The sequence below is a fragment of the Zosterops lateralis genome (assembly GCF_965231275.1).
Source record: "Zosterops lateralis genome assembly, chromosome: 4".
NCBI lineage: Eukaryota > Metazoa > Chordata > Aves > Passeriformes > Zosteropidae > Zosterops > Zosterops lateralis.
This window is the reverse complement of record NC_139765.1, coordinates 40,587,336-40,826,993: the sequence shown is the minus strand read 5'-3', so window position 1 is coordinate 40,826,993 and position 239,658 is coordinate 40,587,336. Positions and strand designations below refer to the sequence as shown.

The window sequence follows — 239,658 nt, the reverse complement described above, 5'->3', positions numbered from 1 at the left end:
CTCTTCTGCACATCCTTTCCCACTGAAGAGCCCCCAGGGCTTGCGCCAGCTGATGGGCTGATACAAGATATTTGACATGGTTTAGGACCTAGAAGTGGTTTGCAGTGTCAGGGCATGCTCAGGCCCAGTCTCCCCCAGCCTGCAGGATGCCATTTCAGCTGTGTTTGGTCCTACAAGCAGTACACAGCACTTACTGGCTCACCACAGATTTAAAAAGAATCCCAGATGTTTCCAAGCCTTTTTCTGATAAAACTGTATCAAACCACACTGGTTTACCACAAATAAGCAGGCAGGCATGATGGTGGCACTGGAGGCAATACATGTGGATGGAGAGGTTGGGAGGATGGAAGGAACACTCATCCAGACAAATGGTACAACAAGTTTTGAGGGAAAGCAAACTCCTTGGTACCTGTGTGGCTTTTTGGGTTTTCTAGTTGTAAACAACAAATCCCTGACATGCTGCTTCCTGCCCATCTTTCCTGTGTTCAAAGTGATCATGGACTTGCCTGATGCCAACAAGGTGCCCATCCTGTGATGGTGTTATCCAGCCACTTGGTAGGCTGGTGGTTGCTCCTGCCCTGGCAAAGGGGAGATGCCAGTTGAGAGCCTTCTGATAAGGTTCACTATGGCTCGCTTCACGCTGAGCCATCTTAAAGGGTCTCCTCTCATGGATGGTTTTTGTTCTGACTTGGTTTTCTGATGTTTTATATTTGTTGGTGTCATGGGAATTTTTTTGATTCTTTCCTCATTTTTGAATACTGCATCAGGAAAGACAGGTGATTCCTGCATCTCAGGACTCAATAGTTCTGCAGCTATTCCTGTCTGTTTCACTTGTTTTTTGTCTCTGTGAACTCCCAACCCTTTCTTGTATTCATTGTCTGAGTGCTCGATGAGAGTTTTCAGGAAGATAAGGATAAGGACACTGCTTGGCTTAGCCCAGTGCATTTTCTTTGACACCAACTGATGGAAACGGCTAAGAATTGAGTAGAAATGTGCTGTAGAAACACAGCACATCCAGAGACAGCCTTCCCTTGGGGCAGCCATCTGATTTTTTCTGGGTTGAGCACATGACACAGAGGTGATCTGGATGGCTGGGCCAGTGGCTCATCCACAGTGATGTGCTGATCTGGGCAGCTGTGTGCACAGCAGGGATCAGAGATTCATAAGCAAAATTTCCTCCTTCACATGAAAAGAATAATAATAATGGAGAGATGGCCAAGAATGAAAAGAATAATAAACACCACAAAATGTGAGCCTGAAGCAGCAGCTGTTGTGCTGGTTCCTGCTGGGTGCTGGATTGCCTCTGTGGGCTCCACTTGAGCTTCCAGCCTTATTGTGATTCCTCCCTTGGAGGCTGACTGGCTTCCCTTTGCAAGGGAGATGCCAGCTGGAGTGGTTTTCCAAAGGGACAGAAGGTGGGAACAGACTGAAAAGTCTCACAGGCCCTCAGAGCATCAGACATGGCTGAAAACCCCAGATCCACCACATCACACAGCCTGTGCAGTGATGGAGGACTCATGGGCAGTAGTTCTCAGCCAGTTTTTCAGCCCCTTTTGGGCACAAACATGGGTGTTGCTCTGCTCCTGCTCACTGTCCATGATGGCTCCTCCACCTTTCCTTCCTTTCCTAAGAGCTCCAGTGGCTTCTCTAGATGACACATGGGTGCAAACCCAGAGTGAAGGGCAGGTGCCAGTCTGTGCAGAAACACAAGGGCAGTTGTGGAAGGAAGGTGTTTGGCCAGCAAGAAGGAAGTAACTTTATTCTTAGGAAAATAGGAAACGTCTCTAGCAACCACCCAGCACTGGCCTAGGAGCCCAAGGTTAAGACTTTGAAAGGCCAGAGATTTACAGCTCACCAGCAAGCAGTCACAGGTGCTCAGGGAGAGGAGAGCTGAGCAGAACCTTGCAAGGTATGAACTTGTAGTTCCAGGCACCAAAAGGAGTGTCAGAAATTGTACAATTTTTTTCCCCCCAACTGTAACTTAAAATTGCAGCTTATCTTGCTCTTCTAATGACATCTCTCAATGAAACTGGGTTTCTTTTTTTACTTTCCTTTTTCTTTTTTAAATAAATGTAAGTCTATTGCTCTGTTCTATCTGCACCAAAGTGCAGACTTGATCTTCTGCTTGTTCCCACACTACTAGTCACTCACATTAGGCATACATAGTGCCCTTTTGAACTCCAAATTACTGTGTATGATAATTTTTATACTGTTTCCCCTGCAGTAGTAAACTTTTCACCTAGTTACAACAATACTGTTCAGTGTCTGGTCTCCAGTGCTCTTGGAGAAGAGGCCTTTCTCCAGAGGGAACAAAAGGACTATTGTCTGCTTGGCAGAGGGCCAGGTGACTTGGTGTTGCTGGACACGTTCTCTATCCCCACTCACCAGCGCTGAGTCACTGATTTCCGTCCAGACTGGGAAGTGTTTGTTCCATAAAGTGTTTGCTGCTGAACAGGCACTTCTTCTGCCATTGTGTGAGAGAAAAGATGTGCCACACTGCTGCTGAACCTCCAGGCTGGTGTGACACACAGAGTTGGGGAGGATTTCACCATTACAGTTGGCAAGACACGATAGCATCTTCTGTAAAAGTGCTACAGTATCTGGCCACAGAGATGTAATACTGCTGATGCAGAGGTTGGACCAGGTTTGCAGCCATCACCACCAGCAGATCAGTGATGTGTATGCTCTGGCTCAGTCTGCTCCGTGGGTGCGTTAATATGCATTCGAAGTGATTGTCTAAGTGTGGTCGCTAGATGCCACTGGTGCTCCACGCAAACACAGCTGCTGCAAGTCCTGCGAAAGGAAATACAGTCATAGCTTAGTGTTTCCAATTTTTATTCATTTTCGATCAGATGTGAAGCAATTTCCAATCTGTTTACCTTTGATTTCTCATTGCAACCTCTTAGTAAGCTTGCTAAACCTTGCACAGTGATCCCAAAGCACAGAGACATCCTAACAGTGTGTCTTTGGAAACAGTGCCCATAGCAAGACTCTAAAATGCTCTACAGGCTCTTTTGCAGTCAGAGATATAATAAATTTCCTCTTTGGTGAATCAGCCATCAAACAGAATTCCAGTTGCAGGCAGATGAAGAAAGCTTGGTGGATTCACGGAGTGCCTTGTTGAAACTTGTTCAATGAGTTGCACCAGCAATGACAACCAGTTCCTGCCATTCATGAATCAACTGTGGAGGTATTTTATCATAAATACTGGAGCTGAGCTGTTCCAAAACTGAAAGAAAAAAACCCCATCTTTTTGTCAGACTTCTGTAAAAAATAGCCCCAATAAAATATAACTGAACTGATAAACTCCTCTCAGATACTTACCAGGTTGCTGCCCTGCCCTGGAGACCTTATTGCTCAACCCATGAATGTTTTAAACTTTCAGAGCTTGAAAAAAAAGCCACATTCAGGTCTCCAGATGTGGACTTGTGCCTTGAAGAATTTCTTGCTTTCACTGAGAACGGGAATTTGAAGTTCACATGCCAGTCATCATCAGCAATCAATACTGACTCCAACTGGGCCTGAGGGAATCTCATGAGGTTGAACAAGGCCAGGTGCAAGGTGCTGCACCTGGATCGGGACAAACCCTGGTACCAACACAGGCTGGGGATGAACAGATGGAGAGCAGCCCTGCTGAGAAGGACTCGGGGGTGCTGGTGGAGGAGAGGCTGGACACGACCCAGCCATGGGCACTCACAGCACAGAGAGCCAAACGTGTCCTGGGCTGCATCCAGAGCAGTGTGGCCAGCAGGGCCAGGGAGGGGATTCTGCCCCTCTGCTCTGCTCTGCTCTGGTGAGAGGAGCACTGCATCCACCTCTGGGGTCCTCAGGAAAGATGAGGACCTGTTGGACTGAGTCCAGAGCAGGGCCCCAAAGATAGACTGGAGTTCTTTCCTGTGAAGACAGCCTGAGAGACTTGGAGTTGTTCATCCTGGAGAAGGCTGTGGACAAGCCTTATAGAAGCCTCCAAGTACCTAAAGGGGCATTAGAAAAATGGGGACAACATTTTTAGCAGAGCCTGTTGTGATAGGATGGGGGGGGATGGTTTTAAACTAGAAGAGGATAGTAAACACTGGCACAGGTTGCGCAGAGAGGTGTGGAGAGCCAACCCTGGAAACATTCAAGATTAGGCTGGATGGGGCCCTGAGCAACCTGGTCTATTTGAAGCTGTCCCTGCTCATTGCAGGGAGATGGACTAGGTGGCCTTTAATTGTCCCTTCCAAACCAAAGCACTGTATGATCACATGGTGGTTTTTCAGGTACATGCATGATCTAGACACACTCACTGTCAGCATCCCATGTCATGCAAAATGAGATGAACTGTAGATTTGCAATTCAGTTTTTCAGCAGCTTGCTCTGCAAATTATGGTGAGCAGACACATGCAGCAACACACAGGCTTGACACAGCCTCCCTGCATGTGCACCAGACAGTTTACTGCCAGGAAAAACACCAGCTGAATGCAGGTCATTCAGCTTGAAAAACAATCATCCTGTATCCATTAAAAGACTTGAGCTCTTAAAGCAGGACCAAGAGGTTATTAAGATGCTTAAAAAGAAACCCAGCCCTTGCCTAGCTAGTGCACAGCAACAGTGGCCTTTGGTGCTCTGTAAAATTTCCTTTTGTTTGGCTTCAGCACTTCCAGAGAACCTAGAATTCTGCCTTTGCTTATGTCACCCCTGTGTCCCTTGGCTAATTCACATGAGAGCAATCCATTGAAGCTGAAAAACAGACTCTGATTAGCTCTGAGATTGGTCTGGTACACGTAGAGCTCCTCCTTGCCTTTTGATAATGAAATTCAGCACAGGGCAGATCTTGATGTGTCTGGGCAGAGCCAGAAACAGACTGATTTGAGGCATTAAATCAGGATGTGTCTGAAGAGATTGTAGTCATTTATAGATCAGAACAAGTCTGATTAGTTCAGCAATATCTGGAGAAGTTCAGCAATTAGTTGCTTTAATCTCAATTTCAATATATACTTCAAAGAAATGTATTACTTTTATCTCAGTATTTGTTTTTCTCTTGTATAGCCAGTGATACCCATGACCTGGACAGTGATGTCCTTGAGCCTGGACAGTTCTAACCACTGGTTCCCCTCCTGATGAACAGGAGCCTTTACTGTTGAGTGTACCATGTTTTAGAGTACATGGGGCATGTTCTGTGGCTCCTGTTGAGGTGGCAGTACCATGCATGCAAAATTGAGTTCCAGATGCAAGAACATGACTCTGTGCCCTATTCAGAGGATGGATGGGCTTAGTCCTGTGGGCTGTGGCTTGACAAGGATGAAAGGGGAGGAAGGCATTGACCTTTCTAAAGTTGCAGACAATAGCCTTGTTTAAAAAATAGCTGTAGATGGGTCTGTGCATCCCCTGAAAAGGCTGCAAATCATGAAGGGTATGAAAGCTCTGTTCTAGAGTTCTGACCCCTCAAATAGATGAGGAAGACCTGGACCCCATCACCTGTATGTGGTTAGATTTTTCATTACACAGTAATTATGTAAAAAGAGGATGGAGCCCTGTGCAGGGAATTGTCTCAACCTGATGCTTATTTCTTTAGATTAATGAAAAAAAGAATAAATATACCAATTATGTAATTTAAATCTAAAATCTCTAATAGAGGTAACCCATAATACATCTCCCATGTCAATTCTCCACTTGCTCTCATGCTTCTATTTGCCAGTGAGTACAGACATAATATCTTTGGCTCAGGTACCATCTGTACTTTGAGCTGAAGTGGCTCTGAATATACAGATTTTTGCATTTTCCTTCAAGGACACACAGTGCAATTAGGCATTTGGCTGTTATATTTGTTAAGTTACAGGTATAAGCAGTCTGTGAGCACTGACTGCTATTTAAATTAAAGTAATGGTAAGCCTGCTCTAACCATTCCCCTCTGTTAGAAAGTGACAACACCTTGGGCAGCTTGCAAAGAAGCTGATGGTCTCTGAAGCCACATGCAGCACTTGATGGTGTGTTAGAGGGGCCAGAGCACTACAAACATGTGCAAGGCTGGCATTTGCTGGAGTTCAGTATCAGGAAACAGTGAGCTGGAAGCTTCCTCGCTGTAATGAAGCTGCAACTCCACAGTTCATGCAGGCAGGAGATTGGTTTTTGCCATGTTCATCTCCAGCAGGTTACTCTGCAGTACCACTGGTGCTGAGACTGACTGTGGGTCCCAGAAGTTGTTGCTGGTCTCCAGGAAAGGATTTATGTCATAAACAAATGTTCCAGGTTTGGTTTATGCCTTCTTGCAGTGTCTCCATGGCACAGGTGGGTGTCACCACTGTCAAAGCTGGCAGACTGAAGAATTTCTATTCCTTCCTTCCTTCCTTCCTTCCTTCCTTCCTTCCTTCCTTCCTTCCTTCCTTCCTTCCTTCCTTCCTTCCTTCCTTCCTTCCTTCCTTCCTTCCTTCCTTCCTTCCTTCCTTCCTTCCTTCCTTCCTTCCCTCATGTCTGCCTGCCTGCCTCATCTAGTCTGCCTTCCTGCCTGCCTTTTTCCATCCTTCTTTCATCCCTGAAAAGACCAAAAGCATTTTCTAGAGCTGATAAAAAAATAAGGCAGAAAAAACCCTGCAATGGTACTTGACCTCCATGTAATATTTTATTTATCCAGGTTTCCATTTCACATTTATTTCTTCTTATGCAAGACATATGATGTGTCTCTAGACTTCCAGGTGAAAAGAACCAAATGGTTTATCTCAGTTCCAGTGCACTGCAAGGACCCAGCTGAAGTATCTGGTGATCAACAAGGCCATTTTTGACACATACACTCCTATTATGAGCCAGCCACAAGTTCCATTTTTTTTCATCCTGTCTTCTTTTCTCCTCATGAAGTTTTGCAGGGTGGGGTTTTTCTTTTGTTGTTGTTGTGGTTTTTGGTTTGGTTTGATTTGGTTTGTTTGTTTTTTTGCCTTTCCCCTCTGTTACAAGCCCTGCCCATTAGATATTAACACTGTGGAATTTTTCTCTGTTAGTGGATTTTTTTTGGAACCTTAGCTGCTAACATCAGGCTATACCAATAAAAACACCCCCCCAGCCCAAACCCCAAACCAGAAGAGGACATTCCAAATCCCAAACCAGAAGAGGACATTGTTTCTCGCTGTCTTATGTTTGAGTACGTTTTCACCAAATATTCAAACATCAGAAGAAAAAAGTTCTCCCAAAGCTGTTACTTCTATTTTCATTCTGGGTGATTTTGGAGGTGTAATGTGTGATTTCTTAGCATTCTGACATAAAAAAATGTTGCTGTCCTTCAAAATTGAGAAAGTAGTTGTTATTCAGGTTTACAGCAGCAAATAAATGATCTGCCTCTGGAAGGCAGAGTAAGGGATGAATGAGAAACAGCAAAAGCTTGAAGGAAAGTGAAACCAGTCTTCCAGCCAGGAGAGGATTGGGGTGAGCACGGCTTTTCTCCTCCCTTCCTTTCCAGTTCAGTGACCTGTGCTCTGGTTTCCTTTCTTAGAAAACAGCTGAGACCATATTTTGCCCTTGCTGGAATTGCTCCAGTAAAATACAGGTCTTATGAAGAAATTACCACACAGCTGACACTGCTACAGAACTAGCTGCAGGTTAAAATTTCTCACTGTCTGCATGTTTCACTGCTGCTCAGAGATGATGGAAGCACTGGGAGCTTGCTGCAGTCAAAATGACTGTGGATGATGAGTGAAATACAGTTATTTTTTCTCTCAGGGGTGTGTTCTACTCTGAGGTTCTGTTGGAGAGTAAGGAAAGCTTTGATGAAGGTTCTTTGATGATGATGAAAATAGCCACGACATGTGTAGCAAACAAAAAGGAACTTGTTTTATCTTCTCCTTTTCTCACACAATGAACTGACTAATTGGAAAAAGGATTGATAAGTTGCATCTTGATTATTCACCAACTTTTGAACTCTTTCCAGAGCAGAGAATAACTCCTGCTTGCTTTTCTGTCAGGCAGAATGTGCCCACATGATTTTCAAGCTCTGCCATTCACACATGCAGACCATCACAGATGAGATGTATTTTTCATGATGTTTTGCTCACTTCTCCCATGCAGAGAAGGGCTGGGGTGGAGAATGGCTCATGTGCACTAATCCTGAAGTTACTGCTCTCAGAATAAGTGTTGTAATATAACTCTGTTGTCTGGGTGGTGTTGCCAGGCTCTCTTTTTGGTTCTTGAAATAGTTTGTAATGTTGCTGTGATGCAGATTTTTAGTTTGCTTGCACCATGGGATCTTGCTTGAAGTTAAGGCAGCTCAGGATGGGAGGAGGGTGGCAGCTTAGGCCCTGATCTGCCTTCAAATGGTGGTCTCAGCTGAGCAAGGATTAACTACATCTTCCCTTGGTGTTTGTAAGGTCCTTGGGCCTACTGAAAGAAATGGAGATATGTCTGTAAGGTGCCCCTTGCCCATCCTTCCTGGTTATAGTGTCCCTCTAAATCCAGCCACGTTTCCAGCCTGAGCTGCTGGTTCTGTGCGGCTCTTCACCTACGTCAGCTGGTCTGTGGGTTGCTTCCATCTACACTGCTGCTGTTTTCTTTGGAGGAAATGGGGAGCTGCTCTTGAGGCTGCTAATGCTGCCCTTGCAGGCAAGCACCTCCTTTTCCTGCATTTTCTGTATATTCTCATGAGGGAGTATGATTTCAAGGCTGAACTACAGGAAATCTGCCTCCCTGGCTGTAGCCTCTCAACATCCTGCAGTGGTTTAGACACATCACCCTGACAGAAGAGCAGTGGCTGCAAGAGGCTGAACAGCACTACAGGGAAAGCAAGAGGTTTTGTGGGGAAGGAGCATCCCACTGGCATCTGTCCAGCCAGGAACCGCCATCATCAATAATAAAACCTGTGGAAAGTGGGTCTCCCAAACCACCCCCCAGCCCCTGTGGCAGCTACCATGAGGCCACTCTGATTTACCTTGTCAGGCTTTAGTCCAAGACCAGAGTGCTGAACAGCAGAAGCTCTAGAAGAGGTTGGTCTATGGCTTGCTGTTGTTCAGAGGTAAGTAGAAAAGCAGAACCAAGCTGATGAGCAAAATCCTTCTGTGAGGAGCTGTGCTTGGGGGGAGGTCTCTGTAGGGGTGCACAGAGCTTTAATACTTGGAAAAAAGAAGGGCAGCAGGCAGTATGATTTTGAGCACTGCCTACTGCTACATTAATCAGTAACAGAATATATGTATATAAAAGTGTAACACTGAGGGAAATAAGACTGATTTGGTCCCATAGACTGGGGTATAGAGCTGATAGGAAAAGTGGACTTATATTTTGTAAGAAAAGAGGTTGATTTTCCTAGATTTAATGAAAGTAAAATAAAGCAAAAAAAGAAAAAACCTCACAGTGTTGACAATACTTCATATTCACATTTTAAATGAAACATTGTAATTTCCAGTTTCTACTTTTGCAATGTTTACACTATAAGATCTAACTCAAATCATATGTTCTATATCATTGAAAAAACCCTCCTCAATTGGCTTGGAACACTCCAATCCTCCAGCATTTTGCTTTTGAGAGAAATGTGGGGGTGTTTTTTTTCACTCTAAACTTTAATGTTAGAGAAAGGAAGAGGAGTTTGTCCTTCCCTCCTTTTGGCACACAATATTTGTTTGTCTGAGCACTAAGCTGCCCACAGAACAGGAAGGCTCCTGGCATTTACTAACTGGAGGAAAAGGGTTCAATGCAACAAAAACTTGAGTTGTTTGCAGAATAGCTACTCAGATTCACCTGAAACCTAAGACAGATATTGGTATTTTTAGAAAATACTAGTGCTTTTCTAGTGTTTGCTGGTTTTCTAACAAAGAATTGAAATGATCTCCCAAGTTGGATGCTCTGAGAAGTGTAAAATGAGACCACAATGCACAGGTCAAGTAAATAAGAAAGTCATTAAGGAATAGAAAAGGCCCGAAGAGATGGAGGAGTGGCTTTTTGTTTGAGAAGAATAGGGACGTACCTCTCATTTTGCATTAGATTTTACCCTTCCTTTCTGCAATAATCCCTAGGTCAATTAACAGTTTGCTGTGACATGAGCAAAAGATGATGTCTCCTTTTTCTTTTATTTTCTATTTTTTTTTGGTCACTCACAGGTCAAATCTCAGGTTCAACAGAAAGCTTTCTGTCTTTGATCTGACTATTTGCTCAGTTCATCAGAAGTTTCTGATGCTGTTCAGTATTTCACAATGACGCTAACAGGGAATTTGTCAGCACAGGGTTTCTACTTAATTAACAGGCTGTCAGTCACAGCCCTGCGACAGGAGAGGAGAAAGGCCACCACAAGGCTTGGCTGGGATGGGAGTAGAGGAGGTGATGAAAGATTGCTGCAACATGGCAGTAGAAGAAATGGAAAGGAAAGAAAATAAACTTGAATACTAATAGAAAAAAAAGCATGACCAAAGTAAAATTATTCCATTTTTTTAAAAACACACTTCTGTCTTTTGCCTATTGAGCCCTGTCAAGGTGTCAATGGAGGCACCTTGCCTCAGAGGTGGCTAAACCAGTGCATTACCTCAACTACTCTGAAAGTAAACAACAACAACAACACTACCAACAAAATTACCCGTCATATTTTCGTTTGTTTTCTGAAAGAATGAGTTGGACAGATGGAGAGTCTACAGACTTCTGTATGCCTTGATTGCTATCCCTACTGTTAATTCTTTAGGTACAAGTAGTATGGCACCAAGAAGGATTTAAAAAGGGGACATTTCATTATGGCCAGCCTGATACTGATTTTAAATGACAACCAAATGATTTGCAGTACAGTCTGAAGCTTGCACAGATAGAAGTTACTGATGATCATCATTTAAAAGACACTGGCAGAGTAAAGTTAAATAATTTGCTCAGTAAAACACTGTGAGCCAAAGCCAACAAAAAGTTGAATCCCTTCACTGTCATCTCCAGGCTCAAATGCAACCATAAAAACTGCTTATTTTCTTCAAAAACAACCAATTCAAAACAAAAAGAAGATTTCTCTTGGGTTACAAGCTAGTAACCTCTAGTGTCCATAAATGGCACTGTTTTTCAGACACTTCTACAATTTTGTAATAACCATGGGATTTTGTTCCTTCCAGTATCTGATTAACTACACATTTTGTTGCTGGGATACTAAAGCTGAAACTATCAATTATATATGTATTTATTTACTTTTGAGAAACCCATAGTTATTTTATTGTAATATGTGTTGTATCTCTGAGAGTTCTGCATTCAGTCATTCTTCTGGCATGTTAATTATAATCTCCCAGTTTCACAGTATCTTGATGGTCCCATATCTTATATGAATAAACTTCTCCTGAGCATGTCCCAGCACAAATCTGCTGTTCATACCCCTGCCCTTTGACATCTACATTTTGTGGAATGGCCTGAAAATTGAAGGTTTCAGGTTTATTTATTTTCTAGCTTTAACTAATCACCCTCAACTTAGTCAGTTTCATGGTGCTTTAGTCACCCCACATTGTTTTTCTTTGTAATCTTTTCCCTTTTTCTTTAAACTTCAGTTGAAAGTTTTTCTTCAGAAGAAATGAAGATTCTTCCTTGTCAGAAAACTGTTGAAGACATAGTAAGCCAGGATATCTGAGGACTTAAGGGTAAAATTATCTCTGGTGAATTATCCACCAGAGGATATAGATTTTGGCTTGAGATTTTTACTATATTTTTTTATGAGGTAGGTATTCCCTGTTGATTTCAAGGGGAGTTGCAGGCACAGTAGAAAAGGAGGGTACTTTAGTAGGCATTGTCTTATGAAATTAGTAAGAGAATTTTGCTTCATGCTTTCAGTGTCCTTGAGAGTACAGAATTGAGCCAATGGCAGAAAGTATTCTTTACTCTTTGTTAAATAATAATGAACATTGGGGCTATATGTGGTCATGACATTTCCACACTAGTAAGTCCATCTGTCACCAAAACCAGAGAAGTTAGGCTTAGTTATGTGGTTTATTGACCAAGTTCTGTTACGCACCATCCCTGAGGTTTTAGAAAACAGACAGATTTTTCATTTCAGAGGAGAGCAAATTTCTGCTGGAGTGAACAATGGCTGTGAAGGTGCCAAAAGTGTAGGATGCCATTAAAAATCATTCTCCCACACCAAAAAACCCCCTAGTGATTGTCAGTCCAAGAAGACCCTTTTCAAAGAATGGGCTTTGACCCTTCTACATGTCAGCAGGATTTATGTAGTCCATGTATTTCTGGGGTAGTACCTACCGTTCTCTGAGGTTTTGCCACTCCATTCACAGAACAGCTGGTTTGGACTTCAGCTGCGGGCTGTGTTTTTGTGAGTTTAAAGCAATATTCCTTTTGGGTGTTTAATTCAGATTAACTGCTTTGAACACCTTTGCTGATGTGAAAGTGTGAAAAATTGGCTAGTTTTTATAGTTCTCGTCTTCTCTCCAAAACTTCAGAAATGCTTTCTTTAGCATGTGTGATTTATAAGTCCAATTTAGACAATTGAAAAGGAGACAGCCAGCCATATTATTTACCTTCTTTGGCACCCTGAGCCTCCAGCTAGGTAATCTGCTTAAATTGTCCAATAGTCCTGGCAAGGCTCTACTCAGTTTTCTCTTTGGTTTAGTCTAAACCCAAGGATATTTTTTCTTTTATCTGCTTGTTCCAAATTTCAAAGCCTTAATAAAGAAATTCATTGTCCTTGGAACAACAAGTGAAGAAGGTAGAGAGAGGAGGGAAGGGAGCTTGTCTGGAGAAGCTGGAAATAGCTGGGAATATTTCTGAGGGTAAACTAGGTAAGATCCTGCAAATCTAAAAATCTACAAAACGTTAAAAAAAAACCTCTGGGAGGTTACTTGAGTGAAAGGTACTACTAGGTGAATTGCTTGTTATCTTCCACCATATGTGATAAGACTAGAATAGACCACTGTGATATTCCTGTCTGGTTCTCTGTTTAACATCCTTACAAGGTCTTCTACCACAGCAGAACACAGGGGGAGATAAAAACAAATCTGTTCTTCTCTAAAGCCTGGTTGGCAGGCACTGTCAGTCCCTTCAGATGATGTCTGTCATGTTCAATAGGACTGTGGGCCTTGTTTTCTGAATTTATTTAAATGGAAATTCCTAACAATATCTCAGAGGAGAAACACATTCAAGTAACAGATGTGACTAGGTCGGTAAGCACATACAATTCAGCTTTCTCTGCCTTAATCTAACTGTAAATAGCCTTTAGTTATTCCCACAGCTCATCTCTGAATCTCCACATTTTTAGTCTTGTCCAGAAAAGTACTTAATTAATTTAAGCAAATAGAAACTGTTTCAGCAAGAGAGCCTAAGACTCTTATGAGGTGCAAGGATCTGTACTCCAACCTATGCTTTCTGCTGAGGGAGCATGAAAAATCCTCTGTGTGAGGTCCAGCCCTGTAAATGTGTCCTGGGGAGGTTCTGTCTCATCAGCCAAATAGGCTTTTCCCCCCTCCTCTGCTCTATGAATTGTGTTGTGCCACAGAAATTAGAAACTTGGTGTTTAGGAGATTTGGAAAATTCCTAATGGGTTCTGTGGGAAGGAATAGTACCCACAACACTGATTTGCAGAGGAGATAACATCCAGCTACTGCTCATAGGACTCAGGTGGTGCCCCTTGGTCAGTGTGGTTTCTGTGGTTTCCCATCTCCTGTTTTTCTTCTTTTGGTCATCACTGAAAAAACTTCAACAGGGTTGTGTATGGGACCTTGCAGTACTGGACAGTCATTTGAGAGTGGTTTCCACCTTCATTTCTACCTATTTTATCCAGTTTCCAGTTCATTTATGCATCTCCATGTTCTCTAGGCACTGGTATGACACCTTAACCAATTGTAAGTAATATAAGAGCAACAATAGTGGTCTTGCAGCCTTGGGATCAAAAAATTGGTGTCAGTATCTGTTTTTTATAGCCTCTCTGGGTCAGTATTAGTTCCAGTACCTTCTTCAAAGCAAAGTATACATGCCAGGGTGTGCACCCTCAGGCAACTCACAAATGTGGAATTCTAGTGGCTCTCCTGGCATAAGCTGAAGCTGAGCAAGAAATGGTGTTAGCAGACACTTGCCAAGGTTAGTTTTCTATCAAAAGAGTTCTGGCTGAACTCAGCTCAGCCTTCCAAAGGCAGGAAAGTTATATGGAGGCTGCATGAATAGGGCAAGGAATTAGTCTTATGTTCAGCTTTCCTGTCAGCAACCTGTGAGACTGAGGTAGAAAGTGGAAAAGTGCCAAGCATGACTGGTTAAGTGTAGAAAGGGGGAAAAGAGACAAGAAAAGACACAGGAAGAATTAAGTCTAGATATGGGAGCATTTAAGTCTTCAAGCTCAAGTGTTTGTGGAATAAACTTCTCTCCATGGGCTGTCTTCCCAAATAAATCACTGTGATGGAAGCACCACAAATTCTCTTCACTAATAGACCAACACCATCCTCAGGCTTCTTTGGTTTTTTGCAAAAAAAAGTCCTTTTTTTTGTTCCTACACATGCCACCCATAAAATTATAGCTCTGTGTCTTTGTTTCTCTTATCAGTTTGTACTAATTGTATCCATTAATCCTTTCATTCATGTCTTCTTTCTTTCTCTTTCTTCCTAATGCTTTTAGCTTATTTTGCACTCCTACTAAGTCATGTTATTTTGTAACCATCACAGCCTTCTTTTCCAATTGTGGTATTGTGGCTTTCTTAGCATCTAGTGAAATATTCTTAAATATCTCCTAATTAACATTTTTCTTTTGAGAGTCATCTCCCAGCTGACTTTGGTCAATTGTTTTCAGCTTGGCCAAAAGTTGGCCCTTTTCAAGCCCCAAGGATGTGTATAGCTTGGACTCAGTTCTAGTTACACAGAACAAAGGTAATGAAATCATGACTGCTGGCTCCTAAGCTATCACTACCTTCTACTTCTGCTAATGGTCTTTGTGTAAAGAGGAGGGTTAAATTTAAATCCTCCCCATGTTGGATGTAATGCTTGAACTCAGATATTGCCTGTGATTCTCAGAAACAAAGGAAAATCTTGTATATGAAGTTTGAGATCCTTGAAATTCTGATTTTCTTCTTCCTGAGCAGTGCAGATTAGGCTGGTGGGACTCAATCATCATTCAGACCTCTGTAGGTTACTGCTCTGCTGGCATGTGCAGCCTGTGCTTCACTTACTAGACTGTCTTTTTCTCCATTCATGAGTCTTCTTATATTCTTCTCCCTTGGGAGAGGGGAGTGAACAAGTGGCTATGTGAGTATTTGGTCCCTGGCTAGAGTCAACCCAGCCTGAAGAAGACAAGACTAACAGAGGCTCACAGCCATGTATCTAAATACAGGAAGAGAGGACCCTTCACCTGGAGGTGAAATCTGAACCAGGGGGACTGCCTCCTCTCATAGCAAAATGTAGAGAACAAAACATTTATAGCCTTCTTAACATTAAACACTGAAGTTAAAAACATTAAAATCCCCCTAAAGAAAGGACTGTTACATCTCAGTGAGCAAGAGAGCACTAAAGAATTGATGTGCCACAGATGTCAGTGTTTGGGTTTCATCTACAGCATCTTGCCTCTGCCACTCTCAAGTGCATTTTGCCTGCTACAGTTTCCATGCAGGTATGGCTGATTGCTCCTGCTGCAGGACTCCACTGCTTCATGGGATCCTGGCTCATTAACCCAAACACTGTTTATTCCCCCCTTAATTCTGAGTTTTTACTATTTTGTCTGTTACAGAAAGAACATCAAAGGATGTGGTCCCTTCTTTTTACTATCCATGTTTCTAGTAGTGGGAACTAGAGAACTTGCTGAAGGACTTGCTTTTCTGGAAATTTCTTTGTTTTCAGCGAGACAATTTCTGAACAGTCAAATGGATGCCACTGGTGCATACAGATTTTCTATTTAAAACCAGAAAGAGGAGGCACTATTGGAGGCACTTAAAAGCAGTGAGAGAGGTTTTTTTAAATTCAGTCTGCTGCTGAAGCATGTTTGGGATCTCTGTGAAAGTCTATGTGGATTTATAGTATGATTTCTGAAGAGGAAAGCATCCATTTTCTAGGATTGTGTGGAGTTGATACTTTCTTCCCGGCTTTCTAAAATGTTTTCTTCCTAGGCTTTGAAACACTGCTCAGCACACATAGATTGTTGTAGGCTTCAGTTTTGATAGAAATATATGTACTTTAGCTTCTCCTGGAGACATGAAAGAATTAAAAAAAAACCCAACCTATTAAATTAAAAAAATTAATTTTGCTTTGCTTTATGAACTCTTCCAAAATGTGGTTTCCACTTCAAGACACTGTTACAATAAAATATTTTCTAATATCCCATGCAAATATCAGCCTATATATCCTCAGGCCAAAGCAAATACAGACTAAAGACTATGTTTACACTCTCCACAGGAACAGGCTGGAGGCCTATATTTTGGGACCTGTTCTGTTGCCCACACTGTCATGACACTTCTGTGTTCTGTGGTGCCTTTTGGAGCACAGTTTTGGAGCACAGTATCAGCCATGTACCACCATCAGCAAGCACTGTGGCAGATCTTGTAGGCACAGGCTGAACAGATACAGACCCTGCTACGTCATTTTGGGCCGTAATCTAGGGATATGCCAGTCTGAGTTATTTCTAAAAGATGCATATGGTGGGTTGAGGGGGTGTGTCTCACATCCAGGCAGCATGAAAGAGGGGCAAATATTAGGGCATATATGTAGACATATAGCCAAAATTAAGTATAGAAGTACCTAAGGTCTCTTTTAGATTTGGGGTGTTTCAGTAGCTAGATGAAAAGACAAAGACACTTGAAAATCTTTTTCCATCCTTTGGAGGTCCATCAGGAACAGCCAACTCCCCCCTTCTACCCAAGACTTCTATGAACTTTCCTGCTCCTTATCCAAAACAAAAAAAAAAAACCCCGGAATACATTCTGTTTCCAAGGGGAATAGCCCTGTTCCCAAGGGGTGCATCTCTCTGAATGCAGTGTTCAAGATACAGTTTGAGATACTCAGTTCACCTAAGGTTTAAAGCTGAAGCTACATCGGAATCGTGTCAAATCTGTTGCATTAATCATCCCTTTGCCAATCTTGCTTTGAAAGCTGAGGGGAGGGGAAGCACAGCGTTCCTTCATAATATGTAAATTTTGTTGGATGGTTGTTTGAAGTACATGGCTCCCTGTAATTGTAGTTTTGACTTTAAGACTAAAGATGTATAATTATTTACCTTAGATTTCTAATCCTGTTCATTCTGTCATGGATTTGCACATATTATTCCAATCATGGCAGGGCAATCTATAGCTTGCTTACTTACTATGCAGCCAGACTAGTTTCTCTGAAATCAAAATCCTGGGACTTATTTTATTTATTTTGATTCTTTTAAATAAAGAGACTTTCCAAACAAAGAGCCAAACAAATTTTCCTGTGGTCTTCCTAGATTTGTTCTGCTTCAGTTAAAGAAAGATGTAGGACAAGTCAAAGTGTATTATGGAACAATGGGAAAACCGAGATTAATACACTGTCTTTTTTTTCTTTTTCTGTGAAGAAGAGCTCCCTAAACAAAAGCAGAACGTTTCAGGGTCACAATCTGGGTGTCCTTGAAACATGCGTCTGATCTCACCTCTCTGAACAATGAGCCTCCTTACAAAGAAACTGCCAACTGTTCTCCCAGAGTTCATTTGAACTTCCTCCAGCTTCAGAAGAAAGAGAAGCAAGAAATTCCACTTAAGATGCCAGCAGGTCTCGATTGTGTAGCTGGCAGCTCTGAGGGATTCCAGATGGCTTCAGCCCTTCTTTTGAACATATCTTTTGATCTCATTCAAGTTTCCTCCTGATTTCACCTGCTCTGTGTTTACTGACTGCAGGACACGCAGGTGGACATATTAACTTCACCATAGGACACAAATGGATTGCATTTTGACTTTGTGTGCAGGAGGGAGGTTGTGTAGTACAGCTAATGCAGCTCCAGCTCCACTCTGTGATTTATGATTCAGAAACCACAGTATAATTTTAACAGACAGAACAAACAAATGGAAAACCTTGTCTGTCCCCAGTGTGTGTTTTTTAAATGTTACAACATGTACTCTTCAATCTAGTCGTCATCTAGGAAGTCAAGCAAGAAATGTTTTCAGAATTAACTTTTTTGATCACTTTTTTTCCCATTCTTTGTTTACACATTTGTAGATCTCTTTATTCACAAACAAGTTGTTTGTCAACCTTTCAAGCTGTGTTTAGCTTTTGGACATTTCCATAACAAGTAGCAAAAAATAATTTGCTTTAACAAAGACAGCCATCTAATTACATTTAACATTTACATTGCACCTGGGCCATGGTGTGGAAAGAGGGAGAGCAGTCAGGATCACACACTGGTAGACTGCTGAGAGAAGAAGACATTTGAATGCAGGGGAAAAATAAAATCAATGAGCTGGATTTTCATGGAGGAGGACATAAAATGGGTTGGTCTGCAGAGACACGGGACTTTGCTGGTTGGATTAACATGCGCCTTTGTCTGAGAAGTGATCTTCTTAGTCCATTTAAACTGCTGAGTGTAGACCACTTCTTAACTTCAGTTTAGGTGGATACCCCCTCTGCATGTTGGCTGTGTCAAGATGAGACCCAGGTATAAAATTTTCTCCGCAGTGTGGTTTCTGTGGGGTCCATGAGTTAGAAGAAATCTGTTTCACATTTTACTAGGTGTGCTGCCATGGACTTCCGATGCCAATTTTTTTGACTATGTGCTTGCATATACTTAACACAATCTCATTCTCAGCCAGGGCACTACAGGTTTTTAAACTGTCAACCTACAATGACCCCCTTGGGTGGGGCCAGATACTGGTCTGTCAAGACTGGACAGAATTTGGACACAAGTATACTAATATGAATGGCAGGGTCATGGCAGAGTGACACATCAGACTGATAGACACTGACTTTCACTGATATTAGTAGGCATTGTCATTAGAATAAGAATATCCCTTCAGTACTCAAATTTGTATACATTTCATTATCACTTAGTCTTAAAAAAATACTTGTGAGTGGATAAGAGTTGGAGTTGCAAGACCACAGCTGACATTATTCAGAGAAAATGTATCTGAAACACCTATACAGATGAGGTTTGCATCTGCTGTGACCCTGCTATGGTAGATTTCTCTCTGATGCAATGTTAGAGCTAGGAGAAATTGAATTCCCTGAGAAACAACCCTGGAAATGTCCTGGATTTTCATCCTGTGCAGCTTTAGTGGACACTGTCAATTTACATTTATATTGCTTTGGGTGAGATTCTCTCTAGAAAGCAGAAATGGCTGGGATCAAGTGGGAGCCCCCTGCTCCAGGGTACTCTGCCTTCTCAGCCAGCACACACACCAGCAGCTCCCAGGCCTGGCCTCCCATCAGCCCCTTTGCCTGAATTTTGCACTTTTTCCACTACTTGTGCCATTCCATATTTCCATATATTGGGTCTGCATGGCAAGATTTTGGAAGACAGAGGACTACAGGCGGCTTCTTGAGAAGCTGCCAGAAGCACAGAGCCAATGCCAGCTGTCTCCAAGACAGACTTGCCACTGGCCAATGCTGAGCCCAACAGTGATGGTGAAAGAATCTCTGGGATAACAGATTTAGGAAGAGGCAAAAGTCAAAGCAGACAGAGAAAAGCAGAGTGAGAATATGCGGGAAGCACAGCTCTGCAGACAGCAAGGTCAGTGAGGAGGCAGGGGAGGAGGTGCTCCAGGTGCTGAGCTTCCCCTGCAGCCCATGGTGAGACAGGCTGTCCCACTGCAGCCCATGAAAGGCCGTGGTGGAGCAGAGATCCATTGGCAGCCCATAGGACATCCCAGCCCGGAGTAGGTGGATGCCTAAAGGAGGCTGTGACCCCAAGAGAAGCTCATGCTGGAGTAGGGCTCTTACAGTACCTGTGGAGCTGTGGAGACAGGAGTCCATGCTGGAACAGGCTCCTGGCAGGAATTGTGACCCTGCAGGGGACACAGTGGAATAGTCTATGCCTGTTCCTGAAGGACTGGAGCCTGTGGAAGGGATACATGCTGTATCCTATATTTGCCACAAACTGCAGTGCATAGAAAGGACTCACGTTGGAGGAGCTCATGGAGGACTGTCTCCTGTGGGAGCAACCCCACACTGGAGCAGGGGAAGAATGTGAGGAGTCTTGGCCCTGAGGTGGAAGGAGTGGCAGGGACCACATGTGAGGAACGGACCCCAGTCCCCCATTCCCCATCTCCCAATGCTGCCTGGGAGGAGGTAGAAAATTGGAGAGTGAAGTTAAGACCAGTAAGAAAAGAAGGATGTGGGGAAGATGATTTTAAGTTTTGGTTTTATTTCTCATTATCCTACTCTGATCTGGTTGATAATAAAATAAACTGATTTCCCCAAGTCGACTCTGTGTTGCCTGTGATGGTAACAGGTGAGTGATCTCTCCCTGTCTTTGTCTTAATCCACCACTTCTCCTTTTATTTTCTCTCCCTTTCCCAGCTGAGGAAGGGGAGTTATAGAGTGGCTTTGAGAGGCACCTGGCATCCAGCCAGCATCAGTCCACTGGGCTCCACCAGAAATGGCATTGTCAGGGTGAATGACATAATACACACTACTGATGATGCAGACCAGAGAATAAACATTGCTTAGTGACTCTTCTGTTAAGTTAAATCCAAACCATGTTGTTTCCCAGAAACATTTAAGCCCTCCCCAGCCCCATGATTCGTACCTGCTGGAAAGATCTGATTAGGTTCCTAGCCAAGTCACCCAAATGCTCTGAGCTTGCCCTTTCTGACCATTTGCTTCAAAAGGATCTCATCTGACCAGTGCAGATGCTCGTTGCTGACAGAATGTCAGCTAGATGCTATCTCTGACTACAGGAGAGAAACAGGCACTTCCACAGCACAATTCTCCCTATCCTAAACAAAGAAAAAAACAACAACTAAACAGCAGTCATTCCAGCTGCAGGCTACACTGATGAGAGAGGGAACATGATGCAGCCAGTATAAATTTAACTCATTGCCTAACAAGTGGGATGAGACCTACTATCTCCTGATGGCAGCCACACTTCTTTCTTTCCTTTCCCCAGGAAAAAGTCAGTAGGGATGCAGCTACTTTCTTGTTACAGTGGGGTGCCCAAACTGACCCGGAATACGACACGGAGCTGCAGAGAGCCCTGTCTGCAGCCATTCCTGTGGCTGGAGGTTGGAAGGGCCTCTCCTTACTGTGGCATCTACTCATCCATTCACATGGCTTTTGAGTGTACCTCCTCATCCCTCAATGACTACACGTTGCTTTTCCTGTGTTCCCAGCTCTCACAGCTGCTGATGACCTGTTGCAGGTTTCTCTTCTGCACAGCACAGTGTCCTAATTATCATATCCAAATTATTGTATTAATCCTAATGCAGTCTGAATACATCCCACTGAAATCAGGAATGGTCAATGAAGGGGTTGAGTAAAAATTGCAAAAGGCAGTTTCCCTACAGTTTGTATTGTTTGCTTGATGGTTTTAATTTAAAGATACCACAATTAGAACCACCAGATAGATAGATAGCTCCAGGTTCTTGACCTAATTATGGGAAGGAAGAGCTCTACTTGGGCTTTGCTCTGTTTTCTAGGTTTCAGTGGAGCTTGTCAGATTAATTACAGTTTTGAACCTACCATCACCCGCATAGAAGGTGACATGAGCATTTGCTAATATGGAAATTTAAACCTTTGGTCTTCAGATATGCAACTCTTGCAGATATGCAACTGACAATCATTCCTGTGCACATCCTGGCTGGTCACTTGCTGGCAATCAATATTGATTTTCAGCCTAGAGTGACAGGTTTAGACGCAAATGTTTCTCATCATTTTTCTAGATAATATTCCAAAGGTTACAGACAACTTGGAATAGTTTGAAGAAAAGCCTTTTGAAACACAGACATGAAAATGAAGCTCTGTTTATCTATGCTGTGTGGCAGACATCTGTCTCATCTCTGGGGTAGAGTGTTGGTAGTAAAACCACATGAATTTTCATGCAATGTCCCTGGAAAATGCTCACACATTGGCTTTATGTGCATGTAGATTGAATGCGACATTGAGACACTTTTGTTCCCCAGTATTCAAAGCATTTTGTTAGAAGAAAAGTGGGAAAACAAATGTCTGGGAGGAGTAAGCAGATGTTTGCTGTTAAAGATCAGCATGTTATACAATCAAGTTTACAATAACTGCTTTTAAATATAAACTAACTTCTGACCAGTGTTTTTCAATGTACTGTGAAATCTTCATGTCATTCCTTTTGTCATTTGCAAGTAAACACCCACTGGAGTGTTTTATAGTTTGTAAAATATGAAAAGGGCTTTATTCATAAGAGGATCCTTTGATTTACTGGAAGATGAAAACCTATGTGCCAGAAGTTTTTGGTTCTCTTAATCAGAACTGAGCAAACTTTTCTTCATCTTGACCGCTCTGATCTCATTGCCCAAACATACTAGCAAATAGCTAACAATTGTGGTGGCTTTTTTTTCCTCTTTTAACATAGCTTTCTTTCCCTCTGGAGAAGGCAGATGTTGGAGACTGGCTTCAGCAGCCAGGAAAGGCAACTTTATCTCCTGACAGGCCTACAGAGCTTGAACCCACAAAAACAATGATAATGAGGAAGCTTTCAAAAATAGACAGACGAAATGGGTGCATCTTCCTTTTCCCAGTGCCTCTGTGCCAGATACTAATGCTTAGCTACTGTGCTGAATCAGCATTTGCAGCTATAAAAATCTATGTTAGGTTTGCTAAGGTGGACAAAACACCCCCTCACAATTGTTGTCAAAAAATTGAACAAGTGTGAAGGACAGGTGTCCCTTCAAGGAAGAATTCACATATTCCTGAAGCAAATGGACCACATTGAGGGAAGTATCCAGTATCTGAGGGAAGTAACCATGTTGAAGGTGATCTATAATAATCTGCATGACTACCAGCATCCAAAGATCCTGATGAAATCTTGACCATGTGGCCCATGTGGTGAAAGATGTACAAAATGCACCAATGTCATCACCCACACTCTGGTGATAACCTCTGGATAGACACGGTGGCACTGACTACAGATGAACTGGCCAGACAACTTTGAGAGTATGAAGATTATCTCACTTCCCACACAGGCCTGTGTCTCAGCCGTGGACAGACTGACCAAAAAAATATCTGAGCAAGCTGAGGAACAGCTGGGTCATCTTCTCACACTCCAACCAAGGCCTCAGCTATGAAGAGTCAGCCTTGGTCTATTCAAGAGAAAGGGTACCAGTGTTGCACACCAAGTATGATCCTGTGGTTCTTCCTGTGTGACCATGAGGAAGTGGGATGGTAAACCTACCTGGAGGCTAGAAACTTGGAGACAGGAACTGAAAGGAAAATAACAGTCCAAAAGCGTCCATCCAGGAAAATTATTGCTCCAGTGTCTGTTGAGTGGAGTAAAAGAGCTGGTTGTACCTTTGACCCTGACAAAGAGGCTTCTTTGTCTGTTTTGCAGTTACAAATATTGACTAGTGAAGACTCCAATCAGGAATAGAAGGGCTCTGCCTTGGGCCAGGTGGAGGAAAGGGACAACTGGATTTACTGAACTGTGGGATTCACGGGGCCTGGCTCATGAGCCCCACAGGAGTATAAAACTCTAGTGGACATCTGCACCCAGTGTACCCTAGTGCCATCAGACTATAAAGGGGCAGCATCCATCTGCAGTTCTTAAGTCACAGAAAGATCCCAAAAACTGCCTGGCTTGTAGGCTGAGGTAAGTTTAACTGGGAAAGAGTGGTAAAAGCATCCTACTCTGACTGGTCTGGAGTCTCTGTGCATCATTGGCATAGACTGCTTCAGGAGAGAGTACTTCAAACACCAAAGAGGATTCTGCTGGGTGCATCAAGTATGATGCCTTGAGTACAGACAAGATTAAACAGCTATCTAGCTTGCCTGGTCTCCAGATGACCTGTCTGTGGTTTGGTTGCTGTGTTTAAAGAAGAGCAGATTCCTATTGCTACCATGAAAATGCACCAGCGACAATATTGCACCAATTGAGACTCCCTGGTTTCCATCCACGTGCTGATCTGGGGACTGGACAGCCCAGGAGTGATCAGCAGGACCTGCTCACCGTTGGCCTTCTCATCATACGGGCAATGCAAAAGTCTAAGACAGTGGAGACTAACAGTGGACAGTTGTGGCCTGGATGAAGTCACACTGTGGTGAGTGCTGCTGTACCAGACATGCTAGAAATCCAAAATGAGCTGGAGTTAAAGGCTGCCAAATGACACACAACCATTTATACTGCCAGTGAGTTCTTAATCCCTGTGGCAGCAGAGTGCAGTTCACTTTCAGCTGCAGGGGTATCAAGTACACCTGGAATCAACTGCCCCAGGGTGGAAACACAGCCCTACCATTTGTAACTGGGTCTGTTGTAGGATAAAGCAGTCTTAAACGATTTGCATCAAGCTGCAGGAGCTCCTTTGGCTGGTGATTAGTTGTGCATTAGCCTCAGCTGGGCCAGGTGGCCCTTTACAAGGCAATTGTCAGGAACCAGGGCCCATATCAAGCAGGAGTCAGGGACAATCAAGTAAAAGTTTTGGTATTTTCTGGGGCTGAATTTTTGGTATAGATTGGAAAGGGTAGGGGAGATATGGAATAAAAAACACCATGTGTAAAGCTTTCTTCTTCACAGAGACCCTCTTTTCACCCAGTTTTTTAACAAAGCTGCATTTTGCATGATGGTCTACTGGATTTGAGTTTAAAAGGGGGAGATAAAAATAATTTTCTTTATGTTCTGTGGCAAGATCACTGAAAAAGTGATTTAAGAGGATATGATAAACATATGTTTATCATATTTACTTATGAGCAGAGGAGAATTCTCACCCTAAAGGAGGAACTAAATTACGGGAGAAATTCCCAGGGACCTGGAGGAAATTTGGAGCTTCTGCTCTTTTTAAAGCATTATTCTTAGGAGTACCCAAACAGACACAAAAAGGGGTGGTATAAGATGAATTATGTGCTGGAAAAATAGCTGTGTTTTAAAAGGAGTTTATGTGTGGCTCAGCAGGAGTTTGCATTAGATCATTCCCTGAGAACCTGTTGGGTGTTAGAGTCTGGCACCAGGCAGTTCTGGGTGTGTGACTGCAGCCATGAACAAAGCTAAGCTTTGATCTAAACATCTAAGAAGACGTCCAGGACTCTCAGAAGAAGAACTACAGTAAGTACAGTTAGGATGCTGGGTAGCAAACATAAGACTCCTCATTACTTAGGGTTTGGAGATGTAATTTCATTCTTATAGGGTAAAAAGTGGTTTCTTTCAGATGAGACGTCAGATCTGCTTAACCCCATGGTTTCCAAATAAATGCTTGCTGCTGTCTTTCCTCATTATTATAAAATGTGATGCTTAGAGATCTGCAAAGAAAGGTAATTTCAGTAATACCAGTAACTTCGTGAAACAACAATATAGCAAAAATGCGTGTGGGCTGATGGCCCAGGCCTTCACTGAGAGGAGACAGTCCCAGGGCTTGCTTACATTTCCTAATCCAAGTTCCGTATTTCCCATGAAACATTCATTGGATAGGAGTCCTCAGAAAAGACAGAGGAGAAGGCATTCATAGGTGTCTGTGTTAAGCATTGAGCTGGAAACCAGCTGCCCCACAGGAAGCATGAACACTTAGTGCTGCCTGCTGAACTCAGCAGCTGGGGTGGCTGCAAGACTCAGAGCTCACTGCATGCAGGCAAAGCCCATTAAAACAATCCAGTAATTTACCTGGGGTTCAGTAAAGCATCTCCCTTCATCTTTCTGATGTCCTGAGGTAATCAGTTTCAGGCTCAGGAAAGAACACATAAAGTTTCATGGGTCCCCTCAGGATTAGGCCAAGCTCCTTTGTCACTCTTGAAGTGCCAAGCACCATATTCACCTCACATACGATGTTCTAATTCCATGATGCATCTAGCTTTTAATGCCAAATTTAGGTGCTTGCTCCCTCCTAAGTAGCTAAAATGGAGACTCTTGTCCTGTAATCTCTGCTCTCAGAGCTGTTTGTATGGCACTGAGCAGCTGCCAGCACCAGCTCCATGTGCTGTGGCTCCCCTGCACTGCCTGGGCATCCACCACCCTCCTCTGCCTCTTTTGGACTTCCTGTGCTTTGGCTGGATCTCAGTGTTCTGTGCAGCTGCAAAGCTGCAGCTCATCACAAGAGCTTGACTGATTTGCCAATGCTGATGAGAAGGAATCTGAATGCTCCAGGAGATTTTCAGGCATAGGAATCAAGTGGCACACCAATCTGAAGCTGACAATGACTGTGTTTGTGCAGTTACTTAAAAAGTCTACCCAAATAATTTGAGAGCTAAAATGGAATGTTTCTGAGCACTTTCATAGCCACAGAACAATTTTAGCGTCTTGTTAATTGCATATTTTGGAGAAACATTTGCTTTTGGCTCAGGGAAATGCAACCACAGAATGTAGTGCTCATTATTGACATTACAGTCCCGCTGTCTTGGGTGCCTTATTTCAGGAGAGAAATGCTTCTCAAAACAGTTTTCAGTCAAACTCTGACCTTCCAGCTACCTAGTGTCTTCGTGACAGTCTGCACACAGAATGTCAGTCTTTGGAGATTTGCTCTTTCAAGAGCTGAAAGGACAAATCTAAGTCAATAGCTTCCTTCATTTTACAGATGGAGATTTATCAATTTTCCTGTCCAAGCTCACTGTCCCAGTTTTGATGACAGCAGAGAGCTCAGCCCAGTGCTCTCCAGTTCAGTGCCATCACCACAGTAATTCGGTTCTTATGAAAATTTCAGTGCGTGGCAAAGTCAACATGTTTATGATAACATTGCTCAATTTAGCTCTAAAGGACTCAGTTCAGTGCATTACCTCCTATGATGAATCTTTCCTTATTTAGGGGGAAAATTTAGATTAAAGCCTGTGCTGCTTCTTTTTAGCAAGGTTTTTTAGAACAGCGAGGGGAGGGGAGGGAATTTAAGTTGTAAAGGTTATACTCATCTGGCAAAGTTTGATGTATACACCTTCTGTCTGTGAAGGATGCCTCAAAACTAGCTAATAAAAGCACAAACAATGTTGTAAGGTGTCCTATGAGATTATAGTTTAAAAGTAGAAACTTTTTTGATTTTGGAAATTTGACATAAGTTTATGTAAGAAGTTTGACTTTAGGAATTCTTTTATTAAGATATTCATATTATTTCCTGTTTGCTGTTTTGGTTTGTTTGAGGAGTGGGTTTTTTTTGTTTGTTTGTTTGTTTTTGGTTTTGTGTGGGTTTTTTTTTTTTTAACAGTTATAAGAAAAGGATGTTTTGAGTGAGGATTGAAATATCTAGAAATCTTCCTTACTCCTCCAAAGCTCTCAGAGGAGACGTTATTGTGTAGTCAAACCTGCTCTGTGAGTTTGGCTTGATTTAACTGGAAAACAATAATGCACAAAAACAAGAATCTGAACTCCTTCCCTTAGGGTTTCCTGCCCTGGTCTCTTGATTGAAGAGACAATTCACATTTTTCATCTCTCTTAAAACAAATTAGTCCCACATGCCAACATGACTTAGTGATTATGTAGTAATTATCAAAGATATTTATGCAGGTTTTCAATAGGTAGGCTTGGGATGAGTCATCAGAAGGATTTTATGCTTCTGTGAAGTTTTGGCCTGCCTCCTGCTTAAAAATGTCATTTAGTTGCTACTAAAATGGTTTCTGCTTGTGTTGAATTTAATCAAGATTTTTGTGCTATCTGCAGTATTTTTCTTACTGTAAATGAGAATTTTAGGTGCCTTTTAATTAATGTTTGACTAACTTATCTATTTGCATGGGTTAAAGCTGCATTTTGTTTGAAAGTTGCAGACTTTATCTTTGTGTGTCTGAATGTGAGTGTTAAGTCATAGAAATGAGATTCGAATTAAAAGAGAGAGTAAATCAGAGCTAAACAGTAAGTTGCTGCCACTACAGCATTCTCCATGCTAAGACAAAAAGAATTTATCTGCCTATTTTGTTCACTTCAGTCTTTCTGACCCAGTCACTATTTATTTTGCTGGTTTTGTTTGAATTCTTTTCTTTTTTACAAAGCAAGACCACTTTTTCATGTTCTAAATCCAGTTCTGGTGTCTCTTCAAATGAGCAAACTTTTTAAATGGCTTCAGATCATTTTGCTTTTTTTGCAATTAAATATCAGTTTTTCTAATCCAGCTCAGGTCTATTTTGATATATTAACCAAAGTTCTGGTATGACTTATTTTCCTCACTTACCATAAAAAGGAATCTTTTGTTTTGGCGTGTGATTCCCTTGTAACTCTGTAGTGTGTAGAAAAGCTTATCTCTGGTTTTGTGCAGTGGAGAAGCTCCTTTCGTACTTTTTTACCTTTAACAGACTTTGCTACATACCTGCTAATCACACATGTATGTCTATCTTGCTCTCTAGTGTTGTCACAAGGTATTGCTAAATTACTGGCCTTGCATTTCTTTTTTCCTCAAACAAAACCTTTTTTCAGTCAGGTTTTTGTGCCAGAGCTTACACACAAGGCATCTAGGACTGGGTGCCACGTGGCAAGCACTTTCTCTCCTAGCTGTGCTGAGGAGAGAGTGCTCTGCACTTGAATTCATGCCTGTAGCAATTTAATATGAGAAATGAAGATTTCACGTGCTTGATTGCAGCACAAGAAACCAAACCGACTCCTTCCAAAAGCTGAAAGCATGTGGTCGGGCTCTTGCCCTAGTGAACTAGTCTGTGGCAAGTTTTCAAGAGAACTCTCTTTGGCTAGTCCTTCTATTTTTTTTTTTTTTTTTAACTCATCTACCCTGCTTTCCCAGTTTCCTTAATTTTCCTACGTCTGTTTTTTACTTTTCCATGCTTGCTTTGTGTGTCCTCCTATTCCTTTAGCCTCTCTTATTTTCTCCTTTCCCCTTGTCCCATTCAATTATATTCTCTCTCCTCTCTCTCATTCTTTCCTTCCATGTTCCTTGCCACTCCCCCATACTATTCTGGATTTCGTACCCCTACACCTACTCCCTTCAGCCTGCTCTGCTGCTGTAGTTGGCAGCTGATCTCTGTCAGGCAGCCCAGCCAAAACTGAAGTTAAGATGGATTTTTTTGGTTGCAGGGTTTTTTTCTTTTTTCTTTTAAAGCAGCTGGACTAGTAATAATTGCAGTTTGTCGCACACTCTCAGTGGGAAATATTTTGTAAGTAAATCTCAGTCAGTCATAATCTGGCACTGTAATAAGGACCTTGTTTAGTCTAGGGGCACTAAATAAATTGGCCTTACATCTTTGCTTTCAAGCTGTATTTGAGCCATGTTTTGTAATTGCCATTTGCATGCCAGAGGGATTGCGTAGGGGTGCTACCCAGATCAAAGTTGCATTCATCTGGGCTTGGGTGTATTAGCTGCAATTAGTAATGTAATTTTAGGAGACAATGCCACGTTTGTGGGATGAACTGAAACTACAGCAGCACTTTAGCAAAAAAAAAAAGCAATGTTGATGCAGTCTGTTTCTCTACCAGTAGCAGAGACTAATTGCAGTGGGAAGTGTTTATATTATATGCACAAAATCTCCTGACATATTTCCAAACTAGCATGAAATACTAACTGAAACTTTCAGTGCTTCAGAGCTGTCCCTCTCACCTGGTGGAAAGAAAGCACTGCAAGGAGAGGACATTTGCTTTGTGTGTTATGTGGGGACATAAGACATAAGTGGCCACAAGTCAGAGAGAAAGGCAGGAGGGTTTGGGTTGTATTTCAGGTTCCCATCTGTTTTCTCATTAATTAGTTGCTGCTTTTCTCCTTCCAAGGACTGTCCTGCTTGGAAATTGTTTTTGATTCTGAGGAGAAAAAAAGTCAAGACAGCAACCTTTCATTTCACCTATCCTTTAAAAAAATTTTAAATGTTATGTATTTTGGTAGGCGATTGTTTTGGCTCTACTCTGTCATCCTGGTCTTGTCTGTATCCACTGTAACTCTTTCCTGCTCTGACCCAGTGTACAGCAGGGAAGATGGTAACAGACCCTGAGGAAGCTACAGATCCAATGGTTACATCCTTTGCAAAGTATGGCTGTGTGTGAGGAAGGTCATCAATGAGGTCACTAAAGGTGAGATTATGAGGACTACAGGGTGTGGCAATTGCAGTCAAATTGTGCCTTAAACTTGCAATGCTCTTTATCAGTGCAAAGGTATTGAAGAAAACATCTCTTTTGGATATGCACATACAAGGGCCTACACTATTTCAAATTCTAGACATCCTCATACGTGGCTACAGAAAAAAGCATTTTGAGTTGAGCCCTATAGGTCATATTTGTGCACCCCAAGAACTGAGCTCAAGTGAGATGTATCTTTAAAAAACCAAGACAGATCCAAGGGAATTTTTCTTGCTGGACTTGTCTGACATGGATTTTTTTTTCAGTTGTCTCAAACTCATCTCATGTGATATGTGGAGCTAGCACACAGACAGCTGGTACCTATCTGTGATCCTATTACAGATCCTAGATATATATCTGTACGTGGTTTTCAATGAGGGTCATTACAGATTTGTAATGGAGGTTGGGAGTCACCTCAGATTACCTGATCCAAACCCCTGCTCAGAGTAGGGCCAGATGGGAATTGTATCAGGCTGCAGTGTCTGGGCAAGTGTGAACATCTGCAAGGATCCATAGCTTCCTTCGACATTTGATCCAGTGTTCCACCATACCCATGATAAATCCCTTTTCTCCCCTTCTTACTGTATTGGAATATCTCCTGTTGTGGTTTATGTCTGCTGCTTCTTTTTGTATTGCTGTGCACCTGCCAGAAGAGTATGGTCCCTTCTCTATACCCTTCTCTGTACCCCATTTTAATGGCAGCAAAGAAGGAAGAATAAAAGCAAGGGAAAAATCTGGGTGTTACTTAGACCTGGTAATGGGACACACTGCTAAAGCAGGGACAGTACCAATGACTGTGGAAAGCCCTACAGAGGGGCTCAGATCACCTGGATGGCTCCTCTCCTTCTAAAAGACCAGTATAAGAAGGCAATGGAAATGTCCAGTTTAAAGAGATATAACTGGGGTTAGATAGGAAGAGGAAAGGGAAAGCTTTGCTGCAAACTAATTCTTAAAATAGGTGGATTTATTTAGTGCAAATATGCTTGTGGAGTGGACTTCTACTCTCCTTTGAATGCATGTAACATAAAGATGAAAATATATTGAACTGATGTTCTTTCCCACATCTGGAATAAAATACAGAAAGAAGAGGAACTAAGTAAAATCATTGTTACCAAAAATCAGCTTCCCTGAGCAGAAAAAGTTAAAATTTTTAATTTTCTACACAGATGCATTACTCTTACAGTGTAATTACAGTACTGTTTTAATCTACTTATTGTTTTGGGATTTATATTTTTAGTTACAGAATTTTAATTCAAAAATCTGACACTTTGATTTAGAAAAATGTATCTCATGATTCTCAATTACTACTCAATTATAAACATTTTCCTTCTGTAAAGGTCCATTGGTGGTAGAGTATTTATGTCAGCCAAGCAATTTGGAACTAGTTCAGGGTCTGCAGCAAAATGTTCAGCCAAATGGTGTTGACAGTAAATGGAATCTTTCTTTGGGTTTTGTTTTTTTTTTTTTTTTTTTTTAAATATATTTTTAAATGGGTAGATCACAATGGTGGATGAGAAATCTTTGTTGCTCCCTTTTCTCCCATCAGCAGCACTCATATCCAGGCTGAATAAATCCTTTAACGGCATTCTTTGCTCGGGATTGTTTGATGTGGTTCCAACAGCTTCAAACACAGGAGGCATCCAAACTGCTGGAAGTTGAAAAGGCTGAAACTCCACCATCGTGGGAGTCCAGAGTGGCAGTGGGGCAGCTTGGCAGTGCCTTGTATTACCAAAGATGCACACACAGAGAATCCTTCTGCTGTCCTGCTCTCCAACACTCTTGGAGCATCTTTCCTAGGGGTCAGGGCTGCTGGAGAGGCCAGCAGGGTGGTGGCAGGTGCAGTGAGAATTGGGAGCACAATGGCACAGGCTATCTGCTCATTGGAGGGTAGCTGCTGGGAGGAATGACAGTGACGCGTGTGCCCTGGCTCTGCTGAAATGAGTGTTTATATGGCTCTGCAGTCCTTGCTTGCTGTGCTGTACTAGTGAGTCCATCTTCGAGAAGGTGGAGAACAAGAAGTGACAACCAAAACTCAGGGAGCAGGGTCATCTTGTCACTGTTGTGTCCATGAGACTCTTTCCTCAGGTGTTGTCTTGGGGCTGTATGGTTCCTGTGGGGTTTGCTATTGGGAATTGGTTCCAAATGTCACTGAGCCCAGTGGTTTGGTAGCCTGGTGACTGTGAATGGGCTCTGCCTAATCAGAAGCTGCAGTCAAGAAATGGGTGGATGACTGAAGTGGGAAAGGCTGGAGGAAAGGCAGCCTGGTGATCATGAGAAAGTGACACCTCTGCGTAGCACATATCATTTGTGAGTGCAGCATCTCCCCCTGCAGCAGGAGGTCCTGGGGAGTCCAGCTTGGGGGACAAACACATGGCTGGATGCTCCAGCCTCAATCCATCACCTTTTTCCAAGACCTAGGCTGGCTGCAGCACACCAGTATTCCCTCAAACCAAGGCTTTTTCTCTGATGGTTGTGCAAATAACAAAGTTCATTTTAACAACAAAATTCCCAAGTAGAAAACCTCAAATAATTAGAGGAAACCACCCCAGGGGTATACAATATCTGGTTAAAGACCTTGCTGAAAACTGAACAGATTATGCTTGTTATATGTGGTTAAACTGGGCCACTAATATTGACTGTTCAAAACACAAAATAAATTTTCTTCTGTCAGAGCTTGTGGTTCGGTGTTCACACATTCTAGGCTCCAGTTAAATGATTTACTGTATTGTTTAATGCCTTTCAGCTGTCACTTGAACAAAACGATCCTTTGAGTGATCTGCCAGCAAATAAAGCCAACACTTGTCCAAGGTGGAGTTGGGCCAGGACTACAAAACCCAATGTGCCAAGATACGCAGGAGCAATCACATAACCCCCTGTGACCCACGCTTGGTACTCAGAAAAGTGAAGGCATCACAGCTGTGACTGTATCTGTGAAAAGACATTTGAAATATACTGAAACATTCATTCTGCTGTTGGGCTTTCATGAGTAGTTGCCCTTACAAAGGCTTGTATCACAAGCATGCTGTAGTTCTGTGCCCTTATGAGTTCTTCTCTGCTGCTGCTCTTTAATGGTGCGAATTTTTCAAGTGTTTCTCAAAACTCTTTCACAATAGCTTTTTAAATTTCTAATTCTCACATAGCAACAGGTTGAGGAAAAACAGCTGCCACAGGACAGTGAAAAATACACTTCAGGAGCAACAAAGTAAATAAAAAAGGCACCACGCTTTTCTAACTATACATTTTAGGGTTTGACATGGCCTTGAGTTCCTTGTCTTGTCCTTGACAAGCTGATGTCATGGCATATGACCAAACACAGTATGAATAGCACCTTGCTGTGACTTCAATTATTACTCAGCTTCCTCCACCTCTGGAGTGAAATTGTAGATGCGCTCAGAAATGAAACACCTGCATTAAGATTTGGCTTCAATTTTGGGGTTACTCACCACTTTATATGTTTAGCTATTAGACCAAATCTAAGGTGACCACAGTGTGGAAGGAACCAAAACCTTGCCTTGCCCTTTCTATATGAAGGCTGTAACTTATTTTTTAGCTACTAATGTATCTTTTAGAAGGTCCTTCTTTTAAGACCAGATGCTGAAGAATCTGTTGCAGTCCCAGGTAAAACCTAACATTTAATTAATCCACTGTTAACAATGTGTACCCTAGTCATGTTTCAGTCTGAAAATTCTCTAGATTTAATTTTTTCAGGCTCAGGAGGCATATTTGTGAAAGGGAGTTGGTTTTGCAAGTAGCTGAAATGACTGGGATACATTTTGAAGGAAGATCACTTCTGCTGATCTACCAGAGTGCTGGTCAAGCTTGCTTATTCAGCAGAAAAGTGCTTGTTTTTTCTGGTGAGGATAGCGTATGTGATGAAGGAAAAAACCTCTCTTCTAGCAGCAGTGATTGTTTTGGGCAGCCCAACCAGACCTCCTGAAACATGTTTGAAGTCTCTCACTCTGTCACACACTTTTCTATGATTCTGAATAGCTCTTGCAACTTTCTTCTGACTTCTCATAAATTTTCTGTGATGTCTTGAAATACAGATACTGGAAGCAGACTGTTTTTTCCTTGGAACTAGTGCTACACACCTTTAATAAAAAGATCTTTAATTCTGTCACAGAAAATTACATCAGCTTCACTGTGAAGTCCTCTCTTGCCCTTTCCTGTGAGCTATGATTCAGTAATGTTTGAAAAGGAAGAGAGCCACTGTCAGCTCCTGATTGTTGCTCCCCTCTGTACTTTGATGGGTAATTCAGCTGGGAGAGCTCGGCTAAACTGGGAGAAGCAGGCAGGATCAAACTGCTTGAGATGGCTCTAAGCCTGGGACAGTCTCCAGGGCTCAGCTAACACTACTGGCCCAGAACAGCCTGAAAGTCAAATAAACCTCCACATATTCAGCAGAAGTTATTTCTAGGCTCCAAATACATCATGTAAAAGAGCCAAGCTACGTTTGTGCCATGGAGCCATGCTTTCAGATCCAAAGCAGTGGGGCAGCAACTTTATAGCTGCACTCCAGTTTCACAGCAAAATCATTTATCTCTAGTAATTTTGCAGATATGAAACAGCAGTGTAGTATCACTGTCTGTTTATAAGATGAGGAAACCTGAGTGAGTGTTACACAACAGATAGGAAGGTGGCAGTAATAATTAATTATAATTACTGTTAATTGCTTGCTGGGTTATTAGAAGAGCCTCCCTCCCACACCCCCGCCAATTTCAAAGGGACATTCACTGTCTTGTCTTTTCGAGATCTTAATTGTTGTGCTGGGTATGACAGAAAAAGCGTATCTCCCAATTAACCGCTTTTTCCATGTAATTATTCCCTCCCTATTTTCTGGAATGAGGCAGGGGTCACATAAAAAAGGAATGTGTTTTGCTAGGAGAGGAAGCAGAGTTGGAAAGAAACACAGGATTCTGCATTCCTCTTTCGATCAAGATGTGTTCAGCAGATCTTTTCTTTTATCATAAAATCTTCCAGAACAACCTTTGCAATGCACAGTAGAGCATTGCAGCAGTCAGAGCTGTTGCATGATGATATGTCCAATAATAAACTTAAAAAATGAACAGGAACCTAAATATCTAACTACTCTCATGGCACTTTTGGGGTACTTTCTGTACTTAACAGCTCATTTTTTTTTTTAACCTAAATGTTCATGCCACTCATTTGCTTCAGAGAAGCTGCTGTGTCTCAAGCAGAATAGACTCATCCAAGTGATCAAAACTTATTTCATTCAAAATACTAACCAACAAACTGTTTTCTTATCGTCCTCTAAAAATGCAAGGAAACATCACATCCAAGGCATTCTGGTGGCCATATTGTTGCAGCTCCTTTTCCTTGCTCAAAAACATTGTAGTACTATCGTACTTCCAGGGACTAAAGCAGAGCTAAATTCAAATTATTTGCAATATCAGATTATTCCTCTGAAAAGACCAAAAATGGTATGTCCTAAACAAACTAAATTCTTCAATATTTCAGATACTCGAGGTCTATTTGATTATTTGTTTCTTCATTTGTTTATTTGATGTTACTGTGTTTCATACAAATCAAAAAAGGGAAGTGTAGTAGAGAGAAAAAACCAAAATCAAATATTTGATGAAAGGCTGGGAGAGCTGGGGTTATTCAGCTTGGAGAAGACTCCAAGAAGACCTGATTGCAGCCTTTCCATATAAAGGGAGCTTATAAGAAAGACAGAAATACTTTTTACCAGGTCCTGTAGTGACAGGGGCAATGGTTTTAAAATTAAGGAGTGTAGGTTTAGAGTGGACATAAGGAAGAAATTCTTGACTGTGAGGATGGTGAGATACTGGAACAAGTCGCTCAGAGAAGTTGTAGATGCCCCAGGAAGTGCTCCAGGTCAGGTTGGATGGAGGCTCTGAACAACCTGGTCTAGTGAAAGGGGGGAGTTGGAACTAGATGATACTTAAGGTCCTTTCCATCCCAAAACATTCTGTGGTTCTACATTACTAAATCACATATTGTAAAGATGTTCAGGAACAATTACCAAAACCTTCAGTGATCACTGTTTCAGCTCCCTGGTGGCAACAAAGATGCACTTCCAGGGGGGCACTATGCATGCTTCACTTGATGCTGCTGACCATTTTCAAACACCATCTAGTGGGGTCCTCTGGTGTTGGGAAAGTTCCTACTCTCACTGATCACAAAGGCACATGGAAAGGAATAGAAACTCCAAACTCACCTCTCCCTAGAAATCTTTTACGTCTTGTTTTTAAGTGGATTGTTGTAAGTTGTGACATCTAAACCACTCAGGACCCCTCAACTGTCAGACTAGGTTAACATTTCAGTTGTATTTCAAACACAGTTGATTCCTTTTAGGAATAAGCCTTGGAGGTGGAACTATCACTACTGAGTCAGTTGTACACAGGATAAAAAGAGCGAAGCAGTCCAGTCAATTACTTTATTGTTGCTGTGAAAGGAGAGAAATCTTTATGCCTTTACAAAAAAAGACTGGTTTAAAAAACACTGAGTGGATTGTGCTGAACATTCATTTTCCTCTTTTAACAGTGACACCATCTGGGAGATGTATACATTTGGCAATCACTCTCCAGATAGACCAAGGGAGATGTGACACCTACAGTGGCCATTGATGGGTGGAATTGCATGCTGAGAGCAGCCATGACCTTAATTAAATGCTCAGACTTTCAGCTGGATTACCCTAATTTGAAGAAAGCCAGAGTCCAGCAAGCAAGCAACTCCCATAGTAGCCAAATTTGTCCAACAAAGTCTGGCAATTTGTAGTAGGAAGACTGGGGAAAATTTCAGCTCAGGGTCATGGCAGGCTCCATTTGGGCAAGGCTTCTGCAAGTTAGAGATGATGGATAGCACAGAAACTTGATGTACGAGGTATAAAAACACTGTGAGGCATCCTTTCCAAATAGCGCTGGCTGGAGAATTTGTGGAGTCCCACTGGTCCTTGCCTAGGAGTGAGGCTCACTGGGATGTCTGGGCTGGAAGGATGCAGTACAAGTGCAGCACGCTGATTAAGGGATATGTATAATTAAGGGTTGTAAAGTCAAACACTCAGAGCAGCCAGAGCCAGTTAGCTCTGCAAAGCCCTGCACTGTGCCCCAGTGCCAGCTCCTCAGCCCTAAAATCCCCCCAGCACACGCCAGGAAACAAAGTGTTAGAAAGTACTTGTGGGGATGTCCCTCATAAGCATCTGAACTACTTCTGAGCTGTGGTTTGGCCAGACAGGGTATGTGTGTTAAATCCTCTGAAAAAATTCACATTTCTGTGGAAAGATTTCTGCAATGAGGCTGCTCTGTCTTCTGATGGGCTATGTGGAAAGGGATTAAAATGCAATCTCTGTAAGTAATATGAATGGTAGAATATGGTGTTCTAAGTAAAAAAATACAGAGTGGGGCTTTTTTAAACTTAGAATTGTGATGGTTCATTGAAACTGAACTTCAGAAAGCCACAGAGAAAAGAAATAAATCTACTCAGATCTCCATGCGTGCCTTTTCCAAATCTTGCTGTTCTCCTAACCCAGTTCAGCTTTGCACTGTTGCTGAGTGTGGGTGAACTTGCATGGCTGGACTGGGCTGCTGCCCCCAGCCAGCACCAAGGAGTGTGCAGTCAGCCGTGCTCCAGCTGAAGCCACTGGTGCTGGGAGCCACTGAGGGGCTGCACCGTGGCTCAGTAGCCATCCTGTCAGAGAGAGGCAGGAAAAAATAAATGGCAACAGAGACACGTTTCACCTGAGATTTTTTTTTTTTTAAACTAGATGCTTTTCTGTTTAAAGTGTCATGTGAGCAAATCTTGCTGACACATTTTAGAGCTGGAGAGAGTGTCACTGGTTTAATCAGGGTCTTAAGGTTTGGCTATATCTTGGGTAATCACAGCACCTCATCATCTCACTGAACACAAAGTTGTATTCACACTGAAGGATTTGTGGGATTGAATAGGATTTAATCCCTGTAATGGGTGAGAGCACTTTTGACTGATGCAGTTCCTCTAGGCTAGAGCTGAAATGACTACAAGAAGTGAAGCTGCCATGAAGCCATGCCCCCGAGTGGTGCCTCCACACCCACTCACTCATTCCCCCTGCCCCAATGCCATACTGTGGGCAGTGCAGGCACAAGAGCAATCCTGGCATAACTTCAGGCCATTTCAGACAGCTCCCTCTCTGCTGCAAGTAGGAATTTTTTCGGCAGTAGGCAATCCCAGTAGAACAGGTGATATCGAGAAGTGAGAGGAGAGGAAAGGAAAGGTAACAAATCTGTCCAGCAGAAACAAAGCCAACATTTTTGAATTAATAGCAGTAAGTCTGGCCAAAGCTTTGAGTCTGACTTTTGGAGTTTGAATCTTACAGGCAGCGAGTCATCTGGAACAATTTTGAAATTTTTTCTTTCTATTTTTTTTCCTTAGTATTCCTTGAAATGCACCTGAAGCTGGAAGAAGAACAACTGGACCATTCAGTCACACCACATGGAGAAAGTGTGCTGAGTCTCAGCAGCCAGTGCTGCCTCCTGGTCAGAAAGGCCTCATGAGCAGCACCCGGTGGGGCTGGGTCCTGCTGCCCCTGACACCTCTGCTTTGCAGGTACCAGCACAGATTGCCAATTCATGCCCAGCATGAACAAGAAAAGGCACAAGTCTCTCCAGCTCCCCAACTATCAGGTGAAGATGTGAAGAGGCACTGAAAGAGATACATTTGAAATCCAGTGGCATAGACAGAGCCAACCTAAAATGCAAATTCAAAAAAAACCACAAACAAACAAACAAACAAACAAACAAACAAAAAAAACAACCCAAAAAAAACCCACCCAAAAAACCAACCTCCACCAAACCTCAAAAGCATGTGCATCAGTTCAGTAATGGCAGCAGTACAAAAAAGGCAGTTTGCCCTTAGGATGTCTGTTTCTGCTTTCTTTGTGTGCTTTGTGTACTTGTCCTTTGAACTGCTGTGCATACTTGGACATAGCAAGATGCCACTATTAGATACCCAAATTATGAAGTACCATTAGAAGCCCTTTGTAAAGCTATAATTTTGCCAGTTGCTCAAATTGAGATTTCTTTGGTAGAGAGAGCTATAGTGATTTAACATTTTATGTTCTTCTACTCACAGCTGCTGTTCACAAGTGCAATGTTTGGTATCTTGCTCTGGCTAACTACAGACATTCCAAATATCATTGAAAAGGCAGTTTCTGTCTGACCTATTGCAGTGGATTGGTATTTTGACTTTTTATTTTTGCTAATTTAAATAATTTTAATCTCTGGCACTTTTTTTCCCTCATTTATATGTTCTGTCCAGTGACAGAATGTGATTAATTCCATAGTTTATTTTTGAATGATAATATTGCTTCCAACTTCCAATTGGATGTTTTTCTGGAAAATTCATGTCTTCTTTTAGCATTCTCAGTTACCATAGACTTTTAACTTAAAACTCTGATGTCAAGGACTGTCTCTTACACAGGAAACTTTATGCTCAGACTGCCAAAGCCGTGGAAATTTTGTGTAGGTAATTGATGTTATTTAAGAAACAGAGTTGTGGTACAGTGTGGACTTTGAGGACTATTTTTTCTTTTTGTAACCTTTCTGATGATATTCTTCTTGTGATTAATGATATTTCCAAAAATCAGTGGTGAAACTCTGAAACAAAACAGCATTAAGTATCTTTAGGGCAAGTAGCAAAAAATTTACTCTGTATAAAAAAAATACACTTGCTATTTTGAAGGAAGTACTTTCTAAGAAATTGACAGGAGCAGAAAAATTTCAGCCAAAATATCTTAAGTAAGAATTTTCTGTGCTTTTTACTGTATTGTGTGACAAACCACTTAATCTTTGCTACAGAAAGAATAAAAAGCAGGCAAATGTGACATTCATATTTGTACACAACTCTGAGGCATCTCTGGACATACAGAGCAGCTGCACATTTAATCTCAACCTAATATTAAACTCTTCCTTTCATCACTTTTAAGAAAAAAAATTAAAAAAATGTTTCCTTCATCAACAGCTCTCCTCAGGTTTTCATCACCTAAATGTTTTCTCCTCTGTCTCAGGCTGCCTCTTTTCCATCTTTTTTTAAAAGCTGAATAGAGTGCTTTTGGGACAGCACTGACTGTGGGCAGAGGCTGAGCACCTCTCCTGCCCACATCTCCTCTTGTGGCCTCGGTAAAGGGAAAAGCCCAGCTCCAATGCTTCCAGCTATACGTTATTTATTTTTTCATTTGTCTCCCAGATAATAAGATTGCCAGGGCTACAGTATAGCAGGGGTCAGTAATATTCATTGGATATTTACTGTTCCTCAGTGTGGACAGAAACCATGTTTCCTCCTTCCAAGCCTCATCAAATTACAAATCACATAGCCCTTGACTGTTGTAAGAAGCAGCACCTAAACCTTCTACAGTCTGATCACCCAGGACCATCACCCTTGAACAGGAAACATGGCCAGTGCTGGACTATTACCTGCTCAGAGAGAAGCTGTGAGAAGAATATTCTGAGTATCTGAGGTGCCATGAACTGGGCACACCAACCTGGCTGACTGGCAGTGCTGGGGGAAAGGAGGACGTGACGGAGGACAAGTGCAGGGAGTGAAACACGCAGCCTTCCATGTAATCCCCTCCTTGGCAAAGGCACAAGAAGAAGATCTTCTGAAATATTTTTTGCCCTTCTGGGGCTAAAAGCAGACACAGAGAAACCAACCCGACAGTGCCTCTGTTTTATGAGGGTGCTCTAGAAAAGCCATCGTCCCAACCCAGCACTGATGAGACCGCAGGAGGCCACACAGAGCAGTACTCAAAAAACTAAAGCAGCATCTTTATTTTATACATAACTGTCAGTATAAAAAGTTTATTACATAAGAGCTGTTCTGTCTACAATATATTATATTGCTTCAAGCTGATGCAGAAACTTCATACATTATAACTCTACTTTGTTTACAATATATTATGTTGGCTAAATAGCACCACTGCAGTTTCTTTTTAATATACAAAACTGAAAAGCCAAAAATAACATTGAATTCAGTTATTCAGTTTTTAAATTAGGTAACTTATTTATTTGTTTGTTTTTCTCAGGGAAAAGTCTAAGTACACAATTTGTAAAAGTCTGCAAAATGCACCTTTCTTTTGTCTTAGGCAAATTACATCTGTAGTCACGGATATAATTCAGGATTAGCATCTACTGGGTTTTCTGCCTGAATATTGTTACTTAATTTTTGGAAAATATTTGCAGCTATATATCCAAAAAAGGAAGTTTAAATGTAATTGAAGTATAGTACAAAACACCATCCAAAGCACTGAGAGAAGAAGCCTATATAATCATGCCACAAAAGTATTTATAAAACTTTAAAGGAATAATAAGTGTCAGCTCAGTGGTTTATAATGAAGCTAATAAAATTCCAGATGGTAATCTCAACTGTAATGAACAGCATTTTAACATTCAATCCATGAGAGGTTAATGAAGGCTGTGAACTTTGTGTAACACGAACCATTTCAGATGTTGGAGTTCACCAGATATAATTGGATTCGGGTGGAACATGGTTCTCTTCGGCCCTTTTTGGCGAAGGCGTGTGCTGCCTGTGCTTGCTGCCTGCTGGCCTCAGGGCGCCCAGACCGCTGGCTCCATACCCTGGAAAATTATCCAGTTCAAGAAAACAGAATCCACAGAAGTGGGCTCACGATTCACAGCTAATATTTCAAGTGGAAACTGTCTAGCCCATTTGAACAAAGGATTTTGCTTCGCCTTACAAAAGTGCTCACACCTCTGTTACCCCCCAGGAGGAAGGAAGACCTGCCAGACAGAAAGATGCTTGGCCTGGCCAGGGAGGGCAGGGATGTTGGCACAGCCAGGCTGTCACTCAGCCCGGGGTTCACACATATAACCCCCACAACACCAGGCAGGTAACAGTCTTGATGATCTGCCAGCAAAAGGCTCTAGAATGGGGCATAAGCAAACCCCTGGGGAGAATCTGCACCAGCTACCTGACCTGGGCTTTGGTTTATGGCTGAATGCAAAGAAAAAGAACACCAGTGACCATAAACACCTGGGGGGGAGGGGAAAGCCATCTGAAACAGGCTTACTAGAGCTGCTTTGTTGTGGAAAATGAAAGTGAACAATAAAAATGGAATCCAAAGTATTATGCTGTAATTCTTTATAGGTTCATTTACTCATCTCATTACTTAAAGCTCATGGAAATGGCTTTGAAAAACTGAGTCCTCTGTTCAATTTTTTAACCACTTCTTTTTTAAGAAAACAGCTTTACCAAAGAGCCATTCATTTGATGGAGTATGAAAAAAGTCTCTCAAGTTAACTATAAATCTCCTCTGAAGATCCAGTGATGTTTGGTTTCAGTTGAAAAGAGTGAACTGCAGTGCATGCATATTAATGGACACCTAAAATGGAGGTGAATTTTGCCCAAATGTCCATTTCACAGTTTCTTTGCTGAATACAAAGAGTTTTGCAGTACCAAACACAGGACTGTACCCAAACTCCAAGCAATGAAGGATACAAAACCTTGGAGTTTACAATAATGTAAGACCATTGACTTCTCATCACAAGGCAGGTAGGAGCTTTGGTTTTGTTGTACAGGTAATTACTTCCTTGGTGATGCTCACCCAAAGTATGCATTTGTTTTTATTTGCTATCTGATTTCTTTATAGGAAGAGTATGACAGGAAGAAAAAGTTCATACTGAATGTATGAACTGTAGCTCATATTGGTTCACTTCCTCATATCTTTTTTCTAACCATAACTTACATTAATGGTATTTTTCCTTCAGACAATAGCAGAATACTTAAACACAAATCCATTAGGTAACAACAGAAAAGAGGACTCCCAATTTGCATAGCAAACCTAATTTTCACAGCAAAATCCATCTTAGTTGGATAATACTCAGTTTTTAATGAAAATACTATATTTATTCTAATATATTTTGATGTGACAAAAATCATATGCATCAACAGGTTTTAATAAAAGCAAACATTCAGTTGAGGTTGCAGTGTAAGGTTCATATTCCTTATGGCTGATTGGTTTTGTAGCTGCCAAAATTTTTCAACTTTTTTATTATTGACACATAAAACACTACATGTGAATTGGTAGCCAACAGTGATAAATATTAGTATCTTTTGGGAGATATGAAGATTGTCTATTGAAGATCTGATGTCACAAGATCTGATGTTGCACAAGAAGCATAAAATTAAATCTGAAGTTCTTGCTGGATATATCCAATTGTATTTCAAACAATTATACAGTACTATTTTAAGCCCAGTGGAATGAATGGTTTCTACAATAGATGGTAAATGGACCAAAAACCACAACAGAAATTCATTTTGGGAACTTTAACTTTGCTTAGGGGCAATGTATTTTGTATGCTGTGGAACACAGGTGGGAAGAAGAAGAGAAAACTGTGAAGTTGCTAGGAACAGATCTTGCATAATTCTTCAAGTTTTCCCCAAAATTTCTAAAGGACATTTTATTTTTTCTAAGTTTCAATCAGCTTTAAAACTTGTCAGAGTTTTACTTAAAAAAACCCTACTCAGCATTTAAAAACTAGCTGATATTACTAAGGAGTATTGAAGGAATTGGATCCCTTCCATACTATGGTTGGAAGACACGTAAGGTGCTCCTCTGATGGATACCAGATTCTGGAATTCCTAATACAAAAACAATCTTGAAAAAACACTTTCAAATTATTATGATTTTTTTTAAAAGTAGGTAAAATTATGGAGTATTTGAAAAAATTATGGAGTATTGTTTTATTGCTTGGATTAAAGATTAGAGAAAAAAGGTGTGCAGTGTCATTAATGATGCTGGAAAGGCTCTTGAGGCAGTAATTTCTCTATAGCATTGTGTGTGTAACACCTCAGATATGACTCTCAGGGTTTGTTTCTCACTTACTTTTGTTGCAGTGTCTCCCGTGCCAGCCTTCTTTGCACTGGCATTTGTTGGGCTCCACACAGGTGCCATACAGGCCACAGCTGGGTTCACAGACAGCTGTAAAAAAGTAAACACATACACCTGGCCTCTTGACATTTCATCCAGAGACTGTCACACACTTGCTTTCCCTGCTGTTTCACGTGATGGGTTGGTCCTGACACAGGCTGGGGCTCTCAAAGTAAATCTGTGCCTTTGCACTGTATGCAGTCAGAGCCCTGGAACACTCCACACTCAGCTCTTTACCTGCAAGGTCTGACTCAGTCTCTGGCAAGAGAATCAGGTTGTACAGCAGAGCTGAGCATCCACCAGAACCAGTGGGAGAAGGAGAGTAGTCCCCAGCACCCAACTCACAAAGTGTTCTCATTGTATTTTAACATGGCAAACTATTGACATTTCATTAAGTATTTCTCTATTACTAATCTGCTATTGCTGAGCTGTCACACTGCTGTTTCATAGAAATGCAAGAGTACAGAAAAGACTGTGAGGACACGTTTGTAAAAAAATGTTTCTGGTTTCATAATACACCTTAAGTCTAGTGTATGACGTAGGTCTAGAAAATAAAATAACTTAAATTACTTTGACAACAAACAATAAGTGCTGACATTATGTAAAGAAGATACTGCACTGTGAGTTCGATGTTCCCACAAAGACAGATGGAGTGGTTTTGGTACTCACGCTTTGAACACAGGTCGCCCTGGTAGCCTTTGGAGCACTTGCATTTATTCTTACCAGTACATTTGCCTCCATTTCGACAGGGTTGATGGCATTTACCTAGAAATTGAAAACATAGAAACAATGGTCTTAGTCCCCTGTGCCTACTAGGGAAAAGTGTCTGACAAGCTTGCCTTGTACCTGAAAAGTTCATCAGATGTTAGAGTGTGCACTATGGATCCATCATGAAAGACTGCTGCAAGTCTGTGCTTCCAATTTATAAGCATTCTTTTCCTTTGAAAATATGCCAATAATTTGGCATGGCCAAATCCTGTGTGACCTTGCAGCTTTTGACCCAGTTTGTGCCACTCTGACTCTGCAGAACCCCCCATATTGGTCAGTGTTGACTCCTGCTCTCCTCACCCTTCACAGTGCCCAGACGATGCCGTTCCAAAGAGTAGGATCCAAACCTGAGGGGCCCCAGCAGAAAAAAATCTAGTGACATCTCGTGAGCAGTAAGATATTCAGGAAATGACAGGTGTGGCTGCTACCTGTGGACAGTAAATATATTGGCTGGGCCCGTCAGCTTGCAGCACAGGATAGGGAGCACTCTGGTGCTGTGGATGGTACGATGAGGGATGTTCCACTCAGAAAATAAGGGCTCATTAAAAATGCATGCCCTTCTTTCTTGTCTGCAATGAACAGAGCAACTTTGCTAACAGTAATTGGAACTGGCAGACATTTTTCCAGGCTTTTGGTCTGGAAATTACTTTCCTTCACAGATTTTGCCAAAGGCATAGGCTGGGTCTGGTGGCGTTGTAGGAAGTCTTGTTTGGCCCTGACTGCCTGGGACTGAGGAGGCCCCTGCTGGTGGAGGAGAACCACACTCAATTTCTTTCTTTCATGCTGGGCATGACACACCAGGGACCTTCCTCAAAGTTAACGTTCAATGTCCCATCATCAGACTGCCTATACCTTGTTAGAATCTGTCTGCATTACTGAACTAATTAAATCTTTACTCGTCTCTAGAAAGGGAAGCACAGTGCCCATAGGCTCAGCCACTCCCAGGCTGAGGGAGGCTCACTGTCACCTCCCTGGGCACTCTTGGAACTGCACCCTCACTTTCCTGGCACATTGTACCAGTGCAGCTTTTCTCATTGTTGTCCAAAACCATTTTTTATCTTTTCTAATGCCACTACACTTCCTAGATTCTTCAGAAATGTGGGGGAAAAAGGCACCCTTTCTAGATATAACACTAATATCTACCTGAATCTGTGACTGAACAAAAACTGGAACCTGGGGCAGCAAAGTGCTTCTTTTCCCTTTCCCTTAACCTTAACCTTTCCTTATTTTATTTTATTTTTTTTTTAAGAAAGGTATAACTGAGACCTGCATGTCATAATTTAGAGCATCAACACTGGCTTGCTGTGCTGAAAACCTAATTTCATGATCACAGACTGCCCTCTTGGGAGCTTGACATCACAGGCAGCACCTACTTAGCCTTCAACCCCTGCAGACCTTTGTGATACACAAAAGGTATTGTCAATATAAGGGAAATTGTGTGTATTGTCAATATAAAGGAAACACTCATTCCTACTCTACATAATTATTTTAATAACCCTGAAACAAGTTTCATAAGCAGCTCATAGAACAAACTCTGCTAAGGAGAGTTTCTGTAAAAGCACAGTTTCTCTGCAGCAGCCCCTGGGGAGGGAAAATTCAGGCATTCTAATCTACAAACGTTGGCATCCCAAGTAATTACCAACTGGAAAGAGCAATGCTAAAGAAATCAATGAATTTTCCTAGTTCTTTGAGTAAATCTAGAGGATATGGGTCAGGAGACGTGACACCAACTTCCACTAAGTTGCAACAGGCAAGCATATGGCTCAGCACAGCTCAATTAACTTTGGCCTAAGATATTGTCACAGAATGAATGCCACAGAAAGAATAATCACTCTCTCTGTTATTGACTGAGAAATGGAAAAAGCAACAAAACAGCTGGTGACAAGTAGGGGAGGAATCTAAAGCAAAATAAAACTCTCTGGATTCAAAGTGAAACACTAATTAGAGATGATGCATACCTATAAATAGAAAAAAAAAGATCTGGAAGACTTGTTAGTGTGGTAGACTGGGTTCAGTACACTTCCCAGGAGTCTTACAGAGGGATTCAATTATTACCCAAGCACTGAAAACCTATACCCAATGTTAAAACAAAAACAATGAAACCTTGCAATTTTCAGAAGGTGGCTTTCTGCCTGTTGAAAAGTTTTCCCCCCTTATTATTTTAAGAATCCCATGACTGAACGTAGCTGGCCCTGGATCTAAGAAAATGGACTGAGTTGTGTTTCTGCTCTGGTGTTTCTAAGCCTTGTCCAGATTTCTTCAATATCCTACCGCTGTGCTGGTGCAGTGCCCAGAGGTGATGACAGCTGTCAATCACAGCCTAACAATTGCAGTCCTGGCTTTACAAGAGCCAGAGTAAGTGCATAGCTGTCCTAGCTCTCACTGGCATTGTCCCAGTTTAGGTCTTAGCATACCATGATCCTGAATTTGCTTTTTTTTCTTTAGTACAGAAACTAGTTTAATGCTCGTATTTTAATTTATTTAATTTGAGTTTCACAGATAAGCCTTTCCAGGAAGTCAAACCAGTTATACTTATCCCAAGCAGCAGTAGACAAATATGAGCTTCAGCTCTTCAGACAGATCAATTAAATGGACTGCCCTTAATTATACATAGTGTAATAACAGTTCTAAGAATTCTCCTGAAAAAACCACCACCAAACATAAAATACATGCTTCTCTCTTTGAATCACACTTTAATCTTCATCTGAAAAATGTCAACAATGTTGACTTTTTGGGGACTGAAGAAAGAAATGAGGTTCTGCCAAATAGTCAAATTTGAACTTGAACTTGATGTAGGCAAAGGTAAACCCAGTGAAAAAACACACTTGTTCTTTTGACATATGATCTGAATTTACAACAATGGGCAATCTTTATTAACTTCAAAACAATTATGTTTTGCTGCTTCTTTTTCCCTAAATTTTTAATTATATAAAAAGGAGAAGGTAAATCCAAATTTTGCAGATTTTTTTAAATTTAAGATCTTTATTCAGTTTGGATGTGCAAGTTTGAGATTTAGGGAACTAAAGACACCAAGTTGCAAAATGCCTTGCGATGTATAGGGACATGGTGAAACATTTACATACACCAATTGTTAATCTACACATAAAGACTGAGGAAAACATAAATCTTACTGTATCTGTGTACTTTCTCTGCACAGCAATTCACTTATTGTTGCATATTGGCTCACAGCAAGTTAAGAGCTTATTTCCATGTGTTTCCAAAGTGATAAAAATTTCCTAATTGTGAGAAGAGCTGGTTTCTACTAGTGTATATTAGAAAATCAACATTTACATATTCTAGGCCAAATAGTGCTCTCCATGCTCCTGTGAAAGTGCTGGGATTATTTACAACAAGGAAAGCTTTCCTGCACAGTGTCCTGTTCGAAGTTCTAAGTCCAGGAAGAATGAGGTCTAGTTGTACATCCTCAAGCTACCTTGCAAATGTAACTTATGTTACATGAAAGCTCTCAGCTCTACACTTCAGCCTTCCTTTTGCCCCAAACCTTTTCATTCCCAAATAATAGTAGCCCTTTCAGAGGTATCAGCTCAAACTTAATCTGCTGTGCCCAAGTGTGATTTGCCACAATGTTTGAAAAAAGATGCACCCCACAGGCTTGACATGGTAGCACACCTGTCTGCCACAGGGTATTGCTTGCATACTTATGGCTTGAGGATTGTTACCAAGCCTGATCACTAGTGAAAACAGAACAGGGCAGGAGGTGAGATGGTCCAGCAATGAATCAAACTTCTAAGTAGGCAACTTGTTTGGAGGCATGCGGTGTCTGACTCTGAGGGTCCCAAACTGCTGTGTAAGACCCTTGCTCTGTGCCCTGCAGAGGCAGGTCACATGTTATCATTCAGTCATGGACACTACAGAAGCTGACATGCATGAAAGCAAGCACACAAGATACTACTCACTAATTTCACATTGGTCTCCTTCATAGCCCGAAGGACAAATGCATTTTCCCAGATAGAAACACGTCCCTCCATTGAAACAGGTTGTTGTACAGTTTGCTGAAACGAATAAGAGAGGAATGAGCTAAGTCATTAATATGAGCTAGGACTAACTTGGATTTAATGTTCTCTGCTGTTCATCATAAATAAACATTGAGTAGGTTGTAAAAGCAGGATTAACCTCTTTTCATCTGGTTTACAAAGTAAGACTGAAATGCGGTTATTCCTACACAATGCTTTACATGGGCACACACACAAGGCAATACAGAACGAGACAAGTGAACAATACAGCAGTGAGCTCTCTGAGGACAGACTGCTACATCTTTATTAACCCCCACACATAAAGCTCATTGAAAGATTAAGGCACTACTGGTATTGACACTGTCAGCATCTGATAAAAGGAGCACAGCCTACAGCTAGAAGCTACTTCTACAAGAGGATACTTCACTACAGTTCTTAAGTAATCCTTTGACTAAAAAGAAACCTCTGTGAGTTCTTCTGTGTGGTGACACAGATGCAAATGCTCTGACTTTCAGCTGCCAAATGACTTGCATTGTGTTAGATGTGACTTTTCACCAAACAGTGGGATTCACATTAATCCTTCAAGACACAGGGAGCATTTAATTAAAGTGCACATTTGAAACATTTTCTAAATGTTTTAAAAGTCTGTTCAAAGACTAGATACAAGACATGAGGGCATTGACACCAACAGTTTGTGCAAAATAATAGGAAAGTTCCCATTATATTGCTGAAAAGTCCTCTAGGACCTTTTACATTCTGTCTTTACTTCATATAGACCTGCAACAACAAATGCAGCATGATGTTCTGCTCTGCCATGAGCAGGTCAGTTATATATCTGCAGGAAATTAATTGGTTTTTTTTTCTACATGGTAGCTTAGACTATTCCAAATTACTGTGCTGAGCAACTGATTGTTGGTTTTTACCCTTCATGAGACTCAAAGAAGCAACAAAAAATTAATAGCTTGCATATTTTTCCATGTGTCCAGATGCAGCACATTAATGTACTAAATAATTAGTAAAATTAATTTTACTACAGAAAACTAGAGCTCAAATAGAGATTTTTTTTTGTAATTTTTTTTTCTTCCCCAAAAATGTGATTTTTGTGGTAATATCCACAGTTTTCAGTGGATCAACTGAAGTGATTATCCAAACTACCCTTAACAGAGCTGGGTTATGTAGATAACTGAAAATCCCTATATTCTTCCAGGAGCTGCCAGGCTGTGCTACAGCATCTATTTTAAGAATCACAGTATCTTTAAAACTTTTTTACTTATCACTTGCCTGACTTTCCAAAATGTACTCCTAGAGGGAAAATGCCACAAGTGGATGAAGAGAGGCTGCTGTGTGCAGAGCCTAGGGAGGGGTTTAGCTAGCATTTACCTTTGTCACAGTTGATGCCATAGAACCCTGGGGGGCAGATGCAGAGGCCAGGTGTGATGCAGAGCCCGCCGTTCATGCAGCGAGGAACACACAGTGCTGAGGAGTGGGAAGGGCAGAAAAAGCATTGCTGGTGGGATAGCAACTGAGATTCAAATACACAGCACATTGACTCCTTAAGCTACTTCTCCTCCTGCTCGTTGTTCTAAGTCACCTCTGCAAAGTGCCTCCAGTAGGGGGTTAAATCTATGATATCTTTGGTTTGTATCTGGCAAATTCTGTATAGTGCTACTAAAAACTGTAGGCCAATTCAAGTTCAAATCTGATTCCAGATGTAAGCAGAAATTGCCTCTTGTATAGTTCAATACCAGACAGGGAAGAGGAAAGTACTCACATACACCTACACACTCTGGATATTTAAAATACCCCCAGACAAGTCCTCTCTATGACTGTATTCTGATTCCTCCGCTGTGCAGGCAGGACTATCTCAGAGAGGTCAGTAACTCAGTGGGGTTCCCAGGCAGGCTTTACAAAAAAAAATGAACCTTCCTTACTCTTGCATACCTGAGCATAAATATGGCTACCTACTTCTGGCTAGGAAAGCCTGCTGCTCAGCCAAATTATCCTGAGTGCTCCCAGCGAATCTTCTCTGGAGCCTCTGTGCTCTTCTAAGACTTCTCTGCCTTGTGGCTACCCCAAAAGTCTCTTCAGGGAGGCATGTCAGGGGCCGATGTTTCACTTTGTGGTTGCCCACAATTGGTACATGCAGCAAGGTTGGGCCTATGCTAGTGAGTTAAACAGCACCCAGGCATGTGGCCAAATGGCCTTGTGAAATCATCTTGTGAAATTGTTGGTGCTTGGCTTTGTCCCAGCTGACCAGCAAATCCTCCTGGCCATGGTCTTGGGATGACTAGTAACCACAGGCTCCTCCCAGGAGTGAGTTTGTAATGGGTTTGTTGGAAGGTAAGAGTTCATTAAACACATGAATGCAAGCTGTGCCAGTCATTCTCCAGGCCAGAGAACAGTCCTTGATCCTTTGTATTTAATATTTTTGATGTAGCCATATTATCTGGGAGTGAATGATTATATTGGAGTAGGATGCCCATAGGGATGGGCATCTCCAGTTACCCTGGGTAGGGACTACCACTGGGAAAAGGAAGAGAGGGATAGGAAGATCTAGTTTCCTTGCCAAGTCACAGCAATTTCCCAGTTCTTCACTCCTGGAAATGTTGGTTTAGGCTATTATACACTCATGGAAGAGAAAGAGAATCTTTCCTTTCCATTTTTGTTTTCAGCCTGCTTGCAAATCCAATCTTATCTGCAAACAAACAAATGCAGACCAACTAAAGCACTGTGGTTTGTTTCCCAGCTAGTCCTCATTAGCAGAAGAATTTTATTTAGTCTTCTTGCCAGATGAAATCCTTGGGATTAGGGATCACTTAATTATTGCATCAATTTTTGTTAAAAGCAATTTGTGAAAGAGAAAATACTTTTCATGTAAGCAATTCATATTTCCATTAGACCGTGGATGATAGTAACAATTCTCTTACATGTTGGAACTCAAAATATACTAAATCTTCAGAACAGGCCATTCTTAACTTTAGGAGTACCTACAGTGCAGGAGATAGTTTTCTTGAGAAAATTGTGGCAAAGAAGCCAGTTGAGTATTTTATTAAATTACCTTTCTCACAGTGAGGCCCGTAAAATCCATCAGGACATTCACAGACATGTCTTTCGTTGCAAATCCCTCCATTTCTGCATCCTCCTGGACATTCCGCTTCATAAAATATAACAACAATCTTAATTAAAATGTTAGATACTTCAGCTGCCAGCCAGATCTCAGTAGGATCAATGTATTTTTTTTGACACAACAGTTAAAAGTATTTGCTGGCAGACAAACACTGAAGAAATGGAAATTCAGCAAAGATTTCTTCAAGATAAGTGAGTTTCTCTTTTAGTAATCTGCAAATAGACGTTCCATCACATGTTCACATGGGTGATGCACTTGTTGGTGGACTCTGCATTTCCACTGCTCTATGACTCTATAAGTGCATGAGCAATGTAGATGCTCTGCTCAACTCAGTACTTTCTTTTCTGTGTGGAAATGAGCAGGCAACTTAGTGCAGAACTTGCATGGCTGGTTAGACCTACCCTTAGTGTGCAGGACCAGTTTCGATTTCTGCAGCCTGAAGCAGATGTCACTGCAACTTGCATTGCATTAATTACCACATCTGTTACTACTGAGGTGACAATGATGAAATTTGTGTTCATATGAAAGAGTGAGCATCAAGGCTAAATGGAAGAAGGCCAGAAAAGAAGATGAAAGCACTCCTGCACAACAGTTCTGTATTATCATCAACTCTCATTCTATCTCAATTATTGATCAAATACATAAAAGCATTTGGCAACACTGGCAGGATTATACAAGGATGAGAGAGACTTCTGGGTGCCACTACCATCCTCAAAACACCATCAAACAAGAAGGCAAACTAGATCAGCCCTATGGAACACCATCAAAAAGGGCTGCTGGGTAGAAAAACAATTACTCAAAAATATCTTCCCAGATGCCTCACATAGAATAAGGCAGGCAGGAGACATTGCCTGTTCCCATTAGAACAATTTAACATCAGTAGGGATCAGTGGTAGGCACAACCTCCTCATCTTGATGCTCTGTTGTGTGACATTCCAAGTGAGAAGGTTCAAAACCTCTGAGGTAAAATGATATGCCTTAAAAGTAAAGCTGTTTGCAGCCATAGCAATTGTAGCAAAGGATTTTGGTCCTACTGTGATCTAACACTGTATTCTATGACTTTCTGGAAATGCTTCTCTCTTTGCAGAGCTGCTATTCATTACCAAAAAAATGCATGCTTAAATACATACCACTTCAAGCAGAAAAATAGGAAAATATATATTTTTTTCTTTATGAACACCTCTTAGCCACAACAAATCCTCTCTTATCCACAAAATTGCTCCCTTGCTCCCCTCACTTCCTCTGCTGGGGCCTTTCTGTATGGCCAAGAATAACTGGAAACAGTGACTAGGGCCCTGACAGGAGTTCTTCCCCATACGTGGTATCATTTGGGGGAAGGAAACTCACATCTACTCTAACACCAGCCACTAAAGACATTCTTATCCATCTCAACATCTGTCCCAAAATACTGCTGTGTCCGCCTTACTAGACACAGGGCAGGAATGGCAGTTATTCCAGTATGGGCTGGAAGAGACGATGTGTGAAAGCTCCTCCTCTCCATGTCTCTAGAGTTTGGAAAATCTTCCTCCTGTCTCTCAGCTGGCTCCAGGAACAAAGGACTGGGACAATAATCAACCCCAGGTTTCTTGAGAGGTCATATGGTGCAATATGACTAATTGTTAGATATTACAACTTGTATAAAAATGGCAACAACAAATAATAACACAGAAATGATAACTTGGATGAATGCTACTACTAAACTGAGTTTGGAGCCTTTCCTCTTTAAGCCACTATTTTCCAAAATACAGACCTGTAATTCTGCTCTCCCTATCAGAATACCCAAATGCTATTTCCAAAGTTTATTACGTTCAGTATCTTCAATCTGAACTGAAAATAAAAAGATAGGAAAACTTTTGTGTTGTATTTACACCAGACACACAACTTCACACACGAGATCTGATTGATTTTGTGTCCTTAAAGCCTCCATTTTTCTTCTGTTTCTCTGCCCACTTCTTCTCCCCCGTCCTCCGCTTTCCCTGGGCTAACTGGCAGCAGCAAGGCTTCAAAGGAGACAAGCAGCTTTGCTATTTGGGTGTAGTGAGGTTTCAAAGGATAAACAGTCCTTGCTCCCACTGCCCACTCTTTGAAGCCACACTACAGCCAATTATCTCAGAGAAAATAGTACAGAGAAGAAAACGTGGGACTGTGAACAAAGATTTAATGGAATAAGAATAAAAATCTTATTCTTTGTACATCAGCTCTGTCATAAGTTAATTTGATACAATTGCACATGATATGGGATAATTATCTTATCTCAGGCACCGATTTTTCAATTTCCATAGTCTCAGCCTTAAGTGATAATTATAGTTGTTTGTGGTGTATCAAATTAATTCAGAAAGTCTTATTACATAGTGCTCATGGTTCATAGATCAGTTGATTGAACAAGTGCTCTCCCTGCCAAGCAAACACTGCAATTACTTCATGGTGCTCTTCTATTAATATGTTCTCTGTGTGCTTGATTACTGGAAGTACTGAACACCAGCTCCCACCATTTTACCCGTATCAAAAGCCAAGAGGTTGCACCTGAGCTACAGAGAAGGTAAAGCCAAGTTTTGCAGAAATTTTCTGATTTAAGATTTTTGTATTCAGTTTGTATGTGCAAGTCTGAGATTTAGGGAACTAAAGTCACCAAGTTGGAACTAAGGCACTGGCAACATTAATTGATATCAGTGTCCCCACTATAGTTCCCAGAAGGTCAGCTCCCCAGATGATGTGCCATTTCTGGAAATGTTAACCTCAATCTGTTTTCACACAACTAGCTCTCCTCCAAGCACCTCAAATCGTTTGCTAATAGGGCCTTTTCATTTGATACATTTCTATAATGTCCTTAATGTGATGAGCAGTGAAAAGGAGGGAGAAATGTCTCCAACCCAGCCTGCTAAGGGAGTTCAGTAAGAAAAGGCTCAGTAAACATGTAGTAAATGATCAGCAAATGCACACAGAGCCAGAAAGCCTGGAATGCACCGTGACTGCTGCACATTGTGTGACTGCTTTATTTCTATCCTCTCTAGCTCTTATCCTAAATGAAACATAAGACAGTCAGTGACCTGGTCTAACAGCATTCCAGCATGTTTTCTTCAGTGTTACCTTGCTGACAGGTTTTAAAGAAGATGGCGTTCTGAGGGGTCTGGAGAATAATACTGCCTTCTGAATTCATTATGATCACGTTCACTTCAAATGCAGCAACTCCATCTTGTTTTCCAAGGCAGGGAAATCCAATCTGAACAACTAAAAGGATAAAAATACCAATAATATTTATATTTACACACACACATACATATACAAGCATACATTGAAATACAAAAAAAATATAAATATTATAGATGTATTTAGGCTTTGGAAGAATGTCATTGATGAAAACTTGCAACACAGAGACACACAGGTCCTTTTATTCAGAGGTGGCTCCAGGGTCAGAAGTACAGCACAGGAGAAGAGCTTGTGCTCATTTGCTGAAATAACCCCAGGAGTCTATATAGCACAGACAGCGATCTTAACACAGCCATGCTTTTCTTGCAGATAAGGAAATCACTCGTATGGAGGTATCTAAGGATATATCAAAACAAGCTGGAAGCCTACTTTTAATTTTCCGAGTTGAACTGCTCACTTCTATATTTTCTATGTTGTCATGTGACTTCCGTAAAAACATATATTTTGGGAAAAGTTACTTTAGAAAAGTTTTTCTGGTTTAGATATTGCAGTTAATACCTAAATAAGATACTGATCTAACCAAAACTTACTCCATAAAGTGCTGACAAAATGATACACTTGATAAATATGATCATGGGTGCAGTTTTTAAAGAGAAGAGAAAGACACCTCACTCTGCCAGAACTAATTAAGTGTAGTGCCATTTGGACATTGCCTTTCCAGAAAAAGTATACCAACACTTTACAAATACAGAGTTTAAGCAACTAATTAAGGCCAGTAAATCTGGAGTATTTTAATGATGAAGTAAGCCCAGTACTCAGAACTATGGAATTTTCTGCTGTGATTGTCACAAGTGATCTTAAATAATCTTCAGATGAAATGATTTTATCTCTTTTCGTCAAAATTGGCTCTTCTTAGCTGCTTTATATATGGGCCCGATATTTTCTGAGCCTGAGAACTGATAGCTCTTCCCAAGGGAAACTTTTCAACAGTTTTCTTTTTCCCAAAACAACCTTGTGTAAACAATATTCGTTTCCCATAACAACAGGTGTTGTTTGCTATTTCTGTTACTTAGCCAGTGGGAGAGGTGTCAGTCCTATGGACCAATAATGTGTCTTCTTAGTGCAGCATGTTATAAAAGGGCTGAATGAATTGTCAATAAAGCTTTCTACTGCCTTCTGACTGGAGTCAAGCTTTGTTTCATGCCCTATTGTGACATTATAAGTCAAATCCAAATAACAGAAACTGTTTATTCCTTTCTTCTGAGGCTGGCCTGAGATTTCTGAATGAAATACAGAGGTAAAAGCCCTACATTGGGTTGTTTTAGATTGCTCATTATAAAAATTTTGCAAGCCATAATTTGGCCATTTTTTTATTTGGTGCATTGGTAAAATACAGAATACTCATTGCTGAAACACATTCTGCTGCTGGTAAGTCCTACATACCGAAAGGTCCCTTGCAGTTCTCATTCTAAAGCAATTACATTATCAAAGGGCTTCTGCACCAACCTTTGCAAAGACCAAACCAGGTCACCTTGTGGCAAGAAGAAAACTCTTACAGTTGATTATTTAAAAATACATTTTAAATGCTGTGAACTTCTTAAGCTGTAGTAACTTTCTTATAGCATAAGTGCTTGGGATTGGGATATGTTTTAGTTGAACAAATTGCAATGGGGAGGAAGATGTGGCAGACTTTTAATGAGAGCACTATAGCTGTATCTACCTTTCATTGAATTGGTAGAAACCCCTGAACTCCCCTGAAACTTGGCTGTGGTTTAAATGCCTAGGGAGAAACCCAGCAATGCATTCCTAGAGCCCAAGGCCACAGATCATAAACCTTTTATTCCAGCACTGCTCATTCTGCAAGCATCCAAATTTTTGGACTTACCATGTGTCTGAACAGCTAGGCACACAGGTATGCAGTAAGGACCCTCCTGTGAGCAAAAAACACCTGGATCCTGGCTGAACTCTGTGGTGGTTCTGAGTTGAAATAAAGCCCCTAAGCTCTTCCTGAATCTTTACATTTTTCTGCCTGTTTGAGTAAAGCAAAGTACCCACCAGTAGCACTACAGTCAAACCAAAGCAGAGAGAAGTCCCTTGCACCAAAAACACAGCCATGAGCTCCTGTGGCCTACTACAGTGCTGACCTGGGCATGGTAGGGCAAACTTCAGCTCTAGTTCCTGCTCCCCAAATTCAGGATGCAGTTTACATTTGTCCATCACTGGCTAAAAACAAGGAGAGGGAATCACAGATATGGACTTCTTTCTGTTAACCATCCTCCCACAACCAGGCCAGAAAACAGCCTCTCCTGCACATATGCATTTCTGTATCCTCACTTGTATCCAGGGCTGCAGAGCAGATGGCTCTAACAGGAACAAGGAAAGTTTAACTAATTTCAAAAGGAACCTAAGGAAACCTAGTGACTTAAACCTAATTTAATTTAAGGTGGTAATTAGAATGCTCTCCTAGGATGCAGAGGATGCAGATTTAATACCTTTTGTCTGGGAGGTCATGCCTTTTCCCTCTGCTCAGGAAATTGAGGTTCTTTTGAACTGTCTTCAGTAGAAGCAGGCTGAGAGTAACTCCTGTATGTCTGCAAGCCCTTCAAGTTTGCAAGCAATTGCCTTACCCACCAAGCAAATACACCATGGCCAACAAGAAAAAACACCTTTAGTCTAGGGTGGGACTGCTTAAGGGACATCACTGAATGGCCAATCTCAACAGAAGCAGGTATGGAAGGTCTGGAGAGGCGTGGGAGCCCATACACAGCCCTGCAGCCCACTGTCACTCTCTACCAGCATGGCAGACAGAGCAGAGACAGTGCTGTGCTCAGAGAAGACACTGATTTCTGCCACTGAGCTTGGAGAGATCTTCAGCATCTTTGGGTGCTCAGCACCTGTATTTTAATGTCTCAACACCAGCAGTGGGGAGGGAGAGAAGGTCTCCTAAGCTTGGGTGGTGGGCTGCGGGGGCTGCATGAAATGCACGACGTAGCGCTGTGCCAGCAGCCTGGGCACACCAGCCTGCACCAGCACTGCACTGCCGGGGTCAGACCCACCCAGCAGACACAACCCAGGTCACTTAGGGGGCCAGCTCATCTCAGTCACAGGCCACTACATTGCTTCTGGGCACAGACTCATAGCTGTGTTTACCTCTCTGAGTGTGGTGTTGAAGATGTTAATCACTGCCAGAAAAATGACTCACTTTGTTTTGAACCTGCTAGCCTTGGACTGAACCACTGGACCTTCATAGGCTTTCCCCTGCGGTCAGAAATGGGCAGCCAGCTGCTTCTCATTGGGGAGGTATCCACGCTCCTCCCAAATATCTTCTTTTGCACAAGCTGAGCAGTCTTACCTCTTTAAGCATGCACTGAAAAGCATCATCTACAGCCTTCTTAACATTTTAGCATGTGTTTAGGTGTAACAATATCCATGTTCTGAGCACTGAATCAGGTACCAATTCTGGGACTTGGGAATGGGTTTTCAAATAAGTCTAAGGAACCTGGGTGATTTAAATCTCACTTAAATCCAAGGAGAATTTGGTACCTCATCTCAGGATATACTGAATTAGAGAAAGCTAAGAGAAGGACAAGGCTGCACCCAATGAGAAGCAATTGGGTAGGTTGTGACTCTTCAGTCTGGCAAAGAAAAAAAACCAACAACGAGGGGATACATAATAGATGTGTACAAAATCATGGATAGGATGAACAGTAAAGACTGACTACTGTCTCTATCAGTGCAAGGACTAATGCTCATCTGATAAAGCTGTTGCAGCCAGACTTGGAACAACAGGAGGGGGGATCTTCATGCAATGGATGCAGTAAACTCCTTTGTCAAGATGATTGGAGACAGCAGAAGATGACGTAGACCCAAGGAGAGTCTGGAGAAGTACTGGAAAGAAAGATCTATAACCCATGTGGGCTTATAAAGTAGAGAAATCACTTAAGACACAGGAAATCCTCCAAGCTGAAAGTTTAAAAGCTGAGAGGGTAAACAGAAGTATCACATATGCTTGTCCTCCTTTTGCTCTTCCACAGGTCTTTTTATGGCTGCTGCTGGGCATAAGGCAAATACAGGCTAGAGAGCCCCTACAGCCATTCATATGCCTTATTTGGAGACAAATATCCTCAAAGAAGTTTCAAGAGTCCACTGATTTTTATAAAACCACTGGGTTCAATTACCTCTGAATAAAGTATCTGTTAATCCTCATTCTTGTTTCCCACGCTCATGCTTACTATAGCTGTCTTTCCCTCTTTATGTCTCCTTAATTGTCTTTAAGGGCAATTAATTGTCTTTGGGATAAAAAACCTTTTCAAAAAATACCAACTGTTGATTTGTTGCTAAATACAAGCTTGTGGTTGAATTTCTTTTGACATCTGTATGCACAGAAATGTGCTTTGGTAATGCAGTAGATCCAGGCAAACTAGACTAAATTTGTCAACTCCCTTTTGCCAACATTTAAATTATAACAATAACTACAAAGTAGCAAAAAATCATTATCTTTATAACAAGTATTTACTTAGGACTACTTTGTTAATTGTGGCCAGCTAACAGGCAGTGTAAAAAAACCCACCATCATAGAAGTGTCTCACTATTAACAGTGTACATGCCTCAAATACTGTACTGGAACACCAAACAGGACTTAAATACTGCTTATATATACACCCAGTGCAGTGGTGCCTTGCACATCATCCATGTAAGGGAACACCATGGACATGCCCCTATTAGTACTGGAACTGAGATATCAGTGCTGCCAACAGGGTAAATCCTTTTTGGCTTTAATAAGATCTCCCATCATGATGACATTAACAGACCTTCTGCTGCAACTATGAGCGCTCATCTCCAGCCTCCCTGTACTTGTAGATTAAACTTTCCTAAATAAAGTCAGAAAGGGGTGATTTTGGTTTAGCCTTTCTAGTTAAAAATTAAAAGAGAAGCTAGCTTATATTAGAGAGTGCTGAGTGCAGCAGAGAGTGCTTTTCACATATTTCACCTGCTTTATATGGAGATGGAAATAACGCTTAACAAGAACTTAGCCTTTATGACTTTTAAGTTGCTTTTAAGTATCTTTATTTGACATTTATTGGGCTTGGAACTAATTCAATTGCAGCAGTTGTGGCACAAATATCATAGCATCTTTCACCCAAATTTATTTTCAAGACCACTCTTTCAATCCCCACTGAATGGAGAGACCAATCATTCATGCTGAATTCCAGGTGTCATGGCAAAAAGCTGTATTGAAACATTACTTCAATGCCAATCTACTGCAAGCTGAAAATGGAGAATATAATACTCAAACTTTCAGAATTTATCCACAGAAAAAGAAAGAAAGAATAAAGACTAATTAAAGATGAAAACTTGTGTATCAGTGCTTCATTTGCGGTCCAGTCCTCCTGTTTTAGTACTCATTTCCTTCCCACATTTATCCCACAGGCTGGATAAGGTAATTTAGGAAATGATGATCACTAAGACACTACTGTCATCAAGATATGCATTTCTGCCTTCGTACCAGACTACCACATATGAACCCTGAAACAGATCACATAAACTGTTATTCATCCACTTCAGTGCTAACTGGATTCAATAATCTTTCATGGAAAGCGTTTTACTCAAATCAGCTCACTACACATCATGGTAATTCTGGAGCACTTGCATTGGCTTGGGCTCAGCCTCTGCTGTGGAGCTGTAAATTCCAATGAAGGATTAAGAATGTGCAACTAAGGGATAAATGATAAATGATAATATCCTGAACTAGAACTTGTGTCTTTGAGCTGAATGCCTGACAACCCCAAATGAAAGCAAAACATCCACAAACTGCCACCTCTGAGAAACAGAATAATTTGATAACTTTTCCGATAGGGATCAAAGAATTTGTTTTCCAAAAGTTGTACAACTTAAGTACTAGCATTCATGAATTTTATGCAACAATTTTGCACAAGTTTCTGCTGATTTATCTACACATAAAAGCCTCATATGTCTTGGCTCAGACAAAATATGCTGCTGTACTTAGGCAAAGCAGTTACAAACTGTTCAGTGCCAAGCACTGTGGCAAGCATTGCTTTAGGCAATAAACTTCAGAACTACAATTCATAATGAAATATTTAGACTTAACTGGCTGTAGAATACTTTTTACAGAAACAAAATTTATAATATCAACAGTACAAACCTGATGCTTTATGAGGAACTGTTCCAAGCAGGGGGATATTTATAGTTGGATCAGCCATTATGCCTTTATCCAAAGAGTGTAAAGACAGGAATTCGTAGTAGTACTCAGCCTATGACAAAATAAATGAAAAATCTATATTTATTTTAATTGTATTCACAGAAGCAAACTACTGAGCACATAAACTCTGACAGAAAAATACTACATACCAATGATGGCATTCTCTGGATTAGTTTCTATAGTTTCCCTGAGTGCTTCTTTATCTAAACATAATTTTCAGATAATTTCCTCGTATTTCATAGACTGCAAGTGACCATACAGTAATCAGGATGCAGTGTATCAGCAAGGAAAATGGCACGCATATAGGGGACAAATGTTACACAGAGAAGACATTTTTTACAACCCACACCATTCATCTGGCAGGCAACAAAAATATCTGAACACTAAGCTCTTTCTTAAAGCTCTTTTTTTGGAAGAATCCTCCTGGAAGTGACTGGTGAGCCTGGATGACCTGCCTGTACCACAAGTGCAGTTTAAAGGGCATAGGAACATACAAGAGTGGCATGAGATTGTCCAGGCTTGCTCTTGGTTGATCTGCACAGCACAGCGCATTGCCTTGGGCAAACCGTGCCAGGTGGTGAGTAGCCACACTGCTGGAGAACCATGCCAGGACATATCTTGTTTACAGGTCTGACACTACCTTGTTCAACCCCAGTCCATTATATTGTTCCAAGGGTGGAGCTGAGAGCTCTTCTACCAAGCTGGCTTCATGTCACTCATTAACTGCAACATTAATGATCTGTTTTGGTGGTCCCAAAAAGCGTCCGCATGATTTAAAGACTGCTTTCCACTACCTTAATCTTACCCCTGATAAGCACCTGCTTTGTGGCACAGATTGTAGGCTCTGGTACTTTTGTCCATAGGAGCCTGGCCTCTCTGCTGGGTCATCTGTTCAAGATTTCTTCACATTTGATGCAAAGTGCCATCATGTGTCTGCAGTTTGGCTGTACACACCATGTACCCCTGAGATGTATGCACCTTAGCCAGTCACTAGAGGCTTCCACTACTGTCAATAGCACAGCTGCTGGTGTGCAGACCAAGTGGAAATGAAACTTTTATGTTAAATTGTGTCATCTCATTTATCATGAAACATACAAGGAATTACAGGTAATTCTATCTGCTGGTCTCAGGTAAGTGCTTGAGACCTCAGCATGGGCACTGGCAACATGCTTCCATCTACTCACTGACAGTAGACAGTACTGTTCTGTCTACTTTTTAGATAAAACAGTGCAGCAAAGAGAGATTGAAGACAAAACTTGGCCTGACAAATGATAGCTGGTTTATATCTATAAGATGTTTGTTCATGTCCTTAGTCAGAACAAGGTCCTTTTTCTCCTGCAATATCCTGGCTCCCTAGCACAAGAAGGACATGGACTTAGTGGAGTGAGGCCAGTGAAGGGCCACAAAGATGATCAAGGGACTGGAGTGTCTGATGTACATGGAGAGGCTAAAAGAGCTGGGAGTATTCAACCTGGAGAAGGCTTATGGGGGATCTAATCAGTGTGTATAAATAGGGGATATGTAATGAAGGGGAATGTAATGAAGATAGACCCAAGCTCTGTTCGGTGGTAACCAGTGACAAGACAGGAGGCAATAGACACAATATAGAAAAATTCTGTTGGAAACTGAGAAAACACCTTTTAATATGTGGGTGACTGAACACTGGTACAGGTTGTCCAAAGTAAGTAGAGCCTCCCTTTGTGAAAATGTTCAAAACTCAACTCAACAGAGTCCTGAACAAGTGGCTCTAGATGACACTGCTGGAACAGAGGGGTGGACTAGATCATCTTGAGGCCAGACTGTCTGGTCTCAGATCAGCCTCAGCCCTTCAGGGATTCTGTGCTCTGCTAACTTGAGCAGAAGTCCTGGCAGGATGTGAGCTACCATCTCCCTTTAACTCCTCATGACACAAGAAGAGCCCTCATGAGCTGGGTAGAAAGGTTGTTATGAAATTTCTGATCAGCCCTGCAGCCCAACCACTTGCTCTGTAGGGACAGTAAGGAGACCCCATAACAGAGAGAAGATAGCATGAGGGGCTACATTCTACATGGACAATCTTCAGAGGGTGTTGTGTAGGCACAGAGACCTCAGAGGAGGACTTGCAAAACAATAGGGAAACAAAGGAAAGTTTTAAGTGGGGGTTAAACACATGGAGTAAATGTGTGAGGGAGAGAGGACATGGAGAGAAGCAGTAAAACCAGAGATGAAAAATGAAGTCTGGGGTAACGTTCAAAATGCTGTTTTTAATTAAAGACTTTTTTTCCAATACAATATACCATGCCAAAATATGAAAACAAGACATAAAGTTAGATTGTGAACATTTTTGTTTTCAAATAAAACTTTGGTTCAGAAAAATAATTACATGTCTCCACACATCTATAGAATAGTGCAGTGAGTGAGTCAAAGCTCCACTGTCTGTTTCTCATTGGTTAGCTTTGATGTTTGGTTGTATCTAAACCAGGTCATAACCTAATGAGTTATGACCTAGGATATTAAAACATAATGTTCTTACTAGTCTAGTAAACAGCAACTGGTAACTAGACAAAATAGCTCCACTTCCATATTTCCATTCCAGACACACTGTTGTAGGAGGTTCAGCTTGTGAGACAGATTCCCAATTTGTTGGAAAAGGACTGGAATCTCATTTTCTAGAGCTGATTTTCTGGAGCCTAAGGATAAAGACAAAAATGAAAAAAGGAACATTGCTGCATGAGCCACAAAACTCACTGCCGCTCAAGGAAGTGATGCCTCTAAGCAGGGTAGAGGCGTAGCAGCAGTTGGTGCCTGAGGCAGGAGCATGTTCTGATGGCACATTAAAAAGATGGGAAGAGACATTGCACAAGCAACAAGCTGCTCAGAAGGAAAGCCACATATTGCACTGGGGAGGGATAACTGCTCTTACCATTTCTCTGCAAAGGTTTGTACATCTGCTGCATTGACAGAAACTGAACTTCTTGAAATGATAGCATCTAAGAGCTGAAACACCTCAGGTATATCCAGCTAGCATAACTCCAAAGTCACTTGCTGCAGAGTATGTTTGCAAATGATGTGTGCTGGATTGAGTTGGTTAAATTTTGACATAAAAGTTATATACAAAAATCCCAGTCTAGAGAGGCTGCACAATGAAGCAGAGTAGTTTAATTCCTCAAATCTGTGAATTTAAAACATGATTTGATTGCCATAAATCCTATCTATTTGGACAAAATCTGTCTTGACACAAACTGTACATCAAGTCTCCAGTATTGTGTTGCTGTAATTGGAGTTGATTGCCAATTAACTTGCATTAATCATCATGACTGAAAAGCAAACAACATGCTCTCAGCAAATATTTACCATGCTCCAGCCTACCATGAAATTTAGTGATGATGGTTAATTGAAGATACAGGTCTGTGCAATTAAAATATTGCCTAGTGACTACCGTAATTTATGCTGTAAGTGGTCATTGTGAGTGACCTGGTAGCGACAGTGAAGTTTGCTCAGATATTGTTGGCAGATAAAGGGAAAAAATCCATAATCTGTAATCTCTTTTCCATTATAAAAGCGCTCTCAAGTGTTTTTGTGTTTTGTTGGGTTTTCTTTAAAGCCAGCCTATGAACTCTCTGGTATGTGAAGGTCTAAATTTGGTACTGAAGCTTAACCTTAGAGGAATAGTGCTGTCAAAGGTGGTGAAGGAAATAGGGTTTGCATTGAATTGCCAATCATTGACAACTGCACATTTTGCATGGACAAAGGACTTCCAGCTTGACTGGAGGAAGCACCAGAGGAGGTGTATGCTTTACTTCAGTGGAAAATCTTTGTTTGAGATCCTCAGAAACTGAGGCAAGGACCCCTGCAGACTTTGCGTGAACACGTTGGGGAGTTGGTGCTTTCAGGCAGCAGGTAGCTCCAAACAGCTGCCCTTTAACTGTTCCTCATGTGAGTAAAGCCCTCAGCAGAGAGAGGAAATTTCACTTTAGGCAAAAAATACCCTGGTTGGGATTAGCTTTTATGGACTTTGAATGGCTGTTTTCTATAAATCAGAGGAATTTAAAAGGTTATAAAAATAATGAAGCCTTCTAACAAGTATTGTAGCAAACATCTGTCGGCAGTTTGGTTTTAAATGATATACAGCTAAAATTCCTACAGATCTCCCTTCCTTGGTTCAAGATCTACTGCATTGAAGTTTTGTTATCATTCAGATGCCATGTTGTTTCTGCCTGTTTTTTCTTTCATATTTAATCAAAGAATTCGTGATAATATACTTTATGTTTTCTTCATTTTATGTGATAGACATAGAATTGTAGTACCTTAAGCAAACAGAGTAGCTTGAACTGTTGTATGTCATGGTTCAATAACCTAATGAAATCTGCACCCTTTCTAATTAAGAAGCAAATAAATGCATGTTAGCTTTGGAAGTAGATATAAGAAATTAACTATATTTTCTTCTCATTATTTTAAAGAGATCAGTGCTGAATGTTCTGTTATCAATTAAATGACAAATACATCTTAATGTCAATTTTCTCTATTTAAAGAAAGAAACACATCAAAGAAGTTTCTTTTTATCCCAGAATATTTCTGGCTATGCACACACTAGAAGATTCTACCCTGCATTATCCATAGCAGATGCTCACAGCTGCATATGCCATAAATAAAGTCACAAAATGAGACAATGTATGTGTTTGTTAGGTGTTTACAGCATGGACCATTGCTTCTCCAAGATATTAACTGCATTAGGTCACAGAAGTTGGTCTGTGTTCCAAGATGAAGCATGAAGCAAAGTGAGATGAATTCCAACAAAGATTATCTGTACTGTGCATACCAGGCTATTGAAGGAGTTTGGCCAGACTAGGAATATGAACATATATGTGAACATTTTGTTTCTGCAGTGCAGTCTAGACACTGCTGTAATGAACAACATAATGAGGCTTCCTTAGACAAGCAGATAATAAAGTGTCTGCCTACAGACTACCTATTTTTGTGCTAGGGACAGAACCTGTTAATTGGTCCTGTCACAGAGTGGGTAAACCATTTTTCACACCTCAGTATAACACTTAGAAACTTGCCTCAGCCTCAAGAGGTAGACCTAAAATGGGAGGCATGCTCAAGAGCATAAAGCAACACTGAAACCAGCTCTGAGAAAATCAGTTTATACAGAAGACAGGATAACCTGACTTGGGAATGGACTGAAGCAGCAGGGTTAAAAAAAAAACAGAGATGCACACAAAAGGAGGAATGGAGATTTTTGGTGTTTCAAAGAAATAAAAAAAAAGGACACAAACTAGAACTCAGAGAAATGGGCAATCTCAAAGAAAAATACATTATGTGACAGTAGTAATTAGACAATGCTGTGGTGAAATGCTCACGAATCTGCAGAGCTTCTTCTATGCCTGCTTTTTCCACATTAAGGAAATCATGGCACACTGAAGAAAGTCCATGGACAAGAAGGAAGACTTTTTTAACAATAGAGTGCATCCCTGCATGAAACTTTCAACAATAACTACTTGCGGTTTCAATGGTTTTAGAAGAATGGTATAAAACCCTCTGATTTTGCCAACAGAAGATGACTAACTGGTGCTTAATGTCTCCTGTGGCATTCAGCTGTGGATGGCAGATCAGGTCCTCCAACAGCATGATTTATGAAATTGGGAAAGTGAAATTTATTGTTTGCTTTTAAAAGAAGCCTCAGATTTTGAAAGGTGACATTACAGGCCTCCAAGAATGCTTTGCACTGGGGAGATGGACTGAAATCTTAGCAGAATATATCAGCTTTTCCTCCAAACAATGACAACATTATTTCTATAAAGATAAATAATATGAAAAAAATCACTGTCAAAATTCACTGAAAATTCTTCACAGAGAACATAAAATAATTTTAATAAAACTTTTACAATTCAAGATGTGATTGCGCTAACAAGTATTTAGGTTAGTTATGATGGGGATCTGAAGAGATACCATATTTAGTTAAACAGAATAGTTTTAAAAGCACAAATGTAAACCTTAGAGATGGTGGCTCATCTGATGTGATGAGAGAAAGTTCACAGATGAAGAATAAGCTAATCCACCTATTGAATGGTGGTAAACATGGATAATGCATACAGATTCATTTTGGCCACGCTTCAAACTCCCAACCCTTTGTTCTTAAGCCTCACAGAATAGCTTTGAAGTTGAGGATAAAGCTTCTCTAGAACACCATTACCAAAGAACAACCTTCTGATTATGATCTCATGAAAGTGTAATCAATTACTTACACAAGTTAAAAGCGTGGCAAACAGCAAAGGTCACATAATTGGCCTTTATTGAATCCATGTGTTTCAATCTTGGCTTTAACTGGCACTCCTGTATAATAAATATAAATATTTCTCTTCAAAATGTAAGCAGTGAACTTGCTCAAAACTTATGAAATCTCACAGCAGCTTCTGTCAAATTGGAGTCTTTCAAGAGCTTCAAAGAAAGATGCCTCCACTTTTGTGTATCCATGCAACAGAAAGTTTGCAGCACCTCTGACTGAAAGTTTCTTTATTGCCCAGCAGATATTGGTCTTCAGCCTTATTTTACTGGAAGACGAGTGTTTAAAATTCAAAAAGTTGCAAAAATTCAACTCCATCCTGACTGGTCATTAGGAGAGACTTCCTTAACACTGCTCTCTTTTAATATCAACTCCATGGATTTTCAAATTCCCTTTTTTGTGAAAATTCAGAGTAATTTTTTTCTTGTTTCACAGGATGTCATTGATCAAAGCAAATTCTAGATCCTACTGCAAAAGAACTAAATTTACCACTTTTGTTTGTTTGTTAAGTGTATCTGAAAAGGAACTTTTGTGTTTGCTGTTGTACTGAAATCACACTGATTTTTCTACTCAATGAAGACTGCTAAGTGGATGCATATTGCTGTCATATTTCCATGTACTACAGAGGCCTCCACATAGTTTTGTCCTCCATAACTCTACCCTGAATTACTCAAAGGAGATGAATTTCTCTTCAGAGTAAAGCAAGGAATTTGCTTTCCACATTTTCTTATGGGAAAATGAAGAGGCTCTATAAACAGCTTTTCTGTCTTTTGGACTGTTTCTATAGGCAGGGTCAGCACAGCTTCATCCCTGGGTTACAGTACCAGCCTCACAGGTCCAGTCTTTTGAGCTAAGGTCCTGTGTATTTCCCAGCATTCAAATGAAGTATCTTTTTTAAAAACAGCTCATCCTTGACTTCCTGTACACCCAAAGGACAGAGACCAGCACTTGCAGAAGGAAGTTCAGCCCAGCTAGAATCTGATTTACCTGCTGTCTTGAACCACCTTTCTTTCTCTCCCTAGGTGCAGGTGGAGTCTATCTGCTACATAGGCATCTTCACAAGTCCTGGACTCTGCTGACGTGACACAGGGTCAAGCTGAGATTCCAGATAAACCTTTCAAACACACTTGTAGGAAAAGGTCCAATTAAGAAAGGCAGGAAGTTTATTTTGGGAAAGCTACATCCCTCTGTTGTGTTTTTTTAAATTCTGGATAACATGACCGATCCTGTGTCAGTCTAATTTCTGACAGGGACAGCCAGAAGCTGAAAGTTCCCCAAAAGAATCTTTTGCAGAGACCCTAACAGAGAAAACGCAAGAGGGACAGCAGCCTCAGCAGTGAATGTGTGGGCTTCTCCAAGCCTAAATCTACCTGTGGTGAAAAACAAGCTGGAATCTAATGACAGCAAAGGTGTGCACTCTCCTATAAGACAACTGTCCTATTTGGGATGCAAGACTCTTGCTAAGATCAGAGATTTAATTTATTCCCTGATGAATATCTATGGTAAATCTGGTATGCTCTTGCAGACTGGGACCAAATTGTCCTTTGTGCCACTGAATACATTCCAGGTATGTTGACAATCCCTAACTTCTACTGGTGTCGTAGGCTGCTGGAGATTCCCCAAATATCCCAAACAAGTCTTTATTCAAATGAAGTGAGCAGTACTGGGCTAAGTGGGGTCCACAGTAGTTTGAAGGAAGAAAAAAAAATGCTGGAGGGGAGCAATGTCCCACACTACAAACCTTACTCAGTGGTCAGGTCTGCTCTTTACATCACTACAGGGCACAAAAAGGTGAGAAACCTCGATATGATCCAGCAGCTACTCTAAATCAGGAAGGGGGAAAGACCTCACTGCACTTACTTTAGTCTTCTCAATCAGGGAAAGGAACACACATATAAACGTAGAGACAGTTTCTGTTGGAGTTGTTGGGTTTGGGAAGAGGTGGAAAAGCAAAAGATTCTACAAGAATTTGCTTTTTACCCCCAGGTCAGCCTTCCTCCTGCCTGGAAACTCTCAGATTCCTTATCCTTTGAAGTATTTCCTAATTAATATAATTTAATAAATGTATACTGTTTGATTGTATTTTACAGGGTGAGAAAACCCTTACTTTTGGATGAATAAAGGTATTACATAAATACAATATGCATGTCAAAATGCTTTACATCTTCTAATTCTAGTGTCAGGTGATTCATAGAATGAAAGTAGCATCATGATACTATAAAAACTGTGAAGTTTACTTTACTGTGAATATCTGGCAAGATAACTAAAAAGGGACTATTAACTAAGCGGGATATTCACACATATAATTCAAATGTGAACACTGTCAGTGGGCAGGATAAGGCGCAGATTCAGCCCCATCGAAGGAAAGTTACAGTTATATCAAGTAAAAATGTGAAACCCATGGTTCTTAATGTGATGAAGGATTCTAATTTTTGCCTTTTAGGATCAGTATAAGCTGCTCCTGTATCTAATACCAACACATCACAGGTCTGATCAGAGAGAATCGACATGTTGGGTTACAAGCTTTCAGCTACCCTCCCTTGCCAATACAGAAATCAGATTGCATAGCCATGCAATCTATTTACATTGCATGCCTATACAATATAAATAGAGGTTCCTGTGCAAAACTGGAAGGAAGGAGGTAAGAAAGAAAAGCCAGCACAAACAACAACAAAAATAACACAACAAAAAAATCAATCAAGGTAACTGCCAATATGCTCCACTGGGAAATTCATTCCCAGCTCTTAATATGTCTATGCATATCATCTGTTGCTTGTGATTACAAACCCAGATAACCATATTTTGCCTCTTCTTTCTCTCTGACAGAGTGCTCTGCTGTGCAACCTGCCTGTTCTCCCTGATGGTCTCTGCGAGGAATATTGCAGCCACACAGCTGCTTGCAGAAACTTTACATATCTGTGGCTTCACAATGGGAAAATAAATTTGTTTCAACATGGTTACTCAAATAGATTCTGTTTCAACAGCTCAATTTATTTCCCAAAACCTCTGCAAGAAAGAGAACTGGCTAAGGCTCAAACTTGGCAAAATGAGACCCGTGTTTGCTGCAGTTCAAAAGCAACAGGTTGAAGTTGGTACTTGCACTACTTACTGAATATGTTCAGTGGACTTGATTATTTGTCTATGAGGTTTTAAGTCTCAGATTCCCATTGGCTATCTCAATATTCGCACATTTGCAAGTTGAGGGCAAATAGAAAATGTTGTAGGGAGAGCTTAACTTCTGCTCATCAAAAAGTTGTGATTTTTCCACGACTTCTTCCATGTATTCTGAGAAAAATTAGGTTCATAATCACAGTACTGAAAGCTCTGTTCTCTGATGGTCAGGATGGTCCAAGAGCCTGCCCTCTGCTTCTCTGAGCAGCTGCCATTGCAGAGGCTGGTCTCTGGCTCTTGCTACCGGTTTCTGTGCTTCAGTGCTCAGAGCCGGTGATAGATCTTCTCATTAGTGGGCTGCTATTTGGGGAGTTTATTTTGTCTGGTGATGGGCCAAAACCTGAGGCTGGAGGATTGCCAGGTGTGATGTCAGGCATATTTATTTCCTTTAGGATCAGCTGGCTTTGGCTAGCTTTTTATCCAGGCAAAGGAGCAGCTTCAGAGGATTTGTGGGACCAGCTCTGAAAGCGATGTTTGGTCTTCAAGTTATTTACTGAAGTATTTAGCACTGATGACAGCAAGTGCTGAAGCAGCTCAAAGGTAATAGTCCCTTTTTCCTTGTATGGCCAAAAAGAGATGGACTCCACCAGCTAGTTGGAAAACAAAGCAAACTTTCATTGTAGATGCAAAATTACCCAGGGATTTTCTTTTTGTGTGGCTGGGAAAAAAAAAAAATCACTCTGAACCATTGCAAGGCATTGCTAAGGTGTTCTGTGAACAGACTAAGATTCCACGTACTGTGGTGGACTTTGGGTATCATAGCTGGATGAAGCCTCCTAGAGCCTCTGTACAACAGTGCCAGTGTCTTTGCTTTATTTATATCACTTTCTTTGTGGCAGATTTTGGGCTGCTGCTTCACTGTGAGTATGAGATCTAAGACTGACCTCTGAGGTGGACCACTAGCAACTGCTCTCCAGCTGGAGCAATGCACCTTGCTTAAGTAAGTGCCCCTTCCTCACTTCTTCAGCTAAAGTGTGGTGCTGCATCAGGCACAGCCCTGCCAGCCAGCTGAGGTGGGATTACATTTACCACCATGTCTGAGCTACAGCTGATGCAGTGAAGAGCTTGGCCACTAATAAACCATCAAAAAGCAAACTAAAACCTCCCAGCAAAACAAAAAGATCCAACATAGTAAAAGAGACTAGTATAAGTAAAGTAGAATCTTTCAGATGGTGGAATTTGTACAGAAAAAGGTAAATAAAAGAAGAACAAACCCTAACAAGCCAAGTGTAAACCCACAGGAAGGAAAAACAGAAGTGGTTTTGAGATGCATTTTCTTGAAAGCTTTAAAAATTATAATCATTGTTCTGAGCTAAGGTATTCAGCTCTCGAAATTCTGTTCAACATGATGCAAGTATCTACTTCACATCAGTTTTGAAAATTCTGGGGCACATCACATTCCTCACATATTGGCATGCCCTAGGAAGAGTGTGGTTCCTTACATTTGTTTTGTATGTACATAATCCACTTGGCTAGAATCAAGTCAATGATAGCTGTAGCTACACCAAAAAAACCTCTTCCAGAAAGTGTGAAAGCAAGAGAAGATGCTAAATGTATGAAAAACTCTTCCAGTTAGTTCAGTTAGCTCTCATTTTTGTTAGTTCTTTCTCCACAGCATTACTTGTTAATGGTATTAACTTTAGACCACTAAGAACATATCTGTGGAACTGTCTGTAAAAAGAGGTGATATTGCCAGAAAACATTTTCACTTCCACAAACAAGAAAACAAATCACAGAGGAAAGCAATAAAAGAGGAAAGCCTGGATTTTCTATTTCAGAAAATTTGTTAGTAACACAGAGCATAAAATCTGTACATTTTCACAAAATGTAATCTTGAAGCTTGGGGTGTCCTTGTTAATTCCAATGCTTTTCAACAGTTATGTTGTACATTGCAGCCACTACTGTAAAAGTAGTGAAAATAATTTATGACTTTAGCTTTTTTTTTTGTTAAAAATGGATTATTTATAGAAATTATAAACACCAAAATCTTGAAGAACTGTTTACTTAACATAGGTTTACACTGCTGTGTAAAAAGAATAATTGTGTAGTTTACACACATGCCATGTAAATTACTATGGAAACCAGATGCAGCTTACACTACAAGGTGCCTTGTAACTCATCTCTGCTGAGCAATAAATCCCCCCTTTTCTTCTTGGCAAAACTTTGAGAAATTTTACTGCTGTTTTCTATCAGCAGATGGAACAGATGGCTGGCACATGCCTGCTTTACTAAGAAAGTGGGATCTCTAGAGTATTACTTTGATCCCTGGTGGCATGTCTACAACACTGAGACGCAAAATACCACAGCTGAGCAGAATCTAAATATTAAAGGTTTGGAGCTGTGCTCTTCATATGAGAACACCCTGCCTAAAAATCATGCTCACAGTACGCAAACATCTTCACATTCCACATGGAAGTTTTGGTACAGAGGTCAAAAAACAAAGTGTTTCCCTGGGTTGGTGACATGAAAGTGGAGTGGAGGTATCACTGAAAATCACAAAAGTGTGAGTTTATGCAGTTACACTGACCAAACTTCAAGAAGAGCCATACTTTTGTTGAAAAAAAATCTCCTAAATTTTGCATATTAGACATTCTTTTAAGCTGAAAAGCATCGCTGTAATGACTGGTTATATATAAGATACTTACAAAAAATCAGCAGATTCTTTGAAGAAAAGTCTCCTTTGAAGAATTAGGTTTTGAAATTCAATACTTTTTGGTTTCTTTCAGTCTATCAGGGAAATATCCATGTTTGACTGGAGCACCTTATTACACCACTAATGCCTTAAAACTAGTGGTCTTTTAGCTTCCCTCTGAGCAAAGAAACAAATCTCCTAGCATAGCTGGATATTCCATTTCATTAATTTTAAATAAATAATATTTATATTATTTATTTTATTTACTGTCAGGCTACAACTCAGCAATATAAGACAATTTCAGAGAACTCAGGTGAGCTATTCAGGGCTGATGGTCACATTGCTGAGATCAGAACTAGCCTCCAGGAGCTGTTAACCATACAGCATTCCTGACCTTCACTTTACAATGTAGAAATCATGCTAGAAAATGCACTGAAGACATACATTCCCTCTTTCTCAGAGGTGGGCATCTTTTTGATTTACTCAAGGTTATCAGTAACTCTTTGAGACTTATTTCAGATGTCACATTATGGGCGTGCATTCAACCATGCACCAGGAGAGGAGCTATAGGTGGGTACTCAGAACAGTGGGGAGAGGGAAGGGAACTGCTACAATAATTCATCTGCCCACAAATATTTCTTCCATGTCTGAAAGGAAGAAAGCAGCCTGGGCACGTTGTGGCCCAGATTGACTATTTCTGTGGATCAGGCCAGAGAATGCTACACAACAAAAATTCCAACTTGGTTTTTGGTTTCTTTTTTTCACCTCCTGTCTCTTAAATCAACTGGGCTGCTTCTCTGTCACTGGGCACTTGTCTGGGCAATAATCAACTTCTTTTTTGATATGGTTCTCTCCCACCAACACTCTCCCAGATGTGAACCTAATTTTACAGCTGTCACAATTCCCACTGAAAGTTAAAAATACATGCTGAGTTTTGTGGATTTGGAGATTAAATGCTTGTCATAAATTCCTAAATGCTGTAAAGATGATGTTATCACTGAAATCTTTGGTAACTTCGACTAGTGTACACAGTAAAACATGTTGCAGCATTAATCAGTGTGATAGGGTCTCACTGTGAAGTTTTTTAGCTCAATCTTCCACAGAGGACAAGACCACTAAAAGCCATTGTATTTTCTTTTGCAAAAACCATCCAGAAGAAGGCCAGGAAGCACACCAGTGAGCTCTAGTGGTTACATAAATGCATACTATATACTACATATTATCACTGACTTTTGCTTTTTTAAACCTTTCAGTTCAAAGAACAATCTTTATAACTGTCAATTTACACAGATTACATTTCCTTTCTAAAGAGAACATGACATCTGTAATATTACGCTTTAATTTACAGGTAGAAGCATAAAGTGCATAACAACATGACAGTCCCATTTTGCAGTACTTTAACATTCTTGTCACCCCTGGCACATCCTGATTCCACTAGCAAAAAACCCTCAGACCCTTCATTTTGAGTTTCCCCTTATATTTCTTAATAATTAATTAGAAGTAATGGACAAGGAATTAAAAGCAAATAATGCTTTTCTTTGGTTAATGCTTTCTAATGAAAATTATTTTAATTGTTTACTTATCAAACAAAATCTTTTTCACATAAAATGTATTCAGGACACAAAGGCCACTGCATCAGAAGCATAACACCTAAATGTAGTGAGTTTCAAGTGCTTCTGTTTACACAGAATACAGATGTACTCTAGTCCTTGAAATGTGCCTTTCAACAAGGCATTTTTGAGTTAGAATATTCAGCCATGTAGGACTGAGAAGCATTGCCACTCCCTTGGTTGGATTATTTACTAATCTCAAACTTGGATCATCATTTATCCCAGGAGCAGGTAGATGGGATCTACCCACAAGATATTTATAGATGCTAAAGTGCCCTGTTGGGGACCCAAGTGTGATGGGTTGACCTTGTCTGGCTGCCAGACACCACCCAGGTGCTCTCTCACTGCCCCATCCTGCTGATGTCAAGACCAGGAACCACAAAATGCCAGACAGGATCTCCTGCACCTACTCCTGAGAAGTCTTGTATCTGTAGACCCAACAAGGGTCTAGCTGCTCCTAGAGGTGAAGCATATACTACCGAGAGCCCCCCCAAACCTTGGAGTCCCAGAGAAACTTCTTCACATTTCAAGTGGGATACAGGGTGAAGAGGTCCATAAGGTACAAGACTCACAGAAGAATTATTTCAGTTTTACCAAACAGGAAGCAACAGTTAACAGCTGTTTTGCAGAAAACAGTCTAGTACTTCAGCATTTCAAATGCCTTTCTTCTTTCAAAAAATACTAGTTTCCATTTCTTTTCTGTCTTCCTTTCTTGTTTCTCTTTCCCCTTTTTCTTCTCTTTTTTCTCTCTCCCTCTCTTCTCTTCCTCTTCTCCTCCCTTCCAGTTCTCATTTTCCCTTCCCTGAATTAGGAAATTCCCAGAAAACTACTGACTAAAGGTAGCAATTTTTAGCACTTTCCTGGATGTGTTAATGGAAACTTCTAAGAATGTGTATACTTAAAATCAAAATAGAACACTGGAAAAAAAGTAAAAATGTACTCATTTCTTCCCCTCATAAAATATTGGAAATTCTGGAGAAACACAGATTTTTTTTAAACTTCACTTTTAGTATTTCACTTACTAAAAGTGAATGCTTTGTCTAAGAAGTATTCAGTAATCCAGAAAATAGGAGGAGGACTTTAATGGGTTAAACACCTTTGAGCTGCTCAGAAAGGATTTCATCCTGCAAGTGGCATCAAGCAGAACATTTTCCTATAATGTCTTTAAGCCTGTGACTCTTCTCACTGAAATCAGCGTTGGAATCACCTTTTCCTAATGATCTACATGTAGGGAGCAAAGGAGGGAGAGGAGAACAACAAGAAGGAAATACAAGAGAAGGACAGTGTTCAGTCTGAAATCTTGATCACCCATTCAAAAAAGAGATAGTTTTATCATCAACAGCAACTGAAGCTGGCAGTGAAATGGAGCAGGAAATACAGTCCCAAGAGACACTATTTCTAAGCACTTAAATGCCAACCCTTGGCGTACAAAATTGTTTTCTCTGTAAAGCTTGATGGGAACGCCAAAGACCCAGAGCAAGTCATTCAGCCTTCGTAAGTTCTGTCTCTCCACATTCACCTTCCTCTCTGGAGGAGGGGGTGAAGCACTTCCCAAACCCAAAGACTTTGTGAGGACAGCAAAAATTGGAAGTGCATCAGACAACACCTTGAAGACAAACAATTCCTGTAGATGGAGTACTTTCAAACAACCAAAACCACAACCAAATTTGTGAAGCTGCAACCAGCTGAATTATAAAATCGATGTTCATTATTTAAATGTAAATACTGTTCCATCTCTGCCAAGTTCTTTATTGTATATAGTCAACGTTCGGCATTGTAAAAATGAAACAATTTTATCCAGGATTTTATGCCACCATGTTTTTTCTGTATCCATGATAATGTACACTAACAAGATCCAGCTTTATGCAAATTCAACATATGTTGTCAGTGTGTCAAATCATACATATGCTTCTTCACAAAAATATGTCACATTTTCAACAAAAGAATCTAACAGGATTCAATAAACTGCAGATTTATGTGGTTTTGCAATTTGACTTGGTAAAATTAAGTCTACAGAAGAGAAATGTAATTTACTAGAACTACAAATTAAGCCTGCACGTTTAGTACATAGAGATTAATGAAGAGCCTGTACTGTATGTCCATAAGCTAAAGAAAGTCGAAAGAAAATTGCACCCACGTAACTACCGCCCGGTACAAAATTCTACTGCAAGTGCAGGCGACGGGGCTGTTCCTGGCGAGCTCTGTCTGACCCTCACCAGCCTGCGGGCTCCCTGGCGCCCGGGCAGCCCCACGCCCCCAGCACCTTAAACCCCTTCCCAGCGCCTTTCCCAGCCATCCCAAAGCTCTTTCCCAGCCATCCCACCGCCCTTTCCCAGCCATCCCAACGCTCTTTCCCAGCCATCCCAACGCCCTTTCCCAGCCATCCCAAAGCTCTTTCCCAGCCATCCCAACGCTCTTTCCCAGCCATCCCAAAGCTCTTTCCCAGCCATCCCAACGCGTTTCTCGCTGCTCCTCGGGTCACCCTCTGCCCGCGCCGGGGACTCCCGCAGGCGGGGCTGCCCCAGTTTCCTCAACTATTCCAAGGCTGAGCCACCTGCCCGGGTTTACAGAGCCTGCCCCGCTCCCTGCCGCGGCCCCATCCCGGCCCCTACCCGTCCCGTTGCCTGCCAAGTGAAGTTCATGGCGTGGATGCCGACGGGGATGGCGGGCATCCTCTGTTGGGCTTTCCGAAAGTCGTGGGTGAACGGGGCCATCTTCCCCTCGGACACGATCAGAATATCCTCCTCGAAGCCTGCGGGAGGCAAAGGGGCGCGGTGTGCGGCAGCCGGGCCAGACTCCGGGCCGGGCCCCCTCCCGGCGCTGGGGCGGGGGCCGCACTTACCGATGAGCGCCCGCGCCTGCCGCGCCTCGATCCACAGGTAGAGCGTGTCGGGCTGGCGCGGCGCGGCCCGCAGGCTGCACAGGCTGAGCGCGGCGCAGAGCAGCGCGGCACGGCACAGCCGCCCCGCCGGGGCCATGCTCCGCTCCCCACCGCCGCCGGGGGCTCGCCGGGGCTCGCCGGGGCTCACGGCTCCGCTGCGCTCCCTCCCTCTCTCCCTGTGGCGGGGCGGCCCCGGCGGGGCGGGCACGGGGAGCGCGGCCTCGCACGGTCCTTCCCCCGGGGCTGCGGGGCCGCCCACTGCCGCAGGAGCGGAGCCGAGAGCCGGGACCGCGGCCCACGCCCGTTCTGTCACAGCGGACCCGGGATAGGCGGGCTCGCCGCCCGGCCGCGCCTCCCGGGCCCTCCCTGTGCTCCCCCTCCCGCAGGGACACCCCGCACTCCGGCCAGGGTGGCACCGCCACGGTCACAGATGGGTCGCTGCGGATACTCCTGTCTGCGAGAAGAGAAGAAGTTTGCGCCCAGCCGTCCCCCCGACACACGTGGGGTTTGAGTCAAAGGTGGGGGAGCATCACCCGAATGGGGGGCGGCCGTGGCTCCGGCGGGGACCCGGGGAGCCGGACGGGTCCGGCCCTAAGGCCAGCCAGGAGCCCCCAGTGCACAGGGAACAGGGACACGCTGCCCAGAGCCAGGGAACCACCTAGGACATGGGGCAGTGTGCTGAAAGAAGAAAAGGCTTCCACCTGGCTTTTGCCCGAAGGTCTTGAGAGCAGTAGAGTTTTTCAAAACACCGAAATGTTGCCAATTACACAGGAACTGGAAATGGCTCAATATAGGAACTTAGTAAAGCCTGAAAGAATTTTCTATTCAAAAAAATATTTAAACAGAATCATGCTTTCTTAAAGGAATAAAAAAAATGTTGTTTCTAAATTTTCTGGATTCTTCTATTAGAAAAAGAAAAGCCTTAAAAAAAAAAAAGCCAAAAACTTAGTGGGATAGATAAAGTTTGAGTTAAGCCCCCAAGTTTGTCTGTATTGCTCTGGAAGGAGTTGGAGGGTATTTTCTTCCTGTGATTACTGCTTTAGATTCTGCTGGCACTCCATCTCATCCTGTCAGTGTGACTGCTAATGCCACCTCTGTACTGTCTGCTGGGACTGGAATTCTCTGTCGTGGACAGCAACATGAAACTGATCTTTCTTTTCCAGACAGATGTAATTGAGTGGGGTTCCCCAGTAACCTGACCAGATCAAAAGTCTTAGGCTCCAAAACCTGGAGTCAGTGTATGTACTCTAACAGAAATGCCCCACCTCTAGGTGGTTATTAGACGGGGGTGATTATTTGCTATTTTTTGGTTATTTAGTAGTTATTTAGTAGTTATTTAGTAGTTATTTAGTGTGACAAGCAGGTCAAAGGAGGTGATTCTGCCCTTCTACTCTGCTCTTGTGAGACCCCACTTGGAGCCCCACATCCAGCCCTGAGGTCCCCAGCAAAGGAAGGATGTGGACCTGTTGGATGGAGTCCAGAGCAGGGCCATGAAGGTGATGAGATGGCTGGAGCACCTCTCTTATTAGGACAGGTTGAGAGAGCTGGGGTTGTTCATCCTGGTCAAGGCTCCAGAGAGACCTCAGAGCATCTTTCCAGTACCTGGAGAGAGCCTAGAGAAGAGCAGGAGAGGAAATTTCTACAGGGGCCTGTAGTGATATGACAAAGGGTTTAAAATCAAAGTGAGATCAGAGAGAAATTCTTTACTGTGGGCGCGTTGAGGCACTGGCACAGGTTACCCAGAGAAGCTGTGGATATCCATTCCTGGAAGTGTTAGAGACCAGGATGGAGGCGGCTTTGCACAACCTAGTCACAGGTGAGATGAAATTGGGATGATCATTCCAGGTTCCTTCCAGCCCAAACCATTCTGAGGTTCTGCGATTCTGTGATTCTCATTTATGTTGTGTCAAATACATTTTTATCTCGCTCCGCCGCCTGTTTTCCCCTCCCTGCGCTCCGGCCGCGGGGCCGCAGGCGGGCGGTGCGAAGGGGGGCCGTGGGTGGCCGGCCCGAGGCCGCCCCCTGCCGGCCGCCGCCGCCACTGCAGCCCCGCCCGGCGCCATCCCTCCCCAACAACCCGGGAAGGGTCTGAGCCCGGAGATCTGCTTCCAAACCGGGTGGAATCATCTTAGCTTGACAATACACAAGAAATTTTAGCTGTACTATAAAAGAGAAATATAGTGGGGAAAAAATAGTACCTGAAATGAAACTGTTAAGAAGAGGTTAAAACGGGACCTCAAGATAGGTAAGAATATTTAACATTCTAATGCGATGATTTACATTGTTATTTATCATGTAAAGGGGCTTTCTTAAGATCCAACAAAGGAAGACAATTTAATTGCCAAGTAGTAACACAGGAACATAATTTCTAAAGCTGTGATGGTACAATTTAAACAGTCCTGAGTTAAAAGCACAATAGCAGTCAGTTTTACTTTCTGCAGAAATGAGCTGGTCCCTAGTGACTGAAGCACAGTTTGATGGGTATGCGTTTGTACCCACAGACCGTGCAGGACCAGAGACACCTCTGTAGTTGTTTTAACCATGTGTCTCTCCCCCAGCATCTGCCAAGGCTTAGGTGAATCCTGTGTTGATGCTGAGACTGGCCTGTTGTACTGCAGTGCCTGTTCTCCCCAGTTCCTCTCTGCTGTAGTGTCGTATCACAATGAGATTCACTGAGGGTAAGGTTTGCTAAACTTGTGCTTTTACTACCTGCTTGCATTCAATATAGAGATCTAGGTATAATCCTGGTCGAGTTCTTGATACGTTTTTTTAATGTCTCTCCTAAATTACATGACATATTTCAGAGAAGAATATTTTAAGTGAGTTGAGAACATTATGGAGACAGGATTGGAATACACTTGGGCAAGCAAGTATTTTGTGGTTCTTTGTTTAATGAGATGGAAAACATGTATGAAAACAGAATTGTGTTGTGAATATGGCTTCAAGTTCCACTAACTTTCATAAGAATGCATATATAGTGCATTTGTGGCCTGCTCTGACATTCATTGCAACTGACAGCATCCCCCTGATGACAGCCTTGGAATGAATTAATGAATGGATGGTTTGAATGATGATATACACAGGGAAGGGTATGGAAGTCAGAGCCTGATGCGCTTTGATCATCAGTTATGAATAATATAAAAAAAGGTAGAAAAAATACACAATTAATAACAGTACTGGGCATAAATATGGCCCCGAGGCAATAATTTTAATTCCAAAGGTTATAGATGCTGCTTCACCTCAGTTGTACAGAAATAGCAAATACATATTTTATTGGTTTGTTTCTATGAGGTGAACACTGGTAGATAATAACTAACACCTGCACAATTTAAATAAACAAGAAGATGCCAAATTGCAGCAGGATTTTCAGAGGTGCTCAGCCTTAACTGGGTTTATTCACTGATGTGAATCATAAAATTCCTGCCCATCTCTGTGGACACCAAGCTTATGAATTGGGAATTAGATCCCTCTAAATTCTTCCTGCTTAAGCCAAAACAACTGTCATTAAGAGCTGGCAGGAGAAAACCTCATAGATCTAGTTTTATTAGAAAAATCAGTTTTGCTGAAATTGGAATAAATTGAAGTTTCTGAAATTTCAATAGGAAATTAAAGACTGCACCTTCAATTATTCTGAATATACTATTCCAATTATTTATTTTAGAACATAATCTTTATTGTAGTTCTAAAAACTATGTCAAAGCAATACTGAAGGTTGTAACAACAGACATTCTAGAGGCAGAAGTCTTCTATTTTATATCACTTCTGATACGGTTCATTTTCTCTCTCATTTCTTTTCCTACAATACTCCTGGGTCATCCACTGGAGAACATGGAGTTAGTCTGGCTTCAGCCCAGTTGGGTACTGAAGAAGACAATTATTTTGACAGTCATTGTTCCATTCTTTACTGAAGCTGAAAAGTGTAACAAATGAAAGCTTGCAGAAATAAAAATTATCAAATTGCTAGAGAAGTTAGAGAGAGATGTCCTTGTCCTTGCTTCTGTCATATCCTTGAGTGGCAATAGACAAGTTATTTCATTCATTTTCCCAGCTGGTCATCAATTTTGTTCTTCATTTCAGCATGCCTGACACCAGATCTTTGGTCCTGTCTGTAGAATCCCAAAATCTGGTTATGTCATCCCAGAGGTTTTTAAAGTTTTTGAATAATTGAATTTTCAGTGGTTTGGGTTTTTTAATATAAAATTGTGTGACATTTCCTTGCTTCTAAAAATGAAGAACTGGCCTTTTAAACTTCACTAGTAAATAGCACTGCTTTAATTTAATTAGTTTTATTGTAATTTCCATTACTTTAATAGACTGTAGTAAATGCAGACCTCGATTATTTAATTTTTTAAAGGAACGGTGCACAGTATTTTTATTAATTATTAATATTATTTTATTAATTATTCCCCAAATTAATAATTGATATTACCCTGAAGGCATCAGTTTCCAGCCCTCTTACCTGGTAATTCTCTTTGTCCTGGTGACATGACTTCTAATTTTTCTTCATGTCACAAGTTCTATTTCTGAAACAGATTTTGTGTATGGCTGGGAGATGTGAATAGTTGTTTCTAAGCTATCAGACTAAAGCAATTTTTAAGAAAGAAAGGCAGACTTCTTTTGTTTATTCCTTTTCTATAAATAATTTCCATGTAAGTATATTTTTAATTGTTTCCATTCTCTTGAATCTTGATTGCTGAATATTTCATTGAAAAATATATTTGCAATGCAAATTACATGTCTTTAAAACACTGAAAAGCATACTAAACTAAATACTTACATTAGTATTAACACAATTCATTGTACCTTTCCTATTTATAAAATTCACAATTGGATTTAAAAATTAATTTAGTCAAGTTTGCATTGAAGCATTTAGTTGTGAAATAGTCTCAGAAAAAAATAAAATGAATACTTTATATTTAAGTATGTGTATAGGAAACCATTTCTATGACTTTCCTTTTATTGTTTGCCTTCCTGGAACTTCTTTAGTACATTTTAGTGAATGAAGAGAACACTGTATACTCACCAAGTTATTTTGTCCTGAGTTGTTTGAGTGAGAATGTAGCACTACCCAGAAAAGTTAGGCTTAGCTTAGGCAGTGGGTCCAGCATCTGGTTGAGAGAAAGAAAATTTTAACAATGTAAAAGATAAAATGGAAGGAGAGAAAAGTGGATGCAATTAAGTTTCTGCCTTAGAAATTACAGAGAACATGAGTAACAGATCTAAGCAATTAATCCTTCACTTTTTTTTTTTTTTAATATTGTACCAAACAAAGCAATCTCTTTTATCAAATTTACTTACGTGCAGCATCAGCTCCAGTGGGTTTAATGTTGACATCTATTGGAGGAGATACTGGACAGATTGTATAAATATTACTCATTGAAAAGGAATGAAATGTATGACAGCAGTATGATTTGTTGCTGAATGTGGCTGCCCACAAAGCCTTTGGTGCTTTTGTCATACACTGGAGATTAAAAGCTCAAATTCTGAGACTATGGGATCATGCAAGCTTCTTTGATAAACTTTGATCAAGTGGTCTGTGACTTGCCTAGCAAGAAAACCTCAGGCACTTCCAGAATCAAGGTTAAAGCTAAAGATATCATTGCAATTTATCACATAAATAGGAACAAAAAAGCACCTCAAAATCTGTTAGGAACATTCTTGGAAAACCATACTCAATGTCCAAAAAGACGATCAGAGTGACAGTGCCTCAGGAGCAGAAAGACAAAATGTATATTGTCCATTCTGTTCTAAGGAAGAATAGACATGGGAGTGATTATACATGCCATAGCATGAAATAATGCCTCACATATGGTAAAGAATATGTGAACTGTAAAGTAGAAAAGAATCACTTTGAGCCATATGTTCCTCTCTGGCATTAAACTGCATGGGAGAACAAAATAATCAAAAAATTATTTAATTTTTGAAGCACAGCCATTCAACTATGTTCTCCCCCCGCCTTTGTACACTACCCAGAGTAGATATGAGAAGTTATAAAATACTTTGAACTGTGCTAAAGAAAGGAGTTTAAACATTCCCTGTGCTGGAGCAGGCAAGGAAACAAAAGAGCAAGGATGGGCAGTATCAGGGCACAGACCCTGATACTCAGTTCACAGTTTTGGTAGAACATGGGTCAGGCAAGCAGGATGGCATCCTAGCCTACATGAAGGCAGTGACAAAACTGCCATTGACTTAACAGAGCCAGAATTCCTGTCTCATTATGAATCCTAAAGTCCCCCATCTTCCCGGAACAACTGTGCAGCTGCTGCTTAAGTGTCACCCTGGGCTGCTGGTGCCACTTTACCCCACAGCTCTTGTGACAGCATCTGGGGATGTGACAGGACATTGAGTAGATCATATTTGGAGCTGGGCCACCTGTACCCCAACACGTTTTGTGTGTGTGTATTTCAGGTGGTGTCTGAAATATGGCAAGTATGGTACTGTGGGGATCCAATCATTTGTCAGCCCTTCTTTTCCTGTCCATTTTTTTTCAAAGACACAGCCTATTGGCTATTTTTTTTACAGTAAAAGTAACACAGTTACTTTCCCCCTTGGAGCGAGCAAAACCCCTTGAATTCCTTAGTTTTGCTGCTTTCTTTACAATATACCCAGAGAAACATGTAGGAAACCTGGAAGAAGTGCTTCATTTAAAATCCATGTGTTAGCTGAAGATAGGACACATGGCAGTTCTGCTTACACAGGAAGCAGACAAAGGTACAATGATGCATCCTAATACAAGGAGAGCTGTGTAACATAACATCCTTTAGAAATAAGTGCAGTATATTGAGTGATAAGGCTAAAAAAAGGAGAAACTTTGCACACTGAGGTGATCTGAAACACTAGAAGAATACACCATGAAAATAAAGAACTTAAAATTAGGGCCTTTTACATTCTCTAATTGTGAAATACTCCTTCCCCAGAAAATTATTTTCTACCACAAAAGTTTTGATTTATCTGCTTCTTGGTCATTCAAGTGACACTTTTTGTTTTCTGTTAATGTTTGTTACATTTGCTAAGCCTAATTTATCACATATTAGGGAAAAAAAATCTTTTGCTGACTTTCAACTTTCAATAAAATCCTTTGCTCTCTTGGCATGGGGCAGACTAAGAGGTAAGTTTCATGTGGCACTGAATACAGAGAATCAAAACATCTGGACTGAGGGCAGTCCTTTTTCTAAAGACAGGTAAAGGAATTGAATAACTGAATTCCAAGGGATGTAATCCCAAGCACTCAGGGAAGAAACCTAAGAGAAGAAATGCAGTAGCAGATGTAGAAGGATTAGGTGCTGGCAAAGTCAAAAACTATGAAAAGATCCAATCAGCAAGGGCACATGACATGTCTGGCATTAAACACAGTAATTACATGCCTTTTTAATTGCAATAAACATCTTTCATATTTATGTAATGACATGTTTGGAAATCATCTAATTAAAATAGAATATTCTGGGGAAATAAAAGACTTCTTCATCTCTGCAGAAGGTTGTTGCTGCTTTTTAACTAAAAGGAGTAGGCATTCCAGAGGACTTCTGAGATTGTGTCTATGGCAAATAGTGAAATACAAATGGACTATACTGCTCAGAGAGCTCACCACTGGGATTTCTCTTTGTCATATTAATTGCTGGAGATAGGGGTTTTCTCAATAGCCAGGACTAGAAATATTTTCACACAAGTGGTAGATTGGAGAGAACAAGGAAGAGCCTTTTTAGGTCCAAACTGCACAGGCAGCACCTGAAACAGAGTGAGAACAGCCACCTCGTAACGTATTTATTAATAGGTTAAAGTACTCCTTTAAACACAGCATGTTCTTGAATTGCATAGTTCATGTAGTACGGAGTACTCCACAATGAGTACAAAACAGGCAAAGCATAGTGGGTATGCTAATAAAAACAAATTCAATACAGAAACCCATAGAAGGAAGAGATTCAGTGGAAGGAGTGATGGAGAAGCTGATGTAAGTTACAGCACTACAGCATTACTAGTTGTCAAAAAGAGAAGAAATAATGTGAGCTTATGGGAAACCTGAAAGTAAAACATGAAATCTGAGAGCAACAGATGGATAATGAGAGTGCTAAAATGTATATATTATCTACAAGATGTATTTATAAAATTTTGCCTGGCGTAAGTTCTTCAGAAAATCCTAATGACAACTGCAGATAGATTTAAAAGAGTCCTGACTTCCACAGTTCACAGAATGAATGAGGGAACTTGTACAGCCAACACAATGTCAAGATGAATGATGTAAAATGATCTAAAAATTGCTGAACTGTGCATAGTAAAATGCTTCCTCAGGGAAGGAACAAGGAGTAATAGGTTCTAAAGCATGGCTTCAGTAAATGGTAATTTAAGTAGGAAATGGTCCACAGAGTTAGTGAAAAAGCCATGGAAAGCAAATAAACGTTATTAAAGAAAGCTAAAATGAAATTACAAGGCAGTGATATAAAATAAATGTCATCTCATCATGCAAAATATATGGAAACAATTAAAGCAGTTAGTGTTTACATGGAACAATTCAGCTTCATATATATCTTTATAATCTTTCATATGATAAAAATAGGTACAGACATATCTAGGAGTGGACATGATGTTGTCTTAGACCTGAGGATAAAAGAGCATGAAAATCTTGCCTGGGTAAGGACATAAACAAAATTGTGTTTTAAGACCTGTTGGATATTGGTTTTACTGAGATTGAACAATATTCTTGATGTCAAAGGGTTCAAAATATTTTATAATATTTTAATTATAATTAAATAATTCTATGTTATACATATTTTCTATATTATGTACATTCAGTTGCATATGTAAAATGTAGATTTAAGCATTAATTTAAAGGTATCATCTTGGTCAATAGAAAATACTGCTGGCTTATTCATATGGTTTATAACAAATGGCATATGTACATTAGGTTGCAAGTGTGCAAATGTATGATATTGAAAACTCTCATTCAAGTAAATAATAATAGCTATTAAAAATCTTAGCTGGCAAAATTTCCCTCCTATATTTTTCTAGATGGTTTTCCAATTAATTTCATTTTAATTTGTGAATAATTAACTTTTCTAAAAGCTAGTTTTATGTACAACTCAGTTTGGACACTTGGATGATAAGGAATACATTAAAAAAGGCTCATTTGAAAACTTTGGTTTACCTGTCTTTCCCATCTTACTTCTGGAAGCTTGTTGCAAGGTTAATTCAGTTTCCCTGGGTACCAACCACAAGGTAAGGCATGTACTCCTCTTGTTGTGCCTTAATTGCTATATGTTTTCCTTTTTTTGCTGTAAATAAGATTGTTGACTTTAAAATTATAACCTTCCTTTTATGGTCTAACATATTTTCATTCATTTTTTATATCTGTGTCTGTTTCAGGACACATTTAGTGGTCAGATAATACACGCCCACCTCATTTCTCTTTCAGTATGACAAATTCTAAAGTATCTTAGTCATATTATGTTTTTTTCCTCCAGACTGAGTACTGAATTGGCATTTCATTTTTTGCTTGGCTAACTCTGCTACACAGATAACTTCCTTTTAGCACATTTTCTGTTCACTTATAGCACATAATAGAAGTCATCCAACATTTAATTCTGCTTTTGCTATGTAATTTTGCAGCTTTATTATCTCTAACAAAATAACATTCCTAGTAACAAAGACATTACTCTTCAAAAAAGCCAGCAAGAGGACAAGCCATAGCCTGGGGAGTGCACTGGAATGGAATTCATATTTTGCTTTTCTATAACATTTTCCATTGTCATTCTTGAAGTACTTCTACAAAGATGAATCATGATTTCAATTTGCCTATGGGAGAAACTGAGTCAACTGAAGAGGAAGTAATTTGCCATGCAGCAAGTCAGTGGCACAGCCAAGGGCAAAGAACAAGGCTCTTCATTTCCTGCCTGGTGCCCTCATGACATTAACTAAGTTTACAGCTCTGCCACGGCCTTCTTTATGACCTTAGGTAGGACCTTTTGGGTGTCCTAATACTGAAGTGCATGCTTAATTTAAGCTTGTTTTTTTAATGATCACAATTGGATGAAAACTCTCCACTAATACATCAGATATATTACAGGGATGGTTCATCCTTTCTCTCAGGTACTTTGAAAGGGAGAATTTTTTGTTCAGCATACTGTTAAATAGGTAATATTTTATTTTTCATGCTGTGTTTATTTTTTGCCCTTTCTGTTTTCACAAAGACTAATTCTAGCCAGGGGAAACCTGTGTCTGTAGATGATAGAAAATTGTGAATTAGAGGAGCCTTTGTTCTGTTGCTCAAAGGGTACAATACCTGTGTGTTATGGGCCCCCAGTTCTTCAGATTTGCAAATACTATTTTCCTTCTTCATAGACATCTGGAGAACAACTGTTGCACTCCTGACAAACTCAGGGTATGGATGAGTGGAGAATGCACTCCTCCACCTACTGCTTTTTACAGTGTGCATGAATGAAAAAACCCACTTCTTCCCTCACTCTACTCATTTGCACATAGAGCTCCTCCAAACATTTCCTCTAGATTTTCTTGTAAAAATACCTCTTCACTGTCCTACAAAATCTCATGGGGTACAAAGCAGGCATTTCAGTATTTGGCTTTTAATTTGTTCAGTATTACTACTTTCACTGTTCTCTCTTATTCTGTTCCCTTTAACTTTCTTACTTCCTTTTGATACTGTTTCTGCTGTCTACTGTGTCTCTCTATTTAATTTCTATTTTTTTCCCTTTTTATGCTTCTTTTCCATGAGAAAAGGGAGGTGTTCCACTCTAGGCCAACTCATCATAGAGGCATGGAGAGAACTGGCAGAAATCATTGCTCATGTCTGGCTATGCAGGGAGAGGACTAGGTTTTTGCTACTGTGAGGATTTCTCGGAAGGGAGATTGGAACTCTTCCAACAGTTTACAGTAAAAGGACTGCAGTTCTAATGCAAGTTCAGCAAGGTGAAGTCCATCTTTTTTCTGGTATGATAACAAATTGTGTCAGATGTGTCTCTGGTCTGAGAAATTAAACCTTTGTACAGGATACTACATGGTACACTGTGGAGATGAAGCATCCAGTCTTCGTATGAAGTCTGACATCAGAGGAGAGAGATTTCTGGCCTGTAAGGACCATAAAGAATTAAGCACAGAAGGAAACTGAATGCAATCATGACATTCACATGTATTAAGAAAACCAGACTGTGGGGTGTGCTAGAGACTCCCATGATGTGTGACACGGAAGTTCGGACAGGATCAAGCTGCTTTTAGATGGAGATGTTTGTGTAGGCCAAAAATTGGTTGTTGTTAATGTTCCCTAGATGTATGTGATTTTTACAGGAGAAAACAAAGTTGTAGAAATGCAGCATGTATTTTGAGAAGGAAATGGTAGTCTTAGGACCAGCGGTACTTTTTTCCCATTGTCTGTGAGTAGTTCTTATGGAAGTTCTTCCTTCCTCTTTGTGAGATATTTTCTATGTGAGTGGAGTTATCAACAGTGGAAATAACACAGCCTAAGGAAATCTAAAATGTGCCAAGATGACACCACCGCTCACTAACAACAAAAGGATTGCTTCAATACTCAAAAAGAAGCTGAGAGTAAGAGAGATGGAGAGACTTGTGGCAGTCTGCACTGCTGAGATGTAGAAGTGCTTTCTCTGGAAACAGAATTTTCTCAGGGCTACTGGCTTCCTGCTTATGTACCTTGCCTGCACTTCAGGTCAGAGGTTATGGAGGCAAGTGGGTATTCAAGGGGAAGGGAGTATCTACTCTTGTGTTTGCACAGAGCCAGGTACAAAAGAGTGAGTAAAATGGGTAAGATCTCTAAGTGATAAAGAGGTATAGACAATACCAATAATTGTTTGGAACACACTGAATGTAGTACTTTGCAGTAGTCTAATGACATGGACAAAAACCAGAATGGTGGCCCTATTCTGACTTCTTGGATTTGGTTATTTTTGTCAACTCTATGAATTTATATTCTGCTTAGTTATTGAACAAACTGAAATTAGAGTTTTGTGGCACAGGAAGGTGCATTACACTACTACCCTTGTATGAAAATGTAAAACGTAAGCTTTTTTTCTTTCTCTGCATGAGAGCTCTTCTTTTAAGCATTGTTAGATGAATTAAATAGTCATAACTTTTTAAAACATTAGCCTTGAATCAAAGTCAAGGATGTAATTATAAACAGTGAGCTCTTTATGGCTCCATCTATGCTGCTCATCACTTTGTTGCCAAACACTGTCAAGGCTTCAGGCTACAGTGCCACACTTACAGCCATATAAAAGGTTGTTTAGGTCATTGCAAAAAAAAAAAAAAAAAAAGTCTCATTAAGTGCAGCTAACACGTCTACATCCTGTATGGTGTTAACAGGTATTTCCTTATGTGAGAAAGGTACAAGAATGTAGGGAATCAGGCATCTCCAAGTTTTCAGGGTTCTGTTGATTTCAGAAAGGCAGGATCCCTTCCCAGTATTCTTCTGTGGATAAGCATGCAACTCTAGTTCTTATCCTTCCTTAGATCTTGGAAATACTTGCAAGGGACACCTAATCATAGGAAAGTAGATGCTCAAAAGCCAGAGTAGTGTATTGCTACAACTTTTGGCCACAACTGTTCTGGGACGTCATTATATATGTAGAAGTACTTCTGCCAATTCCACGTGGCAAATATGTGATTTACCCAGCCAGAGTTTCTGTATGTTAAGAGTAGTGAACCAATAATAAAGTACTCTGCCTGACTACCAAGCTCAGCTTCACTTTTCCTTTTCAAATTTAAACAAAAAGCTCTGGATGCAACTGTACAATGCTTTAGAGAACAAAACAGAACTGATGTGCCACCTTCTTAGAAGTGTTGATTACAACACACAATAGTCTTTAGCAACAACTACTCTGAGACATAAAATAGCAGAGCAAGAAGGTTTTAGGCACCAACAGTGGGTGAGGAGAATTTTGATACTGTCCTACTAATGAGAATTTTCCATATTTTCTCTGAATAGCTTCAGGACAATCCACTCAGCCACTCACCTGCATTCATGATTTCATCCATCTGCCCCTCTGTAACTACATTTTTGCTTCTTGAAAAGAAGAGGCTGGAAGGCAAAAATTGACTATCATAATAAACATCAGCTTTTAGTCACTACTATTTTTTTGTTTTATTCCTAAAGCCCTTGTCTCTATTGTTGGCATTTTCTTAAATTCTACTATTTCTTTGCCACAATTTGTCATGAAATCTTTTGTTTTCTGATAGCTGACATTCTTCTTTAAGCTCAGTTCTGGGGGGATTGAATGGCTCAGGTTCAGGTTTTTAAATAAATATACCTAGCTATTCTAGTTCTGAGAAGAGAACTGAATACAGAAAGTGAATTTAAGTGAAAAGCTCATATATGTAAATAAACTGGCCTTTCAAAATTAAATGCAGTTTTTCAAGCCAGTCTTTGGGATTTGGAGTTCTGCTTTGTGGATTATTTTTTTCAACTTACAGAGTCAGCAGTAATGCCTCCAACGGTTTCATCAAAATTGCCAATGCCCAGGAATACAGACACCATAAAGTGAGCAGGAATTATATGACCCGATCAGGGATGACCACCCAGTTGAGGATATGCTATAGATCAGTTTAAGTTATATAAACATTGATGTATTAACTGCAGGGGGGGATTCTGTTGCCTTTTTGAAGTCTCAGTCATGAACTAGGATGGTTCACTTTCAGCAACGAGAATTGCACAGTCACACAGAACAGCAGGTCACACACTTTGTGGGAGTGGAACTACTGTGGGACACTTAGGAAGGAACTGTAATCTGGCAGCACATGGCCTCTTTGCAGGAGGTGGGGAATCCAGCACATCATGTTCATGCTGCTGCAATATGTGAGTGGTCCAGCACCATGTAGGAGGTGTGGGCAAGAGATACTTTGCATGTGCCTACATCTTAGCCACAAAAAAGCAGCAATACAGAGGTAAGAGACAGCATAAGCCTTTTGAACATTAATAAGATGCTCACAGGAAAAAAAAAATACAGGCTCACATGCTGAATGGCATGGCCAGTACATACACAAATAGTACATATTAGTACCATAACACCACTGTTAACTTTAACAAAGATGGATTTGCTCTCATTAAAAAAACTCATGTGGGAGTTGTAAGGAGGAGAAAATAGAAGTTAAAAGAAGGATTGCAAGTGAGTCTGTTCACTCAGAAATGTGGCAGCAACAGCAATATTTAAAATCAGTTTTCTTGGAAAAAAGTCCATGCACTTTTAAACGCAAAAGGTTATTTCATGTTCATCATGTAGTATTTGAAACAACTGGATAAACAAGAGTAAAAATAGGTTAGTACAGTTTGTTTTCAGACTGGATTTCTTCTGAGGCATACTGTCGTAAGAGTAACTCCACTAGTTCCTGGAGATCTGTGGTTGTGTGACTATCTCCACTTTTCTTAAAAAAGACAGGAAAGGTACATTCCTACTTTTCACTAACATTAACATTCAATACCATCATATTCCTAAGTAAATGTGATCTCAGCATACCTTAAAGCTCAAAAATCAAAAGGCAAAAAGAAATACACCAGCATTTACAATATTGGGAGTTTTACAGCAGGATAATATTTCATTTAGATGTGACTCATGATTTCTACATGCTTCAGGTATGCAACAGTGATTTGTATAGGGAGTGGGCTGCATTAATTGAAGAGGAAGTTGCAGTGAGAGACTGGCTAACATTCGAAAGGCAGCTGTCATTCACACATTCTAACAACTTTAAAAAGAAGCATAAATATCACACAAATCTGGAATCAGGAAAGAAAAATAAAAGAGGTGTTAAGATACAACTTCAAGTACCAGTCTAATGAGGTCAACGTAAGTATGCTTAGAAGTTAGAAGTCTGCTAACTTCCAGAACAGCTTTTCACAGAATGGAAGAACTGGCAGTTTCTTTAGAACACCAGTCCTTTAAGGATGAGAAGGAAAATATAACCCAAAGCATCTTATCCAAAAAACAACCACCATCTTTTTCCTGATGAATAACAGTCTCCACACGCCCTGAGGTCAAAATTTACCTTTAGAAAAGTAACCACTTCCAGTTTTGACTTAAAAATTGTCTATGTGGAGATATTGCTAAAAACAAGGGATTTATACTAATACATTCTATGAAAGAAATGTGATGATTTTGGATCAGTAATGGAAGTATCTTTACTTCAGTACAACCAGAAGACATATTTTTTAAACATTTCAAAACATTTTGGCTCACAGATTTTATATCATGATTTGGAATATGTAGACTTCTCAGTTCAGCTGTTCCATGTATCTACATGCTACAGTTTTACTGGAGATTATTCAATTGTTAACAATTTATGGTATTTACTGCAGTCCTGCTGCTAAGTAAACAGTTTTATAAAGTAACTCATGCCCTTGCTGTAACAAATAGAGAGAAGATATGAATTATCTTGGTAGGATGACAGGATCCTCACTTTCTTGCTGGACAGCATACCTTCTGCTAATAGAAGGAAGGAGTCCAAGCAAGTGCTTGCCAGAATGTAACCCAGGCTGGGGCTGACTGCTCTAAGTTTGGCCAGTGTCACAGGCAGCTGGAGGCAGGCACTGATTGTGGTGGGGCATGTTCAAACATGTATCCCAGCTAGCTGGTATAAAGTGTGGGTTGCTGCTTACTGATGAGGAGGAATGGAACGTCAGAAGCATTTCTCATGGTATTTACGGTATCAGTTGGCTAGTATATATTGGGAAATAGGACAGAACAGGTACATTTACATTACTGGTTTAATGTGTGATGGAGGTCATGTTGAGTGTAATCATCCTTACAGCTGGAGTTCTGTGCATTCCTCCAATGCACTATACTGCTGTATGTGAAACAGCTCCTGTCAGGGAAACAAGTGTGCACAGTGGTGCCACATAAAGCACAGCAGTCATACACACCCTTGGCCACTCCTCTAGCTCAGTAAACGTGGCTTGCTCTTCACACATAGCTGCCTCACAGCTACCTCAACTCCTTTTCTGCAAATGTTCCTCAATAACGAAATTAGCAACTTCAGTATTGACTTCAGCAGGGCACATCCACAATATCTTCACTGCAGCAGACTGTGAGGGGGAACACACAGTTGTTTGTGCAGTTGGGTCCTGTTCCTGGACCACTTTTGCCAACGGTGATGCAAGGCCAGTCAGAGCTAGGTCAAAACTGGAACTCAGTCTCCTGTGTTTTTGACGTGGTATGCAGAAGCTGAGCCCAGGGTTTTGTCATTCAGGGTGGATAGGCAGAGACAGGCAGGCCAGGAGATTTTGAAGCCTCCATATGAGGTTCTGTGGCCAAAGGGCCCATCCAGAAGGGTCAGCACACACCACACGCTCTGAGAACCGAAGGACGATATCTCTTTATATTGGCACAACCATTGACAAGTACATGTTTCTGCATACAGTTTGACAATTTCAACTGAAATACATATGAAGAAGTCTATTTTCCAAAAGAAAGAAGCAAAATACATCCAGGTAATTCCAAAATTAATTGCATGCAAAATCACACAGAATTTATTAAGCAGGAAAAGACCCCAGACCATCAAGTCCAACCTATGACTGACTTACACCACGGCAACTAGAACACAGCACTAAGACTGGATGTGACACTTTGTTTAAACACATCCAGGTGTGTCTCCATCACATCCATGGGGCAGTCCATTACAATGTCTAATCACCAGTTCTGTGAAGAAATTCTTCCTAATGTGCCCCTAAACCTCCCCCGGCCCAGCTTAAGACTACGTCCTCTCGTATGTATGAGAGGCTGTATGTCTCCTTACAGCCGCAATGTCCTGATGGAGCTGGAACTGGGAAAGCTTTGCTCCCACCAGGCACGTGGGTAAGAAGGGCCCGCCAAAACGTGCACGCAGCCTCTTCCCATTTCTCCAGCCACCTTTAGGCTGAATCTGACACCCGGGAATGGCGTTAACGGAGGTTCAGCGCTCGGCCTGACGCTGCTCACCGCAGCACGTTCCCGACCCCCCGACCCTCGGCAGCAGCCGCGGTTCTGTCTGTTCACAGGCGGGCCCGGTACAGCGCGGCCCTTCCAGCTCCAAACGCCGCCGCTGCCTCCCCTGCCCGGCGCCCCCGCCTGGCGCTTCCCCTCCGCCGCCGGGAGCGCCTCCCGCAGGCCTGGGCGCCGTGCCAGGGCCGCCCGCTCGGCCTTGCCGTCCCCGCTCCACCCGACCCCCGCCCGGGAACCCCTCCGCGGCCCGGGGGCGGGCGGGACGATCCTCGGCCCCATCTCTGGCCAGGACGGCGGGAGCGGCGCCGGCCCTGTCGGAGCGGGGGCGGCCGGGAAGGGCCGGCGGCGCCGGGCGGCCCCGCCCCGCTCCGCTCATCCCCCGCTCCCCCCCGGCCGCGCTCCCGGCGGGCGGCGCCGCGGGGTGACGGGCGGGTCTCGGCCACAGCCGAGTGCGGCGCGTCAGTTCCGGCGGGGAGCGCGGCGCGGCGCGTGGGTCGGAAGCGCCGCGGCGGCGGCGGCGGGGGAGCGGAAAATGGCGACGGCCGCGCAGCTCACGGACGAGGAGCTCTTCTCGGAGCTGAGGCGCTTCGGCTTCTCCCCGGGGCCGGTCACCGAGAGCACCCGGCCCGTCTACCTGAAGAAGCTGAAGAAGCTGCGCGAGGATGAACGGGCCGGGGCCCGCGGCGGCGGCGGCGCCAACAAGACCCGGAACAGCAACAACAATAACACGGGAGCCGGAGCGGCGCCGGGCGGAGGCGGCGGCCCCGGGCGGGCGGCCCCGGGAGCGCGGATGGTCGGCGCCGAGCGCTCCTTCCTTCCCGGGGCCGCCGCCGGAGGCGGCCGGGGCCGCGCCGTTCCCCCCGCCGGGGGCGGCAAAGTGCTGCTGGGCTTCAGCTCGGACGAGTCGGACGCGGAGAGCAGCCCCCGGGGCCAGGCCGGCGGCAGGCGGGAACGCGCGGCGCCCCTGTTCCACGGCCTCAGGCCCGGCGCCCCCCACGGCGGCAGCAGCAGCTCCCCCCCGGAGGAGGCGGCCCGGCGGAAGCCCAGCGCCTGGTGGGGGGCGGCGGCCCGGAGACCGGCGGCCGCTCAGGGCGTGAGGGAGCTCGGGGACGGCGAGGAGGAGGACGACGAAGAGGAGGAGGAGAAGGAGGGCGAGCAGCAGCGGTGGAAGAACCGGACCGTGAACGGGAACCGGCTCCTCTCCTACGGAGGCGGCAGGGACAAATACTCGGACTCGGAGGAGGAGGAGGCGGCGGGGGCCAGGGCCAAACAGCAGGGACCGAAGGAGGAGTCTGCCGTTCGCCGGCCCAGACGGAGTCTCAGCAAGTCGCCTGCTCCATTCATAACAAGCAAATGCTCTGCAGCCGGCGCTGGCGTGATGGAGACGGGCCAAGAAAGGGCTGGCGGAGGCTGCGGTGCTGGTGTGCTCGTAACGAATGACAGGGCGGCGGGGGCGGCTGCTGCCGGCAGTCTAGACAGGGGCAGGAATCAGGAGGAGGAGGAGGAGGCAGCGGCGGTGGCGGGGGGAAGAGGAGGAGGAGGAGGATGTGAAAATCTGGACTCTAGTCTTCCCCAGATATCTAGCCCCAGATACCGCATTGGCCTATCCAAGAAATCCCCATCAGTATTGTTGCTGCCAACACCGCTCACGGACGTGGACAGCGGCAAAATCAGTGACCCTCCAGGCGCCATTAGGAAAGCGACCAATAATCATGTTCTCAGCGGTGCTCCCGGTAGCTGTAATGTTGAATCCAGGATCTATTCATCTGCTAACAGCCTTCCCCCGAGTGGAACCACCTCCTCCCTTAGACTCAACCACTCCAATCATACGGGTTCAAATCATACCTACCTGAAAAACACCTACAAGAAGAATCTCTCTGAGCCCGAGGAGGAGCTTCTCCAACAGTTCAAAAGAGAGGAGGTATCCACCACTGGAGGCTTCAGTGCACATTACCTGTCCATGTTCCTCTTAACTGCTGCATGCTTGTTCTTTCTGATACTGGGATTCACATACCTGAGAATGAGAGGTTCTGGAGTAGCTGAGGATGTGGGAGCCAACAGTAAGTATTAGGTGAAGGGTAAGAGCAGTTTCTGCAACTGCTGTAACAACTGTTAATACGCCTTTGCATTCCCAGACATGCCTCACTGAACAGTTCTGGGTTCCACCTTAGTATAATCTCTCTTTAGAGGATGGTGCACAGAGAAATTGTCTTTCCTTATGTGTGTACTTCGCAGACTGGTATAATAAGCTTACAAGACATTTGAGGATAAACTTAAATCCCAGCATTCCCTGCTGTAATCTGTTGATACGTTGTTTTCTAGCAAGTTTTCTTCCCAAAGCAATTCTGTGGGTTTTGTTCAATTTAGCAGGAGTATGGTTAATAGAGAATTGACGATATAAGGCTTTATGTTAATCTCACAGTAGTAAGTGTGCACAGTTAGATACCTGGGGATTCCTGCAGGGCTAAGTTTTGGCAGTAATTGTTTGGTAATAAAGCAGGTTGTTTTCGTTCGTGTGTGCTGAAGCTTGAAAAGGATCCTAGGCTGAGATGATGTTACACACCATGACAGACTTTGTGCAGTGAATACTTGACCTATTGTGTATTGTTTTCTTATAAATGCTTCCTTCTAAATTTAATTGAGAATAATGTTTATACGTTAAATACTGCTGTGCTTTAGTCTGAGTTTCAGAGCATTCTTTTTTTTTAATACTGAATTTTTTGGGAACTTTTTTAACATGTGGAAGTAACTTCTTGAATGGATTTTAAAACTACCATTTTCTATTAATGAAGAATACAAAAATGGAAACATACCACCTAAGGGTGGTGATTCTTGCTAATTCAGTTCTTGGCTGTTCTGAAATGGACAGTGGAGATTCTAACATCAGAAAGAAAAATCATGCCATTGCTGTCTTGATTTTTCATTGCTCCTTGTGAGAAATTTTGCAAAAATCTATTTTTGGGATGTAGGAGCCTTAGAAGGTTCTTGGCAACTTGCATTTTTCTTGAAATGATTGAGGATGGTGTGTGGGGTGTATGCAAGTGTGTACATTTTTTTGTATAGAGAGTAGAGGATTTATATACTCATTTGTGGACGTGTATACAGTGCCTTGTAAGGAATGATCTGACTGTTATCTTGGGATCTGCTGGATGTCACAGGGCAGCAGTGTGGGCTGGCTTTTTTCTATTCCCTTTTGAACGTTACTCATTACATTAGGGTAGCAGAATAGTTTTTAATTCTGGTTTGCACTCTTTGGAGGGGAGGAGGCATGTAAAACATTTGGTGTTGAGGAAGGACATTAGCAGCAAGGACTTGGGGATTTGCAGTGGTTTCATTGCAATGGTCCACGTGGCTTTTAGGTGCTGTTCAGTCTCGTTTTTCGGGCTGGCTGTGAACATACGCAGGTGGGCTATAATTAGATACAGTGTAGTGTGACTGTTGGGGCTGCTCATACTCTGCTTTGCTTCTGGCCATGACTGCTAGAGACATGGCTACATTTTCTTCTGTATGGAAGAAAAGCTGTATTGTACTAGCATGTATTCTTCTATTAGTCTTGAAATAGGATGATTTTAACGGGAGAAAATCTGCCAGCCTACTGCCAAATTCAGTGGTTAAAACTGGCTTGTCATTCTGTTTGATAGAAGCTGAGTGTTTCAGCAATGCAGATAGCAATAGTTCTTAAGAAGTTCTGAGTGGATTTTTTTTATTGGAAGAAAATTTGGTTTTGAATGTGTGAACTTTCCTATAGAGTGTGTGGGATGACTGTCTCATTGAGGATATTGCTCTTTAAAAGTTAACCCAGCTGGAACTGTTAGGAAAAACTGTCCTCTTCTTAGAGAACCTTGCTTAGGTTAGGCTGCCCAGTCGGTGCTCTGGTAGCCCAGTATTGCTTGGTAGATCAAGTAAACCAGTTCTTTACCTGTTCTTACTTGCTGTCTTTTCAGTGAAACTCTCAAAAGTGGATTTTCTGGAGAATTGTTCTGGCAGTGGTACTCATATTTCATCTGTGCTATGTCCTCACAGCCCCAGGCTTTGCTGCAACGTAACAAATGGGAACAGGGAATAGTGCCCTTTGGCAGAAGCAAACAGCAGGTTTTGTGGCTAGCTCCTTTGATAGGAAGAGGAGCAGGCCACTTCTTTTAAGTAATGTGGCAATGAGCAGGGAGTTACCTTGGCCATATGTTTAGCACATGCTTACTAAATTCTCAAATCAGCACATGGAGCAAAAATACGTTGGGATGTAGAGCAGGCAAGAACAGACAAGATAGGCTAATAAATACTGATTTTTACTGAAAGGAGGAGAGCCCTGTCTTCAATTCTACATTTCCTAAGCTTAAATATCATCCAAGTGAATCCTTTGACTCTTATGCTTATATGGGTGTATCGTCTGTTTCTGTTGTAGAAGCAGAGATGATTAGTAATTTTTGATTAAAAATAATAGTATATCTCAAAAACAAACTTTTCATTTAGGTGATTCATTGAGATTTTTCTGTCTTTTAGGTGGTTGTAGGTAGGATTCTGTTGGGTGAGAGTGATTTGATTGTGGAAGAAAATCAGTTATTTTAAACTCCAATCTCTGTCATAAAAACTTTTAGGGTTCAGCAGAGTTGCAATATATGCATCACTCTAATTATCATGCTTATTGTGATAAAGCAATAAAGGCAGTTATTTGTGTATTTGGTGGCTTCTTATTTTAAATTTACAGGGAAAAATGCACAGTGAGCCTAATGTTTGTTTTCTTAGTGGTTAATTGTCTAAAATTAAATGCGATCAAAATAAGGTGATAGTATGTTTGTGACATTGAAAAATATTTATCACAGAGTACACTCAATATCAGCGCCTAAATATTTGTTAGGCTGAAATCTAAGAACAGAAGAGATGTGTCCCTAATGAGAGGGAGGCTTAAAACCAGGTGTTGGAATTGAATTTAGGCCAGGTGTAATAATATAAATGAGAAGGAGTGAGCAGAGAATTTCAGAAGAGACTTGTCACTTACACTGTGCATAGTGTTCAAATGATTTCTTATTCAGAGCTCTAAAATAGTTATGAAGTGCTTTAGTTTTTCCACAGGTAGCATAAAATGTTCAAGGACAAATCAGAATTGGGTTAATTCTTCTGTATCTAAGCTCTAAAGGTCACTTAAAGTAAAGGGTTTTATGTATTTTGTTGTCTAAGATATAGATAAAATATATGCCTGTGGGGTTTTTCTTAAACTTGTTGAAATAAACTGCTCTTCAAGCTTGCATATAAAAGACCGACTAATGCATAAGTGCATGTTGTGCTTGCTATCTCCGACAGTGCTGCATTTGTAAAAGATCAGTTGGAGCTTGGTGCTGGTAACCTCATTCATTCTGCTCTGGCTGTAAAGTATGTTTTGATTGCACCTGCCTTCAAAATACCGTGGGATTGTACCAATTTCTTGCCAAACCAGCGTAGTATTTTGTCAGGAAAATGGTAGACTTTAGTCTGCTTCCTAGGTTCTTTAAACCCTGAAGAGCTGTGCATCTCTTCCAACTTTTGTGCTTTTCTGATGTTACTCTGAGCATCTCAGGTGGCTGCTCCTGGAAGGTAATTCTAAAGTTATTTTTCAGGAAAAGTTGGTAACTATCAGATCAGTTGATGTTGCTTTCACATCCGGTTCACTTTCTTTCTGAAAGATGTGGCCACTAGTACAGATGCTGTTGAAGTCTGTAATCCGAAATAGGTTGTATGTGAGTTACTTTTACCATTTCTGCTCCAGTACTTTGTCTGGGAAGCAGTTGGGAAGAAAAAAAACAAAACAGAACAAAACCACCACAACAAAAGAAGATCTTGAAAGTTTCAGGTAGGTCTTGTTTAAAATCTTATTTTCTTATAGGCAGAGGCTTTTTAAAGTGACATCTGTTGCTATTAATTTTGGTATTTCTATGATACTTGTTACAAAACAACTGCTAGGAGGATAATCCTTACTATATTTGCTACAGTTTGTGTTTTTGAAATGTTAATTCGGGAGACTTAGCAGTTGTGTACGTTGCAAGTGTAAGCTTATGCAAATCACAATTCTAAGAGTTTCATTCAGTTCTATTGCTATTCCTTTGTTCTTGACAGTCTAAATCTCTCAGGTGTTAAAACTTCTATGGAATTTTATGCAGGGAATTTAATTGCTAAGGTGTTAGACTTGCTGTATAAAAGACAAGATGATGACTGTTATGCTCCCAGACCCGCAAATTACTGTAGAACTACTGTGGTATTTCACGAATAACTGTTAGAAATTTACTTGCCTTCTTAGATCACATTCTTAGAAGAGTCTGTATTCTTGACAGTCTTGATTTTAAGGGAAGAAAATTAGTTATGGATAAGAAGTATTTATAGGATAGGACATAATAAAGGGAGGGAGAAAAATTGAAAGATTTGCAGAGTTCCTGAGCTGTGTGCCTATTAACATTCCTTGTGCTTTGCAAGGGATACCTTGACTTGTATTTAACAATGTAACAACTTCTATTGAAATATTAGCATATTGCTGTTTCACTTTCTATATATTGCTTTAAATCTTAATTAGCAAGTATTTCTCACCTAGGAGATATAAAAGAAAATCCCGGTGTTTTTCTTAAAGATTAGTCTCTATTGTAGCAATCTTAACGGTTTGCTGAGTTTTGGATCAGGATCAGTAGATCAAACAAAAAGAATCCCTAGGCTACCTTCATAAAGCCAGGCAGAATAGTTAATTTCCTTAGGATGCTTGACAATTTTAAACTCTCATCTTCCTTATGGTATATCAGAAATTATTCTTTAAAATGGGGAATATTTCAGCCTTTTATCTAGGAAAATCTGAATAATTAGTGACTTTCATCTAGAGAAGTCTAAGTAATTGCTCTGTAGTACAAAATAACTCAGCCGACAGCTTCAAGTCCTTCCTAAAGGACAATAAACACTCTATTAACCTTTGTAATAGATCTGGACTAATAAGTATAAATATGAATATTGCGCAGCAGTGTTTGAAACAAAAATGATAGAAATGCAGAATTCCTGTTTTTAGAGAGAGTGGTAATTGATACTGTGTTAAAAATATTAATAACTGCTTTGCGTTCATACTTTAAATGTGCTGCTGTTTGTAGTTGTGCACAAAACATTCCTTATGGCATTACTGTAGATTCTTATTATGACATTTTTTCAAAGTTACTGTTGGAGCCTATGCTTTCTTTTGTAGTAAATAATGGAAAATTTGAACTAGAATCCCTCTCCTGTGGAGCAGGGATGCAGAAGACCTCTGACAGGAGTCAGTCTGTTTTCATTAGATATCAAAAAATAATCAAAAGCTTGCACTGCATTCTATAGTGCATAGTTTTCTCAAAAGCAAATTTCGTTTCTGATGTGAGAAAATTAAAGGTGATTCAGAATCTCAAAGCAGATGTTGCAACTTTTCCATTTTAAAAAGCATTAGAGACAAGAAGGATGTGGGAAAACAAAAAGCAGACTTGTTTCATTTGTTAAGAACCTCTGTCAACTCTAGTACTGTTGGAGTGCAGGGCAGCTGTTTCTGCTTAGGAGAGATGTGTAGAGTGATAATGGATGCAGTGGAAGTATTTTAAAGATGAGCCCATGATACACAAGGACTTAAATTTTGCATTGTAGCAGCCCTGCTTGGCACTGTTTCATAATCTCTAATTATCCCAGTTACAAAAGGAAAATTAGGCCTACAGTCCTCCTATCTCTGGGAAGCAATTGTTGTTCTAAAAATCATTTAAATCCTTTTGAGATCTCTATTTCTTCTGAGAATAGAAGGTTGCAAACTTTAGCTTGACTAGTTACCCAGCTAAGCTGGCGGGAGTTGCAGAGTTGTACCAAACTGGTCTAGAATCTGATTCTAGACTTGTTCTTCAGTTATAATACGAACATTTGAACAGGCCAGAACTGCTGCTTGAGAAAGTTGCTTCACTAAAAAGCTTAGGCAAGTAAATTAAGCAACTACAGTGGTTTTTTTTGTTTATGAAAGTGCTACTCCAATGCTGTGGAGAATCATGGAGTGTTGTAATTATGAGGCATATATTCCTTTGGCCTCTATAGTTTTTGTGCTAAAATTAATTGTCTGTTGTGATTTGTGTTAGATTGAGGGGAATAAGTTTACTGGTCAGTGGACTGTGAAATCAAGGTATGTTAAAAAGACAAGATTTTTGGGAGGAGAATCCCATGTTTGCTGAGAACTTCATTAGTACTATCTTTATCTTGTGTGTTCTTGGCTCCTTCTGTTTCTCCTGGTAGATACAGATTTGTGGAAGAAGGTGGCCCTGCCTTTGCTGTAACCATAATAAAAAAGGACATGGTATAGCTCAGGTCTTATCAAAGTAACCTTGCAGCTTCTTTGAGTTTCTGACGGCGAAAAACTTCTCAAAGAGGGTAGCGGTACTGATGGAAAGAAGCATACTGATCTCTGCACGGATAAATTCAAGAACTGCTGCACATCTTAAAGCTCTTCTCATGTAGATTCCTTCTGTGTTAGAAGGCTTGCTAGAGTTTATAATGTCCAGTGTTGAGTCCTACTGTGCTGTACTTCCCACAGTGTTATTTAGTGCTGTTTTTCTGTTCTGCTTGTGTTTACATTCTGCTATGGAGTGTGAGAGTAGGTGTATGTTAACCATGAAACAGGCAAATGTGGTGCCTGTTGGGCACAGCTTGCTGGACGAGATGTGCTGTTACGGCTGGCATTTTGCAGAGGTGAATTCTTTTTGCAGGGGAAAAGATCAATTTTTCTGCTTACTGAGTGTCATATTGTAACATCAAGGTATCTTGAGTAACGCTGCCTGTTCCGAGTCTTCAATTGCTTCAGCTGCTTTAAAATGAACTCTGAGTGACTGACTGAATTGATACAATTGATACAAAAGACTGTTCAATGTAGGGAGAAGAATAGGGGCTTAAAAAGAGATGTCTGACATTGAATTAAGAGGCACTAATAGTTGGTAACTATTCTCTAAGATGCATTGAATTCTATTGATCCTTTCCTAGGTAAATGAGAAATGGGTCTGTTCATAAATGACAGATTGTAGAACAACTCCTCAGCTAATTTGTTTCAGATAAGGCCATTTACTTAAATAAAAATTTAAAGATGGCTTGTTACAGAATAATTGTTTTATATATGTGTTAAGACTTACTTTCTTCATACTGCCTTTATTCACTTAAGTCTCAATACATGGCCATATCTCCCTAACCTTCTATTTTTTAAAAAATAAAAGAAATGTTTGTACTTAGTCTTGGGTAAATGCAGCATCAGCTTGTCCTTTTTGGGTGTCAACTGAACAAAACTTTACCACAAGAGGACTGCTGGGCATGAGGTGGACAAATGTCGTGGTTTTCCTAATGCTAGATTTTAAGGCCACGTCTAGATCTTAATTTTACTTTTGTCCACAGAAAAGTGTTTATTTGGTCAGATAAATTTCTGAATTGGGGAAACCTAAGGCTGTTCTTTAATTTTGTAACTGTTTTGGTTAGCTTTAAGGTATTTTCAGGAGGCTGCTTATCAAAGTCACTTACCCTAACCATCTATGCCCTCAATACTCATCATCTCACTATGTAGATGTGCAATGAAACTCCACAATACTTCATTTATTAGTACTTATCCCAGTATTTGTTTAGCATCATCAACCTGCGCAGCAGAAGCCTCTCGTATCCCACGTATCCCCATACTTCACAATTTCATCAAACACATTTTTATCTGAGTATGTAGATGTTATTGGTCATGGAGAACAGAAGTCTAGCTATAGAACTAAACTGAAACCTGTCAGTAGATACTGAGCAATGGAAGATTTACTGTGAGGGATGGATTTCATATCTCAGAAGGTAGATAGATGATTACTTTTTTTTCTGGTTTGGGTTTTGTTTGTCTTGTTACTCTTGCCTGAAATAATGTTTGGGTTTGTTGTGAAGCAAGCTGGTGTTTGTTTTATTAATTCCCAGTGTATTTTCTGGGAAATAGTATGACTTTATCTGTTAAGGAATTTCTATTCATCTCTGGCTATATCTGAAGTTTAGAGTGCTGTTTGTTCTTTTTCAGGTGTCATGCCTTAGACAACCATAGAGGATTTTGTTGAGTCAGACTGGGTGGTGCATATGTGACAAACACCTGAGAGGCATTTTTACAGGCTGTGGAAATCCACAGTTCAAACCTAAAAATGGGCTAGAGCCAGTCTGACAGTGTTGCTTGTACTGTTTCTCTTTGCAAATTCCTTGGAAATAGTTTACTGTTACTTTGTAAATAAGAGAAAAAGATTTATGAAATTCCATGGTGGTATCTTGCAAAGGACAGTATCATACTAGGTTCAGTCTAGTCTGTTTCTGTATTGGTGTGCACCCCATGTGTGACCCAAGAAAGTGTGGGGAGGAGAAAGACATAGTGTATTTCAAAGAAAAAGCTGAAAAGTTTTGGGTTTTTTTTTTTAATTTGGTTGGTTTGGGGTTTTTTTGACGGTGTGTGTGTGAAAGGAATTTTATGTTGTCCTAGGGAGGCTTTGCCTAGCTGAGAAAACCAGAACAGAGGTGCAGATTTTCTTCTGGAGAAGGAACTAGACTCATAATGTATTTTTGGGTTTTGTTTCTCTTATCTGTAAGCATGAGAAGTACTTACACTTTTACATCTGCTTATGTAAAAGCAGGTGTGGATAAAAGTGTTTGTAGGGCAAACTATGGGAAACGGGGAATCTGAGCTCTGTTTGAACGATATATTCATGTTCGAGTGCTTTGTCTTTTGCATATAATAATAAATGCATGTTCATTTTGATATAAACTCAGAAATAAACTAAAAAGGGAGTGTTGAGAATACCTAAGAGAGCTGCAGTGCTGTACTGTTTGTACAGTGACCTTTGAACTAGGAGTAGAAATACCAATCTTGTGAGTACTCCTGAGAGCTCATTCATTTAGAATGGGCAGGTAGGTGTGCACAGTTCCTTTTGGTGATCCTAGGTGTATTATGAGCAATGCCTGTTAGGTTTTACTTCCATCAGAGATGGTGCTCCCTGCAGAAACACTGTAGACTATGTTGTTTCAGTTGTTTACTTTGAGCATGGATATATCAGCATATTTCAGAATTGTATAGTGCAGTGGCTTTTTACTTACAACTTTAAACACTTTTTTTTTCTTTTGACCTTCAGCTAAAGGTGCTACTTATTGAACTAATAACAAAAATGTACACATTGAGTACAACTGTACAGGAAGCAGAGTGGGAAGGAAAACTATGAGATGTTAAGTCCAGACTTGTTTTATTCTGCTGTGTAGGATGCATGGTATTAAAGTGATTCTTTTTGAGGTAGAGCAGACTGGAGGGAAATGACACAAAAGCAGCAGCTCTGGGAAGAAGCTGACCTGGTAATTGAGGACCTAAGGCCAAATAGGGTCTGCCTATTCCTTCCATAAGGAATGAGTTAGTATGTGATATCCTTTGCCATTCAGAAGATGGTAATGTACCAAGCTGCTTACACAAGCTTTGAGATCAGACTAACTGTATGGCCAGCTCCCTGAAGCGGGAGATACGTGGTTTGAGGAAAGAGAGTTTGGATCTTGTTCTGTAAGCTTTTTTTTCATAGTTCAAGCACTGAGCTTTGTGCTACTGTGTAGTGACCTACATACTACAGAGTTCTCATTTGCCAAAGGTGTGGTATGGTTTTATTGCCCCTAGTGTTTGACATCTTGGTAAGACTCACTTGTGCTTCCTTTCTGTCTTTTTTTTTTTTCCCTGTTTCTGCATGGCAGGTGAGTTTCTTGCCAAGAAAGGTTTTGGTTTATATTGGTTTTTTCCTCCTCTCTAGATCCACCAGGGTCAGAAGTGCACACAGTACTGCTAGAAGATTCATTACATTAATCCACAAGCTGATAATGTAACCTTTTAACTAATAGGCACAACCCATTTAATTAATAAACAATTATGATAACATTAGTTCAAGTTCAGTCTTAGTTCAAACAGGCTCTTCATTTGAGTAAAGGATAATGGTGTATTAGTCTAGTTATTCCCTTTGGATGATTTTTAATTGTACCAGGTAGATTAAGCAAACAAATCACCAAACAAATGCAGTTGCTATGGTAGACAGCCTGGAAGGTTAGCCAGCTCTTCAGAATCTTAGTCCAGTGGAATAAAAATGGAAGTAACTCAATATTGCCTGCTGTTATGCATGTCCAGTCAAGTGTGTTATGTTGTGTATTACTCATCCTGCTTTTGAGCTCATCCTGCTTTTGAGCTCTTAAAACTTCCACAATATGTGATGAACAGTTTTCCTTCTTCTCTTAACTAATATGGATACTTGTGGTAAACTGGCTGCTGCTTCCTCAGTGAAAGCTCATCTTTGTCATGCCAAGAGACCTGCTAGCAACTCCACATGTCCTGCATAGAGCACCTGTTTTCAGAGTTCTGCTGTTGTGTTCAGACCTTGTAAATAGATTGTTCAGCAGTTCTGCTGCTGTTAGTGCAGCAAGCACTGATAGATCAGTGTCTGCTGAATGATTAAAAGGATATAGGCACAGCAGAAACCCGGTTTTAAAAATGAAAAATTCTTATGTGATATGTATCTTGACTTTGTGCTCATGATTGATGGCCTTTTAAGAGTTTTATTGTCAGTGTTCTTCCTTGACTGTTACCTTTGGATGTTGTAAACTGTGCATAATATTACTAGTACTTTGTAACTGAAGTCTGTAAATGGAAGAAGAGGTTATAGGGTGTTTTTATGTCGGAAACTCTTCAAGACAGAAGAAAATCGCAGGGTATTTTTATCAAGACTGGGTTCCTTGGCAGAGTGACAGTAGATTCAGTATTTAATCGCAGCTTCTCATTGATTCTTAAACCTGTGTTTCAGTAACACTTGCTTTATTAGTTTGCTTTCCACTTTGAACTTTGGAGTTTGAGGAAAGTGGAACACTTCCTAGTTTAACGTAAAACGTGTTTTGTTGCCACACATTCAAGATGGAGTTCTCCCTTTTTCTAAATATGTATTCATTTGTTGAAGTGGTGGGTATTTTTTGACCTTATAAAATGTAAGGAGCTAAAATATTTGGGAGAGGTACAGAAGGCAGCAGAAGAGCTATTTCAGAAGCCTATTCTGATTCTCTACCCATTGTAGAATGCTGGTATGCATCTGAAGTCTAACATTTCTCCTGGTAATGTTTTGCAACTGCTCATAAGAGCAGTCTTAGTGTGGTAGGTTTTATTTAATTCCCATGTATACACACTAGCCTGTAGTAAATACTGTGTGTATATGTGTACAAGAAATATGATTTTAATTTAATTTTTACAATACACAGCAAGTGCACTTTTGGGCCATTTTCCCTAATAGAACAGAGACAGCTTGTTTCTTCTGTGTTTTGTAATACAATGCAAAAGAGCATGTCTTCAAATACTGTTACTAAAAAAATACTTCCTTAAATATTCTTAAGAAATGACGGCTTTTATAATTTCTATTTTTTGATCACTAATACAAAGTGCTAGTACGAAACTAATCTTAGTATTCTAGTAAAACTGATCTGATGAGAATCTTTCCCAAAGCACTTGTCTCTTCTTAAGTACAGATAAAATTGGCATGACTCACGGGAGCACCTTTCAACATTCAGGTCTATTCTAACCAGCATTTAAGTAGGCAGGACTAGATTTGAACCTTTCTAGAAAGGGTGATACAGCTAAACAAAGGAGAGAGTTATTTTGTTGTAATTTGTTGGGCTTTTTATTTTTTGTTTAAGTAGTGAAAAACTCCAGAGAGAAATTCTTGTAGGTCATGCTCTTTTACATAAAATAATGAAGACTTTTATTTTCAGCACTGATAGAAAATGTGTCTAAAGTGTGTATCACAAATATGATTGTTTAAATTCTTTTGGAATTTGGACTTTGTCAAAAAAAGTGGACAACATGAAATTTTTGGTTATGTCGTCAGATGTTACATCACTTACTCACAGACAGAATTAATTAAAATTATATTGGCTGGAAAAATTATCAATAAAAGCACTTTAAACTTTGGCCAGTTGAAAAAGTGACTAGATGTTAAGGAAAGGTTCAGCCGTTTGTAAAGTTTGCTAATCCTTGTGCCACATTATGCTGCTCTTTAAAATGGACAGGGCCAAGGATTATTCAAACTATAATGGGGTACTCACTTAGAAATACAAAAACCATTTCCAAAACACACAAAGATGATCTGTAGTGAAGGGATTGCTGAATGATTTGGTGTCTTAATATCAAAGCAGAGAGATTTAGCCTATTGGCTTTAAGTAGTTTCTACCTGAATTAGAGAAATACGGAGCTGGAAGGTCGTTCAAAACCACTTGTCTGTTTTGAGCATTGAAAAACTGCAGACAGGAAAATAAAGGCTGGATTATTTTATTTAAGAAGCTTGAAATATGAAGATCTGGAATAACATTTTATGCAATAACTTGTTTGTTTGGTATTTTTCTGGGATTTTAAGGTTTAAGAGTTTTGAGAAACAATGTTTTGGAATTATTCTTGGTAGAATAATGCACAGTATGTCCCTGGATGAAGTCAGACCTTGATCCTAGACTTAGAAAAAGTTACAGATCTGTTAGCCGATGTAGAAAATACTTGGGTTGTAAAATTATTGAAAACTTGTTTTTGAGATAATGTAGAAAAAGGCTGGGCTAAAGGCCCATTTCAGATAGCAGTACTTCTAATAGTGTTTCTTCCTCTGGCAGCAGTACGTTATGCTAATGTATTTGTTTTAAGAGGAAAAAAAAAATCTGATGGAAAGCATTAGGTTATCTGCTTACAGAACACATCTTTGTAAGACAGATTTTGGAAATGTTAATGCTTCTGTTTTGGGGTTGGTCTGCTTGTGGCATGGTGAATGAGGAAGAGAAGAGTACTTGCAGGGAGGAACGTTCTTGCTTATGCAGAAGCTGCTAACTTAGAGGTATACGTTGTAGAGCACAGTCTCTGAATCCTTTGGGTGAATGGGATTTGATGCTTTGTGTCATCACACTGAGAAAAAAGATGCTTACAGGTTAATTAGGATCATTCTTATTTCTGCAGCTTTGGCTTTACAGCTCCTTAAAGTTTCATTGGAATTTTGCTTTTTCATCTATAAAATCAAATTATCTGATCATTCAGAAATAGATTATGACATTACAATGGTTCTGTTAAAAATGTCACCTTAAAATGTTAGGAGGAACATAGAGCTGCAGAAATGTTCAGAGGTAGTTTTTCTAGCAAGGAGGAAGAGAACTCTGAAATGTGAAACAGGAATGTAGTGAAGGTGGCATGAGTATTATAGAAGGACTGAATAGTCTTACTTCTCCCTCCTCTGGTACAAGGATACATGTTTTAACTTTGTAGCGTAAGTAGATGGTAATTTGTTCTCTGAACTCCATTAGAATGTGAGCTTGATAGGCTGTTTTCAAGGCTGGCTGTTGTTGCATGGTAAAGGCCTCAAACCCTTTTTGAGGAGCCTTGGAAGTATATGTTCAGATTAAAATCTTATTAATTTAATGTTTAGTTTGGTAGAATAAGATTTATCACTCTTACAAATATGGTTCCATATTCTAAGAACTGTCAAGAAAGCTTTTGAACCAAGAATGCTGATGTAATATATTGAAATACCTTAGACGTGTTGGAGTAGGTGAAGACTTTACATCTGTGACTGGAGCATGTGGGAGGATTTGGTAAGAGCTTAGGTTCTGGACAAATGAAAGAAGGGTGTATTTGAAAGAGGAGTTACTGAAGAAGTTAAGGAGTGGCCTTATTAACTCAAATTAATTGTGGTAAATAAATACAGACTGATTAACAGTTGTAATTGCATAGGCAGCTGATAAATTGCTGCAGTTGCATTTTGCATACTTGCCTCTTCAGGCATCAGTCATAGTAAACTAAGTGGCATCATATATAAAATGTACTTTAGTTTTTGGTTAACTATAACAATCACTAACTTCAGAGGGATTTCATGGAAATCCTGTCGTATCAGTTAAAATAAGGAGTTTTAAAGATTGTTTAATTTTTGTGATAGGTAATTTTGAAGAAGTGGTTGGTATTCTTGGTCATTGTAACCACTATGTATTTGTGAAGGAGAGCCAAACATTAACATCTCATCTGACTTGCTTAATAAATTCAAGGTGTTAATTTATGTAAGTATGAAGTTGCCCAAATGTGTTTTACACTGGGATTGTGATGCTGGAAAAGTCTAACCACCACCAGAGCCTCCACTTAACTGTGGGACTGCCCTAGCATATCTAGAATTTCAGGTGACTGTTTTCGGTGTGGGTCTTTGCAGGCATAGAAATGTTGCATAAGTGTTTGTTTCATGGCTTTCATCAGTGCTAAAATATGTTAGTCAGGTATACTGAAATCTTTGCACTCTTGTGTCTTGTGTTTGTATCCCCCTTCCAATCCAAAGCCACTACTCAATCAAGATTTTGTGTATGCTCAGTAAGATTGACCCTGGAGTCTGTAATTATCCTTGTCTAGATAACAATCAAACTAGGTGTTTAATCCTATTTTAGCCTGTTTAGATTGAACGTTTAGTATGCTGGGTTGGTGGGTTGAGTTAATGAATTAAATACATAAAACTTTTTAAAGTTGGTAGCTTGATAATCCAGTAAGCAGTGGCTGTGAATTTGGACCTATAGAATGAAATTGTGAAGTGCTGTAGGACTTGGTTTGCAAGAGTTTTCAACATCTGCGTCTATCAGCTTTAATTAATCTTATAGCTGAATACAATATTTGGATGTCTTTGAAAACCAGTCCCTGTGTTTGGGTGGTTTTGGTTTGGTTTGGGTTTTTTTTTTTCCATTTGCTGTATCAGAAGAAGCTGAAGGGCTTATTGGGTAGGTAACATGCTTCATTTTTTTCTGAGCTCAAGCACATGGATAAACTTGTTTGCAAAGTTACAGAGAGTCAAGCCTTCTTCATTTAGAAAGCATTTTCGTTGTCATTTGTTGGTTGTAACCATAGGAATGTGACTCTTACCATCACTACATGTAGGAGCAAAGAAAGGGTACGCGTTTCTACTTCAAACTTCTTTTCAAAACTAAGGTGAAGCAGATCAACATTTGTCTGCTGACAAGAGTGCTACTGCAGGTCATACAGTTAATAAAAATCACATTATTTTACAAATAATTAGGTTTTTTCTTAGAAAAGGATTTTTTTTGTTTGTTTCTTATCCATATTCGCTTACACTTGACTAAGGCTGAGAACCCTGTCTCATAAATTGATCCTTAGTTTCTTTGTATATCCTCTATTTCTCCTAAATGAGAAATCTTGCCATGAATTTGATCTGTCAGCCTTTATATTTCTCTTATATTTCTCATTTATAACTAAATTAACTGATCAGTTTAAGCATGGTTGTGGTTCAGAAATCAAGATATTGTCAATCAATCTACTCTTGGGTGGGCAGCTCTTGATGTTTTGTGGATACCTATATGCATGGGAGTGCATGAGCTCTCAGTGTGTCGTCTCACTCTTGTTAAAAGAAAATGCTGAGTTGTAGAGCTTTGTTGTATGTATTAGTGGGTAGTAAAAAGTGGGTTTTCCTTTTTTGAAATGTCCACTAAAATGTAAAACATTCAAATTATTTCAAAGCAATTGAGTTATTAAAGCAAGAGTTTGGCAAATGGCAAGCACAGTTTTGTTTGTAAGGAAATAGCTGTGAAATGTGTTGACATGCAAAATTCTGGTTTAACCTAAATGCTGCTATACTGCATTATCAAATGCAGAGTTAGGGCAAAGGTTAATAGATGTCTCTTTGTTATTTGTCTTATTATTGGCCTTGTTTTTATCTTAACTATTACAGTGTTGTCATAAAGCTACAATGTTGGTATACCTGTTTAGTATTTTCAGATCCTAGAGTGAATTAATTTTTTTAATTTTTTTTTTTTTTGACAGTTAAGGATCCCTTTAGTGAAGAACTCCAAAAAATACAAGTAAGTAAAACCACTTAACATTGATATTTTAATCTGTCACACGATTGTATAAAAACAGTATAGATCTGTTCAGGAGGATGCAATTTTAGTATAACTTTCAGGAAATAAATGCACTACTTGTAACTGATGTTTTAATTTCTTTTTTGTCTTGGGGAATATAAATAGGATTACAAGATTTGGCTGTGGCATGCTGGTTGCTTCATATACAATGAAAATAGTACATAATTTGTGTTGTAAAAAGGAAAGAGTGTTGTAAATTTTAAGACTAAATTTAACAGTTTTTCACTTACTGTTGCCATTTGACTTCTCAACCTTGAAAGCACAGCTGGTAAGAGATTAATATGAAACCCCAGGATCTTATTTAGTGCTATAGAAGAGCAAGGGTTAAAGCCCTTCAAAATGGATTTTAAAAATTGTCTTTTTCACTTTGATTTCATTCTGTTACTTGTTCCTATATTCACTTTTTTATCTGAAGTATCAGGCAAGCCATTTTTGAGATGTCACCATTGAAGCTATCTGTATTGTTTTTAGTTGTGCAGCATGCATTCAGGTGGTTCTTTCTTTTGATTTGAATTGTAAACATAGTGATCTGCTTTTGTTAGGCAGATCAATATAAGCAAGTATAATAATCAATAATCAATATAAGCAAGTATTGCAAGATAATTGTGGAGGATTTGGGGGGGCATTTTTTTGGTTTACTGTCCGGCATTTGGATTTTTTGTTTGATGGATTGTTGGGTTTCTGTGTGTCTAGGATTGAACTCTCCGAAAGTGAATAATTGCGTATTAAGTGGGTAGCCTTGGCTGGTTTCTTGGATCTCTTGAACAAAGTAAATTTCTTGAGGCAGATTCTGGGGATTCTTTCAAAATTACTTTACTAGTGCATAGAATGCATTGTGTGCACTGGACTCAGCCTGAGAACCTGTCCTGTATGTTACTTTCTCCTGTTTCTACTGCACTGTTCTGTAGTAATCCTATTGCATGCTTGATTGTTAGCTACAAAGATTATACTGTTCAGTTCCTTCTTTTATGTGGTCCAACCATTAATTAGATTAAATTGGTCACAGTAATATTTCTCATGTTCACCTCAATGTAGCTATTAGTGAAGTCATGAGTGTACGTACTGGCAAATATATAGAACTTGAAGTACTACTGCTTGTGTGCGTGTGTGTGTGCGCGCACTGGAGGACTGATTTTCTTCTTCTGCCATTCACAGTGTTTTCTGGCCAGGAAATTAGTTAATAAGGTTGGTTAGTTTCCTGAGGAGTATCAACTACATCAACTTAATGCCAGTGATGGTTTTGTAGTACCAGAACAGGGAGAGGTGATGCTGGTAATTGTTGATAGCATTGTTGGGAAATAACTTGTCCATTGTTTGATCAATGAAAGAAGTATTTTGCTTTTCTGGTAGCAATTTTCTTACGGAAAAAAAACCTGGAGTATTCACATTTTTAAATTATGGCAATAGTGCTAGTGCATCAAGGAATTAAAGCTTATATAGTTATTTTTTTTCCAAACTGAGTATATGCATATGCACAAGCTGGAAAATTACTTTTTTGAATATTTTTTTGAATGAAAGCTCTAGTGTTAGCCATTTGATAAAACTTCAGTGTTTCAGAATAGCCTTTAGTGTATGTAATTGTATGTGTATTTAATTGCATGTTCTTTGTGTTTTGAATAATTCCTTCTAAAATAAAATGGTCCTGGTTATATGTAAATAAAATTGCTCAATATCTTGATAAGTTTAACTCCCCTGTAAACAGCAATTATATGACATCATCTATTCATGCTTGTTCTGGGAATTAGGCTTTTTGTATTATGGTGTATGCAGGAAGTATCAGCAAGATAGTCCACAGGTTTCTGGTGTGCTTTGCTTTGGCTTTTTGTTTGGTGGGGGTGGTTTGTTTGTTTGTTTTTTAAAAATAAAATTACTGTCGTTTGAAGGTAGACAACAAAAATCTTCCTTTGCTCTGAATTTTATGCTGGAATGTGGCCAGATGGTACTTTAGTGTGGCTTGTATAAAATGTCACTGCACATTTATAAATAATAAAACTTTTATTTTTATGTAGTAGCTATCAAAAATCCACCCCAAACAAAACAGACTTCTTTTGAGTAATTTCACTAATCTCTCAGTAGTATCAAAATACTACTGAGAGTTTTTTGGTTTTAACTGGCAGATCCATCAGAATGCAAGCTCCAATCTAGTTTTGCTTCAGTCAAGATCTGAAAATTCAGTGAATATCTGGATTGAAAATCTATTGCCTGTGTCATTGTTGATGTGTGAGACATTACAGCTTTGTGCAAACCTTTGGTTTTTTCCTTAAGGTATATGAAGATTTTGGGGATAAATGGAAAAAAATACATCTGTAATACTGCTTGTTTTAATGTAAATATGTTTTTCTCATTTTAGGAAAATGAAATAAGTCTCATGATGAAGAGCTTGTATGCACTTCATGATAAATTGGCACAAGTAGCAGGTAACACTTAAAAAATATTGTGGTGTAACAGCTACAAAAAAGTCTGTGCTCAGATAGTGATTTGCAATAACTGGGTCCCTGATAGCCATTTAGAGTTCCATTTTGGGAAACTTGAAATCCTGTTTCTAGTTCACCTACGCTGTCTTTTTCCACCAGTGTACCACCTTTTGTTGCTAATGACAAAGGCTCTTGAAAATTTTGACCCTGTGTAGTTTTTGACCCAATGTCTTAATACTTTATAAACTTGATTTTGTTAAAAGGCTTAAATTAAATTTGCTATATGTAAAGAGCACTGTGTGGGTCTCTTAAAGGTCGTTAATTCACTGTGGTGAAAATCAAAATATTTTGCAACAGTGATAAAATGGTTACTAATAAAGTAAACAGTAGTGGTTGAACAAGATTGCCTTGTTAGACAAAATGTCCAACTTAAACCGTATGAGTTATATAATAATAAAAAGTGCTGCATATTGTAATGTGTCAGAGTTGGTGTTTAGGGATAGTATTATTGAATATTCAAAGTAAAAAATGGGGTGTTTTTATCTAGAGTCATAAGGAACACAACTTTAAACTGCACATGTACTTACACATCACAATCAGGAAATGGTGAAGTTAAGGCTGTGATTATAACTTTGGGATCTGGTGAATGAGAGTTACAGCTGAGTCTGTGTCATGACTATTAAGCTGTTTTTATCAACCTTGCATATTTAACCTATAATGTGTTCAGGTGGTCTTATTGGTCTTTGTGCCAACTATTTGTTTTGCTTCAGCAAGTTTTACCAAGGTGGCTTTTTCATTATTATCAGGTGCTACAGACATTTTGCAAACACGAAAAACTGTGGAAACAGCTCTGTGTCAGATATGAAGCTGACAATGTAATATGTCAAGGTGGTATAGGAAATGTGTGAGAAATTTGAGCAGCTCTGTAATACTCTTTAAATTGCAACAGTAATCTATCTTCCTGCAGAAGCATTTTGTTTCCATGCATTTACAGTGTCTCCTGTGAATAAAATAGGTATTTGGACAAACCCCATACATTTTGGTTTGTTTACATCAGAGAATCACAGAATGGGTCAAGTTGGAAGGAATCACAGTGGGTCATCTGGGCCAACCTCCCTGCTCAAGGAGGGTCATCCCAGAGCACATGGCGAAGGATTGCATCCAAACTGTTCTTGAACATCTCTAGCAAGGGAGATTCCACCTGCTTTCTGGGCAAATCTGTTCCAGTGCTCAGTCACCTGCACAGTAAAGAAGTTCTTCCTCATGTTTAGGTAGAACTTCCTGTGCTTCAGTCTCTGCCCACTGCCTCTTGTCCTATTTCTGGGTACCACCAAGAAGAGTCTGGATCCATCTTCTTGACACCCTCCCTTCAGATAATTATAGACATTGATGAGGTCCCCTCTCAGCTGTCTCTTCTCATGGCTGAGCAGGTTCAGCTCCCTCAGTCTTCCTCATAAGAGAGATGCTCCAGTCTCGTAATCAACTTTGTGTTCTGACACAGACAATACTGTAGCTGAGCATCAAGGTGATTATTGCTTTTCCTTGCTTAGATCTTTGTCATGCTTTTTCCCTCTGTCTTTTGAAGAGTGTAACCGCTTGCTGTTTGTTCAGTGTGTCATCTGGCCCTCCGAGGGCCATACAGTAAACAATGTACTTGCATGGATAAAAAGGTTTGGTACATGGATCTGTGAAAAGAAAGGGACTTTTCTGTATTAGCTGGGGCTTACTTCAGTGCACATAGATGCATATAAATCTTTACCTGTCTGCCTTATGAGGAGGAATTGGTATGCTCCAAGACAACTACTTGCTTCATCAGGTCTCAAAGATGCATTATTCTCTATTAGTCTGTTTCTGGCCAGACGAATCTTCAAATGCTTCCTTTCGAAAAAGATAACTATCCTTTCTGGTTAGGTGGTACTCCAGACTGGGGCTGTAATATGAGATTACCTGGCTGCTCAGCAGAGTAGCTTTCATACAGTTTGAAGAAGGACCTAATCCATCTCTACTTAGACAGAAATTCTCCTCAATGCCAAGTTCCTTAGGATACTAGAGGAAGATGTCTGCCATCAGTTTTTGAATACCTTATTGCTGTAGACCTGGCACAATATCTGGAAGAAGTTTAAAAGGCATAAAACAGAGGAAGCTGCAAGGGAGGTGCAGGATTTAGGAGTGTTGATCTTGTGCACAGTGCACCACTTCAAAGGAGAAGTTAAGGAATATAGATTTAGTCAAAGTGGTGCCTTTCAGGTCTCTCTGTCACATACTTGGAAAAGTTTCTCTCATTTCATACTTGGCTATGAATCATTTGTTCATGTTGTAACTATTAATATTAAAAAGGCAGGCTGGAAACTGAAGTAGTCTGTTCTGCTAAGCTTTATTCCACATCTTGACTACCATCAGGATGGTTGCCCTCAAAGTTTGGTTTCTAGCTCTGTTTAATAAAGCAGACTTATTATTTTTACTGATCGAGTTTCTTCCCTTGTCAAGTTCAAATGGAGAGCAAGTGATGGGACTTTTATTTTAGAAGGTACAGCATGAAGTTTTTTTAAGGAAGAAAATGTCAGAGTAACAGTTCATTAATTTTGAATTCATGTATGTTCCAACTGTAGATACCTATTCTGAACTGTGGTGCTCCAATATGATGTTGAATTATTTATTTATCTGATATAAAAATAGATTGCCTTTAATGCATCACTGTTCTCTGAATTACTAGTCTGATAAATCTAGGGTGAGTAATTTTTGTCTCACAGGAAACAGAACTGGATGAGCAGAGTGTGCTTCTCCCTTGAGTTGAAGTTTGTGTTCCCATGTTCTTGTCTTGAATTGTTTAGCCATTCTTCAAAACAGCAGCTTTTTATAAACAGTATATATTTCAGTACTCAACACTTTCTGCTAAACCAAAATATCTGCTTTTAAAAAATTAGAGTTACTTCACCATATGTTAATTACTGGATATCTTGGTCTTTCATGGAGACACTTCAATAGATCACATCCATTTTCAGTCAGACTTGCAAAATGAATAAATCTAGCCACTATATTCACAAGAAGCAACTGGCTGCCCATGGCTATGACCCTTTCTTGTAGATAAAGGATTTTTTAGGTAGCCATTTCTTTTGCCTGGAATTCTTCAGTGTGACAGTCTATCAGATTTAGACAGTTTCCTTCTTTTCACAGATCCTTGAGATGCAGGGGTGAATGGCTGGTCTATCAGCCATTCCTGATAAATGCATGGCTGGAAGAAAATCCTGGCAAAACACCTAAAGTTACTTAATATTAATTTCAAGTATCAGCTACTGTATGTGATGGCTGTCACAGGCTCTCTGTTCTGTCATTCTCTCTAATCTTTAGTTTTTCAGGTAATCCATACTGTGCTGTTTCCAACCAGTGATTGAACAGCTATTTAGCAAGTTCTGGTGTTCTGCGGTGTTATTGAGCTTATTGAATTTATTGAGTGTTATTGAATTTGCCTTTGGGAGATTGGGCATTCTCACTTGCTCTTGGTCTGCTTCTGCTTTTTTTGAGCTCCCCACTTTAGTGTTGTGCTGCAAGGAATCTGAAAACATGAGACCTACTAAACAAATGTCTTGTATACTTGCAAACTGCTTGCAGTTTGTATTGGTGGCCATATCATATCAAGATATAAGCTAGAGATCTGTGCAAAATCTGTGTCTTCCTTGAAATATTAGATTTCCACTATTTTGCTACCAAATGAGAAAATTATTTATGGCGTAAAGCAAATACTTCAAAATTCTGGACATTTCTGTTGCCTGCATATTCTGCAGCTCATAAGTTAAATGCCTAAATGAAAGTCAGTTTTAAATATTTTAGCCTGCATGGAAAAGATGATCTAACTTGGTTTCTGTATTAGAATCAGTTGAGACATAATAAATATTTCTTTAGAACTGAGGCTTTAGTTGCTCTTTGGTAGTATTTCTAGAAGAATTCGACTTCTTAAGTGGCTTGCCCAAATACACTAACATAAGCTGAAGTGTAGTTTTGTGATCCTTGCTGGGATGTGCTACTTTTTGCCTCCCTACAAAAGCAAATGGAAAGGTTCTTTGTTTGCTCTTGAGATCAGTGGTGGGTGCCCAAGGAAAGTTTAAGCTCCAAGATCCATGCTTTCTGTAAGCTCACAGCAGACATTATAACAGAGGGGCAATTTTTACAAAGAGCTCAGATGTATCTTGCAGCAGACTTGTATAAAGTTTTTTTGCCTGTGCTTCAGTTTTATTCCTGAATATAGGGCCTCAAATGGAACAGTTGGGAAACATTTTTGGCTCAGACTATGGAAAGTGGGTTTCCAGGCCAAGTGGTTAATGATTGCACCAAAGTTATTCAAAGTAAACCTTCATTTGCAGAACTATTAGCTAACGCAGTGACTGAAATGGCATATAGGAATATCCTGCTGCTGCAGTAAAACAGAAGGTTGTCTGACTTGTGAAATGCCTAACTTTCTGCAAGCTTTCAAATTGATGAGTTTCTCAGAAGAAAGCTGTTAAATGGTTTTTAGCAAAAGATGTGTTGGAATGAGAAGCTGTGTCTCCAATAGCTTTTTGTACAAGACTGAAACTCCATAACTCTGATTAGCTTACTTTTTTTGAGCTGGGAGACAAGAGAAGGTGATTTTTATTCCTCTCTCTCTCCTACCCCACTATTGTTTGAGGGAAATTTGAACTGATGGGCCTTAGACATTGTCAGAGGCCAGGTAGCAAACGTGTTTTTAATTGTTAAACTTGTTCAGAGGGAATACAGTTTGAAAAAAATTTCAGCAGCAGGACTAAGAGGAAACTGTCTGCTGGTTTCTGAAGATGAGACCAGAAGCTGTCTGGGTGCTGCATAAACATAATTCTTGGAAGAAAGCAAATAAGATTAGCATTTAAAACTACTAAAGTAATTCAGTAGTTCCCTACCTAAGAGAGCTTTTGACCTGTTGTAAAAGGTAATGTTGTGTTCTCAAAAGGTGGAAAATCCAACAGGAACCCTGAAACTTGTTTTTAAGAATTCATATTTTTCACAATCTGTCTCCTGCTTGTGTGTTTGGTTTGCTTTCTTGTCTGTGTATTAACCTCACCCTTTTTATTCTCTCTCATTTATTTTATAATAGGGCTTTTCTGCTTATCTAGATAATTAAAACAACAACAACAACAAAAAAGCTTCTTAGCAGAAGGGTCTCATCCCCCTTCTCTCACAAGCTGTTTTGTTCAAACTATGACTGATGTGCTTCCTCTGTATTAAAAAGACCCTAGAAAGACTTCAGGTCTTACCAAACAAGAGAAAAGGCTTAAATGTAGGGAATACCTGTCAGACTTGCTCATATCATGCAACTTAATATCAGATGGAAGTTGTACATATGGCTTTTACAGAGATATGTTTTGGCTTTGTTGTATTTATTCCATCAGGTCTAGATTGAAAACAATATGTTTACACCAGAGATTGTACTAGTACTACTAGTATGATGTATAGTTCTTCCAAGTCTGCTAATCTTGAAACATGAAATCACTGATGATTACACATGTAATTACAGGCTGTACAGTTTATGCTATACAAACCCAAAAAATCTGTATAAACCTAAATTATATACAAGAAAAGCCCATAGCTCCAATACAGGTGCTGAGTTCTAAAATTAGTGGGGTTATATGAAAGTGGTTTCCATTTTCAGCAGTGATCTGTCTATTTTTGCTATTACAGTAGACTCAGGCACTTTGAAAGTCATAGATGTTGCATGCTAATTTTCAAGTGAAACAACTTGTAAAGTTTTCTGCTCAGCACTTGATTGAAAATACATGCATGTACCCAGGCTTAGTTCCAGCAGCATTTCTAGGCCAGTTAGCATAAGAGCACTCTTAAAAACACTGTTCCTATTTCTCTATATCCCAGCAGTAAGAGCATCCCTGTTACACTAATGTTTTTGCAAGGCCAAATTCTCTTAAATCTGTTCAAGTGTACTGAACAAAACTTCAGCAGTCTCAGAAGGACTTTGGCTTCACAGAAATACATATTCCTTTGGAACTCTAAATGAATCAGGCATGAAGGTGCTTCTTCATAACCTGCTAGTGTTTCCTAACTTTTGCTCACATTGCCTTGAATGTTTCTGTTTGTGTAGGGAACTAATAATTAAAATTGCTCTTTTTAAAGTATATTCCAATATAAGTGAAGGGTTATGTTTTATAGAAGCACAAGTATCTTAAATTTTCTTAGCCTTGCTATAGCTTTGGGAATAGTACAACTTGGCATAGATTCAAGAAGGTAAGGTAGGCCTAACACCAAGCCAGTGAAAGACTGGGTTTGTTGTTTCCTATTTTATTGTTTTGGCACTGTAAAAGCATAGCTACAGATGCCAAGATTTACGTTTTTTTTAAAGAAATATATGGGGAAAAAAGTGACTTGCCACTGCTGACAGTTCTTCAGAAATGATGGTCTAGTGATAGGTGAAAAACTGGTCTTAGACCTTTTCCTTTTCTGTATGGCTTTGTGTTGATATGACTGTCACTACTTTCACTACTTCTTTTTTTTGTTTTTGCATGAACCATGTACCTTTAGTTTAGCAGAGAAAACTAGGGAGATGATGGCACATTGCTCTGAAGACTGATTATGCATGTAAATACCTTATTTCATGGCTACTTCTGCACACTTTGCAAAACCATTATGAGACGGTAAAAGTGTCTATTTCAAGCCATAGTGGCATTTTATGCATGTTCAGGAAAGCAATGAGTTACCACAATAACTTCAATTAGGCCAATCTAAAATGCAGTAACTCCATAGTGCCTGAAATACTATGGATGTGTTGCAACTGGAACTTGGTCTCTATAAAAGATAAAACAGGCTTCAGAGTTAAAGGAAAATATCTGGAAGCTGAGTCAGGGTACAGTAACTTTTATGCTAATGTCCTTCTGATAGTTCTTCATGCTACCTATAGTTCTGCTTTTGTTGCAAATACTTAAATACACTTTCTGAACAGTACATGAGATTGTATTGCTGTGATTTGTACATATTATTAGCTCTGAAAATCATCAGGGTTTTTTAACTTCTTTTGAAGGAGAAATTTGTGCAGAGATTTTTCCCATATTTCTAGTGGAACCTGTGAGAATACTGTATTGCTATTGCTGCTTGTATCAATTTTGTCAATCATAAGCTGGTGTTTAGGTGCTTTTATTTTATATAATGCAGTAATAAATAGATTGAAATAAAAGTTTTCATTTTACCAGGGGAACACGAATGTGGCAGCTCTATTCAAAGAAACCTTACTGTCCAGGAGGCAGCTGCATATTTAAAAGTAAGCAAATGAGTTATTTTTCATTGATTGTATAGAAGATTTGTCAAAGTTACAATTTGTAAGACCTGTTTTCATGTCTAGTGTATTGACTAAAATTTGACTCAGAATCGAATATTACTTGGAAATGATTGGAACTGATGACTTTAATACATGCTACATATGATTTTTATTTGGGGATGTAGTGAGCATCTGGGGAGAGAGAGGGTAAAAGAAACTTACTTAATTGCAATGAAAGTGTAGCTAGTAGTGCTTCAATGACATGCAGGGCTTTTTTCTCTTTCATTGGAACACCAGGAGATTATTTGGATTGATGGAAATAGATGACCAACATGAAAATAATAGATTTATAAACCTCAAATATCTAGAAGCTTCTCCAGAAATCACTGTGTTGGTTTTTAAACCTTAGTAGAAAAGGATACTGTTTTCCTTTCTTTGTGGAGAAAGGTTGATGTGTAGATCTGTGCAAGCTGCCTGACAGGCAGCAGCTGTTTGAAGAGGCTATTCATTGATGCTTTAAATAGAAATGGTCAAAAAAAAGGCCTTTTTGTTAATTTGATCGCTGTGCAGTATTATGAAATCCCACTCTCTGTCATTCCCCAGCCTCATTCCCCAAATAAAAGATGACTCTTGCCTTGTCTTGACAGCTGTAGGGTTTATTTTAGACCACATTGGTGTACTCTTCAGTGGAAAACTACTTGAAGCTTTTAAGGGACAGAGAGTGTAAGATTTCTTTGATTGGATGGGGCAGAGTTAAACTGATGTATTTAATATACAAATGTATAGAAATTTTACATTTTGGCAAACTTTTATGCAGCAGACAAAAAGGGGCAATGCTTTAGAGCATCCCAAAGAAGCTGCTAACACTGGTTTATGGTTTGGCAATAATAATAATCTCTGTTAAAGCCAGTGCATTGTGGAAAAAATTAAGGTGATGCCCTAAAGCTGATTGTCTTGCCTATCTGTTATGCTGAAAGAATGACATAACTGTTTACTGTTACCGTAACTTTCATAGCTCTGCTAGGAATCTTAAATTTAAGAATTAAATTTAAATTTGTTGCTTTTTAGGAAGTCTTTTTTAACTGTACTGTTGTTTTGCAGAATTTGTGTTCAGTGATAAAATTTTCAATACATCAATCTGAAAGATAAAATAAAATCATTACTGTCTTTTCTTAAGTACTTACGCTTGAATTCTAAGCCAATGTGAGGTTCAGAGGAAAGATGAAAATAAAACTCTTGGAGGACTGTAATTTCAAATACAACAGTAACTTCCATTTTCACTTTCATCTTTCTGCAAAAGAACATGCAAGATGAGCTATATAGAAAGCCTTAGCTCAGATAGCAGTGAACATTATCCTATTAGAGTTGATATCAAATAATTAAAAAAAAGTCGATGTCTATGTAACGATGTCAGTACTTGATCTACAAACACCGGATTTTTTTCAGAATAACTGCTAAAACTATTTTTACTCAAGCTTCTTGAAAAAGAACGGAGCATTTTATAGGAGGCATTTCCAGCAGAGTTCGGATCTAGTTAGAGTTTCACTCTGGGAGCCGATTTCTAGTGATCGCCACCTAGTGGCTGAATTCTTTTTTCTTGCTCTAGGTTAGAGTTGTGAATAAAGTGGTGAATGTGGCCTGGCTTTTCAAATAGTCCTTAGTTTGAGGGATGCTGGTGAGTCTGAGAACTGCTTGCAGCGTAAATAGATTTACTTTATGCAGTGAACACCTACTCAAAATCTGAAGAATCAGGAACAAAACAATATAGTTTTGACTACTACTCTGTGCAGTATGTCAGTTTTATTTTGGCATGATAACTCCCCGGTTATTTATGAAGTTACTAATTAATATTGTATTTTGACAGAATTTAGATCCAGAATATGAAAGTGTACTTAACACATCGTTACAATGGATCTTGAATAGCGGGGAAGATGTTGGCATAAAGTAAGTAGTGTTTTATTTCTTAACTTAATTCCTTCTAAGAGAATGTATCCTTTTTCATAAGTACTGTATATTCTTGAATAGATGTCTCAGCAGTGACCCTAATGAGGTGGATGTCACCAATGTCACAGATGTGAAGTATCTGGAATCCACTAGTCCAAAGATGTCTTTCAGGTGTCGTTTTCGCCGTGCGTTTGTTAACGTAACTCACAGATTATCAATATTGCTTTGGGGTAAGTTAATAAAGCAGCCAATTTTCTTTGTTGTAACTTGTATTTGTCTAAGTGCATGGGGAAAAGCAAGTTTAGAGAAAGTTTTTATTCAACCATAAAACTTGATTAAATTGGGGCTTGATTGGTTCTGTTGCACCACTGTATTTCCACACTGGTTTTTATCATCTGCTTCTGGAGTCAGCTGAACGTATTCATTCTTTGTGAAATCTTTTTCCCCGCCAGAGCAGTATCTTGTGGCTTTCAAAAGTTCCATGTTGAATTGATCAGAAAAAGCAAACTGTTCAGTAAAAAGATGATAGCCTTAATTTTGAGGATATTTAATTGTTGTTCCAGGAAGTTTAAAAAGTAACAGCAGAAAAGGTGATCTGGGATACTGTTCTTAAAACAATGAAATGTTTTTCTAGAAGTAACTGCTCTTTCAAGTGGAAGAATTTGTGTTTCTGTGTTAGAGTATGAAATACAGACAGCAAGTAGAGTGTATTTCACTAGTTTTAGAATATACTCTGCTTATTAGGTAGTCTAGTATATTTCTGAAGTATGCCCTGTAAACTTTGTTAAATATTCAATGCTGTAATACTGTTTAAAGAGTATTATGCATATTAATGCAGGTATAGCAATGGTTTGGGGAGTCTTACACTACATGAAATACCGTTGGGCAAAGGAGGAAGAAGAAACAAAGCAGATGTATGATATGGTGGTGAAAATCATAGGTATGGCTTGTTCAGTTGTGTCTGATGTATCTGTATCAGCTTTGTATAAGCTTTGAAGTACTGGCATTAATTCAGTTTTCTTTCTGCCTGTATTCTGGTTGTTATGCTGTTAGAGTTCTTGGTCCAGTATGACCCATGTGTTTGTTTCTCTTTTTTTTTTTTTTTTTGTTTTTGTTTTTAAATACCCCATCCTTTAAACATAATCAAAGCTTTTGACATAAGGCTTGTAATTTGTGAATTACATCAACATGACTTTGAAGTTGCCATCGACTTGGTAGCATTTCGTCCTACTATGGAATACAAATATAAATGCAATGTTTCTTTACTGAAGTGTGGTGACATGTTGCTTTCTGTATCTGTTTTTTCAGCTAACTTCAGTTAAAAAATATCCACTCCAAAAACGTGTGGTAGCTATTGATACCATCCTTAATTGCTTTTCATAGAAAAAGCAGCTTTTTAATTAATTAATTTGAGTAGAAATTATATTGCTAAATAGTATGTGTAACTGACCTCTGAAATCCCCTCTTTGTACTTGAAGCCACAGTGTTTGCAGTAGGCTGTGTTTGTAGTTTTTAAGCTCTTACTTAATTCGTTCTATCAAATCAAAAGTGTTCTATTTTAACCATATGCCTACCTGTTTTGTCTGCAAATCAAGTTTTGTTGAGGTGGAAGGGAAAACACTTTATTTTCAAAGATGGCTGTCTTTGCTAACACTTGAAAAGTATCAATCTAGACTAATTGTAGGAACTCTCTTCCTTTACTTCAAAGTTATTTGGGATACATAGATACACTGTTTGGTTAATTTGCCTTAAGAATGGTTTGAAAAAAATGATATTTCAAAATGCCAGAAAAACCTAACTACTGAAATTGGAAAGGGTGTTCAGAGTAGCTGTTAATTGCCAGAAGTGATACTTTTCTTAATATTTGCATGAGCTACATAGTTATCAGTTTGATTTCTTTTTATGGTGTCCTCAGATGTTCTAAGAAGCCACAGCGAGGCATGTTCAGAAAATAAAGAGTTGCAGCCTTACATGCCAATTTTACATGTGCGTGATTCTCTAATACCACCTCAGGACAGGTACGTTCTCACTAAAAGTATTGAAAGGAGGGAAAACCAGTAAAAAAAAAATTGGTCAATTTCAGATAGAAATAACTTAATTTCTTAATAGATTGCACAGTGGAATATTTTGGAGATTGCTATTGACAGAAGTGGGAGGAAAAGCATTGGATTTCTCTTACATGGTGGATATCAACTATGCAGGTTGTTGTAATGCTAACTTTGTAATTCTTGCTTCAATTTTTAAGGAGGAAGATGAATAAAGTCTGGAACAGAGCAGTTGACTTTCTTGCAGCAAATGAATCTAGGGTTCGTACAGAGACACGAAGAGTAGGTGGTGCTGAGTTCTTGGTCTGGAAGTGGATGCAACCTTCTGCAGCCTGTGACAAAATATTAGTGATACCGTCAAAAGTGTGGCAAGGCCAAGGTATTGAAGATATATTTTACAGATATAATTGTCATAATTTCCGCATCTAACTTACAAAGGGTACTCTACTGCTTGAACATGAAAGGCTTGTTTTCTCTCATGCATTTAAAGGATTGTTAGTGAACTGTCAGTGCTATTTCATCATGATCTTGTTCTATGGGCTTAATTTTTGATGCATTGTGTCTGGCTTGTTTTCAAGAGAAATGAGCTTTTCTATTATAGCTACTGCAGAAATATGCAGTGGGTCTTTAGCTGAAGTGAGTTACTTCTTCCATTTCATTAATTTAAAAGAAAATACTCCTTAGTTGGTCAAATTCTGACATGCCTTACACTTACTGGAAGCCATGTAATTGGTTGTATCTGACAGCAGGTAAATTGGATCTTGCAGACTTAAGTTTCCTGCTGTTGTCAATAAAGTGCCTAAAGACAAAGTTAGGAGGAAGTGATGTTTATTTTGAAATGGAAACTGCCAGGACAAAAAATTCCTCAATTAGGAAAATGTGCATTTGGAACATCTAGTAGTGTTAGATATTCTAACTCTGCCATAAATGTTTCTCTACACTGCATTTGTTTTTCAAACTGTGGTGTAAAGCATTTGCTTTAATAGAGAATGCAGTTTGTCATACATGGATTTTACAGTGGTCAGTCACTTTTCAGTTTTATCACGAAACCAAGTGGCAAGAATCTAGTAGGTTTGCAGTTGTATGTCTGCAGTGGTCATATTTTCCTGGTTTGTTTTCTTTCTCCCTTTCTTCATGTTAAGCTTCAGGTTTTATTTTGCTCTTTTTTTTTTTTTTTTTGGTCAATGAAAAATTAAAACTATAGGACTTGAATTCTGGTTTGCTATTAAAAAAAATGGTCATTTCTACCTCTGCCTGAGTGTGAAAGTAACTAATATCATTATATACTTCTCAAACTTATACTACTGGTTTTAGCATTGGTTTTCCCATTTTAAATAATTCATTGTAAATGAGGGCTGCTTTTTTAAAAATACCATGTGAATGCTACTAGAGGCTTGACGGTCTGTGTTTTGCAGTAGTACTAATGTGGCATTCTGCTGTGACAACCATATTGCTTGATTTCTCAATTTCTTGAAGTTTTCATTAGTAAGATGTGTATATGAACTTTATTCCAAGAATTGCAGAACCTTTTCTTTCCAGGACATCGTACATTAGGATGTGCAAGTGCTTTAGGCGCAATATAGAAATGGTGGGTTTTGTCAACAGCTGTTTCTGTTCCATCTCTGTGGTACTGCCACAACTGAATTTCAAACACTCACACTGAACACAGCTTTTGTAAGCTATATATATGTATTATAAATCTGAATCTTCTACATAGTGTATTGTTCAATGCAGGCTGGGAAACATCATGCTCTAATTTACTACTCATTTGCTCTCAGTTTTTCTTGTCCTGTTTGATTGCAGTATAAATCACTCCATGATATTCTGTCCTGTATGAAAAATCTGATTGGATTCTCCTTACCTGGAGATGCTTCAGTGTGTGCTAGCTCAGGTGGTGTTTTGCTACCTGTAATATACATTCAAGAATGTAAACAGAACAGTGGTCTCCAGAACTTCCTAAAAAGAAAACAGTTGTAGTAGTTTATAGTTATATACTATCCCAATTTGAGCATCTGATACCTACTTCAGCATACTGCAAATATGGACTGAATAACTTTATCTCTCGGCTGTGCCTTTTATCTGTATGTTGCTTAGAGTATGTACTTAAGACTCCCTGTTTTCTATTGAATAGGAAAAAATACATTCTGTCACAGTCCTTTTAATGGCAATTTTCCTTGTTTTCCTGTTATGTTTGAAATTTAGCAAAGATCTTTGAAGAACTGAAATTGCATACTTCGCTTCTAACAGAAAGGTGTGGAAATAGGGTGGCTGAAATGACAATGAGTTATTTGGGCTCTTGACAGTCAGCAGGCAAAGGCAATGTTCGTATGCAAAGGCTCTTTCTATTTTGCACTCCTTGTGTTTGAATGACTGTAGGAAACAGTTCTGTTGTATAAGTCTTATGCTTTTTGCACAGCTATTTCTTTCCTGATGTTAGGAATTCTACATGTATGTGTCACTTTCTTCCTTTCTTGCAAGTATGCATTCAGTGAAATTTAAGTTCATACTCCAGTTCTGATGTTTGAATGTAGAATCTAAATACTCTTCAAGACTGCTATGCCCTGAACAGACTCAGCATATAGAAAATCATAATGAATTCTTGGGTCTGAATCTTGTGGATAAATTTCCAGGTTGCAAATTTTTAACCATCTGAGATCTGGTAGGGCTCTTTAGCAGAAAGCAGCACCTGAGCATGTGCAATTGGAGAAGAAAAACCCTTTTCAGAAAGGCCTGTTGGTGTATACAAGGGTGTCCGTGAATGATAATGTGCATTTAAACTGTGGGACCTTTAGCTAGCATGAGATCTAATTTCTGCTGTCTGTTAGCAGCATGTTAAAGCATCACTGTGACATTTTGTCCAGTCCTTCAGGATGCAGCCTGTGTTTTGACAGTTTGGTTTGTTGTTTGTTTTTTTTTTTTTTCTGAGTCAGAATAAATTCTGGTGCCATCCGTTTGAAATATTACCTACTGGATACAGTAGATGTATTTGTTAAGAAGAAAAGGGTAGGTAAACTCACTGTAGGATGGACGAATGCCATGTTTTGAAAACAATGTACAAGAGAATAGTCAATTGAGAAACAACCTTGATCATGTCAAGTGATTTTATTAAATCAGAGGAGAGAACCCCACAATTCTGGTGTGTTCAGTGTGCTTTTGAAAGAATGGATACAATTGTCGTATCACATCAGCTCTGAAGAAAACTAGGTGGGCAGGGCTGCAGTGTAGCTAAGCTAACAGTAGAAGCTAAAGTTCCTTGACAGCTCTGGAGATGAGATAAAGAGGTTCTCTGAAGTACCACATCTGGGGTGATATTTCATCCTGCAGCATGGAAGATAACCTGTTACCTTTCGTGAATGACACCCCTCCTCCCTGGCTTGTGAGAACATAATCCTTTCTCTAAACAAAAGCAAACAAAAACCCCCCAAACCACAATTATACTCTTAACTATTGCAAGAAAACTCAATTTCATGCTGCTTGTAAAACTCTGGAACCATCCTATATTTGTCTTCTATAGCTGGATTAACTATATGAAACCTTGATTCAACCACACTCTTCTCTTTGGTAAAATATTAATTTCAGTATCTTCCATGTGTACTAAAGAACCTCAGGTTGCGTGAAAGGGCATAATTTCAATATTTTCAAGTAATTGTTTTCTCTTTTTGTTCTTGCCTTTGATAAGAAGGGTTAGTACTTAATAAATTGCAGTGATCCGTGGCTTAACATTGAAAAAAACCCAGTTTTAGGAAACATGGTTACCTATATTTAATGCAGGTCTTCAGCCTTACCAGGTTGATCAAATTCACATCTAAAGATTCTTTGGGCTATCTTGTAACCCATGGTGATGATACTTGGGAATTCCTTTAACAATAATATATTAATAATTCAAGGGGCATAGAAAGCTGTACTACAATCTCTTCAATGTTCATTCTGAAGCCAGTGCAAGAGACATGTTTTCCATCATAGACAATGATAAAGGGTTTGACAAAAGCACATGCCTTTAGCTGCTGTTGCTCTTTGAATCTGGAATGATAGAGTGATACTCAGTTTAAGGTAGTAAAACAAAGTACATTATGAATGAAATAAAAAGTAGCTTCCTTTTCTTGAAATTGCTCAGTAATCCCCAAGAGGAATTTATGAAAGTCCTGAATTTTTTCCTGCCAGTGACTTACTGCACAAAGTTGTGCCTCTGCTTTTCTATTTCATCTCTACCTTTTTATCTTTGTCTTGTAAGCATTACTCCTTAGACCTGTGTAGAAAAAGGTGTGACATGCTTAGTTAACGAGTGTGTAGCCTAGACTGTTGTCCTGCAAGAATGTCTGCTTATGCCCTTATCAAGAATATTTTGTGTGTTCCACACCAATGTAACTTTTCAAATAATCAGTACTGTATTCTGAACAGCTTTGTCACTGTAACTCCCTCTTTTGGGGGAGGGGGAGAATCAGTTGTTACAGATGTGTAATGAAGTTCAAGATACATCAGTTAACTATGCCATTTACAGTTTTGCTGTGTAGGTACAGCATTAACTTGCTTGTGTCTTCTCTAAACTCTCTTTTTAGTGTCATTTCTGATATACGTATTATTGTTCTAGCATTAACTTCACACCTCACTGATTTCCACAGTAATTTTTTCCCCTTATACATGAAAAGCTCCATCTAAGTTGCAAAAATTACTTTTAATTTACCATGATATTGAAAAGTTTTTTTGACAAAAGACAGAGTTCATCTTCATTTTCATATGCTGCACTGCCCTGGGCACACTTCTCTACCAGTAGGATGTTACATTAAGTTAGAAGCAGTTTAGTCTTGTGCTAGTGGTAGGCTCTGGCTGAAGTTATCTCAGTAAGCACCTGAGATCTTTCAGTCAAAAGGACATCAAAGTTATTAGAAACTGGAACAGGCAAAGCTTGGCTTGTATAGGTAACTGCACAAAGGGTGAATTCCCCATTTAGTTACTTTTGGATAGCTCAGTGGTGTAGCTGCTTCCATAAATATCAGTATGGATTTTTCTTTAGTTCATAAACAGCTTGCAGAAATGTTGATCCTCTGAGTCTAGGATCTCTGCAAATAAGCTCACCATTCTTTATCCTTGGATTAAAACCATGTGCTGAATAAACCTAGTTATAAACAGTCAGCACATAATTTCCTCAACCCCACACCTTTTCAGGTCCAGGTCCATGACTAGGCTACCCCAGATCACCTTCTCCAGTATGGTGTGGTGCCCCAGTGTACAATATGCTGGTGACATTTCACCCCACCCTTGATCTGCTGGAGCCAACCTTCATGAGTAAGGTAAGTCCATATATTTTTCAATGTTGCTTAGTTCTGTAAAGTTTTTATTGTATACCCTATGTATAATTTTTAATAAGGGGCAAAAAACTTTACAAAACCATGTGCTATTGAAAAAGGACTTGTCCTTCAACTATAGGCAGCTCAGAGATAGATGCAGTGTCACCAGCATATTTAGAAATCTGTTCCCAAGAGAAAAATGGACAGTTATTACAGGTGTTGGTGACTTGCACTCTGTGTGCATGTGTACTCTTAATAAGAATGTTTTTTAGTTGTTTGGGGAACTTGCAGTAGGTTTGATGTTAGTATTGGAAGCTACCTTTTCTAATTTCTAGTTGGTAATTGTGTTTTATTTGTCTTGGGAATTTACATAAGAAGTAGGTTTTCTATGCCATATCTCCAGGCAGTGAATTTTCTCGTGGTTAGTGCTTGTCTTTCACAGCGTCTTCCACATGACTTAATTTTGTTGGCGTGACACGGTTTTTGTTTGGGTGGCATACAGAAGAGCAGCAGTGTTCATGTATTTTGGATGTACTTTCAGAATTTTGGAAGATCAGCATTAAGAAGCACAGACATCTCCCAAAACAGACTTCTGGCCCTTGGAATGTAACATCTTGGATATGTCAAATTTTTCTAAAGTAGGGATTGCAAAGGAGAAGCATTAGCAGCAGTTCGGAACATCATTTTTTCTTTTTGAGATTTTTATCTTATGTTTGAACTCTTGAATCTACTTATCTCAATCTTCAAAGTAAAACTTCCTTCAAGCCTTGAAAGCTGTTTTACTAGGCTATCCCCTTTCTTTTCTGTTGCTGCTTTGTTGGCCCTTCTCAAGGCATGGAGCTGCCTTATCTGAATCTGAAGTGCTCCTTGATTCCTTTTCTCATTGTACAGTCTTTTCTTGTGACTCCCACAAGTAGAACTTGTGAACTTCAGAGAAGTTAATATTTATTTTAGGATTTCAGAATGTATTTCATGGCACTGTTCAGCTTTGAGTTACTCTGGTTTTTTGAATTTCTTTTTTTTTTTTTTTTTTTCTTACATCTGTTTTATCCTCTGGTATGTTTCCTTTCAGATTTTTAGAAGCTTCCAATCATGTGTGATCATTTAGGGCTACAAAAGCCCTGTTCTTGTAGAGCATTCTTGACATGTTACTGCGCTACAGATGCAATGCAACATCCATCTTAAGGTCTCCCTATTTATTAGCCAGATGAGAAACAAATTGCCCCCAAAGTGGAAGAAATGAAAATTCATCAGGCACTTAGAACTGTATGGTTAACTTCCCGTTCCAAAAATTTACTCCAGGTGTTATGTATGGAAATGTAGCGCAAAATCTTTCTTTTCAAGTATATGGTATTACTAAAAATATCCTGAATTCCTTCTGTGTGGCCTGGATATAAGAGAGTGCCTTAAATGTAGAAGTTTGAAGTATAAAAAATTCAGCTAAATATGGTATGTCTTCTTCAGTGTGGTAAAAGACTGTGCAAAACTTAATTTGCTAGAATTCTTTCGTGTATGAAGGAAACTCTCTTCTGAGTAAAACTAGAAAAGTATTAATATATCCAGTTGACATTTGTTAACTCAATAGTATTATGCCTGTCAATAATTAACATTTTAACTTTTTTTTTTCTTTTTAGCATTTCACCTAGATAGAAGAAATTCACCACCAAACAGCTTGACACCATGTCTAAAGATTCGCAATATGTTTGATCCAGTTATGTAAGTGAAATCAGTTATCTGTCTGTATTCTGCATTCTTTGGAAGAATCCATTTCCTACTTCTGAGAGGGGTTTGGAAGACGTGAAGAATCGTGAACATGTTAAAAAAAACCAAATGGGTTGTCAAAAAATGTTTTTCTTAACATCTATGAGAAGACATAAAAAAATCTTAACTATCTGTCTTCTGTCCTGCTTTGTATTGCTCTGTCTTTGGCTCACTTCTTGAAGGATGTAGCATATAGTCAAACTTCTTGGAGCAATGACTGATCTTTCTCCATTAATTAAATTTGTAAATGTTCAATTGTATCAACTGACAGAGGAGACTCATGTGGCCTGACAACAGACTGTAAGTTTTTAAAGTATTGTTAAATATTCTGGAGTATTTGGACTGCTACAGAGCTGGCACAGTTTGCATTTAAAAGGCTGAATTTAAATCATTTATTACTTTATGGTACTGTGACTGCCTAATTTTGAAGCAAATGGATTTTTGTAGTGAGAACGAATTAGTGCTTGCACTGACTTCTAATGCTCATGTGCTTCTCATAATTTTGAAGTATGTACTGTGTATGAAAAAGTAACAAGCCTTGTTTCATGTACCAAGAGTTAAGGAAAAATAATTAATTTTTTTGGTAGTGTTTTAAATCTTCATGCACTCCACTATTCTGTCATATCCCCTTTGGCTCTGGACTAGATCATGGTAGGATCTAACACAGGTTATGCCAGATAATCCTGTCTAATCTTTGAAGTCTCTGTCCACTGTAAAGAGATACAGGGACTCCAGTAACTTCTCTGGAGTAAATTATTCCTTAATGTGATTATACAAGGGAAAAATACAGATGCTATATCTTACAGGGTAAATGTGAGATGCTATTTGGGACTGAAGTATATAAGAAGTTGAGTGGAAAATAAAACCTATTGATTAGGACAGGAAATAGGGGAGGACATCTGAGTATGGACACAAGTGATTGCAAAGTTTGGATGTATTTCTTCAGCCTTTTTTCTAGCCACACTTAATTACTTTAGTTCCTTGCCTTATTAACTGAAAAGCTGTTAGTTAATTTAGCTGAAAATAGTGTTACCCCTAGCATACAGAAGTACTCTAAAAACCTTTTCTCAGTGGCTTAAAGACTTAATGACTGGTCAAAGACACCAGCTTCTGTGGCTTCTATAATAATTTTCAGGTTGTTGTAGGGTGAGCAAGACTGAAATTTTAGGTGTTCTTGAAATAAATTGATCCTCCTGTATTAGGATTAAATAAAACATGAGATTTGCAGAGAACTTTAAGTGGTATCAACATCCTTATTGTCCTTGCTTCAAAGAATACTTTGGGAGCTTGATTGGTTAGTCTCAGTGGTACTGAATTAACTCCATTCCTGAGGCTTCACTGTAATATTTATTGGTGTGTTGTATTGGCTACTTTCCTGTTTCAGAATGTTAGCAATTCAAAATGTCTGCTGTTAATGGAACTAATTACTGAAATGTTATTTTTGTCAGAACAATCTCTCTCTTTAGCCTATATCTTTTTTGTAAGCTTCCATGATTTTCAGTACTGACCCAGTCCATGCCCAAGAGGTGCATTAAAAAGCCCCCACATTTACAGACTAGGAGTCGTTGTGTTTTGACACTTGTCTTTAGTGCCTATGTCCAGTCAGCTATTTTAAACACAGCAACTTCTAATACATTGACGTTTTGCAGACCTTTTCTTTTAGGAGTTTAGCTAGCTCCATTGCTGGACTGCTGGATTACATTCATAGTGGGATACTTCATCCAGTTCCATATTTTATTCTCTTGTGCATTCTTCTTCTGTGAGCTGTCTTTCAGACAACTGTTGCTTAAGTAGATAGTTCTTATCATACCCTTGGACTTATCTTAAAGAAAACACAAAAGCAAACAGAAATCCAAAGCTCTCAGTGCAATACAAACTGTATTATTAATCTGCTTGTGTCATTAGAGGAAGGAGGCTTATGTTCTTGTCCCAGACCTGAAAGGGATGAATACTTACACTCACCACCTAAAACACAGAATGTACCGGTGTCTGTGATTAGATTGTCAGGTATTGTTTTGATATTTGCAGTAGGTGCAAGGTATGTTTTACAAAAGTGATTTTAACTGCTCTTTAAGTGACTGTATAGTAACAGTAATTACTGACTTCTTTTCAGCATTACACCAGTAGCTGTTAGAAGCAGCCCCAAGAAACAGGTCTTTTTTCTTGACTCTAGAATTACCTGGGAATATACCAGTTAGTTTGTTTTTATTAATGTTAGCACAGCAAATAATCATCCTTCTACTGCCAAAAGTCAGGAAGGACTCATATCAAGGGAACAACTTGTCCAACTTGTTCTTTTGTACATTGTGAACCCTCACATCACAAAAGCAGACTTTGTTGTGTGTTCTAGACATTTATTATGCAAGGTAGAAACATGTTTTTTTTAACTATCAGTCTAAGCATCACTTGAATAACCCCATTTTAGGACAACAACCTACCCGCCCCCAACAGAGGTTATTCCTTTTGATTTGTAGGGTTGAATTTTCTGAAGTGGACTATAGGAGCCAATTTTACAGTGTATTCAGTAGGAAAAGTACTAAATCTGTCCCAGAGGCATTTACCAGAAAATTATGTCAAGTTACAGAGAAACCAGACTCAGTGGGGAAGTATGAGAATGTTATGAATGTTTTAAAATTATGTAATCCATTAAATCTTTCATTGTTTGCCTAGGGAAATAGGTGACCACTGGCATCTAGCAATTCAAGAAGCAATCTTGGAGAAATGTAGTGATAATGATGGAATTGTTCACATTGCTGTAGACAAAAATTCACGTGAGGTAAGTGTCTTTCCAAGAACATCTTAATACTTTGTTCATCCTTTTCAGCTGGACTTGCAAAAAACTCAAACGCTTCTCTCTCTTACTTAGGGCTGTGTATATGTCAAGTGTCTCTCCCCAGAGTATGCTGGAAAGGCTTTCAAGGCATTACATGGCTCTTGGTTTGATGGTAAGGAATGGGGGTTTATAACAAAACATGGGTAGAAATTACCAATGGGTGCAGTTGGAGTTTTTCTTAAATGGTGAAATGTTTTGTATCTAAAGTATTGAGCAGTAAAAAAAACCAACAAAATACTGGTAAACTAATTTCGATGTAATGACACAATTGTGTTTTACATCCTGAAGCAAAATGTAATAATACTGAACTAGAAGGTTTCTCTTTTCGTATCTCTTTGCCTCATAGGAAAGCTGGTAACAGTAAAATACCTGCGACTAGATCGGTATCATCATCGTTTTCCCCAGGCTCTTACTTGTAACACTCCACTGAAGCCATCAAACAAACACATGAACTCTATGTCACATCTGCGTCTTCGGACAGGCACAACTAATTCTCAGGGAAGCTCCTGAGAAAACTTTCTACAACTGCTAGGACTGTTACTTGCAACAGGAATGTTCCTGTTTGGCTGCCGTCTTCCTTTTTTAGTGCTTTTTGTATGTAATACTTTAATGAATTAAATAAAAGTTGGAACGTTCCAGAAGTCTTGTTTCCAAAGGGACTTAGCAATGAGGCAGTAATACTGAGCTGACAAAAAAGAAAAAAAGTTGCTTCACAAAGTTTTCCGGGGCTATAGTAAACCGATGCATTTAAGTTTTGCATGAGGAATACCAATTTCATTATACATTTGCAGATGTGGTGACGTATTTTTGCACCAAGAAATGTTTTTGATAATACAAAAGCATGGAGAAAAGAAGACTTCCTGTATTTCCATAGTTTCCTGTGAAATAATCTTGTGAGTATTTTGTAACAAGCAACCTACAGTTCCTGATGGTAAATAAGTTAAAAAAAAATTCACTCAATATTAGTTTTTTGTTGCTGTATAAGAATCTTTTTCTGCAGCTGGGGTATGGGGAAAGTGAATTTGGCATTAGTGGTTGCATATCAATGTGAGGGAAGATGAACTGATGGCGGATGTACTGAGTTTTGTATATAAGTATAAATGCTGGTGGTGGCAAAAAGGGTTGTGTTCTGTGAGGATGTCTGCATCGAAGCAGCAAATAAGCTTCCTATTTTATTCCAAACCTATTGTTTTATATGGTTTTGGCTGTACCAGGACAAGAGGCCAAAACCTAAAAGTGTTGGATATAGGTTAAATATCTTTTATAGGTTTTATATAAAATACCTGACTGATTTTGTGTGAAAGGTCTGATACCAATTGTAATGAAATTTGTGAGCAATAAAGAAGCAATTGGCAGATACTGGAAAAATATTTTGTGAAAAGCTGTATTTATTATTACAGGTGTCAGGGCTGTGACAAAATACCATCGGATTAAATGACATTCCCAGTACATTATAACATGTTTTAATGAACCATTTATCTGTTAAAATTTTAAAAGGTACATACTTCCTCGCGACAATTTTGGCTCATGCAAACTAGTGCAGCTGATAGTAAATATTGTGATTCCAAGCTTGTAAATTTACTAATGTTTACCTAGAAGTACAAAATTGTTGCTGAGAAGCTTAGTTGCAAATCTAAGATAATTGGCTTTACTAATCCCTACTCCTACAACAATTTTACCTAGTTATCCAGCTGAACATCCTGTAGGAGGTGCGACTGGAAGCACACCAGTCCCACAAATTTTACTGAAACTCACTTTACTTTGTAGATATGATGGATCTGCAGCATGAACTTGCACAAATAATGCACGTTTTTCTTACGGTTAAGTAAACATGATGCACACTATTCTGCAACAGGAAATCCTATTGTGCCTTACCTTTGTGCTTTTGTGGGCACCATGTTTATTATTGGAGAATTTGTTAACCGAAAAATTTTAAATCCTCGGTTTTATGTCTCAGATGCTAATGAATGAGTATATATAATATATAATCAGCCATGCAGAATTCTACTTACCAAGGACAAGTACATATTTTTGATGGGTAAGTGGATTGTGCCAGGTCTGGTAGATTTTTGATGAGTTTTATTATATACATATATGTATATGTATAATATACATGTATATGTATTATATATATGTATATAAACTAATTTTGTTGTATTTGATGTGCATCATAGTGGTTTGTTAACCTGACCTTAGTGACCCCATCTTGTGACCTGTTGCAAGAGTGAATGTAAAAATAGCTGTGGCATTTAAAAAGGTCGCCTCGATGCAAATGCATCTATCTTGCTTCTAAGAGATATTTCTTGTAAACACTGTACATTTTAATTGTAATATGTACTATTATGCAGCTTATTTTACATTAAACTGTTAAGTTGACTGATATCCCTTCCTGCAAGACAGGGGAATATGTATAATATCTGAACATTTGAGAAAAATCAGATGTTTGTTGTAACTTGTCACCCTATCCTGTAAAAACAAACAAACCAAACCAGATTCGAATTAAAGGTTTATTAGGGGTTTTTATATGTGTCTCACCTTCTAGATATTTGGGTGTCTCTGACTCAAATGCTTGTCTCATCTGGGGGCAGAGGGGGAGATTAATCTGTTACAGCCACCTAATTTTTAGTATTTGTTGGGATGTGAACAGATGCTGCTGTGAGCTGATGCACACAGCCACCCAGTTAACTGTCAGCTTGCCTTTTGTCCTGATTTTGTACACGGGGGGTGCAGAGACATTACCCTGATTCCTAAGTCGTGGACATGCCGTGTTATCTCCCCTGTTAAAGGACAGGGGTGAACAGCCTTAAACATTGTGCTTTCAGCCTCTTTCATGTATTTTGAGATACAGAGAGTCATCAAAGGGATTTTGATAGACTAACAGAGGAGATTAGCTTCTTTTCCCTGTCATCATCTTACACTGCTTTAGAATTGTTTTAGTGACAGGTTGAAAGTTTAGGGGGTGGGAGGAACAAGGAAGGGTGCATAACTCCATTATTTACGTTCATTTGCACCGCATATATATATATATATATATACGTGTCCCGTGGGGAAGGGGAGCGGGAGGAGTCACAAGTTCGCTGTCGTTCAGTTCGCTCCTTTAGGAAGCCAGCCGCGGTGGGCACTGAGCGCTGCCGTAGTTCCGCGGCCGGTGCCCAGGGCCGGAGGCGGCTCCGGGAGGGGGCCGTGGGCCGAGGCGCTGCGGCGGTGACAGCCCCGCTCCCGGCGGCGCCGCGCAGCAGCCGAGGGCACGGCACGGCAGGGCAGGGCAGGGCAGCCTCCGCTCGGCCGGGGCTCTGCCTGGAACCGCAGGAACGTCTCTTTAAAGGGGCCGGGAGCCGCTTTGTCGGCCTCCCCGAAGCGCAGGCGTTAACCCTTTAGGACAGGGCACTTGGGCCGTGCCGCGGCGGCGGGATGGGACAGGGTCACGCCGGGCGTGCTGCGGAGTCTCCCGGCTCCATGCTCATATTTGGCGTTGGCCGGCGGTGCCCAGGAATTTCCCGTCATGCTCCCCGGGCGGCGGGCCCGTCACGGCGCTCCCGCGGGGCGGGGGGGCCGCGGCCGCCCGTTCGCTCCCCCGGGCCGCTCCCATGCGCGCTGCGCCGCCGCCGCTGCTCCCCGCGCTCTGCCTGGCGCTGGCGGCCGCCGCAGGAGCCGCAGGTAGGGACCGCAGGTAGGGACCGCAGGTAGGAGCTGCGCCCGGCTCCCGCCTCCACACCGGCTCCCGCTGCCGCGCCGCGGGGAGGGCGGGCCGGGGGCTGCGGCGGGGGCGAGGGGAGGAGCGGCTCCTCGGCGCGGGGGCCGGGCCGGGCCGGGCCGCACCTGCCGGGGCCGCGGCGGGGGCGGAGGGGAGCGGGTCGGCGCTGAGGGGACCCCGCGGGCCCCGCCGGTGGCCGAGAGCGGGGCTGGGGTCGGGGGTCTGGGGTCGGTGCCCGTGTCACGGAGCGAGCCCTGACAGCGCTCGTGGTCCCCGCACCCCGCCCGCCCCCCGGCCGTGCCGTCCCTGTGGTCCCCGCAGCGCTGGAGCCTGGCGCAGCCCCGGCCCCATGCCCTGCGCTGTGGCTGAACTCCTGACTCAGACGGGGCGCACGGCGGAATTGCTGGCTCGGGGAAACAGCGTTTGACCAAGTGCGTAATGAGTTTAGTTCGGCGGCGATCCCCAGCTCGGTACATTGTGCAGCGCTCAGTCGAAAAAGGAACTTAAACTTCACAAATGAACTCAGAATTTGGTTGTGTTTTTCTAAGGAAACTCGGTGTTGTTCACTGATTAAGTTTGTTTGGTGTTAATCTTCTGACAGATACAATCGATGCAAAGGATAAAGTACAATTTATTTCTGTCCAAGTTGTACTTGGAGCATCATGCTATTACTGGAAATAGAAATGAGACTTAATTAAGCTTCCTGTAGTATTTGACAAGTTAGCTATAAATGCTGTCTTTCCTGCTTGAGCTGAATTTTCAGTCATCACCCTCTTAGCACAAAGACTGTCTGAAAGCGCAGTGATCTTAAAACAAGCATAGCTGTGTATTAAAAATGCCAAATCTAACAGTAGTTATCTACAAATAAGGCTGGATGTCAGCTGTTACCTAGTGATATATGTTGTAAGGTAGTCTCTGTAAGTGTTCTTACCCTAAACACAGCATTTAGGAAAGTATAGAGCCTTACATCATATATGTCATGCTTTTAGCTCTTTCTCTGTTGTTGCTGTTTGGACAGATAGAAGTCAGAATGAGAAATCTGCAATAGCCAGTCACTTTGCCTTACTGACACAGCTTGGTTATGGCTGTCGTCCCTGCATTTCTTGCTTTCAAGTGTTTGAGTCTTTGCAGCAGCTTCTCATGCTGCTTCATGTAAACAATATTGTATTCTTAGAATTTATCTCTATGTTTTGCATTCTTGTTCTCTGAGAGAGAACTTGACTGATGGTCATATTGACCAATGGAGTCAGGAGGTTGTAACCTCCTTGGGCCAATCTTGGCCCTCTGTACAAAATGTATATAAGCCTTTGGAGTCAGATAATAAAGAGCTTTCCATGTTTGACCCTGCTGCTGCCTGCTGTCCTCTGTGAAGGTCCGCTCCCACGTCGCAACGTGTTGCCCCTCGAAGGGCAGAGGTAACAATGGCAAGTCACCTGTAAATGGAAGAGCCATCTCCACTCCCATTATGGCACAGTGCCACTCATCTGAATCCAGAATTTAATGCTTAGAATTTGTCCTGCTTATGTTTTTGCCCTTGCTGAGTAGACACGAGTGCTTTCTGTCTTATTTGCTGATGATTCCCAACTTTTCGTTACGTTTGCTGCGTGCCTTTGCAGTTTGTCATGATTCCTTGTCTGCCAAATTTGGTTGGTAACAGTGCCCTTTGAGTCTCATTCTGGGAGTAGTTTCCATGTGGCTTGTCATCTTAATCAGACGTTTGCTCATAGTTTCTAAAAGAATCGCCCGCCTCGCTTTAGACATGGCTTATTTTAGAACAGTATTTCTCAACCGTATTTTAAAATTTATGTAGGGAATTAAATAAGGTTAGCAACTTAACCAGAGTTGCTAAATAATCCTAGAATTTTGAGATTAAAAAAGGGTTTTTTAAAAAATAAAGTTCTGCATTGCTTTGTTTAAACCAGTAAAATTAGTGGAGTTAAACAGTATATAGTTCAGTCCAGAATGTGGTTGGTCGGTGCTTTTCCCATCTGATGTACCTTGGATCTCAGTAATGCACATTTGGAACGATCTTTTAGGAGGAAAAAACAATTCTGTTTTCTTCCAAAAGCGCAATCTTTAAAAATAGTGCCTTTGTAGATGCACTAATGTTTCTATATTTGGTAGCAAAGCCATATAAAGCAGTTGATCCTAGACAAAAATAAAGTCTTTTGACTGAATGACCTTGCTCATTTTTCTAAGTGGTAGCAGTTACACGCTCTCACAGGGATTAGTTAATTCAGATGTTTATGTCAGTACATACTACAAGAATTTCTTATTTTTTGTTTGTACATACCGTAAGAATTTCCTACAGCTCTTTGGTAAGGGCCAGCTTGCACGTGAGGGAGGTATTTGGTCCTTTGCCCTGTTATTTATGAAGGTATGGGAGGATCTTGTTTACCTACTCTTGTTTTGTCAGCTTTGTAAACTGATACTTGTTTCTGTATCATTGGAGATCCAGCCTATTTATTGCATTAGAAATGCTAGAAAACAGAATTTCTCTATTAGGTGGGTTGTTAATGGTTCTTTTGTTACTTATTTTAAAGGATGGGGTAATAAGAGTCAGTAGGGAGAGAGAAGAGAACACTCTGTTAAGGATTTAATCTTCTCAGACAGAAGGTTAAGAAGGCTGCCTGTCTGCATCTGACTGGCATTGCTACAAGCCAGCAATGCAGTAAAGCCATCCAATTTGGAGATAGCTTTGTCGAGCTGCATAATTCAAGTGAGTGTGTCCTCATTACAGAGCAACTCTTAAGCCACGTGCAGCATTGTATTAGTCATAGGTAGGGAATATGACCTTCTTTCCCCCTTTCTGTTATTTTTCTTCTTTGTTAAAAGCTGCAGTTTGGGCAGCACTCAGGCTATGTATGAAGTTAAGCTATGGAGGCTTTAACTGATAGAAAACTGGGATAAACATTGGCCTAATTATAGCTGGGTCTAGCTCTAGTTTGAGAGTTCCTTAGCCAAAAGACCCCCACAAAAATGGACCCTCAAATTCCTGGTGTGTTTATAACATTGTAATTAGGAATTACTGTCAAATAAATTCAGGTGTGGATTTATATTTTCCTGAGTAACTCTGAAGTTGGTATGCTTATTTTGGAACAAACTACAAGGCTAGTCAGAAATAGGGTGTTTCTTGCTTGGGAGTAACTATGTCCATACATGGAGTTATTTCAAGGTTAGTTTCTCTACACAAGACAGAGGTCTTTTAAACAGAACAACAAAAATCTGAGACCTTTTGGGACTCTTTTTTTTTTTTTTTGTCTCATAGAGTAAGAAGTGGCTACAGGTTAACTTTCCCTTCCCTCACTCACCTTGCTTTGGTAGGATTTGTTGTTATCTTTTCAGAGGCTCCATTTCCCTCAGAAGGATCTTTGGTTCTCAGTGACCTATTAATATGTACTAGCTTAAAAAAAAACAGAAAACAAACACAAAACTAAGATTTAAGTCTTCTGTGGCAATTTGTGAATGTATAACCAACTAGCAGTGTTTTTAAATTAATTTTCAACTAACCATTTAAGGAAAGGAAGGAAACACATATTGGAATATTAACTTCTGCCAGAAACTGAAGAATGTCATTGTGTATTTTAACAGGGATTTTTGTGTCTTTAGTCTGTGAAGATGCTGATCTGTATTTTTTTTTTGTGTGAAAATAGGGTAAAAGAATTTTTTGGGAACTCCATTTATGGTGAGGTAATTGGAAATTATAATTTATCTGCTTAGCTCAAGCCTTCAGGTTTTCATTTAGCAACCTCAATTCAGCATTATCTGAAAACCACACAATCTAGCAACTGGAACTGGGAATAAAGAGGCTTTTTGCAATAAGGGCTTTAAGATCTGAGGACTTGAACGATACTAGCCCAGAACAGGCAAGAAACAATACTTACAATTATAAGGTGCTAACACAGTTTTGCTGTCCTCACAGACTTAAATTATAGTTTAGCATTGTTTTGTAAAACAATTAATAACATAAGTACTTCTTTATTTCCAGAAAGTTTTGGATTTAAACAGCTTTTGAGTGTTGCACAGACAAAGTCTAAGGACAGGACTTCTGCGGAGATCCCCAGTTTGCTTTTTCAAAACTTTCAGTAGCATCTGAACATCAGGATTGATGATTTCTTTGAACTGTGGACAGCAGCTTAGCAAAATGTACATAGCGTGCTAACACATTGTTTTGTTGGGAAGTGCTGCCTCATCCAAGAAATTTTAAGAGTAATGTCATGCATGCTATTTGGATGTATTTCCCCACGGGCCTCTTTAACTCTATGTTCTTCCAAAAGGGGACAACGCCTTTGCGTTTCACCTGACGGAAAACAAATCCCTTCTGCCAGGGAATAACAATAGCGCTGATGGAACGTAGCTGCCAAATGCCACCGCTTTCACTCTCACCGCACAATGCAAACGGAAAAAAAATTCGACACATGAACCTTAGCAGCTTCCTGGGGAAATGATCTCTGCCAGTCATTGCCAAAAGGAAACAGCCCACAGTGTTCCTTCTGGATGAGGGATTGCCCTGTTCTTGTTCCTCTTGGCTCCCCAGTGCGTGGTTCTCAAGGGAATCTGCAGGCGAGGCTGTTCCAGTGCCTGCACAGAGAGTGGAGGTGATTTCAACAACTTTGAGGACCTTCAAGGGGGATTCTGGTGGGTGGGAGCTGCATGGATGTCTCTCATTTCATGCAGCACAGTGAGTCTGGCCTTGGCTTTCTTCAGCTGGTTCAAGAGCAAACATTCGCTTGATAAAAAGTTGTTCAGTTGACTAAGAAAAATGGTTGAATATACAAGCAGGCTTTGCCACCTGGGTCAGATTGTCACCATCCTGCTGCTGGAAGGAAGCTTGATATAAAACATAAAACCAATGCAGGTCCATCCTAATGTGTCCTGATGATGAACTCTCAGAGCTTACACTCAGTTCAAGTCAAATTTGTACTAATGAGTGATTCATAGTGCACTGATCTAGTCTGCACAATGCTGAAACCAAGGCTTGCAGGTCAGATTCGTTGGGCTTTCACTCCTGCACACCAGTATCACTGTCAGTAGCCATAGCACAAGAGTGAGGAAGAGATGGGAGTAAGACAGGAGCAGATGCTTTGGCTGCCAGCCTGGGGACAGGTGGAAAAGTAGAGGTGAGCCAGTCAACTGTGTGAAGTTACAGCCCTGAAATGCAAATTCAGAAACTCCACAAATAAAATTATTTGGGTGTTCTGTAGCGTTATCATCTCTGCTTTTGAATGGTTGCAGAAAATGAAAATCAGCCTACTTGGTCAAAGCCTTAACATTTAACTGCTATGTACTTTTGGACTGTATCTTCATTTATCTTTTTTTTTTTTTTTTTTCAGAATTAAAATCAGTGCTTCATGAGATATTGTGTGTACATGGTGGAAAAATTCACTGTGCTGACAGCACACCTTAACATCTTATTTCACAAGAGAAACCAAATTGTCTGTGTATGTGCTTGTTCTGTGTACTGTTGCTTTTACTTAAAGGCAAACTCACAAAAGGGACAAGATCTTAGAGCAAATTAGCAGCTCACTGGGGAAAGGACCCACCATATGCTCCTGGTATCTAAACTGCTACCTAGCATCCCTCATCCAAAAACACAAAGTAGCTTTGCTACTTGCCTCTGAACTTGAGAGGGGTGCTGGTTTGTACCAATTTATTCTAGCAGTTGTTAAAAGATTCTGGGAAGGATTACAATAGATATTTTGCAAGACTCTAGGCTCTTCCTGAAAAGCCTTAAAATGTGAAATACGGTAGCTGTCTGAGGAAAAACAACCCCTTTTTGTTGCTCAGTTCCATTCAAATTACAGACCAGTGCATTTTGCTCTAATGACAGTCAAGTAATAACTGTGGCAGTAATAAAGACAGTGTAATAGCTGAGTGATGTAATGCTATTTAAGATGAGAGGAAGATTTTCAGAGCATTATCCCGTTTCCACAATCACTCTTGTAGACTAAACAAGCCAAGTGCTTAAAAATTTTTGCTGGGATTTGGCTTTCTGAACCACTCTTTTTGTTTTTACTTCTCCTCTGGGCTTTCCTCAACTGTCTCTGTCCTACACCCCAAAGCAGAAGCATTTTCCAACTGATACCTCATTGCTGCTGAGCAGACCAGACTTCCTCCCAAGCCCCTCCTGTTATGCATTATGTTCCTCTTTTTAATAAACTCCAGAATGTTATCTGCCTTTTTTTTTTAAGGGTTTCACACTGTTGGCTCAGTTTATTGTCACTGTAACTTTGACATCCTTTTCTGTTGCTAGTGTGGCATTTTTACTTTTGATTGTTTGGTGCAGTTGAAGATTTCTTTTAAAGTCCAAATGTGATTCTTTGTACTTTGTTGTATTGAACTTCATCTTGCTGTTTTTTGACCATTTCTGCAATCTATTAAGACTATCTTGAGTTCTGCTCAGCTCTTCAGGGTGTTTCACACTCCTTGCAGGTTGGTGTCTCTGCAGTTTTAGGAGGACTGCTTGCTGGGTTTTGGCCCTGGTCAGTAGGAGAAGCACTGAACGAGTGTATTTATTCAAGGAGCTCTGCACCTGTGATATAGGACCTTGATCCAAAAGAAAAGTGCTTTTCCAGTTTTCTTTGTCTAAAAGTATTTTATATTTGAGGTCTGTTTGATTTGCAGCTTTCCTTCTGCCTGTAGAGTACAAGGAAAGAAGGAAAGTACATTAGTTAAGGGGCTAGATTTTGGCAAGCCCACCACGGTGGCTTACTGCTTTCTAATTTTCATTGCCTGTTTATGGATTGTTTAGTATTTTGTTTCAAAGGTTTTCTGTGTGTTGAAGATAGATTTATGGCTGAGTAATTCACCAGTCAGTCTTCCTTTTAAAAATGGATATTAACGTATTTCTCTTGAGATTTTGTAAAGGCAGAAACCTTTCAAAAATCCTCCAAGGTACATGCTCTTTTCTGAACAATTTCCCCTCCTTGTTTCCCAAACGTTTAGGATAAATTTCCTGATCTTTCAGGGAGAGACAGTTTCCTCAGGGAAATGTTTCAGGCACACAGGACATTTCCATCATCCTGGAATACAGTGATCAACATTAGTGTGCCTAATTTCTGATAGTCTCATATTTATGCAGCTAAAGTACCTGAGGTGCAGTTCCTAAGAATGAGATGGAAAGCTTGATAGACTTTGATAAAGATTTCTCTTGAAAAACCCCAAAATCAAGTAGCTTTAGCAGCTCCAGTGACAACTTTTGTGCAGAGCAAGATCTGCACAACGGATTTCAACTTTGAAAGTAGTCACTACAACTACTTCAGGCAATTGCCTCTGCTGTTTATTAAACAGTCCTATTTCCAACCTGAAATCTGATGTGTTGGTTTTATTTTCTTTGTATTGGGTTACCAAGTGTGATATCTGCATATGGCCTTAACTGATTATAGGTTATGGTTTATTAATTTTCTTACTCGTTTCACCTAGCAACTACATAGAATTTTCAAACATATAGATAACTGTAAGAGAATGTGAATCTTTCTGTACATACCTACCAAGGCTATAAAAATAACATACTGAATAAATGTATCAGAATTCTAATCAGTAATTATTATTTCAAAAATGCATCAGGTGGATAAAGAGCTGGCATGTCCTTCATTGTTTTATCCTGATTGGGGATGCTGAAGGTGCTCACTGAGACATTCTGAAGTGCTCTACAGAAGGGCCCTGTGCTGGGCTTGGAGAATGCTCTGGGGGCATGGCTGAGTTGCTGAGGAATTTCTAATGTCTCAGAGTGGTGTGAAATATCAGGACCAAGATGGGGAAGAGGGCCCTGATAGCTTAAGTGCAGGATTTTCTTTTTTTAGAGCATGAGTCCAAGTAGGACAGAAACAAACTGCATTTTGGGGCAAATGCTTAATGAAGTTCCTGACAGCAGGCTGTGGCGGGGGGGCTGCCTGCGGGTGCCTGCCGCTGCCTCTGCTGAAGGAAGTGGAACAGATGTCATTTTTAGGGACAGATTATGCAAAGAAAACATCAACATTTATCTTAGAATATTGATCCAGAGGAAAGCTAAATTACAAAGCCTTGAAAGTAGCGGAAGGTTGAGGGAAGAGGAGATGGAAGTTGGTGGCTGTATTGCTGCCCTGTGACCAGTGCCAGCCCAGCTGCACCAGCGCTGCCCTGGGGGGCTCGGGGGCTCCCTGCACGCCTGTGTGGCTGCTGCCAGGCCTGGCACTGCTCTAAGTCTGCTTTAACAGAGCAGGAGGAAATATTTATGTTTTTTTTTTTCCAAAGGTAAGTGCTTTTCGCCCTGCAGAAGAGGTTTTGCATGGTTATTGCAAATCCAGTTGAAGGGGTATAGGATGAGTATTTCTGCCTTTTTGAATACATTTAGGGCTGGGAAATGTGGATTGACAGAAATGTAAAGTTTAATAAATATTTTCAAACAGTTAAAAGAGGTGGAAGAGACACCTTCATGTTTTGGACACTTCAAAGAGAATTGAAGAGAAGGGAAATAATTTAAGCAAGTTTTGCTAGAATTAATACATCTTTTGTTCAAGATTTGAAAAAGACTTTTAGGATGCCTAAAGGTGCAGATCATTGCGCTGCACAGACAATGTAAATAGATTTAGCTAATTAAAAAGATAAAATGCTATGTTTGTGGATTTTTAAACTGCACTGGAATGAAAATCACAATTCAGCTCACAGATTCCACATACCATTTTTCATTGAAAAAGTTTGTCTTTGGAAGGTATTCAGAGGCTGGAGCACCTCTTCTGTGAAGAGAGCTCTTCTATGAGAGAGCTGGGTTGGTTCAGCCTGGAGAAGAGAAGGCTCTGGAGAGCCCTCAGAGCCCCTTCCAGTACCTGATGGGGCCACAAGAGAGCTGGAGAGGAACTGGTTACAGGGGCCTGGAGTGACAAGACAAGGGGGGATGGCTTTAAACTGAGAGTAGATTTATGTTAGATATTAGAGAGAAATTCTTGACTGTGAGGGTGGTGAGGCACTGGAACAGGTTGCCCAGAGAAGCTGAGGATTCCTCATCCCTGGAAGTATTTGAGGCCAGACTGGATAGGCCTTTGAGCAACCTGGTCTAGTGGAAGGTGTCCCCTGCCCACGGCAGAGCAGTTGGAACCAAATGATCTTTAAAGTCCCTTCCAACCCAACATATTCTGTGATTCTACGGCTCTATGATGTTTTCTCTTGTAAGAAGGAGAGACTTGAATAATGTTTTTATCCCTGTAAATACCTAAATACAGGTAGATGCACATATAATCCTGGTTATTAAATGGCAGAAAATTTGGGTAGTGGTTTAAAATCAAGTGGTCTTTATATTTGAATCAAATTTATCGTTGTCAGGACAGAAATACTTTCCCTTGCTCTCTCACTTTTCAGTCATTGACATTCAGTATTCGCTCAAATCTAAATAGACCCTTTCCTTACTTGCTGCAGTGTCGTTTCACTGCTATTCATAAAAATAAATGTACAACCTTGACAAGAGAAGACTTAGGAGTTTCTGTTTCATTTGATGGTATTTTATTTTGTTATGTATTAGATGTTTGGGTTTTTTTCAGCTGCATAAAGATTCTTTGGTTTTTGGATGATAAATGTTCTGATTGCAGTGTGTAAGGCATTCTTTATGGTGTTTTTTATTTGGTTGGTTTTGGTTTTTTGTGGGTTTGGGTTTTTTTTTTCAATTTGTTCTATGTTAGACCTATATGCTATAATTTTTTAAAAATATTTTTGGATAAAAGGCTGAGGTTTTCTTGTAGATTCATAAGGCTGCTCTGCATACCATCGTGACACAATCTATGTGATCAAAGGTACATTTTTAAAGGATGCTTTTGTTCTGCTGACATATGCGTAGACCTGTGTGCGCTGAGGATCTCGTTTGAAGGACAACTCACGGGGCTGTGCAGCGTGTAATTGTACCAAAGGGAGCTGGCACCGCTCGGTGGTGAGGAGCGGTATTGGTTTGTAGAGAAAGCCACGTGGAAAATTTCCATGTAAGGGAGACTGCTGGGGAGAGATTGGCAGCTATGATGTCTTCAACTCGAAGTGCTTTTCTAGCAGCTGGGATGATAAAAAAAGAAACCACCACCTGAATTGCTCTAGTTATACTACCTGACAGTGAGATAATAAGTAAATTTTATAAACCCTTCAATTAAAAACATTTTTTTACAAAATACAAGATACTCAGGGTCTGGTTCAGAGTCTGATCTAAAAATGGTATTTTCTCTGCTAGGAAATAATACAAATACAGAGAGATAATTCAGCTTTTAAATGGTTTGTGCTGAAGAATGCAGAATGAATGAAACTACACAAACAAGACAAATGTGTCTTTTGCACTGGAATAGCAGGGTGCATGACATCTATAGGCACATTATGTGCATATACATGTAGACAGATATTAGCACTAACCACTTTTTCAATTAAAAGAGTTTTAAATATCTTTAAAATCTGCTGGCAATAGACCTACTGTTTGTTGGTAATTTCCTATATACAGTGTAATAACTCCATGGCATCCATTGTGAACGCCTTAGTTTCCTGCTGTGGCAGGGAGTGTTGGGAGTTTTTATTCCCTGGTACAGATTTTAGTCTGAGAACTCATTAAACTGGAGGGCAAAACCCTGTCTGGAATTGCAACTCTTCTGGCTCCGATGTGTTCAGGGACTTTGTCCCCTTCAGTGGATTAGTAAGTGTCATTTCTACATTTCCTTACAATGACTCAAAAAAGACAATAATCAGATTTATGTGGTCTGTGATGTTTGAGAATTCAGCTTCTCTGTGCAGCAGGAGTGGCAGCTTCCTTCATCCCTCCTGCAGCCTGTGTGTGCCGTGGGGTCGGGAGTTCGCACTCAGCAAACAAACCACGGCAGGACTGGTTTGAACGCTTCTCATCGGGGAACCAGCGAGACGATGCTCTTTTCAAAGGACTATACTGGTTCGTTGTGCTGGTTTGAAGTCCTGTTAAGTCATACCACTTATCCAGAGGCTTTCTCTTTGCTTCATTTATGAGATATTCTACCTAAGAGAAACTGCTCATGTCACATATCTATTGTGTATTGTTACCCAGGCAAATAATCTTTGTAAGGCGAGGAAAAAGTCTGCTGAGTTATGGAGTAATGTGTAACACAATTTAAAAGAATGTCAGTTTCAGATGATGTAATAGTTTAATCTTCAAAATTAGTCTTTTTTTTAAATTGAAAAGTAAAAGCTAGTACAAAGGTGTTTCAGAAAAGCAAAACAGAAATTTCTGTTAAAGAGCTTCTGTTCATTGCTATAAAAGGAAGTTGTATTTAACATGATGCATGGGATTTGTCCCAAATTAAAAATAGAATGGAAAGCTTGTAATCTCTGCTGTATTAGTAAGCCTGACAATGCAAATAGTGGCGGAGAGGGAGACATACCTAATCAAACCAACCTGATAGCAAAAATGGGTTTCATGTCTTCAAGTGCTAGGATACCCCTTGGATAGTTCTATTCACAGCAGTAACCCAGAAGTTTTTAATTATTTATTTATTTTTTAAAGCATTGAGAATGAATCCTTTATTGGTGTTCAACATAAAAAGCTTTTGGGCTTGCTAGTAGGAATTGTTAAATTAAAAGGTTATTTCCAGAACACTTGTATCTCATCATCTGAGGACCAGAAGCAATTAAATCTTTACAACTGTGCTGGAGAGGACTGCCTGGAATGGAAAAGATGAGAAATTTTTCAAGATGTTGAAAGGATCGTGGTTCTCGGAAAAGACCCATTTAAGAATAGTTTATGACTGTTGTAGTTATAAACTCACTGCCGTAAAAGGAATGTGCTGCATATTGGCAGGCTACCAAGTCAGGGAAAATGAAAGTGCAGCTCAGCACTATTTTAGTGCATCAGATCTGGGAGGAGCAGAGGTGGGGGAGAATCCCAATTGACCTATATTTACTTTCCTTTGGGAAGTATTGCAAGTTGTAACTATTGGGAAACAATCTGCAAATGACACATGTATGAGCACTTCCAAGACTGAGAGACTGACAGTTTCTGCCCTTAGCCAAGAATCCTCTTCATCCCAGGCTTGGGGACTCCTTACTTGTCTTGATTCTTCCCTTCCTTGGGGTCTCTGCTTTTTTGTGTCCCTTTGCAGTTTCACTTTTCCCATTTCATCTGTTGTTCACAAGGCTTGCGCTGTCTTGTCTCTACGTTAATGAAATCTCCTTCCATTTTACTACCCTCCCTAAGGATGAAGCGAGAGTCCCTTGAGCAAGGACCCTCTTCTGTATACTCAAAGCAGGAACAATTGCCTCCTCCACTTGTACTCAGTGTAGCATGGGTGTCCTCTACATCCTCACAGGCCACATGCTTTGGTTGTCTAGAGGAGATAAGTATCACTGCTCTGCTGTGTGTAGGTGTTACAGTAAAATAAGGAGAAATCAAGCCCATAGGTCTCTCGTCTATGGGAGCCAGTTGCCTAACAGGGAGGCATTAATATACCTTTCCCCTTGTAGCTTTTGGGGAGTGTACAGCCTTCAAAAACTCATTTTTTTTTTTATTATCTTCTCACTTCTCAGGCTTTTTATATGGAGCCCTTGGACACACCCTCGAGCTTTAGTCACATCAGCCTCGTTGCTGCCAAGCTGTTTTTTTCCTAGCAGGAGAGGGAAGCAATGCAGTGGTCAGTTCAGCATACAGAAAGGGTTATGCCTGTGAGAGATAATGAGCTTTCCCTGATGCTAGAGAGCATGTTAGCTCAATTTGGTAATTAGATGAAAATTAAATATATGTCTTTGTTTTCTGCTCAGACGTAGTGCTTTTCTTTTATAAGTATAAATAATTCTGGAGAACCATTCTAATACAAATGGAAACACAAATATATGGTGCCTCCTCACATAGCATATCTTTTTGTCAGCAGTTAGAATCAGTGAGATGCTGAATTGTGTGCAGAGGTTTCAGAATCTGGCTTGTTTTCCAAGATTTTTCATGATTATTTTATTGGAAAGATAGTAATTTTAGGCTGTATGATAATCTAAAATCTGTTGTGGGAATCTCATCTCTGTTAGATGAAGGACTGAAGTCTGGGTAATAAAGCTCAGACTAAAGGCTGAACTCCTAAAATATCTCTGATTAACCTCAGTAGGAACATTTATGCAGCCTAAGGATAAAGGTTGGAGAGTGTTAGTCCATAAGGTGATGCTTGTCAATTGTGTATCACAGAGTGGGACTCAGTGTGAGCATTTCTGGTCATTCTCTTTTCCTGCTTTCCTCTGTTTTTTGTCTGGTCTCAACCTTTAAATTTTTTTCTTCCTTCCCTACTGCTGCCATTAACAGGAGGAATATAGAAGGCATTGCTGCTGAAGCTTCCTAGCTAGAATATGATAGGGATAACTCAGGACCATCAATAACTGGACTGCATAACCCCATTTCACAGAAGGAGGACGGGCCTGTGGGCACTGTGAGGAAGCGGAGGAAGCCGTGGGACTGGGGACGGCCTTGTGCACCCCTTGAGCTTGAGCAGCCATGGTGTGTGTCATGCTTATTGTGCCCAGGCAGGCGTCTGCCACCTCAGGCCTGCTGGCTCTGCAGGTGCAGGGGCAACTGCTACAGCTCATGTTATGAAACACTGAATAGACTCCCCAGTTAGTGATTTCTCTGGTTGCATTGCAAATGATCATTCCTGTAAGTAAGGGCCTTTGAAACACCTGGATCTGACAGTATCCTAAAGCATATGTGAGCCAGACTGGTACTTGAAAATGTCTTATGTGCGTTTTGCAGGAAGGTTTTTAGGATGGAGTTTGAGTTGCTCTGGGAAGGGTTTAAGAACAAAATCCAGTATGAGAGAACATGTAAAATTCAAGAAAACAAAAAGGTTTTGAACTTCACTGTTTAGGCTCCTTTCTAATGGCAGTACTAACTTCAAGTTTAAACCTTGACATTTCCTGGTGTTCCATTCAAATATTATGAGGTATGGCAGTAATTACCTCTTTTATCAGGGCACAATGTAAACTTCCTAAAAGTAGACAGTATTGCCATTTGGTTTGCACTTTCCAGCACAAGCAGCTAAGGGGAATGTGCTTTAATTGGAAGTCTTAAAAGTGAAGTGGGAATTGAGGTCTAATACTTCAGATTTCTGTGGCTGTAATTGAGAAGCTAATATTGCATAGGGGGGAATATATGCTGACAAGCATGCAAGTTGTATACTGCAATACCTCTGTAGATCTGTAAGGTTAATTCAGTTAATTGCATTTAGAATGCTTCAATAAGTCTTTGAGAAGCGATATTTTTAATTGTCTTTATTGTTATCCTAGCTGTTAATGATTAAAGTATTTTATTCTCATCGGACTTTTGCAAGGTGTTTTAATAGCAAATAGCAAATCACAAACTTTTGAAGACACCTTGTTGGCATTATCAGTAGATGTACAAGCACATGAAAATCTAGAGCCTAAAATCTCTCTTTAAAGGTAAATTTCATAGAATCATGGAATGGTTTGGGTTGGAAGGGATCTTAAAGTTAATCTAGTTCTAAAACCCTTGTTGTGAGTAGGGACACCTTGTACTAGACCAGCTTGCTCAGAGCCTCATTCAACCTGGCCTTGAACACTTACAGGGATGGAGCATTCACCACTTCTCTGGGCAACGTGCTCCAGTGTCTCACTACTCTCACAATGAAGAATTTCTTCCTAATATGTATAATCTAAATTATCCTTTCTGAGGCTTTTGCCAATTACCTTTACTGCTTTGTGCTGAACGCTTCAAATACAGTATGGTGCATTGAAACATGCAGTTGTCTAAAAATACAGTTGCAAAGCACAAATGCATATTCACAGGATGTGTGTTTTTTTGAGGGCTGAAGGCTGCCTCCTCATGGTTCTCTCTGGTTGTTGAGAGGCTAGGACAGCCCAGGTAATGAGGTATGTAAGTGTGAGAATACTTTGTGCCCTGCAAAGGGTGCTAGTTTCAGGATTAGAGATCTTGGATTGGAGTAGGAACTGGAACTCTTCCCTCCTTTTGCTGATAAATAACCAGCAGTCATCAGGCCCCTGCTAAAAAGTTTTCCTGTACTCCAGTCTCCTGCCACAGCTGGCAGCTTCATGATGGTTTATAAAATATCTCTTACAAGCTGTTCAACATTGCCTTTGTCTGGACTTTAGCATACACCATGACAAACTTGAGACATTACCTGCAAACAGTAAAGTTCCTTGAAGCCTCCAAGTGCAGTGTGGAGAGCAGGAAAGACCAAGGTCTTTGGTGTTAGCACAGAATGTGTTAAGGGAAAATGACTAGGGAATAAATAATTGTTTAGAAAGACAGGTCAGAAAGACAAATTCAGAAAGACATGATCTACTGAAACACTTGCTCATGTGGTTCTTTCTTTAGGCTGCACCTTTTGTTTCTGCAGTTACGAGGATTGATCTGTCCTTTCTGCTGACTCTGACTGGCAAATAAAAAATAATAAATTAATTAATGCTAAAGCTGAAATATATATATATACAAAATACCCCACTAAATTTTATCAGGGAAACATTTAATTATAGTTTGCTTTGTGTCAAAATAAGTAAGTAAACCCTTTTCAAAACAACTGTTCAACTGAAAAAAACTTTACAAAACAGACACTGATAAAAATTAAACTGTTAATTTAATGCTAGAGTAGACTCCCAGGCTTTTACTTCTTTCTAACTGGTTTGGCTTTCTTTAGTGTGGCAATATTTTTGCTCTTTGCTTTTTCCAGTGACTGGAATTCCTGACAAGAGCCTGTGAGCCTGGCTCTCTGACTAGTGTGTGCCTATCTCTTAATTGTTTCCTGCCCTCCAAATGAGGCCAGAGACTTGGGGCTGAGGGAAGGGAAATTGGAAAAAAGTAGAAACCTCACATTACTAAGGTTTTATTATTGGGGCAAGAAAAAACCCCTAATCCTTCCCTTAAGAATTTGTGGATGTCTTTGTAATTCACTTGTAAAGAGCTAAAACTTCATGTTCTTTCTTGTCAGAGCTGGGGTTCTCATGTAATTTTAGGAATTCTGGACCTGAGTTGTCAGGAATAACACTGAATATGGAAAAATTTAAACCAGTAGTGTTACAAGCTCCCAAGACCCTTGATGTTTCCCTTACTGCTCTTAAAAACAAGATGTGGTAATATCAGAATTTAACCTCTCAAGTTGCCTTCACCGAAAGAAATTTTTCTAGTTGCAGACAGAGGTTGAAAAAACATAACCTGAGTACATACAAAGTTCTTAATTTCCGAAGGACAAATTTGAGAGACCACCTATGTTACTTTATAGCTAATAATTTCGGGCCCAAACTTATATTTTCTGAATGTCCACAATGGACAATGTAGAAGCTCTTGAAAGCTGGTAGTTCCTTAATATTTGCCAACATTAGGCTCCTAAAAGGAAGGCTTCCTTGGTGTTAAAGTGTGTATCCTAGAAAACTGCTTCTGAAACCCAGCTAATGACATAATTACTGCTATATTTGTATTATCTGTACTTACAAGATTTACAAGCTATTGCTGAACATGGTGTCCATCTTATGAGAACCAGACAGATGAAAGAGCCATGTTGTACTCTGTTAAAGAGTGAAGTGCAGTGAAGGGGCTCCAAGAGGTCTGATCACTCCCAGGACAACTATGGAGACGCCAACATTGTCCTGAGTGTTGCAGGCAGCACAGCAAGAAGCACGTGTTTTTTTTAAAAAGGGCAACCCCCCCAAAAAAACCCAAAAATGATGTGTAAAAGCATCATGTCCTTCCCTGAATTGTGAGTTCTGCTCTGACCTCTTCATGTAGCATCTGTCCTTACAGGGAAGTGGCATATTGCAGTACTGCAATAAAGATCTGGGTGGTGGTAAGTCTGTGTGGTGAAGTGCAGCACTGCAGTGCTCACTGTGGCTCAGGCATGTGGCAGTCATGTTAGCATTATTGTCCCCAGGCCATCTGACCCTAGCGCTGGCAAGGTGGGGTGCTGTGGCTGTACAGCTGGGCTCCCTTTGGGCTCAGGCAGGTACCTTCAGCACCAGCATGGGGGCTTTGCTTAACCTGTAGAGGGCTAGGCATGTATAGCATGGGAGGTTAAATCCCCAGCCATCTATTCCCAGGATGGTGTTTTCACAGAATAATTTAGTTTGGAAAAGACCTCTGAGATCGTCAAGTCCAACCTTTTACCCAGCACCATTTGTCAACTAGACTGTGGCACCTTGTTGGGCAGCCCATTCCCATGTCTAATCATCTTTTCTGTGAAGAAATTCTTCCTAATGCCCAACCTGAACCTCCTCATCCTACTGGTAATTGCCTGGGAGAAGATGCTGACCACCCCCTGGCTACAATGTTTTTTCAGGTAGTGGAAGAGAGTGATAACATCACTCCTGAGCCTCCTCCAGGCTAACCAACCCCAGCTTCCTCAGGCACTCCTCGTCAGACTTGTGCTCAAGACACTTCATCAACAACATCACCCTTCTGTGGGCTTCTTCCTATGTTTCTTATACTCTGGCTGTTCCCCTTAAGTAAATCAGAGACATAAACATGGCACCTGAGCCTGCTAAGAGCTATGGCCAAGATTGCATGCACCACAGAAAGAGCAGAGGAAAGATAGGAATCTGTCTCAGTGTTACTGTCATTCTCCCTAAATTAGTTCTTTGTACCCGTGGAACTGGCAGGTGGGGTGAAACACCTCCAAACCGAACGTGTTAATTGCAATGAGTTTGACTTTGCACTTCTCTTTACTGATTCTTCACAAGCCATTCTTACAGGGCTCTGTAAGCTTCCTGCAGCAGGGCTTGTGTGCCTACAGCACCTGGCACCAGGAGGTCTCCTCCCGCTGGAACTACTGGGCATTGATATAATGTACAGAGTAAATAGAAACAGCAATCAAAGCACCTGCAATAAAAGAATAAATTAGATTAACTGTAGTAAAGTACTTTCGTGGATGCTCAGTGATATTTTATTGGGCTCTCAGGACTTGCATATCCTCCAAAGTCTTTATGAATACGTGAGGGTAAATAATAACATTTTGGTGAACACTGAAATTCTTGACATTTTCAAGAGGCCAGGATCTCTTTCATAATTCTCGAGAATTTAAAATAATTTCCTCTTAGCTGTTTACAGTTGAAGGAGGGAAGGAGGGAGGGAGGGAGGAGGAGGAGGAGGAGGAGGAGGAGGAGGGCAGGGAGGCAGTGTCGGTCTGGGCCGTCCGTGCAGCGCCTCGCAGGAGTGCGCTGAGCAGCGGCCGCCAGGCGGCGCCACCCGCGCGGGCCGGTGCGGGCCAACCGCCGGCAGGGGGCGCTCGGTGCCGCTGCTCCCGGGGCTGCGGGACTTTGGAACAATGCCGGCTGAGGGACAGTGGGACAGTGCCGGCTGAGGGACAGTGCCGGCTGCGGGACAGTGCCGGCTGAGGGACTGTGGGACAGTGCCGGCTGAGGGACAGTGGGACAGTGCCGGCTGAGGGACAGTGCCGGCTGAGGGACAGCGGGACAGTGCCGGCTGGGGGACAGTGCCGGCTGAGGGACAGCGGGACAGTGCCGGCTGGGGGACAGTGCCGGCTGAGGGACTGTGGGACAGTGCCGGCTGGGGGACAGTGCCGGCTGAGGGACTGTGGGACAGTGCCGGCTGGGGGACAATGGGACAGTGCCGGCTGGGGGACAGTGCCGGCTGAGGGACTGTGGGACAGTGCCGGCTGAGGGACAGCGGGACAGTGCCGGCTGAGGGACTGTGGGACAGTGCCGGCTGAGGGACAGTGGAACAGTGCCGGCTGAGGGACAATGGGACAGTGCCGGCTGGGGGACAATGGGACAGTGCCGGCTGGGGGACAGTGCCGGCTGAGGGACAGCGGGACAGTGCCGGCTGAGGGACAATGGGACAGTGCCGGCTGGGGGACAATGGGACAGTGCCGGCTGGGGGACAGTGCCGGCTGAGGGACAGCGGGACAGTGCCGGCTGAGGGACAATGGGACAGTGCCGGCTGAGGGACAATGGGACAGTGCCGGCTGGGGGACAGTGGGACAGTGCCGGCTGAGGGACAGTGCCGGCTGAGGGACTGTGGGACAGTGCCGGCTGAGGGACAGTGCCGGCTGAGGGACAGTGCCGGCTGAGGGACTGTGGGACAGTGCCGGCTGAGGGACAGTGCCGGCTGGGGGACAATGGGACAGTGCCGGCTGAGGGACAGTGCCGGCTGTAGGGCAAGGGCGGGGCTGCGCGCAGCCCTTTGTTCTCCTGGCGGTCTGTTGGTCGGGGTTGGCGCTGGTTTTCAGGGATGTGTGTGTTTGTGATGGGGCTCAGGGGCTGCCTGCTCCGCAGTGCCCGCCCGGCCCTAACCCCGCCGCCGTCGGGGAGCTCCAGGTGTCAGGAGTCTCGCAGCAAGCTTGGCTTGGATACGGCCGAGTGAGGCGTGTCCATGCGGTCAGGTTTTTGTCAGATGCTCTCCGGACAGGTTTGGTAATGGGTGCGGCTAGGGGCTGGGCCCTTGTTACAGTGATGGAATTACCACAGAACGGTTTGGCTCGGAAGAGACCTTTAAAGGCCACCTAATCCAACCCCCAGCAAAGGGCAGGGACTTAAGGGAGCAACTACACCTGGTTGCTCAGAGTCCTGTCCAGCCTTGCATTGAATGCTGTCAGGGGTGGTGTGCCTGCACCTGTTAGGGGTGTTCTGCAGGTGCCCTTCCTCGCAGGGCCTTGTTCCTCAGGAGGAGAGCGCGGTCAGTCTGTCCCCGCTGGCACAGCCGCTGCTGGGGGCCGTGGCAGGATCTGCCCCCGCCGCTCCTGGGCTGCCACAGACCCAACAGTGAGGCTGAGAGGAGGCTGGGAGACTGCCCTGCTGCTCCACAGCTACCTGGTGCCTGATGCCATGACAGCCCCAGATAGTTTCTGTACTGACTTTGGCTGGGGATTGGCTCCAGCTCCGCATCACATAATCTTCTAAAGCGAGCTGTGGCTGTGCATGGCTGGGCTATAAGGCAGCTGCATTTCCTCTTTCCCATTGTGGGGTGCATGAAACAATCAGTATTTGTGCATTAAACCCTTCTGAAATAAAATCTCATGACTGCCATCTCTCTGCTATATTTGAACTGGCTGGAAGATTGTTTAAATATATCTCATGGACAGTTTACAACATGAATTATTTCCTGCCTTTGAAAAGCCATGGTTTTAAGATATCTGGCAAGTTTATTACAATGAAACATCACATTCCTCAAACAAGTCATCAAAAGAACAATTTTTAGCAATGACTGGTTTCCAGCATTCACCATTCAGAAATGTTGTGGAGTGTGATCTTGGTTTAAATAAAACAAATAAAAAAAGCTTGCATGTTTGATCTGCCGAGCATTCCTGGGTGTTCCAAGTGGGTTCCTACTATCTAGTTGAGGTTTACCCCTGCACTTGTAACTAGGCTACTACCCCAAGTTGCTCTCAGTTGAATATCTAAAGCAGCTGTTGTGAATGCCCCCTATAAAAATATGCAGTCCCTCTCACTTTGTAGCATATACAATGGTTTCACTGAATACTGTGTAATATGTATCAAAATGTTGGGAGGTGGGGTAGCAAAAATGGGTTGAACGTGCTAAGAAAAGTGCATTTAGAATTGTGCTCTTATGTGGTGGTCTTATAGAAGTTTATGGTTTTTTTTTTTCTGTGACTGTATCTTAACATTTTTGATGTTTTAATTTGTTCTCATCTTTTTTTTTTTTTTTCTTTTTTTTTTCTTCCCTACTCAGCTCTTGCCCCTGTTCTTTGCCTCTGGTTTTGTTGGTGAGGATATCACAGTGATGTCTGCATTCAACCTGCTGCATTTGGTGACAAAGAGCCAGCCAGTGGCCCTGCGAGCCTGTGGGCTTCCCTCAGGTTGAATGGGTGCTGCTTGTTGTGTCATGCATAATGAAGGCCCTTGTAGGAATGGGTGTCTCTGCTGCAGGAAACAATGTGCTATGGGTTGTTTAAATTTTCCTTTGAAGCAGAAGTTTATTTGCTTTTTTTTTTTTTTTTTTTTTGTAAAAGTCACTGAGTTGAGTGACTGACTTCATATCGAAGATTTTAAGAAACTTGAAAATGCTGACTTCCTTGTCCAAAATTCTGTCTCTTAAATTTTATATTATTTTCCTAATTCTTGGCAAAAACTGTGTAATTAAACTGAAAATATTTTATTAAATGCCAATCCTAACTTTAAAAGAGAATATCTAAAAGAATTTCACATGTTGATTGCTATTAAAACGTAGGACTTAAAAATAATTTTTGAAGTATTTAGCAGTATACTATAGTTACACTCCATGCGCTTCTTTTAACATTTTTGTTATAAATCAAGTATGTTATACTGAAAATCATGTACAAAAAGTGTGCAGGATTTAAAACTTAATTCTTTCATTCTTCTGACAGCATATTCCTTAGTTACCTGACACTTCTCTACATTACAAAGTGGAAACATGCAATTTAATGCCCACATGCAGCTGCACTTTTCATGTAAGGTCCAGGTTTGTCCATTAGATCTGGGAAGGGTGCCATAAGACCCCATCTCCATGAATTGATTATATCATGAAAACCTTGAACCTAAGTATTTTGTGTTTCACTTAAACAGCAACAGTCCATAATGTCAGCGTAATAATGTCAGTGTACAGCGTTATGTGGGAGAAAATATGAGCTGTACTGAATTAATTTTGAACATTACTAGAAATTTTCTTGACGCACAAATAAAAAAGATACAGTCCTGGCTGGTCTGTGTTTGAAGCCTCGAAAATGGGGCTGCTTGGGTGTTTGTGCTATACTCATAACTGGTTCATAAGACTGCAGAACAAGCAGTTTCTCCCAGACCTGGACTTAGCAAGCATATGGAGGTGATGTTTTAAAGATTTTTTTTCAGTGATAAGACATTAGTTTTCAAGCTGATGGATTTTTCTAAAGCATATTAGACTTTATTTGAACTAAATCTGAGTTCAATTTTTGCAGCATTTACGTTCCATTTCCCCCACATGTGCACAAAACCCCTATTAACCTTGATAGGAACTGCAAACACATATTGAGGAAGAGAGAGAATAACCCACATTGTGTCAGCTTGACCTCAGTTTCCTGTTATATTTGCTGCTGAGCCAGATTTAAAATCCTAAAAATATAGGGTAAGCATATTTCCTTAGGCCTCATTATGCATCTTTCAATGTATGCTCATATTGCTGGTGTCTAACATGGGGGCACACAGTCTTCTGGCCATTTTGTTCCCACTCTGAAAAGGAGATCTGTAATCTCATCAGCTAGAAACGCTGGGACAACGCTAGAAACACCCATGGGAGGTTTTGCTGTTTCCAAAGCACTGCGTTAGCTGTTTTATCAAGTTGTTTTTCCTTCATAATCCAATAGTCACATTTTGGAATAAAAAGTTAACACTACTCTTTATTGTCATCCCTTGGATCCGTAACTGTGGGATCATTAATAGATTGAGTTCTCTGACTGCCTACTTTATATATCTATATATATATATATAGATATTTATATATAATAAGCCCAAATTCATCTGCTAACAGTGGAATAATATACAATCACATATCTCGCATATTTTAAGAGTAATCTAAATTCCCCAGATGCTTAAAAATTAATGTAGGCTTGCTTTGCCTTTGGTTTGGGTTTTTGTGTGTGGTGTATTTAAGGGATTGCAAATAAATGGCATAGCATGTATCAAATAAAGCATGGGAAGGAATGTAGAGCCAACATCTGCTTAAATGCCACAATGCCCTGTGACTTTGGCTTCTGAGTGTACATAAAACACCCCAAGTTCTCATGAGTTTTTTATAACATAACACTTTGGGCTAGTACTTTTCCCACAATCCAGTACTGTGAATTGCAGTCCCTTAACCATACCACCATGCCATGTGTCCACCAAGTATGGGACAGTGTGGAGCTTGGCCACCTTCTAATTCAGTGGCAAATTCAATATGGAATGAGATTTTTTTTAACTTTTTGGAACCCATTCTCAGGAAGCAAAGTGCCAAAGAGCAGTAAACTGGGCTTTCTAGCAATGTTTTAAACCCCATGCAGTTAAATATTTGCAGGACAAGGACTTGAATGAAAGTATTCATTCAATTTCTGTATTTGAAATGGTACCTCTGTCCTCCCTGTAAGGAACAAAGTAACACAAGGCAATGTATAATTTATATTTAATATATAGTTGCAGATCAGAAACAAGGGATTTTTTTCTTCTCCCCCTCCCTCCCCCCCAGTCAAATTAATTAAATACTATTGAGAGGTATCTTAGAATAGAGATGAGCTGTTCCTTCTTTGAACTACTATTTTCTAAGCACTTGGAAGTTTCACTTGTGCTGGTGAAGTGTTTTTACTTGTTCTTTTTCTGTTTGTATATTAGCACCTGGCGTGCGGATTTGTTCTTCTGAATTGTATTTTTAAAATATTTTCTTGACTGAAGTTAGGACTAAACGTTTCAATGTGTGCACACCTAGTGCACTCTTGCCCATAACATTTTTTGTAGACAAGATGGCAAGCGTGAGCAGGAGCAGGCACTCCCGGTAGATGGCACTAGGCATTTACTGTTCTGCATACCCAGGGCTACATGAAAAACTTCCCGTCTAGGAGTCATTCACTCAGAAAGTACACCCTGAGACCTTAGGAACATTTACAAGTATTTTAAGAAGAGTGAGAATACTCGGAAAAAAGCAAAATCTTCGCCCATATGCAAACTATCATCACATTGACTCAAGGTTTCTTCATTGTCAGTGATGACTACAGCTCTGTTGTGTCTGTTGTGACACAGAAGTGTTGCTCCTTGAGCCCACTTTATTACAGTTGAATGTTCTGAATTTATTTGGAAATGTAGAATGCACTCAGCACCTGCCAAGATTTAATTAATAGAAATTAAGTCTTTAAAAAAACCCACTTCAAAATCACAACAATCGCCACCAAACTTTTAGTATAAAAACCACTTCATCTCCTTTATGCATACTAAGAAGCAACTGATACAAGTCATGATTATGCAGATTCCATGTACATATGTTTTCTGAAGCAGACCACCAAGCTATAATGTATAAAGATAGCTTATATTGCTTTGCTCTGTCTTTTAATTATTATGGGTTCTCATTTCTTAAAAAGACCCTTTATTCTTTAACACTTTGAATGTTGTGCTGCTTACATCACATTTTTTGCATGTGATAATTTGGCTTTTCCTCTCTTGTAGATCAAAGAAAATTATAGTGCTTGTAAAATTAAGTAAAAGTAAAGATGAAGAAATTATAGGGGTAGACTTAAGGTTGGGGGGGGGTTTCTGCATAATAAAGTCCTAGGTAATATTAAATTGTTGTATAGTGTTTAATTACTAAAATAGCTACTAGTAGGAAACTGTACTTTTCTAGCATTAAACTGCAATGCATCTGTATGAAAATGGTGTTGGGCATATGGTGTAAGTCTTAATATTAAATAAATATCTATAGTATGGTTTCTCATTCTTTTATTAAACCTTAATGTTAATTCTAAGTTTTAATATAATGTCTTTTCATAAAATTGAAATTAATAGTGAACAGAAAATTACTGGGTCTCAAAATTGGATTTTTAGCAGTAATGAATTAACATAAAGAATTGCTTTTAGGAGCAGATCTTGAAAACGTTTTCATACATGAATCATTTGTATGCATTTGTTCCTCTGAACTCTCAAACTGCTCATGTCAATGAAATATCTGAGTGCATACTGTTTGCCAGATACGGCTTTAAGAACCAAAAGTCTAGGAAAGACCTTAGTCTTGTGGGTTCAAAGTATGGTAGTTGCTATCAAACTTTGTGTGACTTGAGTATGACAAAGCATTTCATGTTGTCTATTTCTATGTTCAGAGATGTAATTTCTATAAATTATGTTATAACTTCCCCATAGTTTTCCGTAATGTGTATCACCAGAGATGTACTACTACAGATGTCTGTTCACATGGTCCAAAAGAAAATAAAAGTAAGACTGATATTGTATAGCATAAACCATCCACACAGCTATGGTTAAATGCCTGGCAATGTTTTCATTATAAATTCATGTTTTCTGGGGTTTATATGTTGAACATAAAAATTTGCTCTGGGTTTAAGTATGCCATACAATGTCTCAGATGAATATATGTGTTCCTCAGAACTGACTGGGGGGCAAAAATTAAAACTCATTTGTATCCAGCTAATTTTTTTAAAAAAATGCAAATATCACTTTGGATCAAAAATAGATTTTTAAATTTAAAACACAGTCTTAGAAATACCTAGTTTACTGCCTCCAAGCAGTTATGAGGAAGACTCTTGAAAAGAGTGGAAAATATGCACTATGTAATCACAATAGTGAATAGCATGTGAAACCATTCATGTGTCATTATTATATAAATGTCTGTGTTTATGTTTGCCTTTTAGTCATATGATAGTAGAACACTGTATTATGATAATAGAGCATTACAGCATATTTGTGGAATGGCTTTAAAATGAGTTTTAAAAATTACATATAGCTGTCTTAATGGGAGTATATTTGAATGTTGTACTGTATTTACAAATGTTTCCTTTGTACAATAGTATTCAGTCTAGAATGCCTTACTTAATGCATTTTAAGATGAAATTTATTAGTAGGTATCTCTTTGGGTGTAATACTCTTAAGAGTGCCTGATACTTGCCAAACTTGGGATCATAAAGAAGACTAGAAGCATTCTGTTATGTTCCCTAGAGTCCATACTCTGTTTTTTCACTCTTTTTAAGTCTTTGTTCTGGAATTTTGTACTCTCCCTCACCTGCTCAGGAGACAGATGCTGCTTGTCCCTGCCCCACCTGTGTGGAAGCTCCTCAGTGATTCTTGCACTGAGAAGCAGTGGGATGATGAGACATTTCTTGTGCTCCCAGATCATGCACAAAGACAATACCTTAATGTATCCCCTGATGGGTCTTTAAAGGTTGTTTTCATTCCCTTCCTGCCCCCATAAAGGATCCACCACAAACCATTTCCACCCTTCTTGCAGGAATGTTTTAATTCTGGGAGAGAATTAAATCTCCTGTATTCTATTCCTGAGCCTTCTGCAGCTCAGGCTTAGTGTATTTTCTGCTTAGTTGCGTATGGAAAAGATGAATTTTCAGCAGGGTTTCTGAGTTTCAAAGTTTCTCATAAAAAGTTACTTTTTGTAGTTATTGGAGTGTCTAACAGGAGGACTAAGAAGTCCTTTAAGGACTACCTTCACTTTTTCCCTTCAATTAAAAGCAACTCCTGGCTTTGTCTTTTCTCTGAGGAGTATGTGATGAAGGTTTCAGAGAAGAATGTGATGTAATGTAGAGATGACAGCACACAGAAAGGAAGGATATTTTCTATATTGCTAAGCTGAGGGAGGACAAGCAAGAAAATGTGCACTAATTGAATGTGAGCTCTAAAGTCAGTAAGAGTGTGTTGGGAAACAATGGAGGAGACGATCACTTAGGGAATGTATGAGCTTGGAATTTGATGGAACCTTAAATAGGTCTAGAGTGTGGTCTGCGAGTCAGGCACTAGAGGCTCTAACATTACTGTAACTTAGCTGCTAGCTTAACCATAGGTTGCTACAACACAGATGATGATGTGGGGGTAAGTAAGTAGAAACGAGTTGCATCCCAGAGAATGCTAAGAAGGGGAAATTGTTCTTAGTTACAAGCTAAATATGTATCTCAGTTTGTGATTTCCTTCAAAAGAAGCTACGTTGGGAAGGGGTGCATGGCTAGGGTACAAAAGCGCCCTCTGCTTTCTCTGGAGAAGAGGTTTTGTGGGACGGGAGGTGCTGGCAGCCCATGTCTGATGCTGGCAGCTTTGTGCACTGTGGCTAAAAACTGCCTCTTCAATGCTCTGGCCCAGGTCAGGGAGTCCCAAGGAGAGCAGAGCAGGGAAAGGCTTGACCGGATCCTCTTAAAGCCCTTTTACAGGACTTGATCTCGTCTTCATGACCCATAAGGCATGGCTGAATTTTAATGAAACATAAGGAATTCCAGAAAGCCCATTAGGGAATTAAATTGGTAGTTACAAAACAAACCTTTTTGACTGTTCCTCTACCTTTAGTCCTGAAGCAGACTGAGAGGGGAGGCCCTTACAGTGTTTTCTGTGGTGGTCACAGCAGAGCATGAACTGGAGCAGAGTGTCCCAGCAGTTCCTGTCTTCACCCTGGGTATGTCCCTCAGTCCTTGGAGAAGTGGGATGAAAGGCCACAGAGCAGGCAGTGCTTTTGCAAAAGCACTCCTTACTCTCCACACTTGGAGACAGACCAAGTTTTGCAGGAGGTTAGATCTGGGCTGTTACAGAGAATTGGAGGAGAGGAAAGACCTTCCCCCAGCCCTCTCCTTTCCTCCACCCCCATCCCAAGTACAGATTAAGGAACCTTGAGTCTTGAAATCCAGTGCTCATTTCACAGGCCACACATCACTATTGTGGAGGAAGCAGCAGGAGGATTTAGCAACAGCCCGAATGCCAAAATAAACTATACGCCACTGCTGGAAAATGCTGACTTTTTAATTGTTTCTGCTGCAGGGTTAAACCTTTATTAAAGCTGTGTGAATAAACTTATTTCGATGACTTACTGAAATATTTTATATGCAAAAGGTAGCATATAAAGCACTCTTCCTAAATTCATCTTAAGCCCACTGTTAATAAAATTCCTTTCCATATGTTGGGCACCCTTTTACTGATTCTGTCAGAAATCTACTGACCAGATAAAGAGTGCTCAGTGTCTATCTTTCTGTTTTTAATTTAAACAAATGTAGTGCCTGTGAAAGGTGCTAGGATAACATCAGCAAAACAAAAGTCTCTTTATCTGTTAGAGGGGAGAGGGAGAGAAATCCATCATTATAAATATTCCCCCCTCCACTGTTGTACCAATAGATCTTGATCTTGTCTTGCCTGGGTTGCATCCAAGAGTAAGGCAAATAGGTCAGCTGCCCTGTGCACTCTGTCTTTGGCCATCTCAGCAGAAACGATAACAAATGTGGCAGTTTATAACATAATGAGCTTTTGCTCCACTTAATTGAAGGTTCTTCTATTCACCAACCTCTGCTGAGCAGCCACATGCTGTTGCAGCAATACTAGTGAAGATGACAGCTCAAAAAGCTGCGGAGGAAGCTGCCTTCATCTCCACCAGCTAGAGCAGGGTGGTGGTGGTGGTGGACTCCTCTCAGTCGTTATAATTTGGAGAGGTTGTGAGACTTAGATTGTGTTCTAGTAGTGACATTTATTTCATTGATGTCAGATATGGAAGTAAAGTAGACATGCCTGGAGAGGACAAAAGGAGCAGATTTTCTTTTACCCCTTTCCCACTAAACAAAACACTTCAGTCTTTTGTTAAATGTTTTTTACATTCACAGGGAAGAGAGGCAGCTTCAGATTTCTTTTCCAGGGAATGTCTCTTTGGCTTGTATGGCTGCCTTAGCTGTGTAACTTGTTGCAAGTAGGTTTGCAGACCCGTGGAAACAATAGATACTGCCCATATGGGCCTGCTGGGGTCCCAGTACCACTTTCTGTGGAGAGAAAACAAGTGCATAGAGATGCATTAGCTGGCAGTTTGACCTTTTTTTTTTTTTTTTTTTTTTTTTTTTTTTTTTTTTTTTTTGTGCTTGAAAAATTTGCTGTCTTACATGGGAGATTTCTGATGGTAATTCAAAATATATGTGTTTGTGTTAAAGAAGAGCTGTGCTGATGACGAGGTGGAAAAAATAAATGTGACAGCTCTGTTCCCTGATTGTATGGGAAGTTTGCAAATTTGCAGAGAAGGGACTTGCCCTTCTCTTGTGGCCATCTGATCCTCCTGGGTGTTAAGTAAACAATTTTTTTTAAAGACAGTTAGTTTTTGGGTGGTGTTCTTTTAAGATGGAACCTGGAATTTGACCCAAAATTCAAACTGTCGTCCTGGTACCTGGCTTTTGGATTTTCAACGCACAATATAGTAGAAATGGTCTTCGCTCCATTACTTCTAATGCTTGCATGAAACTGCAAATGGTATTTCAACAGCAGGTGGGAGTTACAGCAAGAAAGCAAAGGAGTCACAGATCTGTTTTTCAATGTGTAAAACATTTGCAGGGTTTTTTTAATGATGAAGTTTGAATTTTACTTAAACCTGACCTCCCAACATTTCAGAGGGAGTTCTGAAACTGAAGTTTCAGTTTCTTTTGCAACATCTACCCTAGCTACCAGCAGGCTAAGGTAATTTGAAATGGCCCGTGAGGGGATTATAAAAAGAGCTATCACATCAAATACAGGTTTTATAAAACTGCGTTTTCCAAATACAAGCCAATAGAACTGTTTGCAATGTGACCATTTTCAAGAGTTGTTCTTTTTTAAATTAGATAACAGTTTCTGGCTTGTTTGCAGTGAGAGGACACTGCAGCATTCTCCCAGTGCTGAAGACTAGAGGCTGCAGAGAACAAATTAAACAGAAATAAAAATATGTGGGAGAGAGTTGTGAGTTTGCCTTTTCTTAATAAGACAGTGAGGCAAAACTGGCAGCAAGAGGCATAAACTGTGTAAATGAAATCTGAAATAATAAGAAATGAGAGATTCCACTTTTAATAATACCAAGTGTTAGCAATAGCATATGTAAGCATATTTATTAAAAGAAATGTATGCAAATATTTTTTGACTTTGTGGAATTCCTCTTAATATCAGTTTGAGGTAATTTACCATTGATCTACCAAGGTCTGACTCACTCATGAACGGACATGCTTTGGGAAGCAGAGAGATGTACACTTAGAGCCAGATCCTGTAATCTGATGTACATTCATAAACTCTTAAGTAGCTATGCATATTCTCAACTGTCTGCCTCACAGGTCACATTGCAGGATTGGGGCTGGGGTGGGATATGAAAAATAGAATTTACTGGAAGGCCCCTAAAAAACTGCTTGGTTATACTAAAAGAAGTAGTACTGAAAACTAGAAGCCCGATTTATTAAATGGCTCTGCTCTGCTGGAACATTTGATCTTGCTTTATTTAGTTCAGGAAGTCTAAGTGGTATGTGCTCAATGCATGACTGTAATGTCCATTAATGCTAGTGGAATATAAGCGTAGGTAGAAGAGGGAAAATGTGTGCTATGTCTTCTATGAAGATGAAATATTGAGTTAATTTCAGTGCTAGGAAGCAACAAAACATAAGAGAAAATTGTTAGAATGGTTCAAAAGACTGTTTGATATAGGAAAGGTATCAGGCAAAATGCCACCATATTTCAGGGCATGTCAGACACTAATCATCACCCTCAGTGTTGGAACAGGTGAAGGGCTGAGTGGTGAGGAGTAATGGTCTGCTAACTTGTGTCTGTCTATTTGAACATATCTTGTTGCTGGTTTTCTTGTGATTGCTTATAGGGAAGGAATGTTATGAACCACAGGTTTGAAAAGGTCAATTGGAACTTATACGTGAGGTGAGATGCTTAATGTCTTCATTATCAGGTCAACACCCAGAAAATACTTTCTGTTCACTTAATTTGTACAGCAGACTTCAGAGCTGAACTTTGAAATGCCCAGTCTGCAGGTGAATGGCAGCATGCACTGCCTTGCATTTCATTAAAAAGAAACATTCCTAAACACAAGAATACTGTGAAGGCTCCAAGAAGGGTTTCCGTTGATGTTTGTTTTACCATCCTCAGCTCTTTTTTTTTTTTTTTTTTTTTTTTTTTTAATAACGCATTAAGATTTGTGAGGCTGGTCTTTTCCTCATAAAGCCTGCCATCCTGCTCCAGGATCGTAAGTGCCTTTAGTGCTGCTGTAGCTGTTGCCAGAGGGCTGAAGGCAAGTGCCTGTTGGTGACAGCTGCCTGTACACTCCTCTTTGTAGGAGTGCCAGCCCCAAAGAAGGCACCATGGGGTGCTGATTAGAGAGATTTAATCTGGCCTTCAATCCTGCAGTGGAATGTAAACGGGATTTTGTCGGCCTTTGCAGGCCAGTGTTCACCTCTTAAGAGCTGCATCTAACTGGAGTTCAGAGCATAGCTGTCCTGGGCTTTTCTAAAAGTCATTGCTGAGAGCACCACCTCCAAAGAACAAGAGTGGTAATATAGATCCTATGAATCCAGGCTCTCTTATTCTCATACTGCATTTAATTTACCCTCACCTTTAATCAGTAACCACATTGATTATAATGCTGTTTGTTGAACTGATGACCTTTTCTCTTGTTTGCCTCAAATTGTATGTCTTGCCAGTGAACTGTGAGCCTGCCTTTACGACTGGGCTGCTGAAGCATTTTGTTGCCTATATGGACCCTTTCCACAGTCCAAGACTCATCCCATCTTTGGAGAACCAGACTGAGGAAGGTGTTCAGCCTGCCCATTTATTCTCTGATTTAATAATGAGCTCAATAACAGCTCCATTACTAGTGGCAGTTTTTCTCCTGTTGGGCATATCTTTCCATAGCTTTATGTTGTCCCTTCCCAAGATGCAAACAGTTGGCTTGAATGTGGCAGTCATCTCATGTCATAAAGGAACAGTTGCAAAACAAGAAGCAGACACTCTTTTACCAAAAATTGTGCACTTTTGTCCCTCTTGCATGTAATTTTTTTTTCCTAACTGAGGGAATGTATTCCTAGAATCTCATCCAGTAGTTTCTAGGATTCATTGCATTTTTGTAGAAGCTTGTAGGCTATCCTCATTTCAGATAACATACCCTTATATCCTCTGCAGTCAGGGATGAGTCTTGCTTTACCTCCTTGCATTGTGGCAATAGGGAAATAGCATGATCCATTTACTGAGCTATCATTGTTGCCAGCAGTTAAGTAGTAAGTACAATTAATTGAATAGGGCCATTCTTGAATGCTGAAGGCTAGAGATTTCCTTTACAATTTGTCATGCAATTTTTTGTTGATCAATACTCAAATTACAAACTTGAAGAATCCATTATTGGGAGTCAGTTGCAATTTTATCCCAGTGCAGTTTGGCAAAATTTCCCTGCAGACAGAAATAATTGTTTGTATTATAAAACATAAGGTTAATTATTAAAACAAGGCATGCAAAAGATCTTTTTTTAACATGCCTCCTACTTCTGATCATTGTTGTGGATCATGTGGCATCTAGAAATTTTCTTATGCATATCGTGAATCCATAGATTGGAGGACATTGAATTTGTAAAACAGATGAAAATTTATTTAAGGAAAGTAAAGGAGGCATACTGACCATTTTTTAAAACACTCAATATTTTCTCTTTTTTCAAAGTGAAATTATGCTTAGTTTGCCTTTTTTTTTTTTTCAGGAGTTAAGTAGCAAATAGAATTTATTTTTTTAATTATGGGTAGATATTTTAAAAAGTGACGAGATGTTGGTTTGTAAGATTCTTTGTTGCTCTCTAGATTACTTTTTAAAACTGAAATTATAGAGAAAATACTGTCTCTCTAATAGTTTCTTTCTGAGCTGCGTAATGCAAGATAACAATAGCTATTTATATAATGCATATGCTTCCTTTCTCTGTTAGCTATACTTTGAAAGACTTATTAGTCCTAGTGTCCTGCACGTTTGGAGAATAAAAACCTCCAAAGTTTGACATCTTTAAATAAGCAACCAAATGTTATAAAGAACAAACCTCACTTACAGTTAGGAAACAATATTTACATTTAAGGTTGAAAAGCCAGGATGTAGGAAAATTTTGCTAATTTGGAAGGTGACCTTTAAGTGCACCAAAACCAAATAATTTGTAAGCCATGGCACAGGGCACATTCCTGCAAAATTTGTGTGAATACTGCTTTAGTGGTTCTTGAAAGACAAACAAAGAGACCTGGAATGAAATCTTTATCCCTCTCTCAAATAAGATTGAAGCTAACAAAGGCATACAGCAGTGCTCTTTCAAAGCTTGCCATTAAAACGAAGGCTCTGCAAGCACAGCTAATGAGATGGGTCAGAGTGGAAAACAATCTGTTTTTAAGAATGTTTAGATCAAAAGTAATTTCTAATCTATGAAATAAAGTCGCTTTTCAATACTTTTCTTTCACTAGTAAAGCTTTTTATGTTTGCACTATTTACTTCAATCAGATGTTTTCAATTTTACTTTTTTCTTCCTAAAAATACTTCCTAGGGTTAGTCAGTAGTGACCAACAGCATTATTCTTTTTCTCTCTCCCCTATTCACCCACCCCCACACATTAAAAATTTGAGAAAAGAAGAGGGGGAGGAAGAAAGAAACATCTTTTCTTAAATGATTTGCAAGCATCTGTGCTCTAAGCTACTTTTTATGAACGCTCCTTAGTAATGACTCAAGGTAAAAAAGCAGAAAAGCATCCAATGTTAGGAAATTGCAATCCAATACCATGTAATTTAAACCTGCCATTGCCTCTCCTGTACTAAATGACATACAGATGGGTAGCTCTGTTGCCTCTACTTTGGGAACACAATTGGTCTTTTTATGAGTGTATATACATTGCTAGCAAAAAATATTTTTGTTGGGAGTGTTTATTTTTTATTGTACCATATTTTAATTACTGTCATAATTAGTGTGCTTTTTCCCTGCCATATTTTGTCAGCTAATTTTTGCCAATGATTATCAAAGTTACCTGAATATTTTGCAGTTTATGTTACTACTTTGGGAATTTTCATTCCCAAAAGTAACAACTTTTTTTTTTTTTTTCTTTTTTTTTTTTGCTTTCCCAATGTGAATTTTTGCACGATAGAAATGTCAATTTTTTACAGTAATCTTTATGTACTCCTTGGATTTTCTGTCTGAACTAAGTTAAGTTTAGATTTTCAGAGGAGGGTAATTTCAACAGCAACCCTCCTTTGCAACAAATTTTACAACAAGTTTATTGTTGAACTTTGTACAGCTTTGTTACTTTGTACAGAAATTACTTACACCTTAGGACTCCTATTCTAGTACTTTAACAGTAAAAAAGGAAAAGGCTACTGTTAAAAAGGATGAGGATGCAACTAGAAGTTAAATCAACCTTACTGTAATTCTGAGGGTTAGACTTGTTTTTCAGGTACTTTAAAGGGTACTGAAATTGCCAGATGTTGTGGCTAAACATCATATGCCTATTACCGTAAGTCTTCAATATAGATGTCTTGTAAAGAATGTTTCAGCTGTAGTTGAGATTTTTGCAGATTTTTTTTAATGGTTGAAAAATGTTACTTTCTTGTGAATGATTGTGTGCGCAACAATTTAGTGTATAACACACCAAAGGGCTTTGGCTATAGCACGTTGTCACTGCTCCAGTGGAATCACCTGGCTCACTATAAAAATTCTTTTCTATACTTATATTTGAAGAAATAATCAGCTGCAGTTCAGCTGAGCCATTCTTTGTGCATTAGGGACCAGTCTGGTCATTGACAAGTGAATGCAGAAGCTATACTGTGGCTGTCTGCCAAAACAATTATTCAGGATTTAAGCTAAAAAGGCTCTTTCTTCCATATCCTCTCCTTTTGCAGGGTCATGTAGGGATAAAAAGGATTGTAAGGTGGTCTTTTCCCAGGAGGAGCTGAGGAAGCGGCTGACACCCCTGCAGTACCATGTCACTCAGGAGAAGGGGACTGAAAGGTAAGGCAAGATGAAGGAAACTCAGATCTAAAAACAGAGACATCTTTCTTTCCACCCCTCCTCTTACTGCTGTTTCCTCACCTTCCCTACCAAGTTTTGTTGGTTGTTTTTTTTTTACCTCCAGGATTTTTGCACTTGTTTACTAACCCCTACAAATTAACACTACTGCAAAGACAAGCATCTGCAACAGGGAGGCCAGGGCCAAGGGTCTTGTGTGACTTTTTCCTTTAATGAACACTGCATGTCTTATAAAGTCACCAGGCTCATATTTAGAGTCTGTTTTTAGTTTACAACAAAACGTGTGGAAGTAATAGTGGTTTAGGTACACTTTTTTTGGAAGACATTGCAGTAAGCAGAACCACGAGGGAAATGGCCCTGTGCCAGGAGGCTGGAGTTTTGAAGGTGGCCATTGTAAGTATAGACATTTTGGCTGCAGAAAGAAGGTAGCATAATTTAGTTCTTTTCCACCCCACTCCAATTTCTTTTTGAAGCACATGTGGAGAAGGTATTTATTGGCTCATTTGTGGTTGGAATGTCAAAAATTTTCAATAACTGCCCTCACATGGCTTTAGTCGCTGGAACCCAGCTTCAAGTCCTGGAGGGAAAAAAAGGACTGGCTTCCAAGATTGTTTTTAGTGAATAAAGTCTCTCTCTCAGCTGATTCCAGCCAAAGGTAACTTGCCAAGGCCCAGCCATTTTTTATTGTCTAATTTATACCACTGAGCTTGGCGTAAGGCCGTGGCATTACCTCTGCTCTAAAAGTACTAATGATGTAACTGCTTGTTTTCATTCATGAGCTGAAAGGGCTCCCTGCTGCACGTGAGGTCCTGGTTAATAGGCAAACCTCTTCCTGACAGTGTTGAATTTGGTGACTGAATGTGCCAGAGAGGCTGGAGAGGACAGTCCCCTCTCTGCCCCAGCCCTCTCCATCCTGCTGCAGCCCTGGTGGGGCGCGGGGACAGTGGCCTTTGCTGGGAGGCCTGTCTCGCCTTCCCCCAGCCCTCCACGCTCTTGTGTATGGGACCAACAACGTGATTTAATGCACACAAACAATCGGAGATTAGGTCATTCTTAAAAATCCTGTTTATAAAAAAAAATTGGACCTCATAAAAAGGGTGAAAGGATAATAAAAACAAGCTGCTGAGCACATAGGCTTTTTGTTGGGCTAGCGCAGCTGATTCGTATTAGGTGAATGACCTCCTAGCCTTTTAGATTGTTAACTTAGAAAAATATTCCCTTAAAGCTGGAATATTGCTTTTCAACTGAAAATATAAGGCGTGCACAGCTTGAAATCCTGGACCAATTATTTAATTTTCAGCTGCAATGTCTGTGCTGCTGGGGCAGCCGGTGTTGGCCTGACCCAGTGCCATGGTTCTGCAGCACCCCGGCGGCCTCACACCTCGCTCCACTGCGGCCGCCGGGCCTGCACACGGCAAGACATGGTGGGTACAGCGAGGTGCGGCAGGTTGAGCTACATGCCAAACAATCCATGCTTACAAAAACTTGATATTTCACTTGACAGATTGGGGAAGACTCCTGTTTAACCCCGTTTTTTTTGGTTTTTTTTTTTTTTTTTTTTTTTGCTGTTGTTCCAGCCTTTGAACTGTGTGACAATTTGCTTCCTTTTGCATGATGCATAACATCAGAGGCTCACTAATAAGGACACTCCCCTTTTCCTGTGCCTGCTTTATTTGCTTCCTTTAATTTAAAACAACCGCTAACTTAGAAATTGTAGGGTTCTTCTATAGCATTTTTCTAAAGACTCAGCTACTTTAATAATTAAGAAAGCCCCAGATACCTTTATTTAATTTTAAAATGTAGTGTTATTGTTTTCCCAGTGCCTTTGAGGGGGAGTACACACACCATAAAGCTCCAGGAATATACAAATGTGTTGTTTGTGGAACTCCTTTGTTCAAGTGAGTAAAATGTGCTAAATATAGTTTTTGAGATTTCTGTCTCTTAGGTTGTGTGTAATCTTGTATATATTTAATATATAATTGTATAAAGTCATTTCATAGAATCACAGAATGGTGAAATCATTCAACCTTTTAAGGAATAGAAGAGAAGCAATGTAAATAATGTTGTAGTAAAATTAGTCTTATAGTAAATATGAAAAATTAGGATAAATAAGATAGGAATATAACACTCAGGTAAAAAAGGAAATATGACAAGAAAAAAAATTGTAATTTAATTTTTTTTTCTATATGCAGCTATGCCAAGGAATTGTAACAGTCTTTCACTGTGTCAACAGATACTGAGGTTTGACTGTTGGAATTATTTACAGGTAGCTTTAAGAGATACCAGGTGGCAATGCTGAATTTTACATACAGCATTTTAGCTGATGATGCATAGATGCTTTTTTTTAGAATTCAAGCAGTTAAGAAAACAAAACTGAGGAAAATTGCATTACTTACTGTATTTCCATTCATCCCAATTAACCCACATGGAGAGCTGGTTTAAAAATACTCTTTAGAAGTACTGTGGGAATTATGGCTTTAAATTTGATGCTAGAAGCAGTGCTGATTGAATTCCCTTGATCACTGCATTGTTCTGCACAGATTCAGTTGTTGTTTATATGCTTTTTCTTATTTCTGGTGGTTTGTGTTCATTGTGATTAAGGATTTATTTTTTTTTTTTTTTCCCCCTCAGTTCCCCCTAACTCAGTCCCTCTCACTTGAAGAGGTACCTTTACAAGAGCATGAAGTAGGATGGCCAGGATAGCATTAATAGTATAGAATACTGTGTCAGTAATAGGTGAAAGGAAAATACAGTCGATGTAGCTCTAGAATCACCAGATATGTGATTAGTGATAGTTGTCCACAAGAGACTGTCTGGAAAATAAAAGAAGCACCTCATCTCTGTAATGTTTGATTCTTCTGTTAGAAGGATTACCTGCAGAAACTGGTAATAATGTGAATCTTTTGGGTTGAAAATCTGATAGTTACAGACATAGTCAAGACAGTAGACTCATGTCATCTGTTACTACAGTCCTTGGCTTGAGGGTGCAAAGTGGGGATTCAAAGTCTCCATGACCTGTTTTTCTACTCTGCCGCTTAGACATTCCACTGCTTACTATAGCTAAATCTTTTGGGGGGAGATCCTGGCTCTGTTGAAGAAAATTCATATTTAGCAAATGAGTACAATGGAGTCAGAATTTCACCTTCTACCTTCAAGACTGGCTTCTTTTCTATCATCTGATGGAGAAAGGGTAGGTTTGTTTTTTTTTTTTGTGGGGTGAATTTTGGACAACAGTAGTATACATAAATGAACATGAACTAGTTTCCAGTTGCTTCAAAATAGTTTTACGATGGGAAAAAAATGCAATATGAGACTTACTTGTGATTATCTCAAGTGCACAGTATGCTCTGGCATAGTCTTGAGTTAATGAGTTGGATTTCTCTTTGTAAAATGAGCTATATGGAAATGTCTCTGATTTCAGACTCTCTTTGAGACTGCTGTGGATTTTAAGGGAGAAGAGAGGGAAAGAGGGAAATTATTTTTTAATTTTAATAATTCCCAGGCCAGTGGGCACCTGAAGAAAACACCTGACCTACTGTGTCCTAAGATTTGACTGGCCTCAACTCAGTCTCCCCAAAGTCTTTGTGTTGCCTTGTGAGGTCTTGCTACCTCTGGCCTACATCTAATTCAGCCAGTTGTTCTTGAAGTGGCTGGCAACAGTGGGAAAAAATGCAGAAGCCAGTAGGAATCCATCTTCTTTTGTTTAATGACCTCAAAGTATCAGTAGATTATGTCTTCCTCAGTCAGGGAAGATAGATTTCTGAATCTTGGTTGCTGATTTAGCCCAGATAGCTAAAAAAAAGTGAGAAGGAAACATAGATAAGAGAATGCAAAATGTATGCTTTTTACTGCATTTTCCCCATAGAACATAAATCACTGAAGTATTTCCTTAGGAGTAAGATGGGAGTACAATACAAAGAAAGTCTCTTGCCCCATTTAAAATGTAAGTAATTTTTGTGGTAGCATGAGATTTTTTTTTTTTTTCTAATTTACAAGTAGTCATCTGAAACTTGCATTTACATTTGTTTCTCATTGATGTCCATTAATTTTTTTGTCCTTATGTCCTTGTAATCTGTAAATATATATATTTGGACTATGGACCTGTCAGTTTAACTAGGAAAGAGACTGGAGCTTCAGCAGTAATATTAACAAACTTCAACTTTTAAGATTTCTGATTTACGTTGTTTCATTACCATGTGACACACAAGGTCAGGGAACACATGAATTTTACACTCCAGATGAAAGACCTGTTTTTTGGTAAGTCTCTAAAACAGAACTTTGACTCTCTCACATAGAAGATAAAAGAAACAATTAGGAATGTCACATCTCTTCATCTACCTACTTGTGCCAGTGTTATGAGAAACCTCCTAAGCTTTATGGAGGACATGCTTTAACTTTTTCCACAATCAAAGGTGCCTCACACATAAAATGCATAATCATGCTATTGAATCTTATTATTCCTTCTCTGAACGTTCATGCCAGGCAGTCTCCTACATCCCAGTACAGCTGCCTAAAGAAAGTAATAAACGAGAGAGCCAATAAACTAATCTCAAGAAACTCCTTTTCTGCAAGCTAGTCCTTAAGCTCTTTTGTGTTACACTTACTCCAATCTAGCTGTAGATTTATGCTAAAAGAAGAAGCCCTGCTACCCCCACCTTTCCCTAGGGTTTTTTTTCTCATGGCTTTCTCTTCACTGGACCTCACCTGGTGTGGCTGGAGCATGTCTCAATGCAGAACTTGGATATGATAGAAAACTATTAAGCCAAAGATAAAGTCCTTATACTTATCAACCATAGCCATTTATGTTAATTTTTTTTTTGGTCATGTTTATCATGGCTGCACAGTCTCCACAGCAAGGTTGTGTTTTTCTGTATCAGTTCACAAAGAGCCACCTATGCCACCCAAATCTTCAGTGTTTTCTAAGGGCCAAATGTATTTGCAAGGTTGTGCCTACTTTAATTTTTCAAGGCATTTTCTTATACATTATGCAAAAATACTGTTCTGTCCACAGCCATGGAAACAGGAAGTTAAAATGGACCTGAGTGAAATCCATGACTCGTGCTACTGCCATAGGAGAGAATCTATTCCATATTTAATAAACCATGGTCATGTCCTTTACCATATGTAGGACTGTGAGAAAGATGTGGTATAGATGGGAACTGGGAAGCCTGGGAGAATGATTTCCTTTAAAAAAAGAAATATTATTGTTTTGTCAGTTTCCAATTTTTAGGGCCAAGGACTAAATTACCAAGTCTTCATAAAACACCCACGGCTGCCTTTTTTGCTTCCTGGAAGGAATTCTTGGTAATGGTGTTGGCCAACACTCTTCATTCTTCTGAACATGTACTAGCAGATATAGCAACAGCCTTATCCATGTTATGTTTTAATTTGATTTTTGTTCAGCTGTGTCAGGTCTTCTCAACATCTCTCAGACATCCAATCAAGAGAAAATGAAAGAGTGGCTGGGCAATGTTATTGTACCATTAACAAAGTATACCACTCTTTCCTTCACAAGACAAGGAAGGTTTTCAGTCATTGGGCTACAAGGAATTTCCTTGCACCAGTGCTGCGTGCTTAATGAATGGTCTCTAAGCTTTCTTAATGATCTTTATATTCTTTGAGGAAGGCATATGAAAAATCAGCACTGGTTATCTGTCTAGGAGAGACCATATGACATCAATAATATGGTTTCTCTATTAAGATCCAAGAGAACTACTTGAGCAACTTAATCTGTCTTCACTGTCTCTTAGTTTCCTTAAAAGACTGTCAAACTCAGCAGCTTCTACTTAATAATATTTGTTTGAAATAAGTTGGTCCTCACCAGTGTAGGAATCAACAAATTGTCTATGTTGGAAAAAACTTTTAAGATCATTGGGTCCAACTGTTCACCCAACACTGCCAAGCCCACCACTAAACTATGTTTCCAAGTGCCACATCTGCATATCTTTAAAATACTTTCTGGCATGGTGATGCAAACACTTCCCTGGGCAGTCTTGACAATGCTTTCCATGAAGAAATTTTACTGATGTCAAATCTAAACCTCCTTTGGTACAACTTGAAGCCATTTCCTCTCATTCTGTTGCTTGTTACTTGGAAGAAGAGCTCAACACCCACCTGGCTGCACCCTTCTTTCAAATAATTGTAGAGAGTGATAGAGTCTTCCCTGAGCATCATTTCTGTGCTCCAGATCCTTCACCAGCATCCTTATTCTTCTCTGGACACACTCCAGAGACCTCAGTGTCCTTTTTTGGGAAGGGCCTAAAACTGGCGATGCAGCCTCACCAGTGCTGAGTGGAGGAGATGATCCCTTTATAGATTCTGATTCTACCATCCTTGTATAGATACTGATTCTAGTATGAATTTCATTGCTGTTTTCAGTGTAAAAGTACAACATATTCTTTGTAAACTTTTAAGTCTGATACATTTTTTCCCCTTGTTTGAAATTTACACTGCTTTATATTGGCTGTTCATCAGTCACTCTGCTTGGAAGAAGTAATTTTCAGCTTTCAGTTTTAACCTACTTTATGTTTTACTACGTGTATGTATGTACCTCGAGTAAAAACTGGGTAGGGTGGGCTGTTATGGATTATGACTACAGAAGGTACATATTTCTCTATTTTTTTGTTTATAGTTCTCACATTTAAGAGATTCTGTCTCTCTGGACATAACTCACCCAGAGACTACTCTTCACCATCACTGGAGATATATAAAAGACTTGTAGATTTGTCACTTAGAAACACAGTTTAGTGGTGGACTTGGCAGTGCTTGATTAATGGTTGGACTCGATGATCTTAAATGTCCAACCTAAATAATTCTCTGATGTTAAAATGCTAATTTTGAATTTGGCTTTTCATCAATATGCAGAACAGAAATTATCACATCATCTGTCAATAGTAATTTTTTTTCTTTAACCAGGCTTATTAAGGAACTAGTACAGTGTAATGCTGACTCCATGTCAATACTTTTGTAATACTAAAACTGTATCATTTAGTCTATTTGCCAATTTCAGCCAATTTTTTTCAGGGAAGCAGTTATTAAACTTCAAAGATATTAAGTCCTTAAAGCAATAGGAAAACCAGGAGAGAGAAAATATTCAAGCTCTCTTTGAGGGGAGACCTGAACAAAAGTTCAACTACATTACTAGATTATGGCAGATAATATTATTGCAAATAATATATATTATTGTATTATAGCAGAGAGAAGCCACATGAGGGGTGAAGAGAGACAGGCATTAGGGATGTCCAGCTCTGGGAAGTATCTGTGAGTAATTTTCCTGCCTGAGACACCACAAGATCTGTCCCCTGGCCACAAAGCAGCAACAAGCCCAGCTTTGCTTTTTCTGCTTGATTCTTAGAACTTGGGGACTTCTCAAATTGCAGGTTTTATAAATTCCTAAGTAGTTACATCAGATATTAATTTTTATATTGGCATACTGCTGCATTTTTCTTTCTGGAAGCTTGACTTTCAGAAGCTTCCAGAAGCTATTTGGAGTTTCACCTCATTAGTATCATCAGTGACCGTTTTCCAGGTAATGGTTTGCATTTTCAGAAGGATTCTGTGTGTCTATACTTAAAAATAAAATGGACAAAAGTCTGTTCTCTAGCCCAAAAGGCATATGACAAGATATGGCTTGTATTTTTAGCATCAATTCCTCTACTTTGAAACAGAGTGGCCTGGTTCATTCTACTTTCAGGGAATGGTCCCTGGCCCGACCCTCCCCTGCAGTTTGCCTAGGTCCTGTCTAGGGTTCTCATCAGCATGATAAGGACCAGTGCAGTGTCCAGGGATGTGTTCACACCTGAGCATTACTGTCTTGGCCTTGCTAGCAATGCTGTAGCAGGAAGACTGATACTGCATCTAGGTATTTTCTGGACCACTGGGAGGCAATCAGAGAGGATTGATTGTATTCTGCTCAGTCACCTGGACCAGGACATGGGTTGGCTTGGACTGCATCAACAGCCTGCTAGACCATCATCTCTTCTTCAAAATGCCCATGCCAATATGGAATAAAATTCTTTGAAAATGAAGATGTACCAAAGATGCATCATCTTTATGACTGTAACAGATGTTTATTCTATCAAAGTCCTTTTGAGAGAGAAGTAGTATATTGAATGTCTGCCCCACCAATGTTCTGTTTAACACCCTTGAAGCACAGCCTTGCAAAGGAAGAGCTGCCAATGCAAAGGCCTAATAAAGCAAGAGCAATAAATTACTTCTTGCATGTTAAAATGCAAGGATCAGAACTGCAGAGTACTTTCTGAGAGAGCTGTTGGTCTTCCAAAGGCTGTTCCCGATGTTCCCTCAACAAAACCTACACAAACCTGTTAAATATTTCATCATGAAAGGTAAAAGGAAAGGCAGTTGTAACACAACAGCAGAGGTTCTGCAGTAAGTCCTCTTTCCTCTCTCTTTGACAAAGGCCTGCTTCCTCAGCAGGCAGCAGATCTGCTGTAGTGTGTCTTGACACTGTAATATGTGGCACTGAATAACTGCAGTTCAGTCATACTTAGGAAGGCAGTAGTTTAAAATTCAGACTATAGGAACATATGATGATTATCGTTACTCCATTTCTCTCTCTTTCTTAGTACTTGGCAGTCTGAAGATCTAGTATATGATGTCTTATAAAATGACCATCATATATTCTGTGTTTGACTTAATTACTCCTGGGATCTTTACAAGTATTGCAGAAGCTTGTGCTTGGGTAAATCTTTCCAGTAGCTCACTATATCCTAGCATATGGTGTGTTGGTACCTTAGCCTACCTGACATTTGTATTGCTACATGTTTTGTGTATTTGAGCCATATCGAAGTTGGAAATGAAAGCACTTTATAAATACCCTCTTGTTCCCTTTATGCACATAGACTCCTTTCCAAAGATATTTATGAATGATTACCTGGCTTTCAGAATACTCCTATATGGGAGAGAGAAGTAGAGAAAATATACAGAAAGCTATTATCTGTTCATTTGGGGGTGGGAGGGTGGGGCGTGGTGTTGGGGTGTTCCCCTCTTGGTGTGATAAATGATAAAAGACAATTTGTACAATCAAGACCTGGCTCTGTAAGGCACATCTTCTCTGGTAGAATGCTTAGGTTGGATATCACATTATGTATTATGATAACAAACAATGTACTGAGGAGTTTTTTGCTCCTAGTTAATGTAGTTTTAAAAGTATAAAGGAGTCAGAGTGAATATTTTTGTGTGTAGCAGAACATCCCTTTGGAATGGAATTTCAGTATTTAATTTTATCCTATTTAATGACCATATTTTAGTTGAGCATTTTTAACACCTATGTGCAATTAATTTCTGACACTTTTGTCTAACGTGCTGTTGAGAAGCAGATAAAAATCCTGGAAGAAGGGAAAAATGCTTCCATTAAAGTTGCTATAAGCTTTGTCATTCCTTCAATTAGCCAAGGTGACTTTGTGTTCTTGCAGAGTGCTTCTCTCACATCTGCCACTTGTTGCTTATTTACAATGCCAAAGATGCTTCATTATTTTCCTCCACTCTTCTCTGCCTTACTAAGATTTCTAACAGTTTCTGTAACACTGTGTCCTAAATTTTACATTGTTTTCCCAAGGGGAAATGGTGACCATAACGTAGGTGACCCTTCTGCTCCTGATGGCTCCTAGTACTACCTCCCATGTTGTGTTTTCTTTCATAGCTATTCTGCTGTTGCCAGACAAAGTTCAATTCATTTATCATCCCCATATCAGTTTTCTGATGTGTTGTCCAGTAATTTATAACTGTTTGGAGCTTTGGTACTCATTACAGTGCCCAGTGACCCTTGTGACCCTCCTCCCCATGCGCGCTCTGCCACCTTGGCCCCTGGGCCCGTTTGTTGAAGCCACAAGTTGCAGTGCATATGTCCATAACAAGCCATTCAGGCTGAGAAGCAAGAGCTCTGTTTGACCAACTAATAGGGAGTATCTAGAATTTAGGCAACAAGAAGTTGATTATGAAGATAAACAGATGCTGAGGGTAAGATTTATATGTTGCGACTATGTAGGTGTTGCAGATACAGTGATGAGCAAGACAGAAAACTGTAAGCAGGTATGCAACAGCTTGAGGAGAATATCGTAAATAAAACACTGACTAAGTGGCTTTAATTGTAACTCAGTGGAATTTCCCCCAGGTTACTACATTTCACAGGGTGGGGACTTCATCCTGCTGGTGTAAATGCTAATTGAATTATACTGCCAAACTGAGCATGGGCTGGCGCCCTGGGCAGTTACTGGTGCTGATATTTGTGAAGGCATGTCAGCAACATGCTTTCTTTGTTCAGTGCTTTTGCTGCTACTTTAAAAATATTAATTATGAAGATATGCCTTTTCCCTTTCACCTTTTCATCTCCTGAAAGTTATATTTAAGGCAAAATATTGTGAGCACTGGAGGAAGGTGCAGAATGAGCAGAATGGGAGAAGAGAGTTGTTTCCTTTCTAATGGCTTTAATAGTGTGAACCTGTTAATTTTTAAAATTATGATTGATTTTATATTTATTTGCTGTAGCATAGATATTTGGTATACAATTACAGTGCGGGTTATATAAAAATGTAGAGTGCATGTAAAAGACATCTCCATGTAATGGCATGTAGAAACTTATAAAATAAAAGTTGAAAATAAAATCTGCAATTAGTTTTTGAGCTTCACCCATTTGTTTCTGAAAAAGAACTGTAACTTCCCAAAATACATCCTTTCCTTGATGCAATGTAAAAGGATCCAACATTGTACTTCCTCCTTAGAATTTCTGGGGAAATGCATTTTGCTGCCAACGTAACATGCTTTAACAGATCTCCTGCTGGTCAGACCTTGCGTCCTGCTGTGACAGCAATGACCATGTGTACAACTGATTGTTAGTGGGTGATATAAATCTGATTGGAACATGCCTGTTAATTGGTTTGAGAGCTCAATATAGACAATGCTGTCTTGTAGCAGATTGTGTAGATAGCCCTAGTCATAGGGTTAATTCTGCTTGACAGCATATCAGCAGCATCTTGAGTAATTACCCAAGTTAAGTTTTCCCACAGTTGAATTGAGACCTTCAAAGGCTTCTACATTTACAAGTATTATTAACCGATATCTGAAACATGATGTTCCCACAAGAGCTAATTTTTTCTTCCTTTTATTAAATATACAGGTTATAGGGTTCATTTGCTAAGTGCTAAGGCCTTAGAAGAAAACACTACTTGTTAGGGAGAGAAAAATCTGCAGTGCACGACCAAAGCTAATGATGCATAATGCACACATCATTGTCTTTTTGCAAAGACTTTAAAACAAGTTAAAATTTAGGTCTGGCTCCCTTCCTCTCTCCCAGCCCCCACTTTCCACATTTAAGGAAACCAAACCACTTACTCCTGTGTGCAGAATGAGTAAATTGAAGACACACACTAACGAAAGCCTCCTAGGATGTTTCACAATTAAGTGCAGCTCATTGGATACAATACATATGACATCAATGAAACGGTATCTGCTTCAAAAATAGATTGGAAACATTCATGAATGAATTAAATCCTCTTAATGACTTTTCAAAAATTAAAATGAATGAAAACTATTTCATTCATATGGGCAACTGTATGCGATGATTCACCACAGTATATGATTTAATCCTGGTTTAAATTTATATTTTATTTTCTTCATTTTGTGATTTGTCTTCTAAAATATCTTCTTTGTAACTCTACAGCATAGAAAACAGTAAAATATTAAAGATAATGGTTATTATTTGGGTTCACATGCCTTCAAATGCATTAAATGTTAATGTACAGAGTTAGTCTGGTTAAAGATGGCATTTGCTGGAGGGATCAGTCTGACAAATGGCTTTTATGGCATAAAGCAGTTCTTGTAACTTACGATCTTTTTATTTTCTTTTTCAGGTCAGAAACAAAGTTTGACTCCAATTCAGGTATGTTTACATTTACAGTGTTTTACTGAATGTACACTATTCAGGTTAATCTCAAAAGAGTAGTTTATCAGTTCAAGTTCAGTTTAGTTTTAAACAAACTGGGGTAGGTCAGCCTTAAAAAGGATTCTCATTTCTCACCCTCTGAAAACTGCATTGTTACTGTGAAACATTTGCTTTCATTCCTTTCATTAGTTCCAGTCTCTTTACATTTTCCCAAAAGATGATTGGGAAGATGTATCTTGCAACAGGTTTTAATTGATCCAGAAAAATTATTATACAAATAAATGATAATACAGACTAAAGCAAATCGAGCATTGAAGTTTGAAAATAATCACTGCAATAGAGGAGTGTTTTTCTTCCTGGTGGACAAAAACATTTAGTGGGAATTTGAAGTCAGTGCAGCCTGTCTGTCAAGAAACACATGATTTGTCATCAAATTTTCGTGACAGATGCAGGTACACAATGCATGCCAGACCAGTCTGTAGAGCTCAGCTGAGGAGGATTACCGAAAGGCAGTCTTTCCCAAGATGTCTTTTTAAAGAATTGTAATGTGTTATAGGGATTGGGAGGGAAGTGAAGGTCAGTCTAACAGGTTAATGTTTATCTAACAAGACAAAAAACACAGGACAGCAAACAGGGGAGCAGTTGGAGGAAAAAACAGATATCCTAATATCAGACTGTTACTTATTCAGTTAACTACTCCTAGGTGTTCCTTAAAGTTAAACAATAATAAATTAAGAATAGGCTATTGTCCTGAAGCTAGGTGAAATGTCCATTGCCTGAAAAGGTAATTCAAAGTACATTTTTTGTTAAGATGAAAAAGTCTGTTTTAAACAGGAAACCTGATATTATCATGGGAATTTTGGTTTTAGGCCAATGTTACCTTCTATATAGTTTGCTTAATGCAGTGATTATAATTGCTTATAATGTTACGAATTTTACAGTATATATTAATCAGGGGTTTATGGAATAGCACGTTTCCTTTTATCCAAGTTACAGCATGATTCAGGTTTGAAATGTGAGGCATTACACTACTTTTCCTTTCCACATTAGATTTTATCTTTGAAACTATATGGGAGTGGAATCTATAGCAGGAAGCTTTTAAATAGCCAATGCCTACATCTTGTATATTTGCATCATCTTGCTTCTATTATGATTTTAGTCTGTGAGTTTGAAGTTACTTGCTTTAAATATTTCTTGAATAAACTCTATGCTAAGATTGATTTTTGGGTCTTTACAAAACACAGAGGGATTGCATGGGGGATAGCTTCACACATTTTCTGCCATTATCCCCTTTATTTTGATGCAGTCAGCAAAACTAGGGTGTGGAGCAGAATGTCACATGTCTGCTTTTCTGTTGAAGGGAAAATGCTCTCTGCAGTGCTTCAATTTCCTTGGTGGCTTAAGTAGTTTTCTGACTCTCTTTTGAAGCAGTGCTCCTGTTAGGTACACTATTCTGCCTGCCACTCCCTTGGCAGCAAACGCAGGGCCATGGCTGTTCCTAAGGTAGTGGTAAAAGTTTGACACTATTGCAGCTGTGGTGTAGCAATGCAGCCTGCTCAGTACATGTCATCAGGCCTTTCTGCCCTGGGCTCCTGGTCCCATTTTAATCTTTGCCTCAAACACTGTACTTGGAATTACTGGGAATTACTAAGGTTTAGTGCCTCGGTCTCATCAGTACTGTGTCTTTTGGAACAGATTTCAGCTAACAATCAAGGGTAGATGTTAAAACCAAGCAATACCAAGGCTGAAAACCTCCTTATCATTGTGAGAGGTACAGCTGTCTTCTCTTTATAGGGAGAGCACTCATTTCTTCACCAAGAAGCTGTTTATGACCGTCAGATGGCACAAGGGCTCTAAGATTCTCTTTTGTTCCCAATATGTAAGAGCAGAGGAGAAGTGAAGATACTGACTGTATCAACTCAACATCTACCACGCAAATAAAACATCACTGGTTTTGTTTCCCTGCCAAAGCATTTGCTATAACTTTCCCAAACCAGACAATAATCCCAGACCTCCCACTGAGTGAATGCGTCCTGTCCACTCAGGGTGCATTGGCGATGTAAAAACTCCCTTCTTTTGTGTAGCACCATGTTCTGCATTACACAGACCTTTAAAAAGTGCCAATGCAGTGTTGGTTTAAAAAGGCTTGCTGGCATCTGAGTGTGTCTTTATGCAACCTCAAGTTTCTTGGAGACACCTTAAGGTATTTTAACATCCCTCATTTCATTTTGAATTCCCTAGACTGTCATTCCTAAGTAAAGTAATGATCCCACAAACTGGAACAAACATGCTTTGTTCTCATTTATCTTATGTTACTCAAAACAGTTCCAAGTGTTGAACCTGAGAATGAGGTAATTTTATTATAGAATACATATTTTTTCCCAGGGAGTTGTTCCACAGCTATTGCTTGCTCTAGATTAACCCCAGTGTTAATTCCAGTTAACTTGCAAGTCTAGATATGCCTTTAATAAACATTTATCAATGCTTATTATACTTGTCTTTCCGAGAAATATTTGTGAAGCATTGAAGAATTAAAAGAAGTCTTTCTAAAGCAAGTACAAAGTCAGAAATACAACTTTTAAAGTACCCAGTAGGCCCACTGCAAATGTAACCCTGGAAATGTTGTTCAACACTGAAATATTAGACAAACACTGTCAAAAGAAGATTAATTGGAACTTGAGCATTAACTTAAAAGAAGGCTGCAAAATTCCTACAGTGATGATCAGGATTTATCATATAAGTAACTATAACATCTGTAGGGGACACACATTTTTCATATCATGACTAACAGTTCCATCTGAGAAACTTCTTTTTCTCTGTTGATTCTTCATACATCTATAGCTGGCAGAATTTCTGTCTCAGAGACCATGGGGTTAGCTTCATGCTGTTAGAAGATCTTATAAATGAAACAATTTTGCTTTCCTGTCATAATATGATGAATTCTACTGGTACTTAAAATAGATTTTTTTCTAGCAAAGTACTTGAAAGCAAAAAAGGTTGTAGGAATTTTTTTTCTCCCAATTCGTTAAAGAACAAAGTAAACCACAGAAAATCCAAATGTGAAATAATTTTGTTCTTCTTATCAGTATTTTGTTAGTGTCTAAAATGCTTAGTAGTGAAATCACGGGCAAAAAAAATCAGTTTTTTTCTGTGTTAGAAAGAAAGGACAAATTCATGACCAATATGCAAGGGCTCAAGTGGAGTTTTTTCTGTATACCTGTCACTCAGACTATGGAATGTAGAAAATCAGAGAGCACAGGGTGCAAAACGGACAGTCAGGGAAGCATCATGCTGTAGAAACATATCTGTGCACTGAAGAAAAAGAGTGCCCAAGGACACACAGTGCCTTCAGCTGTGTCCCATCATCTGCTGTGCCAGCTTCACACTTCTCTCACAAAAAGAGACGTATCTCCAAAACTTGTTCTTCTGTCTCCCTGCTTCTGACTATCAAATGATATGTAAAGATAATGTATGTGATTTTATGTCACTGTTTGCATCAATACTTAGGAAACATTCCAATTAGTATCAGGAATTAAGCTATAATAGCTGCCATGCACCTAGAGGCTGTCCTGAGGGACAGCTACATATGAGCTTTTTTTGGCTTCCTGCTGCCCCAGCAATCAAATACAAAGCAAGTCAAGGAGCCCCCAACAGTTCCTGGAATTTCTTTTGCCCACCTTGTCTGGACTCGCAGTGTAAGCCAGTGACTCTGAAGGTCATTTCTCCTCTCTGCACATTGCAGTTTCCACAGAATGAGTGTATCTCCATGTCTTCAGCACTGCACAATGCTGCCACCCCATCAGGGTTCCCATCCTTTCCTTTCTCACCTCTTGTGTTTACTGGTATTTTTCCTTAAATGTGGCCACTACAATGTACTAATTTGCAAGGCTACATGATTCAGCACAGGTGCTAGAGAACAGATGAACAAAATTATAAGGTTGGGGGTGATCAGATGTTTTCCTCTCACAAATTCCTCTTGGCAACATTTCCAGATGTTCTGCAATGGGCTTTGCAAACTCTCTGTATTGATGCCTTGAGAGGCTATCTAGAACAGAGGCTAGACAGTGTTAAAGGAATAAAGTAGGTATTTATTAAAAAAGGCCTTCAAAGGATACACCTTGGGCAATACAAGAGCCTGGCCAAGGCTACACCCAAGATGCACGACGGATCACATGTTTTCACACTTTTATAAGTTGTGGTCCATTTCCGTACTGGGGTTAATTGTCCAGTTACAGTTTCAGGTTGTGAAGTCCCATCCTCCCAGATTCCTCTCCTCAATTCGCTGTTGTTTATATATTTTGGGCCTGAAGCTGCAACGGTATCCTTGGTTCTCAGGCTGGAAAAGGACTTTTTTGTCTAACTAAACTGTGAAGAGGACTTGCTAACATTTTACATGAAGTTCGGAGTTATATACTAATGAAATACAGTCTGGAAAATATGAAAGATAAAACTTAAGGCATTAGTATCACCCCTGATTTCCCCTAGCCTGTTAACATCCCGTTGTATGAAAGTCATCAAGTAAAACTATTAAGAGCATAAGGAACTCTCTGCCTAAGAAAGAGAGAAATGAATACCAAAAAGCATTTTGAAAAGTAACTTTTACTGACCTTTGCTACCAGGGAAGAACAAAAGAAATGTTACTTGCCTGAAACCTTAGATTGACAAAGCAGCCAAGCTACTTAGTAAAAACATCCATCGATCTAACTCATTGAAGATTTAAATACAGATTAATAAATAAGTTCCTAAATTTTATTGATGACAGCTTCTCCACTCAGGTTGTGTTAGAGCAGTTCTTAATTTCTTCTTAGGAAGGCTAAGTAGTTTCAGAAACAGGGAGGAAAAGCAATATCTGGTGTTCTTAAAAAATCATATTGGCAAATTCAAAAGTCACTCTACAATCAGAGTATTTGATTTAATAGTATTAAAAGATCTCTTGCACAATCTGTAATGGGTAAAAGTGGGAAAATAAACTGAGATACTGAAGAACAGTGATGCTCCAGAGCTTTTTCCATGAGTTAAATGACCTCTTAAGGTTCTCTTTCAAGTTAACGAATTATTTCCTGCTTTCTGGCCACCACCAGCATGGATGCTTGAAAAGGTACATGAGCTGGCACAGGGAGATGGTAGGAGACAGTTACTCTAAAAACAGAACAGCAGCTCAGATTATCTTGTCGTTACCTGACAGTGCTGCTTTGTTCTTGGCATTAACAACTCTTCGTGCAGATTGTTGGGGATGCAATGGCTGGGGAGCATGGCCTGTTAGTTATATTTGTTCAGCAGCAGGATGAGCATTTAGTCAGATGCAAACTGAACTGTCTGCCGAATGTTTCAGGGCCATGCCATGATGTGACTTGAAGTATTAGATGGCTGGGACATCTCACTGGTACATCCCAGGGAACTATGTGCTGATGTGTGGTAGCTCATTTTCACCTGTTCTTGTATCACTTGTAAAACTTGGCATCATTTCAGTTGTGACAATCTGGAGGTGTTTGGCGCTGCTGTGACCAGAACTGAGCTCAAAAGAAATCTAGAGCTGTATATAGCCACTGGGACAAGCACCACACTGCCAGCCTCATCAGCCTCTGGAAAAGAGGAGGGGGCAAGACCATGGCATTCGGTGGGTGCCCTGCTGAAGGCCCCACACACACACTATGTGTCAGGTGGCTCTTTAGACTTCAGCAGCTTATCTCCAGGACAGGCTGCAGCCACACACCAGCCAGAGGACTATGGGGGTGTTTTTTGCTTGTGTGCCTTGATGAATTTAACAGGACAGGATCGTTATGGTCAATGTGTTCACTCTTTTCTCATTATTTTCTCACTACCATAACGTGCATTTTCCTGTTTTGGTTTTAGGCAATGTTTCATTAAGCACAGTATCTTTTGTGGCTGCATGCATGTTGTCCAAAATAGCACATCTTCTGTTTTGATTAGCATGGTTTATGGGGTAATGAATTTGAATAAGAAAGAGAGGCAAGGTATTTTTATTTCTTCCCTCTGGATTTGTTAGAGGAAAAAAAACTTAGCATCTTGTTTGTACAAGATGAGAATGATATAAAACAATATTACTTGAAACTGGAATAAATCTGTTATTTGGAAAAAAAAGAGACTGTACAAACTAGCTACATGATAATTATTAATGACAGAAGATTCAATAAAGATTAAAATATTTAATGTTTTTCTTTCATCAATGTAGTGCTGTAATTTTATGACCATTAAGAAACCATATGAAAGATCTGTCAGCTTTTGCTATTTCACATTTTAGTCTCTTATCAAAACTGATTTCAGGTTTTGTAATACTAAAAGGAAAAATGCAAGCTGCTTTTAATCAAACTGGAATGTTCAGTGATCACCATCACAATCTTTAGTGGTGATCTGAGTATGAAGCAAAGAAGATTAACTTGTCTTTTGTTGACTTAATTTAGTGGCAACCACAGCCTTTAAGATGTAATAGTAGGCAAGTTTGTGTCATACCAACGAACTGCCACTGTACATGTGAGCAGCCATCTGCTTAGAATTAAGTCCTAAGTCAAAACACCGATGAGGTCTAATGCTGCCAGTTTTACGCAGTTTGCACTGAGTTTTATGTAAGTAAGGACATCACAATCAGGCCTAATGCCAGACAATGGTGAATTTGGTTACAAGGCCTGAAAGCATTTCTGAAAGGAAAGAACTGTAGCCCTGTGTGGTTGGATCAGGAGTCTTAGCAACCTTGCTTTCCACTGGGAGGTGAATTACCATTTATTGTTTTGTATATCATTGTCTTGCCCACTTACTGTTCTTTACAAAGTGGTCCCAGCCTTTTCATCAGCCATGGTCCAGGTGTCTGAACAATCTTAGACTGTGTACTTCAATCCAAATACGGTGCCCATTGAGATCACAGAATCAATATTCACAGTGTTTGATTGTTGTGAATAAAACTGAAGCACCTAATTTAGCACTAATCTTTTCTCTTCTTTACTAGCTTAGCAAAGGTGGTGTTTTCATTATTGCATAATATCCCTTTTAAGGTTATGTCTGTGTCTGGCTTTCACACAATCCCTGTGTGTCTGTGGAGAAATGGTAGCGTTTCATTTGGAGGGATATTTTACACAAGCTATTACCATCTCGGGGGAGTGGGATCATCTTAACTAACTGTGGCTACCTATTTAACATAGCCCTCTGAGCTTCATCTCAAATCAGATGGAAGAGATGAACATCCTCAGATGAGTTCATCCCTTCTGCTGGAGAAGTCCGTTTCAGGGTACACTGAATCACCTTTTTGAGTATCCATCAATTTTAGAGTTAGGCACGTAACTTTGATGGTAATAGATTATCACTGGAATGGATGTACCTGGAGTTGGGGATGCATGGATAGGGTCCCCAAGTAATTTTCTGTGGCTGATGCTGTGGAGGCTTAGTAGGATAAAGATAAATTTAAGAGAAGAACTACACAACTGCTCCCAAGTTCTGCTGAGTGTCAATAAACCTCTTATGCTCAGAGCTTTTGTCGTATATTAATGAGAAAGATGAGTTTAGCTGTGACTATTTTAGTTCTGTTTCTCTCTGTATGCATTTTGATTTACCTTTTTTAATCTTACCTTTCCTAAACGAACCCAAATCTGCTAATGTGTCTCCACTAATGGTTACCCCATAAAACTGCTGCATTTTTATTACTTTCTCTTGAATTATGAGTAAGAATTGTCAGATGTGAAAAAGCTGATAAAATATGTTTTGCAAATTGATCATCACCACTGTTTATCTGTTCACAGACAGGAAGAAAAATATGTAACTCAAAGAGATGTGGCCTAAGGATAATAAGAATGAATAAAAAAATGTATCATTGAGTCTAGCTTCAGTCAGGGCCCAAACATTAAACTGGCCTTTGGCATGTTTCAGAAAGCATGTGAAATTTTTGAAAAGCGTAGTAGGAAGAGATTTTGCTTATTTTAAGTCACTATTGAGAAACTTTTAGAAAGTCAAAGTCTTTTATTCTGTTAACTGCTCTAACCAAGCTAAGGAAGGCTTTCATGTAGACATGAAAACTGAAGGGTGTATTTTTGAAAAATTAACAATTAAAACCAGAGGCATTCTGCTTTTGCCTCTTACTTTTCAAGGAGGTGGTCATGAGAACAGAATTCCTGTGTTTATATTCTTATTTTAAAATTGTTTACCTTAAGATTTATGGATTTTGAAAGTACTCATATACTCACTTCCATACTATTATCTCCCCTTCAGTCAGTGATTTTTTTTTCCCTGTCACACACACTAGAAGGGATGTAAATGGAGTATCAGGAATACTGAACCAAAGAGGAGTGGGATTTGAAATGTCAATGCTCAGCACTGATAGAATATCTGGAAACCAATTAAGACATATTTAGGTTGAAGGGTGGCAAAAAAATGTGCTTGTGAATAAAAAAGTCTGTGGCATAAAGTACTGTGTTGAGAGCATTAGGGTTCTTGAAAGAACTTTAAAATGCAAGAGAGGAAGACACAGTGTTTCACTGGAATGAAAGCACTCCCTGCTCTTAAGTATAGTATGAGAAACCTGATTGAAAGACTACTGTCAGAACTGTACTTTAGATCATGATAGTATTAAGACTATGGCAAACTGAATTTTTGCTGGTCATCACTTACCCTGTTAACTGGTGGAGAACAGAATTACAGGAGCTCTCTTTTAAAATAATTCTATTTTCTTTACTATCTGCATGTGTGACTCTTTCCTGGCCCCAAAATGACAACATATCTCATCCGTACCTGTATCTGTATTGTTGTGCCAGTATGATTAAAAAAGGCACCATTTTGCTGTTGAAGCTCAGCACAATGAAATCTATGCCAGCAGCTGCTTTCAGTCCTTTGGTTCTAGGTATCATAGTATGGACCATACAAAAAGCAAGGCTCACTCCTAAAAAATAAAAGAAACATACGTAGCATAACTGTAATCCTAACTTCCTTGCTCTAGTCTCTGTAAAAATAATTTATTTAATGATACATTAATGTAAGATTTTGTGTTCCCCTTGCTTTCTCACACCAGGAAGGTCTCTTCCCAAAGGATGTACTCCTGGCCAGGACATGCAACACACCAGTTAGAGTATCTGGTGGGACATGCCCCTTCCTGGGCTCCTATTTCTGGGAGGAGGGAGAGGGTACCTGACCACCTCCCCACCTCCTGTGAAGACTATACACAAGGCCAAGTTTGGGACCTCTGTCATAACTTAACTTGGGTGCCTGTTGGTATGGCACCCAGAGCACAGCTGGACTGTATTTGGGTGAGAGTGAGGACATGGACCTTCATCCAAATCCCCATGGCCTTGAGATGGTCAAGACAGGGATGGACTGTACAGAGCCTCTGTCCATCCCTGCACCCTCTACCTGTCTTCCCACAGCAAAAAGAGTTATTGGGAAACTTCAGAAGCTCAAGCTCACAAGATTTCTCCTGGCATTTTCCCTCTAAGAATGTTTCTACTTACCCCTACTTATCCACAAAACGATCGAGCTTTAATGTGTTTCTCATCATTTGTACAAGCACTAAGAGTATATTTCTTTCACTCCTATGCCTGTTTTTTTTTTTGTTTTGTTTTCATAAACTGTCTTCTCCGGTGCCAGGGTTAAATGTCACACAGATGGACATGGACAGTAATACTAAAATGCCTAAGTAATCAAATGCGATACAGCCTGCAGTTCTGCTTTAACATTTGGATGGGACTGTGTTACTTCAAAATTAATAACATAAAGGTGCTCTGTTAAAGAAGCTGAAAGAATAAGGCAAAGTGTTCATTGAATTCATGAAGATTAATAGATGAAGGGCATGCAGTGTCATCTTCACTGCAATGTAAAGAATAAGACTATCTAAGTTATGCAGACATTCTATCTTTAATTTGGGCTGTGTTTACAGAAACTTACCACCCAAATCTCATTAGTTCTATGATATGGTTTATTTGTGCAGGTCTGTTTTAGAACTAATGAATGACAGAGAATTAGAGTTACAGCAGGTATTTAAAAAACATTCAAAGCAAGAGTGAAGAATGTCACTCTCTCAGGAAATAAACTGATAGTTATTGAAGCTTATGCGAATATTTACATTATCTAATAAAGATCAGTGAAGAAAAAATAAGAAAAATAGATGCATGAAATGAGCACAGGAAAATAGATTGTAAAAAACAGGGCGAGGAGAAAGATATGCTAGTACAAAGCTACATATAAAATTGTTGCTTGTCCTGCTCACTCAGTTTACATATTCAGATGGATGCATAGTCTTTGCTATATGTTCTTACAGTAGAAAGTGGTAAAATGTTCAAACAGAGGATGCTAAGGTTAGTCCCAGAGGGTGGGGTAGTGAGAGCTAGAACGGCAAGATTTTTTATCTGAGGACTAAACTTGTATATGCAAACAAGTTTGGGGACTTGTGTATCCAAGCAAGTTTGTTTTAAGTTGGCAAGCTGAAGGAAAAGATTTTGGTTTTTTTCTATGTATTGAACTGGAGCAGGGTATGTACCACTTAGATTCTTTAACATACATTGATATAGGACAGAAAACCTTTCAAAAACTTGCACTATATGCTTGCAAAATGAAGAATGGAAAACAGTTGAGCTGTTTGGGTTTTTTTCTAAAATCTCTAACTTTTCCAGTCAAAACCTTTTACAAAATTTAAGAATTTTTCAGAAAGTTTTCAGGACACCTAAGGACTCTGGTTTAAGGCATTATTATCATGTAGAAAGAAACTAAAACCAAATTCCCAAACTTGCTATCAATTTAAACTCAGGCCCAGTTTAATTGGATGCCTAATAAATGGCACCCACAGGTTGGTTTCCTAGATTGCACAATCATCCGGCTGTGACAGTCTTTCTTTTCTGTTCTGCCCTGGTACAATGCAATTGAACCCCCCTGTGACCCCTGGGAATGCCAACAATAGAGATGATCAGTCATTGCACAAACAGCTCTCCAAAGGGTGATCACTTTGTTTCAGGCCTTTCTAAAGAACAATTCATAGTTTTGCAAGTATTTTAGACTTAACATTTCTTAGGGTGTAGATTAAAAAATGTGTTAAGATTAGTAGTGTGAAACAAATATTACACCTAGTGATAGTAGTGCTGAACTGAAAAATAAAGATTGAACATTGGAAGTTTTGCTACTGAGGCTTCTTCCTCCTCTTTACTCTACCTCCTCCATGGGATGGTGCCTTGTGCAAATGAAGCACCATCTTGTTTCATGCCCAGAAGTTTTAATCAGGGTGAAAGTGAGACTCTGAAGCTGATGTCAGATACAGCCTGTACAGGTCATTAAGCTGCCTGCAGGGGAGGGAAGTACATTTTAAAGTCCATTTTGGAACATGGGTCAGAGATCCTCAGGTCCTCTAGTTCTTGCTTTAGAGCCAGAAGCTGCAAGGCTTGTTTGGGTTTTCAGTGAGCTGCTTTAAGGGCTGTTGCTTGTGGCATGGGAACCAAGTCATTTGTCAGCCACTGACAGTGCTGTTGGCTCCATCCTCTTCCTGCAGCTATTGGGACAGTATTTTACTTCTTTCGTTTCTTTACATGAAAGAATCTTATTGAGAACACTTAAAGATTACATCAATTACATCAATTGCACATCAATTACATCAATTGCACATCAATTACAGATGAGCATTTAAAACCATGGATATGCCTCAGTTTACTGGGGAGCTTGGAAGAAGTTACAGAGTGCATAAAAAAATTTTGGTGTGACTGTAAATCAATCAGGGTACTAGACACCCTTTACATTTCAGTGGAGGTTTGGACTTAGAACACTCCCTTCTAGGCAACTGGAAGCAGATATTTTTTCTAAGGCTAAGAGTGTCCTGCAGCCAGAATGCAAATTATTTTGGTTATAATCTCATGAAGATGTGAAAGGTACAGAGGGAAGACCCAGCAACCTCTGGCATTCCAGTCCTTCTCTGTCCCTGCAACTTCCATTGTTGCAATGCTGCTAAATCCCCTTTGACCACTCAGAACTTAAGTAAACAGAGATTGTACTTGTGGGGAGTTATGAAGTATTTTTTAAAAAGTCTGAGTTTGTTGAATAGAGTTGGATCAGTACTGGAGTAGCTTGGTGTCAAAGGTTAGACTTTGTTATACCTAAGATAGGATTGGGAACTGACATATTGTAGCTTTTGAGTTTTTCTTTTCTGTTTTTTTTTTTTTTTTTTTAAGACGTCACACCATGCTCAGGAAATGAAAAGTACAGTGTATTTCAGTCCCTTTCCACAAAAGTGCATCCTCTGCTACCTACTCACTGTGCAAAGATATAGCCCAGGTAATTTAAGTTTTAAATTCACATACTTTGCCTTTTGTAATTCTGGGACAGAGGAGATCTTTGAAACTGAAGGATTACAGGCTTATTTGAATTATAAAGGCACTGACCTCAAGCAGCCTTCTAGACAAATCTGTTGCTTGTGTGGTCAGCTTATAATCATGTTTCTGTGATACCAGTGCACAGATGTAGTGTCAAAGCTGAGTTCAGAGATCTAGTTTATTCTAACAGTAGAGTTTTTATCAGTCAGGGATATCACAGTAAGTCATCCTTGCACTCCTTGCCCTGTTTTCTCACCTTCCACCTCACATTGCCTACAATGCTTGTTTAACCTCTTAGTTAACTGATTGAACTTGTTAGTCCAGGAAAAAAGTAGAATAATTTTCTTCTGCGTTAATGAATTAAAATTTCTCCCAACAAATGGATAAGCACCTGAGCTGGTGAACAGTGAGGAAGAAGCAGAACTAAGACAACTGATGGCAGGGGAAAGAGAAGGGAAAGAACTGATAGATTGTTTCAGCCATCCTATGACCCTTAAGTCTGTCCTGTGAAGCTTCTCCACTTTGGATACAGAAGATCTGAAGTTGTTTAGAACAGAATCCTCCCATGCATCTCCATGGGACCTCCTGAGTAGCAGGTTACCACTGATGGTTCTGCATTGAGTGCATCTTTGGTGAAGGCCACCCCTATGAAAACGTTTGCTTCCAGCAAGTTTCATGTTCCTTTTCTTTAAAAATCAGCGTTTTCAAATGGAAGATTTCCTGCTGAGCCCTTGTCAGGATTTTCTATTTTATCTTCTCTGGTGAGAGTGTTTGTACAACTTTAAGAAGGAGCCACAAACTCATCTCTCAAACGTAAAAAAAAGTCTGTACAGCTCCTTCCAAGGGCAAATCAAGGCTACAGTTCTTTGACTTCTCATTCCCAAGCATGCATTGCCTGAGAGAAGCTCAAACACCCAGTTTGCTGGCTTTTTGAGTGAAAAAGGAAAGAAAGAAGTAGTGTAAGAAAAATCTAATGACTAGAAGAAACAAAGTGGAAGGGCTGACAGTGAGAAGTGGTACACACAGGGTGTAAAAAACATTAAATCAAATTAAAATCTCTACCTCCAGCCACTTTTTCACATTAGCTGTATTTGCTTACTGTCTTGGTGTGGATGTTTCTGCTGCCTAACTGCTGTTTTGTTATGAATCCTTCCAGTGAAGCCTGCCCTACATGTATCTCCTGTCTTGCTTCATAGCAGTGTTCTCCTGGCAGAAGTTTTGGTAGTAGGGAACCAAATAAACAACTGTGTGTATGAGGTGTTAATCAACTTTACTTCAGTAAGTTTAGAATACCTCGCAAACTTACTTGGCGCTATTTATGCAAGGTTTCAGCAGCCTACTTTTGGAGTAAATATTAAAGTGAAATGAGCTACAGCACTAGTTTTGAATGTAGAGCATTATTTTACACCTCGTTAGGTCTATTTTTCCTACTAATACAGCCGTGGCAATTGGACAAGTGAAAGACTGATGGGATGAACAAAGGCAGTGTTCCTTTCCTGAGCATGCCAAATTCATTCTGTAAATGTCACATTAAAAAAAAAAAAAACAAAACCCAAAAAAAACCAAAAAACCACCCAAACAAAACAAAAAAACCAAACCACATTGCAGAAGTCAGGAAAAAACCAAGAAAACCTGCACTACAGCAGTTTGCACAAGCTCCTGCATCTCTTTATCTAATGTTTTCAGACACTAGAAGGATCTTTTCTCCATGTGCAGCTAATTTGCTGTTTTACTTAGACCGTTTTCTCAAGGAAATACACAAAATAGTATAAATGTGGTTAGATTTCTGCTTTTGAAAATTTGAAGTTTTATAAACGTTGAAAGTAACCTGATATTTAGCAAGGCCTTTATTAGTCTCTCTTAAGTAACAACTCCTCTACTTGCTTCGGAATCTGCTGGTCCCAGAAAAAGCTTATGTTGCAACATTTGTGGTGGGGGAACTGTCCTGAGCATGTGCCTGAGGGTGCCCTGTCAGGCAGGGGCAGAAACTTACTCTTACTCACAGCTTCACACAAGCCGCTGACCCCATGCCCAGAAGATTTAAGAGTACTCTTTTAGGAGTACCACATAGCAAATAGTTCAAGTGGTATCTCCCATCACTACCTGCATCATGTCTCTGGCATCAGCTCAGTGTGAATAAACCAGCACAAGAAACAAGCCAGAATATGTGAACAAAAATGTGCACAGCTTTCACAGATGCATCAATACTGTTGTAGATGTACTGATACTCTATTTTGATGTAATAATGACAATGTTATGGCTTTTTAATGCTCCTTGGGTTTTTCCCCCTGTAGAATAAGCTTTGCAGTGCTACCACCTCTTCCTATTCTGTTTTCTTTGCCTGCAAGACTAAGATATAGCTGCTGATACAGGATTCTAAAAGGCTTGGGGGTAACAGAGCGAATTAAACATTCCTCTTACAGCTGCTGCTATTCACAACACTTTTGACAGATAAAATACATCACACATTCTCTTGTCTGTTTAATATAAACAATTAGTATTTTAAGTGGAGTCCAGCATCGACTCCAAATAGGAGGATCCGGACAGGCAGTTCAGATAGAAAACAAAGTGTTCTAAAATTATATAAAAGCAGTTTGCAGTCAGTTCAACCTATGCATTGTCTACTGCAGCACATCAGACTGTGGAAGCTGAGAAACCAGTGGCTTGTCTTTTGACGAAGAAGGTTTCATTTTTCATCTCAAAGTTATTTCAGCACAACTTTTGATCTGCAAGTTTTAGTAGGAAATATAAAATGAAAGGGGAAAATCAAAATTAAAAGATAGTATTTTTGCTGTCATATAATGAAGTCTTTGTATAATGCAAGATTTTAGTCAACCCAAGAGCTGTTTTGGAGGAAGGCTTGTTTAGAGAGAAATTTCCTTTTTGTCTGTTCTGGAATGAAGAGCTTGGAAATCACAGACCTCATTAGATAAAGCAAAAAAAAAAAAAAATCTAGCTTCTCTGTAGGTTTACTTCCTTGAAGCTGAGGCAAACCTGAGATAACAAAAAGGCTTTAATGCAAACTCAACTTTAGTATACAAGCAACATGATGAAAATAGTGTCAATCTTTGTAATTTTAGACATTCTAATATGATTGTTGCGAAGTGCAATTTGCTAAAAATTATTTAATTTCCTAAATGAGAGAATTTAAATGAAAATGTTATAAACTGAAAAAGCTCCTCACTCCTGACAAAAGGCATTTGGGATGCAATACTACTCAATTGTAAACCTCTTCTTTTTTGAGTCTTTACAATGTATAGCTCCATAGCACAGGGGAGGTAACATTCTGTACAATATTGCTTTACACTGATGGTGTTAAAAAATCATTTAACTAAAATTTAGCCCTTTGTGGGCACGAGGATCTCTCTGGAAACTGCTCTGTCAACTTTTCTATGTCAAAATCTAAGCATGCACCTCAGTATGAACCTGGACCAGGTGTAGCTATCATTTAGGAATAAACCCTCTAGTTACTAGCACGGGTAAAATATCCAATAGGAAGCATTTAACTTCACTTCTGTTTGCCAGGGGAAAAGCTAAATGATAGGTTATGAACTTTAAACAATAGTTTTCCCTTCATTCCTTTGCAATGGTCAGTGGCCAACTGCACTTGGTCCTGAAGGGTCTACAATAGTGCAAATAATGAATCACAAATAAACAACTTACCACCTTTTCAAAAGGAAGCCAGGTAATTAATTTCTTTTAAATTGAGACTTCCTCTAAAGTGAAAAAATTCCCTCAGCTTCTGCAGCCATCAACTGGGTTTGTAACTTTTTTAAAAAATAGAAGTAGGGCACAGGGAGTAAAAATGAAAACAGCTTCAGGTTATTCAATTTCCTGTTTGTTTAAATTTGTCCTTCCTGACATGCAGATTCATCACACTCCTTTCCTGCTGACTACTTCATTTGATTAGTTTAGTTAGGTATTCAGAGGGATTTTTATCTTCTGACTCATAAAATTCTTGAATTGCCTCAAGAATTTCCTGTGGCTGACTGGAATTTTATGTCCTTGTAGTTTTAGCTGGACTCCTTGAAGAAGCTGCCGTCTAAATTGCTCTGCTTTTGAGGTCTTCAAACAGCAGATCAGGAGCCAGCCCCGAGCTCGAATCCTGCTTTTCAGGAAAATTGATCTGTGCCAGCACTTCGCCTCTTAAAATTGTAGTCAGAAATTTTTCCTAGTATTTTAAACTCTTATTTTCCTGACAGTTTTTCCCCTTGCTGCCCATGCCCTTCCCAGGTGTCCACTTCAGAATATATGTCCAATTCCAAAAATGTGCCTCGGTGACTCGGAGTGCAGCCTGCGCGCTGTCCCATCAGGTTTGCATCACTCTCTTGCTATAAAGCAGAGACGCTGAGGTTACGGGTATATCGGGCCATTTAGCAGTTGGTGAGAAATGCCTTTGTATATCCCTTCCCTGTCTTTTTTTAAAGTCCTTTCTGAGGAGGGTGAGAGCTAGGTTAGGCTGGAGCCCTGGTGTGTGCTTCTTTGGAAGGGTTCAGCGAACTGAAGGTGATGCTTTTTGACATGTGAGCTCCAGAAATGTACCGGCTGATTGCAGCGCCGGCTCGGCCGCTGCACTGGGGCTTCGCCTGCCTTCGCTGCCCTGCCCTGCCCCCGGGCAGCGGGGCTCGGCAGTGCCCACGAGTGGCTTTGACGAGGAGGAAACGGACGGCGAATAGCACCCTGCCTGCCTTCCAAAGTCTGAGGGGGAAAAGTGGAAAAAAACCTTGCTCGGTCCTTGCGGTGTCGGTGTCCCGCCTCCTCTCCCGGGTCACGGTGACGGAACTGCAGGAACAGCCCCGAAACACGCTGTGTGACCCCCGACCCTGCCTGTCTGCCTTGCCGTGGGCTGGCTTCCCTCCGAGGACATTCGCCTTCGGGATCGGCAGGTGGAGACAAGAACATGCTGTGCCGAGCCTCCCGGGCCTTTCCCGCGGCCGGAGCTTGTCCCCTCGCCCTGCCTGTCCCGGCCCCGGTGCCCCCCGGCGGCAGCGGGAAGGGGCAGCCGCAGGGGCGCCCCCGGGGAGGGTACCCGGCCTCCCGGGCAGGGAGGATGGCCATCACATCAGGATGGCCGTCACATCAGGGTGGCCCAGAGGAGGGAGCCCAGGGAAACACAAATACTAAGCAGCTATCGGCGTTAGAGAAAAGAATATCCAAAGAGCATCCATAGTGGATGTTGTGAATGGCAAGCTAGTACAGGTTAGCCTGGCGTTATGGGAAGCACCATGTAATGGAAGCAAATTCGCATGAGTACAGAGTTTTCTTTGAGTTACTGGAATGCCTCAATGAGAGGCACTATGCTGCATCTTGCCTCTACAGTTTTCTTCTGTATAGAGGCCCATTTCTTTTTGCTGATACTTTCTAAATCTTTTATTTCTCCTCTTGTTTATTGCAACAGGTTTCTTTTCCAAGCAAATTACTCCTTTGTAAGTATTTCTTTACCTAGAGTATTGAAAAGAAAACAAGACCCTGAAGTGAGTTGGATGTTTAAAAACCAGTATTATTTGTCTGCGAAAGCACGTAGTGATTATAATTGACTTCCACTGTGAATGTTTGCACTGTGTCTAATTACAAGTGTTCACAGGTTACCTTGGAAGTTGCTTTCATGTCTTGAACACTTTGTGCATGGTACTTTTGTTTAAATTATTAACTTGATTAAAATATAATAGAAGGCTAATGGAGAAGGAAAAGAAGACATAAAAGATGCAGTCATGAAAGGAATAGCACAGGCACAGAGGAGAATAAGAGATCTGTGCTGATGTGACCCGTGCAAGCAGCCATATTCGTGTTAATGCTTGCTCAGTCTTTGGGATCTTCTGGAGGCAAGCTGGGCTTCACCCAGCAAAGCACTGAAGGAGAAGAGCTCCTCATGAGATTGGTCTTAATGCTTCTTTCTGTGGACCGTGTTACTGATGATATTATATGCCTGTGAAACAGATTCCTTTTAAAACCTTGAAAGAAAATGCAGTGTTTAGGAGAAAGGGCATGCTTTGCTTTCAAAACTGTAACAGAAAACAATCAGAAATATTAACTTTTCCATTTCAATACTTAAAGGGTTATTTTTTTTCAAAGTACAAAGTTTTCTACAGAAGACCTAAAAGGAGGGTATATGAGTGTGTGCGCACATGTATATTGTTTTTGCCACGGTTTTATGTGAAGAAAGATCTTTATTTTCTAGTATGCGTTATTACCTACCTCTTTTTGCTTGCCTAAGAGGTTGTTAAAAAGATTTAAACCTCCCCCCAAACCAACAGCAACTCCAAACAATCTAACCCTGCAAATCATTAATTTTTTTTTTCTATTAGGATTTTTTCTAGTGCCTGTAGCTTTTGCATTCTTTTATGCTTGTAGGATAATGTTCAACTATATGTTGCAGAGGCAGAGTCTTAGGCAGAGGGTAATGTAAAGTTACCCTGAGGCCTAGAGTGGCAGAAGTACCTCAGAAGTCTGCATAAAACTGCAGTGAGTAGATCTTGCATTCCCCTTGAGAAGCAGGCTTCAAGGCTAGGTTCCTTTCAGGGCTTGATGAGCATGTAGTTCATGGTGAGATGTTTCTGAAGTGATAAAAAACCTGTTCTAGAAATGTATCAATCTTAAGGACTAGCTTTGTGGATAAGCTGTAATATTAGGCAAAGAGGAGGGTTTTGCTCTCCACGGTGGCATGAGGAGCCATGCTCTGCCTCTTCATATTCTCCTCCTGCAGAGTCTTGTCCTGTGGCCAAATGGCCCTTAGAGACCTGGTGGTTTGAAGCTCTGTGTTCACTCTGCTTTCAATGGTCTATTGTCAACCTTTGGCAGATACTGCCATCAGCTAACTGCCCCAGATTTTTGCCCCAATCTTGACAAAAGCTTTCCTTCATGGCCAAGAGTATTATGTCTGTTTTTAGTTTGTGTCCAAGTTCCCTCACCTAGACGTCTCCTTTAATAAAGTAAACAGAAAAAAGGGAGTCTTTGTATTTTCTTTTTTTTAGTTGTTGTTTTGGGGGGTTTTGTTTGTTTTAATCAGTGTAGTAACTCTTCCTTGTTTCATAACTTTACAGTTGAGATGAGAACCTATTTGTCCAGCTGAAATGAGGAGGATGCTTGTCTGCTAGAGCACTCAATACTGGAGGCACTAGTGAAGGAGGTTCATAGAAGGAATAAAGCTGCAAAAGGAAGACAGTATAGGCTTTGGGTCTTTTTGGAATTGAAATTAATTCAGTAACCTCTGTAGTTTCAGTTTTAAGCATGCAGCTGAGTTCTGGCTGTTCTTTACAAACTGTATTTCCCAGACATGCATAACAATATTGAAAGGAAAATATTTCAACAAACAATTTGTGGATGTTCATTACTTGAAAGACACCATGACAAATTTTTCAAATATGTATTTCATCTGTCACTGCTGTTCATTTCAGTGCCAGATGTTGATTATTACAAGGCTGCTTTTGCTGGTTTTTTTAAACTTTTTCTCTTAGCATACCACATTAGAATTCCAATTTTATCACTTTCATCTAAGGCCTGCCAGCTCTACTGCTGTCCTGATTTACTCATCCTTTATGAACCCTTTAGCTATTTTAGTGAGTTGCACAGATAACTGATTGGTATAGTATACAAATTTCAAGGTATTTCGCAATATATAAATTTGTTTTATCAATACTGCTTTTGGAGGGAAAACAAAAACAACTATTTGAAGTTGAATGCTTTGGACTGAGGTTATTAGGTCAACAGTAAATTTTAAAAACTATTTGAGAGATTTCATGATGGCACTTTAAAATTATGGCTTAAGGTTATACTGCTTCACACAGTTCTGTTTGGCTCCTTTGATGCTGAAGATCTACAGCTGACTTATGTGTAAGATATATTTTTAAAAACATTAGTCATGATTTAAAGTAACAAGAGACACTATTCAGATGAGGGGAGAAACCTGTCCTTTGGGAGGAAGTGAGTTTGGTTCAGTAGTTTTGTTGAACCTGAACCAAGAAAGAAACCATTAGTAACTCAATCTTTGTAAGAAGACACAAGGAAGATCCCAGCTCCTGCCTACCTGTAGATTTTAGCAGCAGCTTGTACATTCAAGATGTTGAATATTACAGAGGAAGACTCTAAAAAAACAGTATTTATCAGTACTTTAGACCACAGTGAAAGCATAAAGGAAGCAGCTAGGGCAAGAGCAGTATTGTGATAGAGTTATTAATTGCTAAATAGTAGACCCCATGCTTTTATTGCTCAAGAGACATCAGGGGCACTCTTGTTCTGAAAAATTCAGATGTCAAATGAAATTGTAGACGCTAAGTTTCAGATCTCCCTTAACAATCATTTTAAACAAATATAACCTCCTCCCACTAACAGGGAAATAAATCTGGATTGCATATGCTGTTTCATGGTAAGTTGTTTGGATGCTCAGAGTGCTGTAAAGGAAGAAAACAAATACCACCTTTATTCATGGCTTTCACTTTTTTTTTATTTCCCAAGTGAGAAACATAAAGGAAAAAACAGATGGTGATTGTCTCATAAAAGCTGCCATTAGAACTTCGGTTGTTTTGAAAAATTCCCTTCCCACACTGTTCTGCCAGCATGGTATTTGCCTGCTGCAATAGCCTAACTTTTCTGTTAGAGACAGGTAGTATTAGAGAGAAGCCCCCTCTTTACATTTTCTTCCAAAATTAAGTTTCATTTTGTCTTTGTGTTGTTCCCTTCAACTCCTGCCTAGCAACCACTCTGATGCTTTTTCAGCCTGGTCTGCTGAAAAACAGTACCGTGTTGTCCTTCTAGTATCTGGATGGTGCTGGAAAGGAATGGCTTTTCTTTTTTTTTTTTCCCCACTGGAATACATATCTAATGTAAAGCTGTTTGTTGGTGAACAAGAACGTTTCAGTGCCTGATTCTGTTTCTAGCTACAATTGGGTAAATTACATGAACCTCCACAGAAAGAAGTGTTACCTGACGGTAAAGTAATTGTAAGTAAGAATATTCATTATTCATTCATCATCATGGAGACATTAGGAAAAATAACCCAGGATATTCTGTGCTAGCCAAAAAAAAAGCCTTATATCTGTACAAGCATAATAGCAACATGTCACTTTGTAGTTCTACATTAAACTTTTATGTGAGAAGTTACAGCTGTGGATGCCTATGTCTTTCAGATTCTGTTTCAATAAACCTTTGAGAAAGAAAAAAGTGAAAGCCCTTCAGCTTTACTGCAGTTTCAAAGTAGAAGCTTTATTACCTTTTTTTTTTTTTTAATCCTAATACACTTTATGTTTTTACACAGACATGGCTTCTCAGTGAAGATAAATGATGAGACTCTACCTTAAAAAGCCTTTGGGTTTTCATTAATCCACATTAGGTTAAAAGGGAATCAGAATTCTAAAAATACAGCACATCAGAGAAACAAGGTATTTTTCAGGTCAAGGTCCTCTTTTCCATCTGGTGCCATTTGGTAGTTCTAACATCTTCCATCTCCCCCTGCTTCTCCATCTGTAAATAACTCACTGAAGTAAATGCTTGGAATAATTACAGCGAAGAATGATAAAATGCAGGTTGAATTTAATCTCCTAGGGATCTAAAATGAAAAACAACTATGGACATCACAGTTATTGAAAAACTGGAACTCTCCAGTCGGCAGGTATATCAAATGGGAATTATGTCAGTGTTTTACATGCTTTGGGATTGCAGTTGTGCTATTCCAAAAAATGTCAAAAAGCATATTAGTTAGGGATAGGGGTAAAAATAGCCTAGCAGGGCTGATTTTCCAAAGCAACCTGCTGTTTCACTTCTGCAAATAATTATAGACACACATTCTAACAGTTAAATGTCTAAGTGCTTGCATCCATCTACTAGGAAGTTGGAGATCTCACTACAATAAAATGTGTGCAAACTTGCAAAACGGGAAGGAGGTTTGAGATGCTTCTAAAATTGATCAATCAGTCAGTAGCTGGACTGCTTTCCAAAAGCTTATGAGAACAAATTGTCTTTTTTTTGCATGAGGTCAGCGTTGCCTCAAGAAAGAATCTTGGAGTAGCCCACAAGATAAGGAAGCTTCATGGATTAATATGGAATAAACAATCTATTCCTGCTGGAGTTTCATGTCTGTATCAAGAACACAAAATGAGGGCTGGACTATGGGCACACTGTTTGTGCTTGCTGCCTTCCTGTGGCATTACAACGTCTTTGGCAGCCCAGTTCGACTGTTCAGTTTGTCAGCTCTCTGGGACTGCTGTGAGCTTGCAGCTGTGCTGTCCTGGTACCCACCTTGTGCCAGCTGCCTGTATAGGTGCCTGCCGTGGGTGGCTTATTAGAAATACAGACTTAATCAGGTGCCTGGAATAGGAGGTCTGAAAGTGGGAAAGAAGATGCCTTTTCTGAATGATTTGAAGCTTTCTGCCCAGAGTGGTAAAAGCAGCATCCATCTGTTGGTTACCAGACTCAACATTTCTCTTCCTTACTGTCCTTCTGTGTTGCTGCCCAGGGCAGTACCAGGCAAGAAAGCATTCTTTGATGAAGAGGCAAAAACCACTGTCTCCTCTTTTCCAGAATAGGGACCATTATAAAACCCAAAAGATTCAATTTTGAGGGCATGTAGAGTGAATTTTAGAAATGCTGCACAGCTTTTACAAAATATTTGGGGGATAGAAAGAGAAAGAAAAGAACGTGACTCATGTGTGACTCCCAGCAGTGTAAGATCCTCTCTGTTACTCATGCAGGATGGAGCGGAAAAGGTCTGTCAGTAATGTTCGGTTCATGCGTGCTTTTCACTTAAATACTTGACAGAAGAAAGTTTCCTTGTTTTATTTAGTGTATTTTAGATCCAAGAAATGATAATTGCTGTATATTTGAAAAATTGTTCATCTCTGTGGCTTGCTTATTAACTTACCAGAAACTGGCCCTTAGAACATAGTGGCCTGACTCCCATACAAAGGGTTGTTGGAGTGAACACAAACACAAGAGACTCCTATTTTAAATCCTGTTTATATTGCCAATGTGGTGGAAAGTGGCTGTGAATCTAAAAATGAACCCATTTAAAATATCTATAATGCAATAAAAATTGCTGGCTATTACTGTGTCATACTGCCCCTCAAACTAAACTTCACATTCAAGGATAAATGTATTCACAAATCTTAGCTACTGTTCACTCACACAGAAGTGTGAATGTCATTTGAGGTTGTTCATTCATCTGGGAATCTCCTCCCACCCTCATCTTCTCTCTTGCAATTACCCTTTGTCTCTTTCCTCCAGAGGCTATTTCTTCCTAGCTGGTATGTTTTACCATCCTTTGAAAGATAGCCCAGCTACTGCTGCCCATCAGATATGGGCTAGACTTGACAGAAGGCCATCACCCAAGAAGGGTTGAGTCCTGGAACCAGTCTTTGCAAAAGGTCCCCACCAGTGCTCAGTCTCTGCAGTGATAAGGAATACTGTTTGTCTCAGCTTAGCAGAAGCACAAGAGATCCAAAATGGTCATCTTCACCCCTATCCCTACAGGAGCATGCCCTTAACAAGTAGCCAGATAGCCTTCAAAGGTGGGCTGAAGATTTAACATACAGCTTAGAGCAGCCTAAAATATAAAGGTAGCCAACTATTTTACAGCCTTGCAGCAGGAAGGAGGCAGGAGGGCAGGAGTGGAGGGGCTGCAGCTGGGGAGAGAGGTGAAGTGGCCTGGGGCCTGTAAAGTCGAGGCCACTGCTGGGCACTTATTATTTATCACTTACATAGACAGAAAGTTTAAGGGTGGTTTTCTACACTTCTGAGAAGTGCCTGATATGCAGGCAAGCAGACTACTGCTGCTATAACTTGGTCCTGGCAGCTTTTGAGGTAGACAAAATGGTGTGAGAAGGCTTAGCAAACTGTCAGATGGGTTTTCCACTCTACCTCAGGAGAGGAAATGCGACTGCAAAAGGGGATTGATTTTCTGGTCAGTCTATCTCATCAACTAAATGAGCAGTTCACTCATCTTCCTCTCAAGGTCAAAAGAATGACAGTGTGTCTCACTGTGCCCTTCAAGACATTTTTTGTTCCAAGGTTTGCTCAGTTTTCAGTTAACCCACACAGTTAGTGATTTGTCCTGGGAATGTTGGTGCCTGGCCTGCCATGTTACTCGAGAAGAGATGGCTTGGCAGGGAGTTAAAAGTACACACTGTGGAGATCTGTTTCCTAGTCCCTCTCTTGGGGACCATATGTGGCAGTTGTGGAGCCTTTGGAACATGTAGCATGAACTGACAGTCTAATCTGAAGTCACTCCAGTTGGGTACAAAGACTACTTTAGGAGAAGCTTGCCTGTTTGTATAGGTTTCAGATGACTTCATTTTTAGAAGTGCATGGAGTGCATCCAAAGCAAATAACTTTTCTGTGCTAAATGGGAGGACCAAAAGGAGAAGTCTGGAGAAAGAAGGATGGATGGTCTTTCTTAATGTCAAAGCTGACATAAACACATCTCCTCCAAACTCTTCTCACAAGATAATTTTCTCAGCAAGACACAGATTGCTTCAATCTCTGTGTTGCAGTCTTTGAAGCTTCCCTCTCATTGCTGTAATGAAGGAGGCATGGTTTTCTTTGAGAATTTCTGCAGCCCTGAAGTTTGCCTTCTCTGAAGGCTTTCACATGATCAGATAGTTGGTAGTTCCTAAGAGCTCTCTCTTTGAAACTCCTCTGCCATCGCACAAGGGCAAACTGATATGTCTGCTTTGCAAAATCATAAAATTAAAAAAAAATAAACCAAAAAAGGCTTCATTAAAAAATATTCTGACTAGCTCTGTGTAAGGCCTCAATTTTCATTAGACAGAGGTCCAGCTAAGAAGATGACAAATGGTGTTGGAAAGGAGCCATCAATTAGGAAACATCAATTTTTCTGTCAACAGGATAACCCCTTTTACAAAACTTGTCATATGTTTGCTAGTTTTCTGTTTGTAAAGGTATTTGTTTGACAGCAACATTTTGCATGAGAGGAAGTATTTATAAATTGTTTTTTTACAGTTAGCATTGCTGCATTGTTTTGAGTTCCTGTTTTGCGGGATATTTTCCCTGTTCAGGGTGCTTACTCCTCAGTCCGCCTGCTGTCTGTAACTCTTCCATTTGGAATAAGGGGAGAGGGGGATGACTCTTCTTATTTCTGCAGTAAGTTCTGGAGTGGAAACAATTGTGGTGGTAGTAGGCACCTTGGGAGCATAGGACCTGTAACTTGCAAGGCCTTCAGATAGCTTAGAAATGCTACTTACGTGTGTGTTCAGAAAAGGAAGAGAAACACATTCCTGAACATTTCTTTGTTTAAAAAAATATGCTTGTTATGCTTGCATCCTAATAAATCTTCTTCTATATTTATTAATCTGGATACAACTGAAGACATATGGATGTTTTTCCAGTTTACACATTTTCTCTACCCACATTCAGAAAAGTTGATAGTTTCCACATCTTCTTTTACTATATAGAAAATTTTACTCACTTTTCTTATGGAAAGCTGTATACACCCTTTATTCATCTGCATGCAGTGATTCACAGCTGCTGCTGGGTTTCCTAATAGCTTATTGCAAGTCATTTTATGGAATCATCAGTAGCAAATGCTCAACAAATATTAGGAGAAGAAACTAGGAAGTTCTCTATTCTTGGCCATATACGTAATACAGGGAGAGAGCAAGAGCTGCCGAGCTGCCTGTGTCTCTTTGACAAGAGACTGAATGAGATGGACAGATAGCTCATGAGATTTCAGGTGGGCACTGGTAGATGCTGACATGACCTTAAAGCCTGTCAGGTGCTTATGTGGGAACCCTGCTTCAGGAAATGGAATGATGGCTTTTGAGGAGTGGCTGAAAAGTTACTGTGTAATGGATATCTTCTGGGGCACCAAATAGACCTGCTTTATTGTTCATCTGTGTTGTGGAGAGCAGGAGACAGTGTTAAAGTTATAAGTTAAATAGTGGAAGATCATTGTTTTAGTAAGTGGCCATTACTGGTAGATAGGTACACATATCATCTGGTGTCAGGTCATGCAGCTCAGTGCTCTGCTGTCAGCTGCTTTGAACATGTGCATTAGTGAGTGCAGTTGTTTTATCCTGGATGCAGACAGCATGCAGATCACCCGCTAGTGTCTAACATAGGCATAGTTATGGTTCCACCTGTCCATGTCTGATCTGCAGCAGTCATTACTATTTTGACATGAGACATGATAATAATCATCTCACTGCCTCTAATGTGTGATGGTTCAGTGTCTGAACACATCCTTTTGGGTTTGCCTTCGTGAAGGCAAAGGTTAAGGCATGTTTTGGGGCTCCAAACTGCAATTTCCAAATTCATTTTTTTAAGTACCTTCATATTGCAAAAGCAAAAGCATTTGTGTTCCATAAAGCCTTGCTGTTGATATTCAGGGTGGAATTTGTGGGTTTTTTTAATTGGTGGTTAAAGCTGAATTGTCTTACCTAGGACTTTTGTCCCTAAGCTAAACTGCTATCACTCTATCACTGCTTGTGGTGAAGTGTAGGAGTCCTTGTGGAGCTGGAGGTTGGGCAGCTAGTGGCAGCTTAGTCCTTTCCTGTAAACAACTGTACTTGGGGAGAGAAATTTTCCAAAGTACTAAGTGATTCAGGATAAAAAAATCTCAGTTTTGATATTTCCATGCTCTGGAATGAGATAAACATTTTTCAAAGCATGATTCTGTCCTGCTTTTTGCAATGTGATCTGCCACAAAGACACCCTCTTTTTTTACCTATCCTGTTCCTCTTTTCCAGGTTGGCCTTCCTTTTATGATGTGATCAGTCCCGATGCAATTACTTTCAACGATGATTTCTCCTATGGGATGCATCGGATTGAAATATCCTGCAGTCAGGTTAGTTTATAGCATACACAGACAATTCCAATGGCAAAGGCTGCAAAAACCATTACAGTGCGCTGTTCTTTCCTTGAGATTTGCAAACCTTTCAGTTCTATTAAATAGTAATAATTGTGAGAGAGCACAATGGGTCGTAGGTATAAAAGCTGGGTGGAACGAGCTGAAGACACAAAGGGATCGTTGGAATGCACGTTGTTGTCTCATGTGAGGTTTTACAGAGCAGATGTAAATGGTTGGACTCAGTGCTGAGTTTGCAAAAATAGTCTTCCTGAAGAGGGTCCCTTCAAAGGAGCCTGAGCCTGTCTGACTGACTCCACATGTGGGCAGTTGAGAGAAGTCGAAAGCTGTGGAGCGACTGTCTGTGTGCTGATTCCATCACTCTACATTACTGTGCATCCATGCTAACTCATTCCCAACATTCATTCCCAGCACAGTCCTAATGGCTGCCTCAAATAATCCCATCTGCTGTAATAATGAAGTCAGTAGTCATTCAAAACATGCCCAAATTTTCCGTTATCTGTCTTGTTCTACTTTCTCTCATCCTTTGTGTTGCCCTCCTTTCTGTGAAGGGAATGGCATAATCATTACCTAGGAAAGAGAGAAGCTGCAGCATTGGTGTTCAGCAGCTGTAGGCAGCAGCTTGCAATCCTTTTGCTCCACACTCTCAAACTCCTCCTGAGAGAAGCAGCAGCTTCATTTGGGCAGTGATAATTTGCTGTTCTTTTGGTGTTGTTGTGGGGGTGGCTGATTTTATCCCTCACAATATGCATCCTTACTACTCAGTCAGTCCTCATTATATAAGCCTCAGAGTGAGTTGAGAAACTTGTCAAGAGTATCCATTTACTTTAGTCTGCATAGAGCATTTGGCCCAATATGACCAAATTAGCATGTCTGCTAGTTTGTCATGTGTACTACATAATTTTTTACATGGATGACATGCTGTAGAAGATCCATTCAACACGTTGTGGGAATATCCACTTCCCTAAATTTGCTAGCAAGGTAGCAATGAGACTGCAGATTGGGAAGCTTGTGCTTCACCAGTGGTTACTGGCGTAATCAAAAATGCAGTCCAGTCTCTTTAGGCCTGCTTAGTAGGTCTAAATAGTGCTAAAATCTGCTTCTTGCCAACGTGCTTGTATCTGCTGACACACTTCAGGAGATGGCCAGAGCTCCTGGAGAATCCTAAAGAAGCCTGTGGCCAGGCCAAGGAATCTGGGAATGTCATTTACCTCTTACCAAACAAAATAGTGTTAGCAGACCTGAGACCAGCAATATTAGCAGCAGTCCCACGCAGACACCATAAAATCAAAGCAGAACTAAAATCTGAATTTGAAGGAAAAAATGTAACCAATGTTGCAGGATAATCCAGTAGCAACTTCCTATCAGCTATTCCAACTTTCTGGAGTAATAACTCCACAGATGATCAAGTCACACAGGAAAATAGCTTAAGGAGGGGTGAGCATCTTTGCAGCAAGTGCTCAGCACAGCTAATATTGCTCCATTGTGTATCTGCCCCTGGACTGAGAATTGCACATGCAGCTGCAAAAAAAAGATTAAAAAAAATACAGTTTTACTGCAACCTGCAAAGCAGTGGGATTGATATGACAGATCTTGGTAGAACCAAGGGGAAAGACCATCTCCCACACCCAAAACCTTATTAATCCTTTGCAGGTGAAAAAGTAGTTGATTTTTCTTTAAAAAAAACTCTGAGAGAATAAAAGATTTTTTTAATGTTCTTCATTATAGAAAGCAAACACGGGGGGAAATCACTTTAATATTGTTCAAATGCATCCATGGGATTATCCTAGAAATAACTTTCACAGTTTTTGGAACAGACCTTGGATGTATTTAAAAGGTCAGGGATTAGTGACAAGTAGAAATGAATACAAATGCAGTTGAGGAATACTGTAAAACTGGTTGCATCTCTTTTTTTCTTCTATCCTGTTCAAGAGTTCCTTTCCCTGTACTCTCCCTACCTACTATTTTTACCTGTGCAAATCAATAAAATTCCATAGTCAGAGGAGTAGTGTTTGCACACCAATAACTTGGACTCTCAACTACAGCAGCTGACTGCAAGCTGCTTTCCGTGCCTCCCAGCAGCATATTAGAACCAGGAGGCTTGGGAGATCCAAGCATACTGACAGTTAGCAGTGACGCCCCTCCTTTCCTGCTCCCAAGCACATACTTGGAATGCTTTAACCATTTCACTGTCCCAGTTCATCCTGCCCAATATATTTATGTGCAAGGCTGCAACAGATAATTGTTTCTTTTTCAGAGGCTCTGCAGGCATGTATATATGTCCTAGAAAAATGGTCAGCACCTTTTATGTGTGGGGAGGACAGTAAAGTCAATTCATCCTTTTTACTCTCATCTGAATGCCAGGTTTCTTATACTGTGATACAAAGGACTGAAATACATTTCTGTTTAGGGCAGATGAACTATAGAGTCCTCTATACAGAGAATCACCACATAAATTTTTGGTGAGGGATAATCTCAAAAGCTAACAAATTTTGCAGTAATTCAATCCTGGAGTGAATCTGCCATCATGAAAAGGTGTAATGAGACTGCCTTGGTCTCTCACACAGCTTCTCAGGTTTTGTGAGGAAAACCTTTTTGATAGATTGTCTTTGTAGTCTGTGTGTGAATATATTACTCCTACAGACCACTTCTCTCTGCAGTTTCTCTTGTTCTGTTTCTGTCCAGTAGAGAGGGAATGATTTATCTTTTGTTAACTGTTAGTCTGGAAAAGATCTGTTCAACACTTCCAGCCAGGAGGTTTTGAAGCACTCTTAGCTGAGATGAGATGATTTAATTAGGATGCTTGAACATTTAGGAAAATACTCTCTGTGGGACACTTACTTGTTTTTTTCCCCCCAAAGGTATGGTTATAGTCAGGTGAAATGCTTCTTTGTTAAATCCCCCACTTTCGGAAACAGCTCAGGTTTTTTGCCCACAGTAAACGAAAAAAGGCCTTCAACATAAAGGAAAATGATAAAAAGAATTAGCAGTGGATAATAGAGGAAAGGATGGCAAGACAGCAGTCTCTCAGGAAGAAGACTTGAAGCTCAGTTTTATCTAGGTCCTATTCAACTTCCTTTTACTTATTTCCCATGTTTTATTTTCCTTCCTTACAAAGCTGAGCAACTGCTGCTTAACCCGGTGATATATGCCATTTTCCATTGCCTGTGGGAGCTTATTCTGCTGATACCATGGTCTAGAAGCCCTCAATTTTTATTGGGATCCTTGCTGGACTGCTGTGGCTGTCTCAGTGACGCTTCTTCAGGAGCAGGGAGCCTGCTGTGGGATGTGTCTGCATTGGTGTAACCAGCAGTTGGGAGGACTGAAGCTTCACGTCTTCCTGCCCTGCTCCTGAAGGCAGTGAAGGTTATTGTTTCAGCTGCCATTAAATGAGCAGACTTTCCATCCCACCTAGCTGGTGTGAGAGCCTCCCACAGCCTTTCAGTCTCTTGAGAAAATTTAATCTGGAGGCGAGACTTTACCTGCTTCTACAGACACCTTTCTTGCTGCTTTGGTGAATTAAAGGCCATACAGCAGGAGAACATTAGCAACACATTAACTGCAGGGTAGAGATTTGCCGTCACTAATTCATTCAGAGTTTGGAATAATCACTATTGCCTCTATGCATTTGGGATACTATGAATTAATTAAATGTTAAGACTAATTTGCAGTCTTTAATATTTGCTGTCTGACTGTGAGCCCATGAGCAGGTCTGTGATCTCAATTACATCATTCCACCTCTCGCTGAGATCTGCTATTGACTTGAAAGGCCAAGGCTCTTTGGTAAAGCAGCATGACTTTCCTGTTCAAGATAAATGTTTCTCCAGTGGAAGGTTTTATTTTTTGTTTCTCATGGCAGGCTGTAAAAATGAACTTGTGGAATTCAAGTGACTAATTACAAGAAGTTCTTACTATTATCCAGATAAATTGTCAGCCATAATGTGCAATGATAGTAATCTTAATTTTTGAATAAGAATCAGCAGGAATAGTTTGTTTAAAATATTGCACTTGTAAAGTAGTCCTTGTAAAGCTACTGAGACAGGATCAGTAGTGTTCAACCTGAAAGCACTGCAAGTATTTGGGTATAATTCATACAGAGTAAAAGTGGCAACAGGCCATTTGTACTTTCATATTTCTTACAAAAAGCAAAATTCATCATAATTTATAATTACTCCCAGACAAAGATTATTAATTTAAAAATACTTTATATATCTGCACTACACGTCTTTTTCAGTCACTTGTCCCTATCTCATATGTACTATAGAAATTATTATGAGGTGAGTAGGCTGAACTCCATCCCCTCCAGGGGCAAGAAGTGCACCCAGAAGGACCTTGATGCTCAGAAGAGTGCCAGGCTATAGAAAGGTGGGGGGGAAAGGAAGTGTGAAAGCACACTCCAAAAAAATACCTTTAGTGCTTTAGGTCCGTGCCAGGATCACCAAAGGGTTTAATGTTTTTTTTACCAAAGGGTGTAGCAGATGGTTACAGGCTGAGGAGAGCCCAGAAGTGAGGCTCTCCCTTTCTTACACAGATATCCTTACAGCAATAAGTGAAACATGGGCAGTGCTGTCCTCACCACCATGTTTTCAGCTGTGCTCCTGCCATGAAATCATTACAGAAACAGGCAGCTCCTCAGAGATGGTGGTCCAACCAAGATATGCAGTGGTATGACAGGAAACACCCAGGAAATTTGGGCTTGGAGTCTTAGGTGCCTGTAGTATCTCAGAAGATCATCTTCCTGGATCACTCCTCAAATAAATGTAGATTGCAAATCCCACTTCCAAGGGCGATGTAGGCACCAGTGCTCTTCCTTGGAAGCAGCTACTACTCATTGCTTAACACCACAGTGATGCCATCAAGTGACACACAGACACAGTGATACTCTATTGTGTTTTGTTTCAGTGTGGTGCTCACCTGGGGCATATTTTTGATGATGGACCTCGCCCAACTGGCAAACGGTACTGCACAAACTCTGCTTCATTATCTTTCAAGCCAGCAGACAAGAACAACGCTGGAGAAGGCAGTGGTAATGCCAGTCCTGCCCAAACAGGCAAAGCTGAGCTGTAGGATGAAGCAGAGCCTGCAGAAAACTGTGTTGATCCCACACATCTTACAAGGAATGTTTTCTAGTTTTCAAGTTGCCTGCTCTCTTATATCCTAAGAATGTTCAAATATATGAAAGCATTTTGCACCATCCTTCTTCCTCACCTTTTCAGAACTGAGGCCTTGCCTGCCTGTGCATTAACTATATAATCGTATTGAAAAATGTATTGACTGAGTCCACAGGTTTTCTTTTCTTTTCTTTTCTTTTCTTTTCTTTTCTTTTCTTTTCTTTTCTTTTCTTTTCTTTTCTTTTCTTTTCGAGATTGCTTTGGGGAATCTTTAAATTGAGAGGCTTTGACAACGTGAGTTACTAGTTTAGGTTTACACACTATTCCTTTTTGCCTGGGAAATGGGACTTGTGTTTATCTCCAGTCTATAGGAAACTTCTGGGCATAAGAAAATCCTGAATTCCTAGCACATCTCTGCTTTGTTCTGACTTGTGAGGCATGCAGCCTTTGGTCATATGTGTTCAACTGTCTCCCAGCATCAGCCGCACCTTGCAAAAACTTGTAGTTATGGCTGTTCCTTCCCAACTGAAAGAGATAGATGAGATGTTAAAACCATCCTTTGGCTAATTTACTGCCAAAATTTCAAGGGTGTGGTTGAGAGGATGTAAACATTGTCTCAACATCTGTGTTTCTCCTTTGTTTGGTATTTAAATCAAGGTTTTAACTAGTAAGGCTCACTTTTGCAGGCTACTAATGAGGCTTTGTCTGTTTGTGAGGCCTGTTCAACAAGTGTAACACAAATCTGAATTAAAGTTGAAATCTGCAGGGGGTAATTATATAGGCAAGTGCAGAGATAAACTTGCAAAGTGAAGTAGATGAAGGATGACACTGGGCTCTTTATCTTGTCGGTTGCTACAAGGATTCAGAAACATGACAGTTTCTGCTAGAGAGAAGTTTAGGAAAGAATGCAGTAGAAAGAGGGAGACCCTCCTGATGTATCCAGCTTAAAAGATTAGCTGGTCTGGATGCAAACTGCATACAAAATCCAGTCTTTAATTTGTGCAATTGTGATGTAGGACGTGAGTGACGGTGTTGGTGTAACAAATTAATTCGAAAAAAGCCTGTCACAATTCCAGAAATTTTCATGTAGCAAAACTCACTGTCCCATAAGATGTTTTCACAGCCGCTTTTTGACTTTGTTGAATAACACTTAAAATTGTGCATAATACTGTTCTTTAAGCTATAGTATAATACAGTATTTGCTAACACCACTTTGCCTTTAAACACTGAGAGACTTAATGAATTTACTTCTACTAGCAAACTTTGTGACTAACGTTTGGATCCAATTTTTTTTTTTTAGTAGGAACAAAGCAACCACTGATTTTTATGGAAGCAGGATTGAGGGTTTTATGTCAGTGATAATAAACATGTTTTCTAAAGTTCAAACACCCTTCAGTTAAAATATAGCTACTTGTGAAAGCATATGGAATGGTCATAATCGCTTTTTTTTTTTAGCAACACTAGAAAGACATGAAAAAAACATACTGCACCTTAAATTAAATAGATGCAAATAAGGATGGTAAATATTTACAGCTAAAACACTCGGGCTCTGCTGTAGTGAGCACCTACTCATGTGAGCATTCCCCCAGATGTCATGCAAGGAATTGCTCTTTAGCTGCAGGAAAGGTTATGCAGATTGACCTTTGGTGTTTCAAGGCCGTTCAGTTTCTCCTAGTGTTGTTAGGTTTTAGCAATTTCTTCTAGAAGGGCTGCTTTTATCCCTTGCTACTATTTAAAGAATAGTAGGTTTTCTCTACCGCATTTTCTGTCATAAACATTAAAAAGTCAGCATCTATAAAAATGTGGTACATAAATGTGATTTAATTCCAGATTGCCGTTCGATTTAAGTATTATCAAATTTCAGTATATTCCTGCCTTATGTTAAAGAAATATATTACTTAAGCTTCAAAACACAGTAATGTATGCTGTCCTACAGGAGATTTATTTTTGCAGGATATGGAATGCAATGAAATGAATCAATATGGTGAGGTGTATGTGATCTCTGGGAGTTAGATCATTTAATATAGGAAATGCATTGTTCTCGTGCACAAGCTATACCACAGTGCAGTGCAAGGTAAGACAGATTTCCTTTTGTTGCTCTTAGAAGATGCTGGTAAGGGCTAGTATTGAACCCTCCAAATTTGGTTCAGTCAGGTGATGATCATGACAGAGGAAACTTGGGAGCTGAGCACAATGTATAGAATAATAGAATATTTCTGTATATTTAAACTTTGCACTGTCTAGATGCTTACAAAAACTGAATGCAAACTGTGTAGAAATAGCAAACTCTATTTTCTAATACCTCTATTTTACTCAGATGTTTAAATAAGATACCTTAAAAATCATATGAGTCACACGTTATTTATATATACTATATATATATATAAAATTGCACATGTTTTTTATATATATATAAGTACACACATATATTATTTGAGTATAATTTTAGCCTTCTGTACCTTTTTAATAACTAAGACCTTTCCATAAGAGGGTTCAATACTTTTAAGAAATCAAATATACATTTTTCAAATCAAATTTGTTTTCATATATTTGCTGTACACAAATATGAAATAAATTTCTTTATAAATAATTCAGTTCTGCTTCCTTATTTATCTGGTTTCATGTCACTTTTCTGCATCCTTCACCACAGGATGTCTTAGGCAACTGCTTTTACTTTGCCTTCTCCTAACTTACTGTGAATATCATACATATGGTGCCTTATCTCCAGCAGGTTTCTGGCAGGGACACAGTACTGCAGGGTACCAGGTATCCTTGCACCTCCCAGCTTTCAAGAGACTATCACAAACACCCAAGCCTCAGCAGAGCAAGGAAATGTTTAGAGAAAGGCTCAACATTAACTTAGCAGAAGTTTTAGCCTCTTCTGAAAGATTCAGTGTGGGATGTGGTAAAGTTGCAGGCAAACATGTCATAGGAGCTCTGCAGTGCCCAGGCTCTGTCTGCAGTGGAGGACTGTAGCTGGCAAGTTGGTTTCTGCCAAAGTTTGACCTCTGAGGATGCAGGTTTGGAGTACTGCACCGGCAGCAGGTCATTGCCAGTTGGTAAATCAGCCCTGCAGGTTTTAAAAGATGGGTGTAAAGGAGGGGGTAGGAGTTGCAGGCTGTTTTTAAGCTGGCTTCTGTGTTTATGTTTGTGGGAACCAGAGAGTTACATTGAAATTAAATCTCTTGCTAATTGTTCTCAAACATTGCCAAGTGTCCAGATGACGCACTGCACTCTTGTTTTCAAGTTTAGTATGATCCCTGTTAGTCCAAAATTTAATCCTTTGGGACTCTGTGTCCCACACATCCACTGTACTTCCCGAGGTACTAACTTGTACCCACTGAAAAGAGATGCAGAGCTGGATGCCCCATGGCTTTGCCCTGTGCTCCCCTGGCTCCTGGCCAGTCTGTCAGCACCCAGAAGTGCCAAGGCAGATTTTCAGAGGCATTCAGTTCTTTTGCTGGTGCTGCCCTGGCAGCAGACACGGGGGATGGCTCTGTGCACCAGTCTAGCTCAAGGCAGGCTGTCTTGCAGTGCATGGCATGCAGGTTTTTTTAACACAAGTGTACCCCACCACATCAAAACCAGAGAAATTTTTAGTAAGAAAGAGACACTCTCTCAGCTGCTCCTGGTGTTCCCCAGCGTGCCCCAGCCACAGGATGGGAGAAGAGGTGGTGGCAGGATCAGCCACATGAGGCCAGTTAACCATCTGCTTTGAGATTCTCTTATGGTTGTAGCTTTATGCCTTCCATATATAAAAGGCACATGAATTGTAAGCCTTTTTCACAAGCTCTATCAGGTCTCATACACTAAAACAAAACCCCAGCATGTGTGTATATGAAGTACTTAAAACTGAGGCCTTACCACAGTGACTTCAGTACATAAATAAGACAGCCTCATAAGTCAGGGTTTCTGCTGGGGTAGCGGCAAAGAATGTATTGTCACAAACACGATGCTAAGTGTGGATGCAAATGTTGGTACTCAGTTGGACTGAATGGCTTCAGCCTTATTTCAGCCTTATTTTAACCTCATTTTGCAGTCCATTTACCCAATTGAATTTGTGTTAGACCTTCTCTAACAGAATTTGTGATATGTATTCATTTTTTCTTTTTGTTAATTCTGTTGCAAAATGTCTGTGGTTAATGACACTGCATAGCCAGCAGTCCTCTTGTCCTTTACTCATAGTCTGGGAGGGAATGGGAGATGCATGACACAGGCCACCTTTCTGGTCCTAACTCAGCATTTCAAAATCATTCCCTTTCTTTTCTTATCCCTGAAGGAATTTCAGGATGAAAACAAAGCATGTTTGCACTTTCTCCATTGCAATCAGTGTGCTCTATACCCACTTGTTTATAGAATGAATGGCAGAGTATTCAATGGAACCAGAAGCAAATTTGTCAGCTTCCAAGTTCAGTACAACAAAATGTTGCTTAGTACACGGGGAAACTGGACTAATACTTCGTGTTTTATTGACTGTTAAAATGAGGCCACCTACAGGTCCCACAATAAACCTGCAGAAATATCTAATCCTTCGTATGTGAAGACCTGCATTCCAGTCTGGCTTGCTCCCACTTTGTTGTAAAGAGAAGTCATACACCACAAGGCCTGACTAGGCTTTTCAGGTCAAAGCCATGACAGCAGCCAACAAATGTCTTCCTTTTACCCTCACTTAAAAAAACAGGTGAGATAATACTTGCAAACATGCCCAAGTGAAATCACTGTAATACCCAAACCCCAAGCAGTGTGGGCAGGTGACACTCTGAAATCCCTACACAGGCTACCAGTGTAGTATTAAGTGCACTAAACAAAAAGGTTTCCATTATGTCCACATATTTTTGGGATCAAGACCCATTTGAGCAGCCCAAATTAAGCAGGAAAAATAAGAAGACATCTAAGGACTTGTAGCCAGTCTTCTCAGACATTTTGTTTAGCCAATATAGCCAGCAGAAAAGAGAAACAGTTCCAGAAAAGAAAAGACAACAGGCTTCCATTTTCAAAGTCCTGTTTTACTTTTGTTACACCGCTTGCAAGCAGTTAAGGTATTTCACTCTGCAGATGTCCTAGCCACAGCACTCTCAGTTGTTGCTCTTTGTAGTTTTCCAGACAATAGTACATTATTATTTTCTTTTCACTGTGGAATAAAAACTGTCTAAACTGTGATTTCATCTTGTCTTAGACTTGTACTTCTCACTTTTTGTATGCCCTATGCATTAAAGGAGTATCTGTTCTCCAAAATACAAACAATTGCCTGTTGGCAATATAAGAACCAGGACAAGTTGTATGTGCCCACCTGCTCAGAAAAGTAGCAATTCTTTGGAAAAGCAAATAAAATACATCTCTGTTGGCCTCTTAAAGAGGACAAGTTTTGTGTGTGCGCTAGTTAATGTTCATGTTTTTCCAGGCCACCCTAAAGCCCTTGTTCTTACATTTCTAGCATTGTCTCATCCAGATTGCAATTTTATTATTGTATGTTTCATAGAAACACAAACATCTGGAGAACATCCTCAGGTATAAATGCTGGACAGTGCGAAAAATATCTGATGTGATCTGAAACAGCTTTTACTTCTCATGAAAGTACACCTCTGGGACTGGGAAATTTCAAAGGTCAGTAATGGTGAAGAGAGCCTTTCACCTCCAGAACTCCACATTTGCCCTAGGTCTGTAACAGCCAGCATCCCCGGTGGTTTCTTAGCTGTTCATTAGCTTTTTTTGTGAAATTAGTTGGTGCTGGGACCAGAAATCACTGTGGCAATGATGTTACAACTGGTGAGGAGATTGAATTCCTCACTGTAAGAACAGTTGGTTACCATCTAGAGATCAGTCATGAGATGGAAAGGTACATGGAGGGTGGGGAAAAGGTAAGAGGAACTTGCATTTTGCCTCTGATTCACCTTAAACTGCATGGATTTCTATCACGGCACTACTAAGATCGCGTTTAACTCAGGACAATTAAAATAGCACAGAGTTGTGAAACCCTGTAAAAATAGATCCTAATTCTTAACCTCCTATAAATCTGAAGTGACGGAAAAAACCACTGGGAAAGATTTCTCAACATATTTGAGATAAAATATTTTCAAGAATCCTTAAAATCTTTGACAGGAAGACGAGGCCTTTGGAAAAATCCTACTCCCTGAAATTACTAGTACAGAGAATATAAGTCCTAAAAGCCATGGACCATATTCTCAAAAGAGAGGCCTGTACCACTGCTGACTGCTCAGTGAGCCAGTGCCTTGGCTGCCTCTCTGCATCCACCCCACTGCTCTGTTTTAATACCTTCCTTTACATGCTGCAGAAGGTGGTTGCAATCACAGTATTTTCATACACATTCGTTGCTTGAGTCCTGTCATACTGGATTTTGAGAAAGGTGATAATGTTATCTTGTTCCTAGCTTGAACAATTTCTAGGGAAGAAAATCCAAACAGGTTTTTTTCCCTCCAAAGCTGGGAAAAGTCCAAACAGTATCTGGAAGTCATTGTCTTTATGTTGTCAACTTCAGCTTTGTGGGCTACCACCAGTCCCAGCAGTCACCAGTGACCATGAATTCAGCATTCTCTGTTGATAAATTACAATTTTATCTTTGTTTGGCTAGGGCTTCTAGTAGCCTGCCAACTCAAAACCATTGCATAATATATCATTATAGGGCAAATACATTCCTGTGTATGTCTGTGGCATATAAGCAGCTCCTACCACAGCCTGGACATTCCAGCATCCTGCTGAGGAAGGAAAGCAGTGCCTCAAATAATTTAGGCTGCAGATTTTTCTTTTCAAATAAAATAATTTTTTTTTGTTTTTCAAGGTCAGACACTTGGGGCTGTTCAGGTCACAAGACGCCAGAGACTGTTTACTTTGGAAAACAAGGACATCCACGGTGGGAGGTGCTTTTAGCAACAACCAAGTCTGGTGTTTTAAACCAAACAGCACCTGGGCAAAGGGCAGCTTCACTCATCCTTACTGACACCATGACATCAAGGGAGGGCATCCAAGAGCTGACTGATGCACAGGCAACAGGGATATTTGGTATTCTCACTTGTGAACTCAAGTGCATCAAAGCATGTGGAAGATCCTCAGATGAGAGGAGTAAATATTTTGTGTTGACTGCAGTCAGTGTTTACAGTGGAAAGTGATTTCTTGAAAGACAGTGCCCAGTAGTGGGTTTTATTTAAAAGTATTTTAGTCACAGTGAAGCAGCATTTTTCCTACACCCAGATGTGAAGTGAGATGGTAGGTTTTCCACTTTTCTTTGGGTATTTTATTTCATGTTTCAGTTGATTCAACTATTCAGGCTATGGAAATTTCTAAAAGTCAGATTTTCTTCTCAGTCATCGGTAGAAAAAGAGAAGAAATTATTCTTTGAGAAGTTGATATTGGGTGACAAGAAAAAAAAATTGTCATAGGTTCTTACTATTAGTACAAGTGGAGGCACTTTTAGATCCAGTTTTGCATCCCTTGCGAATGGCATTGCAGGGCTGAGGCTGACCAAGTGGGATGCACAGCTTTGCTCCTCCTTGCTCACTGGCCAAGCCTGCTCTGTCTAAGAGTACAGGAATTGTCATATCTATGGAAAGCTCGGCTGAAAACGCACAGTCTCCTAGACCTTATCCAGTGCACTCTGGAGAAAGCATCTGTCTCCAGCCATTTCCATCCCTTGCTGTGTGGCCATGCATGAGTTCATACATACTGTTTAAAAATGCATGCTTCTTTCTGAAAGTGGATTTTTTTTCATCCTAGCTTTTTCACCACAAACCACAATTGCCATAGATAACTACTTTACCTTTGTGAAGACATTTGTTTCCTGTTGATTTTTAATTAGTAGATACACTCCACAAATGAAGTTAGAGGGCAAAAATAAAAGTAAATTTTAGAGGATTCAACCTATTCTTAACCAACATGGTATTTAGAAATGTTAAACTGCAATAAAAATCCACATCTGTGTGGACTCAGCTAGAGTTTCACAGCAGCAGTGAGAATAGGGCACAGGGCTTCCTATTTCAAATGTCTTCAAAACATCCCTTCAAAGAATCTCTATTAGGTGTTAGGAGTAGAACCTGGGGCATCCAGTTTCACAGTTTTGACCATTTAAGTGAGATGAATAGAATAGGGTAGGTTTCAGAAATGCACTGTGAATGGATTACTGTTTTAGCCCTAAAAATACACATTTCTTCCAGCAGTATAAAAGCAAGGGGAGTGTTTATGCCACCAGTGTAGGAAACACACATCTCTTTTCTCCAGTGACTAAAGTAGACTAATGAGAGTTATTAAACTTGCTAATGACTGAAGGAAAGTCTTTCAGTGCCTCACACTGGTAAAATCTAAGTGCTTTCTGTAGCTTTACATCCAATTGACACCAGTGTGAAAGAGAAACAAATAGCAGGCAGCATCAGTGTACCACAATAGTCCATGTGCTCTTTATGGCAGCGAGTGAATATGGAGAAGCAAGCACTGCAACTCCAGGAGACAGCTATGTGAACTGCCAAAGGCATACCCAGTCACCCTTGAGCCTAATCTAGCAGATACAGTTGAATTAACTACATCTAAAATCACTGCTGCTCCAGACAGAAGAAGGAGTATGATTGCTGCTGCTTTCTGTAAGGAAGGAAAAATGCGCAAAATGGCAGAGCTGAGCCACTAGTCCAGGGGACCAGTGCTATGAAGACAGGTCGAGAAATTGCTCATGCAGGCAGATCCCAATGAGTCACTGACTTCTGCTTTCCAAATGCCTCCTGGGCAATGTATGATTTCAATGTGTTTGTCATTATATAGAGATAAATCTGAACTCCATTCCACTCGATCAAGCAGCTTGTCCTTATTAAGATCTGTGGGCTGGGCAGTCAGCTGTTGAAGGCGTGTAAAAGAGTAAGCCTGGGATTGTTCACAGGTTGGTACTTAGAGATGCCTTCAAATCACCTTGGGCAACCACTATTTTTAAAAGACAGACATTACCTAAGAATATTTGTATTTTGAGAGAAACCAGATAACCTAGGGCAAAATGCTCACCTTCAGCTCACAAAGAGTTTTCATGCCTGAGATTGTATTACAGCTTCAAAAATTCACGGCAAAGGCTTCAGGTTTGTTTGAAGACATGCATGAAGAATTATATGGTGAAACGTTTCATTCTGGCTGTGAAAAAAGTTAATTCAAAACAACTAAAACATCAGCCATAAAGATGTAGAACATTTTTCAGGAAGCCCTGTCCACCTTGAACTAATGTTTTCTTAAAAAACAGCCTGCCTGTAATAATCACTGTTATTGAAAAGACATCCCAAGGTTGCTGTATGGAAATATGTTAAATACGTTCTGAAATCCAATCTAATATAATTTCAACATTAGAGCTCATTCATAATCCTGTATTAAAAGCCTATGCAATTTTCATGAAATATGTCTGTCTGCGTAATCATGAATGCTGAATATTGTCATGGCTTTCCAGGAATTTTCAGCTTCAATGCAGAGGAAAGAAAACTCTTCCAACTGGACTTCTACACCACTGAGAAGAAATAACAATAACAACTCTAAATGTAAAATAAACATTTCTGGAAAAATACTATCTTTTCAAAGAGGCTGTAGTCTGAATTTCAAGCCACTAGTAATATGACACAGAGACTTTGAATGTGCCTGTGGTTACAGCTTGCTTTGTGTGGCACTGGGGACAAACAGTCCCAGTAGAAAGGAATCTGTTTACTCATGCCTAGATTTAGAAAGTGATCCTTCAGGTGGAGTTGTCTTAAACCCCATGAATATTCCTGCTTTGAATCAACAGTTTACAACTGGATGCAGCTGTTACTATGATCAAGTATTGCCAATTCTTTCTAATTGCACAGCACCTCGAATGCATGTGTGGAAAAGTAAGGGAAATTTTCAGCATCACCATATGTCTGACATGAGTACACTAGCTGCTTCTCAGGAGTTTCTCTGTGTTTATAATTTTATAAAAGAATCAAAGCTTATAAAGTATTACTTGAGTATACAAAAGGGGTGAGGAGTGGGAAAATTCTTCTTCTCTCTCTAATGTTCCTATTCACTGATGGTTCTTTGATATTTTTCCTTTTTATGAGCAACCTTTTTTATTAGTGGAATATTTCTGGTTCTGTGGCATAACTTTAAAATGATAGGAAAAATTATACAACTGGGATCTCAATTATTCAGCACAGCCATTTTAATCCTTCATGTTATTTGATCCAGTACAAGGTAATATACATCTTATTTCCAATTAGAATACAATTCTCACTATATTCATCATCTATTGATGTCTGCTTTTCCATTTGCCAGAGACATGAAATTCTGTGATTCAAAGGGTGCCATTCTGCCTTACCTACCTGTGGACAATTATGTGGTGTCAGCAAGGCTGCCTGTAGGTTTGATGCCTGTAGCTTAAGGCAGCTGGGAGCTGCTGTGTGCTTTCTTTCCTGCAAAATTTCTCGCCAGCTGACAGCATATTGCAGAAATGGTTCCTCCATGCTTCCGCAGCCTGATGCCATTTGTATGAGCCATATTGCAGAGCACATTTGTTTGAGACTCCTCAGCTGCATGTGGCAAAAAGATCACTTCTCATGCCTGAGGGCCATATCCTGCAAACCCCTTCATAGTGCTTTATGCTCTGTGACCCTATGCTTTGCTCTCCCTGCTGTCCTGGGACAAATTCTGCTATTGACTTTAGCAGACTCCTCAGAAGTGTGTCTCTCAGACTTAATGGGTGTGTATCCAGTTTTAATTGGCCAGGAAGCATGGAAAAGGCCTTTGTCCAAAGAGGCCTTTGTGATAACCACCTTGATGCACTTAAGAGATTTCATGCAGACTGTCAGTCTCTCAGATTTTAAGGTCCCTTTGAAAGTAGGGTTATTGTTAGTCTTTTGGTAGCATTAAGTATGCTATAGAAAAAGATGAAAGAAGACAAAGACTGAAGCTCAGATGCAGAATACTCAAAACTCAAAACTCAAAACTCAAAACTCAAAAAAAAAAAAAAAAAAAAAAAAAAAAAAAAAAAAGTGGCCTGTATTGGAAGAGGAGGGAGACTATGGCCAGCATACTGGTGAACTTAAAGGTGAGTGCTGGAAGGCAGGTAACTAAATGGTGACAAGACTTCTGTGACACTTCTCTGGAATTAAAGGCTAGCCCCCTCTCATTTCTATATTTTTTTTTAAATGTGCTCAACTCCCAACATGATTCATGTAGATCTGAGCTGAGAGCAAAGCTATAGTATTGAAATGGACTAGTTTTCTAGGTTAGGGTTAACTTGAGTTACAAAATCTTCTCAAAAAGCTACCCCAAAGCCCTTTAGACCTGGTGGCATGGAGGCAAACAGTGACCTTGTGAGGGACCATGTCTAAACTAAGAAGTCACACAAATGCCCAGTTCTCTGTATAGAGCAGGCTTCATTCTCATACTTTCAAATGAGTAGGCTGTTTCCCACTTATGCAGCTGTCAGAGTGAGATTTTAACTATTTCCGTCTCAAAACTCGGTCTTTGTGTCCAAAGTATCCTGGCAGATGACCAGAATACTGTATGATTATGTTGAGAAGATGGATAAGGAACTCTATTTCTTGTGGCAGAAGAGCGAGAGGGATCCAGTGAAATTTCCAGGCAGGAGGTTTCAGTGGAAGCAAGAGACAGAACCTTTCTGTACCACACTGAGTTTCTCTGTCGGATTCAGTACTGCAGAATGCTATGGGATGCTGGCAGGGTCTGTGCAAGCCTTGCTTTGAACTGTTTTTTTTTTTCAATTCATATTTTTATTACAGGTGATAGATGTCTGAACTAATCCAAATGCATGGTGTTTTGCAAAGTTAGAAGACCATTACCTCACAGGTTTGATTTTTTTGTAATGATTTTCCATAGCCCTCTTTAAAAACTTGCTAATCTCAATAGATAGCAAGCTCTAAGATTCGTGCTAACATTGAAAAAAATTTAATATCCTGAAAGACACCTCCTTGTAGGGGCTTTTGCAATCAGATCAAAAGGCAGATCTATATATTTTCATGTAATTTTTTTACAAGTGTTATGGTGAAAATACTCTTTTTTACTGTAGTGATAGTGAAAAGGGTCTTAATAGCTGTAACATTACATAGCATTGATGTCCACATTTACACAGAGAACAGCTGAGATTTAACTTATGGTTGTACTGACCAGGAACAAGCATTTTTCCTATGATGATGCAGCCAGACCATGTGCAGCCTTTAAAGCTGCAGAAAGCAGCCAGATCATCTGAAAGGTAAATTAATGCATCCCTTAAAAGTGCACATCCTCCAAAAGCCTTTGCCCAGCAGAAGGCAAAAGCAGCAAGCTGCCATGTGCTGCTGTTTCTGCAGGATGAATAATCCCTTCTGCTCAAGGCATCCCACTGGAGAGGCTGCCCTGGAACAGATGTCCGGGGAACAAGTCCTGAGGATCAATATTTTTACAAGGGTGTTCAGCATTTCACTTTCTGCAGAGAGTTTGGAGGCTGTCCTACAGATAAGCTTTTCTTTGTAAGGACCAAAGGAAGGAGATTCCTTGGTCTAGACAGAGAACAAGGATGACCATCAGTGGGGAGAGGACAGTGATCCCTTACAGCATTTAGTGTACTTAATTTGTGTGTCTGAACCTTGTGCTAGGATTTCATACTTCCATGAGATGCAGTACGTTTAGAAGCAGAAGGACTTCAAACCATGTTTTAAATTATTTTATTCAAAATATTAGCAAATACAGATGCTCTTGGGCATTGAACTGAATCTATAAGAATGGAGGAAGAACACAGATAGAAAGGAGGAAAAAAAACTCAACAGGGAACAGATAGACTTGTTTAGTTTATGTTGGAGGAAACTAAGGCACAAAAGCAGTTATGAGCAATCTGAGGTTAGAGAGAGGGGAACCTTTAACTCACCGTCCTTGCTTTAATCCCCAGACAAGCATGCCCACACAGGAGACCCTCAGCTTCTTTCTCTGGATGCTATCCTCACTCCCCGGCTACTCGAAGCTGAGTGAGCAGATGCTACCTGGGCTTAGAGGAAGAAAGAGGAGGAAGATTGCAGGTGAAAGGTGCGTGTCACAGGTGAAAGTGATGGTGGGTGGTGGGGTGGCTTTGGGTTTTGAAGGTAAATACATCTATGTCAGGTATGAGAAGTTTCCAGAGGGGACTGTCAAAGTGCTGCCATCATGGTCTGTGACTTAGTAGCAGTTTTACTTCTCACCCAGAGTAGCCCCAGGAAGGCATCCAAAGGGTTGCAATAGAGCAATATCTTGACTCCTCCATGGAGGACAAGACTTTCTTACCTCCCTGTTTTTGGCCTTTTTCCTGCCAGGCATAGGTCCCTCTGCCTGTCCACTGCATTTGTGCTCAGACACTGGCTGGGAGTGTTGGCTGGTCTGGGGTCACCAGGCTGCAGAGAAACACGCTCGGTCGAGTCTGGAGCTATGCCTCGCTTTCATCACATGGATATGCGTCAACATGTCACTTTAAAGTAGTTCAAGTAAGAGATGTGGGAGAACAGATGAGGAGAAGGGAGGCAGGAAACATGTCATAAATCCACAGTGAGAGGGACTCTGAAGTAAGAGAATTAAAGACTCTGGAAAACACATAAAAATCTGCTGTAGAAAGGGCACTGTCAATGCATCCTGTCAGTGCAGTTTGGTTTTTATTTCCTAGTGTGCAATATGATATAAAAAACGTTCACCTTTACTAGATGATCCATGGAAGCCCATATTTCACATGAGATTTATTTTTCATGTGAATAGGCTTGGTGTTTCCAGACACTGGTGGATATCAGTCGCCGTCCTATAAAACGAGGCCACCAGCACCTGTGGTCTCCCAGGGACTGTCTCTTCCAAGTGCTGTTCCTCACACAAGGGCCACTTCATTGTTTCTGCTTTGTGTTTAAGTAGAGCTGAACTGAGGAATGTAGAGTTGAATAAAAATAATGGAGAAAGATCAGACTGAAATTATTACCCTCCCCCCAAAAAAATCCCAGTTGTGCAATCATCAGATATGTGAGCTTTGTGCTTTCTCATATTGCTATTGTTAAAAGAGAGAAAAAGCTTGAACCCACTCAAGTATTACAGAGGGTCTCAAATACTACAAAGAGTCTCTATAGACATATGTCCCACTGCAGGAATTTGAAATTCCCTCAGCACCCAGAATATTAAGCAATCTGGGGCCTGAACTTTTAGATCAAGGTTTGTGAGAAAGGAACATCCTGCCTTGCCTAAAAATGACTGATGAAAAGGAAAATTGCCAGTGCAGCAGCCACCAGCCTCTCTGGCAGCCAACAATTCTCGCTCAGCCATCCCCACAACCTTCATGGGACATAACATGTTCAACTCGGGCAAAAGGCCTCCAGGCTCTGTCTGAAAGACTCAGTGATGCTAATGAACAATGAGGAGGAGGCTTTACACTGTGTAACCCACTTTAGACATGAAAAATAATTTCTTTCCAAAAGTGTATGAACTGGGACATCCTTGACTGAGTCAGAGGCCTGCTTCCCCGCTACCTTCCATTGCCACTCTCTGTACCTTCTTTTCTTATTCCTTGGCCACACTGCATAGTAGCAGGGACACATTCCAGTAATTCTGCTGGCAGAAGGGTCGATTGCATGGCAATCCTCTATCTGCATGGTATTCCTACAGACTGAAGTGCTATGCCATGGGGATGTAAATAAGGAAGAGACCATTGCACTTGGGCGTCCCTGTGGGGACCCACCAGCCAGATGAGCCCATTGCTCCCTTACCTCAGCCACCCATCTTACTTTAATCTTTTCCTTCCAGCGCAGCTTAAGAGCTATTGCTGCTGAGACTGCATTTTCATCTCTTGTGTTTCATTGCTACCCTGTGCTTAATGTATTAGTGGTATGAAGTAGAGAGGAAGGAAATAGAGGGGAAGCACAAGGAGCAAAGTAAACATCTTCAGGGAGGTAAAGATTGCACAGTGAAACACTCACCCCCCCTTTTCAGCCAGGGATTTAATATGCTTCAGCTTTGCCTGACAGTCCTGTGTGCAGGGTTGCCCTTCCAGGCTGTGGTAGGAGCCACGGAGGTTGCAGAGCCCTGTGAGTCAGGGTCCCACATGCTCGTCCTTAATCATACCAGGCCATGGGGGAGCAGCTTTCAGCTGTGAAGCATTTGAAAACTACATCACTTTCCTTTTCAAATGAGCAGGCTGCTTGTATTGAGACTTCAGCTCTTTTCCCCAATGGTGGGATTTTTGGAGGAGCAATTTTCCACATACTATGGCCCAGATCCTGCCAGTAGATAAGACTTCTTTGGCTTACAGGCTTCTGGGTACAGAGGTGATGTGCATCCACAAAATCCTAAGGTACTGTGGGAGCAGGCAGGGCATAACAGTTATTTATGTGACTCCCAAAGTCACGGTGTCTGTGTATGCAGAAGGACCCACGGAGCCTCTAGCCCCTGTTGCAATGAAGAGCAAGGTGAAGCTGAAGTTTCCTTTGGGAGAGCCAACAACCCCATGAGCCCCCAGCCTGGCTGAGATGGGACAAGCACCTCTGAGAGACACATGGCACAACCCCAAACAGCCCTCCCACTGCTTCTCCAGGGACTCTGTGGTCCTCTGCAGAGCAGATGCATGACAACTGATGGAGAAGCATGATATCATTTATTTGCCTGTTAGTCAGGGAAGTGGGTAACTTCAGTGACCATCAGCAGAATAGCCAGGTACAGGGTGTGTCATTGTAATGGCACTGTATATCTGTGGCTTTACCCAGGTTCATTCTGCATTTCCTTCTCTTTATTGTACAGCCACTCTGGGTGGGTGCTCCAAGTGACTTATTCCTTTGCTAAAATAGAACCATCTTCAAGTGCTGCTCTGAACCCTTCTGCCTGCTGCCAGTGCCTGGGTAGTGCTGTGATGGTTAAGAGGGCCCTATTTTTGCTTTATCATAGCTGGAGGCCCCGCTGGCAGCATCAACACTTCTAAAACTTGTTACAGGCTTGAACTGGAGCCATAGCCCATCACTGGCTTATTTTACGGTTCCTTTAACCTCTGTATTTTGCAATGGCTACAGAAGTGTTTCTGCTTCAGTGTTTTCTGGACCAGCTGTGCTTCATCCATGGGAGAGAAGCAGAAGATCTTGCATGCAGACAGCTTCTTCCCAGCATCTTAAAAGCTGCTCAGCCCAGATTTCACCCTGATTTTTTTTCCCCAACTTTGATGATCTGATTGTCAAGTAGCAGTGTATTGCTGCCGCACCTGTGCTTTGGAGAGGGGCACCCACTGAGTCTGGTGTAGGAGATCCTGGGGACTGCAGAAGGAACAAGCAGCACCACCGGTGATTTGGAATAGGCTGGCCCCTGACTGGTGCCATCTGGTCCTGCTGTCTGTGGTCTGGGAGGGCAGAAATCAGCCCTGTACCCTGGGGTGTAAGCTGGCTGTGGGGCAGTGGATAGGGAAGCACAAGGCAAGGAGCTGGGGTGCTGAAAGATGAAGGCAGAAGCCTGGTGAAACAGCCATGGGAATCACATGTGGAAGAGAGGGTGGTCTGGTGCGGGAACAACAGTACAGAGCCTTTGGGGTCACAGGGATAATGGCAGGGTGCCCAGCTCAGTAGGCAGCTGTGACAAGTTTATCATGTTGGCCAAGTGACACAAACCACATAAGAAAAAAAATTTGGAAGCAAGTACAGAAGTAAGTGTCTCCACCACTGACCCAATCGAGCTACCCTAGGGCATCATACAGTTTTTTTGTTAAAATGTGCACCAAACAGAATATGCCATTGTCCTTACATATACATGCCCATGTGGGAATACACAAGACCAAGAGTGAGACAGACTTAATTAGCATAACTAGTCTGGTGACTAGGATGCCATGGCAAGGACAAACAGAACTTTGAGCTTATGAGAAGATGGGATTAAACCTGCTTAAGGGAAAAGATTCAATCAACCCCCTATGATAAAGATGTTGTAAAATGCATGAGTTGCTTGTATGATCTTTTAACCTAATTATTATAGTAGAAATTATTAACCTTACTGAAATGGTATATAAGTTCTTGGAAAACCTGAGTAAAATTTAATTCTGATCATGAATCAGTCTTCCCGTCTCTCCATCAATCGCCGATATGCCCAGTCTGTGGCTCTGGTGCAAGAGGGGCTGTGGGAAGAACAGGGGGGTGAAGCCATGCAGCTCCAAACACACTGCATCCTTGGAAATGGGCAGGAGGAGTGGGGGGGACCTGTTCCCTTGTGAGGCTGGAGCAGCTGTAACTGAGGGTCCTGCAAGGGTCCTGTGGGACCAGGACCTGCTGCTGACTGCAGCCCCCAGTCCCTTGGCCTGCAGCCCAGTCCCAGGACATATAAACCAAAGAAGTATAAACAGATGATCACGTGAAAAATATATCATGACTAGCAGATAGATCCCAAATGTTTGTTCTATAAACTGCAGCAGGCAGCACAAGTGTTCACTGCAGCTGTAGTTTCTCATCTTATTTGCGTAAGTGTGCCATTAAGCTTAGACATGGGCAAAATAATCTTTCATTGATTCTCGCTTAAGAAGCTGCTTTAAAGATATATTATATCAATGTTTGAGGCAACTCTTTTGCAACCGGTATTATATCGTAAACTGCTTCTCGCTTAATAGAAAATCCTTGTGCATTTTTTCTCCTGGGTAACTTCCTTTTCTCTCTGAAGCCAGTAAAGTGGTTTGTTTTGTGAATGAAAGCTGGATGCCTTTAGCAGGATGGCATTAACACTGACCTCTGCTCATGCATTGAATTCCTGCCCAGTGGGAGGTGAGTTGGAGGAAAGGGTTAGTTCATTGATGGTCAGAACCTGCTGAGAGCAGGACTGTTAACCTGCCTGGAAAGGGAACTGCTTAGAAGGCTTTTCCCTTTCTTGGATTAGCCCAATGAAGCCATCCTTCTCTCCCTTTAGTTTTAACCATCTGCTGGAAAGATGGTTCTGATTCATCTCAGCTTGGTAGAGATTATTTTTGTATATATAAAATGGCAGTAAATTGGGGTGTGGGGTGTGGAGGGGGTGTACACTTTAATTTTCCTGTTGCTACTTCCTGTAGCAGAGAAGGCTATCTGAATTTCACAGCATGAAATATTTAGCAAGGACAATGCAAAGAAATCAAAACCAAACTCTCTCAAGCATTTCCCAAGAAATTTTGCATGTTTTATGCCCCTTGGATCCTAAAATGCATCCTGTAAAAAGGGTAAGTAGGAAAAGAAGAATTTTGTGAAGCTGATTTCCAACAGCATCCTCTGACAGCTAGTGCATGACAGTTGTTCTGAGGGAGACTGGTCTATAATTTATAATGAAAAGGTATTGTGTAAAAATAGCAAATTTTCATTTTATAGTTTTATCTGCTGACTATGGTGATAAAATCTGTGCTCTGCTTTTTTTAGAGCTGGAGAGGACACAGAGTGCAAGTCAAAACCCAGAAAGTTCACACAGCACAACCATAAGTTTTTCTTTCCTTTTTGTCTTCTTTGTCCTTCAGAGCCAAGGGAACATTTGGAGAATCAGCTGCATCTGTGCTCCTTTTTACACACACACAGCAGATTCATTAACTAATCCTCCTTCTCTTTTCTGTCACTTTGACTACCAAGTTGTTTCAGGTGTAGGTGGAGGAGTGACTGTCCTGAAGGAAGAGTGCATAGACCAAATCAAACTGTGGCCCTAGCAATTGGAAACAGAACATTTTATTTTAGCTCTCCCACCCATGTCAGTCAAGAAGAAATCCATTGAAGCATAAAGAATAAATCCGTTAAAGTCAGTGGAACTGCACTGGCACAAGATTACTTTCATTGAGATTATGGTCTAACTTTGGTGTCTGTTTTATTTGTAAATTGAGCAGACAGAAGCCACTGGGAGATCATTAAATCGGAACTCAGAAATTTTCATTTCCATTTGGTTTTTTGAGTAAAACCATATTTTGTTATCCTTGCAGAGTCTACAAGTTTGAACTATTCTCACCAGCTAAGACAACACTTCTTCTCTATAAGGTGAGCATGTTGAATAAAGCTTATCGATGTAGTTGTTTCTTTTTCTTTTAATTCACCTCCTGACCTTTTAAAATTACTTTACTCGACAAAGGACAATAGGGCCAATCCAACTCCCATTAAAGTCAGCAGGAGTCTTTTCATTAACTTCAGCCAAAGTTGGGCTGGGCCCAATAAGTCTAACTTTAAGAGTAAAAAATAGCAACTCATATAGAGCTTTATCTTGCCCCCTGTGGCTTGATAACTGACCTCCCATCATGTTCACTGGGACAGGATCAGGCTTATAAAGCCAAGTAAAACTATTACAGGCCTAATCCTATAACCCAAAGCTTATAAAGTATTTGAATTTCCTCTTTTTAATCACACTGGAATATTTGAGAACTGTTCATGGCTTTACGAATACGCAGGAGCTTCCAGCTGAACAGATTGGATTCATCTTTGGGTTGCTCTGTGCCCTAGAGTTTTCTGTTTTTAAAATAGGAAGATGACAATGGTAAGGGGCTGAAAAGATAACTTTATTAAGTCCTTCACAGTTTGGCTTTTTTTGCTCCATCTTCCTACACAAGCACCATTCCTCTTCCTTGCCAGTACCTTGCTGGGTCATCCCAGCTCAGATCCACTGCACCATTTGCTTTCCCAGAAGAAAGTACCACTGGTCTTGTCTACTTGCTTTGTCCTAGAGCGAGCAGAGCAGCATCCAGAGGGGTTAATCTGGGGCAGGGTTGTGATGTGAATGCCTCTTGGTCTAATGGGAGCAGGCAGTCTGGATTTTGTTCTTCATTACACCTTTGCCCCAAGAGGTTAAACATTTGTTTCCAAATTAATGCTTAAATATACCATAACACAGAGAAAGTTCCACCCACTCACAAACTCTCAGCATATGATGTGGATTTTGCTCTGGATGTGAGACGAAGCTGATTTTTTTTTTTCTCTTTATGGGTTTTTCATTTTGCTCTTTTTCCCTCTCTTTCTCATTACCTTACAATGAATCTACATGGAAAACTCTGCTTCAAACACACTGATTTGTTTCATCACCAAGAGAAAAATGGCAATTTGGCAGTTCTTTGAACTGTTGTAAAAAGCCTACCTACTCTAGGTTCTTGTATGTTTTATTCTGGAGACCCTAGATCACAAATTTTGTTTTCCTTAAAAATTAATCTACTCACTGCCATCTGTGGGAAACATGTTCCAAAGTCAGAAAAGTACCCTGCTATCAGAATAATTTGTAGCAGCCACCCAGGGAAAGGTGGGCTTGGCAACACCACCACGCTGTGAGGCAGGACACAGAGCTGCAGTGAACGCTGTTCTATCCTCAGCCCTGTGTCACAAACCCTTCTTCTTTCTCAGCACAATCTAAATTTACACAGTCCTGTAAATATAGACAAGTTATGTATTAGAAAGAGCTCTCAGATACCCTCAGCTTCTCCATGTGTGAAGAGGAAGAGCCCCCCTGACTCATGACACAATCAGCCCTGGTATTCTCTGCACTCACCCAAATGCATTGCGAGCATCAACATCAGTCACTTCAAAGAGCTCTTTCATGTACCACAAACTTTCTTATCCAGAAGGCCCAAGCAAAAGGCAGATCTGGCTGTGTCTGGCTTATTTGGCTCACCACTTGTGTGGCCCCTTGGAGGGGTCTCAGAAGAGTGAGCAAACTTTCCATGCATTTTCAGCGAGCAAGTATAAGATGCAAAGATTTTTCTGTCACTTATCGTTAGTAGTGCAAGGTAATTAATGGCTTTGTGTTGTTCTTGGGTGTGTTGATGCTGGTGAGAGAAGGATCCCACCTATACTGCAAAGTCCTGTTCCCTGGTTAGACAGTGCCTGGAGATGGGTAGATTCCATTCCTCTCTGCTGAGGCTCCTGCTCACATGTCAGGTGAAAGCCTGCTGACCATACCTGAGGAGGCTGCCCTCATGGCACTCAGCAAGCAGCTGGAACTATGCCAAATTTCACCACAGTGGGGTTGCTCTGGGAAGCCACCTGCAGAGAGGTCAGGTCTTCTGGGATCAGTGTTTTGATGAGGACAGCACAATCCTGTTTCAGGAGCCTCTGTGTAACAAAGCCTGGTGAGATGTGCACACCTGTTCCACCAACTCATCCTTCCCAGTCCTGTGGGTGCTCATGAAGCAAGGAGTTCTGCTCTCCAAACCTTCTAATACCCTATGCAGAAGCTGAAGGAGCTAACCCAGAAGTGCCCCTTTTGGGGAAAACTGTGGTTCTGTATGTCTCAGATGGAGCAGACTCACAGGAACCTGTCTGCACCACACAGAAAATCCTGTTGTCAGGTTCTTACTGATGACAAATTGTGTTTGACAATGTTCAACATCATAAGTGTTTTCTGCACAATTCTTACAAACTTTATGCAACAGGCACCTAACTTTGGGACTTTAATTACTCATTATTAGTTCTTCTGTCATCTAGTTCACTCTCTGTAGAAGCCCTTGCTCTCTGCTAAGAACAGAGAAAACCCACCAGAAATGGACATCTGATTTGGAGAGTTAGGTGCCAAACGTCA

The 239,658-nt window shown here is 40.3% G+C and overlaps 3 protein-coding genes and 1 long non-coding RNA gene across 10 annotated transcripts in view; 3 read left to right on the top strand and 1 right to left on the bottom strand.

The window, feature by feature from the left end:
* Positions 1-40,740: 40,740 nt before the first annotated feature.
* WIF1 (WNT inhibitory factor 1) lies at positions 40,741-77,493 on the bottom strand. 2 transcript variants are annotated; one of them, XM_083860670.1, is made up of 9 exons: positions 77,388-77,493; positions 61,041-61,149; positions 54,818-54,958; positions 51,662-51,757; positions 49,984-50,079; positions 48,547-48,642; positions 44,531-44,626; positions 43,817-43,912; positions 40,741-41,549 (listed from the first exon to the last, which is right to left on the bottom strand). In XM_083860670.1, the coding sequence occupies exons 1-9, from the start codon at positions 77,487-77,489 to the stop codon at positions 41,428-41,430; spliced, it is 954 nt and encodes a 317-aa protein (XP_083716796.1). In that variant the 5' UTR covers positions 77,490-77,493; the 3' UTR covers positions 40,741-41,427. The 2 variants fall into 2 exon arrangements, with proteins under 2 accessions (XP_083716796.1, XP_083716797.1); XM_083860671.1 differs by lacking the exon at positions 49,984-50,079.
* A 17,596-nt stretch (positions 77,494-95,089) lies between these two features.
* Positions 95,090-138,571, top strand: LEMD3 (LEM domain containing 3). 2 transcript variants are annotated; one of them, XM_083860257.1, is made up of 13 exons: positions 95,090-96,644; positions 112,412-112,449; positions 114,860-114,926; positions 122,129-122,196; positions 124,058-124,137; positions 124,219-124,367; positions 124,976-125,077; positions 126,053-126,155; positions 126,383-126,561; positions 133,102-133,183; positions 135,899-136,004; positions 136,095-136,173; positions 136,853-138,571. In XM_083860257.1, the coding sequence occupies exons 1-13, from the start codon at positions 95,117-95,119 to the stop codon at positions 136,888-136,890; spliced, it is 2,619 nt and encodes an 872-aa protein (XP_083716383.1). In that variant the 5' UTR covers positions 95,090-95,116; the 3' UTR covers positions 136,891-138,571. The 2 variants fall into 2 exon arrangements, with proteins under 2 accessions (XP_083716383.1, XP_083716382.1); XM_083860256.1 differs by having other exon boundaries at positions 136,408-138,571.
* Positions 138,572-139,517: 946 nt separating this feature from the next.
* MSRB3 (methionine sulfoxide reductase B3) lies at positions 139,518-218,412 on the top strand (the record flags this gene model as incomplete). 5 transcript variants are annotated; one of them, XM_083860259.1, is made up of 8 exons in its annotated part: positions 139,652-139,718; positions 160,367-160,493; positions 164,506-164,577; positions 173,982-174,090; positions 175,929-176,006; positions 185,976-186,004; positions 212,985-213,082; positions 218,006-218,412. In XM_083860259.1, the coding sequence occupies 7 exons, from the start codon at positions 160,418-160,420 to the stop codon at positions 218,168-218,170; spliced, it is 627 nt and encodes a 208-aa protein (XP_083716385.1). In that variant the 3' UTR covers positions 218,171-218,412. The 5 variants fall into 5 exon arrangements, with proteins under 5 accessions (XP_083716384.1, XP_083716387.1, XP_083716385.1 ...); XM_083860260.1 differs by having other exon boundaries at positions 139,712-139,731; XM_083860258.1 differs by lacking the exon at positions 164,506-164,577 and having other exon boundaries at positions 139,518-139,718.
* Positions 218,413-231,201: 12,789 nt separating this feature from the next.
* The window catches only part of LOC310908092, a 14,964-nt gene continuing 6,507 nt past the window's right edge, over positions 231,202-239,658 (top strand). Inside the window, exons 1-2 of the long non-coding RNA XR_014589779.1 lie at positions 231,202-231,222; positions 237,086-237,140. This is a non-coding gene — a long non-coding RNA (uncharacterized lncRNA). The remainder of the gene's footprint in view (positions 231,223-237,085; positions 237,141-239,658) is intronic.

Coding starts and splice junctions, on each gene's coding strand:
- LEMD3 (XM_083860256.1), top strand. CDS start 95,117: ATGGCGACGGCCGCGCAGCTCACGGACGAGGAGCTCTTCTCGGAGCTG. Junction 114,927..122,128: donor TAAATTGGCACAAGTAGCAG/GTAACACTTAAA, acceptor TCATTTTACCAG/GGGAACACGAATGTGGCAGC. Junction 125,078..126,052: donor TATGGTGGTGAAAATCATAG/GTATGGCTTGTT, acceptor TGGTGTCCTCAG/ATGTTCTAAGAAGCCACAGC.
- WIF1 (XM_083860670.1), bottom strand. CDS start 77,489: ATGGCCCCGTTCACCCACGACTTTCGGAAAGCCCAACAGAGGATGCCC. Junction 61,150..77,387: donor CTTGGCAGGCAACGGGACGG/GTAGGGGCCGGG, acceptor ATTTTGTCATAG/GCTGAGTACTACTACGAATT. Junction 50,080..51,661: donor CGGGCCTCACTGTGAGAAAG/GTAATTTAATAA, acceptor CCCACTCCTCAG/CACTGTGTGTTCCTCGCTGC.